At 40.2% G+C, this 288,358-nt stretch overlaps 3 protein-coding genes and 1 non-coding gene across 10 annotated transcripts; all 4 read right to left on the minus strand.

The window, feature by feature from the left end:
• Nucleotides 1-23,652: 23,652 nt before the first annotated feature.
• DUSP6 (dual specificity phosphatase 6) lies at nucleotides 23,653-28,112 on the minus strand. The gene is made up of 3 exons (XM_059936645.1): nucleotides 27,243-28,112; nucleotides 26,189-26,626; nucleotides 23,653-25,154 (listed from the first exon to the last, which is right to left on the minus strand). Exons 1-3 carry the CDS (start codon nucleotides 27,640-27,642, stop codon nucleotides 24,847-24,849), a joined length of 1,146 nt encoding a protein of 381 aa, XP_059792628.1. The 5' UTR covers nucleotides 27,643-28,112; the 3' UTR covers nucleotides 23,653-24,846.
• A 58,279-nt stretch (nucleotides 28,113-86,391) lies between these two features.
• POC1B (POC1 centriolar protein B) lies at nucleotides 86,392-233,162 on the minus strand. Of its 7 annotated transcripts, none has more exons than XR_009505427.1 (12): nucleotides 233,081-233,162; nucleotides 232,329-232,413; nucleotides 211,611-211,782; nucleotides 207,142-207,321; nucleotides 185,262-185,369; nucleotides 185,016-185,131; nucleotides 183,790-183,923; nucleotides 181,602-181,670; nucleotides 180,711-180,863; nucleotides 166,129-166,151; nucleotides 165,752-165,832; nucleotides 118,463-118,932 (listed from the first exon to the last, which is right to left on the minus strand). XR_009505427.1 is itself a non-coding variant. In XM_059936647.1 (12 exons), the coding sequence occupies exons 1-12, from the start codon at nucleotides 233,093-233,095 to the stop codon at nucleotides 127,373-127,375; spliced, it is 1,437 nt and encodes a 478-aa protein (XP_059792630.1). In that variant the 5' UTR covers nucleotides 233,096-233,162; the 3' UTR covers nucleotides 125,921-127,372. The 7 variants fall into 7 exon arrangements, 5 of the variants coding, with proteins under 5 accessions (XP_059792632.1, XP_059792634.1, XP_059792630.1 ...); XM_059936647.1 differs by lacking the exons at nucleotides 118,463-118,932; nucleotides 166,129-166,151 and adding exons at nucleotides 125,921-127,477; nucleotides 130,938-131,156; XR_009505426.1 differs by lacking the exon at nucleotides 118,463-118,932 and adding an exon at nucleotides 131,069-131,156.
• LOC132373823 (U6 spliceosomal RNA) lies at nucleotides 150,044-150,145 on the minus strand. The gene has a single exon (XR_009505487.1). It is a non-coding gene; the product is annotated as a U6 spliceosomal RNA (small nuclear RNA).
• Nucleotides 226,908-231,993, minus strand: GALNT4 (polypeptide N-acetylgalactosaminyltransferase 4). The gene has a single exon (XM_059936646.1). It carries the CDS (start codon nucleotides 231,758-231,760, stop codon nucleotides 230,012-230,014), a length of 1,749 nt encoding a protein of 582 aa, XP_059792629.1. The 5' UTR covers nucleotides 231,761-231,993; the 3' UTR covers nucleotides 226,908-230,011.
• Nucleotides 233,163-288,358: the final 55,196 nt, after the last annotated feature.

Raw genomic sequence — 288,358 nt, forward strand, 5'->3', positions numbered from 1 at the left:
CAGGTAACTTAAATTCTCTGTTTCGGCGTCTGTAAAATGAGAACCAATAATTGTATTAGAATCTGTTAATTATGAGATAATGCATATCATATGTTCAGCATATGTCTGGCACATTAAGAAGTGCTCAGGAAATGTGTCTTCATGCTGTTGACAGGAACCTAAACCATGTCTGCTAATCTTGTCCGTACTCTCATAAAAATACTGGCCACATCACATGTTCCACGAAGGAATCTTACAGTTGCCCCCCATCACGACCGCCTCAGCTCTGCTCCCATGTCCTAGGGCCAAAGCAGAAGTTGAACATTTGAAATCGACAGAACATTCTGGATCTACTGCTCTCCTTGCCCAAGCTGTTTTACTTCCCTTTTTTTAAACTCTTAATTTCAAGTCTGAGAAAGAGCAAGCGATTTGGGATCTGAGTTTAAAGGAGAGGAAAAAAGCAGACTGTACAGACTAACTCTGGCTTCTTCCCCGATTCGTGGAGGAACTCATAGCCCCGGTTCCCGGGGGAAAGAATGTCTTGCCGTCATCTGCTTGAAACTGGATACTCAGTTTAACCAGTAATTCTGGTCTCTCCATTTTTTCCCTTCATGTTCAAGGTATCAAAGGAACAAATGATGCCTAAAACATCAAAACCTTTTTAATTCTTCACCTTAAAACAACTCTATCCATTCATAAAATGAGAAGTAATTCAGAGTATATTTAGGCAGGTAGAATCTGCTATTCAGTCTTTAAGGGTCTCCATCTTACCTACTAAGGAAATAACAAAACAACAATAACAATGTTGGCGGGGGAGGGAGAAGGCGGAATTTCATCACCCTTCACCTTCATCTAAGCCACTAAACCCCCAGAAAGTATTCCTAGGGCGGCAGGGCCAGTGCTGGAGAACAAACCAATGCCCACCAAACGAATAAATAATTAAAAGTTATAAAAGAAGAGAATAAATGGGTAAACAAAATATATTCTGTCCTCCTGCTTTGACAATTCTACCTTCTTAATAACAAGGAAGGCCAGGTTTAAATTCAGGATTCTTGGAGCCCTCAGAGTTCCACACTGAAACAGAGACACAGGGAGAGATCCCTCCCCTGAGCCCTGCCCACTCCCACCCCCCCAGGGCCCGGTTGTATCCGGCACCGCAAGCAGCCTCAAGGCAGGTTGGGGATAACCCAGCCCCCAGATCCAAGCAGTTCAAACCCTGCCTGACAGCTGGCCCTTGGCAACCCCACGCGCCTATAAATGCACAATAGTCTGCAGTCAGGAGGATAAGCCCAGCCACACGGGCACTGAAATCGGGCCTGGGGAGTTCACAGAGCCTAGGCACTCAGACGTGGTCTTGAAACAGAGCGTGGACTTCAGACAGGTCTGTCCCCTTGTCCAGTATATCCAAGACAGGACCCCTTAGAGCTGGGGGCTCAGGACACGGGCACCTCTTGCCTGGGTCTAAGGGTAACACCGACTAGACCACAGCCTTCTCAGGATCTTTTCAGACCTTCACCCCAGGGAAATTCTGCCTCACACCTTCTCCCGCAGGCAGATGGCCTCTCTAGAGGTTTTCTGAGCTTCAACTTCTTTTAGGTGACACCTCGGCTCCCACAACCTTCTCCATAAATCACAAACAAATGTCAGGCAACCAGCTTCTTCCTAATGTCTCATTCCTGACATTATTCTCTAAGTCTGAAACCAAAGCCCAAGTTTCTCATTTTCTCCAAATTCAGAAAACTTGTCTTTTCTTGACATTTTATCCTGCCCCAGGGTAATTCTATTCATTCATCCTTCCCCCAAGGGAGAAGGGAGAAAAAATATGTACATATGTGTAAAAGATAGACCTACAATGAAAAGATATAAATATATATAGCTCATGTACACACAATGACTATCTTAAACTCATTGCATCTCCCTCACTTCCTATAAAAAATCAGGAGACTAAGGCCTAGTTCCTTTTTTAAATTAATAATTACTCTTATCCAACTTTGCCTCTTTATTCCTGGGCCCTGATTATTTCCTAATTTTATTTGTATTCCCCTTTCTTTGAGGTTATCCTTACCAATAGCGCTAAGAGTGGAGTCTATTCAACCAAAAATACCAAAGTTACCATGCTGGCACCCCTTTCTCTGAGCCCAGTGTCCCTCACTCTTCCACACAAAAGACTGTCAGAGAGCCTCCCTGGCAGCTGCCTTTGCCACCAGTCATTTTCTCTTCCTCATCCCCACCTGCTTTCTCTCTTTCACTCATGTTAAGTTGCCTCTCCTTTGTTCATTTTTCTCAAATGTCTTTGTGCTTTCTTGCATAACTCTCTCCATTCCAAAGAAGCATCATCTTCACAACCAGGATTGGTTAAGAGCCCTCCTCACGGGCAGTGCCAATTGTCACCAAGGCATGGGGAAGGTACTCGGGCAACCCTGTAATAGCTCCTACACCAAGACCAGGCTAGTTCTAGAAAGATTGGGGTGAAAACCAGGGCCAGATTCATGAGCATGCAGCCGAGCTTCCTGGGCCATGTTCTTGGTTTAATGTTCTGATGTCACCATCCTAAAATTCTTAATAATGTTGTCTTTAAACTTTTTAAATGAGGTCCAATAGGACAATGGGGTGAAGAAGTACACACACTAGGCCTGTCCATCATTCCCTGCCACCCCATTCACACACGGAGCGTTTGCGATGCCCCATGAGCACAGAATTCATGGGCCCCTGCCATGTTTGGGAGTTCAGAGAGACTGAAAGCAAGTACAAGGTAAGCGTGTTACATCTATGGCTGTATAAGCGAGGGTGCTACCACACCTAGGGGCCACGCTTCCACTCTGTCCAGAATTTACTCCAAATGCAGAAAGAAGGCCAAGGCGTTCTAAAAAACCCAAACAACCAAGGAACCCTGTCATATCTTTGGTTACTCCTAGTACTTCCCTGTGTTCGCCAACCATTTACCCTGAAAACGATGACATAGCAAAAGGGGGGAAAAAAGGCAACCAGTAGTTCCTTTGCCTTTTTAGTCCTTCTTTACCTATCAGTAAGCAAAAGGTAGAGTGTTGGTAGATGTTGCATATCAAGAAATAAAAACCATTGAGTTAGATTTGTGCAGCATTTCCTCTGTTCTGGCAGAAACAAAACACGTATGCACGTATCGACTACAAAACATGAAATGTATAATTTCAGTGATTCCACATACAAGTAAAATGCTCTTACGTTTGCATTTAAAACTGGCATTTATATTGGCATTGCACAATATAAAGATTAACAGTAAAATTAATGCTAATAATTTTAAATGCTAATGTCTCTTTGCTTAGAATTACATTAAATGGCAAATTTAAACCCCTATGACAATTTGAGAGAGAGGCTGCAGAAGAAAGAAAAAAGCTGTATATTTAAGAACCTTTAACTGTATCTTTTTTCCTACTATTTGAACAGAGGTCCTCATGTTTTCTTTTTGGACCAGGCCATGCAAGTTATGTAGTCATCCCTGATGAATAACAAAAAGAAAGTGACTGGGGCAGAAGCTGGGCTGGAAGAGGTCAGAGTTGGGCCATAGCCCAGCAGGATGCAGACATTTGTCAAAATGCCCTTTTTGACACCAGAATTCCATCCTCAAACACCTCCAGTGGTGTCCCATCTCATTTAGAGTTAAAACCAAAATCTTACTATGGCTCTATCCCATTGCTACTTCCCCTGCCCATCTCCCTGGCCTCATTTCCAACCACTCACCTCCCCTCTCAGCTCCCGTCAGCTACTCTATTTGCATTCTCCCACCCCAGGGCCTTTGCACATGCCATCACCCTCCCTAGAATGCTTCCTCCCCACCCAGATATCTGGAGCTCCCACTTCCTCAAATCTTCATGTATCTCATCAAATGTCACTGTACCGGAGAAACCGTGCCTTACCATCTCATATAAATGCACAATACTTCATTGACACTTCTTACCACCAGGCCTATCATATATGTATTTATTTCTTTATTTAAATGCTTGGTCTCCTCCACTGAAATGTAAGCACCACGAGGGTAGAGAATTTGTTTGTTTGTTTTTCACTGCTATGTACTCAAACTAAGACAGTGTAAATATTTGTTGAATGAATGAAGCTAATACACTTCCTAAAGTATGAAGTCATTTAGATTGAGATAAGAAAAGCTTCTTTAATGTGAGGCATAAAGCTGGATGGGTTTTCATATTACAAAATAATCTCTAACTTGGATCCACAAATGGTGCCTGATGTCCAAAGTCAGGAAGCATTCTGTTTAGGGAAAACGGCCCAACGAAGGCGCCAAGGAGCCTGGGGCTGGAAGAGGGGAAATGGACTCTGCCGTTAATGAGCTGTGCAATCATACGCTGTAACCAGAACTTACAAAGCCTCAAGTCTCATAGCTAGGAAACAAACATGATTTAAGAATTCCTGCCCTCTTTATCTCACAGGTTTTTGCATGTAATCAATGAGATAATAAACATCTTTTTGCAAAGTTGCAGTGTTAAAGAAATGCTAGGGAATCACACTTGCCCTGCTAATTAAGGAAACAGTGGGCTGAGAAGAGGGGTATGGGGGAGGGGATAACGGGCTGTTGAGCCATTTAGCTAAGCCCGGTATTTAGAGAGACTGGAATGAAAGAGGCAATGCAGAACAGCAGATGCCGGGCCGTGTTGATCTTTCACAGGACGACCTCCATACATCTCCCATCTGACAGGAATGTCACTGAGCCCAATTAGAATTAGCCTTTCACATAACACTCAAATTCCTGGACTTCCGAGAACAGCCATATAAGGGAGGAACAGACAGTACAGATAAGACGAGAGGAACGGAGAGGCAAAAGGTTACAGAAAAAAATGGAGATTTTACATTCCTGCATACAAAGGACAAGATGTTTCAACCAATCCTATCATTCTGGAAAAGATCTGACTAGGGAATATTTACCCAAGTTGTAAGCCTGTTCTCTTTCCCAGCATTTCTATGTGGGGTGGGTTTTTTTTTTTTTTTAATTAATTTGTTTTTACTTCCAGACCTTATTTTTATTTGCTTTGTTTTTATTTTTTCTTATCGCTATTTGTTTAACTTTTTATTGCCCTTTGCTGCACTCACGATGCAAGCTGATCTATTCCCAGCACGAAAGCTACTTTGTGCTCCCAGCTGAGTCTCCATCCACACAGAGCAGAACTCTTCATGTCAGGACGCTCGCCTCCGCTAGAATGTATTTTTAAAATTCATTTTCATGCTAACAATGCCCCTGCAAAGATGGTAAGGTGTAGAAAATCAAATTGTGCATGATTCTTAATTAGGAAACTGAAGTATTTTTTAAGGCGCCCTTAGATGCTGCAAATGAACCTTTTTGGTAATTTGGGGGCTCCAGATAACTTCAGCAGAACATTTTTTTAATACAAATAAAAATGCTCCAACTTGTACCAAAGAAGGGAGGTAGAAGTGACTGTCAAAAGTGGGCAACCTGACAGCATTCCCTGACGGGGGAAGCCCTGCAGTCTATTTTTAAACCAACCTGTGTAATTTCGTAGAGAAGTCACCACATCTCCTGATAAAGCTTTTGGGGGCGGCTGGAGGATAAGTCTGCAGTGCTGGAAATGGCAGGGCCGCCCACATTGAGAAGGAAGAGCCTCTAGATTCTGCCTTTTCGCAGGACCAAAAAAAAAAAAAAAAAACCCTAAAAGTGTGCATTTCCTCAGTAAAATGGAAGCAGCCTCTAAGAGAGAAAACACAGAAGCCCCAGATCTTCGAAAACTGGTATGAATATCACCTTATTAGTGTTAGTAATAGGCAAGGGATGTGAGTGAGGTAGAGTTTGACATGGGGAAAAATTGGTAGCAGATCATAAATAAACATGGTTGTTTAATGTAACTTCAATGAGAAAGATTAAATAAACAGTAAATACGATAGAGTTTGAACAGTAGTGCTTCCAATACTCCAGTAACTGGTCCTCAGAGAAATGGTGAGGATAGAGATTTGTCTTCACAAGGAGGACACAAAATGATTTAGCAGAGAGATTATAGAGTTCACCTCCCAACTTTCTTTTTTTTTTTTTAATTAATTATTATTATTATTATTATTTTGGCTGCCTTGGGTCTTCGTTGCTGCGCGCAGGCTTTCTCTAGCTGCGGCGAGCTGGGGCTACTTTTCGTGGTGGTGCGCAGGCTTCTCATTGCAGTGGCTTCTCTTGTTGTGGAGCACGGGCTCTAGGCACACGGGCCCAGTAGTTGTGGTGCACGGGCTTAGTTGCTCCAGGCATGTGGGATCTTCCCGAACCAGGGCTCAAACCTGTGTCCCCTGCATTGGCAGGCGGATTCTTAACCACTGCACCACCAGGAAAGCCCACCTCCCAACTTTCTAGTTGACTGTAGTCTTAATTATTTAACCTCTCTGAGACTTAGTTTTCCTCATCTCTAAAATGGGACTGATCACATTGTACCAAGTAGGGTTGTTGTTAAGATTAAATAACAACACAGAGTAAGTGGCACTGAACAAGACCACAGTGAATGGCATACCCTAAGCCTCTGTCAGACCTTAAATTTGTTGAAAGAGCACTTAGTATGAAGAACCAGAAGGAGTTTCCTGCGGGGCACCATACTTATTCTTCTTGGAAATTCTAAATGGCCAGCTGCCTCCTCCACCTTCTGGTAAGACCAATGCCTGGTCCTGATTTAAGATCTAAGACCAGTTAGTACCCCCATCATCCCAACATCCACTCCCCCTCTACACACACACACACACACACACACACACACACACACACACCTCAGGCCACAGCCAAGAGCACACTGTGCCAGTACCCAGCCCTGATCAACTGACCCTGACACGGCCCTGAAGGGCAGTTGTTTGTCTGAATGGAACCTCTTATTAAAAATTAATTCCTGTCAAACCCAATTACATATGAACATAGCCTCATTGTGATGGCTACTGAAATTTCTGGAAACAAACATAGGCCTTACTGTCACCAAAAGCAAAGGGCATTTTAGGACAATTCTGAGTCTTGATCTATGAACATAGAGATACAGCCAGCGGATTCCCCAAGGCTCACAAAGGCATTTGTCCCCCAGGGACAGCCATTTGTCCCACCCTCCTCCCCCCTGCTCCTCCCTGCCCAACACCCACGCCCCCATTCCTTGAGGCATGTGTGTCAGATGAGAAGGCTTCTCCTTAATGCAGATACCCTATCACCACCACCACCACCACCTAATCCAGATTCTACACTTCTGATAGTATGGGCTTGCCCTTTGAGAGCTTATGGTCCCTCCTCTGTAAATTCGGAATAATCGTGATAACACCACCTCCCAACTCACAGGGTTGTTGTGCGGGATTGAATGAGACAATAGCTGTAAAGCACCTGGAATATAGAGGGCTGGCCCTCAATAAATTACCCATCCCATCTCCACCCTACCCTGTGCATTCCTGTACTGGGATACTGTCTCCTGCAATGTTTCTTCTACATTTAGGGCACAAAACTGGGGGCTCTCGTTTTCTTAAGAGAAATGGGTTGAAGAGAACAGGTTAAAATACCCTAGACCAGATTTACACATCCCACATATCTCTAACAAAATTTGATTTTTCTCCTTTGCATTGTTTCTTCTACTTCCATCTCATGAGATCAAGGAGAAGCCAGAGTTGGAGGTAGAAAATTCATCACATCCTCCTCTTCTCCCTGCTTTTCATATCTTCAATATTTTTGCCATCAACAAGTTTAATCTGGCATTGCGTGATCCTCTAATTGTGGTGGAGAGAGCCCCAGCTTCTAAAATGGGTGCTACCCTACTGACTGAGACAGAATAAAAAGAGTAACAATGCCCAATGAGATAAGGGTGCATGTCTGAAAGAGGGCAAGCAGGCAATATGAATCAGATATAAAATGTGTGAGGTCATTGACCCAGTCATTCCACTTCCAGGAATTTATCCAAAGGAAATAATTAAGCCAGCATAAACCAATGATTTTCATTATAGTATTGCTGATCATAGTGAGAAATTATAAACAAGCTAATGCTCCTCAATAACATGTCAATCATATAAATTATTCTACATTCATACCATTGAATACAATATAATAAAAAACATCTTTTTTTAAAGATGAAATAAAGCTATACTTAGGGAAAATGAAAGAAGTTCTTTATAAACTGTTGAAGTTGGAAAAGCTGGTTGTGGAAAAATATGTGACTATAATCCTGTTTATGTAAAAATACAAAAATCCCTTATGCATACTTTTAACACCCGAAGTATGTTTTGTCAAGCTTTTGACTGGTTTATAATTTTTCACTGTGGTTATACTAAAAAACAAAGGCTAATATAGGAAGAGAAGTGAAAGGATTACTAGCCGAGATCCAAAGTGTAAGAAAAACACAGTTTGGCTTTTAACGCCACGTGAGAAGAAACAAAACAAAACAACCAAACCAGCCAAACAAAACAAGGAAAACTGGAAATCAGTCAATCACCATCAATCCCTAAGAGCCTGCCGGCTGGGGAGGGGAGGAGGGTTATTGCCCGTAAAGGCTGGAGAAACAAGAAAGGAAGTGGGAAGGATTGCCAAATGAGTAAGGTTCTGAGCAGCCATTAAAACAAAAGGAAAACTACATCCCACTGATGTGTAGATTTGAGGCATAGAGAGGACTTAAGCAAAGTAGGTGGATCTCCTAGGTCATCAGAAGGTCACAAAAAGACAGAGGAAGAAGCTCAGACAGCCTCAAGTCCCACCTTACAAGAGAAACTAGAGTTAGGCCACTTTTTTGACTTCACTTAAAGAGTGAGTACATATATATACACTACCAAATGTAAAATAGATAGCTAGTGGGAAGCAGCCGCGTAGCACAGGGAGATCAGCTTGGTGCTCTGTGACCACCTAGAGGGGTGGGATAGGGAGGGTGGGAGGGAGACGCAAGAGGGAGGAGATATAGGGATACATGTATATGTATAGCTGATTCACTGTTATAAAGCAGACACTAACACACCATTGTAAAGCAATTATACAATAAAGATGTTAAAAATAAAAAAGGAATACATGTAAGAAAACTAGGGAAGAATTTTTTTCTTCTCTTTTTCCCAGTTACATATTTCATAATAAATTTAAAATAAGGAGCAGTAAAAAAAAAAAGAAAGAAAAAAATTTGTGTGAGTAAATCAACTTGCAGGGAAGAAATGGGGAGAAGTGTGGTTTTAGGAAAGAGATTTTTTTTTTTATGTTTTGAAACCTATTCCTTAATCTGAACTGATGATCAGCATTTTTTAGGATTTTATTATTTTATTTTAGGTACACCTGTGATTTATTTTGGTAAGAAGAACAAAGTTCTTGACAGGTGCTTAAATAAATGGATTTTCTCCTTTTCTTTCCTAAGGTCACTCTTGTCTTTAGAAGCCAGTTCTTATGTTTTGCTTGGTTGGTTTGGTTGTTTGGGGTTTTTTTCATCTCACGTGGGATCAAAAAAGCCAAAATTTTTTTCTTTCACTATCTTAGAACTTTGGGTCTCAACTAGTAATCCTTTGACTTCTCTTCCTGTATTAGCCTGTCTCTTAGTATAATTATAAGCCTCACTGTATCAGACATTCAGACTTTAAATTGGCCCTATCCTGAGGCTGAACAAATCATCTTGAAAAGTCAGACTCAGTATAAGAATCATGCTACTAAATTAACATCACTAAGGCCCACCATCAGAAAAGGAAATATTAAGAAAGAAGAGATTCTTTTAAAAAATAAATTTATTTATTTATTTTTGGCTGTGTTGGGTCTTCGTTGCTGTGCGCGGGCTTTCTCTGGTTGCAGTGAGCGGGGGCTTCTCTAGGCATGTGGGCTTCAGTAGTTGCAGCATGTGGGCTCAGTAGTTGTGGCTCGCGGGCTCTAGAGAGCAGGCTCAGGAGTTGTGGCGCACGGGCTTAATTGCTCTGCGGCCTGTGGGATCTTCCCAGATCAGGGCTCGAACCCATGTCCCCTGCATTGGGAGGCAGATTCTCAACCACTGCGCCACCAGGGAAGTCCCAGAAAGAAGAGATTTTTTTTAAAAAAAGAGAGAAAGAGGAAAAAAAAAAAAAAGAATTGGAAACTGTTTGACTCAGCTGGCTCAAGCATCCAGCCTTCCTGTTTGTCCTCAGAGTGGGGAAGAAAAAGCCTTTGGTTAGAATAACCAGCAGCAGCAAAACCTTGCGATTCTGAAATACAACCACGCAAAATGCAAAGTGTATTTAGCAAAAAGGAAGTAAACGGCTCAGAAAAATTTGTGGTAGTGCAAGGAATTCTACAGCTTTAATAAATTACAAAGTATTTAACAAATTTTATCATAAGCTTTCAAAAGTCTCTCATACAAGGGTCTTCCGTGGCGGTCCAGTGTTTAAGACTCTGTGCTTCCCCTGCAAGGGGCGTGGGTTCGTTCCCTGGTCGGGGAACTAGGACCCTGCATGCATCGAGGTGCAGCCAAAAAAAAAATTTTTTTTAACTGAAAACAAAAGCTTCACACATGTCTCAGTGGTCTCTAACGTAAACACGTCTCCTACATGGTAGCATCTATTTCTATAGATTTGAGTTACTACTCTGAAATGATGTAATCGTCCATCTGGGGCAGCTTCCAAATACCTTTCCCAAATGATACAGGAACAGAATTCAACCTCTCCCTCTCCTTTCTTCCATTCCTCAAAGACCACGCCATGCGGGGCTGCACGTTAGCGCCCATAAACCAGGAAATACTTAGTAAACAGAATTTGTACTCCATTTATTCTGAGTTTACTTTAAGAAGCTACTTATCTCTTTTAGAAGGACTTCGCTTGCCAATCACCTTTTGGAAAAGGCCTTAGAGAGGCACTCCCTGAGGACGTGCAGAATCCGAGGTCAACAGCTTGTGTGATAGAAATAAACAACTGAACTATCTCCATCTTAAGATCTTCCCTTTTCCTTCCAAAGACAATCATTCTTTTGAGAGCAACTGAAAAGCTCAGCCTCTGTGTTCCGGTGCTGAATCAAATCTAGGAGACAGAGTTTTGGATGAAGTAGAAAAGAATAGCTTTATTGCTTTGCCAGGCAAAGGGGGACACAGTGGGCTCCTGCCCTCAAAAACTATGTGTCCCAACTCAGGAGGATTTGATGAGGAGTTTTATAGCAACAGTTCAAGGGTGGGGTTGCTGATAAGATTAGGGCGTGTGCAGGGCCTGCACTCCTCTAATCTGGTCTCAAGTAATCTTCTTGATGAGCGGTCTCTGGTTCCTTTAATGTAGCCTCAGGTGGTCTTTCTCTGGTATGAAGAATGCTGACATCTTAAAGAGCTTAAAGAATTTGTTATGTGTATCCCTTGAAGTGGAACCAGGACCCTGCCCCAAGCCTGCACTATTATTTCCTGGCTTCCCCTCCCTCGTTTTTGCATCCCCTCCCTTCCCGTTTTAGCAACTGTTCGAATTTGCCCTTTGGAACTCAGGGAAGGTCATGGAGGCTGGAGTCAAGAAAGGGGAGACAGAAAGGCTTCTGTGCCCAGGAACCCCACAGGGTCTTGCTTGGTTCCACAACTGACCGTGTGCTCAGGTGTACACACATGGAGGAGTGTACACGAACACACATACTTGTATACACACATCGAAGTGTCTCCTCTGCTACATTCTTAGAAACATGACCATAACTTCTTCTTCAATGATGGGTTATGCTAAAACATCTAAAATACAATAATAATTTTGAGGTAGAAAGGCCCTGCAAGGTCATATTATTCAACACCTCATTTTGCAAAAACGATGAAGTTGAGACCCAGGTAAGTTAAATTCATTCCAAAGAATTTATATTCCCTAAGAATTTTGACACAAGAAGTTTCTCCATCTCTGATCTCTCACGGTGGAAAGATCAAAGGCTCTTAGGTCACGTCAGCTTCAAATCCCAGCTCCACCCTTTACTGCCTTGGTGATCTAGGTAAATCAATCTCTCTAAGCCTCCACTTGTCCATCTGCAAAATGGAGATGATAAGAGTTGAAGGGGTCCAGAATATACCACTGTGAAGAGTTTGTTCCCTAGACTCCCTTTATCTGCCTAAAAGCAGAGCCTTCCAAAAGAATTCAACTGTCATAAGCACCCTTCCCGGGAGTTTCACAACCAGGGAAGATTGACTTCTATCACTGGGGAGAAGTCAGCAGTAGGATAAGAAGTCACTCTAACAGACATTGTCACAAAACTACCGTATCTCCCATTTATTCTCCTAAGGGACCATTTATCTTTCCTAAAAGTCATTTGTTTTCCCATAAGTGCCCTTCTCCCCCTCCCCTTCCACTATTAAGATGGTATATAAGCCCTAAATTCTAACCACTTCCTTAGTCACATTTTTCTGTGAACTCCTGCAAACATACGTGAATAAAAGTTTGTCTTTTCTCTTGCCAAGCTGTCTTTTGTCAGTTTAATCCACAAGCCTCCAATTATAGAACCTTAGAGGTTAGAGGAGAAGTTTTTCCTCCCCAACAGAACTAACATGTATTTGTTACTTAAAATGAGCAAGACACCATCCTAACACTGTGTATTAATTAATTTGTTTCCCACTATGTCCCTATAGTATTTTCATTTTCCAGGTTAGAAAACTGAGGCATAGAGAGGTTAACCAAATTGCTTAAAGTCAGACAGCTAGTAAGTGATAGAGTTAAGATTTGAACCAAGGCTTCCAGCTCTAGAGCCCTTGTACTTAACCACCATGAGAGAGTAATCTCTGCCTCATGAAGAGAGTACCAAAGATTAGAGGAGATAGTCTGCATATAGGACACAACCTGGCACAAAGGAAGGGCTCAAAAAATATAGATTCTGTTTTTACTATCAGAAAATGATCCATCAATATGCTTCAGATGAAACTAGAGCTTTTCCTGTCTCTCATCAAGGGATTAGGGTAGAACAAGGAATCTAATCTGTAAGTTATATAACTAATTTGTGTTTGAATTAGCTATAGTTTATAGCTTGACTGATGTATGGAGGGTGTTGGAGTTCCTGAAAAAAGACAAGGAAAAGAGGGCCAGAGGACAGAAATTTGTCAGGATTGCTCAGCACCATCCAATGGACTTCAACATTCCAGTGACTAAAAAGGTGTGGGTTGGGTTTGGTTTCGTTTCGTTTCGTTTCGTTTCATTTTGTTTCATTTCATTTCATTTCGTTTGTCTTACCACAGAGCAGGAATATTTGTCTTGACCCTAATATGACCTGGATGAAGTATGCCACAAACTCCCTGGACTCTGATTCACTTGCTGGTCAGCAATCTTGCAATGAGGGATTCAGCTCTCCCAGTGCCCTCATCCTCATGCTGGAAGGGAGAGACCAGCGAGATGGGCAATATCCACATCACTGTGGAGGAGGACAAAGCAGATGTTAAAAACCCAGGCTTTGGAGTCGAGCAGATCTGGGAACAAAGACCAACAAATGACTTAATTTAAACTCTCTGAATACCTGTTTTCTCATCTGGAAGATGGGAATTTCATATCCCTATAAAACCTACCTCAAAGGATAGCTGGACCAGCCTCATGGTAATAGCTCAATGTGTACTCTCCAGTAAATTTATAAATTGGCTTTGTGATTCAGCAGCCTATTGCAGGACGTCTTCCATGAGCCTTCCCTTCCCCACACAGAAAAACACATTCTCCTATTCCTCTCAGTTGCCAGAGTACTGCTTCTGGATCTCTTTTATGGAAATAGGTGACATTAGTTTCTATGTGTCAGCCAAAGTGCTGAACACTTCACGTACATTTTCTCATTTAATCCTGATAACAACACCACGAGGTAAATACTCTTATTATCTCCATTTTTCACAGATGAAAAGAGGAAAAATTTAATGAGGTGCAGGAACTGGTCTAAGGTTATACATGTAGCTAGTAATGAAGCTAAGCTTTGAGCCTGCGGGAGTTTAAATCCAGAATCCATGTTCTTAACTTGATGCTATTTGTCACTCTGTACCCCACAATGATTTATGTTCATTATTAGTTTCATTTCAAGGCTAAAATGTCAAGATTTGTATCTAATTTATCTTTTTATAGCCTCCAGAACGTTCCTTGAACACAACAGTTTGTCTTTTATTAAATGAACAAATGAATGAATGAATAATTATATACCCTAATTCTACTCCCCAGAGCTTTACAATCATAATTTATTTGTACTAAGTGTTTTACATCAATTTCTCATTCAATCTTCACAACTCCATCAGCTAAGTGTTACTATTATTCCCATTGTTCAGATGAGGAAACCCCAAGGCTCAGAGAGACTAAGTAACTTGCTCAAGATCATATGGATAATAAGTGACAGATCAGGAAGACTGAACCCATTGATGGAGTTTGTAATCTTCATTCCACAGCTGAGAACCATATCCAAACTGAGATATTCTATGGTCCACTCAGCCAGCATCTTTTTTTTTAAACTTTTAAACTCTTGACTGATTTTGTCAAGGACTTAGGAGAGCCTTAAAAATATAAAACTTTGAATAAAAATCAGTGGCAATTCCAAAATGTCCTTATGAGAAGGATTTGGGAGTAGAAATTTCATTGGAACTGAGGTTGGGTGGGGAGCAAGAATTTTTTGAAATGATCATAAAGCTATATTTTCATAGGAGTCTCACTATTTTTAATCAGATTCTATTATTATTTGTGGATTGCCGATGGATATTATAGGGGCACATTAAAGGGATAATCACTCTTCTGTTTGAGGATATATTAAAAACTGTGTTTCATGAATCTGTATGTGGACCATTTATCATTTTCCAAAAGCAATGTAGACATCAGTAAAGTGAAATCTCAAATTTATAAATGATGCCAAGATTTTCTGGCAATTGAAATACCAACCTGACAAGAATAAACCCTGGGAAGATCTCACAGAGCTGTGTGAGTGGGCAGAGAACATTGACGCTCAGTAGAGGCAGTTGAACGTAATGCCCACAGGAAAAGAGAACCCACCTTGTTCTCCGGAGACCAAGGCCTCCAAGTGCAGACGTGATCCAGGAAAAGGATGATGGCATCATTGTAGTCCATTCTCTGCGGAAGGCGGTCCAAAGTATTGTGGCAGTCACAAAAGCAAGCATCATCAGGAAGGATGTTAAAAACAAAATAGAAAGCACAGTCTCGTGAGTGCTCACACACACGCACACACATATACACACGGAGACACCAGAATTCATCCGCTCCAGAAATACTGGGTTGAATTCCAGTCATTAAACCTCAAAAATGTCAAAATGAAACTGGAATGTATCCAAAGAAGGTCACTTAAAATTAGTAATATTAGGGTTTGTAAAGAAATCAGAGAGACTTTAAAACACGTCAGCCTGAAAAGACAAAATATGAGAGTTGGTGGGTCAGAATCTACAAAATTTTTTTTTCATTTTTTTTTTAGATCAGAGGGTTCTGATAGAGTTATAGACTGAACACAGTCCCAGCACAGCAGACCTAGAAGTCCTGGTGAAATTAAAGTATTTCTAGGACAATTTATATTTTCAAATGCTATTCTATAGGACAGGTAATAAGCTAGAAAAAAAGCATAACTCTAAGAGAGTCTAAAGTAGGGAGCTCATAAAAGCTTATGGTGCAGTTAGAGCTAAATTATACGCCCCATCTTTTGATGTCCATGTTATGAAAGACATCTAGCAAGCTCCCATTCACACTGTTCTTTGAAGACCCTGAGAGTGGAGATTCTAGATTAAATTAACTACTGGCTTAATACATATGGCATATCTGGTAATTCCCAAAGTGGCCAATCAAAAGAATCACCTGTGGACCTTTTATTATAAAACAGATTCCCAGGCCTCACATCCAGTGATTCTAACTTGGTAGGTCTCGGCTTAGCAACCCTAAGAGAAAATCCTTTCCATGGGGAAATCCAGAGTGTGATAGGATTGGTTGAACTTGAATCATGTCTTATCCCTGAACCAATCACTGAGATGGGAAAATGATGTACTCTTCTTGCCCTGCCCTGGGTCATGTACCTGCCCCTAGAGTGGGGGTAGGGTTTTCGCCAGGAATGAAGTGGGTAACTAATATTCAGTCTCCCCTTTTTCCCAAGTAACAGAACCTCAATTATATGTTAGGGGAAGCACATGCCCAGCTAAATGTCTGTATTCCCCAGTCTCTCTAGCTATGGTCATGTGGCTAATTCTGGGTATTGAGTACATAGAGTACAAGTCTGGTACATGTTTTCCTGGAAGCTTCTCTGAGGGAACAGACTCTGCAAGAGGGGCACTCTTTTCCCTTTTTTCCATCCTCCTTCCTACTGACTGGAATGTGAATGTGATGACCAGCATGGAGCCGCCTTCTTGTGACTGTGGGGATCAAAGCTAGAAGAAGCCTGAGTCTCAAATGGGCCTGTGAGGTGGCCCTACCAGGTCAGGATTTTACACCTCCTGACTTTTACAGACGAGAATAAATCCTCATGAGTTTTGATAATTTTTAGTTTTTGTTCTCTGTTATAGGCCTCTGAACCTAATTCTCCCTGATACATTACAGTAAGATTCTGTAACCAGATGTGTGATATTGTGATTTACAATAAGAAATATATATATTGGTCTCTGTCCCCAATTCCTGACAGAGGGCTCTTGAGACCCTTGTGATTTCCTGGGTGATAAGACTACCTTTTGTTCTAATAAGAGGACTCTGGGTGGGCTTTTGGATGAGGGCCAGTCACAGGAAAGAACAAGCCATGAATAAATGCTTGGAATTTTCAGCCCTGCCTCCCATTATCTTGAGAAGGGAAAAGGACTGAAAATGGAGTTAATGATTGATCACGCCTACATGATGAAGCCTCCATAAAAATTCCAAGAGTATGGAGTTTCGAGAGCTTCCCGTTTGGTGAACACATACTTACTGGAAGAGTGACACGCCCCCAACTCCACAGAGACAGAAGCTTCTGCATTGGAGACCCTAGACCTTGCCCTATGTATCTCTTCACCGGGCACACATCCGTATCCTTTGTCATATCCTTTAAGAAACAGGTAAACATAACTACGTGTTGAACTGAACCTGAGAAGAAGGTCATGGGATGCTCTGATTTGTGGCCATGTTGGACTGAAGTTGTAGGTAATCTGGGACCTTGTACTTGCTGTTAGCATCCGAAGTGGGGTATGAACAGTCTTGAGGGATTCAGCCCTGAAGCTGTGGAATCTGCCACTATCTTTAAATAGAGAGTGTTAGAATTGAGTTTAACTATAGGACACCCAGCTGGTGCCACAGAGAATTGCTTGGTGTGGGGAAAATCCTCTACACATTTGGTGATCAGAGTGTGAGAAGGGAAGTGTGTGAGTAGTAAAGGAGACACAAAAAACAGACACACAAGAGGAAAGAACAGGAGTTTTTCCAATTCAAGATGTAACTGGGAAGGGAGGCTAGGCAAATCAAAAGCCACTGTTTTTTCTACTCTGCAAATTCTCTTTAAATTTCACCCCCCATATCCCTGGGTATCCTGATTTTTGCTATCTGTTTTACATCTTGAAAAATACTTTTGCCATGCCTTACAAAGAATTTGTCTTTTACTACTTCCAAATCTAGGCATAAATTTATCACCTACAACTGTAGCATCCTTTTTACATGTCTGTGAAAAAAACACCACTCTTCAAAACTTGGTGCAAGATTTAGGACACCCCAAAACACTTCTAGACCAGCCCCACTTAAGTCCAGATAATCAAAAGTAGATATTCTTTCATCTCAGTCTCTCTGACTCTGTTTCCATGTTTGTTAAATAGATTCAGTGGTTTTCAAACATTTTTAGCCACAAGTGCCTTGATTCCCTAAGACTCCACGTAAGGTTATGCAGGTCGGCACTGCCAGTTTTGTCATTGTCTTTCTGATAGACACCTTTTAGAGTTATATAATATACAACCTGCCCCCAAATGTACCCTTCCCTGAGAAGGACCAGAGGGATAAAGTTTGAAAAGCACTGCACTGATATTTTCAATGTGTATAATCAATAAAGGATTAGTATTTATGATATCAAAGTATTCCTTATATCAATACAAAAACTAGAGGTAACTCAATGAAAATCTCAGCAAGAGGCTTGAACAGGAACTTTGCAAAATAAAATATCCTTTGCCAATCAACACCGCACAAAGGCTCAACCTCATGAGGATTCAGAATACTGAAAATTAAAATCATAATAAATAACAATTTCACACCTTCCAGATAAGCAAAAACTAAAAAAGTCTGACAATATCAAGAGTTGACAAAAATGCGAAACTATAAAAACTCAAATACCATTGGTGGTGTTTAAATTGGTACAACCACTTTGAAAACAATTTGTCATTATGTAAGTTGGGGATCTACACAACCTATACCTATTCCATTCCCTTGTGTATCCCCAGGGAAACATGTGCACAGGGGTATCAGGGTACATGCACGAGTCTTCTTAGCAATACTGTTCATAATAGTTAAATCTGGAAAAAACCCAACCGTCTATGTAAGGTGGTCTACTACAATGGAATACCATGAAATACAATAGAATACTATTTTGCATGAAAATAATGAACTATCACCATACTCAATAACTTGGTTGAATCCATCACAAATATAACATTTTCTCTGCCCAAATGAAAACATTAATATTCTTTCGTAAAACTATTTCATATTTTATTTCATGGGTCAATCTTTGTGATTGTTTCAATGGTATTACTATGTTGGGAACATTAGAGACAGATGAAAGATGAGTTAGATTAAAAGAATAATTGCAGCATTGTTGACAGCTATAACGTTTTCAAGATAGGACCATGAGGCTGATTTGGGGGCTCGTTATTACTTCTCAGAGTCCCACATTCAAGCAGTTTCCATGTAAGATGTGGAAGGTTCTGTTTTCCAAAAATGGTTGCAGCCATATTGTCCATCGCACGTGCTCTCAGAATCTTGCCCCTCCTTCATCTCCTCACCTTGAACCGTGGTAGACCTTTGTGTGACTTCTGAGCCTACGTCCTGAAAGTCAACACAGTTACCTGACTCTCTCACTTGGGGTTTCACCCATGGAACATCATACAGTGAGGAAATTTAGGCCACATGAAGAAGAATCAAAGTCCCTGACACAAGCCGTTGGCTGAGCCCCCAGCTGACAGCCAGCACCAACTTGCCAGCCACGTGAGGGAGCCATCTGGAAATGGAGCTTCGAGCCTGCAGTCGAGCTACCCCAGCTAAGACAGCATTGAGCAGAGACCAGCCTTCGCTGCTGAGATCTGCCCAAATGCAGACTTAGGAACAAAATAAATGATTGTTGTTGTTTGAGCCGCTAAGTTTGGGGGTAGTTTGTTATATAGCAATAATAACCAGAACTTAAGATAAAGGGACATTCCTGCTACGATTGTCCTTGGAGTTATGTGCTCCCAAAGAACCTCTTTGGTACCTTCCCCTCTTTCTTCCTTCTCCTGCTAGCATTTGCAATAGGAATTAAACTAGACTTGATGAAAAATGCTTAATGTAATAAATACTTAGTTTGTCTCCAAACGCAGGAAAAGAAGAATTCTAGCTTAGAAGAAGCAACTTTTTTGTTTTCTTCTTTTTTTTAGCTTGGTGCTTTTGAGAAGGTCATTATCAAATAATATATATTTCTTCTTGTTTCATTTGTGTGTCTGAGAGTTCATTTTTGGAGGTATGGTGGTCCAAAACTTCTCATCATTAAAAGGCTGCACACAGTCTCTAAAGGTATTTTTCTATGACAAAATAGGGAAGTAGGTGGGCCAAATTGCAGACATGTGGACTAATAATCCTTTCCCCTATAAAAAATAAAATATAGGGTCTAAAATGTTATTTTGACCGTTGCAGCAGGTAAGGACATACAAGGACTTGCCCAATAGTTCTTTGGGGCTTTCGCTTTGACTTGAGGCACCAGCAGAAAGATTAAGAGGTAACACTTTGAAACATGACTTTGCCTTCATCAGCCTTTGAGGGCCTGTTAAGTCTTTGGCTGCCTTTTATTTTAACCTTGTTTCACTGAATCTGTGTAACACAGATCAAGGCCTGGATAAATATTTGTGAATTGTTTGAACTTTGTTCTGTGCCCTTAAATACTCTTAGGAAATCAATTTTGGACTTTAAAGAAGTTTAAAGATTCCATCACCAAAACCAGACTAATTCAGGACCCACTGTGGTAGAAACACAAGAGGAGTACGCGTATTTGAAAGAAGTCTGCAGAATCTTTTGGAAAATGACTGTTACAGTGAGAGGAACTGCATATAAATTTACACCCAAAGTAATCCTTCTGAAGCAGTTTAAAGTCTGAAGACTGATTTTTCAAGATGACTTTTCAAGAATATTTACTTACGGCCAGCTTTCACATGATTTGCCCTTGTTGTGTTCTGCTCCTTCACTATTTTCTAATATGCCCCTCTTATTCTGCAGCCTTCCATGGTTCTCTCTCCCTCCCTCTTTCTCTCCCTCCTTCTCCCTCTCTCCCTCTCTCTCTCTCTCCTCTCTCTCCCCCTCGCCAGGCCAGCTTTCCTCCAAGAGGATCACAGTGAGGAAGTGACTATCTCTGGGACCAGTTCACTTGTGTAATCCCGAAAGGGGAGTATGGGCAAGGTTCAGGGCCAGCTGGCCAGCTGCTAGCTGCTCTAGAGATCCTTAGGAACATCAGTTTTGTAATTTACGTGCTCATGGGTCCAAGATAGAGTAACTTCTCCGTGGAGAGAGAGGATGGAAGCTTCTAGGCAGACCTGACATCTCTCTGATGACCTATCAGCTGGGGTCCTCTGACTCTCTCTTGATTTGGCTGTCGAATTCGGGTTTGATTTGGCAGGTCACTTAACCTCTGCTTCCTCCACTTCCTCGGCTGTAAAACAGGGTCACCACTACCTAGCCAGCATCACAGGACTTTATAAAGACGAGCAAATACTGATGACAAGCAGTTTACAAGAAGAGCTAAAGCCTCAAAGCTCAGTTCTACCAATTCCCACGAGGTGACTTCAGGCTCTATTGGCCTCTCTCTGCCTCAGTTTCCTCGCTGAAAAATAAGGATGGTAATAGGACCCATCTCGGAGCTGCTCTGAGGATTAAATGAGATAATATTGTAAATGAAGTACAGTATCTAATACCCTCAGTAAATGTTATTTGTTTCCCCTCATCTGCACCTTGTTTTACCATCTAGTTTGTGTACCAGAACACTGGAATGATAAAAGAATCCTAGAATGAGAAGTTAAAAACTCTCTCATTTTATAGACAAGAAAAAAAAGAGACTTGGTGAGGTTGGGGGACTTGCCCAGGGCTTCTGGTTCATTAGTGAGAGTCAGAGTTCAGGTCTTCTAATTGTTGGTTCAAGCACGTCTCCATTTTCACTCCTTTAAAGGCTGTGCTGTTATTTCTATCCCCAGATAAGCCTTTCTCAGTCTGATTTTAAACCTAAGACCAGTTCCGATCATTAAGCAGTACACCTTCTAAGTCTCCTGCAGCCCCACGAAACCTGCAGATAACGTCCGGGAAAGGCCCCCCCAGCCCACTGCAGAAGGCCAGGAAAGGTACCGCTTGCTCAGAGACCTGAGCAAGCCACTAATGGAGACAGCAGGTGAGGAGGGAGGCCAGGGAGCGGCAGCTGTTGGCAAAGGTTCCCCTAGTAACCATGCAGGGCTCCATTCAGGAAGTGAGCCCAACTCCAAGATGCAAAATGATCGCCTTCAAGGGCTCCCGTGAGCACAAAGGAACCAAAGGAACTGAGGGATGGCCAGGGGGAAGGGAGGTGTGGGGTGAGATGGGGGCCCAGGCTGTCAGTTACAACCTTCCACCTTCCAGAGAAGAAAAATAAAGGAAGAGAAGAGCTGTTTGAATCTTCTGGCCTGTGTGAACCGTGAAAACACCCATTTAACAGGAGCCCCTTTGTGGCGATGGAGGGAAGCAGGCGCCCCTCTGTTCACCAGCCTTATGAAACAGTATGCCAGGAGAGGGGGGAGAAATCCCAAACCTTGCAACTTTATGGGGGCCCTAAACTCTTCTTGCTGCCTCTCTTTTATTCACACTGATGACAAAGACCATTTGCTACCAATTTATTGGAAACTTTTTTTTTTTTCACAGCTTGAGCTGCTTAAATGCAGGGAGCTCCCTCTCCCCCAAATCGCTGTCAGACACTTGCTGAATGGGCCAGGCTCAATTATGCTCCTGCCACAGGTTCAGCTCACACTGTGACCCTGCATGGCTTCCTGCTATTCATATGTGTTACTTCCCCTTTGTGGTAATGGCTTGTGGCACTTGGCCAGAAAACATTATTAATTTCAGAAGTGGACTGACAAACAACAAACCCACAGTGAAACGAGAGGAAGTGCTGGGGAGGCCAGCTGTCGGCTTGAGCAGAGCTGTAGGAACTCAGTGTATGCAGGTTCTAGAAGGAAAGGAGACGATAATCCACAAAGAGGAAATGCACTAAAATTATCCACCGCCCATATTAAAGAAAAAAGAAAGAAAGAGAAAAGAAATCAGAGAAAAGTCGGGGCGGGGGGGAGGTGTGTGGAGAAGCACGCAGCTACTCGAGCTGCAGCTGGACAGGAAATTGCTAACGCTGCTTGCAAATCCCTACTTTGAAGAGGCAGTTTAGGGAATGCCAGGAGCGGAAACCGTTCAGAACTGGATTAACACGAGCCAAGTTGAACTGCAACCCACTTCTCCTTTCCGAGCTCTGGCTGACTTGGGGCACCTAAATGGGAGAGACTGACTTGGTATTTTTTTGCACTGTTTCTGCCTATTATACATGCTTAGGTGCTAAGAGTCACACTGGACAGCTTGATAGGATTGCCATAAAATCCTGGCTACTTGCCTCCTACCAAATAATTCAACTGGCACCTCACAGGTGCCGTGTGGGTGAAAAGCCCATCTTTATCCCCACTGCAGACCAAGGGACCAAGCTCATTCAAAAAGGGCTGGAAATGTTATGTTCTAATTCTTTTGATTTCATACACCTGCCCTTTATTTTGATTTTGATTTGTGTATTTTGACACTCGGGACAAGGAGAGGTACGTCCCAAGGAAAATGACAGGATATTAAGCCTTTACCTTAAAGTAACTGTTCAAAATAACCTCAACATAAAGTTCAATAGGAGTTTCTGGCCCACATTCTAAATCAGTTAAGTACAAAGCACATTAGGAGTGGCAATGCTTCATTTCAAGTGCCAACGTGAAATCGTGGCCACATCTAGACTCAGGGAGAAAGCTTAGCTATGCCCTGCCCTGTACACGAGAAAGGAAAGGGGAGACACCATCCCAGATTCGTTATTCCAGCGCTAGGAGAATTTGCAGGTAGAATTGCCAGACAGTTACAGACCGGAAAAAGAATCATCTCTACTTTGTCCCTGGCATGTCTAAGTATTATCGAGCAGAAGACCCTGACAGGGAAGGAAAGAGAGGTGAACACTGCAACTGTCACCTTGTTATTCTGGTGCCCCCTCTTTATGACTATTCATGAATATCCAAATCTTATACTTCAGCAAGCTGTGCTCTATGACTTCATTCTTCTTCAAGAGCATTACAATTTTCCTAAGTAAGCCAGAACTTATCATTAAGTATGGTCCATTGGAATGATGTAATCACTCTCTTCCCTTCGTATTAAGTATTATCCATAGGAATGATATAGTCAATCCCTTATGTCACTTTTATTTGAAGCAAAAGATGCACCTGAAAACTTCTTGGAAATAGCTTAAAAGATGAGAACTTTGCCCCATTATTCCTACATGTACTTTACAAGCCAATATCAATCCCCAACTGAAAAGGTCCTAAAATGTGTCACTTCACATGTAAGTACAATTAAGGAGAGATTTTTTAAAAATACACATTCAATAGCCAAAATAGTTATTTATTAATAATTTAAGGTTTTACATTCTTATAATAAATTTCAGCTCAGAACTTTACACCATGAACATAATGGAGCCACTTGTCTCCCTCCTTCACAATCATATGCATGTCGCCTATTGAATGGGTACCCATGCTCACACACACGCTTCCAGTTTCGCACAAATTGTTTTTAAAAAGGAAAGAGACCAACCCAAAGTATTGCATTTGAGGTGACACTCCCTGAAAAATTTTGTACAGAGGTAATATACTGTTTAGCACAGCTGAAGTTTAAAAAAAAAAGTGAGCCCATGATTTTGGTGTCTTTCCAAGATATCCCCTTTGAGACAATACAAGCCAAAATATTTACAAAAGTAAGGCAGAGTCAAACTACATTAAGAGAAAAAACAAGGTCACAAGGAAGATATATGAAAGAGACTAAGACTGCACCATAACAAGGTCTCTGTGATCATAAGTGTCCATGAAAACGTCATTCAGAATTGGTAAAGTCGAGCATGCTGCAAATATATCCTTTGGATTAGAAAAGAGCAAAAGTTTCAATTATTTTGTTTTAAGAAGTGGCATACTGCTCTTTCTCCCTTTGGATGATTTCTTTTAAACCCATCAAAGGAAAAACAAACACATTTCAAACAAACACTGTCAAATGATTTAAGATCAAATATTTACAATAATCAAATGGAGTATCAGATTCGATTGATTATTTATTTATTTATTTTCTTTTTTTTTGCAAACTGATACTACAAATACAGAGCTGAAACCTCTCTTTGGCTCCTCTATATGCAAAATTGAGTCAGTCTTCACTGAAGACAATATAGAGTCAGTTCCAGATGCAAAAGGAAACAGTCATACAAGGCCCTAGAGAACACATGCTCCTACCCTACCATTTGGTCCTACCCTATATACCTGGAAGTTCTCGAATCCCAGTCCCTGCAGGGGTAGGCTGTACACATGGGTGTGGAGCAAACCTACTGCCTGTATCTATACAGCAGGTCCTGTTCTTCCAACGAGAATGGAGCAAATCTCTCCCTTTGGAATAACCAATTCCACACGTGGTAACCTTGTCTAATACAGACAGCTGGTGTCATGTTGACACCTGGGCCACATACAAAGAAAGCAGCCCAGCTGACGCTGCTAACAGAAACTGCTGAAGAACGGACACATCCCAGTGTGGGGACTTTCACGTGGATTGCAGGGAGTCCACCTGGTACACATTCTGGTTGGAGGGCGTGGTGAAATAGAGCTGCTGTGCTGGGACCCGGTTGTCACAGGGGCTGCTGAGTCCCAGCGTCCTCTCGAAGTCCAGCAGCTGGCCCATGAAGTTGAAGTTGGGGGAGATGTTGGATTTCTTCATCTTCACAATGTCATAAGCATCGTTCATTGACAGATTGAGCTTCTGCATGAGATAAGCCACAGTCACAGTGACTGAGCGGCTGATGCCAGCCAAGCAATGCACCAAGACACCACAGTTTTTGCCCCGGGCTTCATCTGTAAACACACAAAAAGAAAGGCAAAATGTCAGTAGACTGAAAACCACCCTTTGTGAACGACCAGTCTAAAAACTGAATAATAATGATAATAATAAAAAAGATAAAAAATAATGGTGTGCAGCAGTTGAGCCCTGCAGGCAGCACAAAATATATCACTGCGAAAAAACATGTACACTGGGCACAATTACATATTTCAGATATTTTCTGAAAAGGGAGCTTTTGTATTAAGTTCCTGCCAACAAAAAACTCCTTAATGTGTGCATTCTTTGCCCCAGCATGTGAATACCAGAAACCCTGCAATATGGTCGTGAATGCCTTTTATACAGACAAGCAGACTGCAAGGGTCTATTAAATTATTCTCCAACTGTTGTGCAGCTAACAATGGAGATATTCAGGCATTTTAAAAGAGAGAGGGAAGTCACAGGGGACAGCCCATTAGGAGGAACAGGATGTCGACATGGCCTGAAAATGAGTTCCTTTGTAATAGGAAATGCATTACAATGCCTGGAGATTCGCTTCTCCAGGCTTTCAGCCCACAGTCCTTCCTGCTGGGCTCAGGTTACCCTCACTGTCTCACTGTGAACCGGTATCACAGTAACATTCAGCTGGATTACAGCATCTAGCATTCACAGGGCTTTCCAACGCCTAACTTGGTGTTCTCAAACAACTCCCAGGTCTTTTAAAATTACAAAGTCGTGTTAGAATCCCTGTCTACCTTGAGTACTTTTATCTGGCCCCCCTCTAGTCCAAAGATTGTGGGAAAATTCTGTTGTCTACTTACGAATGGCCCCCCTTTCAAATGACTGAATTCAGAGTCAAGCAGCAGACAGCATTTCAAATACACCTGTGGTCTGCAGCCTTGTCAAAAGGCACTTTTTCTTAGCAAGAAGATAAACCAAAATTAAGAACGCCCTTAGAACATCAGAGATCGCCAGTCCCACAAATTAGCAAGCAGCAAGAAAGATGAACAACTTGAACTCTAGGAAGGGTTAGGAATTTTGCATTTAAAAGGCTGAGCGAGGACTGTCTCACCTATGAAAGAAATGGCCTCAGGGAAAAACTGGGACAGGTTTTGGCTCCAGTGATCCGAGATGGGGATCTGCTTGTATTTGAACTCTCCCGCGTTCTCAAAGAGATTCGGCAAATTGGGGGTGACGTTCAAGATGTACTTGATGCCGAACTCCTCCAACACGTCCAGGTTGGTGGAGTCCTTGGCACAACCCAAATAGAGGAAGGGCAAGATCTCCACGGGGAAAGAAGGCTGGCTGTTGGACAGCGGGCTGCCATCCGAGTCCGTTGCACTACTGGGGTCTCGGTCAAGGTCAGACTCAATGTCCGAGGAGGAGTCGGAGCTGATCCGCAGGCCCCCGAGCCCCAGCACTGGCAACGGTGGCGAGCTGCTGCTACACGAGCCGTCTAGATTGGTCTCGCAGTGCAGAGCGAACTCGGCTTGGAACTTACTGAAACCACCTGCCAGGACAAGAAAAGCAATCATGTAACCCGAGATGCCGTAGTAGTTTTCACAGCTTTGAGAGCCGCAGCCTCACGCAGAAACACACCACAGAACCCTTCCAGCCACCCTGCACACAGAGCCAAATACAAGAGAAAGACACTTAAGTGTGCACCCTTGGGAACAGAACGAACGGGCCCGCCTCCCCTGGGAACCTTTATTCTTTTGAATCCGGAAATGCACAAAATGGCAACTTTTCCGAATATCTTGAAGGGGTAGAAGGTGTCAATCTGCCCCCCAACGACCTCTGCCGTCCTGCAAAATCTGAACTCAAAATCGAACGACAGAAAGCAGGGAATGGTGGGGAATATCCCGGGTAGGAAGGAGAACTAGTTAGAAAGAACCGGCCCGTGCCTGCGGCCGGAAGCCGGTCGATTCCGCGCGGGCCCGGCTCGCGGGTGCGGGACTCTAGAGAGGTTCGCAGCCGGGAGCCGGCAGACGGCCCCTGGCGCAGCAGCGCGGCTCAGAAGCGCCAGCCGAGCGCTGCAGGGGCGCTTCCAGTCCGCGCGTCCCGCCTGCAGCTCGTAGCCCCGTGTCCCCCGCCCTGGCCCCGCGCGGAGCTCCCCCGGCTCGTACCTTCCAGGTAGAACGCCCGGCAGCCCTCGTCCTTGAGCTTCTTGAGCAGCAGCCCGAGCACCGACTCGCCGCCCGTATTCTCGTTCCAGTCGCTGCTACTCTCGTCGTAGAGCACCACGGTATCGGTGCCGCAGCGCCGGGTGAAGCGGTCCCGGTCCTCGCCGCGCGTGAAGAGCGCGCGTACCGGCAGGTTGCCTTTCTGCAGGCGCCGCAGCATGATCCCCGGGATGGCCACGTTGATGGCTGATTCGATGTGCGACGACTCGTACAGCTCCTGAGGCCGGCAGTCCATCAGCAGCAGCCGCTCGTTGCCCAGCTCCAGCTGTTCGTTGAGCCACGCCACGGTCTTGCTGATCGCCATTTCCGACGCGAAGGGCACGGGTCTGAGCGTATCTATCATGGGGGTCGAGCTGCCGGAGAGGGCGGGGGTACCTACCAGACGCCCCTCGGGGCAGGCATAGGCTGAGCGCGCCGCGCGAAGCCGCCGCTCTCAGAGCGGGGTTGAATTCCACCTGGCCCTTCCCAAACCCGGTTAGCGGTTGGGGCAGGCGAGACAGAAGTGAAGCCGGCGGTTCCCTCTGCACCCAGCTGCAACCGCTCGCTCTTAGTATCAATGAATCTCCCTGAATGAAGCTGCCCGGAGAGTTTTGTTCCTCCCCGGTGAATGAAATCCAATTAATTCGGACTCCGTGCTACTTAGAGGGAAGAAGAAAAAAACCCCAGCGGCTCCTAATCCCTCCCTCCAAGACTGCACCTCAAATCCACCCGAGCGTCTTTCTCCCAGGACTATTCAAGCCTCGATTTGCTCACTCTCCCTTAGACTCAGGGCTCGCACACCCCCTGAGCGAGGCAGCTCCTCAATGGATACAAACAGCGAACGTCTCAATGGATACATTCTCCAGGCCAGCCAATGAGCGCGCTGCGGAAGGGGCTGTTGCCGTGGGGACGGGCCGGCTGGAACAGGTTGTGTTGATGAATTGTTAATGAGTTTGTCATTCACAAAAACGGAAAGGAATTTCCGCTCCGGATAAGCCCCAGTGCAAACAAGCTGCAACAGCGGGCTCGGCGGGAGGAAGGAGAAAGAAGAGGAGGCGGTGGTGGAGGAGGAGCAGGGCACACAAACCAGGGCACTTCAGTTGTCTCATGTTTCCTTCTGTTGAGAGTTCACACTTCGCTTCGGAACTTTTGCGCACAAATGGTGCAATTAGCAGGCACAAAAGCCCTTGTTCGCGACGCCTGGGCGCGCAAGCTAGCTTTAGGGAAACTTGTGCTGACTTTTTCCCTTTTATTCCCTTTAAACTCATTTGGACTGAAGTTCACGTTAACCCCCCCCCCACCCCCCCTTAGGCAGTGTGTGGCATTTGTTTGCCAGCTTAAAAAGCCCAGCTCTGTTTACTCTGATGTTCTTTTAGCCGAGGCTGTGTTGGGGCTGGTGAACTGCCCGGGCTTTAGTGACCGATGAGGTGTTAAATGCTAATCCAACATCTTTTGAACAAACCAGGATTTTGTTGAAACATTTTTAAGCAAGCAAACAAACAAATGCTTGGTTGTCCAGAGAATAGAAAGCAAGCTTTTTCTTTAAAAAGAGCATTTTAATTAATTAATTAATTTTTTTAAACAGTGGAGACTGCAGGAACAAACTCGTTGGGCAGTCCGATGCTTTTATTCCTCTCCGGGGGCGTGGGGCGTTATGAACCATTGTTATGGGGATCCAAATCCCCCGCCCCCGCCCACTGCGCCCTGGGGGGGGGGGGGGGTGGGGGGTGGGGGGCGGGTAGCGCTCGTTAATCATTTCTGAGCAGCTAGCTCAGCTTCCGACACAGGAGCCCGCCGGGAAGGGCTGCCTGGGCGAGGTGCACCAAGGGCACGCGGAGCCAGGCCGTCTGTCCCCCCCATCCGCAAAGCCTGGGGAAGTCCTCCCGCAAGGCCTGCAGGCTGCGGGGGCTCTGGAGGGCTCGGCGATTGGTTACTGTAGACCGAGGCATGTCAAAAGGGAGCCTCTCTCCCGCCCCCCGACTTCCCGCACAGGGTCGCCCCCTTCCCTGCCCGGGCACCCCCTCCCCTGCGAGTCGCCGGACACTCGCGGAGCACCGCCCGCTCCTCGCTAACACCCGCCGCCTCCGCCTCCTCGTTCAGCGGGCGCGGGGCGTCCGGCGACACCGAGGATCGGTGCAGGGCCGATGCGGGACTTCGGGCTCCGGAGAGGCCTGGGGTGGGTGTGGGGCGAGGAGAAGTGCCTGCTGGGAGCCCCTGCTCCCGAGGAGAGCTGGGAGTCCTGGGGAAAGTGTCTGCCGCGCTGCAGAGCCAGCAGGTAATTGTGGAGGTGCGCGCCAGGCCAGCGAGCTGCGCTCGGCCGGGGTACCACGGGGCGGAGCTGGGCGGGCGGCGGGGTCCGGATAGAGGCGTGGCGGGCGGGGGCCGCGGCGGCGGCGGGTAGACGCATTCCAGGCGCGCAGAACTCTGTTGTTATATAAAAGTACCGTGGCTGCAGCTCCCGAGCGGAAAGCCACCTGTGTGCGGCCGGCGCGGCGCGCAGGGGAGGTGGAGGATGGGGGCCTGCGGCCGGAAGGCGCGGGCCCTAATCCGGCTGCCCCTCCCTAACCCACGGCGGAAAAGAGGGCGCGCATTGTCCCGCCGCCGCCGCCGCCGCCGTGGAGGCGGAAGCGGAGGCAGCGGCTCGGCGGGGAGCGGCTTTTCCGAGCGCCCTCGCGGCGCTCTCCGTCCACCGCTGATATCGCCGAGGGCACCTGAGGTCGCGGGGTCTCCCCAAGCCAGACGCCCCACACCCACGGGCCGGCCTGCTGACGCCCCCGCTCCAATTTGCATTTTTAGTCACCCGCCTCTTCTCTGGTTTGGGGAATGTAGGCTAAAAAAAGGCGGCTGCGAGGCCCAGGTTGCCAATTTTGGAGCTTTGCTACAGTCAGGCCGCCCCTGGAAGAGCGTGTTCGGTGAAGGTGGGAGCTGCAGCGCTCCTATCCCCGCGCCTTTTTTGGGCATCCCTTGGAACAGAGCTCCCATATTTCACTGGATATCATCCAGTTCCAGCTGGAGGAGGCCTGCGCTGGAGTTGACGCCTCCGATCCGCCTCCACCTGTTACAGATGTCCCTACCCTGAGACCTTTCTGTTACTGGGACCTGGAGGCGAGGAGGGGAGAAGCAGGATTCCTTGCAGCGGAACTGAGAAGTGCATAATCTTTCAGCCCAAGACCTCCAACAGAAAATGCAAGAAGGGAAATTGTTTTCCACTTAGCTATTTTAGAAGTGCTGTTACCTGAGCCTGGGCATCAGTTTGGAAAGATGGTTGCAACACTTCTCAAACCTGAAACATTTAGCTTTACCCATGCTTCTGAACCCTCCTCAGTCCTTCTCCGGACACCGTATAAAATGGCATTCAGACCGCTCGGTCCTAAAACGTGCGGTATAAAGAAAGGGCCTCTGGAGTGGGGCGGCCCGGGTTTGAAGTGTGCCCTCACCCCTTCCTAAATGTGCGACCTTGATTACATCATCTAACTCTTTTAAGCCGTAGTCTTCCACGCTGGCATACGGAAAATGACAGAATCGCTGTGATGACTGAATGGGTAAAGTGAGATGCCCTAAGACGTTGTTGGTGTGTCATTAACTGTTGATATTATTTTTACCTTTCTGAATTCTGAACCTGCAGAATGGCCCCCGTCCTTTCAATCCCAAAGGCGCCCTTTGAGGCCTAACAGCCCGCCTGAAATTCCCTAGTCTAAGGAGAAATCCTCTGAAGAACTGCCCTAAGCAGTTTAATCCATGCCAATTCAGCTGTCAAGCAAAGCAGGTGCTGTTACAGACCACGATCAAAATCCTTTAACACAGTTAAATACCGAAAATACCCAGCTACCTTTCTAACTTCTCCCTACTGGTCCCCTCTTAAACACTCTGTACACTAAGCTGATATAATAGAAGTAATATGTAGTGGGTATTTACCACCTGGTGGGCATGGTCTTGATTTCTGTGTTTACGTGCATATTTCCGTCAGTCTTCAGAAAACCCATGCAAATTATCCTTATTTACAGAGATTAAGGAATTTGCCTGAGGTCACACAGGAGCAAATGGTGGGGTCAGGATTTGAAGCCTGACTCTTCACAGAGCCTCAAGGACTACCACATACCCATATTACAGGGTGTCGTGGAGACCGCGCCCACCACGCTTTGCTGTTGCTGCTGAAATTTGAAGGATTCAAGGTCTGCGCTTTGAATTTTGACCACCAGGCATTTCCGGGCTTCACATATTATGTTGCTCATTCCCCACAGATGTCAAGGATCAAAAGTTAGGCTCATTTCCTTCCTGCTCTTTTTACATCTGGCGGTTTTCTTTGACTGTATGCACCTTTTCATTAGTCAACCATTCAATAAATGCCCATACAGTTTTCTTTGTTAGAGTTTGTCTTAGATGCTAATCCTCGCAACTACCATTACTGATGTGCCTCAGTGTAGCACATGGGCCTGAGTTCAAATCTTAGCTCTGTCTCTAACTAGTATTTTGATAGGGGAAAGTCACTTAACCTCTCTGGGCCTCCATTCATTCACTCATTCACTCATTTACTCTAGGTACCAGGAAAGCAGCAGTGAATAAAACAGACAAGAACCCTGCCCTCCTGGAGCTTACATTTTAGTAACAACAGGCAATGAACAAAATAAATAATTATACAGTATATTAGAAAGGAAACGTGCTATGGAGAAAAGTAAAGCAAGGAAAGGAATTCAGCAGTATGTAAAATGGAGAATAGTTACACCTGCCTCAAAGGACTGCGAGGATAGAGACAGCCAAGATGACACACAAAGGGGACAAAGTAGGTATTCAGTGGTTTTTTAACTCATTGCTTCATTTCTGCATAAAACTGACTCGCTATTGCTGGTGATCCTGCTTTGAATCTCGTCATCCTGGCCCTGTTGCCGGCGCTCCCAGGAAAAACTTTCTCAGGAGAGCTCTAGTGACTATAAGAGCCACAGGCTTCCTTACTTCCAGAGGCCTCAGTTGCCTGCCTAGGGTATCAGTCACATGTAGAGAACTGTGTTTAAAGGTTGGAGAGTACAGCAGGTCACCTCTGATCCATTTCCATAAGTGCACAGAAACAATTTCATAGATCCTACTGTCTCTCTGTGTGATAGTGTGTGCATGCAATGAGCACTCGTGCTTGAATTCTTCCTGGTGTTTCCCCCTGGAAAGTTCCTTAAAAGAAAATCTTTCAGTTATAAATGTTTGCTTGGTTATTGGAGAAGCATTCCAACTTTGCAGGAATTTTCCTGCGTTTGAGAATGCTTGCGATTGATGAGACCTAAAAGGGTTAGTATGACCTTTAATCTTGGAGTAATCTCTATGAATATAATGACATTTATTAACACATCATGTGAAAATAGTTAAACAGATTTTCACCTAATAGGGAGAACATGTTTTGGAAGATCTGACTTAAAAATGGAGTTTTTTTTTTTAATTTGTTTTTTTATTTTTGGCTGTGTTGGGTCTTCCTTGCTGCACGCGGGCTTTCTCTAGTTGCAGCGAGTGGGGGCTACTCTTCGTTGCGGTGCATGGGCTTCTCACTGTGGTGGTTTCTCTTGTTGCGGAGCACGGTCTCTAGGTGCACAGACTTCAGTAGTTGTGGTGCATGGGCTCAGTAGTTGTGGCTCGCCGGCTCTAGAGTGCAGGCTCAGTAGTTGTGGCGCATGTGCTTAGTTGCTCCATGGCATGTGGCATGTACCAGGGATCGAACCCGTGTCCCCTGCAATGATAGGCGGATTCTTAACCACTGCGCCACTAGGGAAGTCCCTAAAATAGACTCTGTGGCATATCCAGGATTCAGGATTTTTAGAGGTCCCGGGGAGGCCCTCAAAGTGACAGTCAGTGGAGTGAAGTCAGACAGAGAAAGACAAATATCATATGATATCACTTATATGTGGAATCTAAAAAAAAGCGTACAAATGAACTTACTTACAAAACAGAAGTAGAGTAACAGATGTAGAAAACAAACTTACGGTTACCAGGGGGTAAGTGCGGGAAGGATAAATTGGGATTGACACACACACACTTCTATATATAAAACAGCTAACTAATAAAGACCTACTGTATAGTGCAGGGAACTCTACTCAATACTCTGTAATGACCTATTTGGGAAATGAATCTTAAAAAAGAGTGGATATATGTATATGTATAACTGATTCACTTTGCTGTACACCTGAACCTAACACAACATTGTAAATCAACTATACTACAAAAAAAATTTTTTTTTTTTTAAAAATGACAGTCGGTGGCTTTCAGGACAGCTAAACCTCAGAACAGAATTTAACTGCATTTGAGAAATATGTTTGAAATAGTCCGACTTTAAATAAAGGGCATATGGGGTTCACAAAACTCATACTCTGCTTTCCTGACAGGTGCCTTGAAAAGACAGCAACCTATGTCAGACCGGTAGGAACCGTGGAACCCAAGAGGCCCAAAGGACTGACAATAGGAAACCCAGGTAATATACAATGATGGGCTGTGCATGGAAAAAACCAAAGGGAGCTTCAAATGTGAGCCCCAAATTAAAATACCATGACTGCAGATCCTGGTTTGCCATCAAACTGCTTCCAGTGTTGCAGCTTCATGCAGCTTGCCCCAGGGTCAGCTGCGGGGAGCTTATTGAAGGCGGGTAACAATGTCCCCAAACAATGCAGCTGTGGAGGGAAAGGCAGGTAAGCTTAGACGGGGACTAACAGGCAGCTAGACAGCAGCAGTTCCAGAGTCACATCCACAGTCACATGGAGGGAGTGGTCGGAGCTTTCCTGTAAAAGAGATGGCACTTTCACACCTTGCCGGAATTCTACAACCTGAAGAAAAATATGAACTACTGTGAAATTCAGACCTTGACCCCAATCGAAGCTTTTTAAAAATTAGGTCTTCATCAGCTTTCTTGGGTTTCTGTTTCCCCTCACCTGATGGAATACCTATTAGTGTACATTCAGGATCCCATAGAGACTCTATCAAGAATATTCTTTGGAAGTTAGTCTCTAGTAAGGAAATTCACTTACAGCTAGCAGCGTTGATTTCTTCTTTCAGATGCTTTTGTCCTTTTCCTTCCCATGGGAAAACATTCCTTCATTCTTCCCTCTTCTCTTTTATTTTCACAAAGTAGGAAAGTAAAAGCACATGTAAATGTATGTGTAAGAAATCATCAGGAGGTTGGCATCTCTGCATTTGCAGTATAGCCAAGTTCACTTACTGTTAGATTTTCTGGTTTGTTTTTTGTTTTTTGTTTTGGAAAAGGAACGACAGCACCTTGCTTCCCATTGTACTATTTCCAAAGCCCCAGTGAGGATCCTTGGTGGGAAATTAGGCTTACATTTCCTTCAGGGGAGGTGAGGGACTCTACGTATTCACCTTTCAGGAACCTTCCCTGGTCGTGTCATGGGGCCTCATGTGCACAGCGTCCTGGGCATTGGCCATGCTGCATCTATAAGCAGTATACTTGCCCTGTGCCTCCTTGTGCGGGCCATGTTTCCTCGGGTGACATTGCTCCCCATCTTGTGTTCCTGTATTTACGCAGGTGTGAGCAGCACAAGTAGCTGTTGTGTAAGAGAACTCATTATTTTTCTAAGTAGGTACTATTTCCTGCCAGCCTATTTTTGCCTCAGTAGTCAGTAGAAATGACTGTGTGTCCACAATGCAAAGAATGCTTTCGCTCAGTTTATCAAACTTAAGAACTCACAGATTCCCCAGGAATATATTTGTGGAACCCCAGGAGCTTCCAAACCCCAGTCTAAGCAGTACTGCTTTAGGGCACTTGGTGGGTTAATTACAAAAGCTATATTTGGATCTACCATGAAAATAACAACACAAAGCTACAATTTATTCAACACCAAGCTTTGCACGTGTTCAGTCTAATTACGGTGATAATTCTGCATAGCAGGTATACTATTACCACAATTTTATAGTGGGGAGGGCTGGACTCAGGTAATTACACTGGAATCTAAATATCTCAGTCCCTTCAAAACCTCTTTAGTACCCCCTGCTCCCTACCTGATAAGATTGACTTCATGCAACCTATTATAAAATAGCAGCATCTACATTATTTGTTCAGTTTTATCTTGCTGGTCAAGACTGGGAGTTCTAGAGTCAGACCAACCTGGATTCTAAACCTTTCTAGAGTGTGACTCTGAAGGAAATCACATAATCACCATATACCTCAGTTTCCTTATCTGTAAAGTGAGGATAGTATATCACAGGACTATTGTGATAAATGAGTTACATTTGTAAAGGGGTAGGAACCATCCTGAAACAATACTAATTCATTGGCAGTTACCTGCTTTTATTATTAACACACACCCCCGCACACACACAGACACACACACACACACACACACACACACAGATCTTAAGCAATGTTTACTGACCTTGCTGAAAAGGGATTATATAATGAAAAACACTACAGTGCCAGTTTTGTTCTTAGGAATAGAAAAAAAATCAGTGCAAGATTCTGAAAGAAAAATGCTAAAGAACAGAGCCAATTGCTTTACCACCCCTCTTAGTTGCTGATGTAAGCAGCCCATATCTCAGTGTGCTGAGAGATCTGGATAAATTGGGGACCTTGGGGACATTGGTTGTCTTGGAGGGACTTCCCAGCAGTCTAGGACTGACTTGCTGAAGCAGCAGGCACTTTCCCCCTCCATCTCTGCTGCCTCACAGCCCTTTCTTGCACTATGCAATAGCTTGCACGGTGTGCAGGAGGTGAATTGGAAGTCTACTGGCCCAAGCGATGTAACCATCCTCAGTGATCTGCGTTTGTTGTCGCTGATGGGAGCACCCATTGATATACTCAAGCTTTTAAGGCCTCCTGCAGCTAAGAAATCTCCTCTGGGAAGTTCCTTCCTTCCTCTGATGTCTTGCCTAGCAAGAGCTTTTCAGGTGGAGGAAGAAGGAGCTGAGTCAGAGCTGGGTATGAGAGCCAGTCTCCCATGATTGGCAAGAATCTTCCATTCTTGGGTGAAGAGTGCTCTGCTAAAGGCCACATGGTAGAAGCATACCTAGCCTTAAGTAAACGGGACACCTGCTCAGCACAGTTTCTATAGTAATTTTTTGCACATGCATGATTCCAAGGTTATTTTTATTAAATGTCTGACAAATGTCAGGTTTTTCTGGAGCCATCAGAAGTTTTAGATTCTTTACCAAAAGTCTAAACCCTTGCCAGGTCATGCCCCGCCCCCCTCCCCCAATCCCTCCCTCTCGCCTAACCACTTTCCCAGGGAAAAAGCCTTTATAATGGGGATTTCTCTGCCCTTTTGTTATGGTGTCTGTATGGTAATTTACTTTAAGTAATTCAGTATAGCTACTGTAGTACTCTAATGCTTTAAAGATGGAGAATTAGCTGTGACATTCTCTAATATGAACCAATACCTTAGACTCAGTGACCTGTGAGGTTTTTTTTTTTTAATTTGCATAAAAGATGTTAAAAAGTTATATCTGTTGCTGAAATTGGTGGCGCTTGCAATGTGTCTTGTTAGGGGAGGTGTGACAGGACCCGTGGATCTTGTATGACCAAGATATAAGAGGACAGCCAGACCACCTGCATAGGTAACCATACAGCCTCCAGCACTGGAGCCTGTGACCCTCCACTTCACCTAGGACCCTGCGCCCTGCCCTGTGAGACTACACCCCCTGCTGGGTTTTATTTTGGAATGCTGCTGCCTTTCCTTCAGCATGGGCCTCTCATGCAAGGTGCTGTTCCTCAAAATACTGAGGTGGAGAGAAGGACTCAGTTTGGATGACTGTACGTACTTGCTGAAACATTTGTGTGTGTGTGTGTCTAGTTAAATTTGGTATGAGATTTACTTTTATAGTGAGAGTGAGGTGGGGTGCAGTGAAGAGTGTGACCTAAATCTGGGGTCTCTAACCACTATGAAGCCTCTGATTTTTATCCAAAGAATCTGACATTTATCCAACATCCACCTTAGCTCAGAAGCAAAGCATTTGAAAAATATAGATGCTCAAATCCCAGCTCCAGTAAGTCTGATTTAAATGATATCTGGGTCTGAGGCATCGATATGTTTCAAAAGTTCCCCAGGGAATTCCAATACGCAACCGGGGCTGAGAACCTCTGCCTTAGAAGGATTCACAACACTCATTCCACTTGCCTAGGGAGAGGTTTCCAGCCAGACCAGTGGGTCTCAAAATAAATGTTTAGAAACAGCTGGAGGTACTTGCCTGTGGTCCACACTCCAGACTCCCACTCAGGGACCCTGATTGAGGTCTAGAGAGGGACCCAGGCAATTGCCTTTTAGTCCAGCAGCCAATAGTGGCTCTTACAGATGGACCACACTTTGAGAAGCTCCTAATAGCCTGGACAGCCAGGTTCCTCACCCACCAGCTCTGGTCCACAAGTATAGAAATTTTCTTAAAGGTTACCTGGAAAGATGAATCAAATAGTACACTTTATCCGCAAATATCAGAACTTCGTAACAGAAAAATGCAACCTCAGACATAACTAATCTGCTTGTCCTTGTCAACTCAACTCTTGAACTGGCACGAGCTCTGATTTCTTTCCAGGAGGGCTGAAACGGTACCCAGATCTGCCTGTGGTTTTGCCTAAAAGAGGGTTTCTCTTGACAACAGCGTCAAGTCTTGCGTTGAACACTGTTGTGTGTCTAGATCTGAAGTGATTGCTGGAGCATATGGAAATCAGTAAGAGTCAGACCCTGCTGTCACAAAAAATAAGTCTGATTGGGAAGGTTAGACACATGCCCATGTTCCTAGAATGTAAGAAACTAAATATAGTAATTGCAATAGAAAAAATGTACAGCGGGAACAAGAGGACGAAATGGGTCCATTGACCCTGGGTGTTGGTAAGTGTCCCAGAGAAGACAATATTCGAGGCAGATCCCCGTGGATAAGCAGATTCCCCCCTCTCCATGGTCCCAGAAGGATAGAAGAAGAAAAGCACTCTGGGTAAAAGAGCCAGATGGCATGAGTGAAGGTTTGGAGGCATGGACGGACGTGCGTGAGAACTAGAGAGCAGTTGAGCAGTTATAAATGGCACAGAGTGGCAAAGAAAGAGGAAAGGTAGTTTAAAGCCAGATGGACCTGGGCTTTGGATGTCCTGCTAAGGAGTTTGGAATTTTTCTTTAGACAGTGAGAAGTCATCACAGATATTTATACAGGGGTGTGGCATGATTTCAGAATATGGTTCTGGTAACAAAGCGGGTGAGTAGACTGGAGGGGAGAGAGAAACTGGGGGCAGGAAAACCAGTTAGGAAGCAATTGCAGTTGTTCAAGAAAATGATGCTCTCCACCATAATAGTCCTATTCCTAAAATAATGTACTAATCATCTTGCTTCATTTTATTCCTCTTATTTCTGGGGCTAGAAAAATCACTTAGCCTTTCTGTGACTCAGAATCCCTCCCTATTAATAGAAGATGACAAAATTCTTATCTTACCTCACACAGGGAGATGCTGAGAGATGCTTGTAAGCCAGGAAAGAGGGGGAAATGTTATTCTAAATGCCATTGGTGTCATTTCTCTCCAGGAGACAAACTGCCTTTTGCCTCTAACTTTTTATTCTGAAAATTTCAGACCTGCAGATAAGTTGAAAGTTGAGTAAAAGCGTCAGGAATAGTTAAGTTTCTGCAGAAGCTCCAAGTGCTCACTACCCAGGAAGTGGCATTTCTAATACAATCACTCGCGGCCTTTAGGATGAAAATGCCATTGTAACATGTGTGGTTAAAAACACTGTTCCGTAAAGTGAAATTTTGTAAAAAAAAAAAAGCTTGTCTCCCCATTGTTTTTCTTTTCATTAGAAACAAAAGTGTAAGGGATGTTCCTCCTGTTACTCCTGTTGCTGAAATGGGGGTGGGGGGTGTCCCCTGTCTGTAGAGGAGCTAAACATGGTCATTTAAGTGAAGAGTTGGGCATAATGCTTTCAAGTGTTCTTGTTTTTGGGGTCCTAGACTCTGGCCTGCTAGCAAGGGACACCTGGCTGTGCCTTTTCCACCTGCTGCCGGGGCCTCTCTGACAACTAGATCGCCATTTCACCACCCAGAACCATAGCAGAATTCTCTCCTCTTTTTGGAAGGGTATCACCGGTATCTGTCACAGAATGCAGTACAGACTGAAAATGCTTTCCATTTTGTCAAAATGACAGTCTTCTACCTTTTAAAAAATCCATGCTCAATATATCTGCTGAGTTGGGGCAAGATCTTCTGAGGAATAAAAAGATAAATCACATGGGGACACTCGCCTCAAGAAGCTAACAGGTGGGACCGTGACCTAAGAGAGAATGTTGCCGAAGTAGCATTCAGTGTGCAGGTAGAACAGTATCAAAGTTCAAGATCCAAAAGGATGGTGGTGTTAGGTGATGGATGGAGTCCTGCCAACCCAGGTGGGACGATTTAGACTTACAATGAGGAACTCCACGGTTCTTTGTTTTATATATGAAAACTAAATGATTATAGAGTGATATAATAAGGGTACATGTCAGGAACACATAAGGAGAAGATAATATACAGTACTTTCTAAGGAGTTACATAAGGAACAAGTGATTAGTTCTCTCAAATGGAAATATTTGCTCTGGTACAGTAAATTATTCTGATTCATTTGTTCTCTCTTAACATGCATTTCTTGGAAAACTTACTGACGAAATTCATCACAAAGTAATTGGGAGATTACAAATTACAGAAGAATAACCCTTTTTAATCCTTACACAAATTAGTTCTTATTTTAAGGGCAGTTTAAATATCACAACATCCCAGTCTGCATTTGCATTTACTTGCCCATTACACGTTAGATTCTTTTACTTCAAAGAGCTCAAGGAAAACAGCTAAAAACATGGCTGTGCTGACAACAGAGAATCCGTTACAAAGGGAATTAATAAAGATTTATCCATTTACTAATAAAGTAATGTGACCATTTGATAATTCTAATTTCTGATTCGATCTTTAAAGGTGACTTATTCACTTCTTTTCAAAAAAATGTGCAAGACACAGACTGGGAGAAAATGTTTGCAAAAGACCCATCAGATAAAAATTGTTACCCAACATATGAAAAAAAAAAACTCTTAAAACTCAACAGTAAGAAAACGAACAATCTGATTTTTAAAAGGGCCAAAGACCTTAATGGACACTTCACCAAAGATATACAGATGGCAAGTAATCAGGGAAATGTAAATTAAAACAATAATGAGATAACACTGCACACCTATCAGAATGGCCAAAATCTGACAGACAACACCAGAGGCTGGCAAGGTTGTGGAGCAACAGGAGCTCTTATTCTTTGCTTGTGGGAATGCAAAACGGTACAGCCACTTTGGAAGACAGTTTGGCAACTTCTTACAAAACTAAACATACTCTTCATAGGATCCAGCAATCATACTCCTTGTTATTTACCCAAAGAAGTTGAAAGCATGTCCACAAAAAAAAACCTGCACGCAGATGTTTATAGCAGCTTTATTCATAACTGCCAAAACTTGGAAGCAACAAGATGTCCTTCAGAAGGTGAATGGGATAAATAAACTGTGGTACATCCAGACAGTGGAGTATTATTCAGCACTAAAAAGAAATGAGTTATCAAACCATGAAAAGACATGGAAGGAGCTGAAAAGCATATTGCTAAGTGAAAGAAGCAAATCTGAAAAAGCTACACACTGTATGATTCCAACTATATGACACTCTTGGAAAGACAAAACTATAGAGACAGGAAGAAGATCAGTGACTGCTGAGGGTTGGAGGGAGAGAGTGATGAATTGGTGGAGTACAGAGGATATTTAGGGCAGTGAAACTATCTGTACAATATTATAATGGTGGATACATGTCAGTATATATTTGTTAAAATTCATAGTATGTCCCACACCAAGAGTGAGCCCTTATGTGAATTGTGGACTTTGGGTGATAATGATGTCTCAGCATAGGTTCCTCACTTACGACAAATGTTCCACTCTGGTGGGGGATGTTGGTAATGGGAGAGGTTGTGCATGGGGGGGGGGGGACAGGATGTATATGGGAAATCTCTGTACTTCCTGCTCAATTTTGCCCTAAACCAAAAATTGCTCTAAAAAATAATCTTTTTTTTTAAATTAATGAAAAAATAATGTGTATGCTGCTTCCAGTTGACTTGAAACTACAGAATACAGTTTTCTCATGAATTAGATGAAAGCCCCTTTTCAAATGTCTACATATATTGTACAATTTTTTCTTCTCTTAAAAAATAAAACATTATTGAGTTATATTTGGATAGATGATACTTGTGCATGGAAAAGGAAAGAAGTGGTAGAGAGTAAAAGTAAGTCTCTCCTAGGTACCTAGTTCCTTTCCCTAGAGGCAACTTTTGTTAACTGGTCTGGTACATCCTCCCAAAGAGAGAGTCTATGCATATACAAACATATACATTTACTATTACTGATGTTATTACCGATGTTACACAACTGTAGCAGACTAAACATACAGGAGTGCAATTTGGTTTTTCACTGAGCACATTTTGGAGATGGGCTTTGTAAATTGATACAGCTGCTATGGAGAAGAGTATGGAGGTTCCTTTAAAAACTAAAAATAGAACTACCACATGACCCAGCAATCCCACTACTGGGCATATACCCTGAGAAAACCATAATTCAAAAAGGCACATACACCCCAATGTTCATTACAGCTCTATTTACAATAGCCAGGTCATGGAAGCAACCTAAATGTCCACCGAAAGAGGAATGGATAAAGAAGATGTGGTACAGATATACAATGGAATATTACTCAGCCATAAAAAGGAACGAAATTGGGTCCTTTTGCAGAAACATGGATGGACCTAGTGTCTGTCATACAGAGTAAAGTAAGTCAGAAAGAGAAAAACAAATATCTTATATTAACACATATATGTGGAACCTAGAAAAATGGTACAGATGAACCTATTTGCAGGACAGGAATAGAGACGCAGATGTAGTGAATGGATGTGTGGACCCGGAGCTGGGGGGAAGGGGGAATGGGATGAATTGGGAGATTGGGATTGACATATATACACTACCATGTGTAAAACAGATAGCTAGTGGGAACCTGCAGTATAGCGCAGGGAGCTCAGCTGGGTGCTCTGTGGTGAAGTAGATGGGTGGGGTGCGGGGGAGGGGAGGGAGGTCCATGAGGGAGGGGATATATGTATACATATAGCTGATTCACTTCATTGTACAGCAGAAAGTAACACAACATTGTAAAGCAACTATACCCCAATTAAAAAAAAAAAGAAAGAAAACATAAGAGCTTCTACATTCTCTTTAATGGCTACATAGTATTCTGTTGCATGAGCGTAGATAGCATGGTTTATTTATGCAATCTTCCTATCGATGGGCATGATGGTTCTTCATAATCTTTTCTGCTACTGCAAGCAATGACTGCAGTGAATATGCTTTTATACATTTATCCACTTTGTATATGAGTATGTTTGTGGGATAAATTCTTAAATGTGGAATTGCTTGGTCAGAGTATGCAAGTTTATAATTTTGCTTCATATCACCCAAACGCCCCTTTCAGAGATTGTACTAGTTTGCATTACTGCCACTCATGTATTTTTTTCATACCTTAGCTGACACAGCGTGCTCTCAAACCTTTTGCCAATCTGATAGATGAATCTTGATATCTCATGGTGACTTTAACTTCCATTTCTCTTATTAAGAGTCAGGTCAAGCATCTTTGCATATGTTTAAAGCCTGTTTGAATTTCCTTTCCTATGAACTATCTACTCATATTCTGTCCCATTTTTTTGATTGGTAAGTAAATAAAATCCTATTTTATTTGTATACCTTATTTTTCAACCATAATATTAAGTTGATGGTAGCCACTGAATTTAAATACCATAACTCAATCATTAGTTTCAAATAGAAAAAAAAAAAATGTGGAGGCACTTAATCCCTGAGCACACTTTGATATAAAACTCACTGGTGCTTGACTTTTCCTTTTCAACTCATTCTAAATGTCATCTTATAATGAAAACTGTTTCCAGTCCTCAGGCTTGCTCAGGGTCCAACAGCTCTGGTTTTTGTTTGTTTGGTTTTAATCCCAGAAGAGTGTCTTAAACTCAGCCTCAGACATTATTATCTATGCTAACCTTCTGAGGAATTTTAATTCATTAAAATAACAGCCTTAATATTCTCTTCCAGCATTCACAGTCTCTGCCTTTCGATAGTACCAAATATCTAAGCGCCTTTATCCTCACCACCCCCCTGCCTCTCAATAAGAAGATCCTATCTAGTCCATTAAATAGAGAAGTGAAAAAGTCCTTTTCTCTTTCTCAGTCTGGGTATGGTTTAAAGTGTCTTGTTTACAATCTCCAAATATCACATTGCTCTTGGTGGCTGATATTCTCTAGCTATTGATTAAAAGATACATATTTTACCCTAAACTGAATATCATGAATCAAAAGGATTTTGAGTATTACTTTGAACCGGCTTTATCACACATACATATCAGAAATTTGCTGAGAGTGAAATGGAAGGTGAAGACACAAAGAAGACAGAGGATAGCATCAAAGGTAATACGATGGAGATCAGGAAGTAGGTTTGTAAATACCAGGCTGTACGTGGGAGAAGCTGCTATCGGTTGTTCTGGTTCACCACCAACCAGGCTGGGCAGAAGCAACCAATCTGAGAAAAGAATTGCTAGTATCCAATCATACTGTGGTGAGAGGAAGCCCACTTACAGGAAAGTTAGATGAGATTTAGAGTCCATATTCTCAACCCAGAAACACTTCACTGGAGCAGCACTAGTTAACCTTAACGCAAACTTTAGATCTCCGTTCATTCTTCTTATTAAGAAGAAAATAGACTGTTGGCAGGATGCTGGACTGAAGATATAACGTGTGATTTTTTTTTTTTTTTATCATTGTCTTAACCAAATTTCCTAGAGAATAAAACCTGCAGCAAAGATTACTTGCTAAGGCTATGTTGGATTCGGCAATCCCAGGGCTGCAAAAGTGAGAGAGAAAGAGAGATGAGGCAGGGGAGAAAGGAATGCAGACACCAGGCGGGCGTGTTAAGGAACTGGCCATAAAGTCACGAGGAAGTACGGGCCAGTTGCTCATCCTGCAAGTCACCTTGAAGCAATCCATCAGGTAGGGGTGGGGGTGGAGGAAGGAAGAAGGGTTTATCTTCTTGGCCTCTAGTCCCTTGATTCAAAGTTTAAGTCCCCTGCAACATCTGGGTTGTTTTTCAGCCACTTCAGGGAGCCATTAGGGAAGCCAGATTGCACATCTTAGCAAGCTTCCTGGAAGACATGGGAGGGCAGCAGTCACCCATAAGGTCCATGAGTCTTGTCTGGTCAGACCTGGGTCAGGAACCACTGAGGCTCCTGTTACGGCAGGTGAGATGTGGTCCCACCCGTACCACCCCCCACCCCAGGAGGCTCTCCATTCAGGACGAGGCAGAGGCTGGGGGTCGGGTGAATCTGGGGCATCCCGAGAGGCACAAAAATGAGCCCAATATGGTCATGTTTATAAATTATGAAGAATCATTTGAAAGCTCTTAGGATCCAAGAATTAGTGCTTTTGTGAAGGTTAGTATGAATGACTTTCAGATAAACGAGTCATCACATCATGATGAGGGTGGAAATTCTATTATTAACAAGATTTATGATGGCTGAAATATTTTTTATGATTATTCAGATTGATTTCTGGACTGAGTTTACTCCTTCTTCATCAGATGACTTTTATTATTCAAGTGGATTCTGAAGGAGTGTTCATTAATAACAAATGCTCTTAACCACAATTCTTTAGTTCCAAGTGGTATATTTGTGTTAAGAAACATATCTCAACTTCTAGACACATATTTTACCAAAACTCCTATTGCACTAAAAATCACAAGCTCTTACCTCTCTGCACATTCATTCGTGTGCTCACAACAGGGTCCTGTGCTGTGGGTCTAGGGGAGGGAGGGCAGATGGTGGTGATGGAAGTGGGGGAAAAAAAATCAGTGGAAGAGAGTCTGTTGATGGAATGAGTTTCATAATCTAAAAATAAAATAACCACAATTACTTATCCTAGTATGCCATCCAGATAACATTTGGAAATTTACATAGAAGTAACAGGAGGGCCTACATGAAGCCTTCTGAAAAAAAAGTCAGCTTTTCAAAAATGTATGTTCTCTTGGATTTTCGGGACTCTAGAAACTTATGTTTAGTCATCCAAGTGAAAAGACCATAGTTGGTGTCATCTCCTTACAAACAGCAAGAAGCTCACTTTGGGGAAGCAACACATGGGCACTTGTCCCCAACATCGTAGTGTCTTTATATCCTTTCCACGCACCCCACCATCAAAAGCCCCACCAAGAACAATTTGTGTTTTCCTGCTTCATGCAGATTTCTATGTGAATGTAGTCTCTCTCCTCCAGCTTCCCTCTAGGCATTTGCCAATCCCTTATGAGGTTAGGGAGCTTGCACTGTGGCACAGAAAGAATATTCATGTACTGACTTCATATCCTGCAGGAGAAAGAAGACAGCAGGAGAAATTCTGTTGCCACTAATTGAAAGGAGTTTATCACCTTATCTTTAGAAGGTTTAATGTCAAAACTTCAAAGAGAGGATAAACAGTCCAATCTGAGTCTAGCCTGAGTTTCCCACTTTCCCTGGAGTTTCTGTGTCTCAGAGGAATCTGAGCGGATGTGAAATTACCTGTTAGTACCTGAAAGCGGGCACAGCCCTTACCCTAAAATGAATGTACACTTACTTCCAAAGGACTCGTTTCCAGAGTGTGGTGGAAGGAACAACAGAGACAGCTACATGCCCACACGCTCGCCCATCTGCCGTTCCAACCGCACATCTCTCCCCTCTGTTTCCTGCAAGTGATTCATCTATTCTTTTTTTCCTTCTTTAAAAATAACTGTGTAGGTATTTAAGGAGGGGAAAGTCATTAAGAAAAGTGGAACCTGGAGTTCTTAGGATGAGGTAGAGCAGATTAAACAGTCTGGAATTTCACAAAGCAAACAGTGTGGGTGTGGGCTCTGGGCTCCTCTCTCCTGCTGGTGCCTCCTTTCATAACAGGCTCTCACCATCCATCATGAACAGGTCAACAAAAATGGCTGCATGTAAACTATGAGCACGTGAGTTGCTAAAGACCAGAAGAGGAGAGAACAGCGGAAGTCAGGGGAAGGATTCTGGATTTCCCAACTGAAGATGCTGTTCATCTTACCCACCGTCATACACGGCTTCTGTCTCTAACTTTACACCGATGAATGGCATCTTTGTGACTTTTTCTAATAAGCAGACCAAAAAGCTGCCACCACAGTCACACGTTAAAGGAGACCCTGACCAATCACCAGAGAAGGTGACTACGACCATGTCCCCGACGTCAAAGGGTTTTAGTGACAACATACCGCATATTGATGAACACGTCCAAAAGGAGGGGCTTTGTAGATAGTTATTAAATTGCATCACTTGGAGGCAGATGGGCCTTGGTGCAAATCCTGGCTCTGCGACCAGCTTCTGGGACATTAGGCAAGTTGCTAAATCTCTGGGACTCTCAGGTGCCTCACCTGTGTTTTGGGGGATAGGGACACCTCCCTCAAGGGGTTGGCGTGAGGACCGAGGAGGATGATATAGGTAAAGTACTTCCTGGGGTCCTCAGAAGAAGGTAGATACACAGATATCAGATGATTAGGGAAATGTCTTATCATTTCACATCATCTTCTGTCACACCTACACCTTGAAGGTAGCAAGGTCAAGAACTCAAAGGGACCAAATCTAGCCTATTCCAGTACAACCTCACCCATCAGGAGAGGAGGGGCAGGCATCATGGGGGACCCAGCAATAGAATTGCATGGGACATCCTCTTCTTGTTAACGCAAGACACGGGGAGGGGAGAAAGAGGGAGGTAGAGAGACAAGGAGAGCCTGATGACATCTTCTCCTCCCAACCCCCACGGTCACTACATCCCCTGTGGCAAGTGAAAGGCCTGAGAAGTGAGTGATCCCTTTGCTGAGTAAAATAAACATTTCCCAGATCAGACTGACTTCTTAAAGACTCTAGCATGATGCTTCCATTTTTCTCATCCATAAAATGGGTGTCATAATAGCACTTACATCTTGAGTTGTTGTGAAGATGAAATAAGATAATCTATGTGATGGACTGAGCGCAGGAGCCCAGGACAGTCAGCAGTACATAAATGTTAGCGACTGTTACCATTTTGTGTCCCTTGTCAATATATGGAGTTGTTAACAATTACTTTATTCATTAACTTGTTTATTGATTGATCAATTTTCATTTAATAAACACTTGCTCACTCCAGTTAGTGAACTGAATCGTTCAGTGACTCATTCATTTATTTATCATCAAATATGTATTCAGATCTTAGGTTATGCTGATGCTATGCTAGGCTCAGGAGATGCCAAAGCTCATTTGGCAAGAAGTTCGAAGGCTAGTTGGGGAGAGAGACGTGTAAAGAGAAACAGGATGAGACGAGGTGTAGTAAGTGTCAGGAGTCAGGAAGGGCTTCACAGAGGAGATGCTTTCTGAACTGGATCCTGAAGGATGAGCAGCCCGAGGAGTCTGGGCTTGGGAATTTCAGGTAACAAAAACAGCTTGCAGAAAGGGATGAAGTTGTGGAAAAAACAAACAAACAAAAACAAACAAACAAACAGGGCTGGGAGCCACGAGGACTTTGGTGTGGGTGGTGCTTGGCCATCTGCCTGGCGTCTTTCCCTGAATCCAGGCTCAACCCTGGGCTGAGGCCACGGAGGCCCACCTGCAGCTCAGCCCTACCCCAGGGGTTGAGCCCAAACCTGCTCTTAGAGGAAATGTAAGTAGCTCACCTAATCAGTATCTAATCAGCTGGGCTCCGGCTTCTGTTCTGAGCTCCTGCTGCATTTCCAGCTGTGGCTGCTTGGTCCACGCATGGCTGTTGCCTGCCAGATTCCTCCTCTTTGCCCTCTCAGGTAGAACACAGACTGATGACCTCTTGCTGAAAATCTCTGATGACAACCATGTGGCTGAACGGCCCCATCACTGCCTAAACAGGAATTCCCACCTATAACCTGTTTCAACCACCTGGGAGAACCGCCCCTAGAATCCTCACGTAAACAAACCTGGATTGGCTCACCACTGATTGAATCCCTAAACGCCATTCTGACGATTGCTAATGAAAAAGGCACTACCTTGATATCGAAGGTAGCGCCAAACATATGCTTTGGGGGATACAGGTTATGCAATATGCTTTCGTAAATTCCCCACAAGCATTTGGACTTAGAGAAGGTGTCCAATAAAAGCTCTCAGAATATATGAGCCTTGATGTTGTAGGCCCAGGCCTGTCTGTCCTGATTGGCCTTTGATGGAGTGTGTCATTTTCCTTAACATTGCTCAGATTAGGACACTAGTTATATGCTAGCAGCAGCAACTTTTAAAAAAACAAACTTGGGAATAAAGTCACGAGAAGAAACAAGGACCATTTGGAAACTTGAGAACCCATACGTTCTCTATGTGATTTTTTTTTCTTTCAGGAAGGATTTCAAAGTTTCAACCTGTTTTAATGCTAGCCCATCTGGCTGCTTTATTAATGAGAAAAGCAGCATCTTCTAATGCTCTCATGTGAGGCAGTACTTTCCAGAAACTTACAGAAAGAATTTTTGGATTTGATGTACCATATTTTGTCTTTTTTTCCCCCTTGGGGGGAAAGAAAACCCACAAACAACTGGAACGCATTTTAGAGAGGGTATGTGCATAGAAATATTCAGTGAGTCATGCCTTGTGTTGTAGGTCTATTCCGGTGCGTGGGGTTTCCAGAACAATTACATAAGTGTTAGCATAGCCAGGAACTTTTGACATTTGTGGCAGCTTAATGGAGTTCTTTTCTTCATTGAAAATATCCTAATTGTTGTTTCCTTAAATTTGAAATGCATAAAACGAGTGAAGCAGTATAAATTTGATTTTGAGGCATTTCTATCAAGTGTGCTTTGTTGGCAAAGAAACTGAAGAAAATTTATTTGAAATGAAACACAGGTGATCAAACTGTAACAAATATAATAATCTAATCAATTTTCTAAGCGAAAATTGTGTGGGAGCATCAATTGTGAGATATTTTTGTTTCTTTTTCTTCTATCATCCGTCAAGATTTCCTTCACAGTCTGAGAGTCTGTAGCACATTGTTTACTTGGACAGCCTTAAAGAGGGGAGTTATTCAGTAGCATGGTTTTGAAAATGCTGAGGTTCCAAAAGCCACTAGAACACACAAATATCTTGCTTTTATTTTTCAGAAGAGTACCCAGTAAATAATGTGATATTCCAAGTGCCACTAACATGCTCACCAAAAAAATTTTTTTAAAGATACTCACATTCCAAGATGCTCATCTTCCAAAAAGAGAAACTAGAGAAAGACCCAACTAGAGCCCTTGTCAATTCATCTTTTCCATCTCAAAAGTGAGCCCCCAAAATCCAGGGTTGAAGGGCTTTCCAGGGAGGGTGGAGCCCTTGGTTCCTGTAGATGTTTGTTCAGTGTCTTGCACAACTTTCCTAACTGGCTTATTTTCCTGCAGATAAGAGGTTGTAGTTATGGGTGTTCCTGTATCTATTGGTTCAAAAGATTCGTGCAAAGGACAGGCGGGCAGAGCGGGCGCTGACTCACAGAGGTTGCTGCTTGCTTGTGCCCTGTGGGCTCCTTTTGAGGGGAGAGGGCACAGTCCACGTCTGCACACCCAGCACTGCTGGATTCTTTCCACATGACCACAGCTGCTTGAACACCTTTCCTCTGTAGCAGAGCCGATAGCACAGGACACCTTGGGAATCCCTACAGAGAAGGAGGGGTGAGGTTGTGTGAACTGCATGGGCTGTGGTCACGTAGGTGAGGATGTAAATGGGATCACAAATGGAGTAAATATCCCTGTGACACCCAGTCGTCATCAGAGTGTGCTTGGTGTCACTGGAGTATGACGTGCTGTCCAGGACTATTTCCAAGAATCTACCATACGTGTACCCCGGGGGGCTTAGGAGACAAGGCGAAAGGAGGAATTTGGTGTCCCTGCCAAGTTTCCTAAATAATGGAGATGACTTTTGGGGAGAAGGTGATGTGTTCATCCCAGGGCTAGGAGGGTGGAGGGGGAAGAAGGCAGCCTTCGCAAGTAAGAAAATGCTGCCAGAACCAAGGCCATGTCAGAACATACCCTCAGACCAACAGGAAAGAGATGAGTGGAGCTGCCCTACGTGATTGCACTGGAAAACTCTTCATCTGACTCTTCATATTCCTGGCTTTCTGCATCCGGTAGTCACCAAGTCCAACTAGCTCTATCTCTTGATTCTGGAATCCATCTTTCCTTCTTTCGCTCTCCAGTCACTGAGTTCAGTCTCTCACCATCTCTCACCTGGATTGCTACAATAGTCTCCTAACTGATGCCCCTGCTTTCAGTCTTGCCCCAGACAACCCATATCTCACCAAGGAGATCTTGTCTTTTTGTTGTTTAACAATGGGACTTTATTGGGAAGATTTCTGTCAGCTCTCTAGGGGGACCAGAAGATGCCTAAATTGATAGAAATTGGCAGGGAGTGGATGGGATAGGTCTAGGAACCATTCAACAGTGTTGTCAGTGCCCTGTCCCAGAATGAATGATCTTCTGTCATTTCTGGGGATTTTTTTTCTATCTTTCTATCCTCTTTTCAAGACTTTGATTCTAAGAAGTTAACAGTGTTCCAGCTTGGGTTAGGTAGCTGTTTGTTGGTGAGTAGAGGGTTGAGGACACCTAGATTTAATAGTCTCATCAGGTTTTCCAGTGGGGGAGATGTAATCCTTCAAAAGAAATTCAAATTGGAGTGAATAACGAGCGGTCAAAAGTCAGCTTGTGCCCATGATATGTTGATCATAGAAGGGGCATCTAAGGACAGTGAAAATATATATTATTCCACTGTACTCTGAAAATATATATTATTCCACTCTGACAGCTTGTTAACTTATCTCTCTTCCTCAATACACAGTGAAGTCCTTGAAGGAAGAACCATGTTGTATTCATCTTTGTATTCCTGCCCTCTCATAGACACTCATAGGTACATACAGTACATATTCATTGTATGAAAATAATCAATGTCCATGTAAATGAAAGCATTGTTTTGTCTAGTCTGTAAGATTCCACAATGACTTTATGGTCCCCCAGCCTTCAGTGATCCTTCTCCCTGACCTAAACTGCCCAGCACTGAAGTCAGTAGTACTCAGTCCACTCACTCACCCTCCGGGTGCTCCCAGAGGGAAAGAAAGAGAACCGAGACTATATATCAGATACAAGATTCTTTCTGCTTCCATTCATCCATCTCTTCTAGCATCATTTTGGTCTTAGGAACTCATAACATGCATTTGTTCCTAGAATGTGTAGTAGTTCTTGATGAGCTGATAGCTAACTACCTTATTTGACGTAACACAGTGGACGAAATGTGCTTTGAAATCAGACAGATGTAGGTTCCAATATGAACTTACCAATGACCCTGGATACTTTTTGACCCTGGACCCTTTGTGACCCTGGATACTTTTTTTAACCTCTCTGGATCTTGGGTTACACATATGTTCACTGAAGATACTACAAGTGTAGATGATGCTTGTCATAATGCCTGTCACATGACAGGTGTCTGGTACACATCAGCTCCATTCTGGGTTGCTGACTTGCAGCGACAGAGGCATGGGGGAAGCTTGTAGTGCTAGAGGTGGTCATTTGAACCGAAAGGAAAAAGAGAGAAAAGCAGAATGAACATACTGATTTGCTCTAACATGAATCAAAGTCAATGATTAACTTTTTGCTGAACTATATAAAACATACCGAAGTTTAAAAAGATGTAACAAATAGGTTTAAGAGAGACCCAAGTCCTTATATTTTCTGAAACCACAACAGAATTAGATATTCCCCAAACGAAAACCTGCACAGGCATAACATTGGAAGAGATTTCTTCTCCAGTGTGTCTTGTTTTGCTCCACTGCAGGATGCACTGGGATGAAATCCTGGGTGCATTATAGGTTTTCTTGTTGTATCACCTAAGAGGTCACTTACATGGAAACCCTAGAGCAGAATACCTCAAGGATTGGAGAGTCAAATGAGCAAGCTGCCTTGGGGTTACCAGGGGTGAGGATGGCTGGATCTGCCCAATAGCTTCCCCACTTCTTTGGCACCCTCAATTTATTGTTATTGTCTGTCTCATCAATAAAAGAATATTTTCAATTAATTACACATGTAATAATTGATTGACGTAATAAAAATTTTTTAGAGAAGTCAGTTCTAGCAAAAGGAATTTAAAAACACCTTTGTTTTCTCTTCACACCTGTATCTTTGTATCTTTGTTTTCTCTTCACACCTAAAAAAAAAAAATCACAGATAGCAGATTCGATGGTACTGCCGTAGACATATATTGAGTTTCTCTCAAATTAAATAAAAAATGGGTTGACCTGAGGAGAACTGAAACCAACAGCTCAGAAGGAGGGCATGATACCCACTCCTCCTCTCTCCAGTCTCATTCCTTTTACCCATTTTTTCTCCTTCTCCAAAATTCTAAGCTGCTCACACATCCCAGACTGTTCCTGAGGGAAGGAGTATATGCTGTCCTGGTGTGGGGGGATGCCTGGCGTGCTAACACGTGGTTTGGAGGAGACGGAAGATATGAGCTAGAACTGGAGGATGGTGAGTTAAAAATAGTATAACCCACACCACGCCCCTCCCTTTAGAACTGCACATTCTTCCCCTGCCATAGGGCAGCCACGTGCCACAATAGCCTGAGGAGAGAGCCTTGATTTTTCTTCGGAGAACCACTTATCCCCCGTAGCAGAAATGGTTTTCCATCATGGTGCCTTCCCCTCTCCTGGCCAAAGGGAGGTCACATACATGACTGAAACTAGGTCTACCAGATGTTCTTGACCTGGAATTTCGGTGCAGAGAGAAGTGACACAAAAACTGAGACTGGTTCTAAGTCACTTACTCTGGTAGCAATGGCCAGAGGGAATTATGTTATTCTTATAACCTGAATTCCTAGAGTTTCTCTTGTTATTTTATAAAGTGGATTCTCAGCTTCTCCTTCTGCTCTGTGAGCTCCTCTGTATCCTTCCAATAAATTCGTTTGTTTGCTTAAGATACCCAGACTCTGCCTCTGTTATTTCCATCACAGAATCCAGACTAAAATAGCTTCCCAGATGCCACAGACTTCAATATGCAATGCAAAAGGTCAAAATTTGGGAGGTGGGGAGAGTTGCTTGGGGTCAAACATTTACTAAGGCACCAAACTCAAGTTTTCTCAAGCCATTCGAATCCCAAACATTGGCTTTACATCATCCCTCGCAAGCCTGGGAAGGAAAAGGAGCCCTTGAACTAATTTTCCTGGAGTTAATTTGGTTGAAATCACCAGATTCTCTAGTTCTGTCAGTGCAATTCTAATAAGCCCCACAGATTCTAGGAAAAGGTCAGTGATGCTGGCTGGTCTAGGTGGGTAAGTTTAAATCAGTTTTGTACGAAGCAGAGCCAAAGTTGCACAGTAATTATATAACAGATTATGATGGAAAAGCAGCCACTTCAGTGAGGTCAATAGGCATTTGAAAAATCACTGCGTGGGAACCTTTTCAAACCACAACCCTCCATTAGGAGCCTACATTTCCCAGAAGATCCTCATTCCTTCATTTAGGCAGCAATTTTAAAGTCAGCAGGAACCACTGTTTCTGCACGACAGCAACTGAAAAAGAGACAGGCTGTATTTTACTTTCCTATAAGCAGTATCTCCTGGTCATAGCATTTGGTATCCCTAAGATGTCACATTCTTTTGAAGTTATTTTCAGCTTTGGTTTGAAAAGTATCCTAAATCAGCAATGACCAGCCTTCTCCCCATGGAGTTTAGGGAGCAAAAGGGAGCCAGGGAAAGGGGTGCAGAGAAGATGAATTTCCTGAAACCTTGACCAGAGCCCTCTTCAACCTGCTGAAACTTCTCCTCCTCCTCCTCCTCCCCTTCCTCTCCTCCTCTTCCTCTTCCTTCCCCTCCTCTCCTTCCTCTCTTCTCCTCCCTCCTCTCCTTCCTCCTCTCCTTCTTCCTCTCCTTCCTCTTCTCCTTCTTCTTCTTCTCTTTCCTCTTCTCCTTCTTCTCTTTCTTCTCCTCCTTCTCTTTCTTCTCCTCCTTCTCCCTCTCCCCCTCCTTCTCCCTCTCCCCCTCCCTCCTCCTCCTCCCCTTGTTCATGTTTGCTACATATGCCACTCCAGCAACCTAATGAGAAAGAATCTCTGAGTATTCTTTCATTCAACAAGCATCTTTCAAGGATCTATTCCATATATATACAGAATATATTCTCTATATATCCTACCCCAGGCACTGGTAAACTAGGCAGACAAGGTGTTTGCCTTCAAGGAGCTTCTGTTCCAATGGAGGGAGACAGAAGCAAACATGATGATTTCAGATCTGCTTGGCTCATAGGTAGCCCTTGGGTCTAACCAATAGGAGAAGGGGATTCGAACGTCCTCACCTCCTAGCTAGAAATGGTTGTTTGCGTAAAGTAGCAATTAGTTCACCAAGCACTTCAGACAAGGAAAATCGAAACAGGAAATCATTGACCAGCTAGCTTAAGTGGACCAACCAGGCCTTCCCTTTCCTGGTAAGCACCACAGTCCTCATTCCTCCCCTTCCACCTATCTCATCACCTATAACTTTGTCATCTACCACAAAGTGCCCTGCTGCTGTGGGTTTGATTGGGATTAGCCATAATATTTTGATTAGGACACAGAACATTCCCCTGACGCACACACACTCCTAGAAAGTACATACCTCTATAATCTGCTACTATCATTTGTCAAAAATTATTATTTTTAAACCTTATTCTTCCTGGCTCAGAAATCATTCAGGAAAAGAACCACATTTCCAGTGAGGCATTTGCCTTCCTTGTAGACGTGGTCACTGGAAACCATCCAGAGAGGACCCCACACACCTAATTATTGTTTTGCATCAAAAACACTAGAAGCAGGAATACTGATGTAATATTAATAACAGCACCTCTGAATTTATAAAGTAAGAGTCTCGATCTTCCATGACCTATTTACCTGATCCATCCCCATAAAAGTTGATCAATTTATAGGGGTTTGGGATTAACATATACACAGTACTACATATAAAATAGATAACCATCAACAAGGACCTACTGTATAGCAACTATATTCAATATTTTGTAATAACCTATAAGGGAAAAGATTTTGAAAAAAGAATATATTTATATATTTATATATATATATCTGAATCACTTTACTGTATACCTGAAACTAGCACAATTCGTAAATCAACTCTACTTCAATTTAAAAGAAGAAAGAAAAAAAGTGGATCAATTTAGTGAAAAGGATGAAAACCACATACAAATAAACCATTTATTGTAATAATACGGGCTCTATGAATGAAAGTTAACATTTCTCCAGCACCTGTAATAGGTCAGGCCCTATGCTAAGTGTTTCATGTAATTATCTCACTTAATCTTTACCCCAGCCTTTTCAGGTAGGTGCTATTACTACAGCCATTTTACAGATGAGGAAATTGAGGCTCCAAAAGGTTAACTGTCTTGCCCAACAATATGTAACTACTTAGGGATGAAGCCAGCACTTAAAACCACGACTGTTTGACTGCGGAACCCTCTTTCCTAATCACTGTTTTAAAAAGGGGCACAGATTATTAGGGCTAGACCTTAGTCTAGGCACGAGGGAGCAGAGGCCCCGGATGACGAAGGATCTGCTTAAAGTCACACACCAACAGAATGAGACTTGCTTCTACATTGCGTCTCCCAACTGGAGAAAAGCTAGAATGAGTCTTTTGGTATTTGCCTATAAATTTACAGAGGAATATCTTTTGAGAGTTGGAGCTGAGACTATCTATGCCACATAAAGTGGAATCTTGACAAACTTATACTCACAAACCCAATTATGAGACTATCTATTCAGTTGTAAGAAACACTTCTAAACCTTTGGAAACTAGCCATATTCCAAGTAGGAGTCTCCACTTCCACCTGGATCTGTTCTGATAAGAGCAAATCTGGAGAATGATAATCTGTTTCATAATAATATACTTATCTCAAGCTTTCAGGTAAGTCATTATTGAAAAACTCATAAGCAGAAAGTTAACTGTTGTAATAAGCTGATGGTGATGGTACATGTTTTTATTACTTTTGTTGTTTTGGTTGTTTTTCTTTTCTTCTTTTCAAGAGCTCAATAAACCACACTGAATGTTAACAATCCATTAGCTCTAAAGGGAACATTTTTCCCTCCCAGAAAATTCATTTTACCTCCCGAATCTGAACCTGTAAACACAAAAGCTTTTTTGTCCTATGAAAAGGCTTAGCATTAGTTGTTTCCACAAGATTAGCCCCACTGATCTGAAGCACCTGTGCCTCTAGAAAATGTAGGACATTATCAATTTTTACCATTTGTCCAGGAAGCTATGCTTGGACTAATGTTATTTATCCAGCTGGCTATACTGACCAGGACAGCAAAGATCAAAGCAGTTGGGGATTGGTGTGACATCGAAGATCTGCCCTGGTAATCAAGCCTGGAGCATATGGACTTGATTACAAAACTCCTTCTTATATATCCTTTTATGACCCTGATAAGTGGAAGGCTGTGCTGTCTGTAATGGCCATAACCCACTTCCAGGATTCCTAGGACCAATTTTTAGGTTGTTCTGTAGTTCTGCTTAGTTTTCTGCATGGTGAGCACACAGAAAGCATGAGATCAAAACCCCAAAATGCAATTTGCAGCAATGAGACACTGGAGATTGTTAAGAGAACAAATTAAAAGGGGTGTGGGAGGAGGCCTGTGGAACTGTGTGTGCCCCACACACCCCCAGGATGGGCCTGCTTCCACCCTCACCAGGGAAGAAGGCTGGATGCAATTGCATCCACATTCCTGTCCCCTCCTCCTGCCCTCACCCTAATGGCAGGAAGGCAGTGGAAAGCACAGGAAAAGACATTCATCAGGGGAAACAGCCTTGGGTGTCCAGTGAAAGCACTAGGGCTGGGGACAGGAGGACCCAAACAGGAAGAGGAAAAATACAAGACAGTCTGGCAAGAAAGGAAAAATTGAAAGAGCCAAAAAAAATAACAGTAATAAAAATGGTGGGATTATATGAAATCATGGGTGTGAAACTTCTGAAAATTGTAAAGCACTATAGAATTTCAAGAACCTTTCATTCAATTTAAAAAAAATGTGGAAAAAAGTTTTAAATAAAAAAACTGTTTTAATGAAATAAACAAAAAACAACAAAACAAAACTAAAAAAAGCTACAGGCTGTCTTGATTGACCTGAGAAGCAAGACACTGAAGGAAGCAATTGAAACTAGAAAGATGCAAAAGTGGCAGACAGAGCTGGGAGCTCCCGCCACCTTCCCCAGGCAGGGCCAGGTCGCAGAGTGGGGGAAGCCGTTCCAGCCAGGCACCTCCCAGCCTGACAAACGACTGCTCTCTGAATGACCCCAGCCTTGCCCAGCTGCTTGGAAAGGAGCTCGCAGGAAGGTAGGAGGGAAGGGATTGCAGAGAACCTGCTAGCATGCCTCTTCCCTTTCTGAGTTTGAAAGCTGCTCAGAGAACTTTAAAGGCTGACAGCTAAATTTAATCAGAGTTAAATCATTGAAATGAAGATCATGTTCTTATGCAACACATGTGAAAGGTGGTTCTGCCAGCACTTTCCCTACAAGGTAATGGTACAGACTCCTAGGAGCAGCCCGGCAGTTTGGAAATGTTATGAATTCAGGGGAGGCAGGAAATGTGAAAATCTGGTTCACTGCTAATATTGTCTTCCAGGGACTTGGGGCCTGTGGGTTCAACAGGCAGCGTTCCACAGCTGGTGTTCTGTGATGACAGTGCTTGCTCGCTGGCAGTTCTGTGAACTTCTTCATACGTGGCATCTTAAGTACATTCTATATTTAAGACAGCCATTTTTTCCCCTCAGGAACTCCAAATGTTTTCTGCAAAAGGAACTTGCATAAATGTTACAACCCGGGACTTGGACTGAATGAAACATTAGTTTGTTTCCAGAGACTTTGACAATCTGCTTTTGTGCCAGTTCTGTCCTTTGAGAAAATGGACAGGTCTGGCTCTGGTTCAGACTAACTTGCCACATGATGTATTTTCTTTAAAAATAAATGTTAAATCAACAGTGATTTAACATTTGATAAACATAATCTTGATATGGTGTGATGAGAAGGGCACTTTACCACTGAGGTTGTCCTCCCCAAAACCCATCACCCCTGTCTAACCATAAGAAAAACATCAGATAAAGCCAAATTGAAACACATTCTATACATAACTTGATCCATACTCCTCAAACTGTCGAGGTCATCACAAACAAGGAAAGTCTGAGAAAGTGTCACAGTTTAGAGGAGCCAGAAGAGACGTGACAACTGGATGGGAACAGAAAAGGACATTAGGTAAAAACTAGGGAAATCTGAATAAAGTACCATCTTTAGTCAACAATATCATATTATTTTTCGTTCCTTAATTGTGACAAATATTCTGTGTTGATGTAAGCTGTTAACAATAGGGGAAACTGGGTGTGAGATATATGGGAACTCTCTGTACTATCTTCACAACTTTTTTATAAATCTAAAACGATTCTAAAATTAAATGTTTACTAAAAACATACATGTTAAAGTTAGTTTGGCTTGTGGTTCTGCAAAACCAAACATTTAAGTCCACACATGTTTCCTCTTCTGGTTGGTTTAAATTCCTGTCCCCAGTGTCTCATTATTACTGATAATTTACCAAGAGGAAAACTGAAACATAAAGACAGGAGTGAACCCAACGTAAGGGACGATGTAGTAAAGGGAAAATTGTTCTAGAACTCATCTACTTGCTTCATCACTCAGGTACCTGACCTATGGGCCTTGCCCAACTGTATCCTGCCAGGAGGCTGTGTAATAAAGGAGTTTTAGGTGTTACCTTTTTAAGGGTCTATGTATATTTTGATGGGATATTTTGGAGACGAAAATCAAGTCCTCAGGAATGATTTTTTAATGGTGGAATTTCCATGAAAAGATACAGCTGGTTAGGGATAGAGATTGGCTCCATGGGTACTCAAGCCCTTTCTATTCGTGGGCCCAGGCCCTGCTCAAATGACACAGGGTCAGCGAGTCAGTATTAGGGCTGTGGCCATAGATCCTGATGCCTAAGGTCTTGACTTCCCGGAGTCCATCCGGGATAACGTGACTTCTCATTTCAGGTATGTGTGACACAGTGTGGGAGGGAGTCCTGGAGTCCATGACAGCAGGGGGAATCAGCCTTGCAGAGGTGACCTGTACCTTGCTTTTTGGTCTTTAATAACCTGAACGTTGTTACAGGCTATCTAACCAAACCCGGCAGCTGCTATGACGACAACATGGCAGACTTTGGACTCATAAAACCCTGAGTTCAAGTCCTCACTTCTAGGTTTGCCACTTCCTGGCTGTGTGGTCCAGGTCAAGCTACTTAATCTCGCTGATTTTTAGGTTTTCCATCAGGAACAAGGCTGAAGGATTGGCTTGGGGATTAACTACATTGGCTGTGTGAATGCCCCTTGCCCAAAGTCTGGAATAGAGTAGGCACTGAACAAATATTCTTTCCCCTCCCCTTTTCCTTCCTTTCTCACGGAGCCGGGACCGTGGGGACAGACACAGTCTGGGTAGCTCAGCCCTTTCACAAATGGTTCTCCCTGTTCTCACGAGATTAACATTTCTAATAGGATCAGGAATTCTGCTGATTCATTGATCATTAATCCTGAGGTGTGCAATTAATCTCTTCTGATTTGTACAGAACCAAGCAAATTGAGAGCATACATTTATTTATTATTATTTTGTTGTTATTCAGTGGAAAGGTCTAATTTTATCCCACCAGAAATCGTCTGAGCAGCTCTCTTGCTGGACAATGAAGGTTAATTGAACCCAGGAGCTATACAAAGTGGCCACTAAAAAGGATTGTTTAAAGCAAGATAGGAACCGTCTGCTAACAGGACACCTTGCTGCGAAAGATGCCAGTATATCTTTGATAGAATTGTGGGAACAAATAAATAACAAAGCACCTGAGAAGGCTTAGGGTGGTAGGGAAAAGGATGCAAAAAAAATCTAACTAATTAATTAATTAAAATAAAAGGCAAGTGGCCAGGCAGGGTGAACAAGAAGAGAACCCTTAATACAGAGACAATCTGAAGTTTAGAAAGGCTGGAGAAGTTTCCGATCTGAAAGCCTAATAGGAGACTAAGAAGGAAAGCTTTCCCAACACGCAGGCCATTTATATTTCTGATAGCAGCGCTTTCACAGTTAATGTGTTTCACAGTTAATGTGTTTCTGTTATGCTAAGTGTATCAAGTGTGTCTGTTATACTAGGCCTTGCTTATGTTTAACTACTCCCATACAGTTGGGATATAGTTTGTTTCCAGATTTTGTTATTAGAAAAAATACTGTATCAAAGTAGCGTGGCCGTAATATTTCTTTAAGATTCTAAAAAAGGTATGATTTTGTTACTTCAAGTTATTTCTACTTGTAAAGCAGACATTTATTGAGCGCCCAATCTGTGCAGTGTGCTGGGATACCAAAATGAGTAAGGTACAGGCCCTGTACTCGGGAGGTTCCAGTGGAAGCAGAATTTAGTGGAGACAGATGCTTATATAATGTATTTTAGTTCACCCTGAGAAGTACCATAATAAAAGTAAGTGCCAAGTTCTAAGATCTAATGTATGAAAGTCATTTGCACTGTACCTGGCCTAGTAAGTGCTCGGTACCAAATGACAATGATGATGATGATTACAGCCCTACCATTTCTGATAGAAATGCTGCTTCCCATGATTCACATTTATAGAAAAATACATAAAATCAGTGATAACCCACATACACCTAAGCTATGCCAGCAAATAGCAAAGATTATCAAGTTCTTTCTATTTGCTAAAACAAAGTTCCTCACGGAACAAAAACTTCTTTCATGGAGATGTTCTAATGGCACGATGTCATCCTAGTTCAAATGCTGTCAGATGCAATGACTTTGGTCTCTCTCAACATGACATGGATCAGATAGAGCTATCTTCAGATAAGAGATAGGTTAATTTAGTTGTACTTATCTTTCTCTAAAAAATGTGTAATATATAAATATATATATATATATATATATCGTGTAATACTTTTATGGATTAAGGCAGATAAGGGAGCTCTAAAGTCTTCCATAGGTAGGATTTGTTTGCATGTGATTCCAGATTCCCGTCACTGCCTTCAGCATCCAGGGCTACAGGCCTGAACAATGGTTAATGTTTAAAAAGGTACAGCATGTTCCGGTTAACAGCCCTGCTCCTCTCCTCTTCCTGATGGTGCTGCTGTGATTGCAGGACTCAAGTAAGGCTTTTCATTAAATTGAAAACACATGAGAAATGATGCGCAAATCATGTTAAATGTGAGATTAAAGAACTTGCTTGAAGATAAAGAACGTGCAGCCTTAAAAAAAGAAAAAACTTGAATGAGCTTGGATATTTATGGGGATAGATTTACAGTAGTATGTAGAAATAATCCACAGCTACCACTGAAATATGCACAAGGATTTCAGATAGGAAATGAAGGAAATGCTGCATTAAACTGAAAGCCCAGCGGGATTTAAATAAGCCAAAGAGAGATTCTGTGGTGAGCATTTGATCAGGACACTGCTGGCATTGGCTCACCCTCTCGACTACAGTAGTGGAAAGAATGATATGGTCTGCCCATCAAATCCAGAGTACAAAGTGCTTTCCACAGTCCTCCAGCTATTCTCTTTCCTCTTTTATTAATCCCGTTCTCATGAATCCCCTGTACAATGTTTTCTGAGAGTCACACAGTGTAGCTACTGACATTTCCCATAAATGATATGCCCAGTCTTCTTCCTACCAATCCAATTAGTTCCACTTCCTTCAAACGTTACTCATCGCTCCTCTGAGAAGCTCTCCCTGGCTTCACGTAGTCCTTCATCATCATTGCAAACCCTAGGCAGTTATTTACGGGTTGATTTGCTCTCTATTGCTGTGTATTCACTTGCACTGGGTTCACTCACTGATGAGTGAATCCTAGTCGCTGCCCTCAAGGAGGTCACAGGCCACTTGGAAAAACAGTCTAATAAAATGTGATCAGAGTGACGGCTGAGATAGGCATGTGGAAGCACACACGCACTCATCTTCTGGGGTGTCAGAGGCTTCCTGGAGAAGCTGAGGCCAGAGTTGAATCTTCTGGGACGAGTACAAGTCGAGCAGGTAAAGGAAGGTGGGGAAGGGACAGATGGGGTGTGCGGTAGTTGGTGGAAGCCAGGAACAGATAGGACAGGCCTTGCGTGCCACGCCATGCTTGGATATATTAGTAATCTTCCATTTGCTGTTGAGAAGTTCTCTGAATTTAGGTTCTTTTCCTACAATTAAATTATAAGGTCTTCTAGGGACCATATTTTCAAATTATTTTGCCTTCTTCCCCTTGGGTCTGTTATAGCAAAGAGTACGTTCCACCATCCTGGGAAACACTGCCGACTCCCTGGCCACCTCCTGGGCACGCTCCACCAGCGCTAGCAAGACTCTGTGTGGCTATGGACAGACCATCATGCTCTCACCTGCAAGCCGAGACCCAGGAAAACATGCATGTCTTTGACTCAAAGCAAGTATGTGCTGCCTAAATGGAGGAAACATCCAAACCACTTACCAAACTCCCCAGTCCCCATCGAATACCATCGTTTACCTATTTCATATTCTTAGCCTTTGTGATGATGCTTTGCATTTTATATTTAAAAAGCTCTGCACCAATATTTCTATTAAGATTTCATTGGATAATTAAAAAATATCACTGAGCAAGTGTGGAATAGAAGTTCTAATGGTCCTACAAAAACAGAAAGTAGTCATTTTTTAAATTAAATTATTAAAAGGCCCCTTTTTATTGGTAGGATTGCTACCTCAAAAATTGCAAATGCTGGGTGAGTCACTTTCATCCCTTGATACATCTGATCTTACTTAAAGGCAGAAATACTTTGTGGGCACAAAGGCCAGTATGTTATGAATCTTTGAGAGCTTAGTTGAGTCCCTCTGCTTCCCAACAAGAAGGCTGAATCTTTCAGACTGAGGTTGAGGCCTGGGATGTGTGCATTTCTGGCCTCACATTTGGCTCCTAGGTAAACAGACCACCACATTCCAAGGCTGGCAAATTGCCATCTGTCATGGATGGTTAAATCTCAACCCCTTCTCTCATTGCCTGGGGTCAGGGGTAGAGAAGGAAGGAGAAGTAGAACAACAGGGTAAATTGGAGAGAAAGAAAGAAAGAAAGAGAGAGAGAGAGGGAGGGAGGGAGGGAGGGAGGAAGGAAGGAAGGAAGGAAGAAAGAAAGAAAAGAAGAAAAAGAAAAAAGGAAGGGAGGAAGGAAGGAAGAAAGAAGGAAAGAAGGAAAGAAAGAGAAAGAGAGAGGAAGGGAGAGAGGGAGGGAGGGAGGAAGAAGGGAAGGAAGGAAAGAGGGAAGGAAGAAAGGAAGGGAAAGAAAGAAAGAAAAGAAAGAAAGAAAAGAAAGCAACAAACAAGTTTTACAGGCTTTGTTGTCTCAAAGCTGTTGTTTCAAGGTCTGGGCTTTACAATGACAGAGGGGAGGCAACTCTCCCCCCCCCCGCCCCCCCCCCCCCAGCCCTCCTTCATGGAAGCGGCCAGCATCTAGCTTGCCCCTGGAAAGAAGAAAGAAAAATCCTGGAGTATGGAGCCAGGTGGGGAATTTTGGCCACTGAACCCAGAGCTTTTGGAACTACCAAATAACATATGGGAACCTCTGTGTCTGATGGCTCAGTAACAAGGCCTAAATCATATTTAGTGTGAAAATGAAACTAAGGGCCTGTTTTAAATTCCCCAACGAGAGTTTCCAAACCTTGGTGATATCCTAATAAGCAAACACTCCATGGATGAGATGGTTAAATAAAAGCCACTTCTAAACCCAAGGCCTGCATCACTGAGGGGAAGAGGTAAGCAATATTCCTCATCTGGTTAAACCTCACAGATCCAGGTCAAGTAATGCATTTCAAACAATTAGAAGAACTTGTACGTGAACACTTTCGGAAAGCAAATTATGCTTCCTGATTGGCTTTTGCTCTAAGCCTAGTGTCCTTATTAGTGTATTAGAGATAGTAAGACTGAACTCAAAAAGAGAGTTATGCTGATAAGAACCTACTGTATAGCACAGGGAACTCTACTCAATACTCTGTAATGACCTATATGGGAAAAGAATCTAAAAAAGAGTGGATATATGTATATGTATAATGGATTCACTTTGCTGTACAGCAGAAACTAACACAACATTGTAAATCAATTATACACCAAGAAAAATTAATTTTAAAAAAAGGAAAAAAAAGACAGTTATAAAATTGCACAAGATAAAATTTCTAAGTCCTCACACACTAGACACCTAAAGGTGATTTGCTTCCTCCTTTTCTCCTACTCTTCTGACTCCTATGTTCTTACCTTCTTGGTAGTTGATCATCTAACTAACTCGGGGTGCGTCTGTGTTCATGTTTTCTCTCCTGGAAGAGTCTGAAAACTCGCTGAGGACAAGAACCTTGTCTGAGGTGCTTCCCACAGAAGACTGTACGTAGTAGATGGACAGTTAGTGCTCCGTGGATACGTATTTCTATACCTGCAATGAACTGCTTCATTCTTATCTTTCTTTTCTTCTCTCTCAATCACATACAAAGGATGATGGGAAAGCATAAAATGCTTTTAAATACTTCTATGGCTTTCCCCAGATTTAAAGACAACAGACAGACAGGAATGGAACTGAAGGAGGAAAGTACTTCTTAAAGTATGTTGGTCTAATTAAAGGACAATGCCTATATTTCCCAACAAGGACGGCATTACTGGAGAAATTACCCTCTACATGGTTTAAAACTACAGTCCCAGCAACATGTAAGTTTAAAGCAATTATCTGGCCAAGAGGACATTTTACAGATAACTCCATAGCTTTACTGAATACAGTGCTGTACTCTATCGCAAAATTACCACCACGCTTGCAGCTGCCTTATTCAGACTGTCAACTAAGAGGGAGGGAATGTTTGGGGAGACCTGGGCTTCTACAGATGGATGATTTCTATAGACAGATACAGAAAGACAGTTGAGATGACCAGGTCTTTCATTTTACAGATGAGTAAGCTGAAGCCAGAGAAGTTATCATTTGCCCACAATCACAGGGCTCGTTAGAGGTTGAGCCAGATGGAAAAACCCATAGCCAGTAGTTATAGTTCAATTCATTTATTCAAAAAATGTTTATTAAATGCCTTCTATGAGCTTAATGTATTGGAGATACTGACTAGTATGACATGGTCCTTATATACTCAGGGAGGGTATAGTCTAAGAAGGGATGAGAGACAAGAGAAATAGCTAGTTATAGGACAACGTGGAGTAATGGATGTCAAGGGTACCAGGAGAGGCAGGTGAGGGGAGTGAGGCACTCACTTTGGGCTCAAAATTTAAAGGGACACCAGAAACTCAGTAATCAAGATAAAGAGTATTATCAAGATTAAGTTCAGTATGACTCATTTTTCCTTTTGTTTCAGGCTTCAATGTGGCTCAGCATGGCACCATTGCTGATCATGTCTCTAACTTTATCTAACATGTTAATATTTTGTTCATTGTGGATTCTTTGCATTAATTTTGATTGTTTAAAATATTATATTAAAATGCTCTTTGTCTTGATTACTGAGTTTTTTCGGTGCTCCCCTCTAAAATTTTGCACCTTAAGCAAGGGCCTCACTCTGATGTCCAGGGGAATCTAATGGGGGCTGCATAGGGGTGGGAGGAAAGAGGATCCTTTGTGCGTGAGTTCCAGCAGAGGTGCCAGGTTTTCAGATTCTGCTTCCAAGAGGCCTAGAGGTTCAAAAGAGCCCCATCAGGGGAGAAGTAGAACCTTTTCAGCCAGAGCAGCTCTGCCTTGATCTATTTTGTTTGCTAACATTTTGGTTAAGTGTTTGTTGGATTGCTGGTTTGGTAGAAAGGGATTCTTAGGTCTAAAAAGTGTTTGAAAAGTTCCTACAGCAATGAGAAAAGAATAGATTCACACACATAAGACCCATCACATGCAACGTGGGGCTTGAGTTAGGGGTTGAGGGACAGAGTAAATAGATGAAGCAGACAAGGCATCAGGGTCCAAAGAGGCCAGAGGCTGATTGACCCACCAGAGATGTAATGGGTTTCAAAGCTCAGCTGTTTGCTTTCCTCCCAAGCTCCCCCCCTGGAGAGACCTGTTAGCAAACTCATTTGGCAGACATGTCTGGTTATTTTACTGGACCAAATGGCTTGCATCCCTTTCCTTGTCCACCAGAGAAAGGGTCAAAAAGGATAATTAAAAATTTTTGACTATCACAATAGAAAGTGTGCTTTTCTTAGACAAATGCTCAATAGATCGTGAGGGGGAAGGGCAGAGCCAGAGAAAGAAAGCCTCTCAGAAACGATTCCTTAAAACTGAATTGAGTGTAATCTAGTGAGACCTTTTAGGGGGCTGCCACATTGCAGAACTCCCAGGGGGTGACTTTTCATTGTAGTCGGTGTCAATGGCACCCCCTGGAGTCACACAGTGCAGCGGTTGACTGTACAGGGCAGCAATCATTTATGAGAGTCGTCAAAATATCACAAGTCTACATTTGGCCCTCCTAATTCAAACTATCAGGCTTTCTGAGTTTTAACAAGCTAGATTCTGAAATTCTGGAAATTTTCTCCATCGAGAGTGTGCACTTTTCATTCTCTTGAATCCCTGCAATTATTAGGGAAGAAGGAGGTGTGTGTGCACAGTGAGAAGTGATGAAGGTGACAGGAATCTGGGAAGCCGCTGAAAGTAAAGTCGGCTAAGAAAGATTTCAAGATCAGAGGCACACTTATTAATGTTGGTTGGCTTATATACAAAACAAATCCTATAAGAGCAAGTTTCAGGGGAGAAGATGTAAAAATGGACCATCATAAACTCCCAGCAATGTATAACTTGGTATTTCTGAAAAGCTATGTAGGGGTATGTGTTCAAAGTCTAAATTATGCGCATGTCAAAAATTTTAAAGCAGGTTTTAAAACTATGTACAGAGTGACCCCACCAAAAATACATATGAATCCATGAAAAAGACTGTGAGTTTAATTGCGTGTAGACAATGGTTCTCTGGAGAGCGTGGTTATGGGTGATTTTTTTTTCAGCTTTACTAAGATATAATTGACTGACATATAACATTGTGTAAGTTTAAGGTGTACAGTGTGTTGATTTGATAATTATATATTACAGAATGATTACCATCATAACGTTAGCTGACACCTCCATCTCATTATATAATTACCATTTCTTTTTTGGGGTGAGAACATTTAAGATCTACTGTCTTCGCAACTTTCAAGTATATACTACAGTGTTATCAGCTATAATCACCATGCTGTACATGAGATCCTAAGAACTTATAACTGGAAATTTGCACTTTAACCAACCTCTCCCCATATCTACCACCCCCAGCCCCTGGTAACTACCATTCTACTCTTTTTTTCTATCACCTTTTTTAGTTTATACTTTTAAGTGAGATCATACAGTATTTGTTTTTCTTTGTCTGGCTTATTTCGCTTAGATTAATGTCCTCAAGTTTCATCCACATTATCATAAATGGCAGGACTGCTTTCTTTCTCATGGCTGAATAAAATTTCCTTTTTAAATATAGGGGTGATTTTTTTTTTTTTTTTTTTTTTTTAGTGGAGTAATATTCCATTGTGTACATGGGCCACTTCTTCTTTGTGCATTCCTCTGTAGAAGGACATTTTCGTTGCTTCCAAGTGTTGGCTATGGTAAATATTACTAGAGTACAGGTTTGCCAGCCTGTGACTTTTTTTTTTTTTTTAATTGATTGATTGATTGATTGATTGCTATGTTGGGTCTTCGTTTCTGTGCTAGGGCTTTGTCTATTTGCGGCAAGTGGGGGCCACTCTTCTTCACGGTGCATGGGCCTATCACTATCGTGGCCTCTCTTGTTGCGGAGCACAGGCTCCAGACGCGCAGGCTCAGTACTTGTGGCTCATGGGCCTAGTTGCTCCACGGCATGTGGGATCCTCCCAGACCAGGGCTCGAACCCGTGTCCCCTGCATTAGCAGGCAGATTCACAACCACTGCGCCACCAGGGAAGCCCCCACTTTTCTAATTTTTTTGGAAGATTTATTCACTCAACAGACATGTGTTGAGCACCTGTCACTTGTTGGGGGGTTTCCAGGTGCAGGAGATACAACAGCAAATCTCATGGTGCTTAGATTCTAATGGGGGGGATCTAGGCAACAAAGGAAATAAATAAAGTATGTAGTGATATGGAGAAAAATAAAGTGGAGAAGCGTATCAGGAGTAATGGGGTGGGAGGACTGTGATTTTTAAATAAGTGTCAAGAAAGGCTCAGAGAAAGGTGATATTTAGGCAAAAACTGAGAGGAGGTGAGGCAGTAAACCTTTCAGGTGTCTACACAGAAAAGCTTTCCATGCAGAATAACATTTGCAAAGGCCCTGAAGCGGAGGATGGAGCAAGCAAGAGGAGGGAAGGTAAGAGAATCTGAGTTCAGAAAGGCAATGAGACCAATTATATGAGACTCTAAGGTCTTTACAAGAGCTTTGCTTATACCCTGAGTGAGATGGAAAGCCATTGTCTGATTCTGAGCAGAACTGTTATATGACCTGGCACGTTCTTCAATGGTATCCCTCTGGCTGTGTTGAGAATAGTTTCTGGGGGAGCAAGGTGGAAGCAAGAAGATCAGTCATGAGGCTATTTCAACAGTCCAGGCAAGATGTTCCGGTGGTTCAGACCAGAATGGTGGTGACAAATGGTATGGTACTAGATATATTCTGAAAGTGTGACCAACAGGATTTGCTGAAGGTTTGGATGGATAGCGTGAGGGACCAAGAGAGATCAAGGAAGACTCCAAGGTTTATGGCCCTAGTTAGAGCTTCTATTGACTGAGATAGGGACATCTGTAGAAGGAGCAGTTGGGAAGGGGGAAGGCCAGGGTTTCAGTCTTGGAGGTATTGTATTTGCAATGTCAAGGAGCGGTTGGATCTGGAATTGGGGGTGGAGCGCAGGTGAGAGAAGGAGCCTAGGCTGGAGAGTTACATCTGGGCGTTTGTTAACTCCCAGAGACTGAATGAGATCACCAAAAGATTGCCTGTAAACAGCAAAGAAGTGTCCAAGCTCTGGAACATTCTAGAGTTAAGTTCATGGAGATGAGGAGGAGCCAGCAAGGGATGCTGAGAAGGATCAAGTGAAGGAGAAGGACAACCAGGAGCTCATGGTGTTCTGCGGGCTCATGAAAAAATACTCTTTCAAGGAGGAGGGATTCATGGTCAGTGTCAGCTGCTGTGGATTGGTTAGGTAAGATGAGACGAAAAGCTGTCCATTGGCTACAGCAACTTGGAGGTCATGGGTGACCTTGACAAGAATAGTTTTGGTGGAGTGTGCACATGAAGGCCTTATTGAAGTGGGTTAAAGAAAGAATGGGAGGAATTGGAACCAGTGAATGAAGACAACTCTTTCAGGAGTTTGCTGCAAAGGGGAGAAGAGAAATAGAGCTATAGTTAGAAGTGGAAACGGGGCCAAGAGAAGGGTTCTGTTTATTTTAAAGATGGGAAAAATAAGAGTTGTTTTATGCTGATGAGAATGATCCACAGGAAAGAGAGGAAAAGTTGATGGTGCTGGAAAGAGAAAAGAGACTTGCTGGAACAGTGTCCATGGAAAGGCAGGGGGGCTGGCATCCAGTGCCCAAAGGGAAGAGGAGGGAAGGCAGAGCTCACGGCAACAGATGTTGGAAGATGGTAGAAGTGGTGCTGGGGATAGTGGAAATGATCTGGTGACATCTATTTTCTCACTGAAATAGGAAGCAAGTGTTAAGAAGATGAACACATATTACTTAAGGACAAGGAAATAAGGAAAGAAAGAAAACTTAAATATGCATGAACTTTCACTTGGCAACATCACTTCCAAGAATTTTTCTTAAGGAAGTAATTAAAGAACTTTGCCAGGATGTTCTCTGGCAGGATTATTTGTAAGAGCAAGAAGTTAGAAACAATCTAAGAGCCTTGCAGTAGCAGATTTGTTATAGTTAACCAATTTATTAAGCAGTGCTGACTTTCAAACATAAGCATTGATATTGAAAGCTATTGACTATACATTTAGAAGAAAAACAAAGTTCCCATGTTTGTAAAAATTATATGTTTATTTGTAGATATCTATCTATATGTATCTACATGTGTGAAATTGGTAATCCATGCCCAATTGGATCATGGATTGCCGATACTTTTTGTCGACTATATTTTCTTATTTTTCCATAATAAGCAGAATGAGAAACTTGTAATGAGAAAGCAACAACACAAGAACTTGCTCAATGTATCTGTGCTGTGTGACACTTTTCGATTTTTTGGTGACTCTCAAGAGGTCTTGGGCCTCTTTGCCTTGGGTCCCTCCACATCATTCAGGACCCTCTTGCTTGATCTAACTCAAATGTCGCCTGTATAATCCTGCTGTATGTCAGCAAGTCTCCTTCAGACCACATCTGTAAGATGCTGGTTGATATCCACAGCAACAGAGAGGGAGGTGTCCAAAGCTATGAGTCGCACCTGCCTGCTTGCTAATATGTGTACATATGTCTGGCCTTTTTGCCTGAGACTTGCTTGAATTGTGACACACTACCTGGTTTGGATCAAGTAATGCCCACTAGCCTGTTACAAGAAACTGCTGAAATTTCTCAGGAAGAACCTCATGATCATCCATTGGCCAGATTGGTTTAAGCCATTTGTTACAACTAAAAATAATCATATTGCTTGATATGTATAAGGGACATTGTCTCAGTAGTATATGAGGCGGGTATAAAAGCATATTTAGAGAATAATACTTTCATTGATCTGTTGTATGTAATCTAAGTTTTAAAAAGTGTGCTGCCTATACCTTGAAGACAACCCTTAGCCATCCCTCTTTTAACCAGATTGCTGCTCCAAGCCCCTGCTATCTAGGGATTCTGGTGCAGCCCCGACCCCCAGGGGACTCTGGATGTCCTTTAGAAGTCCATCTGCCTTGTTTCCGCAATGTGCCACTTACATTTGGAACAGCTGCTCCACAATTGAAATTTCCAGCCCCAAATTGGCATTTCTCTGAACCATTTGCAACTTATGCACTATTAATGTTTGGATTACACTGGATAACTTTGGAGGTTAAAATTGATTCATGCAAATAGATGACTGAGTAAGCAATAGAAACATGACCTAGAATAATCTCATGGTTTGCTATTGCATAAACATGTTTTATAATCTGTTTAACAGCAAACTTGATACTTCCTGAATGTGCCAACCATAACACACCCTTTTCTGTTAGACAAGAGAAAAAGAAAAACCAGGTTTTTCTTCTCATTCATAATCAAGGAAATTATTAAACTAAGAAAATCTGGTTGTCCTTAGTAAATATACTTTCTTGTGCTTTTCTTTTCATTCTGTATTCTTTTCTTATCTTCTTGTGCAGGGCTGGAGCAAAGGCAACCCTCATAGTTGCAATGGTAGCATTTGACCTCAGGTTTATTATTTTAAATACACCTGCCTGAAAATGACCAGAGATCAAAATAAGCATCGCCAATAATGGGATGGATTGACACTATATGTCCCTTGATATGACACACTAAGAGAAACACAGCCTCACTTCCATGATATTCCTGGCAAAATGCAAATAGTACTAATCTTAAGGAAACATAATACAAACCCAAATTGAGGGAGATTCTACAAAACAACTGGTGTGAAATCTTCAAAAATATAGAGGTCATGAAAGATAAGGACAGATTGAAGAATTATTTCAGATTGAAGAAGATGAAAGAGACATCCAAAGTGAAGGTGACACATTATCCTGGAGTGGAACCAGAAATAGAAGAAAAAAAAGTCAAGGGGGTGGGATGCAGTATGTATTAGAATAATAAGTGAAATTTGAATGGTGTGAATGGATTACATGGTAGTACTGTATAAACGTCAACTTCCTGCCCTTGATGGCTGAATTGTGGTTACTATGTGGGAGAATGTCCTTGTCTTTTAGTAAGTTCACATTGACACTTCCAGTGAAACTGGGGCATCACGTCTGCAACTTTCAATTATTTCAGGAAAATAGCTAGCTAGCTAGCTAGCTAGACAGATAGATAAAGATAGATACATAGATAGAAAATAATAAAGCGAAAGTATCAAAATGTTAGGAATTAGGGACTTTGGGTAAAAGGTATATGGCATTCTTTTCATTATTCTTTCAACTTTTCTGTGTCTAAAATTATTTCAAAATAAAAAGTAAAAAAAAAAAAAAGAGAAAGAGAGAGAAACATTAAAGAGTACCTTAAAGCAAGAGACATTAGGTTACTTACCATTTCTCTTAAAGTGAGAAGGTTCAATATTGCCATAAAACAAATATCTGTACCCATATCTGTTCTTATATAAGATATAGACATCTATCTATCTATTTATATCTATCTTACATATGTACATATATATAATTTGTCTGGGACCCTGCAGGCTTGCTGAATTAGAATATGGGTAGGAGGTGGGGGGTTGGTCCTAGAAAGCCCAGAGGTGACGATGGTACACAGCCAGCATGGCACGTCACCCTCTAAGCAAGTCCTCTTGGTTCCGGAAGCTCTTGCGTGGGTCTGGGAAGGAAGCAGCAGTCCTGCTTCTTGTCCTGGCTTCTCTCTCTTACATTCCAAGTCCAGTACCTACTGTCTTCTCTCTTTTGCTACTTCCTAGAGTGTAAATACCTGACAATGACTCAGCAAAGCTTCCCAAACTGTGTTTCTCGAAACGCTAATGTGTTCTCAGAAAACAAATGAAAACAGAAACAAATAATCCATTTGGTTCTGAGTTGAATATGCTTAATATAATAGTTCCTTCCTGGACATTTATAAAAATGCATTTGTTTATAAATGGCGTACAAGTGGCTGCATTTTGTGTAATTCAATATTTTGCAAACGTTTTTGGCCACCGAACACTTTCCCCCCCACTTAACACCTATCACATAGCAGCCAGTGACACTTGTGTTTCTCCAGGTGCTTAGTCTCTAAGGCTGTGTGAACCGTTTAGGATGCTGATGGGAAAGGCGTGAAGGTTGTCAGCCTCAGGCACGGCTCCCTCAGGGCCTGGCTCAGGCCATTTGCTGTTATCCTCATGAATCTGCCTCCTTGTGTGTGTCAGCTTATGTGCAGAGTGACTTCCCTCAAGAGATTTCAAGATGCTGTAAGCAGCAACTGGGTCTAATACTTCTGCCTTCACAGCCAGGCAAAGAACATATTGTGCCCATCCTGCTCAGATGACCCTTCAGCCAATCACCAGATCCAGGGAAATGGGATTGGCCTGTTCGCATGGACCAGCCAGGGCTCATCCATCCATACATGCTGGCTACGCAATGGTGAGGGGGGTGGGATGGATGTTGGGACCCGGGGTACCAGAACGTCCTCCACAATGTGGAATTTAAGTAAGCAGAGAACTGGGGTCTTGCAATTGGCTCGGGTAAGCCTCTCCCCACCCAAGTGTCCCCAGACAAACACCAGCTCCCTGGGTAGTTCTATACCCGGTTAGCCTGTCCTGGGGTGAGGAAGGGGCCCCCTGAGAGTAGAGGGCAGGGGCAAGGCTGACCCAGTGGCTGCTCACTGAGGAAAGGATAAGCATGCCAGTGGATTGAGTTGCCTTTTCCAGGCTTTTCTTTTCTTCTTCTGTTTGCATGCTTTCCCATGATTGGATTTTTCTTTTTCTTTAGCCCCACCTGGCAAGCCCTGGTCTCTAGGAGCCCGGCTACATTCAGGACACTTTTGAAAAGAATACTGAACACAGTTTGCTTGCCAGTTCCCCCACTGGAGGCTGAATTCCAAAGTTTATTTTCTTTAAACCTTAATCTCAACCTTTTGCCTCGTAATTTTGAAGTAAAATCCATCTCGAGACCGGTCCTCACAAAGTGCTAAGAACTGAACAACGTGTCATTATTACACTTGCAGTAATTCCCAAACAGCATCAGTGACTTCAAATATTTGTACCTTTGCGTGGGTCAGCCAAGGAGACTCCCATGCTAGGTTAACGTTGAAGCTTTAGTTTGATCTAACGCAAACAATGAACAGAAATCAACACAGGTCGGATTTTCCCTCCTTTCCTGTGAAACAGTTAATGTTAATGCCACAAGTGCAGTGATTTCAGAGGACTACAGCTGGCTTTGAAGATGGGCCATCACTCATTCATCACCCAGGTAGATGAGAAATGGATTCTAGGCCTCAGCTACTTACTGTAGGAAGCCTCAGAAAGTGCCCGGGCCTGTCCCAGAGCAGGTGTCCGATTAGATGTTCTCTCTCCTTCCTTCCATTCTTTCTCTGCTTCTTTTCCTTCCCCCAAACACTGCCCCAGAGGAAAAGACCCAAGAAATTACCGAACATTAATGTAACAAGTTACTCCTACAGCTACTCTCCAGTTGCCATTCCTGAAATTATCTGTCCCTTGTTTTTAGGTTACTGCCTAATTCATTTGATAAATTACTATGTGATGAGGTGTGTTATCACACACACACACTTTTTTATTGAAGTAGAGTTAATTTACAATGCTGTGTTAGTTCCTGGTTTAGAGCAAAGTGATTCAGTTATGCATTTATATGCATATACCTTTTCATATTCTTTTCCGTTATGGTTTATTACAAGATATTGAATATAGTTCCCCTGTAGTTTATTTTATATATAGTAGTCTGTATCTGATAATCCCAAACTCTTAATTTATCCCTCTCCCCCGCTTTCCCCTTTGGTAACCATAAGTCTGTTCTCTATGTCTGTGAGTCTGTTTCTGTTTTTTAAATAAGTTGATTTGTATCTTATTTTAGATTCCACATATAAGTGACATCATATGATATTTGTCTTTCTCTGTCTGACTTACTTCACTTAGTATGATAATCTCTGGGTCCATCCATGTTGCTACAAATGGCATTATTTCTTTCTTTTTTATGGCTGAGTAATATTCCATTCAGACACATTTTTAATGTGAGAACTTCAATGCCTCAATTCAAAACAGTGACAAGAGCTGAGAAACTTAAGCCTTCTCCTCACCATCAAGCACTTGCTACTCTTTTAAATCAACCCTAGTGATGAATTGGGTTTAAATTTTTTTAGGGTCCCTTTGGGATACAAATAAACCCTTAAAGCCTACTGCTTGTCAAATATCTGCCTCAGAGAAGATTCAGAGCCTAACTATTGTAAGAGTTTCTTGAGGCTCAAAACTCCTCAAGGCCATCTTAGACGTGTGAATCTCCTCCGGTCCCAGAATGACTTCTACATTGACCAGTTTAGCAGATGTAACCACAGGATCATAGAGTCTCAGGGTTGGAGCTGGTCTTGAATATTCCATCGTCTATTCTAAGCTACAATTTCCTTGCCAAGTGGTAAGCTAACCTCCCATAAGCTAGCCTCTGCCTGGCAGGGTCATCGAGATTCTCGCCTTCTTTATTTTCACGTATATCCTTCTAAAAATTCTTGCATTACCTGAAACAAATCAAATGGATGTCTAATCCTTGAACCCATAAGAATTTAACTAGGCGTTCTCGCATTTTCCAAGTCTTCTCCAGGCTAACCATCTGCAAACGTTTAAACCCTCCTTCTGAAATGGCTTCCAGTTGCTGCAGCTTCTCTGCCCTCCCCTCCCTCCCCCATCCTCTCACTAAAGTTCTTGGTCCCACCTCCTCACCCTCAATAACCAGCACCACAAACGAAGCACATCAAATGGCAGCCCATCCTAAGCATGTGCTCTGTATCTCTGGCATAAGCAGAAGGCTTTTATGAAATCAAATCAATATACATTTTTTCCATTTTTTTGAATGATCATAGTAAAGATTTCCCTACCTAATCAGTCCCATGGCTCTCAAGGATTGTTAGAACCAAACTTGTGAAAAATGAACTAAAATGGATGATCATCTGTATGCTCTTGAGGGGAACATGATGAGGAGTCTTCTGTTGATCTCCAGACCACTCCTCTCCATTGGGTAAGGTAATCAAAAGTATTGGCTCTTAGTTCAGTTTACTTAGCTAGTATTTGGAAAATATGTATCTGAAAGAAAATGTAAATGTTCTTATGTATATTCATTTTTTGGCTGCAAGTAATAGAAAACCTAATAATTTCATAAACCTTAGGATACCATTGAATGCAGGTACCTAAAACTGGGTGCATGAAAAGGTCTATGCTTTTGCTTTTGTTTTCCACTCAAGGTTAGAATCTGTAATTCTGCCTCCAGAATTCTGCTTGGCATTTTCACATAACTGTGTTCAAGACTGAAAGTTCTGAAAATGTGGAGCCACCAGCAGACTTCGCCTCCTGTCTCATTAGTCAGGGTGGAGGCACCAGGCCAATCTGAGCTACAGGGAAGCAAGGAAGTGCGTTTCTGGCAAAGGGAGGTGGGATGGTCATGACAAGGCAAAGCGTCTGCTTCAGTGTGTTTAGAATGTGTAAAAATAGAGTTTTATTTTATTATAAAAGTTAATGCATAATTATTAAGAAAGTGAGAAAAAAAATTCCCCAATGCCACTACCCAAAGTCTTTTCTCAATGTACTATTTTAACACCATTCTAATCATATTGTACAGTGTGAGTTTTTTTTTTTTCACTTAACATTATTTTAAAGCTCTATGGTTTTTGAAATATAGTTATTTTGAAATAAAATAGAAACCAAAGGAGGCAGCATAGAACAGTGGAAAGAGGGCTGGCTCTGGTGTGAAGAGACCATGCGTGTGGCCCGGGTCCTGGCACTAATCCATCAGTGTATTTCCATTTCCTCAAAATAGAGAAATGTTCTACCATTAAGGACATCTACCATGTCCTTAGTTCTACCATTTCTGAGTCTTCAAGATCATGAGAACTGTATCTCTGAGACACATAAGCCATGCTGTTCAGATACTGATTCAACACAGCAGGTCAGGACCGCAAGGACAAACAGACAAGTGAACTGGAGATTACCACCATGTGAAAGTGATGCATGATATGTAATAATATAAAATATAATACGTAATATGCACTATATGACATTACCAGTTCTTCCTATTTTTCAGTGGAAGCCAGAAATCTGGATTTTCATGTGAAATTGTTTCCTTTTTAAACATGGGCACCTAGTTTGAAAAACAAAGTACTCTAGAGGCCAAACAAAACATGTCTGTTGATTGCCTGTCGGCAACTCTGGCTAAACCAGCAGCCAACTTGATCAACGCTAGTTGATACTAACTAGTTAGTGTTGATACTAACACTAACTAGTTTAACACTAGTTAAAAAGATGTACAGATGGGGGGTAAGAAGAGCTGCTAATAAGACGTTTTGGCAACACAGCAACTGGATTATTACAATCCGTCTAAAACTTCAAATGCTTATATTAATGGTGAATAAATATAATCTAGGATTTCATCATCTCTAGTTTTTTACATTGACAATATAACTACTTCCCATTGCTCATTCTGAAACACCCTTGGGTATGAACTGAGCTTTGATGTGCTCTCTTGTGTGCTATATTGGAAACAACTAAGTCAGGACCCTGCTAGGATGTCTCCTTTCATATGTGTTTTTCATGATCATGATTTTTATGGTTCAAAATCAAGTCCTGTGTCTTTTGCCTCAATCATTCAGTTTAAGGACAAAATGAAAAAGGAAATGATGAAAGTCTTAGACAGGTGTTCCCTTGAGTTAAGAACTGCCACCTCAAGCAGTTTGCTCTCTTCTCACCTTGAATGTTGCATCTTTAATCTCTCCTTTTCAGAGAGAGAATGATCAACGTCACCAGTCACTGCAGGCCTTTGCACCCAGCAATTCTATCACTCTCTGAGAGCAGTGCAGAAAGAGGATCTAATAACTTTGAACTTTTTATGTGATTTTTTACCTTTGACACAGTTGTTAATTAGAGTTCTAAAAAAGTAACAGCTCCCTACAAGAACATCAGGTTTTTAAATGATTCATCTTCTCACAGACCTTGATATTCAATCCAGGTGCAGGAATAAACAGTATAGCCCTTGGGTTCTATCCTCCGGGCTTGGAAATGCTTCAGTGAAATTCTATAGCGAAAGGCCCCTGTGCTTCCCCTGACTTTCTCTTTCTTCTACTAACTTTTTATCTCTGAAAAGCAAAGGGATTTCCTTTGGGGATTAAGCAGAGGAAACAACCTAAGGCAGCGATAGTGTTTCATTAGAATTATGAGATGCAAAATTATCCTGAAGTCAACTCAACAAGAAGTTCTTTGCCCCAGTCTTGGAAGGGTCCCCCTGTATATCCAGCAGAGAGCATCACAAGCCCTTGCCCCACTGAGGCTTCTCATCCTCTGTTCTCCTGGCGCCACGAATATCTTGGACAAACAGTGGTGGGTTTTGAGTGAGATGGAGAGGTGTCTCATCTGAATGTGATACATGACATTTTTTTTTCCTTTTTCTTTTTAAAACTTTTTACATGTATTATTTTGCTAACATGAAATCATTCTGAAATAAAGATTTAAAAACGGATAGGTGCCATTCTCATCCTGCCACGTCCTGGTTTTGAGTCACTGAAAGCAACAGAGGTCGAAGAACAAGACAGATGATTAATTTTCTTAATGATAGATCTTAGAAGCTTCTGTTCAAAGAATGAGATGCAAGTGAAGAGTTTCCTGTTCACAGAAGACCAATGTGCTACTCTACAAACTGCTCCTAGCCACACTTCTTATTCCAAACCTGGAGTCTGCAGAAGGATTAGCGAACGACGGTAAAAGAAAAGGATTTGTGTCAAAGCAGCTACACTAATGTCAGCCTGACGTATCCATCTTCTGTCAACACAAAGCTGGATAAAAAGTACATAACTTAGCTGCTATTCGAGAGTCACTAAAAATTCTTGAAATAAACAACAACATAAATCACTTTTCTATTAGATTTCTCAAATATTCACATTCTGATTTATGGCTGACATTTACTTTAAAAATGTTCAATGGTAACCTGAATGGCCAAATTTTAAGTTAACTGTGTTTTTATTAATTACTTTTGAAGTAAAACAAGCTTTTTTTTATCCTTTTGGTTAATGATTAACTTTAAAATTTTTGAAGCGCCAGCTATTTTTCACATTTCCTTATATAACTTTGTTGTATTTTCCTTTCACTTATTATGATTGCTCTTTACGTTTTTAGGGACATCCTTGGTTCATACTTTTATTGTTTTGGCTGTATCCCATCTAATTTGACATATTGCATTTCTATTTGTATTTAAAAATACTCTTCATTACATTTTGGGGTTTCTTCTCTGGTCCAAATATTATTTAGTGGAGTTTAAGTTTCCCTTTTCATATTTTCTGTGTGATTATTTTATTTTGTTATGTCTAATTTTAAGATTTACTCTCGATATATGGAATGTAGAGTTGTGACTTTATTATGTAGTGCAGAACATGGTCAACTTTTGTCTAAAATACACGTGAGCAAAAAAGCAAACTTGCTTATATTTTCACATAGTTTTTTGCACAGATGTTAAATCTGCCTTATTAATTTTGTATCACTTTGTGTCATGTGGATGAACTAAATTCTACTTCTGAACTGTTGATATTTCTAATTACATTTTGTATTTTATTTCTGTCAATTATTTCTATTCATGTACTTTATAAATTTAGAAGTTTAAGATGATTGAGTTACTTCTCCTACTGCTTTTGTTGTGAAATCTACCTTATTATGAGAAGAATCTCAAATCAGAGTCTTTATTTTTACTAGAAACATGCTTGAGATTTGACCCAAAAGAAAATGCAACTGACGGACTTTGCAAACAAAAAAGTAGTTATACACACCCTCTCCACCCCCATTAACCTCTGCCTCTTGGCAAGCCATTGACCTATTTTCCTAGTAAGCCCAGGCTACCATTGTGTTATCAGGCTGAGTCACAGTTAGGGCTTATGGAGAACAACCTGGAAATTACACCGTGTTCCTAGATTCAATGTACATTCATAAATCCTCTGGTTCATGAAGTCTAAGATCTTGTGACTTGCTAAGGCAGAATGTTGTATCAGCCATCAGGGAAAATGAAGCATATAGTGTATTGATATAATTCCACTTAAATATCTACTATAGACCCATCTGTTTTTATCATTAAAATTGCTCATGAGTTGAGCATAATTATTGGTCAGTAACCTCCAAATATTTGGATTTTTTTTTCCTCAACAGCCAAATATTTCTACCCACGAACAGACGGTTTATCTTCCAATCCTCTTGTATGGTCAAGCCAGTCAAGATGGCTGTTTCCTTGCTCTTTGTACATCCCCTCTTCCGTCAGTCCCTGCCTCACCTACATCCCACGCACGTGAATGTGCTTTCCCCTGCCCCAGCTAGTGCTTGTCCTAATCCTTAGGCCAGCACAGCTCCACTTGCTAGTTTATTAAAGGGAAACATCTACCCTCATGATGGTCATTAACCAGAGGGTCTGTGAGGGATGTGGCTCAGCTGCTGGTTTCCCCGGTAACTGATAAGCCAATCCGATGATAGTTCCCCCTATAAATGGTAGCCTCTTCCCCTCGGTAGCGAAGATTGTTGTCATGTCCTGCTTGTGGCCACACAGGGTGGGAATGTTGCTCTGGGACCTTTTGCTTTCGCGAGTAAGATCCCCTGTCCAATAACCCATGGATGTCTCTGTGGCTGTCTCTGGGCTCTTTCTTTAGTCTCCAGGCTGGGCAAGTACAGGGTTTGCAGGCCTGTGGGGTTCAGCCCAACAATTGACAAGCCACAGGAGGCCGGGGAAACTCCCGTGAGCACCATGATGTCAGGAAATAAGGACGGGGAATGGAAAGTTGTGACGGTACTCCCGGGGTGGCCGTCCACTGGTATCTGAGGCCTGAAAGTTGAGGGGGTAACCTCGGGCTGTCTGTCCACTAGCATGTGAGGCCCTGTGGCAGCTGACTACCCTGCGAGCTGTCTTTCTTTTCCATTATATTGACATACACCGCTAACCTCAGTCTCTTTCCAGTTTACAGTAGCACAGCTGAGCTCCCGGTTCATTGACTGCGTGAGGATGGCTGGTGAATACGGACAAAACGCAAGGACCTGGATTATCTACAAAATACAGGCATACCCACACCCACCATGCCTAAACAATTACAGATGCGGGCTTTAGGGATATTAACTCAGGGACAGGCTTGTGAATTGGATGTTGCCAGTTACCCAGAAGGGTTTGGTTGGGGCCTGAGGCAACAGCAAAATAATGAGTACCCTTGGGCTTCTGGTCCCAGCTATGGAAGGGGGGAGAGCAACGATATAGCGTGATGGAACAGATAGAACAGCAGCTGTGTGCCATCTACAATGCCTTACACCAGGTGGAAGACGTCCCAAAAGCCCTACCAGAGTCCCCAAGCAACACAGAACAACCACTTTACCGGCCGTGAAGTTCAGGGATGGGCCAACAAAAATAACACACTGGCTTTTCCTCCTGCCCTACAAACCCTACTGCTGCTGGGCTAACTGAAAGGATGAGTGGGTGACTTAAACAACAATTGAAATGGAAACCTGCTTTCTCCACATGTGGACCCAGGAGGCTACCTCAAGCCCTACAAACTATAACTGAACATCCCAGGAGCGGTCGTCCCAGTGCCTATGCTGTGTTAACCCAGAGGCCACTAGTCAACACAACCCAATTTCAACTGTTGACCACTGAACGATTGTCACCAACTACCACACAGGACAATAACTCGCTTTTGCCCTCGTCACAGGGTCTACCCCCAGGGGAACACCTTATAAAATGGGACTGGCAGGTAAATCCCCAATGCTTTGGGCTTGCTGCCCTGTGAGGGATAGGATTAGAAAGGGGCCTACAGATTTCACCTGTCTTCTACCCAGCCCCACCTAAGACCACTAAGGTAATTAATCCAGGCCCCCTGCTGGCGGAAGGCACCATCATATTAACCTTGGATTCTGTTGTTACACTGCCTCTCCAGTACTGGGCACCGGCTATGGGGACTGAGGGTAGACAGGCGGGATGGTACTGCAGGCCAGGAGGAAAACCACAGGCAGGGGTGGTATTATCTCAGAAGGCTGTTACTGCTTGTATTTTGCCTAGTGGTCATGATCTTCCCTGTACTGTGCCTGTTAAACATTTTACATTTGTTCCCTAGCCTGAGCAGAGGGAATCAGCTTGTGGACCAGGCGACAACAGTGGTTTCATTGAGAAATGAGTTTGATTGCTGGGTCTACGGCGAGGTGTCATTGTCATCCTCTGGACTTCCGTGAAAGGAAGCGTCTGGCTCCAAAGTCTGCCCACCTCTTAGACTCTTGATAGTCTAGCTGCTGCTGTCTGTATTGCATTTGTGGTATTTGGTTGAAGGGCACCTGTACATACCTGATCCCAGGGATATCAAGGATGAGGGGCAGACCAAGATTATAAGGAGTGTGTGGTCAGGCGCCTCAAGATGGCTGTTCTCTTGCTCTCTGTACATCCCCTGCTCGACCGATCCCTGCCTCACCTCCAACGCCTCTCGTGAAGGTGCACAGCCCCCGTTCATCACTTGCAGGCCCCTCTGATCATGTGTGCACCCCCTCTTGATCAAGTGTGCACCCCCTTTTAATCACATGAATGCCCCCTGGTTGGGGGTCCTTTGCAGGAAAAAGGCCGATTTCTCAGCCTTCTGTTAAATGTTTTGGGGTTTTGAACTCAAACACCGAGAGCTGCTCCCTCATGGGAAGGAAGCTCTCGCCAGGGCTGTGGTTCCCACCAAGACCACTGCCCAGGTGCTTGAGAATGGCCGGCTGGGTTCTGCCACATCTGGATCCCCCACTTTGGACTCATAGCAAAACCTTTTGAATGAAGCTTCTAAAGGGGAGATCGTGAGTCTCTAGACTGAAATCTTGGAGGCTAAACATCCAGAAGACCAGCTCCATCCCTGCTGGACAGGACCTTCTAAGAAATGTGACTGGAAATGGAAACCATGCTGCAGAAGAAAAACTCTGACCAAGATCATACAAACCTGGGCTGGTTCCGGACCCTGACTCGGACTTCTCGCAGAGGGCAGGTGAACACTGCTGGATATTAAGTTGCTTTTCAGAAGCTGTGAGAAAGGAATCAAGGTGAGTGGGTTTGCTGCAATGGTGGCTTTGGTCAAGTCACACTCTTCAGAAAGCCATTTCCATCACTTGCTGGGGTAGAAGAAGTATCTGTTCTTCAGTCAGTCCTGTGTTTCTAACCTCCTGGGCCCGGGAAAGAAAACTCAGTGACTAGGATTTCTTCTACTTGGGCAAAAGTAGGGAATCTCTCTAGCATTGGATCTGTCCTCCAAAACCTCTTTCTGGACCAGATCATGCTGACCCCTTGGTTGTGCTGGTCAAATTTTCAACCATCCCCCACTTTGCTGACTTCAGGTGGCACCTATCAATTAGGCTGATCACCTGTCCCCTGTCTTACCCTCGCCTAAGCCGAAACTTTGCTCTCTGCCTGTCATGGGATCCTCGGATTTAATAACAAACCAACAAACCCTGGCATCTACAACTGTCAAGGTTTGACTTGGTCCAGATATTGGAGGAACCATACTATTCCCAGCCTACGTCCCTTCCATATTTCATATTGAAGTGTTTCAGCCAAAAGGATAATGATGGAGGCACTAGAACATGTAAACAGGTGAGACACAATCTCCGCTGGACACTGTCCTAGATAAAGCCCCTAAAAATCCTAAGTTTTGATCATGGCTGGCATTCTGTGAGCCCCCTGAGGGTACATCTTATAGATTCAGTTACCGATCTTGGGCCTGCGGCTGCTCTGACACCTGGCACATAGGTGGGATTTGTTTCTTGGCATCCAAAGGTGAACTTGGAACCAGAAACCAGAAAATACTCTCAAAGGAGTGCTAACCAGTTTCATTCCTCAAGCCCTTGTCGGGTCTGTACCCCTTATCGGCAGGAAGTACGCAGAGCTGACCTCGCCCCTTTCCCTCCAGATGGAGGAATGATCCAAAGATGGGGGGACTGAAGCCTGAACCCGAGGGTTAAACCCATTCCACCTGCCCTCAGCTAATCAAAGTCGTGAAGACTTCATGTTCTCCAATGAGTACGGAGCCTAATCAGTGAGCTGTTTGCCTGAGTTACTTTCCAGGAACTTGGAGTCTCAGCTGTGTCTAGTTGGGGCTGAGCATGAGACTGGATAGGACCACAGACCCCTCCACTGGGCCTGCGCGCGTGTCCGCGGGACCCTTGTGAACGTGCGCGGGCCTAGAGCCTAGTTACGCCTGCGCAGAAGGACCCTACCCGCACGTTTTCCCAATCGCCTGTGCGCGCCCTGCGCGCGCTGCCCACGCCTCAGCCCGCCCCGCAGCTTCACCCTGATCCGTCAGTCTCCCGCCTGGGCTTTCTCGGAGGCGGGCGTCAGGCCTGTCCTCCCGGCTCCTCGCCTGACTGCCTCGTGAAGAAACCCTCTCCTCGCTTCCACCGTCTGCATCTGGGCTTGCTGTGCGTCCGGCAAAACGAACTTGGTTTGGTGACCAATTCGGAAGCCAGCGGGAGGGAGTCCAGAGGGACCTTTGCCGGAGGGTCGTGGCCCCCGGGGGCACTGAGAGCCTGCGTGTGAACACCAGTGGCGTCGGGTCCCTTGGTTCCAGCACCAGCCCCGGATTCTTCCAGGCGCCGCCAACCACCTGAGCTTGGTTTGGTTTTGCAGCGGAGAAGCGGTTTGAGTAGGAAGCCGCCTTTGGGTGAGTAACCTGGTTATGGAAACGCACCTGGCTCTAAACTGTTCCTCTGTCCTGAGCAGGTCGTGGTTGGAGGCCCCGCTGGCGGCGTTTTGGAAACAATAGGAAAGGTCTCAGCTGCTGAGGTCCTCCGTGCCTGGAGGAGAGGCTGGTCTCTGCTTTTTGGTCTTGTTTGTTCTGGTCTCACGTGTCCAGGACCCTCTATATCTGATTGGCTTGTTAAGGATTGGATATTGGAGACTGAGCTTCTTGGTGACCACAGCAAGGACCCTTAGATTTCTTTACTGCGACCATCTGGAAGCAAAGCCCCTTCAGAATGGGAGATGTTAATTCAACAACTTGCCATTCCCTCTAGGCTGCATTCTCCAAAATTGGGTACTTTGAGTTATGAATCCAGGTTGGAGACACTGTTTGAATTCTTGTTATAAAATGACAGGTTTTGGAATGAGCTAGATGCCTTCATGAATGGTAACGTGTTCTATTGGGCTCAAATTTTCCACTCCAGAATTCAGTTAGGTGACACCACCCACGTGTGTCACAGAGACGCATGCAATGGGAGAATAATTTATCTGAGTATGAGATGGAGACATCCTGGATTCTTATAGGCACGTTTAGAACAAATGCACATCATTTCTAAGAAGTCTTCTCTTCGACCATGGCTGCCTTCCCCTATAGATCCCCTTCTAGGGTCCTGACCCAGAATGCAGAGAGGCCGGGTCCCCCTGTGTGTTCCCTTCACCATAAACCATGAACATGCACATTCGTTTTGTCTTGGTGTCCCCGACAACACAACCCTTTACTCTCCAGGGGCTGGCCTGGTAAACGTACCAAAGGCATCCAGCACGTGGGTGGTCTTGCTTTTAGCATTCTGGCTGACTGTGTATTTTACCAGGAAATCATGTGTTGAGTGAATAATGATGAGGTCAAGTTTGCCTGCCTCTGTGAGAGTGAAAAGATAGAACATGTATCACTTGAGTGGGTTTATTCCACTTTGGCTTTTCCCCTGTTTAACATGTTTTCAGCATCTGTGCATTTCAGTCTCATCTCTCTCTCCCCCTTTTTCCTCCCTCCTCATCTCACTCCCAAAAGTCTCAGAATCAGTTATGACAGCTACACAGTAGGGACGGTTTCTGTTCAGGCGCTTCTTTAAGCATCAAGAGCCTTATGTTTATATGTTTCCATTATAGTATATGATGGTATTTTCAGTATTTTCTGCATTTAAAAAAATTTGTAACAGAATTGCAAACAACTGAGGGACCACTTAGGATACTGCTTAAGTAAATGTGAGTACACGGCGTGCAGCTCTTCACAAAGCATTCTTCTGGACACTGTAGGTTATCATTGCTTTTCGTTCTTTTTTAAAATTTTTATTTTATTTCTTTTTTGAAGTATAGTATATGCAATACTCTAAATCCTTTGTTGTAATTTCAGTAGTCTTCACAGCCTCTTCAACAGGACTGGATTCCATCTCAAGAAATCACATTTTTTAAAATTTATTTTTTAATTGACGTGTAGTTGATTTACAGTGTTGTGTTCATTTCTACTGTACAGCAAAGTGCTTCAGTTTTACATATATATTCTTTTTCATGTTCTTTTCCATTATACTTTATTAGAAAATATTGCATTTTGTTCTCATCACAATCCAGACAATACAATTAACGTACATAAGATTCCACAGTATTGACAGATCCTTCTCCTGAGAGTCATCGTAGTCTTTGTGTCCTTCTCTTGCTCTCCTCTCTGACCTTTTCGGAGGACACAGATAAAGAACAGAACATCACAATTACGTTTTCACCTGCTTGTGAAACCCATCCCTTGCCTTCTTACTACCCCAAACTTCAAGATGTTCATTCCGCTTGCTTCCTTCTAGGTTTCTTTTCCTTTGCTTTGGTGGCGGGGGCGGGGGGAACCTTAGACTGTTTTCTTCAACATACCCTTTTACCTTTCTATCTGTGCAGTTGCCCACTGTAGGGAAGAGGAGATGAATGTCTGTCAGATGATGATCCAAAATTCCTCGCTCACTCTCACCGACCTGAGCTGACTGATAATCACCAGGAGATACTTTTCATCATCCTCACCTAGGTACTCAGTCTGTCCTGCTTAGTGCATTTTCCAGATATCTTGTCTTACGATCCTAACTCCACACAAGTGGAGTTTGCCCCAAGGCATCTCCATCTACAGTAAATTTATCATCTCAGCTGATAATGATTCAGATAATGTCTGCAGGTCCATGAACACAGACTACTCTGCATTTATGTATAACTTCTTAAATCAGAGATTTCTAGTTTTCCAGATGTAGATCTTATAAATATTTTATTAGATTTATGCCTAAATATTTAAATTGATTTGGTGATAATGTAATTTTTTTCTATTTCAAATTCAAATTGTTCATTGCTGGCATCTAGGTAAGCTATTTACTTTTGGCATATTGATTTTACATCCTGCAACCTGGCTATTGTCATTTATTATAGAAATATTTTATCAACTTTTTAGGATTTTCTACATAAACAGTTATGTCACCTGCACATAAAGACAGTTTTATTTTTCTTTTCAAATTCTAAACATTTCATCTCCTTTATTTTATTGTCCTAGGTAGGTTTCTAGCACGTTGTTGAATAGGACGTCCTTGTCTTGTTCCTGATCTTAGGCTGAAATCATGCACTTTCTCAGTATTAAATATGCTGTTAGATTTAGCCTTTTTATAGATATTTACTATCAAGCTGAAAATTCTCCCTCTATTAATAGTTCACTGTGATATTTTTCATGAATTTTTACTTTTTTCCAGGTGCTATTTTCTGCATCAGTGATAGGATTATATAGTTTTCTTCTGCAGCCTGCTGATGTGATGGGTTACTTTGATTGAATTTTGGATGTTTACCACTCTTACATACCTGTAATACATCCCCTTTGGTCATGATGTATAAATCTATCTATCTATACAGATGTATACATACACACATATATAATTTTTGTAAGTATTATGCTGAGGGTATTTGCATATACAGTTATAAGAAATATTGATCTGTAGGGTTTTTTCTTATAATTTCTTTATCTAATTTTTGTATTAGAGTAAACCCAGACATATAGAATGAGTTAGGAAGTGATTCCTCTGCTTCTCTTTTATGGAAAAGCTTACAGATCTTTGGCATTTTTATTCATTAAATGTTTAGTAGAATTTGCCAGTGAACCTATTGAGGCATGCTGCTTTCTTTTATTCTGAAAATTTATTAATTATTAATTTGATTTCTTTAATAGTGATAGGCCCATTCAGATTTTATATTTCATCTTGTAAAAGTTTTGGTAGTTTGTGTCTTTCATGAAATTGGTCCAGTTCATCTAAGTTACCAAATCTGTGAGCATAGAAGTGTTTGTAGTATTTCTTAACACAGATTGTATTATTATTAATATTGTTCTTATCATTACTCTTGGTTTTGCCTTTCAGCATGCTTTGTAATTTTGTTTTTGTTGTTGAAAGCCCCATGTTTTGTATCAGGTAATAGGAAGTAAAACCAACAAGACTTTTGTGTGAGGGTTTATGACAATCTGGCTGGTAGTTGTGCTATAATTAATATTTGTGGGTTTCAAATTCCACTCAGGTCTCTTGACTTTGATCTTCCTTAATTACTCCTCCTCAAAGAGAAACTGCATCTTGAAATTCTTTCTGTGGGATCCACTGTTTTTATATCCGACTCTACTGGTGTGATGCTGAGGTATGGGGAAGGGAATGCATTTTATAATATTATGACCAAATCAGTATTCATGTGGCTTTGTGTCTTTGGACTGAGACTTTCACAAGTGTTTCTCCAGTCAAATATGAAGCGTGGAATATGTAGATGGCCTTCCTTCAGCTGGGTTAAGACTCTGGCAAAATACTTTTTTCCTGGAGTGTAAGCTTTTATCATGGAAAACGCAGTGGCCATATTTCATGATAGTTTCTCTTCCTCACTCTTGAGAGAGCCACAGTGGGAAGTTTCTTGGTTTTCACTGTGAAAACCCGGTAGGGTTCCTGGAGACACAACCTATGGAGATGTGTGGACACCTGACTTTAGTTACCAGGATGTTTTCCTTCTCAAAGTCCACACTCCACCTCCAAGAATTTGACAAAATTACCATTGAATCTGAGCTACCCTGTGATGGCTCCAGAAGCTTTTGCTTCAGGTTGGCAAGTCTCATCTGTGACTCTGTAGACATCTGTCCCTCCAGAATTTGATGAATCTGTTTGCCCTTAGACCTCAGTTCTCGAATGCGTCCAAGAAAAGCTGATCTTTTTCATTTTGTTCATTTCCTTCTTCTAGGGACCTGAGTGATGACTTATAAACTTTACATGTGTAGCTGATATGAAAAGTCCTAGAAGTTTGTTTGATATGTCTTCCAAAATAAATGTACTTCCCTCAGATTTAACAATGTTAAAATATAGTTTCCCTCTAACATACTTAGGAATTACACCTCTAAAAGAGTGTGCATTTATCACGGTATCCATCCAGAAGATACAGATTTAAATTTAATAAAATTTTAACAACAAGGACCTATTTTGATCTTCACTATACCAGTAGCATTTATTGAATGGCACCACCTAACACCATACTCATATGATATTCCTGATTTTTCTGCCCTCAAAAATTGACTGTTCTTTCAAATCATTATCTTGAACTATCCTTTCAGTAACTTTCTCAGATTACGTAATACTTGGGAGGGAGTTCTGTACATAATGTAGCCAGTTTGCTCTAGAATTTACACATGCGTTTAAAGGTGGTCCAAATTAATAGTTAAAATAGATGGGGCTACTTGAGGTGAAATATAAGAACAAATGTCTGAGGAGAAAAGACAGTACATTTGGCAAGTGTTATAATAGTATGAGGCAGGTACTCCCTTAATCAATGACATAAATAATGTGTTGAACTATTTGACAGGCCGTAGTGCCATTTATAGATGTAGAGATGATGAAGACAGTCTTGAGAGACAAGGAAAAGATATTCAAAACAAAACAATGTTACAAGCCGACACTCTAAGTGCAAGGTTGCTAGGCAATGGGGTACACACGTGTGCTAAGTCAACTGCTCTAACTTCCACAAATTGCTAGAGCAGGAAATTTAAATCATTTAATAGTATTTCTGGAAAGTTGAAAATTCCCACTTGTGGAGTTTTAAAGAGACTGGCAAGGAGTTAAGCCTTTTATTATTTGTATAGTTCAGAGAAAACTGGTTTTACACAAGAGGGCAGCATGAACAGATGAGCTCTAACAATGCTGTCTCATCTCCAAGTGCAGGATGGAAGGTGGAAATAGGAAGTGCTATCATCAAAATCCAGGGGAAATCTCTGGGAGCAATGCAGACCAGAGACGTTCTCAAAGGTCTTGAAGTCAGAGGTTGTAGACGTGAAGAAGAAAGCACACAGCCCCATCATCAGAACAAACGTGAAGAGTAATTCCGGCAATTTGGACACTAAAAAACCTCAGGCCATACCGGATCTCCTAGTGAATGGCATTAAGACTCATAAGGGCGCTATGCACTGAATCAATTCTTGCACAAAAAGAATGTGGAAAGAGCAGAGAAACCCACCAATACCTTGGGAGTTCAAAGAAAAGTTCCCTCTACTCTGTCTACAGGTCCAGTTTTGCAGAGGGTAGTTCCAAAAGCCAGATAATATCTTTTCCTGGCATATTTGTATACCTTTGTGTTTATTAAATAGTTTCTTGCCCAGTAATTTACCTCCAGGAAATCATTTTATTTACCCTTGCCCAAGAATTGAGCCTAAAGAAAATTCACCCTCAGGAAGAGACAGTGATGGTTGTTTGATGAAAAATTTCCCAGTCAGATGAATATAATTCCCCAAAGTACCCACACAATGGCCTCTGCTTTGATGATGCATCATAGTTGGGAAACTTTTTTTGAAGAGGGAGTAATTTAATTAATTAATTTTATATTGAGATATAGTTGACTTAGAATGTTGTTTCTGGTGTACAGCAAAGTGATTGTTATACATATATATCTCTATATACATATTCTTTTTCAGATTCTTTTCCCTTATAGGTTATTACAAGATACTGAGTATAGTTCCCTGTGCTATACAGTAGGACCTTGTTGTATGTCTATTTTGTATGTAGTAGTGTGTATCTGTTAATCCCAAACTCCAAATTTATCCCTCTCCCACCCCTTTTCCCTCTGGTAACTGTAATTTTGTTTTTTATGTCTGTGAGTCTCTCTCTGTTTTAAAAATAAATTCATTTGTATTGTTTTTTAGATTCCACATATAAGTAATATGTCTTTGTCTGACTTACTTCACTTAGTATGATAATCTCTAGGTCCATCCATGTTGCTGCAAATGGCATTATTTCATTCTTTTTCATGGCTGAGTAGTATTCCATTACACACACACACACACACACACACACACACACACACACACACACACACACACACACACACACACACACACACATACACACACACACACACATCTTCTTTGTCCATTCAGATGTCAATGAACATTTAGGTTGCTTCCATGTCTTGGCTTGAATTCTGACCTTTCTGAAAGTTTTAGCTGAATAGGTTTAGCCTTATTTTCACTCTATAACTGGAGTCTCCCTTTTACTCCATAAAAAACCAACAATGATTATTTAATCTGTTTGCCTTCTTTTTATCTACTTCTCTTTGCTTTCTAGCTTAGGTGACTTTAACGTACTGTGCTATATTTTACCCCTGTGATCTTGTGTTGTTAAATACATGAAATAAAAAATGAAGTCCAGAGCATCTCATCCCCCCTCACCTCCATCATTTGTGCAAAACCAGTGTGGAGATACACTCTCACTGTTCCCAAATACAGACTCCATCTACCGTTCTCTTTTTGGGTCCTGTTGAGCAGGTTTCTTCCTGGTACCATGCCTTACAGGCACCCTCACCTAGAATAAACACGTTACCTTGAGACTTATTTAATAAGGCTTGATTATATCCTAGAGCTCTTACTGGGCTTCTTTTTTCAAACTTGAATGGATTCATGAAAACCCCTACTGTAAATCTCTCAGTTGTCAATTTTTCCCCCAAGTTGTTTTTTTTCTCCTTCTGATATATTACATTCAGGTTCTTCTTTGATGTAGTAATCACCTGACTATGTCTCTTTTATATCAGGAAGCTTTATTGAGAAATAAATTACATGTCATAGAATGCAGATTTTCACTGTAAAAATCAATCAGTATTACCATGTGTGTACAATGTAGCACACAACCCTTCAGATATATAATACACCATCACCCAGAAAGTTCCCTCATTCCCCTCCTCAGAAGAAATCATTGATCAGATTCCTATAGTTTTGCCTACTCTACATCTTCATAAAACTGGAATGCACAGTATCTACTCCTTTGTCTCATTCTTCATAATTTTAGAATTTTTTATATTGCTGTTTATCAGTAGTTCTTTTCCTTTTTATTATTGAGTCTCACTGTGTGGTTTTTTGTTGTTGTTTTTTACTCACCTGTACATAGTTGCCTGGCATATTTCTAGTTTGCAGCTATTATGAATAAATCTGCTATCAATATTCTTGTGTAACGCTTCTTGAAGACATGCATTTTTCTCTTTCCGGGTTACATACATATCCAGGGGAATTGCTGGTTTATTGAAGTTGTATATATTTAACTTTTAAGACACAGGCTGACAGTTTTCCAGAGTGTTTGTACCATTTTAAACACATGCTCACCAACATTTGGTGTGGCAGTTTCCTTCCAATTCTAGCTATTTTACTGTGCACTAATGACATCTAATTTTGGTTTTATATTGTATTTCCCTAATCCTAATGATGTTGAGGGCATTTTAACGTGCTTATCATTCACTTGTTTAGCTCTTTCTGAGAAGAATACTTAATTTTGCAGCAGCATAATTTAATCATTTTCCTTTTATGGTTAGTGCTTACATTTTAAATCAGTTTGAATTGATTTGTATGCATCATTGGAGGTGGGGGGTTGAAGTTCATTTTTACCCATACGGGAATCGAAGTATTTCACCAACACTCACTGTAAATATTTTCCTTTCCCACTGAATTTCTTCATCACTTTTGTTTACAAAAAGTCTACATATATGCAAGTCAACTTCTAGACTGTTTTCTCCCTTTAATCTGTCTTCTTTGGCTACTATCACATTTTCCCTTATTTTTCCTTTTTTCCCCCAGTTTTTTTTTATTGTGGTAAAATACATATAACATAGAAGGTACTGTATATTCATAATGTTGTACAACCATCACCAAGCACCCATCTCCTGAACGCTTTTCCTGCTGTAAAACTGCCCATCTCCTCTTCCTCCAATCCCTGACAACCAACATTTTACTTTCTGAGTTTATGATTTTGACACTTTAAATACCTCATATTAGTGGAATCACACTTTGATATCAGTAGATATAGGACAAATCTTGATATAGTGCAAATCCTCTACTTTTTCTTCTTTTATTACAGGCATTATAATACAGAAGTTATATCATTATATATAATATACATAACTAATAGTAGTAGATAAATAATATGTATTCATGATATAATTAATACTAATTTAATATTTATAATTGGTATCAATATGATTAATTATGTATGATATGTATACACTATATAATTTCTGGAACATAATGCCTGGAATAGACAAAAGAGAAGAAAAAAATATATTTGTATTTTTTTTTTAAACATCTTTATTGAAGTATAATTGCCTTACAATGGTGTGTTAGCTTGTGCTTTATAACAAAGTGAATCAGTTATACATATATAATATGTTCCCATATCTCTTCCCTCTTGCATCTCCCTCCCTCCCACCCTCCCCATCCCACCCCTCTAGGTGGTCACAAAGCACTGAGCTGATCTCCCTGTGATATGCGGCTGCTTCCAACTAGCTATCTATCTTACATTTGGTAGTGTATATATGTCCATGACACTCTCTCACCCTGTCACATCTCACCCCACCCCCTCCCCATATCCTCAAGTCCATTCTCTAGTAGGTCTGTGTCTTTATTCCCGTCTTGCCACTAGGTTCTTCACGGCCTTTTTTTTTTTTTTTTTCCTTAGATTCCGTATATATGTGTTAGCATACTGTATTTGTTTTTCTCTTTCTGACTTACTTCACTCTGTATGACAGACTCTAACTCCATCCACCTCATTACAAATACCTCCATTTCATTTCTTTTTATGGCTGAGTAATATTCCATTGTATATATGTGCCACATCTTCTTTATCCATTCATCTGTCGATGGACGTTTAGGTTGCTTCCATGTCCTGGCTATTGTAAATAGAGCTGCAATGAACATTTTGGTACATGACTCTTTTTGAACTATGGTTTTCTCAGGGTATATGCCCAGTAGTGGGATTGCTGGATCGTATGGTAGTTCTATTTGTAGTTTTTTAAGGAACCTCCATACTGTTCTCCATAGTGGCTGTATCAATTTACATTCCCACCAACAGTGCAAGAGTGTTCCCTTTCCTCCACACCCTCTCCAGCATTTATTGTTTCTAGATTTTTTGATGATGGCCATTCTGACCAGTGTGAGATGATATCTCATTGTAGTTTTGATTTGCATTTCTCTAATGATTAATGATGTTGAGCATTCTTTCATGTGTCTGTTGGCAATCTGTATATCTTCTCTGGAGAAATGTCTATTTAGGTCTTCTGCCCATTTTTGGATTGGGTTGTTCGTTTTTTTGTTATTGAGCTGCATGAGCTGCTTGTAAATCTTGGAGATTAATCCTTTGTCAGTTGCTTCATTTGCAAATATTTTCTCCCATTCTGATGGTTGTCTTTTGGTCTTGTTTATGGTTTCCTTTGCTGTGCAAAAGCTTTTAAGTTTCATTAGGTCCCATTTGTTTATTTGTGTTCTTATTTCCATTTCTCTGGGAGCTGGGTCAAAAAGAATCTTGCTGTGATGTATGTCATAGAGTGTTCTGCCTATGTTTTCCTCTAACAGTTTGATAGTGTCTGGCCTTACACTTAGGTCTTTAATCCATTTTGAGTTTATTTTTGTGTATGGTGTCAGGGAGTGTTCTAATTTCATACTTTTACATGTATCTGTCCAATTTTCCCAGCACCACTTATTGAAGAGGCTGTCTTTTCTCCACTGTATATGCTTGCCTCCTTTATCAAAGATAAGGTGACCATATGTGCGTGGGTTTATCTCTGGGCTTTCTATCCTGTTCCATTGATCTATGTTTCTGTTTTTGTGCCAGTACCAAACTGTCTTGATTACTGTAGCTTTGTAGTATAGTCTGAAGTCAGGGAGCCTGATTCCCCCAGCTCCATTTTTCGTTCTCAAGATTGCTTTGGCTATTCGGGGTCTTTTGTGTTTCCATACAAATTGTGAAATTTTTTGTTCTAGTTCTGTGAAAAATGCCAGTGGTAGTTTGATAGGGATTGCATTGAATCTGTAGATTGCTTTGGGTAGTATAGTCATTTTCACAATGTTGATTCTTCCAGTCCAGGAACATGGTATATCTCTCCATCTGTTTGTATCATCTTTAATTTCTTTCATCAGTGTCCTATAATTTTCTGCATACAGGTCTTTTGTCTCCTTAGGTAGGTTTATTCCTAGATATTTTATTCTTTTTGTTGCAATGGTAAACGGGAGTGTTTTCTTAATTTCACTTTCAGATTTTTCATCATTAGTGTATAGAAATGCAAGCGATTTCTGTGCATTAATTTTGTATCCTGCTACTTTACCAAATTCATTGATTAGCTCTAGGAGTTTTCTGGTAGCATCTTTAGGATTCTCTATGTATAGTATCATGTCATCTGCAAACAGTGACAGCTTTACTTCTTCTTTTCCGATTTGGATTCCTTTTATTTCTTTGTCTTCTCTGATTGCTGTGGCTAACACTTCCAAAGCTATGCTGAATAATAGTGGTGAGAGTGGGCAACCTTGTCTTGTTCCTGATCTTAGTGGAAATGGTTTCAGTTTTTCACCATTGAGGACAATGTTGGCTGTGGGTTTGTCATATATGGCCTTTATTGTGTTGAGGAAAGTTCCCTCTATGCCTACTTTCTGCAGGGCTTTTATCATAAATGAGTGTTGAATTTTGTCGAAAGCTTTCTCTGCATCTATTGAGATGATCATATGGTTTTTCTCCTTCAATTTGTTAATATGATGTATCATGTTGATTGATTTGCGTATATTGGAGAATCCTTGCATTCCTGGAATAAACCCCACTTGATCATGGTGTATGATCCTTTTAATGTGCTGTTGGATTCTGTTTGCTAGTATTTTGTTGACGATTTTTGCATCTATGTTCATCAGTGATATTGGCCTGTAGTTTTCTTTCTTTGTGACATCTTTGTCTGGTTTTGGTATCAGGGTGATGGTGGCCTTGTAAAATGAGTTTGGGAGTGTTCCTCCCTCTGCTATATTTTGGAAGAGTTTGAGAAGGATAGGTGTTAGCTCTTCTCTAAATGTTTGATAGAATTCACCTGTGAAGCCATCTGGTCCTAGGCTTTTGTTTGTTGGAAGGTTTTTAATCACAGTTTCAATTTAAGTGCTTGGAATTGGTCTGTTCATATTTTCTATTTCTTCCTGGTTCAGTCTCAGCAGGTTGTGCATTTCTAAGAATCTGTCCATTTCTTCCAGGTTGTCCATTTTATTGGCATAGAGTTGCTTGTAGTAATCTCTCATGATCGTTTGTATTTCTTCAGTGTCAGTGGTTACTTCTCCTTTTTCATTTCTAATTCTATTGATTTGAGTCTTCTCCCTTTTTCTCTTGATGAGTCTGGCTAATGGTTTATCAATTTTGTTTATCTTCTCAAAGAACCAGCTTTTAGTTTCATTGATTTTTGCTATTGTTTCCTTCATTTCTTTTTCATTTATTTCTGACCTGATCTTTATGATTTCTTTCCTTCTGCTAGCTTTGGGGTTTTTTTTGTTCTTCTTTCTCTAATTGCTTCAGGTGCAAGGTTAGGTTGTTTATTCGAGATGTTTCCTGTTTCTTGAGGTAGGCTTGTATTGCTATAAACTTCCCTCTTAGCACTGCTTTTGCTGCGTCCCATAGGTTTTGGGTCGTCGTATCTCCATTGTCATTTGTTTCTAGGTATTTTTTGATTTCCCCTTTGATTTCTTCAGTGATCACTTCGTTATTAAGTAGTGTATTGTGTAGCCTCCATGTGTTTGTATTTTTTACAGATCTTTTCCTGTAATTGATATCTAGTCTCATAGCGTTGTGGTCGGAAAAGATACTTGATACGATTTCAATTTTCTTAAATTTACCAGGGCTTGATTTGTGACCCAAGATATGATCTATCCTGGAGAATGTTCCATGAGCAGTTGAGAAAAATGTGTATTCTGTTGTTTTTGGGTGGAATGTCCTATAAATATCAATTAAGTCCATCTTGTTTAATGTATCATTTAAAGCTTGTGTTTCCTTATTTTTTTTCATTTTGGATGATCTGTCCATTGGTGAAAGTGGGGTGTTAAAGTCCCCTACTATGATTGTGTTGCTGTCGATTTCCCCTTTTATGGCTGTTAGTATTTGCCTTATGTATTGAGGTGCTCCTATGTTGGGTGCATAAATATTTACAATTGTTATACCTTCCTCTTGGATCGATCCCTTGATCATTATATAGTGTCCTTCTTTGTCTCTTGTAATAGTCTTTATTTTAAAGTCTATTTTGTCTGATATGAGCCTTGCTACTCCAGCTTTCTTTTGATTTCCATTTGCATGGAATATCTTTTTCCATCCCCTCACTTTCAGTCTGTAATTTAGCTCTGACCATAGTCCCCACATTGGATATCTAAGTTCACAGCATTTGAAATATTTAATAGATTATAAATGCATTTTGACTGCCTTGTCTTAATTCTTAATATTAGGTTAAATAAAAATCTGACGCAAATACACTTTTATGTAAGCAGCACAGAATGAAGTGACAGAAAGTGTTTGTATCTCCCAATATTTCCCTGTTTCTCATTGCAGTCACCACTCCCACCCACCCAGCAGCAGGCAAACAAACCCTGATCTAATTTTATCACTCTCAGTCAGATTTATGTTTCTCTCATTTCATATGAATGGATCATATATCGTGTTCTCTTTTGTTTCTGGCTTACTTCGTGCAGCATAATGTTTTAGAGATTTTTGAATGTAATCCTGTGGTTCAGGAGTTGTCCTATTATGTTTTGACACATAAATGACTATTTTTAGAGGAGTTCTAGGTTTACAGAAGAGTTGAGCAGAAAGTAGAGTCCCTGTACACCCCTCTCCTCTTGACAGTTTATCAGCATCTTGCATTAGTGGTGTCTGTTTGATACAATTGATGAACCCACATTGATAACACCCTTGAAAATCCTCCGTTTACATTAGGATTCACTCTTTGTGTTGTACAGTGTTTGGGATGTTGAAAAATGCTTAACATCATTTAGCCAACATTAAAGCACCAAACAGAATAGCTTTACTGTCTCTAAAAATTCCCTGTGCTCCACTTATTCCTTCCTCCCTCCACCTAAGCCCCTGGAAACCCCTGGGGTTTTGTTTTTTTTATTTTTTTTTATTTTTTACTCTCTGTGCTTTTTCCAGAACGTCAGGGTTAGAATCATACGGTGTGTAGCCTTTTCAGATGGGCATCTTTCACTTAGTGATATGCATTTACGTTTCCTCCATATCTTTTTATGACTTGATAGCTCATTTCTTTTTTTTTTTTATTTTTTATTTTTAAGGAATTTAATAGTGTTTTGGAGGGGTTTTTCCCCCCAGCTGGAAGAAATAATTGAAAGCTTGAGAAAACAATAATCAATAACATTAAAGGCAAGTAAAGAATCTCATAGTTTTCTGGACACATTGCCCTCTCTAGTGTCAAGCAGAGAAAAAAAGAGAGGATTTGTTTTCAAAAAAGGATAGCTCATTTCTTTTTAACACTGAATAATATTCCATTGTCTGGGTGGACCACAGTTTATTAATCAATTCATCTACTGAAGGACATCTTGTTGGCTTCCAAGTTTTGGCAGTTATGAATAAAGACGTGCTATAATCATTCATGTGTGGGTTATTGTGTGGACATACATTTTCAGTTTATTTAGGTAAATACCAAGGATAATTGATTGTTGGACTGCATGGTAATTATATGTTTATTTTTGTAAGAAACTGTCAAACTGTCTTGCAAAGTGGCTGCACCATTCTGCGTTCCTATCGATGAGTTCCTGTTGCTTCACATCCTTACCAGCATTGGTGTTGTCAGTGTCTGTATTTTAGCCATTCTAATAGGTGTGCAGTGGTCTCTCCTTGTTTTAATTTGCAGTTTCCTAATGACCTATGATGTTGAAGATCCTTTTGTATGCTTATTGAGCCTAAGTATATCTTCTTTGGATATTTTCAGTTGGGTTTTTGTTTTTATATTGCTGGGCTTCAATTGTTTTATGTATATTTTAGATTGGATTCCTTTATTAGATAAGCACTTTGAAAATATTTTCTCTAGTTTGTGTCTTATTTTTCCATTGTCTTAACTGTGCCTCTTGCAGAGCAGAAGTTAATTTTTAATGAAGTTCAGTGTATCTTTTTTCTTTCATAAATTGGGATTTTGGTGTAATATCTACAAATTTACCAGAAACCTAAGATCATCTAGATTTTCTCCTGAATCTTGATAATTCTTCATTTTTTCATTAACTTTAGGAATAATTTCTATTTTTGGCATACACATATTACATATTTTACTAACCGTATCCTAAATATTTCATGCTCCCCACTGCTTTTAAGCATTTCATTTTGTTTTAAAATTCAATTCCAAATGTTTTATAACATATGTAAAAATTAGTTTTGTTTCTTTAACTTGTTCCCTGGAACCTTACTAAACTTACTTGTCTTGTTCCTGTTGTTTATTTTGTAGGTAATTTGGTATATTCTTTATAAATTATCATGTTGTGTGTGACCAAGGAAAGTTTTATGTCTTTCTTTTGAACCTGCGTTTCTTTTTTTTTTTTCCCTTTTTTCTCCATTTTGATACTGCTAGCAGGTCCAGTAAAATGTTAACTAGAAGTTAAAGATACAGATATCTTTTATTTTGTTCTTGATCAATGGACTTAATCTTTCACCATTAAGTTTAAATGTTATATGTATGTTTTTATTTTATGCCTTCATAAAGTTCATAACACTTTTCAAATTCCTAGTTTCCTGATAATTTTTATAGTTAATATATTAAATTCTGTCAAGTGTTTTTTCTTTATCTATTGAGATGATTATAGAAAATGGTATGAGATTGCTAGGGCTGCCATAACAAAGTACCACAGACTGGGCAACTTAAACAACAGACATGTATTTTCTCACATTCCTGGAGGCTGTAGGTCCAAGATCCAGGTGTTGGCAGGGCTGGTTTCTTCCAAGCCTCTCTCCTTGACTTGACCTTCTCTCTGTGTCCTCACATAGCCTTTCCTCTGTCCTCATGAATCCCTGGTGTCTCTTTGTGTATCCAAATTTTCTCTTCTTATAAGGACACCACTCAGATTGGAGTAGGACCCCTCCAATGACCTCATTGTACCTAATTACCTCTTTAAAGGCCCCATCTCCAAATATGGTCACATTCTGATGTACATTCTGGGCCTTAGGGCTTCAACATAGGAAATTGTGGGGGGGACATATTTCAACCTATAACACTAATTTCCTCCTGGATATAGATCTGTATAATATATACTTATATTTTATGTTTACCTATGTAGAAACCTTTACGAATAGTCTGTGTGTCTTTAATTCTTAATGAGCATTCAAGTTACCATCTGCTATTACTTCTCAGCTGCAAACTTCTTTTAGTCTATCTTCTGAAGCAAGTATGCTAGTAATCAATTCTCTAAGTCTACCTGTGAAGACATTTATTTGGCCTCCTTGTTGGAAGAATAGTTTTGTTGGATATAGGGTTTTTGTTGGGTCTTTTTCCTCTCTTCCAGCACTTTGAATATGTCATCCCACTGTTTTCTAAACCCCATCACATCTGATCAAAAGTAAGCTGTTAATCATTTTGAGGTTCCTGTACTTGGTGGATCATTTTTCTCTTGCCAGTTTTAAAGATTGTCCCTTTATCTTTGGCTTTTGACAATCTTCCTATGATGTATCTAGATGTGAATGTCTTTATATTTGTTCTACTTGGACTTTCTTGAGCTTTTTGGAAGTATAAGTTAGTTTTTTTGTTGTTTGTTTTCCCATCGAACTTGGGACATGTTCAGCCAATACAATTTCAAATTAAATTTGTGCTTTTTTTCTCTCTCTTTGCCTTCTACAACTCCCATTATATGTCTTAGTAATAGTGGAATTCTATAGGTCTCTGAGACTCTGTTAATTTTCCTTATTCTTTATTCTTACTGTTCCTCAGCAAGAATAATAACTACTGACCTAGCTTCAGATTCACTGATTTATTCTTCCTTCAGGTCAAATCTATAGCCTAGGCATGCTAGTAAATTTTTCTTTTATTTTATAACTTTTAATTCCAGAGCTTCAATTTCTTTCTTTTTTTAAAGGAAGTTTTCTCTCTTTATCAAAAGCCTTTTTTTGTGGTGTTTTATTGTCATTATACTCTAATTTTAAAAAATTTTTTCTTATTTGAACATATGTATAATAGCTGATTTTAAGTATTTTTTCACTAAGGCCAATATCTGGCCCTTTCCATTATTTTCTTTATATTTATAGGCTATCCTTTCCTCTTTGTTTTTCTGTCTAATAAATTATTTTGTTGAAAAATTGGATGTTGTAGATCATTATAGTGTAAGAAATTTGAATTTTGATTTTTCCCTGCAGCTGTTGTTTCTATTTTTTGTTTTATTATTATTATTTTTTTGAATGAGGGGCTCAGAAAACTTTATTTTTCATTTAGTGACTTACTGTAATAAACTTATAGAGTCTCTATTCCCTGCAGGTGCAGCCACTAAAGCCTCTACTCAGTTTTTGGTTTTTATTTTTTAATTCTTGTTTTCATTTTTTAGGCTGGTTTCCTAGGGGTCAGCCCTGAGTCAGCATAGCTTAGTAGTCAACCACAAATTGTTCAGTTTTCTTTAAACAACTCCAGTCAACAAGGCACAAACATCTTGCCCTAGGAGACCTGCGTGTGGGTTGCAACATGCATTCAAAGTGCATGCAGTTTACAATCAGCCCTGAGCAAGTGGGTAACCAATGCCCTCTTCTGTCTTTCCTGGCCCTACTGCAGCCCTGCATATGCACAGCCTTCCAAATCCCCAGGAATACACCAAAGGTTTCCAGAGTTGTCTAGGACTATTTCATCTTTCCCATTCCCCTTAAATTTTTGCCTAATCTCTTGCCTGGTCCAGCAGTATAATCATTTTGGGTTGCCATGATGCTCTTTTTTCCCCCCATCATTTGCCATCAATCAACTACTATAGATTTTGACAACATCCCTGATATGGGACTTTTATGCACAGCTGCAAATAAGTCAGCCCACTCCATCAGCAGCAAGGCTGCTGGTCTTCAGGGATGGGGCAGGGCAGTAAGCATCCCCAAGTCAGACAGCACAGACGCTGTGCTTTTTTTTTTTTTTTTTTACCAACATTCAGTACTTTTTCTTGAGTAAATATTTTTCATATTTGTTGTACTCCTTTAATTAATTTCCAGAACTTAAAATAGTTGTCTTTGATAATTTCATAGTTTCATGAGTTTCATAGTTTTTTTGTTGGAGGAGAGAATTTTCTGAGTTCTTCATTCCATCCTTCCAGAAGTCCTATACGAACCTTTGGGTTTTTGTCAACTGAAGCTGCTCACTTAGCCCATCCCATTGGTGGATTTTGGTTAAGAAAATGATGATCTCCTACATGCTAAGCATTTTGTTCATTTCTAGTGAATAATTGGGAATTCTATCTACCTAAAAATAGACCCTGACTTTATGTGGGTATCCTGGTGCTATGGTCCTCTAATCATAATGGGTTCTGTGTAGCATTAGGGCTTCATGAATTACAGGTGCAAGTATTTGTCTTGCATCTTAATCAGATTCTCTTCCTATGGCTTAGCATCTTATCAGATTTCTGAGACACAAGGATAAAAAGTAAAAGAATGACTGATATGCAGACAATATGAAAATTCTAAAATAAATTATGAAGAATGAGAAAAAGGAATAGATACTGTGGACTCCAGTTTTATGAAGATGGAGATTAGGCAGAACTATAGAAATCTGATCAATGATTTCCTGGGGAGGGGAATGAGGGACCTTTCTGGGTGATGGTGTATTCTATATCTTGATGGGTTGTGGGCTACACTGTACACACATGGTAATACTGATTGATTTTTACAGTGAAAATCTGCAGTCTATGACATGTAAATTATTTCTCAATAAAGCACTCTGAAATAATTAATATATTCAGGTGATTACTACATCAAAGAAGAACCTGAATGTAATACATCAGAAGTAGAAAAAAAAATTGGGGGAAAAATTGATGACTGAGAGACTTAGAATAGGTGTTTTGATGAATCCATTCACGTTTGAAAGGAGAAGACCAGGTAGATCTCTAGAATATAATAAAGCCTTACTAAATGAGTTTCAAGGTAACACATTTATTTTAGGTGAGGGTGTCTGTCAGGCATAGGACCAGGAAGAAACATAATCACAGGACCCAAAAAGAACAATGGTAGATAGAGTCTGCAGGTTGGAACAATGAGAGTATATCTCCACCATGGCCGTGCACAAATGATGGAGGTGAGGGGTATGAGATGCTCTGGATTTTGTTTATTTTTTATTTCATGTGTTTGACAACAGGAGATCACAGGGATAAAATATAGCACAGTACGTTAAAGTCATCTAAGCTGGAAAGCAAAGAGAAATAGGTAAAAAGAAGGCAATCAGATTAACTAATCATTGTTGGTCCTTCATGGAGTAAAGAAAGTAAGACTCCAGTTTTAGCTAGTGAAAATACAGCTAAACCCATTCAGCTAAAACTTTCAGAAAGGTCAGAATTCAAACCAAGACAGGGAAGCAACCTAAATGTCCACTGACAGATGAATAGATAAAGCAGATGTGGTATATATATACAATGGAATATTACTCAGCCATAAAAAGAATGAAATATTGCCATTTGCAGCAACATGAATAGACCTAGAGATTATCATCCTAAGTGAAGTCAGAAAGAGAAAGACAAATATATCACTTGTATGTGGAATCTAAAGAATAATACAAATGAACTTATTTATAAAAGAGAAAGAGACACACAGACATAGCAAACAAATTTATAGTTATCAGAAGGGAAAGGGGGTGGGGGAGGGATAAATTAGGAGTGTGGGATTAACAGATACAAACTACTATATATAAAATAGACAAACAACAAGGACCTACTGTATAGCACAGGGAACTCTACCCATTATCTTGTAATAACCTATAAGGGAAAAGAATCTGAAAAAGAACATATATGTATGTGTGTGTGTGTGTGTGTGTGTGTGTGTATATATATATATATATATATATATATATATATATATAACTGAATCACTTTGACCAGAAACAACATTGTAAATCAACTGTACTTCAATACAAAATAAGCAAATGGATGAATGAATGAATGAATAAATAAATAAAATTACTCCAAAAAAAAAAAAAGATTGCAAACTATGATGTATCCTCAAGGCAGAGACCATTGTGTGGGTACTTTGGGGAATTATATTCATCTGACTGGGAAATTTTTCATCATTGTCTCTTCCTGAGGGTAAATTTTCTTTAGGATTGATTATTGGCCAAGGGTAAATAAAACGATTTCCTGGAGGTAAATTACTGGACAAGAAATAAACACAGAGGTATTCAAATATGCCAGGATAAGATATTATCTGGTTGTTGGATCTACTTTTTGCAAAACTGGACCTGTAGACAGAGTAAACTTCTTTGAACTTCCAAAACAGACAGGTGGATTCCTCTGCTCTTTCCACATTCTTTTTGTGCGAGAATTGATTGAATGCATAGCGCCCTTATGAGTCTTAATGCCATTCACTAGGAGATCCAGTATGGCCTCAGGTTTTTTAGTGTCCAAATTGCCAGAATTACTTTTCAGGTTTGTTCTGATGATGGGGCTGTGTGCTTTCTTCTTCACGTCTACAACCTCTGACTTCAAGACCTTTGAGAACGTCTCTGGTCTGCATTGCTCCCATAGACTTCCCCTGGGAAGATGAGACAGCATTGTTAGAGCTCATCTGTTCATGCTGCCCTCTTGTGTAAAACCAGTTTTCTCTGAACTGTACAAATAATAAAAGGCTTCACTCTTTGCCAGTCTTTTTAAAACTCCACAAGTGGGAATTTTCAACTTTCCAGAAATACCATTAAATGATTTAAATTTCCTGCTCTAGCAATTTGTGGAAGTTAAAGCAGCTGACTTAGCACACGTGTGTACCCCATTGCCTAGCAACCTTGCACTTAGAATGTTGGCTTGTAACATTGTTTTGTTTTGAACATCTTTTCCTTTGTCTCTCAAGACCATCTTCATCATCTCTACATCTATAAATGCTACTACGACCTGTCAAATAGTTCAACACATCGTTTATGTCATTAATTAAGGAGTACCTGCCCCATACTATTACAACACATGCCAAATGTACTGTCTTTTCTTCTCATCAGAGATTTGTTATATTTCACCTCATGTAGTCTCATCTATTTAAACTATTAATTTGGACCACCTTTTTTTTTTTTTTTAATTTATTTTTATGGCTGTGTTGGGTCTTCGTTTCTGTGCGAGGGCTTTCTCTAGTTGTGGCAAGCGGGGTCCACTCTTCATCACGGTGTGCGGGCCTCTCACTATCGCGGCCTCTCTTGTTGCGCAGCACAGGCTGCAGACGGGCAGGCTCAGTAATTGTGGCTCACGGGCCTAGTCGCTCCGCGGCATGTGGGATCTTCCCAGACCAGGGCTCGAACCTGTGTCCCCTGCATTGGCAGGCAGATTCTCAACCACTGCGCCACCAGGGAAGCCCTGGACCACCTTTTAACTCATGTAAGTTCTAGAACAGATTGGCTACATTATGTACAGACCTCCCTCCCATGTATTATGTAATATGAGGAAGTTACTAAAAAGATAGTTCAAGATAATGATTTGAAAGGACAGTCATAATATTTGAGGGCAGAAAAATCAGGAACATCGTATGAGTATGGTGTTAGGTGGTGCCATTCAGCAAATGCTACTGGCATAGTGAAGATCAACATAGGTCCTTTTTATTAAAATTTTAGTAAATTTAAATCTAGGTCTTCTGGATGGATACCATGATAAATGCACACTGTTTTAGAGGTGTAATTCCCAAGGAAACTATATTTTAACATTGTTAAATCTGAGGGAAGTACATTTATTTTTGGAAGATACATACCAAATTTCTAGGACTTTTCATATTAGTTACACATATACAGTTTATAAGTCATCACTCAGGTCCCTAGAAGAAGGAAATGAACAAAATGAAAAAGATCAGCTTTTCTTGGACACATTAGAGAACTGAGGTCTAAGGGCAAACAGATTCATCAAATTCTGGAGGGACAGATGTCTACAGAGTCACAGATGAGACTTGCCAACCTGAAGCACAAGCTTCTGGAGCCATCACAGGGTAGCTCAGATTAAATGGTAATTTTGTTAAATTCTTGGAAGTGGAGTGTAGACTTTAAGAAGGAAAACATCCTGGTAAAGTCAGGTGTCCACACATCTCATAGGTTGTGTCTCCAGGAACCTGGAGTATTGAACCTGGAGTATTTTATTGAAGTAGAGTTGATTTACAAAGTTGTGTTAATTTCTGTTGTACAGCAGTGTGATTCAGATATATATTCTTTTTTAATATTCTTTTCCATTATGGTTTATCACAGGATATTGAATATAGTTCCCCATGCTATATAGTAGAACCTTGTTGTTTATCTGCCCTATATACAATAGTTTGCATCTGCTAACCCCAACCTCCCACTCCATCCCTCCCTGCTGCCCTCCCACTTGGCAACCACAAGTCTATTCTCAATGTCTGTGAGTCTGTTTCTGTTTCATAGATAGGTTCATTTGTGTCATATTTTAGATTCCACATATAAGTGATATCATATGGTATTTGTCTTTCTCTGTCTGACTTACTTCAGTTAGTATGATAATCTCCAGATCCATCTGTGTTGCTGCAAATGGCATTATTTCATTCTTTTTTTATGGCTGACTAGTATTCCATTGTATACATGTACTACATCTTCTTTATCCATTCATCTCTCAGTGTACATTTATGTTGTTTCCATGTCTTGGCTATTGTGGATAGTGCTGCTGTGAACAATAGGATCCATGTAACTTTCTGAATTATAGGTTTGTCTGGATATATGCCCAGAAGTGGGATTGCTGGGTCATATGGCAACTCTATTTTTAGTTTTATGAGGAAACTCTGTACTGTTTTCCATAGTTGCTGCACAAACTTACATTCCCACCAACAGTGTTGGAGGGTTCCCTTTTTTCCACACCTTCTCCAGCATTTGTTATTTGTAGGATTTTTAATGATGGCCTTTCTAACCAGTGTGCAGTGGTACCTCATTGTAGTTTTGAAATGCATTTCTCTAATGTTTAGGAATGTTGAGCATCTTTTCATGTGCCTAGTGGCCATCTGTATATCTTCTTTGGAGAAATGTCTATTTAGGTCATTTCTCGATTGGGTTGTTCATTTGTTCTTCTTGTTGTTATTGTTGAGTTGTATGAGCCATTTGTATATTTTGGAAATTAAGCCCTTGTAGGTCGCATTGTTTGCAAATATTTTCTCCCATTCTGTAGATTGTCTTTTCATTTTGTTTTTGGTTTTCTTTTCTGTATGAAAGCTTATAAGTTTGATTAGGTCCCATTTGTTTATTTTTATTTTCATTTCTATTGCCTTGGGAGACTGATCTAAGAAAACATTGGTACAGTTTATATCAGAGAATGTTTTGCCTGTGATCTCTTCTTGGAGTTTTATGGTGTCATGTCTTATATTTAAGTCTTTAAGCCATTTTGAGTTTATTTTTGTGTAAGGAGTGTTCTAACTTCATTGATTTACATGCAGCTGTCTGACTTTCCCAGCACCACTTGCTGAAGAGACTGTCTTTTTCCCATTGTATATTCTTGCCTCCTTTGTCAAAGATTAATTGACTGTAGGTGTATGGGTTTATTTGTGGACTCTCTATTCTGTTCCATTGGTCCATGTGTCTGTTTTTGTGCCAATACCACACTATTTTGATTAGTGTAGCTTTGTAGTATTGCCTGAAGTCTGGGGGGGTTATGCTTTCTGCTTTGTTCTTTTTCTTCAGGATTTCTTTGGCAATTCTGGGTCTTTTATGGTTCCATATAAATTTAGGATTACTTGTTCTAGTTCTGTGAAAAATGTCATGGATAATTGAGAGGGATCACATTAAACTGTAGATTGCTTTAGGTAGTATGGCCATTTTAACAATATTAATTCTTCCAATCCAAGAGCATGGGATATTTTTCCATTTCTTTGAATCACCTTCAATTTCCTTTAATAATGTTTTATAGTTCTCAGCATATAAGTCTTTCACCTCCTTGGTCAGGTTTATTTTTAAGCATTTTATTTTTGTGGGTGTGACTTTAAAGATATTGGTTTCTTTACATTCTCTTTCTAATATTTCATTATTAGTATAAAGAAATGCAACTAATTTCCGTATGTTAATCTTGTATCCTGCTACCTTGCTGAATTTGTTGATCAGTTCTAGTAGTTTTTGTGTAGAGTCTCTAGGATTTTCTATATATAGTATCATGTCATCAGCATATAATGACAATTTTACCTCTTCCCCTCCAATTTGGATAACTTTTATTTCTTTTTCTTGTCTGATTGCTGTGGCCAGGACTTCCAATACTCTTTTGAATAGATGTGGTGAGGGTGGGCATCCTTGTCTTGTTCCAGATTTTAGCAGGAAGGCTTTCAGCTTCTCACCACTGAGTATTATATTGGCTGTCAGTTTGTCATAAATAGCTTTTATTATGAGATATGTTCCCTCTATGCCAACTTCGGTAAGAGTTTTTATCATGAATGGATGTTGAATTTTATCAAATGCTTTTTGTGCATCTATTGAGATGATCATGTGGTTTTTGTCTTTTATTTGTGTGGTGTGTCACATTGATTGATTTGCATATGTTGAACCATCCTTGTGAACTTGGGATGAATCCCACTTAGTTGTGATGTATGATTTTTTTATGTGTTGTTGGGTTCTGTTTGCTAATATTTTGTTGAGAATTTTTGCATCTGTATTCATCAAAGATATTGGCCTGTACTTTTCTTTTTTGGTGGTGTCTTTGGTTTTGGTATCAGGGTGATGGTGGTTTCATAGAATGTCTTTGGGAGTGTTCCTTTCTCTTCAATTTTTTGGAAAAGTCTGAGAAGGATTGGTATAAGTTCTTCTTCGTATGTTTGGTGGAATAAGTCCATCTGGTCCTGGACTTTTGTTTGTAGGGAGTTTTTAAATTACAGATTCTATTTCACTTCTAGTGATTGGTCTGTTCAAATTATCTATTTCTTCTTGATTCAAGTTTGATGTCCTGTATGTTTCTAGAAACTTTTCCATTTCTTCTAGGTTGTCGAATTTGTTGGCATATAATTATTCATAGTATTCTCTTATGCTTTTTTGTATTTCTGCTGTATCAGTTTTTATGTTTCCTTTTTTATTTCTTATTTTATTTATTTGGGTTCTCTCTTTTTTTCTTCTTGGTGAGCCTGGCCAGAGGTTTGTCAATCTTGTTTATTCTTTCAAAGAACCAGCTCTTGGTTTTATTGATTTTTTTCTATTGATTTTTTAATCTCTTATTTATTTTCTCGCTGATCTTTATTATTTCCTTCCTTCTGCTGACTTTAGGTTTTGTTTGTTCTTCTTTTTCAGATTCTTTTAAGTGGTAGGTTAGGTTGTTTATTTGATATTTTTCTTGTTTTTTGAGGAAGGCTTATATTGCTATGAACTTCCCTCTGACTTTAGGTTTTGTTTGTTCTTTTTCGAATTCTTTTAAGTGGTAGGTTAGGTTGTTTATTTGAGATTTTCTTGTTTTTTGAGGCAGGCCTTTATTGCTATGAACTTCCCTCTAAGAACTGCTTTTGCTGCATCCCATAGATTTTGTATGGTTGTGTTTTCACTGTCATATGTCTCAAGGCATATTTTAATTTCCTCTTTGATTTCATTGTAGACCCATTGGTTTTTTATTAGCATGTTAGTTAGTAGCATGGGTTAGTCTCCATATAACCATTTTTTTCTTATTTCTTTTTTCTGTGGTTAATATCTAGTTTCATGATGTTGTGGTCAGAAAAGATGCTTGAGATAATTTCTGTACTCTTAAATTTGTTGAGGCTTGTTTTGTGCCCTAATATGTGGTCAGTCCTAGGGAATGTTCCATTTGCACTTGAAAAGAATGTGTATTCTGTTTTTTCAGATGTAATATCCTGAAAATATCAATTAAGTCTAACTGTTCTATTGTATCATTTAGGATCTCTGTTGCCTTATTGATTTTCTGTCTAGAAGATCTGTCCATTGTTGTGAGTAGGGTGTTAAAGTCTCCTACTTTATTGTATTCCTGTCAGTTTCTCCCTTTATATCTGTTAGTATTTGTTTTATGTATTTGGGTGCTCCTATATTAGGTGCATATATGTTGACAAGTGTAAAATCCTCTTCTTGTATTGATCTTTTTGTCATAATATAACGTCCTTCTTTATCTTTCTTTATGGCCTTTGTTTTAAAGTCTATTTTGTCTCATATGAGAATTGTGACCCCCCGCTCTCTTGTCATTTACGTTTGCATGAAATATCTTTTTCCATCCCCTCACTTTCAATCTATGTGTGTCCTTTGCCCTAAAGTGGGTCTCTTGTAGGCAGCATATTGTAGGCTCTTGCTTTTTCATCCAGTCCGCCACTCTGTGTCTTTTGATTGGAGCATTTCATCTATTGACATTTAATGTAATTATTGATAGATATGTATTTATTGCCATTTTAAACCATGTTTTCCTGTTGATTTTACATTTCTTCTTTGTCCCTTTCTTTATCTTTTTGTTTTTCCTTTTGTGGTTTGATGATTTTCTTTTGTATTAAACTTACGTTCTCTTATTTTTGGTTTTTATGAATCTGTGTTTTTGATTTGTGTTTACCCTGTTTTTCAAGTATGTAACCCCTTTCTTTTATCTACTTGCCTTAGACGGGTAATCATATAGACTCAAACAAATTCTAGAAAAACAATCTACATTTTCTTACTCTGCTCCCCCACATTTTATGATTTGATGTCCTCTTTTACATCTTCATGTTCATCCTTTTGGTGGTCATTGTGGTTATCATCACTTTCACAGAAATTTAAAATTTTTTAAAAAAATCTGTGTAATGGCTTATTTAAGTAATTTACTTTCCAATTGTGATTTTCTCTTTCTTATAGATTCTTACTTCTCTTTTATTTAGGAAAGACCTTTCAATATTTCCTTTAGGGTAGGTTTAGTATTGCTGTATTTTAGCTTTTGCTTGTCTGAGAAATTCTTTATTTCTCCTTCTATTCTAAATGATAATCTTGCTGGGTAGAGTATCCTAGGCTGCAGATTTTTTTCTTTCAGGACTTGAATATATATTGCCACTCCCTTCTGGCCTGCAATGTTTCTGTAGAGAAATCAGCTGATGGCCTTATAGGGGTTCCCTTGTAATTAACTCTTTGTTTTTCTCTTGCTACCTTTATAATCCTCTCTTTAACTTTCGCCATTTTTATTATAATATGTATTGGTGTAGGTCTCTTGGGTTTATCTTGTTTGGGACCCTCTGTGCTTCCTGTACTGGTATATATTTCCTTCTTTAGGTTTGGAAAGTTTTCAGCTATAATGTCTTCAAATACATTTTCGACCCACTTTTCTATTTCTTCCCCTTTTGGAATTCCTAATATGCACAGATTGACATGCTTTACATTATCCCATAGGTCCCTTATATTGCTTTCATTTTTTTTTCATTTGGCTCTCTGTCTTCTGCCCTGATTTGGTGATTTCCATTATTCTATCTTCCAGGTCACTTATTCGTTTTTCTGCATTATTCATTCTGCTATTCATTGCCTTTAGCTCAGCTTCCATCTCTGCAAATGAGTTTTCTAATTTTTCTTGGTCCCTTTTTATAGTTTCTAGTTCCTTTTTTACAGTACTCTGCATTTCTGTCAATAGCCTTTATAATTCCTTCAGTGTTTTCATTATCTCCTTTTTGAACTTGGTGTCTATTAGACTGAAGAGGTCTGTTTCATTGTTTTTTCCTTTAGCAGAATTCTGCTTCTTCATTATAGTTACATTTCTCTTATTCTGTGAGTTTAGGAGAAACCGTTATCTCCTGCGGTCTTGGAGGGCTATTTATATGTGGGGGCGTCCCTGTGTAGCTTGTGTGGGTTTAATATATTTGGTGTGAGGGTTTTTTTAGTATGCATGCCTGTTGCCTCTTTCCCCAGAGTGTGCTGTTTGTTATTCCCTTGATAGTGGGTGTGCAGATGCATCAGCTGATGACCGGTCCTGGGATTCTCAGCGGCTGTGGCAGCTCAGATGCACCCCCAGAGCATGCAGTTGGAGCGGAGGCAGCTCACAACCACTCCTGGAGTCTGGGAGGGAGGCAGCAGTGGCTTGCAACCACCCCTGAGGCCCTTGCAGGCAGTGTCCTGCCCTCTGTGAGCACACACACAGGGAAAAAGGCTGCAGTGGTGGGCCCTGACCCTCCCCTCATGCAAATCCCTAACAATGGCATCTGGCCTCTAAGGTGGCCCAGGCTTCCTCTGTGTAAACCCTCAGTTGCTGTCACGCCAGATTCTAGCACACCCCACCCCCGAGTCTGTTTCTGCACAGCCAACCCCAATCTTCTCCCTGGGTCTGATCTCCAAAGCCTGAATTCCAGCACCCAGCCCTAGCCCACACTGGTGATCATGTTTCTCAGGCTGGGGAATGCAGGGTGGTGGCCCTGACTGTCTGTGCAGTCCTTCCTTCACTCTGGCTGCCAAAAACCAGCTGCTGCATTCTCCTCTGAGGCTCTGAAGCTCCCCTTCTGTCTTGGCTGATCTCCTTGCCAGTGAGGGGCTTTCCAGGGTGCAGGAACCTTTCCTCTTTCACAGCTCCCTCCCAGTGGTGCAGTTCCCATCCCGATTCCTTTCTTACTTTTTTTTTTCCTTTTTCTTTTGTCTTACCCAGTTACGTGGAGATTTTCTTGCCCTTTCAGCAGTCTGAGGTCTTCTGCCAGTGTTCCGTAGATATTCTGTGAGAAACATTCCACATGTAGATGTATTTCTGATGTATTTGTGGGAGAAGGGGAGCTTCACTTCCTACAACTCCTTTATCTTGATCACATTCCCTAGCTCATCGTAGTTTTTATTTGCATTTCTCTAATAATTAGCAATGTTTAGCATCTTTTCGTGTGCTTTTTTGTCATCTGTATGTCTTCTTCGGAGAAATATCTATTTAGAACTTCTGCCCATTTTTCAATTGGGTTGTTTGTTTTTTTGATATTGAGATTCATGGGCTGTTTGTGTATTTTGGAGATTAATCCCTTGTTGGTCGCAGCCTTTGCAAATATTTTCTCCCATTCTGTGGGTTGTCTTTTCATTTCATTTATGGTTTCCTTTGCTGTGCTAAAGCTTTCAAGTTTAATTAGGTCCTATTTGTTTGTTTTTATTTTCATTACTCTAGGAGGTGGATCTAAAAAGATATTGCTGCGATTTGTGTCAAAGAGTGTTCTGCCAATGTTTTCCTCTAAGTTTTATAGTATCTGGTCTTACATTTAGGTCTCTCATCCATTTTGAGTTTATTTTTGTGTATGGTGTTAGAGAATGTTCTAATTTCATTCTTTTACATGTAGCTGTTCAGTTTTCCCAGCACCAATTGTGGAAGAGACTGTCTTTTCTCCATTGTATATTCTTGCCTCCTTTGTCATAGATTAATTGACCATAGGTGCATGGGTTTATTTCTGGGCTTTCTATTCTATTCCGTTGATCTATATTTCTGTTTTTGTGCCAGTACCATACTGTTTTGATGACTGTAGCTTTGTAGTATACTCTGAAGTTCAGGGACCCTGATTCCTACAGCTCTGTTTTTCTTTCTTGAGATTGCTTTGGCTATTCGGGATCTTTTGTGTTTCCATACAAATTAAAAATTTTTTTGTTCTAGTTCTATGAGAAATGCCATTGGTAGTTTCATAGGGATTGCATTGAATCTGTAGATTGCCTTAGGTAGTATAATCATTTTGACAATATTGCTTCTTCCAACCTAAGAACATGGTATATCTTTACATCTGTTTGTGTCATCTTCGATTTCTTTCATCAGCGTCTATTTATAGTTTTCAGAGTACAGGTCTTTTCCTTCCTTAGGTGGGTTTACTCCTTGGAATTTTATTCTTTTCAATGTGGTGGTAAATGGGATTGTTTCCTTAATTTCTCTTTCTGATCGTTTGTTGTTAGTGTATAGGGATGCAAGAGATTTCTGTGTATTAATTTTGTATCCTGCAACTTTACCAAATTCATTGATGAACTCTAGAAAATTTCAGGTAGCATCTTTAGGATTTTCTATGTGTAGTATCATGTCATCTGCAAACAGTAACAATTTTACTTGTTCTTTTCCAATTTGGATTCCTTTTATTTCTTTTTCTTCTCTGATTGCCATGGCTAGGTCTTCCGAGACTATGTTGAATAAAAGTGGCAAGAGTGGACATCCTTGTCTTGTTTCTAATCTTAGAGTAAATGCTTTCATCTTTTCATCATGGAGTATGAGGTTAGCTGTGGGTTTGTCATATATGGGCTTTATTATGTTGAGGTAGGTTCCCTCTATGCCCACTTTCTGGAGAGTTTTTATCATAAACCGTTGTTGAATTTTGTCAAAAGCTTTTTCTGCATCTATTGAGAGGATCATATGGTTATTATTCTTAAACTTGTTAATGTGGTGTATGATACTGACTGATTTGTGGATAATGAAAAATACTTCCATCCATAGGATAAATCCCACTTGATCATGGTGTATGATCCTTTTAATGTATTGTTGAATTTGGTTTGCTAGTATTTTATTGAGGACTTTTGTGTTTATGTTCATCAGTGATAATTGCCCTGTAACATTCTTTTTTTGTGATATCTTTGTCTGGTTGTGGTATCAGGGTGATGGTGGCCTCATAGAATGAGTTTGGGAGTGTTCCTACCTCTGCAATTTTTTGGAATAATTTCAGAAGGATAGGTGTTAACTCTTGTCTAAATGTTTGATGGAATTCATCTGTGAAGCCATCTGGTCCTGGACTTTTGTTTGTTGGAAGTTTTTTAATCATAGTTTCAACTTCAGTACTTGTGATCGGTCTGTTCATATTTTCTATTTATTCTTGGTTCAGTCTTGGAATATTGTAACTTTATAAGAATTTGTCCATTTCCCTTAGGTTGTCCATGTTATTGGTATATAATTGTTTATAGTAGTTTCTTATGATCCTTTGTATTTCTGTGGTGTTAGTTCTAGCTTCTTTTTCATTTCTAGTTTTATTGATTTGAGCCCTCTACTTTTCTTTCTTTATGAGCCTGCCTAAAGGTTTGTCAATTTTATCTTTTCAAAGAACCAGCTTTTAGTTTCATTGATCTTTTCCATTGTTTTCTTCATCTCTCTTGCATTTATTTCTGCTCTGATCTTTATGATTTCTTTTCTTGTACTAACTTTGGGTTTTGTTTGTTGTTCTTTCTGTAGTTGCTTTAGGTGTAAGGTTAGGTTGTTAATTTCAGATTTTTCTTGTTCTCTGAGGTAAGATTGTATCTTGTAAACTTCCATCTTAGAACGGCTTTTGTTGCATCCAATAGGTTTTGGATCATCAAGTTTTCGTTTTCATTTGTTTCTAAGTAATTTTTTATTTCCTCTTTGATTTTTTCATTGATCTATTGGTTGTTAGGTAACATATTGTTTAGGCTCCAAGTGTTTGCGTTACTTACAGTTTTTTTCCTTGTAGTTGATTTCTAATCTTATAGTGTTGTGGTTGAAAAAGATGCTTGATAAGATTTCAATTTTCTTACATTTACTGATGTTTGCTTTGTGGCCCAGCATGTGATCTATCCTGGAGAATGTTCCATATGCACTTGAGAAGAATGTCTATTCTGCTGCTTTTGCATGGAATATACTATAGATATCAACTAAGTTCATCTGGTCTAATGTGTCATTTAAGGCCTGTGTTTCCTTATTGATTTTCTGTCTGCATGATCTGTCCATTGATGTAAGTGGGGTGTAAAAGACCCACCCCCTTATTGTGTTACTGTCAGTGTCTCCTTTTATGGCTGTTAGTGTTTGCCATATATATCGAGATGCTCCTATGTTGGGTGCATATATATTTCAATTGTTATACCTTCTCAGATTGATCCCTTGATCAGCACGTAGTGTCCTTTGTCTCATGTAACAGTCTTTATTTCAAAGTCTATTTCTTCTGATATGAGTATTGCTACTCCAGCTTTCTTTTGATTTCCATTTGCATGGAATACCTTTTTCCATTTCCTCACTCTCAGTCTGTATGTGTCCCTAGATCTGAAGTGGGTCTCTTGTAGACAGCATATATATGGGTCTTGTTTTTGTATCTATTCAGCCAGTCTATGTCTTTTGGTTTGAGAATTAAATTCGTTTATGTTTAAGGTAATTATCTATATGTATATTCCTATTGCCATTTTGTTAATTGTTTTGGATTTGTTTTTCTAGGTCTTTTTTCTTCCCTTTCTCTTTTGTTTTCTTCTCTTGTAATTTGATGACTAACTTTAGTGTTGTGTTGGGATTGCTTTTTCTTTTGTGTGTGTATCTATTGTAGATTCTCAGTTTGCAGTTACCATGAGGTTTTGATATAGCCAGATATGTATATCACACACAAGATTGTTTCAAGTTGCTCATCTCTTAATTTCAAATGCATTACCAATATATCCTGCATTTGTGCTCTCCTCATGATTGCTGGTTTTGATATCATATTTATATGTGGATGACTTCTTACCTTTACGTTTGCCTTTATCAGTGAGCTTTGCCATTCGTAATTTTCTCATTTCTAGTTGCGGCCTTTTCTTTTCTGCCTAGAGAAGTTCCTTTAGCATCTGTCATAAAGCTGGTTTGGTGGTGCTGAATTCTCTTAGCTTTTGCTTGTCTGTAAAGCTTTTGATTTTTCCCTCGAATCTGAATGAGAGCCTTGCTGGGTAGAGTATTCTTGGTTGTAGGTTTTTCCCTTTCATCACTTTAAATATATCATGCCACTCCCTTCTGTCCTGCTGAGTTTCTGCTGAAAAATCAGCTGATAACCTTATGGGGATTCCCTTGTATGTTACATGTTGCTTTTCCCTTGTTGCTTTTAGTATTTTCTCCTTGCGTTTAATTTTTGTCAATTGGATTAACGTGTGACTTGTTGTGTTCCTCCTTGGGTTTATCCTGTACGGGACTCTCTGTGCTTCCTGGACTTGGGTGACTGTTTCCTTTCCCACGTTAGGTAAGTTTTTGGCTATTATCTCTTCAAATATTTTCTCAGGCCCTTTCTCTCTCTCTTCTCCTTCTGGGACCCCTATAATGTGAATGTTGGTGTGTTTAATGTTGTTCCAGAGGTCTCTGAGAGTGTCCTTATTTCTATTCATTCTTTTTTTTTTAATATGTTCCATGACAATGATCTCCACCAGTCTGTCTTCCAGCTCACTTATTTGTTCTTCTGTCTCATTTTTTCTGCTAATTGATTCCTTCTAGAGTGTTTTTCATTTCAGTTATTGTATTGTTCACCTCTGTTTATTTGATTTTTAAATCTTCTAGCTCTTTTTTAAACATTTCTTGTATCTTATTGGTCTGTGCCTCCATTCTTTTTCTGAGATCTTAGATTGTCTTTACTATCATTACTCTTAATTCTTTTTCAGGCAGATTGTCTATCTCCACTTCACTTAGTCGTTCTTCTGGGGTTTTACCTTGTTCCTTTGTCTGGAACATATTTCCCTGCCGTTTCGTTTTGTCTAACTTCCTGTGTTTGCAGTCTCCGTTTCTGAGGCTGCAGGTTTGTAGTTCCTCTAGCTTCTGGTGTCTGCACCCTGGTGGGTGAGGTCGGTCCAGGGGTTTGTGCAGGCTTCCTGGTGGGAGGGACTGGTGCCTGCCCACTGATGGGTGGAGCTGGGTCTTTTCCCTCTTGTGGGCAAGGCCATGTCAAGGGGTGTGTTTAGAGATGGCTGTGGGCTCAGGATGACTTTAGGCAGCCTGTCTGCTGATGGGCAATGGTTGTTCCCACCCTGTTGGTTGTTTGGCTTGAGGCGTCCCAGCAGTGGAGCCTGCAGGTTGTTGGGTGGGGCCAGGTCTCAGTGCCAAAATGGCGACCTCCAGGAGAGCTCACAGTCATGAATATTCCCTGGGGCCTCCACCACCGTCATCCTTGTCCTCACAGTGAGCCACAGTCAACCCCCGCCTCCCCAGGAGACCCTCCAAGACCCGCAGGTAGGCCTGTTCCAGGCTCCTGTGGAGTCACTGCTTTGCCCTGCATCCCAGTGCACATGAAACCTAGTGTGGACCCTCCAGGAGTGGAGTCTCTGTTTCCCCCAATCCTGTGGAGCTCCTGCACTCAAGCCCCACTGGCCTTCAAAGCCAAATGCTCTGGGGACTCCTCCTCCTGATACCATACCCTCAGACTGGGGAGCCTGACATGGGGCTCAGGATTCTCACTCCTGTGGGAAAACCTCTGTGATATAATTATTTTCCAGTTTGTGGGTTACCCACTCGCTGGTTATTGGATTTGATTATATTGTGAAAGTGCCCCTCCTACCATCTTGTTGTGATTTCTTGTCTTTGAATATAGAATATCTTTTTTGGTTGGTTCCATTCTTTTTTATTGTTGGTTGTTCAGAAGTTAGTTGTGATATTGGTGTTTTCATGAGAGGAGGTGAGCTCAAGTCCTTCTACTCCACCATTTTGTCTCGAACATGTTTTGTTTTGCTGTTAAAATAAGGAAACCAACTCCTGTTGAGCCCCGAGCTCACTGTTTTTTTGCTGCCTCTGGAGTGGCAGGTAAATCCCTCTTGAATTCTGGATCCTTGTGCCATGGCTTCTTCTCCCCCCTGAGCTTTCAGAATTATTCGAAGCTTTTCCTGGGAGTAAACTTTCTGAATCTTGTATAGGCAGCATCCTTCCCAGTCTCTTCTGGGAATGCCTCTTGCGTTGTATTGATTTGAGTAGATATCAAGAGATCTCGTTAATGGCTGGATGATGAATCCTTTACATTAGAGAAACTTCTAAATTGGTAAATTTTTAGAGAGTTCTCATTGTTAACAGCTGTTTCATTGGTAACTATAAAAAAACAAATTAGAAGGTAGAAAAAACATTTAGTGGTTAACCTAAGAACCCCCTTAATTTAAAACAAACAAACAAACAGAAAAACGGTTTGGGAAGCCTTATTTGTGGTCTCCACTTCCCCTCAATGAGTCTCACAGATGCTAATAAAAACAGTAGGATCATTAATAGGTTGATTAACAGAGAAAAAGAAAAAACTGAAGGAAAGTCTAGAGACTTCCTCCCAATGAGGTGGAAATTTTAAAAGTACTTGTCCCAAATGGATAAAGAAGTCTTTAGGTGGTTATTAAGGATTGGGATAAATTAAATGGACATCAGTGGTATTAAAACAAAGATTTGGTACAACAGTACCTAAGGCTGGATGACCCAGAGAGACCCCCTTTTTGATTCCCAACATTAAAGCACTCCAAACGAGTTTGCTCTATTTCTCCCAGCTTATACATATACTTTAAAATGTTGGGGGGCTTCCCTGGTTGCGCAGTGGTTGAGAATCTGCCTGCCAATGCAGGGGACATGGGTTCAAGCCCTGGTCTGGGAAGGTCCCACATGCCACGGAGCAACTGGGCCCGTGAGCCACAATTACTGAGCCTGCGCGTCTGGAGCCTGTGCTCCGCAACAAGAGAGGCCGCGATGGTGAGAGGCCCGCGCACCATGATGAAGAGTGGTCCCCACTTGCCGCAACTAGAGAAAGCCCTCGCACAGAAACGAAGACTCAACACAGTCATAAATAAATAAATAAATAAACGTGAATTTCTTTAAAAAAAAAAATGTTGGAAGAAAATTACTCTGAGATACTTGACAATTACTTGCGGCAACAGTTAGGCCTAGTTAAAATCAAGTTAAAAGATTGATCAAAGGGCCTGAGTCCCTTGGCTCAACCCCTCACTGGGGACCCCAGAGCCTTTTATACGAAAATTGATAAATGGTCAGGAATAAAAAGAAAGGAAAGCTTCTAGGACTCCTTGTAACAGCAAGGCTTTTTTATTGTGTCCTAATTGAAACTAAAAGCTAAACGTGTAAGAGTTGATAGAATTGAGATGAAAGTTTATAAAAATTGGTATATTTAAATATGCTTTATTGAAGATGGTTACATCTCTTTTGCCTAATTGTATTGTGGGATAAACAGTATGTCTCACTAGGGAATGCTTCCCCTGCTTGGTATTATAAGACAGGGCATATGAATCTGTCTCTCAGGAAACATTAATTAAACATACTAAGGAAACCAATGGGGTTACCTGAGACTGTACACTATAAAGTAAAAACTGCAAGGTAATATTCAGGGGCTAATAAAAGAAAAAAAAAAACAACAGAAACTTTACACTGGGTCTAGCCTGTGCACTCAGAAAGAGAGACTTAGTTGAATGCTTTGTGCAAGCTTTTGAAGGCTTGATAAACGAAACTAAAATTCTAAAACATAGAACTCTTAAATTTCAGTTTAGTTGGAAATCTTCTCACTTGTATGAAAAAAGCAAATGAAAGAAGCTATAGTTGGGCAAATCAATCTTTTAATATCATCTAGGAGGCAGACCAGTTCTTTGGAGAATTAAAAGCAGCTATCTTTGTCTTGCAAATCTCTACAAATCAGAAATTTAGATATAACCCACAATGACCTGAGACTGAGCCTAATCAGTTCAATCAGAAAGAACCTGAAACCAAGGAGAGAAAAAGGGAAAAAGTGGCCTTTTAAAACTCGAACAACTGGAAAGGCTCCCTCACCTAGAATCTAAATTATAGCCTCCTTAAGTGTTTATCAAGGACAAATAAAAATCTTACGTCTTTTCCACAAAGAGTAAAGCCCTAGTCATCTGAGCAAATAAATTTAACTTATTTCAACTACTATTTATAAACTAAGTTTATATTATGTTTATATTGTTTATAAACTTTATATTGTAAGTTTATATCTATGTAAGTTTATATTATAACACCTGATTCATAACTGTTAAAGTGAAGCTATGAGATTTCTAATTATGTCTTTTTATTTCTGTGTATATTATACATATAACATAACTCTACCTCCAGAAAATATGATCAAAATTAAATTTATAAAAGAGCTTTGTTTGACTTGAAAGTAAGCACTTACAAATAAAATATTTCTAAATATAATAGAAACTGGTCAGAATGAATTTGAGGTTCACATGATCTAAGAAATATCCAATATTAAGTTAATATCTGGTATTAAAGCTAGCTTAGGCTTGTTGGTTTATCAATATAGACATGTCTTACTTTTATTGTACCTAGGTTAACTGAAGGTCAGTAAGGTCATGTTATTTCTGTTGGAGAATTTGTCAGCAAGAAGAAAAAATTAACTTGGTATATTTTCATAACTTGTAAAACAAAAGTAAATGAGGAGTTTTCAGGTGAACTCTTTAGGAATTATATTTTGGGTATGTCTGTCTAAAATAGTTTATCCAGATTTCTGGTAACCTGAGTTTTGCTAAGTTAAATGATGGGAAATCATTGAATTTCAAAGTCATTTCAAATAAGATAAAATACTGGAACATTAAATGCTAAGCAGGTCTAAAATTACCTACCTTTGTATCCTTATGAGAAGGAAAGAGGAAGGAAATTATGCTATGAGAAGATGTATGTTTCTGGAGGTTATGGATTATTCCAGTCAGGAAATGCTGGTATGACAGAGAGTTCACAATTACTTGCTGCTTGTCAGTTTTTGCTAGAGATTAGGGTTTTTAAGGGTTAAAATTGTAGTATGTAGTTAAAGCTGCTAAAAATGAGGGAAACATTTCAGTATGCAAGGAAAATAGGATGTGTGTCTTCAGCAAAAGAAGGTATGAGGAATGGAAATACATTTTGTTAAGTGAAAAGAGTGATTTTTGTTCTAGAGCTGGTTCTTGATGGAAAAATACAGGACAAACTCATATGGATTCAGAAAGTCGTGAAAGGTTTATGGAAAGGGAGCCCTGAAAAGTAGTTTTGTGCATGGTTAGGCTGAGATTAAATTTAATTAGGTAAATGGATTTTGTTAAAAGTGGGCTGGTGCAGGACTGGATTTGGTTCCTTTCTTAAGAGAACAAATTTTTCTTGGAATACTGCTTTTGATTGTGTTCCTTTACCTTTAAGTGATCTGTATTTGCTTTTGAAATATTTTGTCACTTACGTTAAATAAGTATTGTTTCACAGTGACCTATGATCCTATTTGACCAAGTGTCTTGAAACCTTTTTGATATTTTTGACAGACTTCTCAAATATCAAATTCTAATTGAAGTTCTTTTGACCTCCAGCTAACTCTGGAATGCCTCAGAGGAACCCTGAGGCACCTTAGAGAAATGTTAAACTAATTAAGCTTATTCGGTATGTTAAATTACTTGAAGCATTGTTAAATGATTGGAGACAAACTTTAGGTTATATTGTATGGGTAAATGTCATTAATATAGATATTCCAAAATTTATATGAAATTCCTAAAAATCTGATATGTCCTGGTATGTTATCAGTCATAATTCTATTTATCTCAAAATGTTGTATGTCACAAAAATATCCCAAATTTCTTGTCAGTTGCATTGTAATCAGATCTTTAACAATGCCATTTTAAGTCTTTATCATTTAAAAACAATCATTGTTTTACTCTGATTTTATAAAATGAGAATCTTCAAGAAGATTCATAAAAAGCATTTTTTAACAAATTAAGTTTCTGATAACTTTTATATCATACAACTGAACTGGGTAGGAAATTTTAAAACTCTAATGAAAAAACCTGATGACTTCATCCAGATCAACAGGAATTAGTTACATGGGACTGAATGAACTGATACATAAGACAATTTTATGACTCTTTTCTGAAATATACTGCCTTTTAATCTTTTCCAGAAAATCTTTCCTCTTATGCTGTGACCTGCAACAAGTTGATAAAGTATACTTTTGTAAATGATTATGAAACATTTAGCTTTTTCTCTCTACCTGATTCTTCCAGAATTTGGCTTCTCCAGGTGGCTCTCCTGTGGACTTGATGGCTTATTGCAACCAGATTATAACTAGTTATACTAATCATTGTTTTAATTTGCTCTCTCTTGTTGTTTTCAAATTATTTATACCTTGTGTCTCTCTCTGCTGTACTATGATCTTATTAATGCTACTAGCTATATTACTTATTCTGTCTGTTTTATAGGATTGTTATCTCTTGCACTACCCAATGTGTAACCAGGCCTCCGACAAAATTAATGATGGCTAAAAGTCTTGAGGTAGTTGATCATATATAACTTTACATAGAATAATTGTAATAGTGCAACTCTAGATATGGGAAGAAGCAACAAAGGGAAACATTACCTGGATCATAATAGTCTAGTAAGACAGCTGATCCAGAGAATTTTAGATCAATAGCCCTAATCCAAAAAATGAGCGGATTGAATAGCCTATCACACAATCTTCGCCTGATCTAGGAATGAGCCTTCCTAGCACTGTGGGACAAAATTGGTCATTAAATGCCTCCCAAACGTTGGTTGAATTTATGACCGAGAGGAAAGTTGTGGACATAGAATGTTACCAGCATTTCAGTAAACAAAGGATGCTGCAGCCACCCCCAGCTGTGCACCCTGAGGGGAATTCAGGATGGAGAAAAACAGGATACTGGCCCTAGATAGTTAAGGTGCATATCAAAGGAATAATTTCAATAGGCCCAGACTCTTGCATCTTCTCATACATGGAAAAGTGCTAAAATTCATTAACTTGAGATGTCTGGTTTTTCTCTAACAGTAATCTTTTGATGTTCTGACTACCTGTTTTTGTTCGTTTGTTTTGTTTCGTGTGTTTGTATTGTTTTGTTTGCAAAACTCCTTTATATCCTGGCTCCTGTTTTAACCTCTTTGGAAATAATCCCTCAGAGCTATCTGAGAAGCTGTATCTTGGGCTTAAGTCCTCAGTAAGCCCACTGAGTAAAACATAATTCTCAACTTTTAGGTTGAGCATGTTTTTTGGACACCTATCTGTTGAGCTCCTCCTCTGCACGAGGTACTGTGGTAGATGGGAGTATAAAGATGACAGTGCTTGGTTTTTGAGAAGGTCAGGTCGCAGTGGAAGAGGCAGTACTGTGACTGTGTTGCAGCCTGTGTTGTACCAGAGCTACATGCCAGAGGGGGTGAGCGGAGGGTTTCTCTTCCATACAGGCTGCTTAGGAAGAGCACCTCTGAAAAGGCGGCATGCGAGCAGGGCTGGAATGTTACGAGGGATACCTGGGGACAGAGCTCCAGGCAGAGGAAACGGCAAGTACAAATGCCCTCAAGTACAGATGCCCTTAGGTGGGAACCATTTTGCTTCTACAAAGGGAAGCAGAGAGGCCACTGTTGCCAGAGGGCAGTGAGTAAGGGTGACCCCCAAGGGGGAGGGGAGGTCTAAGGTGAAGGGGTTAGGAGCACATCACTACTGTCAAGTCTTGGGCTTTTACTCTAAGATGGGAAGTCCTGGAGGGTTTGGAGCTGAAGAGCCACATGTTTGAACTCCGGCTTCTCTTTTTTTGTTTTTTTAACACCTTTATTAGAGTATAATTGCTTTACAATGGTGTGTTAGTTTCTGCTTTATAACAAAGCGAATCAGCTGTATGTATACATATGTCCCCATATCTCCTCCCTCTTGCGTCTCCCTCCCACCCTCCCTATCCCACCCCTCGAGGTGGTCACAAAGCGCCGAGCTGATCTCCCTGTGCTATGCGGCTGCTTCCCACTAGCTATCTGTTTTACATTTGGTAGTGTATATATGTCCGTGCCACTCTCTTACTTCGTCCCAGCTTACCCTTCCCCCTCCCCGTGTCCTCAAGTCCATTCTCTACATCTGTGTCTTTATTCCTGTCCTGCCCCTGGGTTCTTCAGAACCATTTTTTTTTTTTTTTAGATTCCATATATATGTGTTAGCATATGGTATTTGTTTTTCTCTTTCTGACTTCACTCTGTATGACAGACTCTAACTCCATCCACCTCACTACAAATAACTCCATTTCGTTTCTTTTCATGGCTGAGTAATATTCCATTGTATATATGTGCCACATCTTCTTCATCCATTCATCTGTCGATGGACACTTAGGTTGCTTCCATGTCCTGGCTATTGTAAAATAGAGCTGCAGTGAACATTGTGGTACGTGACTCTTTTTGAATTACGGTTTTCTTAGTGTATATGCCCAGTAGTGGGATTGCTGGGTCGTATGGTATGAACTCAGGCTTTTCAAGAACCACTGTGGCCTGCTGTGCAAGGGTGACAGTGGGAGATAGTTAAGAGGCACTGCAGTCATCCAGGTAAGAGATGATGGTGGCCTGGGTTTTGGTGGCTGATGGAGGTGTGAGAAATTATCAGGTGTTTCATATGTTCTCTCATGAGATTTGCTGAAGGAATGGGAGTGGAGTGTGAGACCAAGGATTCAAGGATAACTAACTGTGAGGTCTTCAGCCTGAGCGCCTTGAAGGAGAGTTGCCATTTATGGAGATGGGAAGACGAGGGGAGGAGCTGGCTGTGGGTGGGGGTGAGGCGCAGCAGAGTTTGGCTTTGGACATCTTCAGAGACTGCCTGCCATGTCGTCCAAGTGGAGATGTTGATCATGCAGTGAACATGCAGCTAGGACAGATGAGAGGCTGGCATCTGAAGAAAAGAAGCCTCAAAAGCATAAAAGAGGTGTGGGGGGATTATAAAATAACCCTCCTGAAAAAGTGTCAAGGCTTTTAAACTTACGTCATCACTGTTTTTATATCACTTATAAAGTTCTATGACTGTAAAAGTGTGTGGCAATACCATGTTGCAGGAAGTGGCTATAGCTGGTCAGTGGTTTCTGAAGTGTGGGCCTGAGGCCAACAGCATTAAATCTCCTGTGAGCTTGTTAGAGATGCAGATTATTGGGCGTCACCAGACCAGACCTAGTGAATCATAAACCCAGGGCAAAGGGCCGGAACTGTTTTGACAACTTCTCCGGGAGATTGTTATGAAGGTTAAAGTTGAGTGAGCTAGATAAGAAGTTTGGTATTTCTAGATTTTAATCATTTAAAAAGAAACAACTTTTTTTAAATGTAAAATGTCTTTATTGTTTGAAGCATTAAAAAAGTAGACAAAAATTGGTATGACATTTCATTTCTTAGTCTTCTCAATGAGGTTATAAAAATACAGTGCCACTTAGTCTTATAAACTCTTGAAACTGTCTAGACGTTCACACTATTATCTGAAGTCACTTAAAACACACGAGATGATAAAACAAAATCACCTCATAAATACAATCAAAATTGCTTTGAGAAATTTCTAAATATAGACTCCTAGATAAATAGGACTTTTTTCTTTTCCAAAACATAGACAGTATTTCCCCCATGTTATGCCTACAGGCATCATAAATGTGGACTGCCTTCTCCTACCTTCTGTTCTAGATATAGATTAACAGAAATGCAAACTAAATTCAGTTTTTTTCAATTTAATCTCTTATTTTGTTTAAGATAAAATTCTTAATTTAAAACCAAGATCTTTTAGAATGCCTGGCTCATTTTCATTTTGTTTCAAATCACAATTCATTAAAAAAAAAAAATAGGAAGACGATGCAAATGTTCTTTTAAAGTACTTATATTCAGCTACAAAATCACCTTAAACGTTTCTGAAGAATGTGAACATACATGTGTGTATATTTTTAAATATTGCTGTTGCATCGTTCTGGGTTTTGAGGATTCTGCACTAACTTAATCTTCGTAAACTGAGATCACAGGTTTGGGTACAACCCAAATCATTCAGTGCATTCATCTACGGAAGCAGATTCGTGCACTTTACATATCTCTAACTCTTCATTTTCCTTCAGGTTGGTCAAAGAATAAACAATGTATACCATAAATTAAATCGAAACCCACTGCCATATGTCCTGTATGTGCTGTTGCTAATTAAAATAAGTGTATTCTTGCTGTGGAAATTCTGCAGTTTGGGAGTTGTATGAGATCATCTTTTCAAGGCATAGGTAAAGAATAAATCTTTTTTTTTAACGGAAAGAAATACAAATCAGATCATTAATTCATTCTCTGCATACAAAATGCTATTTTAGAGGTAAGTGAATTATTTCACCCCAAGGGTACTGTTTACACTAAAAAAGTACACCAATTGTTTAAGGAATTGCCTGAACATGGTCAATTTGAAATAACAATGAAATATTGAGATTTGATTACTTTACTGGCAGGAGTTGGACTATTAATGAAAACTGACATTTAAAATAATATGGGGGAAAATACAGAGCCACTTGAATGCTTATCACTTTATTACTGCAATCATAAATGGTAATGATTTGAATTAGTCTTCGACATTGATTTGTGTGTTTACATTAGTCCTTAATTATGCCTTCTCTGCCTTTTGTTTTGTTGCTCACCCTTTTAAGAAATGCCATGATAATTAGCACATGGTTGTGTTGCATAAAGCATCTTGTACTACCTTCCTGAGTACGTGTACATGTGTTCATTTCTCGTGCCTCTGCTCATATTTTTCTATTTAACTTTTCTGTTGGATAGCATTGAAAAGCCTTTGCTGATTTTCAAGGCAGTCTTTCAGCTTATCCTCTGTCAAAGTCAGTCGCTGCTCCAAGATTGAAACAGTCTGCAAAAAAGGAGGGCAAAATAATCAATGCCCGGTGACCTGGTGGTGAGGATGATGATGATAATCTCAGCATTGATCTTTTTCAGAACTGGAATGCCACCCTTTTGCCAGGAGGTTGGCTCAGAAATGAGCCCCAGAACTTGCCCCGCTTCTGTGCCCTAACACAAGGCAAAGCACTGTCAAGCAGTTTGAGGAAAAGAAAAAAAAGGAACCATTTGAGGAAAACGGAGTAAATGATCAAGCCTCTGTAGGTAATTCTGAAGTCTGATCTTCTAAAGCATCGATGCCAGAGAAGAGGCCACATGAGGCATGTTACGTAGTGTCACAGGTGACATGGAATGTGGGAGGTGGGGATGGAATGCCACATAACCCCACCGCTACTTAAATGGCATCACTGGTCATTCTGTCACAATCAATCCATGACGGACCATACCTATATTACCCTAGACAGCTGGATACCTAGCTTACTTTGAAAATATAATGACTGCTACCCCTTTCTGCACCCAGAAGATGACAGCAACTCATAGGGTTGTTAGGAAGACTGACTAAATGAAATACGGCATGTAAAATGCTTAAGCTAGTGCCTGGCACACAGGACTTCATGAATCTTAGCTATTCTAACTCCTTCAGCTCATAAGTGAGTATATAACTACACACACACGCGTGACTACTTTTAAATCTAATTGTGATAGACGACTTCATCTTCAGTCTTTTATCTTTTAAAAAAACTATACGATAAAATAGATTCAGGAAGTTGCACAAAAAACATGTGGCACTTAATGAACTCTCATGAGAAAAGCACCGTTATGACCAACACCCAGGTCAAGAACTAGAACTCTGCCAGCCACCCAGAGTGCCTTGCGTGCGCCTTCCCCCATAACAGCCCCTACCCTGACCATTATAATAATCACTTTTCTGCATGTCTTTATGGTTTTATCTTTCAAGTGTACATCCCTAGACACTATATCTTACCCATTTTCAAGATTTGATGTCATTTAAAGTCTTTTAATCTACAGATCCCCACTCTCTCCATTTATTTTCTTTATAATTTGTCTTTTGACAGGTTCAGGTCATTTGACCTGCAGAGCCTCTACCAGTCTGGATTTCAGGGACTGTGTACTCTGGGTACAGTTTAATCTGTTCTTCTACCCTCTGTATTTTATGTAAATTGGAAGCTGGATTCAAAGGCTTGGTAAGACTCAGGTTAGATCCCTCGGTAAGACTATTCTTTCTTTTGAGGGCACAATAATAACATTTGCTTCTTTTTCTGTGTTGTTAGTAGCTACTTAATGCCTAGATCTATCGATTCTTAGAGATTCCCAGTGATATTCTAATTCCATCACTTAAAAAAATTTATTAGTTGGGATAATTTATACAAGACACTTCTCTCATATATTATTTGGTTACCTGGTAGTACAGTTCATATAGGAAAAGCAACATAAATGCTTGGTTACTTTAGTTGACAAGTTTCAAAATAATGAATTGATTCCCTACCAGCCTCTGAAGGTAATCAATCAGTTTAAAACAAAAACATTATCTAATAGTTTTTGCTCTCATATTCCATACTATAGATCATGATTCATTGAAATTAATGGCAATGCTGATAATACTTTCTACTATTTCTTGAGTGCCTACTATGTGCCAAGCATTTTGCCTGATACTTTACATACATTATCACAATGTAAGATGCAAAAGCTTTTGATATGTGTATTATCAACACCTTTAACACTGGTTAACTCCACTTACCTACCAACCATCTTAAAAGTTATAATGAGAAAGTGATACTACAATCTGTACTGAATTATAAGCACTGCCACTGGGTTAGGAGATGTTCAGTCATCTGTAATTAAAGTGAATCTGAATGTGTTTATTTTACTTGTTATTTGCCCACAGATTCACACTGTTCCCATTTTGCAAGTGTGCTGTGCCTGCTTTTAACTTTTCATATTTGAAGGAAAGTCCTTCAAAATTAAAAGTAAAAAATTACAGACTTTCAGTAAAGTTTAAAGTGATCCATTTAACCTTGAATCAGGAAAAAAGAAGGCAAAATGAGTCACGAAGCTGACAGAGTAGAAGATGGAAAGACCCTAAAGAGTACCTGCCACCCAATGTGACAGTGCAGGTGAGGAAGCCAGGACCCTGGGAAACAGGCCAACCAAAACTAAAGCTGGCATGAAGCTGAGAGAACAACTGCCTTTTAAAGGAAAGGAAAGTCTGATAAACACGAAGTCACCTCTAGCACAATACTGCAAAGCAAAAATTGATGATTTTCCTATGATTTTCATTGTACAGATCTTATGACTCCAAGGTCTCACAAGGCTCATTCCCACAATGTCATGACCCACATCCACATCCCTTAACTCCAAGGCCCTGAGATGTTATCTAAAGGGTAAAAATTTTAATTACTGGCTCTTAACCCAAAATGGAACCTTAAAAGTCCGATGCCAGGGCCTTGAATTCTCTGGAGACGAGAACTGGACATCTGGATGATTCTTAACTGCCCTGACGATTATAATGTACAGCCAGGGTTGAGAATAAGAATTAGATGATTTCTATGCATGAGCAATTTCAACTTGAAATATTTATTCTGCAAAAGTAATTGACGTCTTCTCTAGTTCACATTATAGCCTCTTTCTGTATAATTTAGGACGGTGTCTGCTCTAACAAATATTAATATCCTCATTCTGTTTATCAAAGAGGAACAATAAGAATTCTTCAAAGGAAACACTGAGCAGAGCTGGAAGGGCAACCTCTGATGTATCCATCTTAATACACCACTTCCATTAAATGACATCTCTATTTCCTGACCAAGAGTTGGAAGACCTTTGATATATTAAGATCCATGGTATCCCTTCTTGCAGAAGTATATTGACATCAAAGGACTGGGTAATATTCTAAAAGGGGAATGTGGAAACCTCACCTCCAGAAGAACAGAGCATCAACAAAAGGAGCTTTGGAATGAGGGAAGTTATACAGTGGACAGAGAGAACTTCCTCAGAGTGAAAAACTAAAGCACTGCCAATATTTCATTCTAACTAACTGAAATGATTAATCCCAATACATCTTTCTTATTGCCCTGAATATTTCTTTGATAATGTCCAAATCTGAATACATGGCATCAAAAATTCTTAGGGCAAAACAAACATTACTGTCCAAAATCAAATAATACATTTGTAGCATGAAGTACATGGTCTCCCCCATTCGCTTGTGGTCCTCAGATGCCAGATAGAGTACAGTGTGTGTGTGCACACATGCATACGTGTATATGTGTGCATGGGCTCTGACTTCGCCTCTATAAGGTTTAGAGCAGCTCAGCACAGCAGGCGCTGCTATATTAACTACCACCTTTGAGCTTGCCTTGCTAAGAAAGAACATTTTCTCCCTGCTCTGCTAGTTCTGCAACCTTCTGTAACTAGGATTTTGTACGTCTTACCCCCAAGTGAAAAGCGCGCCAACCCACCTGTGTCAAAACATTGAGCTGTTCCATAATATGCTCTAACGCATCGGTCACAGCGAGCGGTATGTTTCGTTGACTCTCAGAAGGGAGGTAGCTCATTTCTTCTGTTTTCTTTTTCAAGGTTGTAGGTGAACATTCTGATGATATTAAAGAAGGGTTCAAGAAATATCCGCAGATCTCTTCACCCTTGTCTGGTAGAGTTCGAACAGTGGTTTCTGTTGTCTTTGACACCATAGAAAAGATAGGAAGAGTTATATTTTCCAAACTTTAAACTGATATAAAAGTTTTCAACATTCCTCTTTTAAAAGCCCAGCTTTCATTTAATTGTTCATCTTCAACTACAGCAGATTATGGAAATTACAATTATAAGGAAAAAAAGGCTACAAAAGGATGGATGAAATTCATAATTTTCCTTGATTTTTTTTTTTTCAATAAAATATACTTTGTATGTATCTGTCTGAAAGATCAGGTGTTCTACCATTAAAAAGGTGGTTACATGCTAATTCTTGATTTTTAAAAAGTCACATCCATTAAGATGACTATTATTTGATTTCTTTGGGGAGGAGACAAGATGGCAGAGTAGAAGGACTTGAGCTTACCTCCCCTCATGAAAACACCAAAATCACACAGCTAACTAACTGCTGAACAACAATCGAAAAAAAAAAGAGAACCTACCAAAAAGATACTCTACATCCAAAGACAAAGAAGAAGCCACACAAGACAGTAGGAGGGGCGCATTCACAGTATAATCAAATCCCATAACCACCAGGTGGGTGACCCACAAACTGGAAAATAATTATATCACAGAGGTTTTCCCACAGGACGGAGAGTTCTGAGCCCCATGTCAGGCCCCCCCCCCCCAGCCAGGGGGGACTGGCATCAGGAGGAAGAGGAGCCCCCAGAGCATTTGGCTTTGATGGCCAGTGGGGCTTGAGTGCAGGAGCTCCACAGGACTGGGGGAAACGGAGACTCCACTCCTGGAGGGCCCACACAAGGTTTCATGTGCACTGAGATTCAGGGCAAAGCAGTGACTCCACAGGAGCCTGGGCCAGACCTACCTGTGGGTCTTGGAGGGTCTCCTGGGGAGGTGGGGGTTGACTGTGGCTCACTGTGGGGACAAGGACGATGGTGGTGGAGGCCCCGGGGAATATTCATCAGCGTGAGCGCTCCTGGAGGTCGCCATTTTGGTACTGAGACCTGGCCCCACCCAACAACCTGCAGGCTCCAGTGCTGGGATGCTGCAGGCCAAACAACCAACAGGGTGGGAACACAACACCGCCCATCAGCAGACAGGCTGCCTAAAGTCATCCTGAGCCCACAGCCATCTCTAAACACACCCCTTGACATGGCCTTGCCCACAAGAGGGAAAAGACCCAGCTCCACCCATCAGTGGGCAGGCACCAGTCCCTCCCACCAGGAAGCCTGCACAAACCCCTGGACCAAACTCACCCACCAGGGTGCAGACACCAGAAGCTAGAGGAACTACAAACCTGCAGCCTCAGAAACGGAGACTGCAAACACAGGAAGTTAGACAAAACGAAATGGCAGGGAAATATGTTCCAGACAAAGGAACAAGGTAAAACCCCAGAGGAACGACTAAGTGAAGTGGAGATAGACAATCTGCCTGAAAAAGAATTAAGAGTAATGATAGTAAAGACGATCCAAGATCTCAGAAAAAGAAAGGAGGCACAGACCGAGAAGATACAAGAAATGTTTGTTTGAAAAAGAACTAGAAGATTTAAAAATCAAATGAACAGAGGTGAACAATACAATAACTGAAATGAAAAATACTCTAGAAGGAATCAATTAGCAGAATAAATGAGGCAGAAGAACAAGTGAGCTGGAAGACAGATTGGTGGAGATCACTGTCATGGAACATATTAAAGAAAAAATGAATAGAAATAAGGACACTCTCAGAGACCTCTGGAACAACATTAAACACACCAACATTCACATTATAGGGGTCCCAGAAGGAGAAGAGAGAGAGAAAGGGCCTGAGAAAATATTTGAAGAGATAATAGCCAAAAACTTACCTAACATGGGAAAGGAAACAGTCACCCAAGTCCAGGAAGCACAGAGAGTCCCGTACAGGATAAACCCAAGGAGGAACACAACAAGACACACGTTAATCCAATTGACAAAAATTAAATGCAAGGAGAAAATACTAAAAGCAACAAGGGAAAAGCAACATGTAACATACAAGGGAATCCCCATAAGGTTATCAGCTGATTTTTCAGCAGAAACTCTGCAGGCCAGAAGGGAGTGGCATGATATATTTAAAGTGATGAAAGGGAAAAACCTACAACCAGGAATACTCTACCCAGCAAGGCTCTCATTCAGATTCGAGGGAGAAATCAAAAGCTTTACAGACAAGCAAAAGCTAAGAGAATTCAGCACCACCAAACCAGCTTTATGACAGATGCTAAAGGAACTTCTCTAGGCAGAAAAGAAAAGGCCGCAACTAGAAATGAGAAAATTACGATTGGGAAAGCTCACTGATAAAGGCAAACGTAAAGGTAAGAAGTCATCCACATATAAATATGATATCAAAACCAGCAATCATGAGGAGAGTACAAATGCAGGATATATTGGTAATGCATTTGAAATTAAGAGACCAGCAACTTGAAACAATCTCGTGTGTGTGTGTGTGTGTGTGTGTGTATGGCTATATCAAAACCTCACGGTAACTGCAAACTGAAAATCTACAATAGATAAACACACACACAAAAGAAAAAGCAATCCCAACACAACACTAAAGTTAGTCATCAAATCACAAGAGAAGAGAACAAAAGAGGAAGGGAAGAAAAAAGACCTAGAAAAACAAATCCAAAACAATTAACAAAATGGCAATAAGAACATACATATAGATAATTACCTTAAACAAACGAATTTAATGCTCAAACCAAAAGACATAGACTGGCTGAATAGATACAAAAACAAGACCCATATATATTGCTGTCTACAAGAGACCCATTTCAGATCTAGGGACACATACAGACTGAAAGTGAGGGAATGGAAAAAGGTATTCCATGCAAATGGAAATCAAAAGAAAGCTGGAATAGCAATACTCATATCAGAAGAAATAGACTTTAAAATAAAGACTGTTACAAGAGACAAGGGCACTACATGATGATCAAGGGATCAATCTGAGAAGAAGGTATAACAATTGAAATATATATGCACCCAACATAGGAGCATCTCAATATATAAGGCAAACACTAACAGCCATAAAAAGAGAAACTGACAGTAACACAGTAATGGGGGGGGGGGTCTTTAACACCCCACTTACATCAATGGACAGATCATCCAGACAGAAAATCAGTAAGGAAACACAGGCCTTAAATGACACATTAGACCAGATAGACTTGATATTTATAGTGCATTCCATTCAAAAGCAGTAGAATAGACATTCTTCTCAAGTGCACATGGAACATTCTCCAGGATAGAGTACATGCTGGGCCACAAAGCAAACCTTGGTATATTTAAGAAAATGGAAGTCATATCAAGGATCTTTTTTGACCACAACGCTATGAGATTAGAAATCAACTACAAGGAAAAAAACTGTAAAAAACACAAACGCATGGAGGCTAAACAATATGCTACTAAACAACCAATGGATCACTGAGGAAATCAATAAATGAAAACGAAAGCACGATGTTCCGAAACCTATGGGATGCAGCAAAAGCAGTTCTAAGAGAGAAATTTACAGTGATACAATCTTACCTCAGGAAACAAGAAAAATCTCAAATAAACCTAACCTTACACCTAAAACAACTAGAGAAAGAACAACAGACAAAACCCAAAGTTAGTACAAGGAAAGAAATCATAAAGTTCAGAGGAGACATAAAAAATAGAGACAAAGAAAACAATAGAAAAGATCAATGAAACTAAAATCTGGTTCTTTGAAAAGATAAATAAAATTGATAAACCTTTAGCCAGACTCAAAGAAAAAAAAGAGGGCTCAAATCAATAAAATTCGAAATGAAAAAGAAGTTAAAACAGACACCACAGAAATACAACGGATCATAAGAGACTACTACAAGCAACTCTATGCCAATAAAATGGGCAACCTAGAAGAAATGGAAAAATTCTTATGTATAATATTCTAAGACTGAACCAGAAAGAAATAGAAAATATAAACAGACCAATCACAAGTACTGAAATTGAAACTGTGATTAAAAATCTTCCAACAAACAAAAGTCCAGAACCAGATGGCTTCACAGGTGAATTCTATCAAACATTTAGAGAAGAGTTAACACCTGTCTTTCTGAAACTATTCTAAAACATTGAACAGTATAGAGGTTCCTTAAAGAACTAAAAACAGAACTGCCATATGATCCAGCAATCCCACTCCTGGGCATATATCTGGAGAAAACCATAATTCGAAAAGATACATGCACCCCATTGTTCATTGCAGCACTATTTACAATAGCCAGGACACGGAAGCAACCTAAATGTTCACTGATAGATGAATGGATAAAGAAGATGTGGTACATATATACAATGAGATATTACTCAGATGTAAAAGAATGAAATAATGCTATTTGCAGCAACATGGATGTACCTAAAGATTATCATACTAAGTGAAGTAAGTCAGACAGAGAAAGATAAATATATGATATCACTTATACGTGGAATCTAAAAGGATGATACAAATGAGCTTATTTACAAAAGAGAAACAGACTCACAGACCTTGAAGACAAACTTATGGTTACCAAAGGGGAAAGGTCGGGGGGAGGGATAAATTAGGAGTTTTGGATTAACATCTACACACTACTATATATAAAATAGGTAATCAACAAGGACCAACTTATAGCATAGGGAATTCTACTCAATATTCTGTAAAAACGTATATGGGAAAAGAATCTGAAAAAGAATGGATATATATATATGTACAGCTGAATCACTTTGCTGTACACCTGAAACTAAACATTGTAAATCAATTATACCCCAATATAAAATAAAAAATATTACTTTTAAAAATGAAAATAATAAGCATTGGTGGAGAAATTGGAACCCTCCTGCATTGCTGTGGGAGTATAAAATGGTCAGCTGATGTGGAAAACAGTTTGGCTATTCCTCAAAGGTTTCAACACAGAATTAGCATACAATCTAGCAATTCCACTCCTGAGTATATATCCACAAGAACTGAAAGCAAGGACTTGAACAGATACTTGTACACCATTATTCATAGTGGCATTATTCACAATAGTCAAAAGATAAAAACAACGCAGCACCAATCAACAGGTAAATGTATAAACAAAATGTGGTACACACATACAATTGAATATTATTTAACCATAAAAATAAATAGAATTCTACTACATGCTACAACATGGATGAACCTTGAAAACATCCTAAGTGAAAACAAGACACAAAATACCATATGATTCCACTAATATGAGGTACCTGGAATAGGCAAATTCAGAGAGAGTATAGTTTACCATGAGCTGGAGGGGAGAAGAAACATGCAGTTTATGTACCCATTGCTTAATGAGGACAGAGTTTCTGTTTGAAATGATGACAAAGATCTCAAAATAGTGGTGATGGGTACACAACATTGTGAATACTTAATGCCAGGGAAGTGTACACTTAAAAATGGTTAAAATGGTCAATTTTATGATATGTATATTTTACCACAATAAAACAAATAAGCCCTCCAAACATATAGCAATAAAAATCTAAAAATAAAATTAAGAAAACAACTCAGTCTACATGAGCATCAAAAAGAATAAAATGTTTAGGAATAAATTTAACAAAAACAGTGCAAGGCTTATATACCAAACACTACAAATAAACCATCAATGAAAGAAAGTAAAGACCTAAATAAATGAAAAGACATTCCATACCCCATGTTCATGGAACAGAAGACTTAATATTGTTAAGATGGCAATATTCCCCAAATTGATATATACAGGTTCAATACAATCCCCATCAAAATCCCAGCTGCCTGTTTAAAAGAAATTGACATGCTGGTCTTAAAAGGCATATAGAAATGCAAGGAACCCAGAATAGCCAAAATAATATTGAAGGACACAGTTCAAGACTCACATTTCCCAGTTTCAAAATTCACTACAAAACTACAGTAATCAAGACAGCATGGGACTGGCATAAGGACAGACATATAGATCAATGGAATAGATAGACCTTTCCATATATGGTCAATTGATTTTTGACAAGGTTCCCAAGATAATTTAATGGAAAATAATAGTCTTTTTCAAGAAACTGTGCTGGGAAAACTGTATTTAAATGCAAAAGAATGGATTTGGGCCCCTACCTCACACCATATACAGGATTAACTCAAAATGGATCATAAAGTTAACTATAGGAGCTAAAACAATACAAATCTTAGAAGACAACATAGGAGTAAATTTTCCTCGCCTTGGATTAGACTGAAGCTTCTTAGATACAATACCAAACTACAAATGACAAAATAAATAACAAATTGGACTTTATCAAAACATAAAACTTTTGTGCTTCAAAAGACAACAAGAGGGACTTCCCAGTGGTCCAGTGGCTAAGACTCCATGCTCCCAATGCAGGGGGCCCGGGTTCGATCCCTGGTCAGGCGGCTATATACCATGTGCCGTAACTAAGAGTTTGCATGCCACAACGAAGATCCTACACGCAGCAAAGAAGATCTCGCATGTCTCAACTAAGACCCGGCGCAGCCAAATAGATAAGTAAACATTTTTTAAAAGTAGGTAACAAGAAAGTGGGAACAAATCACGCAGAATTGGGGAAAATATTTGCAAATCATGTATTTGATAAGAGACTTGTATGAGAACATATAAAGAACTCTTAACAACTCAACAATAAAAAGACAACCCAATTAAAAATGGTCAAAGGATTTGAACAGACATTTCTCTAAAGAAGATACACAAACGGCCAATAAGCACATAAAAAGACGCTCAATATCATTAGTTATCAGGGAAATGCAAATCAAAACCACAATGAGATACCAATTCATACCCATTAGGATGACTAAAATAAAAAAGAATATAACAAGTGTTGGTTAAGATGTAGAGAAACTCGAATCCTCATACATTGCTGGTGGGATTGTAAAATGATGCAGTCACTTTGGAAAACAGTTTGGAAAAATTCCTCAAAACATTAAACATTGAATTACTATGACCCAGTGATTCCACTCCTTGGTATATACCCAGGAGAAATGACCTCCTTTACATATATCCACATAAAACTTGTACATGAATACACAGCAGCATTATTTAGAATAGCCAATAAAATGGAAACAACCTATATGCATCAGAATGTTGTGATAATTAATGGAAAAACAAAATGTGGTATTATTCTTACAATGGATATTAGTTACCCACAAAAAAAGAATGAAGTACTGATACATGCTACAACACGATGAACCTTGGAAACAGTAGGCTGAGTTAAAGAAGCCATATACAAAGGCCACATATTATGTGATTCCATATGTATGAAATCGTCAGAATAGACAAATACAGGAAGACAGACTGAGATTAGTGGTTGCCAGGGGCTGGGAGGAGGGAAGAATGGGCAGAGGTTGATAATGGGTATGTAGGTGATGAAAATACTCTAAAATTATTTTTGGAGTGATTAAATATTCTAAAATTAGACAGCAGTGATGGTTGCACAACTTTGTGAATATTCTAAAAATCATTAAATTGTACACTTTAAAATGGCGAGTTTTCTAGTATGTGAATTATCTCATTAAAGCTATTTTAAAAACAAAGAATCCAAATAGATGCATCACAGAAATCACAGAATTTTTAAAAATTTTAATCAATTTTTCATTCCTGGTTATCACTGGCATATGAGAGTTCCAGACAGAAGGTACCTCAAACATGGCAAGTGTACTTCTAATGATGACGATGGTGGTGACAACCAGCATGGACAGAGCTTACTGTGTACTTGGCATTGTTTCAGGTGCTTTACGCATGTTAACTGGTTTAATCTTCACAATAACCCTATCAGGTATGTTCTGTTCTACTACTATTCTCATTTTTCAAACTAGGAAACAGAGATACAGAGAGACTAAATAACTTGCCCAAGCTCACACAGGTAGGAAAGGTGTATGAAACATAACCAATCATAAATCTAAGAGATGCCAAAGCACTCTGGGTATTGTGACCTTGGGATCAAAGCCACTGTTCTCCATGATCTTCCCAACCATTTTTAGGAAGATGAAAACTTTCAAATTTCCCTCTGTCATAATCTTACTAATTCATCATTTGTTGAAAATAATAAAAACAAACTCAAAATCCACCACCCCCAGTTCAAGCTTATTTTAAAATATGCATAAAACACATCTTAGTACTCCTACCCAGCTGAGTGGATCTGCTCAGGTTCTTTTCGTTTGTTCACTTAACAAACACTTCTGGAGCCTCGCTCTGTGTGAGGCGCAGTTCTCAATGGTGAGAACCCAGCAGTGGGTGGCAGGACCCAAGACTCTGCTCTCCTGAAGCTTATGTTCTGGTACCTTCAGTCATTTGGTACTTTATCTTTTCTACTTTGGTTGCATACCAGCCTATGTTTATCTCCAAAACCATCCTGGTCTCTGAGCAGTTATGCTCTGTACCCCCAGTTTTCCACCTTTGTGATATACCTGACAATATTAGGGTCTGAACCTAAAATACCTGAATGAAAATGACTTTTTTGGGCAGAAAGCACTCATTAAAATCCACACCCCCCAAAGAATCCTATTACTAAAGCTTTGAATTACTTAACTCTGTGTGATGAAGAAAATCTGAAACTGTCCTTGAAATGTTCAGAAGCAAAACTCCGAGCAATCATAGATCATAGAACAAGTTCACATAAAGGATTTTTAATGCCACTCATTAGCTGGGCCCAGGAGCACCTATGACCTACTTATTCATGTCCTGAGCTTAAGGGAACTTAGAAAACAACCTACAGCACTTATCTACCTGGGTCCCCAGCTATTGGCCGGTGGCAAACACTGAATGAAATGAAAGCAGTGTAAACATGAGTGTGGAATATGTGAAGAGGTCACCGAGAAGTCCTGTCTCACAGTCACAGTCTGCGTTCCTGATCCTAGGCAGCCGCCTCATTGACTGGGGACATCGTATGGACGGCCGTGCACAGCCATCCTCACCCTAAAATAAATAATTCCCGCTCAAAAGACAGACTTTTTTTTTTTTTTTTTTTTGTAGCATTGCTTCTGCTGTGCCTTCTCTGCCCTCCTAGCATGACTGAATCTTTTTTGATCTCCAAATTTCAGCTTAATTGTCACATCTTCAGAAAAGTAGTCCCTGACCACCCTAATGAAGGTGGTCTGTCTACTGGCTGCCATGGCATCCTGATGTCTTCTTCCATAACTGATGAGAGTTGTCTTTTCCTTCTCTGTTGTCTGTCTCCCTCACTAGACTGTGCTATGCCTACTCTTCTGACCACTGTACCCACTGGATTTAGCAGAAACGTAAATATTTTTGAATATGTTAACCACTCACATGCAGAGTTTATCACCCTTCTCACAGATGGAAACCAAACTCTCTATGACCAGGACAGTCTTTTTTACACGGATCACAACATACCTAAGTATGTACACACATGGTCGCAAATATAACTAATCTTATTGTAGTAGCAGCTCCAGCCCTTCATGGGAAAAGGCCTCTAATCTAATTAACACATTGGTCATCGAACCCTGGGGGATTGCAGTCAGGGTGGTTAGTGAAGAAAGGGCAATAGGAAATGGGCAAGGAAAGATTTAAGGCCATAGACAGTCTAGGCAGGAAAAGATCCCCATAACCTTAACAATAGTTTTCTTGTTTGGGATCAAAAAAAAAAAAAAATACTATCATATGACACATAAAGATGAATAGAACAGGGAAAAGGGTATGGGCAGAGAGAGAAAAAAAGTACGAGATCTCCATCCCGCATTAGCCAACTGACAGATCTGTTCTCTGGTCTCTCAAAGCTATTTGGACCTAGATATTAGCAGATTCTTTCCCACCGACCAAGCCTGCCTTTGCTTCCTGTTTGTACAGGAAAAGAGCAAGATGCACAGCTTGGGGAAGTTTCAACGCTCTCATTCATAAAATTAAAAAAAAAAAAAAATGAAAAGGGAAAAAAATATGTTTAAGATTCTGGGTTATTAAAAGTCTAGCAAATGAGGCTGCAGTACCTGCTTGCTCCCAATATATTGAGGTCCTCTCCTACTTCAGAGTTGCTAATATTCATTTTTTGTGTGAATGCTTACTGAACACTGACATACTAAGCATTTACCAATGTTAAATGTGAGTACAATGTGACACGGGCAATCAAGGAGGAGTCTCTATTATGGGGAGAGAATTAAGACAGAGCAAGGCCGGGATCCCCTGCGGTGCCTGGCACATACCAGCAGTGAATAAACGAGAAACACAAGCAAATGACTGTAAGAAGAGAACAAATGCTTTGGAAGTCCATAAAAGGAAGAAATCACACATGTTCCCTTACCTCTTACTTTTCTGCAGACACTTGAAGTACAGCAGGGTAACAATAACATTCATTGATTGATTCAGCAAACGAAGGCCTCCTATACGTAGGCATTAAAGCTACAGCAAAGAACAAATCAGATACGGTACCTTCCTTCACGGGGCTTACAGTTCTCCAGGGAGCCAATTCCTTCAAACGGATGGCAGGGCCATTACCACGCTTAAGTTCTCCTTGGATAAACTCATGGTTGCCATCTCAAAGATGGGAAAGACAGCCTCACCAAGTGCACAGAATGAAGGTGTGTGGCTAAGAAATCCTTATCTCTACAGGTTAAAAGGCTCCACTTTCCCTCTGAACATATACAATAGAGTAAAAAATACAGAGTCGACTGATGCAAACTACTTTGATAGTCCCGAGAGCTATATATAAAACCTGTCACATTCTGGGGACAAACGACTCTTAACAGGTTGTTTAAATGCCATGATTAATTTTAATGCATAAAGTTTCATTTGTCACATTAGAGAATGAATTCTTTTAAAGCATCAACAGAAAGTGAAAATTGTGGCATTTGCAAGTAAATTTTTATTGGGAAATTAACCATTCAACAATGTAATCAAGGTCTACACATTTAAACTACTACTATTTATATCATTAACAATGAAACATTCAAGATACTGTGGTGCCCAACTACATATGGAAGTTCATGCATTATATTTATTCTCTTTCTTCCTCTCCTCTTCTCTCCCCCTTCTACTACCCTTCCTACTTACCCCCACTCACTGTCTGGGCTGGCAAGTCAAAACTAATCACTGGCACCACTTCACTCTCAAGGAGGCAAAAGACCTGTACTCTGAAAACTATAAGATGCTGATGAAAGAAATCAAAGATGACACAAACAGATGGAAAGATATACCGTGTTCTTGGACTGGAAGAATCAATATTGTGAAAATGTACTACCCGAGGTAATCTATAGAGTCAGTGCCATCCCTATCAAATTACCAATGGCATTATTCACAGAACTAGAACAAATAATTTTTAAATTTGTGTGGAACACAAAAGACCCAGAATAGACAAAACAATCTTGAGAAAGAAAAACAGAGCTGGAGGAATCATGCTCCCTGACTTCAGTCTATACACAAAGCTACAGTCATCAAAACACTGTGGTACTGGCACAAAAACAGAAATATAAATCAATGGAACAGCATAGAAAGCCCAGAAATAAACCCACGCACTTATGGTCAATTAACCTACAACAAAGGAGGCAAGAATATACAATGAAGAAAAGACAGTCTCTTCAATAAGTGGTGCTGAGAAAACTGGACAGCTACATGTAAAGGAGTGAAATTAGAACATTCTCTAACACCATACACTCTCATAAGTCTTTGTTCATGCCTAGTAGAGCATTCATCACTTCTCATTATATTTGTGCTTTCATGTCTATATTCCCTACCAGGTCACGGGGGTTACTCTCTTGAGGGTAGGAGCCATAACTTGGTCATCTTTCTTCCTCGGGTGCCTAGCACAGTGCATGAGACACATACAGGGCTCAACATTTGTTGAACTGAATTCAACTGACCATCCTGCATCTGCTGAGCCATCCTCAAAATGTAAGTATTAATAATTTGACAGTATTTGGAGAGAAGTATTGATATAAACCCAAAGTCAAGCCAGTACGATTCTCTACTAAAAATTACTATCTTAAATGCCTCCTCAAAGGCACAATGAGGGAGCAATGGAAGCCTTTATCACTTAACTGCAAATCACTTCTTGATTTTTATCCCCCAAAAGTATATTTGATGGTTTCTGGTGAAATAGCATAAGGATCTTCTGACAAGTGTGAACATGCAAAAGGAGGTACTTCACTTGTAAAGATAAGCAGTGACCTGAACTGCAGATATATATTTAATAAATTGGTTAAAATAAGTCAGTTTGGGCTTATACTTAACATTTCTAGTTTTGATTTAATTCTGTAAGTAGAGAACAAAACAGACCAAAGTCAGAAAAGTCTATCCAAAAGTGGTCTTGATCCCTCTAGCTAAAGTGAGTTTCCCATCACTGAAGGTTCTAAAATAGACTAGGGATGATCACTTGTCAGGGATATTGTGAGAAGTATACAAACATCAGATCAGGAAATTCAGACTGAATGCCCTTTAAAAGTCTGTTCCATTCCTGACATTCTGAGATTTTTTAAATCACTACACACACACACACACACACACACACACACACACACACACACATACTTATAAAATGCCTGCCTGAAATAGACTAGGATAACAAAAAATACCTTTTGCCTGGACAAAAATAAAAGCAAATATTGCTTTTCAAAGAAAGAATGGATCATTTATCTTCAACAATAACATTTAGAATAGGGATTAGAAACTCCAATAATCTTTATATGGGATATAAAACAATGAAGATATACCATTTATTCAAACAAAATTGTTTTTATTTAGCACCTACGTGCCAGGAAAATTCTAGGTGCCAGAGATATAGGAGTATATTAGTTTCCTACCACTGCTGTAACAAATTACCACAAGTTTAGTGGCTTAAACCAACACAAATTTACTTACTATCTTGAAGTTCTGAAGGTCCAAATAGATCTTATGGGGCTAAAATCAAGGTGTCAGCAGAGCTGTGTTCCTTCTGGAGGCTCTAGGGGAGAATCTGTCCTTGCCTTTTCCAGCTCCTTGAGGCTGCCTACATTCGTGGCTCTAGGCTGCATCACTCCAATCTCCACTTCTCTGACTCCTATGCCTCCCTTCTTCCCCTGTAAGGACCATTGTGAGTGTATTGGACCATAATCTAGGATAATCTCCCCATCTCAAGATCCTTAACTTAATCACATTTGCAAAGCCCCTCTGCCATGTAAAGAAACATATTCACAGATTCTGGGGATGAGGACTTGGACATCTTTATGGACCATTACTCTGCCTAATACAAGAAATGGTTAAACAAAAGAGACCCTGTTGACATAGGGTTATATTCCAGTGAATAAATATAAAGATATGTGATGTAATGTCAGGTAGTAACAATGGTTATGAAGAAAAATAAAGCTGGGCAACATGTTACATTATGATTTAGCTCCACTGATGATGCATTTTTAAATTGGGGTAGAGAATAAATTGGGGGCATGTTAAGTTTGAGATGCCTATGAGCCTTCCAAGGAGAAAAATCATGAATACAATTGGAAATATATGATTCTAGATTTCTGCGAAGAGGTTGGGACTAAAGATATAAATTTGGGAGTTATCAGAATATATATACATATATTTACCGGTTTTTATAAAGGAGACAAATGAACAGCCAGGTGAAGAGGTACATAAGGCAAGGTCTGGAAGGGTACCAATTGCAGAAGCTCCTGTTCCCTTGGAGTTGGGGTATTCGGCATATAACTACTTACAGCCATGGCTCTACGATCAAACAAGAGGGAGGGGCCAAACAAGAGAACAGTGGCAAAGACTTTAGAAGGCAGGAAGAGAAGGAGCAGGAAAGGTGACTAGCGACCCATGAGGTAGGAGGAGTACTGGACCAGAAGGTAGGAAAGGAAAATGTTTCAAGGGGAAGGGAGTGATCCCTAAGACCAAGTCCTATAGAAAGGCTGATTTGGATGAATCACTGGAACCTTCACATGAGTGGAATGGTGGGGACAAAAGCTTAACTGAAGTGGATTCAGAAGAGTAGAAAGTGAAGAAATGAAGACTGAATATATGCCTTTCTTTTGAGGAGTTTTGCTATAAAGGAGAGCAGAGCAATGAGACAGGACTTGGAAAGGGATGAGGGGTCAAATGAAGTTTTCCTTTTAAAAGATGGGAAATACATTACAAACATGGGCTGATGGAAAAGATCAAACAGAAAGAGAGCACTGATGTCACAGGATGGTGAGGAGATAACTACTTGGTAAATGGATTGCTAGGCAGTACTGAGTGCCCCTGGAGCTTTGTATAAATAAATTTAAAGGGAGATCACTCAGCATGGCTGTCTAGTCGAATTCAGTTGCTTGGGTGTAGGTATAGAGTCGGCAGAAAAAAATAGATTTAACCAGGCTGAAGTTTTTTGGGGTGAGTACAATGGAGAGAGAAAGGGGCAAGGGTATGGCTATGATGATGGACTATAGAATCTAAGCCCATAAAGGTGAGACACATAGACACAGAAGGTGGGCAATGAAAAGGCAGAGGCTCAGTGGATTGGAGGTCCTTCTGGGGTTGATGAATTATCAAAACTGAAGGACTAGAGGAAGTGGTGGCCAGTGCGTGGGAGGCTTTACACTGAGTTTACCATTAACACAAAGGATTTAGACAGTCACTGAGTTCCTCTGAGAATCCTGACCAAGAGAGGATGGCTGTCTTTCAGAAGTGACTCAGAGTGTTGCTCTGTCTTTGGTTCTTTCCTTGCGATCAAAAGCCAGTGTTAACCAAGAAGCGGATGGATTAATCAGAAAAACAGAACAAAGAGCTATGGAGTCACCCATGTGGGGCTGTCACAGGACCACAACACAGGCAGGATTCGTTCCCAATTTCTAAAACTCTTAAGAAGAAAAGGCTGTTGATCCTGAAGAAGAAAACCTCTTCTATGTTATATCTGCGCAGTGTATTGTATATCCCTGTAGGAACATACCCACCTGATTCAGTCTGATTGATTTAAAAATACTTCTAGGATAAAATCAGAGAATGTCATGTGAAATTTGTGTCTCCCAGACTAAAGTCGCTGAGCTGAGAAAGCCTTCTGTTTATCCCTTGGGAAAAATCATACATCTTTTTCTCAAAGAGAGAAAAAGAGGCTTTGGGAATAAGGTTTTACTGAGGGCTTTGATTTTTCTTCTTCAAACCAAATTGGAAATTTCATGTTTGTCAGAAGACTTGAAAAACACCCCCGCCCCAATGCAACTATCAACTAGAATATCTGAGTGATTAATTCAGTGCCCTTGAAAATGACAGCCGAGGCCATAAATCTGTCTATCTTTGTCTTTGATCTTTACTGTCATCTCCAGAGAAGCTTATTAATTTTGAAGCCATGAATAGGTAGGATACAGCTAGGACAAATAAAATCTGTACAAAAATTTCCTTTCATGTTTCACTATTTACATGATTAGGCAAACATAACCTATGAATCCCTTAAAGGAATATTTGTCTTCTAATGCCCTATGCTGAATCTAGAACTGTGCACTGCGCCAGATAAATTTTAATTAATGATAAAGTACTTACCAGAATTATCTGGGGGAGGTGGAGGGAGACAGCAGGTAGTCAGTGAACTAGAATTAGTACTCTCTCTTCTGAGTTAATATAAAACTAAAAATTCTAATCCCAGTATTCTAGACAAATAGAATACCAATAAAACTTTCTGTAAATTACAAAGAGAAAACAAGTAGTCATTACACCTTTTGTGAATCCTGCTGTTATACCCCAAAGGCCTACAGAATAAGGGATTCATTCTTATTATCTCTTTCATATAGAATCAACAAAAATATTTTATGCAAGTTGCTGAAATGACAAGGGCAGAAATCAACCATTATTTATAGCGATACCTTACTGTGTTCAAAAAAGGTGTGTGCATGTGTGAATCTAAACTCTGAGGCAGGTAATAACTTATATTGTACAGTGATGTACTTTTTTAAAAGATATTTTACATTCAAGTAAGGATTACGTCTTGGAAAAAACTGAAGTTTGACTTGGAAAACCACATTTGGTTTAGTTTCACCCACATCATGTCTCAAAAAAGCCATCTGTTCACCTTTCAGAAAGCTGCCCCTTCTTTGCATGCAGAACAGCAATCAAGTGAAATTAATACAGGCATGAATAAGCAATGCAACCTCACTGCAACACTAACATTTCTGAATGAATCTGTAATCCCTCTTTTTATCTCATAATAACTGATTTTTTTAAGTTCCAATTTTGCTTTCAAAAATTCGTTGAAAATAAAACTACTAAGTGAAGTAAGTCAGAAAGAGAAAAATATCACATATCATTTATATGTGGAATCTAAAATATTACACAAATGAACCTATCTATGAAACAGAAACAGACTCACAGACATAGAGAACAGACTTTTGGTTACCAAGAGGGTGGGGGAGGAATGGACTGGGAATTTGGGATTAGCAGATATAAACTATTATATGTAGAATGGATAAACCACAAGGTCCTATAGTATAGCACAGGGAACTATATTCAATACCCTGTGATAAACCATAATGGAAAAGAATATGAAAAAGAATGTATATATATGTATAACTGAATCACTTTGCTGTATGGCAGAAATTAACACATTGTAAATCAACTACAATAAAATAAAAATTTTTTTAATTCAGTGAAGAGATATAAGAATAATAAAGCAACCCTCTCCCCTACCTTAAGAAACAAAGTATACCCTTTTATGATCTATCTCCCTACCTTTCCCTCTTAAAGGATACCACCATCTTGAATATTGTGTCTATCATCCCAATCTATGTCCCTTTACTTTTATCACATAGGTAGACATCCCTAAACAGCAGTATTGCTTTTGTGTGTATTTGAGCTTCACATAAAATAGTATTAGATCTCTTTAGTATTTTCTGTTAACCAACATTGTTGGATTTGTCTGTGGTGTTGCAGGTAAGTCTACTTCACTTATTTTCCCTGCCAAATAGTATTCCATTGATTGGGTATTCCACAATTTATGTGTCCTTTGTACTGTTAATTAGCATTGAATCCCACAGTAAGCATTCTTATAAATGTCTCCTGTACACAGGTAGGTGAGTTCCCCTAACGTGTCATAGTTGAGTTATAGTTTTACCAGATACTGTCCCAAATGGTAGAATCAACTTACTCTTCCATGAGCAGAAGAAAATCCCCCCTTTTTCTACAAGGTCAAAAATATTTGATTGTCAGGCATTTTAAATTTTAACAAAATTATGGGCAGGAAATGGTATCCCGTGGTTTTAATTTCATTGTTTGTTTCCTTGATTACTGGTAACTTGAGCATATTTTATGTGTATATTGATCATTCTTCTGCAAATTACCTATTTAAGTCCTCTGTCCACTTTTTAGTTGGTCTACTTCTTTTTTCTAATTTATATTTAAGAGTTCCTTCTATAGAGAGAAATGCAAATCAAAACAACAATGAGGTACCACCTCACGCCAATTAGAATGGCCATCATTTAAAAGTCTACAAATAACAAATGCTGGAGAGGATGTGGAGGAAAGGAAACCCTGTTACACTGTTGCTGGGAAAGTAAGTTGGTGTAACCACTGTAGAAAACAGTATGAAGTTTCCTCAGAAAACTAAGAATAGAACTACATATGATCCAGCAATCCCACTCCTGGGCATATATCCAGACAAAACTATAATTCAAAAAGACACATACATCCCTATGTTCTCAAAACAGCACTATTCACAACAGCCAAGACACGGAAGCAACCTATATGTCCTTCGACAGATGAATGGATAAATAAGATGTGGTACATATATACAATGGAATACTACTAATCCATAAAAAAGAATGCCGTGTGCGGCAACATGGATGCAACCAGAGATTATCATACTAAGTAAAGTAAGTCAGAAAGAGAAATACCATATGATATCACATATATGTGGAATCTAAAATATGACACAAATGAACCTATCTATGAAACAGAAACAGAATCAGGGATATAGAGAATAGACTGGTGGTTGCCAAGGGGGGAGGGGGGTGGGGGAGGGATGGAGTGGGAGTTTGGGATTAGCAGATGCAAACTTATATAGAAAATGGATAAGCAACAAGGTCCTACTGTAGAGCACAGAGAACTATATTCAATGTCCTGTGATAAACCATAATGGAAAAGAATATGAAAAAGAATGTATGTGTGTGTGTATATATATATATATATATATATATATATATATATATATATATATATGCATACATATATATATATATATATAACTGAATCACTTTGCTATATGGCAGAAATTAACACAACATTGTAATTCAACTATACTTCAATAAAAATTTTAAAAAGTTCCTTATATATTATGGATACCAATACTTTGTTTATATGTGTAATACATCCCCTACTCTGTGGATTGTGTTCACTTTTATTTTATGGGATTTTTTACAGAAGTTTTTTGTTTTAAATGTAGTCAAATTTATTAAACTTTTTCTTTTATGATTTGTACATTTTATATTTTGCTTAAGCAATCCTTGCCTACCCAGAATACATAAATATATTCTTCTGTTTTCTTTTAGAAGTTTTGAAGTATGGGGTTTCACACTTAAGCCTTTAACCCATCTGGTATTGATTTCATTTGTGGTTAAAAGTAAGAACATAATATTTTTTTTTTCATATAGCTAGCTGTCCCAGCAACATTTATTGAACAGTTGACTTAGTGACAAACCCATCTTCATGGGTCTACAAAATCAGGCCTTTCATAGACCAACCATCTGCACTTGTGTGGGTCTGCTTATGTGCTCCCCATTGTGGACTCTTTGTCTCTCTGTGTAACAATATCACACTTAGACCTTAACGAGTCCCCAACCTTCAAATTTCTTCAAAATTGTCCTGTCTGTTTTGGGCCCTTTGCTCTTCCATGTATGCCATAAAATCAACTTTTTAGGTTTCATGAAAAATCTTAATAGGATGTTTATTGGAATTGCCTTGAATTTGTAGATTTATTCAGGTAGAACTAATGTCTTTATGACACTGAGCTTCCCTAACTACAAACATAATATTCCAAAACACATGGAACATTTAATAAATTTCAACTTATCCTCTCGTGGAGGCCACTCTAATATTTTCTGTATCTTTTCAATTTTAGTATACGTGCTGCAAAAGCAAATACACCACCACCATTTTAGTATCATTATAATGTACATGGAGAGCCAACCAAACCAACAAGCCAAATGTTGTCCTCAAATAACTATCCTCATTATTTTTATGAAACACAAAATTATCACAGAGTCAGGATTATTTAGAATAAATTTCTGAAAAATTATTTCCTGGGCTTGCTGACTCTCTAAGATAAATAATGCCATTCTTTGACCTTTTTTACAGGCCTATTTTCTGTTCCTCAAAACTCTTCAAGTGCCAAGTTCAGGAGAAGTGAGCTGTGTGTTAAAAGTCATGAGATAATTTTTTTTTTTAATTGCACATACACAGTAACTCATGCTTTGCTCACTTGAATAAGACTAGCTTCTTTACTGTGTTTTAATACTATGAAGAGGCAATTTTAAGGCAGGAATTTATCCAATCATTTAACAAAGCTACATTCAGAAAACTGGCAAGCTTTTCCGAACATCTTTTAGAGGGCAAATATTATATTTATTTATGTTCTATTCACCATCTAGCATAATGTGAACATTCTAGTACGATTAATGATAACTGTGATTATAACAGTAATGTATATTCACAGCTGGGTATTGAGAACCACTCTTCTATTTATTGTTCATTATATCATTCAAAAGACAGAGAGTGAAAGCTTTCTATGTGATCTCAGTATACACAGTGCACTTTATGTAAGTTGACTTTAATTTGCATTTGCAAAATAATGAAGCCTTTCCTCATCTTCCCCAAATAGATGCAATTTGCCTGTTCTAAATCTCTAGAAAAATTCAATTTTGTTTCTTAAAGGTAATTATCAATTTTCCCTGCATTTCTGCTGTTTGTGATACTGTATAATTATCCATGCTATCATATAATATGGCGCTATATTAATGGGGCATCAAGTCACACAGACTTGGGTTTAATCTTGTCTCTTCTGTGTACTGACTGTATGACCTTGGACAAATTACTTGGCTTCTCTAAGTTAGTTTCCTCACCTGTAAAATGAAGAAAATAACCCTGGGCTACATTATAAGGCTGCTGTGAGAATATAGGTAAAGAGTTTAATCTATAGTTTGTGATCAGTTATCTATCATTATCAATATTATCATATTGTGTCCTCCCCCCAACTCCACTAAAATCTAAATTGCACCTTTCTAGAAGGCAGAAGCCATAGCTCACCTTCTTTCAGATAGTTGACAATACGGTGAGTGCCTCCTATGTGTAAGGCACACATAAAGTAATTAATAAAATTTGTTGAATTAAAGATATTTTTCTATCCATTATATTCAAACTAAAAAAAATTCTTCTATGTCTGGTTTCTCAAATTAGTTAATAGGCTACTTAAGGGCAGGTGGAAGTTCAAAAAATAAATGAACAAGCCATACTAAATAAAGTAGTAAATGGATAAGCATATGCTGAATATACATTTAAAATGAAAATCACTGTTCAGCAAGTCCAAAACAAAATATTAAGACATTTTCAGATATAGTTAAAAAGGAAAAAAAGTTTCCATTTTCAGGCAGCTGCCTGAGAAATGTACATAATACTTTTTTAAAACACTTAGTAGACAAAGGTCCAACATCTTTTTAAAAATTCTGGTCCCATCATTTAATGGGTGAAAAATGATTTCCTAATAATAATACAGGAAGCCAATCTAACATCAAGCATTTAAATCTATGAATCTCATCTGAAATATTTAACCCCTTGATAAAGATTATATAACTGGACATAGTTGAAAAATTATGGCATAAAATCTTCACGACAAAGAGCTTATGAGTAGAAAATCAGTAACAAATACTTCATTATAAATAAAAGGCCATGATAACAATATTACTGTTTGATAGACATACTATATTTTTCTTTCCTACATTTTTGTGTATAGAAAGGTATGGGTGTTTTGCTCCTTTCTAATTTTGCTGGTGGAAGAAACTCAGAAACCAAAGGATAACAACAATCACTGGTAACTAACAAGGACCTACTGTATAGCACAGAGAACTCTACTCAATATATTTTTAATAACCTGTAAGGGAAAAGAATCTGAAAAAAAAAAAAAGTATATATATATACACATATATATATATATATATATATATATATATATATAAAACTGAAACTAACACAACATTATAAATCAACTATACTTCAATTAAAAAATTAATTTTAAAATGACTGTCTTTATAAAGAAAGATTTTCCTTTCTTTTTTTTTTTTTTAACTAATTATTATGGGGAAAATGGTCCAGGAGAATTAATATTCAAATGCTACCATAAAGTTCAAAAATATTTTTCACAGATGTCATGAGTCAAAGAGAATATGAACTACATTCTATAACTTTATTACAAGTGTGGTTAAGAATCATGAAAATTTATCTACACTAAACACATACCCAGAGGAATAAGCAGGAAGTTCTTAAAAAAGGAAGCCGTTGACACCATTAATGCACGTCTGCTACTTACAGCCATTAAATGCAACCAGTTTTATCTGCTTTATATTTCAGTCGCCGTATTTACCAAATAACCAGCATTATTCAAGCAAACAGTCTTCTAATTACCACTCCTGATGAATGAGATGAGGTTCCTGGTGATCATCTATCTGTCATGATCATTACCGTATTTAGTATGAAGCTGCAGTTCGGGGATCATCCTGTGGGCCCTCACGGCTTGATCAATCAGTTAAAGGTTCCCAGATCTGTATTTCTGCCTGGATGCTCCATGCCCAAGACCTGTCTCTGTCCTGTCTTGGTAAACAGTGCCATTATCTACTCAGGGGCTTCAAATGTGGGAGCTGTTCTAGAGTCTTCCCTCTCCTATGTCTAATCAGTAAACAGAACCTTTAACTCTTTCTCTTCAAGATCTCACGGCTCAGGCTCCTCTTCTTCATTTCCCCCTATGTTACTGCTCAAGATCAAGCACCCCCCCCACTCCATATCTAGATTACGACTGCACTTGCCTCCTAATTTTCATGCCTCCCAGCCTCACCTCCCTCTAACCCCTCCTTTATCACGTCTCTAGAGTAACTGTCCTAAAACTCAAATTTGCTCTTGTCATGGTTCCCTGAATTCACCATCCCCTCTTAAGCCTTGTCACCTATACAAATGCTGAACTCTGTCCTTGTTCTCCATAATGGTAGGCAAATTCTTAAAGAAACAGCTCAAGTTTCAACCATTTCCAGGAAGTTATCTCTGATTACGTTTTCTGTCCCCCACCCAAATTTTCTAGCACTCACACACATGCGCATATGTGTGTACACACACACACACACACACACACACACAGTCCTTATTTAACCACTCCACTGATGTACTCCCATAGCAACTTAGGCATTTATCACTATTATTGGACTCTTTCATCTGTGCATTCTCATTGCTTGGTATATAATAGATGCACAGCAAATGTATTCAGTAAAAGAAAGAATAATCTATTCTAGCTGTCTCTTTGCTCACCCTGCCCCCTCCACTCACTGTTCAACTCACTTCATACTGGCTCGCACCTGTATTAGTCCATTGAAAAAGCTCTCCAAAAGGTAACCAAAAATTTCTGCTAAATTGATTATTATAAAAATCCTTCTCTTGGCTTTCAGCAATGTTGACATTCCCATCTTCTTTAAACACTCCTCTCTTGGCTGTCCTGACACCACATTCTCCTGCCCATGCCTGGGCTCCAGCCCTCTTTTCAGTCCCTAGAGCATACCAAGGTCCCTGCAAGCCAGTCTTTGCATACACAGTTCCCTCAGCCTAGGACACTCCAGTACTCCTAATCTTCTCACACCAACTCTTACTGAAGCTTTAGATCAGCACTTCTCAAACTTTAATGAACACGTAAATCACCTGGGGATCTTATTAAAATGCAGCGTCTGATGCAGTAGCTCTGGGGTGGGACCCAAGACTCTGCATTTCTAAGAAGCTCCCAGGTGATGCTCAAACAAACCATGGACCACATTTTGAATAGCAAGGTTTTATATCTCAGCTTAAAACAACTTTTTCAGGGAAACTTTCTCTGATTTTGCCTCACCTATACTCCTGACTTAGTCAAATGCCCACAATTCATACTGTCACTGTACTATGTAACTTTCCATGATAGCTTTTGCTTATCATTATAACCCACATTCATCCTCCTCCCTCTCAACCCCCTACTCCTATCTAGTGCCTGGCATGTTCATCTTTGAGAAATGAATGAACAATGTCTACTGAGTCAGCCCCTAACTTAGGCTGAGTCACTTCCCTTCATGATGCTGCACACCAAAGCTTCACTGCCCTGAGCTCAGCTCCTGCAGAAATACAGCTCATCTGTGGTTAGTACTCTGAAAGATTTTCTATTCCTGCCAAGATTCACTCATTTGGGGTCTGCAGAGCTATGGCAGGAGAGTAATTAATTCCATATGTACTCGTTTTGCTACTCTTAACAAGCTGGTTGGCCACAGTCTCCACATACAGTCTACTAGTACTCCAGATTTTCTTGTGCCAGGTATATAAGCAGCAGAGGACAAAAAGCAAATCCTAGTTAATGTGGTCAGATCCAAATCTCCCACCCTGCTGTGAGGACTGGCACCAGGAAGGGTAGAGGCAGGAGGAAAAGACAAAAACTTTCAGTACATTCTGATTTTTTTCCATTCAAAATTCATTGTTTAGCTTCTCATAAAATTCATTTTTCTCTTACATTTAGGAAAATAATTTTGACTAAAAATACTGTAGGAAAAATTATATAAGTTAATGGCTGGATACAACAGCTAGAACATTTGCATGAAATAAGTTGTGATGGGGAATATACTGGAAGAGCTTAATTGCATAAAACACGACAAGCAGAAGCAATGCCACTGCTGCCAAGAGAACTGCCTGGAAAAAGTGCCAAAGTAAAACTAAAAATAAACAAATAAAACATAATTTGAGATAAACCCCAGGAATGTCATTTCGCTTGACTAATAAATACATGAAAATAATCATAGCACATAGTAACAGAAATAACAAGATCCTAATGCTTGATTAAAATATTAACCATATAATACCTTAGGGAAAACTATTGCTCTCTAAATAAAAAGTTTCAAATACATTTCAGGGAAGAGATAATTTATTTTTAAATAGAAAAATTTTTTTCTCAATTCTGTTTCATAAACCTATCAGTAAACTCAATTTTAAAAATGGTGATATTTTAAAAAATATATTATTTGTTTAAAATTTTTCATGTCATTTAATTGTATATCAGAAAGAGGTTGTTTTCCCTGAGTTGGGAGGAAGAGGGTGAGACTCTGATAGATTAGTGCCCAAAATGTAAAACAGCCATAGTTTTATGGCATTTATAATTCATAGAACACATATAAACGATTTCTTGAAAAAGAACAAAGTTTTTAAATAGTGTTAACAGCTTGAATTTTTTTTCAGTAATTTTACTGTGTACTGAATTTTACAGAAAGTACACAGAATTTTCTAAAAGTACAAATCTGGGAGAGTGCATTTCTTAGTCAAATTCTTCAAAATTTCAACTGATTTTCCAAAGCACACAACTGTCTTCACTTTATCTTAAAATAATGCATTTCCAGTTCTGTTTAAAACAAGTAATTATTTATCAACAAGTAATTAAAATTTCATTAGATGATTAATTATTATCCCTAAAATGCGTTGTTTCTGAATTTAGAATAACATTTACTCTGGTACTTTGCCTGATGCTAGATGTTATTTAAAATGAATTTAGTTTACACAATATCAACCTTAGAGAATGGACAAAATGGGACACAGATTCATTCAACTGAACATGTAGCTTCAAACAGAAGAATTTTCCAAGTGAATTACAAACTGTCTTTTAAAGTTTCACCTATGGGAACAAGGTGTACTATTACTGTAACACTGTAATTATGGATTTGGGCATGCTTTCAAGCCTAGCCCGTAAGATTTCCAGCCCAATAAACAGAATATTTACCAAGAAAACATAGCTCTGCTTAAAAATAAAAGTCAATGGAAAATAGGATTCACTTCATAAAATTCACACTGTAACCAAATCTGATGGAAACTGACTATCACCTATTCCACAAAGGAAATAATATCTGCACATACCAGAACGAATAGCAATAACACCACCAAAGAAACCTTATGCACACAAAATTCTTGCCACAAAGAATACTCTTTCTTAAAAAAAAAAAAAAAAAAAAAAGAACAAACAAAAAAATGAAAATAAGTGACAGGGTGAGATTGGGGACCTGGGAAGAGCAGTAAAAGAAAAGTAACTACAAAGCCCTACCAAGGAGGTAAAGCCCTACCAAGGAGGTAAAGCCCATGCTCACTTTTTGTCAACTGTCATAGTGATGTTCTATATAGCAATTCTTCTACTGACCCAGAATCAAATTCAGAATCATACACATGTACTTAGTTGTTGTTAAACATGGCATGGCTATATAATATTCCATCACTTGATATACTATAGTTTTATTTAACTAATACTCTCTTAAAGGATTTGACTTGTGTCCATTTGTTGTTATAAGTAATGCTGAAATAAACATCCTTGGATACAAGTCTTTTTCTGTACTTCTATTTCTTTAGGATGGTTTAGGATCTTTAAGATGATCACTCAGGATCCAGCAGGAAAACAGAAACCACAACAGTTATTTTAGCAGAGAGAATTTAATATAGGGAACTGGTTAAAAAGGTTTGGAAGTCTGCAAAGGCTAAAAGGGATCACAGAGGTGAGAAGAAATAGTAAATGCATGAAGCAACTAACTCTCTAGGGCTGAAGGAACAAAGGAAAGAAGTTGGTTTGTTAGAAACTTAGACACTTAGAGGCCCCTCACTGAGTTGAGATGGTTTGTTCATAGGAAGGAAGAGGAATGTTCATTAAAAAGACATTCTGAAAGGAAGAGGAAATGCCTGGCATTCCTTCCCCATCTCCCCTTCAACTTAAAACAAACAACATGTAACTCTTATGTGCTTCAGTAAACTAATCCAAACAAATACATGAAAAGTAAAGGAATTTTGCCACCATAAATGCTGAAACCCACCAAAATTCTGCAGTGATCTGGAAAGCAATTTAAAAAGAACATATGATATAAAAACTGGGCTTTACAGTGGCCATCACTATCTCAAGTAAAGGAAAAAGAAAACACGTAGGAATTAGGGGAAGAAAATTATACCAGAACATTCTTCAGTTGTAAAAGTCATTCCAAGTCAGTCTCAATTTTTAAATGACAGGGGTGGGTGGATTGGCTGGTTTGAAGCAGCAGAGTGTTCTGTATGCTCGAGGATGTATGATCGTGCACACAGTATGTTATCTTCTACTGATGCCTGACTGTTTCCGAAAGTAAAAGCAAGGAGACTGAAAGACACAGATGGAACTAGGCAAGAACCAGCACTGGGCATCAGCAGCCAGTTCACTCAGATTATGAGGATTTTAATCTCTCTGAAGTCCTAATAGAGTTTACATAACCTGACTTCATAAAGCACAAAGAACTGACTGAAAAATTCATCTCAGCAGACTTGCTGACCACTTCCACCAAACAGTTAGCTGTCAGGTGGCTAAATAAAGGAGCAAAGCCAACTAGCTTCACTGTATAAGCAGCACCCAATTACTCAAAACCAGATGGGTGTAATGTACAGAACAGCTGAAAGCGAAGCTCGCTATCTTCCAGGCAACCCTGACAGACCTGCCAATGGCATTTAGCTCCATAGTAAACCATCCTCCAGGTCAGCAGGAAGCTCATTATGGGCTGACAGTCCAGGAGACAAGCACTTTGCAGAATGCTCCCCTAGTAATTTCCTGTGTGAAAAGCTCACTGCTGTTCCTACATTCCTCAGGGTGCATTTCTTCTCATCTCTGAGGATGTTGCTCTTCCACAGGAAGAGGAAGGAACCAGTTGTTACTGGATGTGTGGGCTGAGGCTGTCGGGCATTTTCGGCACGCCTCAGTCTCAACTGTGGGAACTGGGGATGCGGCTTAGATTCCCAGGCCTGCGACAGTCTGGATGACTGCAGCAGTTTAGAAATGCAGTAGCTCAGGAAGTTGGAAGGCAGAAATAATACCTGGAACGTCAACACCTCCAGTTCCCAGAAAGGTGCTAATTTTCTAAAGGAAATTAAAAAACGTATTTACTCTGTTGGGCTCCCAAATAGCACGTTTTATAAAATCCTTTTGTAGAGTTCTCTCTCTCTTTACATTTCATAAAGAAAAGTTTAAGTCCTAAATCACTTTTGTCAACAGGTTATAAAGACCAGTTTCACTACATAAATTTTTAACTAGGACTATGCTTAAAAATTTACTTAGTATAAAATTTTTGGTAAAAGGAAACACTCATTAATGTAAGCTTTCTTTCTCGGTGACCTTGAAACTTAAAGGGAATGAAGCTCAAATTAGTAAGTCGTTAAGGATAGTTAAATCAAACATTTGGGACTTATGATTATTATGATTTTTATCAAAAAGTATATTTTATTTGGAGGAAAAAAGAAACCCTCTGACCCACACTATTACTCTCTTTTTACAGTGGTACTATCTTAGTAAATCAGCTTTAAAAAAAAAGCCACGTTCCTTTAACAGACTAAAAGTTTTAGTTGCTTGTTTTTTTTTTCTATGATCCCCCAAACACATTTTTTTTAAAGGTCAGCTATCACATTCACAACTGTTGGTCTTATAACATATAGGTCATGATGTACTTCTAAAGCAAGGATGCAACTAATTTGGAAATCGTCTCTTCCTCTCTAATGTTTTCTCTATCTCTAAAATAACTTGTATCTGAAAAAACCATAAATGTGTTTTCTATTCTAAAGGGTGAGAGATTTGTGGAAGTGTATTTTTGCTTATTTACTTCTGTTAGTTTTATCATGTATGTCTTACTTTTAAAATGCTTTGACAATTTAATTACTTTATTTCTTTCAATTTCAAAGGGTGATGTTTTAAAATTATTTCTCAGCCCTGATAAGAATTCATCTTTTACTCCTACTAAGCATCTTAACTTTCTGAGACACTGGATTAAAAAAAAAAAAATTACCGTATCTCACTTGACATATTCACTATCATTTGAAATTAAGACTAAATGTCTTTTAATAAAATGAGGATAAATTGTGGAAAGCACCTCTGTGTACAGTCCATAGGCGGATTTTACAAATGCCTATGTTCATTTTCTTTCAAACACTTAGAGTGGGAGCAGGAGAAAAATACCGAGGGCCACTGAACTGATGCCTAAAGATACCATAAACATGTCTGTTTCCTAAAGCTTAGCAAGCAACAACAAAGTTACAAACATATCTAGTTTCAGAAATCATATGCCCCGAATTTACAAATCAAATGCTACCTTATAAACTGTTGCAAAGTTTAAACACTTAAAAAAGAATTTCACCTACCTCCAAATTTAGAAGCTGTTTATATGTAAATGCAGGAATGTTAGCATACAGAAAAGCAGTGTAAGCAGGAGGTTTGCGCAACATGATGTTTATTGATTTTCCTGTAAAGGTAAATGAGGTATCTGGGGACAATACATCACATATTGCCATTTTACACTTTCAAGTTACAAATTTTAGTTTTGAACATTTAGGTTTGCATACACTGTGTTCTTTCAAGTAAGTCTTTCCAAATCTTTGCTTACATAAGCAGTTAGGAACTGGAATAGCTCTGAACTGGTTACGCAATGTTGTCTAGTAACCAGGACGAACTGTTGCCACAACAACCATGGAGATATCCTCTCTGTAGCTGTAAGTTTACTCTTTGTATGTCCTTTTATTTTATCAATATATCAATATCTTTCAGAGAGTATATATCATATGACAATCTCCATGAAAGTGGATAACTTTTTTCTTCCTAAAAATAGGCTGATGCGACAGCCTTTCCAAAAGGGAAACCAATAAACCTTGCTGAAAAATGCAAACCTAAAGGACACCTAGGAAGGACTATGTTTTACCACTGTGCTTCTCAAAGTCACAGAAACAGCACAGCATCTCTTGCTTTGATTCAGCTGATCACTTTCCTAATCCCAGAAAAGAAGATAGGAAAATCACAAATCTTTTTTTCTCTCAGCAACCCCTCTGGCAAAATGATGCTGAGCCAGGAGATAAGCTTGGCCAGCCTGAGATTACTCAGGGCTGCGCCTTACTACCCCTGGGGAAAGGAGACAGGGAATCCCACAGCGGACATCCAGTCCATCAGGAAATCCTCTTGGCTCCACCTTCAAAATACATCCAGAATCAGATCACTTAACACCACCTCCTCTGCTACCACCCTGGATCAAGCCACTTCTGCCTCCTGTCTCATGATTTCATTAGCTTCCGAACTGGTCTCTTTGCTCTCCTCCACCATCACCCCCAGCTGATTCTCAACACAGTAGCCAGAGTGAACCTGTTAAAACACTCATCAGATTATGCCCCTTTCTCTGCAGGAAACCCTCCAGTGGCTCCTCCTCACTCCCAATCTGGCCTTCCAGCACTGCTCCCATGGCCTGGAGTACCTCCCCAGATATTCATCTAACTTGTTCACGTCATTCCTTCAGTTCCTTCCACAAATGTCACCTTTCACATGACTCTTGTCCTGGCCATACTATCTAAATGCACCCTTCTTCCTACCTAACTTCGGTGCTATTTACACCTTTGCATTGTTTCTGTCTACTATACTATACGGTCTACTTTTTTTAAATCTGTGAATTGCTTGTCTCCTCCTCTAGAATATACAATGTAGGCTTCTCTGGGGCAGGTATTTTTTGTTACTCAAGAAGAATTGATTGAGAGCTAAAAATGTGTGTGAGTATGTATGCGCCCAGCATCCTACCACATCTGCTATCCATTGAGTTAGGCAACGCAGAGACTCCAGATTAGACGGCTGCACTTTCATTACCATGGTACGTATTGTATTTTCAATTACTTCTAAGGCATCTACTTATACCTTGCTTTCCCCACCTGGAATGTCTCTATCAAAATCCTACCCATCTTCGGTCAGGTCAAGAACTGGGCAAATGTTTTCTTCTAGAGAAGTCTTCTAGTTTCCTCTAGCCCATTCATGACCTTTTCTGAATCCTTCTGTTAACAACCTTTCATTTGACAATCATATACCCTTGGCATCTAGTATATTGAAACTGCCACTTACTTCTTACACTGTTATTTCTCTCTGGCTCGGCTGTAAGTTTCTTGAGGTGAGGCGGCCAGCTTGACATCCTGCCTTCAGTATATCATAGGATGCCTCCATGCAGTGTGGTATAAATATTTGACTGATGGAGCAAGAAAAGTCTGTAGACCTTGATTTTCTTCTGTGATATAACTGCAGATTCTCAGTTTATTGTGAATAATTAATTTAACCTGAAAACTGTCCCTAATTCTAAAGAAAGGCATCAATATTACATTCATACTCTACACAGCTGCCAGAGTGAAGGAAGGCAAGGACACTCTTTGAGTTCTCTGAGTCCAGTGTTTTGAGTCAATCAGAGTAATACTAGCAAGATCATCAATTTCATTGTGTTCATTTGTTGGACAAATAGTAATAAAATACATCAAAACCTAGGAATATAGTTTACCTAAAAATAACAATTTTAATAATCCTAGAGTATTTAAATAAATTCTGTTTAGTTAGTATTAAAAAACAAAACAAAACAAAAAACACCACTTTATATTAGGACACAGAAGAGAAATTACTGTCCTATTTGCCTTTGCGGGGAGAGGAGCTGAGGACGTAGCCGCACCCCATGTGCTGATGCTAAATGCCTTGTACAATTCTGATGACAAAACCTTGGTCTATTTCTAATAGAATAAATGAAAACAGTAAAAGACTCAATGGGACTCTTGAACTAAATAATCTTTAGAAGATCAGCAAATAACAAGAGACAACATAATTGGAACAAGATTCAGAAATTTGAGATCAACATTTTTAAACTATGTCTATGTGACAGCCAGTATATCCCTTTACAGAAACTTTTTTTTTTTTTTTTTTTTTTTACAACAAAGCTTTAAAAATGCAGATTGGGAACAGCTTATTTTGATCCTGAAATATTGTATCAAATTTCCTGCCTGGCATTAGAGACACAAGTGCAAGCCACAAAGATACCAACTGTTACACTGTATGCCATAATTCCTTCTCTGTTGTAAGAAGGCATCAGAGCATAGATATCAATACACTTAGATCTAGAAATCATCCTGAATGTAATATTAAATCAAGTCAAAACAGGAACAGAAGCCAACTATTTCTTACACCATAAAAAACCTGCTTTTATCCTACTAAGAAATTTCACAAATTAAGGTTTAAAGAGTAATCTTTTTACATCTCATCTTGATGACAATGAATTTCTAAAGAAACTTTCTTCCAGTCTGCAAAAACCAAACAAACAAATCCCCAAAATAAACAGTAACCACAATAACAAAAACCAAAACCACCTGTAAATACTGCTTTTTTTTTTTTTTGCTTCCAATACTTCTCTGTTTTTTCATTATAATTACATGCAAAGTTCACACCACAATAGTGCTTCATGCCAGAATAGAAACAAATCTCCTTTACATTTATGTTTGATTTGTTGTGCAGAAGCAAAAGAAAAGCAGCCAATACAGAGGAGATGACAGATTAAGAATTACCACTAGATTAATGGAAAGGCAAACAATTACCGTGATTGCGCTTTAGTTTTCTAACCACTTATCTACCAATGAGCTAAAAGAAAGACACATACATTGAAAATTTAAAGGAAAGCTCTTTAAAGATACTCTTTATAAAAATCTAAATGCTTCATGAATATCTGTCTTCAGAAAATGTGTTAGTAAAATAAATAAAATCAGGAGTCCTTATGTCTTGCCAGGAGGCAAGCAGCTATCTTCCAGATTGTAAAAAAATCTATCTAAGTGGGACATCATTAGCCTAATTCCAAACAAATTTATAGCAAACAAGTTTTTGTTTTCTTGTTTGTTTTATTTTTATGTAGCATCAAGCACACAACTCAAAGTAACAGTGGAGTCTTCCTTCTAATGCTTATGTGTGGGGCTGAACCATGGGAAATCACTGATACGTATTAGATCGTTTTTGCCTACAAAATGGCAATATCATATAATTCAGTCTAATAGTATCCCTTATGTGGGTAATAACTGTACTCTTCAGTCTTATTATTCTGCTTTGTAACACAACTGCAAATGTGTCACATGTTTATTATAAAAATTGTCTTCCCTGTAGAGAACAGACTTGTGGTTGCCAAGGGGGAGGGGGGGAATGGACTGAGAGTTTGGGGTTAGCAGATGCAAACTATTACATATAGAATGAATACACAACAAGGTCCTACTATATAGCACAGGGAACTATATTCAATATCCTGAGATAAACCATAGTGGAAAAGAATATGAAAAAGAATTATATATATGTATAACTGAATTACTTTGCTGTACAGCAGACATTAACACAACATTGTAAATCAACTATACTTCAATTAAAAAAAAAAAAAAAGAATTGTCTTTTTGTCCCACGTACCCTGTATTCCCGAGTTAGGGTCCTATAAAGTAGACACTTGACTTTGGCACGTCTACATTACCATCCAGGGACAGACACCCTGCTATTGCTTGCTAGGTGGTACTTATGCCCACCTCCATAGCACACTACTGAGAACACCTGGATTCCTCAGGTCATGAGGTTTTGCAAATTTCGAAGGGTACTGGCAGGGACAGTGAGTCTCAAAGCTCCGATCAAAGATTTTTGATGATCTCTGATATCTTCTAGGCCAGAAACACCCAATTTTAGTCTACCAACTACCTCACAAGAAGGCAGCACATCTCAAAAACCACCTATCTTTTGCTCCTCTCACTAGTGGGGCAAAAACCCAACTCACCAGAATTTGTAAATTTCAACAGTGAGACTTTTGAGTAATTCATTGAACGTAAGTATTGAGCACCTACTATAAGCTAAGCACTGTGGCAAGAATTTGATGTCTAGTTAATTTTTAATGTCATAAGTAAGTTATTAATGCAGCAATGTTTGTAGTGTTATTTTATAAACATGAACATTGTAAGAGACCAGACCACAGATCCACTTAAGGTCCTAGCTGTCACCAACAATTCTTGGACCTCTCTTTGACAATCAGCCCCTGGGTTGACCCTCCAGCTGATTTCCTGTCTCTGGAACTTCTCATGAGTGATCTAGGAGTCTTCTCTGCATGGATTAACACTGAAAAGACCCTGTAACAAGCAGACTACTTTCTGACACAGCATAGACTCAAGATAGACTAGTTCTCTGCAGAATTCCTCTACAATAAATACAATTCTTGAGATCTACTGGAGAGTTTGTAATGTCAAGTGTTTTTCTTGTTTGTTTTCTTTTTTGGCCACGTATTAATAATTTACCCAAAATATTTAACTATACTGACATCATCACAGTAGTGTCACCAAAGATCATGCCATTCCTCCCATTTGTTCTTTTTTTTTTTTTTAATTAATAAATTAATTAATTTGGCTGTGTTGGGTCTTCGTTGCTGCATGAGGGCTTTCTCTAGTTGTGGTGAGCAGGGGCTGCTCTTCATTGCGGTGCATGGGCTTCTCGTTGTGGTGGCTTCTCTTGTTGCGGAGCACGGGCTCTAGGCACGTGGGCTTCAGTAGTTGTGACATGCAGGCTCAGTAGTTGTGGCTCGCGGGCTCTAGAGTGCAGGCTCAGTAGTTGTGGCGCATGGGCTTAGTTGCTCCACAGCACGTGGGATCTTCCCGGACTAGGGCTCAAACCCGTGTCCCCTGCTTTGGCAGGCGGATTCTTTTTTTTTTTAGATTTTTTAAAGAAAATTTTATTTATGGCTGTGTTGGGTCTTCGTTTCTGTGCGAGGGCTTTTTGTTTCTGTGCGAGGGCTTTTTCTAGTTGTGGCAAGCGGGGGCCACTCTTCATAGCGGTGCGCGGGCCTCTCACTATCGTGGCCTCTCTTGTTGTGGAGCACAGGCTCCAGACACGCAGGCTCAGTAATTGTGGCTCACGGGCCCAGTTGCTCCGTGGCATGTGGGATCTTCCCAGACCAGGGCTCGAACCCGTGTCCCCTGCATTGGCAGGCAGATTCTCAACCACTGCGCCACCAGGGAAGCCCGGCAGGCGGATTCTTAACCACTGCACCACCAGGGAAGTCCCCCCATTCGTTCTTATTACTAGTTTTGCCCTGACTAGCAGAATTGATGGCAGAAGTAATCTGCTTTGCAAAGATTAAGCAGACTCAAATTGAAATGCTAAAACTCTCAATTTTTGAAGTCTTTGGATACATTTAGTAAGTAAATTATATGTATGCAATTTTTTAAAACAAAATTGCAAGTGTTAGAAATACTTCTTAATTTCTGGATTATCCATCAAGAGAGACGAACAAAGGGAAATGATTGCTTTTCTTACACCTTCTAAGGAGACTAGACGTAAGTTTAGCCTCTGAAAGGCAATTACCAAAGAAGGAAATCTGTTCTGTGACAGCAAGTGAAATGTCACATGGGTGGCACCTTAGGAGATGAGACGGTATGGATTCTACTGAGCTCAAGGTCCTCAAATTGAAGCTTTTCTGGAAATTGGTACTGCACCCCCTTGTGGCTATTTAGACACATTGTAAATATGACTTCCGTACAAGGTTCTTTCTATGCTAAGATGTTAGGCTATTTAGCCCATTTTTTTTCTTCTCTCCCACACACTTTTTAAGGAAAATGAATTGTGCCAAACAATTAAATACCATTTAAATGCCAAAGAAAACTTACTGTGGTAGAATCAAAAGAAAGGATGTCCACAACAGGGGGAGTAGAGGTCTGCAAATCGATTACATCAAGCTTTGGATTAATCTGTATATATACATTAAAAAAAGCTAATATTAGATTTTTATACCATAGGAAAGTGGATGCCATTTCTAATAATCTAGAGGGTATTTCCTAATATATTCTAAAATTAAAATATTCATATATTAGCATGGATACAAAAATTTTAAATAAAATATTAGCCTATTAAATCTAACAATATATAAGAAAAGATCATTGTGAGCAAGTTGAATTTATCCCAGGAATAAAAAGTTGCTTTTACATTAGAAAATCAATGGGATTCACCTATAAAGGGATTTTAAAAATAAAATAAAATGACCCACCTCAGAAGATGCAGAAAAAAATCCTAGCCAGTTCAGTAAGACAAGAAAAGGAAATAAAAGCATTAAGATGTAAGAATTAGAACAGAAGAAATAAAAATTGTCATTCATATATAATTATCTATAAAGAAATCCCAAAAGAATCTACTGCTGAATCATTAAAACTAAGAGAGTTTACTAGATCCAAAATTGATATACAAAATCAATTACCTGTCTGTACTTCAGCACACAGAAAATGTAAATTTTAAAAAATCATAATTTACAATACCATAGAAATTTTTAAATACATCAGGAAAAAAGCCCAAAAATGCATATGACCTTTACAGAAAAAAAATAATAAAACTCACTAAATAGATCCCTGCCTAATACTACACACAAAGATGGACAGCAGATAAATTATAAACCTAAATGGTATGTTAAAACTATAAAGTTAGTAGAAGTAAATATGTAAGAATATCTTTCTGGGGGGCTTCCCTGGTGGCGGAGTGGTTGGGAATCTGCCTGCCAATGCAGGGTACACAGGTTCGAGCCCTGGTCTGGGAAGATCCCACATGCCACGGAGCAACTAGGTCCATGAGCCACAACTACTGAGCCTGCGCATCTGGAGCCTGTGCCCCGCAACAAGAGATGCCACGATAGTGAGAGGCCCACGCACCGTGATGAGGAGTGGCCCCCGCTTGCCGCAACTAGAGAAAGTCCTTGCACAGAAACGAAGACCCAACACAGCCAAAAATAAATAAATTAAAAAAAAAAAAAAAAAAGAATATCTTTCTGACCCAGGGTAGAGAAGAACATCTTAAAAGCTGCAAAAGTAAAACCATCAGGCAAAAAATAAATATATTAAAAAAAAATTGATCCATCTGTTTACCCCAAAATTAAGGATTTCTGTTTAACAATGGTTACCACAAAGTTAACAATCAGATAATGGAATAGGAGGAGATATTATATCTGAAACTGAAAAAGGACAAATATCTAAAATATATAAGAAAAACCTACAAATCAATGTGAAAAGAAGAGCAATCCTAAGGAAAAAATTATAGAAAACCTAACAGTTATCTAGAATATGAAGAGATTTTCAGAAACATTAGTAGTAATTAGAAAAGGGACGATTAAAGCAAAATACCGCTTAACACCTACAAGATTGCAAAAGCTAGAAAGTTCAATGATGCTGACATTGTTTACAGCAACACTGTAATGGCAAAAACAAAAACAAACCGCAGTCTTGCAGAAACTAACACAACATTGTAAATCAACTATATGTCAATAAACAGTAAATTAATTAGAAAAACAAACCACAATCAGAAATCTCCACCTGTTTATCAACAGTAGAATAAATGTATAATGGGAATTACTACTGTAGTAAATTCACTGGAATCCTATACAGCTGTGAAAATGAATGAAATACAACTATGTGCAACAACATATGAATGTATGAATTCAGAATTCATGCACATGAATCTCAGGATTTTAATGCTGATTTATATATTTATATATATATATAATATATAAATATATATTATATATATATATTTAATGCTGATTTATAGTAAAATATATGCAGTATGATTCCATTTATATAAAGTTTAAAACTATCCAAAATGAAAAAATATCTAAGTATTGATTCAATCATAAATAGTAAAATTTAAAAGAACAGCAAGGGGATAATTAGAGTGGTGACTACTTCTGAGGGAGATTATTTCAGAATTCAGAAAAACAAAAAAGGAAAGAAACCACATGATCACCATTTATTTACTAAACATTATGAATACAAAGAAGTAAACAAAGGGCAACAGAGATAGCAGAACTTGGTATCAAATAAATGCTACCAGCAAAAAGCATACTGGCGAACCTCAAAAGAGAAACTGTTGACTGAGCACTTAGTGAGAAAGGCTTCCCGTGGAGGAAACAGAGCTTATGATGGCTCCTTTAGAAAAGGTTTATAGAACAAAAGCAAAAAGAGAGAGACAGAGATGAGGTTACAAGCCTCCCTGAGCATAGAGGCAAACACAACTGCTGACACGATACTGCTGCACAGGGCAGTGGCGAGAGAGGGTGGCAAGGGTCAAATTGTGAGGGGTGAAGGAATTTGGGAAGGCAAAGAAAAACTGGAGGCTAAAATGTGCTTTAGAAAGATCAATCTGACAGGGACCTGTAGAGTGTCAAGAATAAAGTAGGGGTAACAGTGAGGACAACACTGCAACAGTCAGGGACTGTGGTAAGAGGAGTGGAATGATTTTAACGGCACTTATCAAGTTTGATGGGTACAGCTGTAGTTTTGGAAATATTAATAAGCATTTACATCTATCCAGCCACTTGTCTCAGAAGTAGAGGTGTATACTCCCAATAATCCCCACACTGCAGTAAAGAAGGAATTAGAACCATGCAGGACTATCTGCTTGGCCTGCCAACACCTATGTTTCTTTCTGGCCATTCCACAGAGCAGAACGCACAACCTTCTTCCTATCAGCTGAGTCCAGAGTTGAGGCAAAGATAAGAAACCTGAGGCTGACTCGCTTTCCTTTTAATCTTGGGCGAGCTGTCCAGAAAGAGTGCTTGCAGACACATTATTCTCATTTATCTACTGCCACCTAGTGTAGATATGAAATTGTTTACCAATGAAAAATACAATCTGGTTTTGCCATCTGAAACTGGAATTGCTCAAAAAAACACTAAATCACATGGAAACGGTCAGCATTTCTCATAGAGAAATCCTTGAGCTTCTATGGGCTGGGAAACTTTTGATGTAACAATATTTTACTGTATTGTACCACAGTTGCTGCCATATACATTAAATGGAGCAGGAAATTCTTACTAAGTAAAAGTTTACAGTCTTCTCTGCAAAGAAAATATGCTGAGACAGTGACACTTACAGTTCAGGTCTTTGCAAGCTAACCTCCATGAATATTAACAGTACTGTCTATCTCTCCATTTTTATTAAAGGAAAGAATGCTTCAGTAACTACAGTTGCCTTGAAATGGGGTTGGCTGCCTTATGAGAGGCTGAGTTCTCCATCACTGAACAAGGGATTCATGCATGAGGGAGGGTTAGTATACATGACCTTATCAATACCATCCCACTCTGAGGTTCTGGTGTATCCATCATACTGAGGAATCCATGAGCACAAACCCTGCTTCTAACAAATTCTGAAGGGCAAGAAGGGCAAGAAATATGCCCATCTTGTTCACTGTTGCACACTTTAAAGCTAGTACGATGTCCAATATCTGTTAACAGGATGAAATTAAATTTTTATTCTATTGAAGCACTGTTAAAGGTACAGAATGGAACCAGAGTGACTGGGTTGAAATTCTCATGTTGTTACTTACTAGCTTTAAGATTTAATTCACAGACTAGGAACCAAGATGGCGGAGTAGAAGGACATGCTCTCACTCCCTCTTGCGAGAACGCCAGAATCACAACTAGCTGCTGGACAATCATCGATAGGAAGACACTGGAACTCACCAAAAAAGATACCCCACATCCAAAGACAAAGGAGAAGCCACAATGAGATGGTGAGAGGGGCGCAATCACAGTAAAATCAAATCCCATAACTGCTGGGTGGGTGACTTACAGACTGGCGAACACTTATACCACAGAAGTCCACCCACTGGAGTGAAAGTTCTGAGCCCCACGTCAGGCTTCCCAACCTGGGGGTCTGGCAACGGGAGGAGGAATTCCTAGAGAATCAGACTTTGAAGGCTAGTGGGATTTGATTGCAGGACTTCGACAGGACTGGGGGAAACAGACACTCCACTCTTGGAGGGCACACACAAAGTAGTGTGCGCATCAGGACCTAGGGGAAGGAGCAGTGACCCCAGGGGAGACTGAACCAGACCTACCTGCTAGTGTTGGAGGGTCTCCTGCAGAGGCGGGGGGTGGCTGTGGCTCACCGTGGGGACAAGGACACTGGCAGCAGTAGTTCTGGGAAGTACTGCTTGGCGTGAGCCCTCCCAGGGTCTGTCATTAGCCCCACCAAAGAGCCCAGGTAGGATCCAGTGTTGGGTTGCCTCAGGCCAAACAACCAACAGGGAGGGAACCCAGCCCCACCCATAAGCAGTCAAGCAGATTAAAGTTTTACTGAGCTCTGCCCACCATAGCAACAGTCAACTCTACCCACCACCAGTCCCTCCCATCAGGAAACTTACACAAGCCACTTAGATAGCCTCATCCACGAGAGGGCAGAGAGCAGAAGCAAGAAGAACTATAATCCTGCAGCCTGTGGAACAAAAACCACATTCACAGAAAGATAGACAAGATGAAAAGGCAGAGGGCTATGTACCAGATGAAGGAACAAGATAAAATCCCAGAAAAACAACTAAATGAAGTGGAGATAGGCAACCTTCCAGAAAAAGAATTCAGAATAATGATAGTGAAGATGATCCAGGACCTCGGAAAAAGAATGGAGGCAAAGATCGAGAAGATGCAAGAAATGTTTAACAAAGACCTAGAAGAATTAAAGGACAAACAAACAGAGATGAACAATACAATAACTAAAATGAAAACTACACTAGAAGGAATCAATAGCAGAATAACTGAGGCAGAAGAACAGATAAGTGACCTGGAAGACAGAATGGTGGAATTCACTGAGCGGAAGAAAATAAAGAAAAAATAATGAAAAGAAATGAAGACAGCATAAGAGACCTCTGGGACAACATTAAACACAACAACATTCGCATTATAGGGGACCCAGAAGGAGAAGGGAGAGAGAAAGGACCCGAGAAAATATTTGAAGAGATTATAGTCGAAAACATCCCTAGCATGGAAAAGGAAATAGCCACCCAAGTCCAGGAAGCGCAGCAAGTCCCATACAGGATAAACCCAAGGAGAAACACGCCGAGACACACAGTAATCAAACTGGCAACAATTAAAGACAAAGAAAAATTATTGAAAGCAGCAAGGGACAAACGACAAATAACATACAAGGGAACTCCCGTAAGGTTAACAGCTGATTTCTCCACAGAAACTCTACAAGCCACAGGGGAGTGGCATGATATACTTAAAGTGATGAAAGGGAAGAACCTACAACCAAGATTACTCTGCCTGGCAAGGACCTCATTCAGATTCTATGGAGAAATCAAAAGCTATACAGAGAAGCAAAAGCTAAGAGAATTCAGCACCACCAAACCGGCTCTACAACAAATGCTAAAGGAAATTCTCTAAGTGGCAAACACAAGAGAACAAAAGGACCTACAAAAACAAACCCAAAACAATTAAGAAAATGGTCATAGGAACATACATATCGATAATTACCTTAAACGTGAATGGATTAAATGCTCCAACCAAAAGACACAGGCTTGCTGAATGGATACAAAAACAAGACCCATATATATGCTGCCTCTAAGAGACCCACTTCAGACCTAGGGACACATTCAGACTGAAAGTGAGGGGATGGAAAAAGATATTCCATGCAAATGGAAATCAAAAGAAAGCTGGAGTAGCAATACTCATATCAGATAAAATAGACTTTAAAATAAAGAATGTTACAAGAGACAAGGAAGGACACTACATAATGATCAAGGGATCAATCCAAGAAGAAGATATAACAATTATAAATATATATGCACCCAACATAGGAGCACTTCAATACATAAGGCAACTGCTAACAGCTATAAAAGAGGAAATCGACGGTAACACAATAATTGTGGGGGACTTTAACACCTCACTTACACCAATGGACAGATCATCCAAAATGAAAATAAATAAGGAAACAGAAGCTTTAAATGACACAATAGACCAGATAGATTTAATTGATATTTATAGGACATTCCATCCAAAAACAGCAGATTACATTTTCTTCTTAAGTGTGCACAGAACATTCTCCAGGATAGATCACATCTCGGGTCACAAATCAAGCCTCAGTAAATTTAAGAAAACTGAAATCATATCAAGCATCTTTTCTGACCACAATGCTATGAGATCAGAAATCAATTACAGGGGAAAAAACGTAAAAATCACAAACACATGGAGGCTAAACAATACGTTACTAAATAACCAAGAGATCACTGAAGAAATCAAAGAGGAAATCAAAAAATACCTAGAGACAAATGACAATGAAAACACGATGATCCAAAACCTATGGGATGCAGCAAAAGCAGTTCTAAGAGGGAAGTAGCTTTATAGCTATACAAGCCTACCTCAAGAAACAAGAAAAATCTCAAATAAATGATCTAACGTTACACCTAAAGGAACTAGAGAAAGAAGAACAAACAAAACCCAAAGTTAGCAGAAGGAAAGAAATCATAAAGATCAGAGCAGAAATAAATGAAATAGAAACAAAGAAAACAATAGCAAAGATCAATAAAACTAAAAGCTGGTTCTTTGAGGAGATAAACAAAATTGATAAATCATTAGCCAGACTCATCAAGAAAAAGGAGAGGACTCAAATCAATACAATTAGAACTGAAAAAGGAGAAGTTACAACAGACACCACAGAAACACAAAGCATCCTAAGAGACTAAGAGACTACTACAAGCAAATCTATGCCAATAAAAGGGACAACCTGGAAGAAATGGAAAAATTCTTAGAAACGTATAACCTTCCAAGACTGAACCAGGAAGAAATAGAAAATATGAACAGACCAATGACAAGTAATGAAATTGAAACTGTGATTAAAAATCTTCCAACAAACAAAAGTCCAGGACCAGATGGCTTCACAGGTGAATTCTATCCAACATTTAGAGAAGAGCCAACACCCATCCTTCTCAAACTCTTCCAAAATATTGCAGAGGAAGGAACACTCCCAAACTCATTCTATGAGGCCACCATCACCCTGATACCAAAACCAGACAAAGATACTTCAAAAAAAAGAAAATTACAGACCAATATCACTGATGAATACAGATGCAAAAATCCTCAACAAAATACTAGCAAACAGAATCCAACAGCACATTAAAAGGATCATACACCATGATCAAGTGGGACTTATCCCAGGGATGCAAGGATTCTTCAATATATGCAAATCAATCAATGTGATACACCATATTAACAAATTGAAGAATAAAAACCATATGATCATCTCAATAGATGCAGAAAAAGCTTTTGACAAAATTCAACACCCATTTATGATAAAAACTCCTCAGAAAGTGGGCATAGAGGGAAACTACCTCAACATAGTAAAGGCCATATACGACAAACCCACAGCAAACATCATTCTCAATGGTGAAAAACTGAAAGCATTTCCTCTAAGATCAGGAACATGACAAAGATGTCCATTCTCACCACTATTATTCAACATAGTTTTGGAAGTCCTAGCCACGGCAATCAGAGAAGAAAAAGAAATAAAAGGAATACAAATTGGAAAAGAAGAAGTAAAACTGTCACTGTTTGCAGATGACATGATACTATACATAGAGAATCCTAAAGATGCCACCAGAAAACTACTAGAGCTAATCAATGAATTTGGTAAAGTTGCAGGATATAAAATTAATGCACAGAAATCTCTTGCATTCCTATACACTAATGATGAAAAATATGAAAGAGAAATTAAGGAAACACTCCCATTTACCATTGCAACAAAAAGAATAAAATACCTAGGAATAAACCTACCTAGGGAGACAAAAGACCTGTATGCACAAAACTCTAAGACACTGATGAAAGAAATTAAAGATGATACCAACAGATGGAGAGATATACCATGTTCTTGGATTGGAAGAATCAATATTGTGAAAATGACTATACTACCCAAAGCAATCTACAGATTCAATACAATCCCTATCAAATTACCAATGGCATTTTTTAGGGAACTAGAACAAAAAATCTTAAAATTTGTATGGAGACACAAAAGACCCCGAATAGCCAAAGCAGTCTTGAGGGAAAAAAACGGAGCTGGAGGAATCAGACTCCCTGACTTCAGACTATACTACAAAGCTACAGTAATCAAGACAATATGGTACTGGCACAAAAACAGAAACACAGATCAATGGAACAAGATAGAAAGCCCAGAGATAAACCCATGCACCTATGGCCAACGAATCTACGACAAAGGAGGCAAGGATATACAATGGAGAAAAGAGAGTCTCTTCAATAAATGGTGCTGGGAAAACTGGACAGCTACATGTAAAAGAATGAAATTGGAACACTCCCTAACACCATACACAAAAATGAACTCAAAATCGATTAGAGACCTAAATGTAAGACCGGACACTATTAAACTCTTAGAGGAAAATATAGGAAGAACACTCTTTGACATAAATCACAGCAAGATCTTTTGTGATCCACCTCCTAGAGTAATGGAAATAAAAACAGAAATAAACAAATGGGACCTAATGAAACTTCAAAGCTTTTGCACAGCAAAGGAAACCATAAACAAGACGAAAAGACAACCCTCAGAATGGGAGAAAATATTTGCAAATGAATCAACGGACAAAGGATTAATCTCTAAAATATATAAACAGCTCATGCAGCTCAATATTAAAGAAACAAACAACCCAATCCAAAAATGGGCAGAAGACCTGAATAGTCATTTCTCCAAAGAAGACATACAGATGGCCAAGAAGCACATGAAAAGCTGCTCAACATCACTAATTATTAGAGAAATGCAAATCAAAACTACAATGAGGTATCACCTCACACCAGTTAGAATGGGCATCATCAGAAAATCTACAAACAACAAAGTTGGAGAGGGTGTGGACAAAAGGGAACCCTCTTGCACTGTTGGTGGGAATGTAAATTGATACAGCCACTATGGAGAACAGTATGGAGGTTCGCTAAAAAACTAAAAATAGAACTACCATATGACCCAGCAATCCCACTACTGAGCAGATACCCTGAGAAAACCATAATTCAAAGAGTCATGTACCACAATGTTCACTGAAGCTCTATTTACAATAGCCAGGACATGGAAGCAACCTAAGTGTCCATCGACAGACGAATGGATAAAGAAGACGTGGCACACATATACAATGGAATATTATTCAGCCATAAAGAGAAATGAAATTGAGTTATTTGTAGTGAGGTGGATGGACCTAGAGTCTCTCATACAGAGTGAAGTAAGTCAGAAAGAGGAAAACAAATATTGTATATTAACGCATGTATGTGGAACCTAGAAAAATGGTACAGATGAACCGGTTTGTAGGGCAGAAGTTGAGACACAGATGTAGAGAACAAATGTATGGAAACCAAGGGGGGAAAGCCGCGGGGGGGTGGGGATGGTGGTGTGATGAATTGGGAGATTGGGATTGACATGTATACACTGATGTGTATAAAATTGATGACTAATAAGAACCTGCTGTATAAAAAAAATAAATAAAATAAAATTTAAAAATTAAAAAAAAAAGATTTCTGAGATATACATTTTAAAGTAATAACTAGGATTATTACTTATAACATTATACCAGAACATATAAGATTTTTAGAAATTTCATGCAATGTCTGAAACATTTATATTAACATATTTCCATACATATTTCCATACAAATACAAATATAAGATTTTTAGAAATTTCATGTAATGTCTGAAACATTTATATTAACATATTTCCATACAAATACAAATATAAGATTTTTAGAAATTTCATGTAATGTCTGTCTTTCATCAAATCTTTAACCGTGGTCATTTTTAAGTCTTTTGTCATTTACAGACAGTTCTGGGTGTACTCTGATGATTTTGCAAATATGTTCCTATAAAAGGGTTTCATCTTCAAGAAATTCATGGAAAAGACTCTGACAAGTACAGGTTTCTGGTAACTGACTGTACTGCTGAACTGAATGAATAAGCATTTTCAGAACTCTAATGAAAAACTGATGAACTCATAAAAGTGCTAACAAAATATCAAGATGAAAAAAAAAATGAATTACATGGGACTGAGTGAACTGATGAGGATGAGTATAATTTGTGTGACTTTCTGTCTGAATTTAAAAAAAAAAAAAATCCCACAAGGACTCAGAGGCAAAGAATATACAAATCAATTTTCACTGCAAAGTAAAGGAGCTGTTACAGTGAAGGATTACTGGACTGAATGTCAACATTATGACATAGTATGAGTGTGTTTCATGTTTGGTAATTGCAATCATTGTTGCTTTTGTTGTGGTCATCCATGTACAATACTTGGTGTCAGTCTATTTATCTCTTGTAAAAATAAAATACAGTGTGTGTGTGTGAAAAAAAAAAAAAAGATTTAATTCACATGTGCCTCAGTTTCTCATGGGATAAATATGGTGCTTACTTTATAGAGTTTTAAGGAAGATTTAATGACAATTTGTGTAAGGCTATTAGAAAAATGTTGCATGTGTTAGATATTATTATTATTACTGCTTTTATTATTATGTAATCTCTGAAGAACAGTTTTTGAGGCCCAAAACAGTGTAGACATATAGCACAGCTAGAACTAAAATACAAAACTGATAAAGGAGTGGTCATTTTTTTAATCATAAATTATAATGTGTCAACCTTAATAGGAGGTTGAGATAAAACCCAATCTCAGACTCCAAGACTTAAATTGATCACTTGTAGTTTTCAACTATGAACCGTGGCCGGACTACCATAAAATATCATTATATAAATATTTGGTTAAGTTAAAGGAAGTTTTCCTTCCTGATCAATGTCATACAGAATTTCCTATGCAATGTGTAGATTAAGGTAATCTCAAGTGGCCATTACAAAATTAGAAGCCATCAAAACAATTATTTTATTAACAAATTCTTTTTAACAAACTAACCATTACCCCTTCCTACAATATTCGGCAACTCTCCTAGAATAGCTATTTTGATGCCTTTCTGTCACCAAGATCTACCACCATCTCTTAGAATGGCTCTATGTCTTCCCATCAAAATATGCAAAAGGGTAGGGAACTGCTTGGAGAAAAGTGTCAGGCACACACATTAAGTTAGTTCCTCCTTCAAGAAGGAAAGTTTGGTTTTGTCTGGGCGGCTGGACTATGCAGTCCAGCTCGTGACAGTCTGAAGAAGACAAAGTCAGCACGAATTAGTGATGTGCCATTGCGCAATGCAGGCAGGGTTAAGATACCTTGTTTTAAAAGTGGGCTTCTTTCCCACCAAAAAAAGAAAGAAGTTGTTCTTATGTTTTAATTAAGACAGAGTGCCCAGGCCAGGAGCGTTACAAAGGCTCCGCAGTTACATGAGCAGAAAGGACAGAGGAGGGGTCTGACACAGCAAGGGAAAGGATTTCATGCTTCCTGCTTTCTTTCATGTGGCCTTCTTCTCTCATTTATTCTAAAAGCAATCTGGCTATCACCCTCTCTATCTGTGCAGGAATTAGTAATTTATATCTGTAGTCAGCTGGTACCCAAGGTCTAAGACTCCATAGGATTCCCCACCTTCAAACAAGTGATGACTTTAAGGCTGGCAAATGGATGGCTTTTGCAAAAGGCCAAATAATTTCACCCAGAAGACTGAGATTATATGTGATTCAAATGAGCCTCACAGAAAATACAATAAAATACAAATCATAGGAATGCTATGTTACTTCAAATTCAGAAATGAAACACTCGTGGTTACTGTAAAAAGAGAAAGCTGGGTAAATTAGATCATTTAGATGCCATTTATTTCACATCTTCTAATAATACATTTTTATTCCTTTAATCAGGAATTCTGACCTCAAAAAAAAAAAAGGTTTACTAGTTTCCAAATATTTCCAAAGTAACATATGTAAGCTGACCTTGCCTAAAGCTTTGAAAAAAAAAATCCAATCCATCAAATTTAGTATTTCAAAGTAAAATTTGCTAATCTTAAATGAGCACAGTACAACTTCTGATTCATACTATTCTATTCTAAATGATATTTAAAAATTTATAGTCTTTTGGCTCTATGAGGGATTCACAGACATTAAAGTCTTTAAAAAATAATTTGATATTTAATAATTATTTATTCATAATATTAAGGACGTTCTCTGTCCAGAAAACTTCACACCCTTGCTTTATTACAAGAGATTTTAAGGGGAGAAAAAAAATAAACAGTTGGTTGTTCATATGCAGAATCCTATATCATAAAATCTCTGGCATTTCATATCACACAATCTGAATTTTGACATATATTAAGTCATACTGTATACTTAAGCAGATAATAAATGTAAAGTGCCCAGGTAGTAACTGATATTTAATAAATGTTCAATACTCTCTATTATGTACTGGCATCTAGTAAGAACCAAGCCTTTTGGTAAATATGAAAAATAAAAATAGTAAGTAGAGTTGTAGAGAATATCTATGTGCACAATCTGTATACTCTCTCAGGACATTTCTCTCATCACTGTCCTGTATACAAGCCATATTTAGACTGGTAAATCATAATTACTTGTTTGCGCTTAGGGAGACAGAGCACTGGTTCCCCCAATCATCTTCTGTAACTAAGAAAAGGGAAAGAAATGGATAACGACTCTTTATGAATTGGTCTCTGATCCCCTAGGATTAGAAACTGACATTCACTTTCTCAGAAGTGCCATTTTCTAAAATTTTTGTGGTAGATAAATGATAGATACTACAGTTGCTACTATAAGTTTATTTCAGTCTCCATTCAGTGAGCGTGTATGAGTGTGTACAGATAATTTAAACTGTACACAGAGGCTGACTTTCTTAAGGCAACAAACGTAATTCAGTCACAGTGTTCAAGATTCTGTATAGTGTAACTGAGGTGTAACTCCAAGATGAAAAGCCAGTTTTTAATAGATTTTTTAAGGGTATATGTGAAAAATATGGGTTGAGAGTGGCTCTGCATGGCCTGGGTCATCTTGACCTAGCCACAGAAAGCAACCCAGCTGGTTTTACTGCTTTCTGGCTGCACTGTCAGAGAAGAGCTACTCAGAGAACTTGTTGACAATTTAAAGAAAGTCTAGCACTCTTAAGTGAGCTGGGGCTGAGAGTAAATCACAGAGAAAATGGCTTGAGTCCCCAGTGCTGAGGCAGTGTGATGTCACGGAAGTATAACTGAATTAGGAGTAAGGAGACCTGGGCTCAGCCTGCAGCTCTGTCACCTACCACACTGGAAAGGTAGGTGGCCAAGCGGATGAGAGGGCAGCAGCAATGTGGCTGATCAGGCCCAGCTAAGCTACAGAAATACTAGAATAAAAAACACCAAGAGTCAATAAAACCAGCTTAGGTAAAACAAGAAAAGAAAACTCAAGTTAAAATATATTTCACATATATTTGATGTGAATGCATGGGATCACAGGGGATCAACAAATGCATCCATAATTGTAGAAACTGAAACAAAAATGTGGTGAACCACAAATTACATTACATTCTTTCTTTCAAAGAAACAAAAGAGGGGGAAATGATAATACAGTAAGTGGCATGAAGAAGTAGTAAAGCACAACGGTAAACACTTTATTTAGAAGGTCTGGAAAGATGGTCGGAAGTTGGAGAGGACAAAAATTATAGCAAAGAACTGAAAATAAACACTACCATTGAAAAACAAGGAAAGAAATCCCCAAAATGTGGCTAGATTAAACAAAATCTAAAAAACAGTGTAAAAGAGTTAAAAGTTTTAAAAACTTAAATTTATCCGTGCGTGCACATGCACACACACATACACAAAACCTGAGACTAAAAGAAATACCTGAGGTAAGAGAAAAGGCTAAGACCAAGGAAACCAAAATTAAAGAACTGACATGGGGGAAGGGACCCAGAGACCACAGAAGGGGGTCTGGAACCACAGCATGGGTAACAAGCAGGAGGTGGCTGTGAACTGCCACTCAGGAGTAATAGCTTAAGAATTTTAAAACATCTACGTGAAAAGCAAAGAAAGACTCTGCCAGTGATTGGAAAAAAAATTCAGATGAACAGATGATAGTGATTCCTGATATCTGCTCTTTCTGAGAGAAAAAAGAACTTAGGAAGAATAATGCAATGGGAATTCCCTGGCAGTCCAGTGGTTAGCATTCGGAGCTTTCACTGCTGTGGACCCGGGTTCAATCCCTGGTTGGGGAACGAAGATCCCATAAGCCAGCAAAAAAAAAAAAAAAAATCACGCAAAATGGAAAGAAATAGACTAATACCAGCAAAGTACCCAGCAAAGACAGAACTCTTTTCTTTGAAGAGAGTAGAACATTTAAATCTATAGGACCTAAGGGAACTTGCCAACAAAAATTTACAGCTAAATAGATAATTATATACTTGAAAATATATGTTGGCAAACAGTAAAATGGTCTCAACTATTAGGTTTAATGCTTAAATCTCTTCTTTTTACTGATCATAAGACCTTTTATTTTATTTTTTTGCTGTAAAAGGGCTTCAAGATACCTATTTCAATAACTGCTCTAAAAATTCTTGCCCTTCAGCCCTGTTCTCATGACAGCCATCACATGAGCTCCCTAAACATGTCTAGAATATGAAGCCAGCTCAGACTTTACTGTCATCAGAGGTCTTAGATTTGATTCCTCATTTCCATTATTATTAACACAATTTTTAAGTTTTATTTCTAAATCTTCAAGAAGCAAATATGAGCGACTTTAGTACTATTACACACTACCTTATTTATAGTTTTATTTTATTAGTGAAAATAATTGTTTCTTGAAGTGCTGCTGTTTTAAAGCAGAACTAGGTTTCATCTAATTAAGTATAATTTCAAGCATCTAGTTGACCAATAGCCCCAAAGTGTATGCTTAACAAATGGTAGGACAAATATGCACAAAGTACTCACTTCAACAGTTTCAATTTTTTCCTCCTGGGGATGTGGTGTCCTTGGGTAGATATCGAGAAGATGTGGTGGTGAATCAAAGTGTAATCTTTTGAGGTTTCTTTTAATAACATCTTTACAATTCAGTTCATCAAAGTTAGTCCTCCATAATAAGACCTATAAAAATTAATCAGGTTTGCAGTTATTGATTTGCATGTACAAGCAGTAGAAGTAAATTTTTAAAAAGATGACTATATAGAATTGTCTCTCAAAATAGTCAGGAAGGCTAGATATATATTCTGACAACATTACATCTCAACACTTTTTTTTTTTAAAGGGTGATAGGGGGAGATTTAGCATTTCAAATTGCCTTTATGTGCAGTTTAAAATTCATATTAAGAAAATAACTTATGACCTTAAAATCCTCTTTTATTTTTCCCAAAACCCAAAATCATGTTTTTGGCTTTACTGTCCACCTTATTCAATAAATCTGGCTCTGAATGACTTTTGGTCATTTCAAATAAATGCAGATTTGCTATACAAACAATTTAATTTTACCATCCTCAAGGAGCTTAATCAACATTTGAAAAACAAGGCATACAGACAATAGATTAGGCAATAATTCAAGTGAAAGGGCCACACCAATATTAGGTATTCAGTAAGTGTCAATTTTATGTATTATAATTAAGTGTAAAGATGAGCAAAAGAAAATAACTGCTATTTGAGTTCCAAAAACTATCAGAACTGGCACTATTTCAGCTATGAGATAGCAGACTTCCTGGCACTAAATTAAAATATAAACTCATTGATAATCATCTTAACATATACAAACTAGCTGGTTGTAAAAATCTTAGCTGAGGTCTCAGATTCCATTCCCCTAACCAAATCAAAGAGGGAGCTGAGAGATTTACAAACCTGTGCATCTGCACCTCCTGATGTAAACAGTTCTCCACCTTTTGAAAATGTAACAGTGAAGACAGGCCCCTAAGAAATAAAGGGAGATAAAAGAAAAAATTACTTGGTAATGTGTTCTCATGGCCAAGAGGGCAGTGAGTATTAATTTTTCATCCTAACTTACGCAGACTATTTATGCAATGTCTTGAGAACATATCCAGCTGTTAGCAACTTATGCAGGCAAAGAGAATCAAAGAATCAACCCAATTACATGAAAACATCTATAAATGATACTAAATGAAAAAAGAGATACTAATAAAAATGAGAAAATACACTTTTCTCCCCTTTAAAGAAAAGCTTGTGCATAGGTAAGTTAGTAAGAATTTCTGTTAAGATTTTCTGGCTTTGGATTCTTTATTCAACAAATCACTAGCAGAAACTGAATGATAATTCTGTAGGTGATGGGAATGAGGCTGTACGAACAAAGCTCATTTCCTGACCACAACAGGCTTCGCCGCGTTCTCCCTTCATGTGGGCAACATTGAGCCACTCAAAGTTTTAAGAACAGGACATGGATAGAAGAGCTGTGATTGATGAAAATTGATATCACGATTGTGAGAATGATGAGTTGGAGTCAGAACAAATGGTTGCAGGCCAGTTAGGAAGTTACTGCAACTATCTGGGTGAGAGGTAACAGGAACATGAAATTGAGCAATGGCTGTGGAGCTGGACAAGACTATACCCGGCACAGTCACAACATGACCTCTAGGTCAATTTTCAGTCAAGATAAGAGTAAACATTCCTCATTTCAAAAATATTAGTATACTGTTTGTTTTTAATATGTCCTTAATCTATGCAAGAAAATCTTGGGGGGAAAACATCTTATATTTTTCAAGTAGACCATCCCACAGACTCAGGTTATTATAGCCTCATAAACACCTTCACCTCCAGACTGTGAAAAATTCCATCTTCATGTGTAGTGCTTTTCTCTTAAATTATTTTATTTATCTTTTTTCTATTACTCTGTCCTTCTTGCATGGATATTTTAATCCTTGGCCACTTTTATTTGTTGTTCATCCAGCCTAAATCCATGGGTACACATATATCTGAGCTGGTTAGTGTCTATTTCTGCTTCACTCTAACACAGCTGCAGAACAAATCATAAAGCAAGCAGGAAGTCCGGCAGGATACATGAAGGCAGAAAAAAAAACTTCTCGCTTAGACCACAAAACCCATTCTATTTCTGGATATAAATAACTTATACTTGGTTAAAAGGAAGTACCTAGTACATCTTATTAAAAAAAAAAAAGAGGATGCATTCTAAAAAATTTAGAGAAGTTTGAATATTTACCCAGAAAGGAAGGATAGTTTCTACATTTAAAAAGTTTTCCTTTAGTACATTATATACTAGTGAATATATGTATGTGTGTGTGTGTGTGTGTGTGTGTGTGTGTGTGTGTGTGTGTGTGTGTGATTGAACAGGCTCAATAAACAGCACCCCACTTCCCCACTGGGTTCCTAAAACAATTGAAAAATAAGACAAAAGAAATATTATCTTTCTTACTGATGAAGGCTTATAAAGAGAAAATGTGGCTTTATCTGTGGGCAACTGGGCTTTCTAGAACTGAATCCCAGAATGAGTCAGATTTGAGTACCCAGTCACAGGCAAGGCTGGACAAGGGCAGGCCTCCCCACAACAAATATCAGAGGAAAACCATACGGACAGGCACAGGCTCCCAAGAGTAGAGGGCATTGGGCTCGACTTGTCAAATTTCTCCTTCTAAACTCGCCAATCAGATTAGTGAAAGGAGAGAGTGAGGGGGTGTGGAGGCTAAGAGGGTCAAAGCTAGTGGGACAGCCTCCGCATGAGGGGAAAGATCAGAAGTAAGAAAAACATGTATCCATCACCATTTAACCAGTCAAACCTATACTACTTACTGAGGAAGACAGCAGTAGAGGGTTAAGTTAATGTCCACTGAAAGATACACATTGATTTTGACATGAATTACAATAAATAATATTTATTTAAAGCTAAAAAATAATATTTATTTAAAAATAAAAAACATAGCCTTGGAAGCAAAAAAAAAAAAAAACATTGTGATAGCAGCAATGGGTGCTACACTTGGAAAAATAATAAAGCCATATAATAAAATGGATCAAAACTTTTAAAGATATATTATTTAAGAAGCAAAAATCTTAGTGTTCATACCGTATGTCCTTGAAGTGTATATATGAGCCTTCCTTCTAAGAGGTCCAGAATCTTAAGCATACCATCTGAAGAAGCAGTGATGAGATAGTTACCCGAAGGATGGAATGATACACAATTAACTCCACCGCTGTGAACTGATTTGTAGAAAATTAAAGCAAAAAGTTCAGAGAATAATTCTTAATTCTAGAGATGCCCCTTTACCCTATTAGCAATTCTAGGCTGAAAGCAAGAATCAATTAGGGGCAATGTCTCCACAGCAACCAAAATTCCACATAGCTCATGAGACAGAATAGCTTTATAAATGAGAGTGTGTCATGGAAGGATGATCTTAATAAACACATAACTATAAAATCTTCAGATATATTACCAATATAAGCAACCATTGATTACCACCAGCTCACATAAGGTATACACCTTAGCCTTAAACTAAATTTAATAACCAGTTAACAAGGACAAGGGGTGAAGAGTATGGAGATATATTTGGAGAAGGGCAGTCTTGCCAGCTTAAGAATTCATTTCTGGACAACCTCCTTCCAATAGGAGGCAGTATAACACAGCGATCAAAAGTTTGTTCATCACTGTATTTTATAAAAATGTACTTTATAAACAGAAAGTCCCATGTCAGTTCTATCAATATTTTAGCAAGTAACTTAGCCCCTTTAAGCCTCAGTTTCCTTATCTTTAAAGTGGAGGTAATAGTAATACCTCTTAGGGCTGTTGTGAGGATTTAGCAGTGTCTGCTACATTATAGTTATTAAGAAAGGGAAACGTGGATTTAATATACATCTAATATACACTAAGAAATCAATTCATTTCTCTTTTAACTTCAATATATGGGCACAGTGGGATGTTGTTTTCTACCAGTTATAACACCTATCTGTGCTCAGGTATCTCCTTCTGAGTCAATTTCTATCCTGGATTCTTATACAAAGCAGATAACCAAAGTTTGAAAAATCTTACAGTAACCTTTTTTCTTTTCTTTTCTTTTTTTTTTTACAGCCCTGGCATCATTTTTAAGGTCGCTCTACCCCCTTCTGCAGGCTGGCCTCTATTCCAGCTCCTTGGACCATGCTGCTGATAGGGGCTAACTCTTCTCTAGTCAGTTCAAAGTCAGCTCATCTTTCTCATTAAGAGGGCCAAGCCACACTGAGAAGGATAGTCTGTCAGCGTAAGAACTTCCTAGAGGAGGCCATTTTACAACTGAATTTTGTTATGGAAATTGTTACCTTGATAATGCTGGAGTAACTTGTTCACTCTTATATCCCAGATTTTCACGGTATGATCAGAACCTGCTGAAGCTATGCATGTACCACTAGGGTTAAAATCCACAAAATTTGCAAACCTAGGAGGAAAGAATAAGATGGTCTAATATTTCAATTTCTCTTTCCTCTCATTTCTTTATTTGAATTGTAATAATTAAATGTCTCCTTAGCAAACTAACCCATATAAATGCAAAAAGAGAATGGACTTACCCTACAAAATCTGAGAAGTTATTAACACATTGCTTATTTGTGGTATCCCAGATTTTAATAGTTTTATCCTCACTACATGATACAATTAGTCTTCCATCAGGTGAAAACCTGGAAAGCATAAGAAAGATAATTTTTGTGGAAGGCTCCTGACAATCACCCCCACCCCCACCATGACATACACATGACATACATGTACATATTAAATACCATAGGCCAGTGTTAGCACACCACGCAGCAAACTCCTATTCTGCTACCAACATCTTTTCCAACTAAAAATAAGCACAACGAATGACACTGATAGACCATTAAAAAGACGAAAATATACTATATAGACTAACCAAGAGTCTTTTAACCTTTTATTCTTTTATATTTAAATAATTTAGTTTCATGGTAGTTTCTGTCTGAGGTCTGCACTGCTTCCAAGCCAAGTACCTTGTTTTTTAAAAGTATTCTCTATTTCTTTCTACTGTCATTTTCCGGTGTTATCCATATGACCCAAGAGAGCATTTATTACTCATCCTACCAACCCTGCAGTGAGACTTTTTGTAAGAAAAGAACTGGTGTGTTGAGAATTAAAATTGAATGCTATCATCAACAAAAGAACCAACTCCCCAAGCCTGTAACTTCCTGGATTTGGGGAGGCCAGAGAGCTCCAACAGACTGAAAATAGGACAACTCATTTATACAAAACTGAAGTTCCTTCATGGACACACCTACTATCCGTACGCCCCATTAAAAAACAAATGAGAAAATTCTCAGACATCTTGTCTACTGCCTTTATACTCTCTTTCCCTTTAAAACCCATTCCAAGGTTCTTTTTCTCTCTTAAGTGCCTTTTTAGAATGGAGATAGAAAAGCAGAAGGCTGAAAAGAAAATGAAAAATTTTAGACTATTAAGAAACTATGGAGCAGAAGCAAGAAGAACTACAATCCTGCAGCCTGTGGAACAAAAACCACATTCACAGAAAGATAGACAAGATGAAAAGGCAGAGGGCTATGTACCAGATGAAGGAACAAGATAAAACCCCACAGAAAAACAACTAAATGAAGTGGAGATAGGCAATCTTCCAGAAAAAGAATTCAGGATAATGATAGTGAAGATGATCCAGGACCTCGGAAAAAGAAAGGAGGCAAAGATCGAGAAGATGCAAGAAATGTTTAACAAAGACCTAGAAGAATTAAAGAACAAACAAACAGAGATGAACAATACAATAACTGAAATGAAAACTACACCGCAAGGAATCAATAGCAGATTAACTGAGGCAGAAGAACGGATGCATGACCTGGAAGACAGAATGGTGGAATTCACTGCTGCAGAACAGAATAAAGAAAAAAGAATGAAAACAGCATAAGAGACCTCTGGGACAACATTAAACGCAACAACATTCCCATTATAGGGGTCCCAGAAGGAGAAGAGAGAGAGAAAGGACCCGAGAAAATATTTGAAGAGATTATAGTCGAAAACTTCCTTAACATGGGTAAGGAAATAGCCACCCAAGTCCAGGAAGCACAGTGAGTCCCATACAGGATAAACCCAAGGAGAAACACGCCGAGACACACAGTAATCAAACTGGCAACAATTAAAGACAAAGAAAAATTATTGAAAGCAGCAAGGGACAAACGACAAATAACATACAAGGGAACCCCCGTAAGGTTAACAGCTGATTTCTCAGCAGAAACTCTACAAGCCACAGGGGAGTGGCATGATATACTTAAAGTGATGAAAGGGAAGAACCTACAACCAAGATTACTCTGCCTGGCAAGGATCTCATTAAGATTCGATGGAGAAATCAAAAGCTTTACAGAGAAGCAAAAGCTAAGAGAATTCAGCACCACCAAACCAGCCCTACAACAAATGCTAAAGGAACTTCTCTAAGTGGGAAACACAAGAGAACAAAAGGACCTACAAAAACAAACCCAAAACAATTAAGAAAATGGTCATAGGAACATACATATCAATAATTACCTTAAACGTGAACAGATTAAATGGTCCAACCAAAAGACACAGGCTTGCTGAATGGATACCAAAACAAGACCCATATATATGCTGCCTCTAAGAGACCCACTTCAGACCTAGGGACACATTCAGACTGAAAGTGAGGGGATGGAAAAAGATATTCCATGCAAATGGAAATCAAAAGAAAGCTGGAGTAGCAATACTCATATCAGATAAAATAGACTTTAAAACAAAGAATGTTACAAGAGACAAGGAAGGACACTACATGATGATCAAGGGATCAATCCAAGAAGAAGATATAACAATTATAAATATATATGCACCCAACATAGGAGCACCTCAATACATAAGGCAACTGCTAACAGCTATAAAAGAGGAAATCGACGGTAACACAATAATTGTGGGGGACTTTAACACCTCACTTACACCAATGGACAGATCATCCAAAATGAAAATAAATAAGGAAACAGAAGCTTTAAATGACACAATAGACCAGATAGATTTAATTGATATTTATAGGACATTCCATCCAAAAACAGCAGATTACACTTTCTTCTCAAGTGTGCACGGAACATTCTCCAGGATAGAGCACATCTCGGGTCACAAATCAAGCCTCAGTAAACTTAAGAAAATTGAAATCATATCAAGCATCTTTTCTGACCACAACGCTATGAGATTAGAAATCAATTACAGGGGAAAAAAATGTAAAAAACACAAACACATGGAGGCTAAACAATATGTTACTAAATAACCAAGAGATCACTGAAGAAATCAAAGAGGAAATCAAAAAATACCTAGAGACAAATGACAATGAAAACACGAAGATCCAAAACCTATGGGATGCAGCAAAAGCAGTTCTAAGAGGGAAGTTTATAGCTATACAAGCCTACATCAAGAAACAAGAAAAATCTCAAATAAACGATCTAACGTTACACCTAAAGGAACTAGAGAAAGAAGAACGAACAAAACCCAAACTTAGCAGAAGGAAAGAAATCATAAAGATCAGAGCAGAAATAAATGAAAAAGAAATGAAGAAAACAATTGCAAAGATCAATAAAACTAAAAGCTGGTTCTTTGAGAAGATAAACAAAATTGATAAACCATTGGCCAGACTCATCAAGAAAAAGAGGGAGAGGACTCAAATCAATAATATTAGAAATGAAAAAGGGGAAGTTACAATAGACACTGCAGAAATACAAAGCACCCTAATAGATTACTACAAGAAACTCTATGCCAATAAAATGGACAACCTGGAAGAAATGTACAAATTCTTAGAAAGGTATAACCTTCCAAGACTGAACCAGGAAGAAATAGAAAATATGAACAGACCAATGACAAGTAATGAAATTGAAACTGTGATTAAAAATCTTCCAACAAACAAAAGTCCAGGACCAGACAGCTTCACAGGTGAATTCTATCAAACATTTAGAGAAGAGCTAATACCCATCCTTCTCAAACTCTTCCAAAAAATTGCGGAGGAACACTCCCAAACTCATTCTATGAGGCCACCACCACCCTGATACCAAAACCAGACAAAGATACTACAAAAAAAGAAAATTACAGACCAATATCACTGATGAATATAGATGCAAAAATCCTCAACAAAATACTAGCAAACAGAATCCAACAACACATTAAAAGGATCATACACCATGATCAAGTGGGACTTATCCCAGGGATGCAAGGATTCTTCAATATACGTAAATCAATCAATGTGATACACCATATTAACAAATTGAAGAATAAAAACCATATGATCATCTCAATAGATGCAGAAAAAGCTTTTGACAAAATTCAACACCCATTTATGATAAAAAGTCTCCAGAAAGTGGGTATAGAGGGAACCTACCTCAACATAGTAAAGGCCATATACGACAAACCCACAGCAAACATCATTCTCAATGGTGAAAAACTGAAAGCATTTCCTCTAAGATCAGGAACATGACAAGGATGTCCATTCTCACCACTATTATTCAACATAGTTTTGGAAGTCCTAGCCACGGCAATCAGAGAAGAAAAAGAAATAAAAGGAATACAAATTGGAGGAGAAGAAGTAAAACTGTCACTGTTTGCAGATGACATGATACTATACATAGAGAGTCCTAAAGATGCCACCAGAAAACTACTAGAGCTAATCAATGAATTTGGTAAAGTTGCAGGATACGAAATTAATTCACAGAAATCTCTTGCATTCCTATACACTAATGATGAAAAATCTGAAAGAGAAATTAAGAAAACACTCCCATTTACCATTGCAACAGAAAGAATAAAATACCTAGGAATAAACCTACCTAGGGAGACAAAAGACCTGTATGCATAAAACTCTAAGACACTGATGAAAGGAATTAAAGATGATACCAACAGATGGAGAGATATACCATGTTCTTGGATTGGAAGAATCAATATTGTGAAAATGACTATACTACCCAAAGCAATCTACAGATTCAATGCCATCCCTATCAAATTACCAATGGCATTTTTTAGGGAACTAGAACAAAAAAATCTTAAAATTTGTATGGAGACACACAAGACCCCGAATAGCCAAAGCAGTCCTGAGGGAAAAAAACAGAGCTGGAGGAATCAGACTCCCTGACTTCAGACTATACTACAAAGCTACAGTAATCAAGACAATATGGTACTGGCACAAAAACAGGAACATAGATCAATGGAACAGGATAGAAAGCCCAGAGATAAACCCACGCACCTATGGTCAATTAATCTATGACAAAGGAGGGAAAGATATACAATGGAGAAAAGACAGTCTCTTCAATAAGTGGTGCTGGGAAAACTGGACAGCAACATGTAAAAGAATGAAATTAGAACACTCCCTAACACCATACACAAAAATGAACTCAAAATGGATTCGAGACCAAAATGTAAGACCAGACACTATAAAACTCTTAGAGGAAAACATAAGAAGAATACTCTTTGACATAAATCACAGCAAGATCTTTTGTGATCCACCTCCTAGAGTAATGGAAATAAAAATAAAAATAAACAAATGGGACCTAATGAAACTTCAAAGCTTTTGCACAGCAAAGGAAACCATAAACAAGACGAATAGACAGCCCTCAGAATGGGAGAAAATATTTGCAAATGAATCAATGGACAAAGGATTAATCTCCAAAATATATAAACAGCTCATGCAGCTGAATATTAAAAAAACAAAGAACCCAATCCAAAAATGGGCAGAAGACCTAAATAGTCATTTCTCCAAAGACATACAGATGGCCAAGAAGCACATGAAAAGCTGCTCAACATCACTAATTATTAGAGAAATGCAAATCAAAATTACAATGAGGTATCACCTCACACCAGTTAGAATGGGCATCATCAGAAAATACACAAACAATAAATGCTGGAGAGGGTGTGGACAAAAGGGAACCCTCTTGCCCTGTTGGTGGGAATGTAAATTGATACAGCCACTATGGAGAACAGTATGGAGGTTCCTTAAAAAACTAAAAATAGAATTACCATATGATCCAGCAATCCCTCTACTGGGCATATACTCAGAGAAAACCATAATTCAAAAAGACACATGCACCCCAATATTCATTGCAGCACTATTTACAGTAGCCAGGTCATGGAAGCAACCTAAATGCCCATCGACAGACGAATGGATAAAGAAGATGTGATACATATATACAATGGAATATTATTCAGCCATAAAAAGGAATGAAATTGGGTCATTTGTAGAGACGTGGATGGATCTAGAAACTGTCATACAGAGTGAAGTAAGTCAGAAAGAGAAAAACAAATATCGTATATTAACGCATGTATGTGGAACCTAGAAAAATGGTACAGATGAACCGCTTTGCAGGGCAGAAATTGAGACACAGATGTAGAGAACAAATGTATGGACACCAAGGGGGGAAAGTGGCGGTCGGGGGGTGGTGGTGTGCTGAATTGGGTGATTGGGATTGACATGTATACACTGATGTGTATAAAATTGATGACTAATAAGAATCTGCTGTATAAAAAAATAAATTAATAAAATTCAAAAATTAAAAAAAAAAGAAACTATGAACAGTAATTTTGCTATTAATATTTTAGCAATAACAAAAACCAAAAAAGACAGATTTAGGTCATAGACCAATTATGTTTCGATTTTATTTGTAGTTTCCCTCTCTGCCCAGATTACTATAAAAGTCATTAACTAAGGGTGTGGATTATAAGTGAAGGTTTTTCTTTTTGTTTTCTCACTGTCCCCTCCCCTGCCCCTCCCATTCTTAAGGTTGGCCTAAAAATAATTCTTCCTAACAGAAACTTTCAATCTGGAATTTATGAATTCACCATATTTTAAAAGCAACATAGATGCAAAATTAAGTTCTATGTGAGATAGTTTTTAAAAATTCAAGAAAATAACCTTGCAAGGAAATATCTTCCACACTGGGCAGTTCAGCTTGATTTTATAATAATATTTTATTAATCTTTTCCTTTAGGAAAATATGTGAGGAAGATTCAAATATGAAAGACAGTTTTACAGAAATGCTCCAAATAGATGTAACTTATTTTGTATAGACACAGGGGAAGAAAAACCTATACAGTATCCCCATGAAAATAAACTTTGCATAGTACTTGTAAAGAACTAATGTAAGAAATCAAATTGTGTTTATTAATAAGCTATCTTTTAAAAAAATTATTTAATGTGAGCATTCTAAATGATAAGAATATTTCTAGGAGATGAGTTGATTCTGACATTTTAAGAAAGCAATGATGAAAAAAATGTAATAGAATGGAAGGATTAGGTTAAAAACAAAGTACAAATATACTCATTCTATGACATTATTGGCCAAATACCACCACCACCACCATCATCATCATTATCCTGTCAACATTTACTGAGCATCTGTGTCCTAGAATGGTTCTTAACACTTTACCTGTAGCAACTCATTTAATCCTCAGAATAACCCTACAAAACAATTGCTATTGCCGGCCTCAATTTACAGATGAATAAACCAAGGCACATAAAGGATCAGTAACTGCCAGTCACACAGCCAGGAAGATGTGAACTAGGCAGTCTGGTTCCAGAGCCAAATCTCTCAGCCACTCTGTTTAAGTCTCTGACAGAAAGGAAAGTTTCTTTTACTGGCCAAAGTACAGCACAGGAAGTTCTGTGTGGCTTGTGTAACCACAGAAAGTTCTAAAGTGGAGAAAAACCACAGGCAATGCTCTTAGGAGGCTATATGGCTGGGCTCTGCCTGATAGGCTAACCACTAGACAATCCTTTAACAAAAATCTGTGTGTCTGCTGCCATACCTGATCAATGTCCTTGAGGAGTTTATGGGGAAGATAGTCATTCATTGGCTCATTCGAATATTTACTGAGCACCTGCCAGAACCAGGCACTGGGCACTGGCCTGGGTACTAGGAATACCACAGTGAAGGAGACTGCTAAGACCCCTACTCTCATGAGGCTTTCATACTAGGAAGGAGGGAGGGCACACAAATAATATAACTTTAGATAACGGTAAGAACAGAGTTGGTAACAAAAAGGTGCCAATTAGTTACCAGAAGCTCCACAGAAGAAACAGGATTTTAAAGAAACTTGTGAATCAGGAAAAGAAGGTATCTTGACCAGCCAGAAATTCATCCTGAGCAGGAGGGGCCATAGCCTGGGAGAAATTTCCCCAGCACTAGAGAAATGAAGGGAATGTGAACCTCAGATAAGTAAGGAGTGGAGGAGTCGACTGGGATGAAAGAAGGCGGTGCCTGAGGGGGGCGTTTCTACCTCCCCCCTCTGCACGACCAAAGCGGGGCTCGGGGTTAGGGCCTCTCACTTGCTCTGGACACTGTGTATAATCCCCGCATAAACTCTCTGTCAGCTCTTTTCGCCTTTGGAGGGGTTGAAAGTGAGTATGGCGGTTTGTATCTTCTCCTCCCTTTTATTTTTAATTAGATACATCAGAAATAGGTTCGCGCCAACAAAACAGGCTTCTCTTTGCCCTGACTTTGATCAGGAAAGGATAGTCCTTTTTTTGTCAGGGCTCAAACAACATCTAATGGGGTTATTAATTTGAAGAATTAAGAGAATACAAAATTTCTATCAAGACATTAAAAAAATTTCTAACACAACACTCTAATTCAGTACCACCTAACCACCTTTTAAAACTTCCAGCAAGTGTGTCAAGAAGACGGATGTCACATTAGTCAACAGTGACTAATGGGTCAGCAGACGTGAGCTGTCTGTAAGGCATCTGAGAAGTTAACTGCTTCCTATTCAAGCCTGTAAAATGCACTGGTACTCTTTGGAGAAAATGAGGGAATTCTTGAACTTTTTTCTAGAAAAACTGGTTCACATGTCCTTGAGAGTAGCCCAAGTTATGTAACAGGAGTTCTTTAACTTTGAATCTATGGAGTTCCTGAAACTATATATAAAATTATATGTCCATAAGCACAGTCACTGAGTTATTCGTTCATTAGCGAGCCAAACAGGTCCATGAACCCTGAGAAGTTTTAAAGTGCTTTCATAAGAAATCAAAACTTTCATTTGGCTATTTCTTATCATTAGAGTAAACCGTCTATAAAAACACAATATATACATGCATGTATCGAATCACCACATTGTACACCTTACGCTTATACAAGGCTATATGTCAATTATATCTTAATAAAGCTGGTGGGGGAGGAACAAGGGCACACAGCCCCTGCCAGACACTCAGCTGCATGGAGGAAGGGCTAAGCCTTCTGAGATGAGAGCTTGTGACTCAACCGTCAGCCCTCCAAACAGGAGGAGGACACAGAAGACTAATTTGGGGGTTAGATACGCCACATTTAGGAACTGGATATCATCCCTGAGGACCAACCTGGACTCCAGCGGCTGAAGGATATCTATTTAGCATCCAATGTCAGCCACACTCACCAGCTCCAACTCTGGGGGCGGGGGTAGGGTGAAAAAAAGAAAAGAAATTAAAAATACGGGAGGATAGAAAGGGAATAGTGGGAGAGAAGGAAAGAATGAAGGAAATACAGAAAGAAAAATATTCTCCAAAAAAAAAAACAAAAACAACCAACCCTACATTTCTGGCCCTCAGGGCTCTGAGACCAGAGTAGGCACTGTTTCATGTCCCTTAAGAAACAAATCATTAGTAAGTGGTACTCTGAAGCCAGCAGCTATTCAACAGGAGGGGAAAGCAGTAAAAAGCAGTGAAAATAAGACTGCCCAGTCAGTACAGAGTCCTGAATTCTAAAGCCAATTTTGCAACTGCCCAGCTATGTAACCTTGTGAAACTCATAACCACTCTGGCCACCATTTTCTATTTGGATAATGAGAAATTCTAGATTGCATTCAGGCCTAAAACTTCCATAGACTCATTAAAAAAAAAAAAAAAAAAAATTGGCAGTCTCAGAGTTTGCTTTGATGGGATTTTGGGTTTACATAGTGAAGCTGGAGTTCAAGGCAATAAGCAGAACGGTTATGCTTTTTAAGGGTTGGTCAGCATTAGAGGAGAAACCGTCTGTTGATCGCAGTAACAGGATTCATTCCTGTAACTGCTGAGAGACAAAAAGCAGACGAAAGAGACATAAGAAGATTTAAGTATGCCATGAAACATGCTAATTATTGCTGGGTCATTTACCATTTACACGCCCAGACTCCTCTCCCGGGATTTCCACCCATAAGTACAACTGCCTACTAAGCGTTTCCTCTTGGATATCCTGCAGGCACCTCTGACTCTGAACTTGTCCCAATCTGAACTCATTATCTTCTTCCCCGAACTGCTCCTCCAGCGTTCCTTTTCTCAGTAAGTGGTTTCTCAAGACAGAAACCTAGGAGTCAAGCTTGATTCCTTTCTCCTCCACTTGCTGCCACATTCCAATCCATTATCAGGCCCTGCTGACAGTCCATTCTCCACAATCAATAAAATTGATCTTTAAATCTTAAATAAATTTTTTCTGATTAAAACCTTTCGGTGGTTTCACATTTCCCTTGGGAAAAAGTGACACACCACTGCTTCCCGGGTCCTCCAGGATCTGCCCTCCTGTCTCTTCATCTCCATCACCTTACTCTTCCTGGCACCACACCCCTCTTCTCTCGGGTCTTTCTCTTGCCTCAGGTGTTCCCTCACATGCTGTTCCCTTTGCTTCAAACACCGCTCCCTACTCTTTATCTAGTTTTAAATACCTAAGGGGATTTTACTCATCCTTCAAGTCTCTGCTCAGGGTCACTTCCTCAGGAAAAGCTTTCCTGAACTCCTCCCCCCAGTAGGTCTGCTCTCCAGTATGCATCTTAAGAGTAGCTCACAGTCACACTTACAACCAATTATTCTTTTTGCTTCCCTAAGAGAATGTAAACTCCAAGAAGAGAGAAACAACATCTGTCTTATTCACTCACTGCTGTATTCCCCAGGCACAGTATATGGTACTGAGTACGTCCTCAGTAAATATGTAGGGCATTAAAAAACTTTTCAAGGGGATTTTCATCAGCCAATGAAAGCTGATGTTTAAAATCTTTGCAATTATTTGCACAACATAAACGTACTTAATGCCATTGAACTGTATATCTGAAAGTGGTTAAATGGTAAATTTTATATTATATGTAGTTTACTGCAATAAAGAAAAATCCTTGCAATTCAGATGATCAAAGATCACTTGTAACACTACCAAACACTGAAAACTAAGGTCAGATATTCCCCCTAAAATTAATGCTAGAAAAACAAAGTTAGAAAAGTCGTTCATTAGCCGCTACTTTTTTTTGCCTGAGGACACCTAAAGAAACATAAGTTATCCCACAACACACATTATTTTTTAAAATACAGGATTATAACAATTTGAACTTTTAGCAAAATTCATCTGCCACTAAAAATAAATATTTCTCAACCCGCATATGTAGATATTTCAAACGATACATGTTTTCTTCATTACTCGTTAAAGACAAATTGCTTGTTTAAAAAAACTGGGAAATATAGTAAGTAAGAAAAGCCCACAGTGCCATCACCCAAACAAAATCATGTAATATTTTATGTACGTAGGTACTTTATCTTTTGTTCATGTACAGACCTTTTCTATTATAATCATGAGTTCTGAATTTTGCCCTTCTTACCCCACACATAAACATGTTTTTATGCCACTACTTACATATATTCTCCTTTTAATGGGTAAATAATAATCTAAATTTTTTTAACCAGTTTTCTTTATTTGGAAAACTTGGTTATTTCCAGTTTCTCATCATTATAAATTACACTGAAAGCAATATCTTTAAATACAAAGCTTTTTCCTTTAAATACAAGAGTATTTATTTAGGATAGATTTACAGTTGTGGACTCACTGCAACAAAGACTCCTGATATATTTTGCAAATTGATTTCTAAAAAGACTAGAGTAATTTATATTTTTAAAGCATGAATATATCTCCCAATAGATGACATATCTTAAAAATATGAAATATTTCTGTGAATCAAGATGTATGATCATAAACGATAGTTAGTCCAGAAAACATAGCTACTCATCTCTTCTTACACTAATGGGCACCATCTCTGTGCCACATGGAGTAGGTCTGGACTCCAGGGACAAACTCATAATAAGTACTAGGCCCAGAGAGAGACACAGAATTTTAATTACTTAAGTCCATGGCACATTTAAAATTCAAATTCTTAAGGGAGAAATAATTGCTCTGTTGACCCTCTACATTCATTTAAATATGCTGTCCATGCATTGGAAGGAAAAGCAGTATCACTTAGACTATTTTTAATGTTTAGTTGTTTAATTCATCTACAATTTTTGTAAATGTGTGGTGTGCAATATAGATCTGACTTTAAATTTTTCCAAATAGAAACATAATTATCTTAACTACATCTAAACAACTATTTTAATATATTAAATAACTATTTAATATTATCTTTTTTTAACATCTTTATTGAAGTATAATTGCTTTTACATTGTTGTGTTAGTTTCTGCCGTATAACAAAGTGAATCAGCTATACATATACCTATATCCCCATATCCCCTCCCTCCTGCATCTCCCTCCCACCCTCCCTATCCCACCTTTCTAGGTGGACACAAAGCACCGAGAGGATCTCCCTGGGCTATGCGGCTGCTTCCCATTAGCTACCTGTTTTACGTTTCGTAGTGTATATATGTCCGTGCCATTCTCTCACTTCATCCCAGCTTACCCTTCCCCCTCCCCATGTCCTCAAGTCCATTCTCTACGTCTGCATCTTTATTCCTGTCCTGCCCCTAGGTTCTTGAGAACCATTTTTCTTTAGATTCCATATATATGTGTTAGCATACAGTATTTGTTTTTCTCTTTCTGACTCACTTCACTCTGTATGACAGACTCTTGGTCCATCCACCTCACTACAAATAATTCAATTTCGTTTCTTTTTATGGCTGAGTGATATTCCATTGTATATATGTGTCACATCTTCTTTATCCATTCATCTGTCGATGGACACTTAGGTTGCTTCCATGTCCTGGCTATTGTAAATAGAGCTTAATAACTCTTTAATATTAACATTTTAAATAACTATTCATCCATTTCCCCACTGATTAGAAATGCCATATTTATCAGAAAACATATATGGATCTGCATCTGAGCTTTCTATAACCTATTTTGCTAACGTGGTACTATGATCACCACACTTTAATTTCTATAGCTCTATACTGTGTTCTGAGAGCTGGTTAAACAAGTTTCTTCCAATTTTTTCTGGTCATTATTTTCTTGGCTATTCTCACACATTTAACTCATCCGTACAAATTTTGAAACTGGCTTGGCAGTTTCCACTAAATTCCTTCGGCAAAAACTTCACATTCTGGATAGGAGCAGTAATGATTATCAGACTTACTTCCCTACCATAAACAATCATACAACTCAGCAAAATACATGAAACAATTGTTTGTAGGCACTGGACAAGAGACAGCACAGGGCTGTGAAACTTGAGAGATAGAAAACAAATGAGATAAACACAACATCCATCCCAGATTTCTACCCAGGAGCATTTTCAGGCATGGCATAAGGACGCAGAGTCCAAGGAAACAGCTGCAATCTCACTGGGCAGAGGAAATAGCAATTAGAATTCAGAACTGCTAAAGGGCTGGAATTCTGAGGGCAGGGTAGGTGAGAGGACCTGTGAAGAGCAGAAATCCCCCAAAATCTGCCTAGGCATCTCACTGAGTCTCTGGTCAAATACAAACCTGATAATGCACAGGACAAGAAGACTCGGCAGAGAACAACGGAGACTGTGAGCCAAACAAAGATTCCTGAGGTTACACAGTACTGAGAGATGTTCAAGTTCTGAACCGATTTGGCTGAACACTCCAGGCATTCAGCTGAGGCCCTAGAAAGTCCACTAGTACTATAGCCCAAGAGTAAAGGCCACTCTGGATCCACCCTAAAAAGTCTAAATCCAACACAATCCAGCCAGGCCAGCAGAAAGTTAATTGTTTACCAAAACAAAACTCAACACTTTTTAGAAGATGATAGAGTAACTCATACTCTCAAACACTGAGCAATGATTGTGCATACAACAAAAAACTTAAAAAATACAAAGAAGCAAAAAATTTTGATCAAGATATGACATACATGTTAGAATGAACAGACAAGGACTTTAAAACTGTTATTATAAATATGTTCAAGGATTTAAAAGAAAAGATGGGCATAATGAGCAAACAAATGGAAAATCTCATCAGAGAAATGGATAAGCTTACAATAGATTGGACAGTGCAGGGAAAAAAATACCATGGAACTTGAAAACAGGCCAATAGAAACTATGCAAACTGAAGCACAAAGAGAACAGAAGTTTGAGAAAATGAACAAAGCCTCAATAAATGATGGGACAATATCAAGTGGTCAAACGTGAATTTGGAGTTCCAGAAAAAGATGAGAAAAAAATTAGGGCAGAGAAATAATATATGAAGAAAAGACAAAAATGTTCTAAATATGATGAAAAAAGATCAATCCACAGATCCACACAGTTCAATGAACCACAAGAAAAATATATAAAACCATACCCAGGTTCATCATGGTCAAATCACTAAAAACAAAAGATTAAGCAAAAAAAAAATCTTAGAGCAGCAGAGAAAAAAAAGACACATTACATACAGGGGAATAATGATAAAAATGACTGTTGCTTTCACTTTAAAAAAAAAATGCAAACCAGAAGACAATGGAATGATATCTTTAAAGTGCTGAAAGAAAAGTTATCCACTGAAATAAAATTCTACATCTCAGCAAAAATATCCTTTAAAAAGGATAAACAAAAAGCTGAGAGAATTCATCACTAGGAGTCCTGGGATACAAGAAACAGTAAATGAAGTTTTTTAGGGTGAAGGGAAATGATATTAGATGGAAACTTGGATCTACACAAAGGAAAAGAGTGCAGGAAAAGGTAAATATAAAAGCCTTTTTTGTTTCTTTAGAAGAAAATGGTTGCTTAATGTATTATGGGTATATATGATATGTAGAAGTAAAACTGTCAAGAGGTGGGTGAATGGAGATGTATTTTTTTAAGTTCTAACATTAGAACGTTTATAAGTTCTAACATTATATATAGAATGGCATAAAATTAATTCTAGACTATGATATGCTAAGGTTACCACTAAACAAAAATATAAGACCAAAAGTAAAGCTAAAAAGACAATAGAGGGACTTCCCTGGTGGCACGGTGGATAAGACTCCATGCTCCCAATGCAGGGGGCCCAAGTTCGGTCCCTGGTGAGGGAACTAGAGCCCACATGCATGCCACAACTAAGGAGCCCACGAACCGCAACTACGGAGCCCGCCTGCCACAACTAAGACCCCAGGCAGCCAAATAAATAAAGATTTTAAATAGATAAATAAATAAATAAATAAAAAGACAATAGAGGAGATAAAACGGGATACTAAGAAATACTTGATTGATCCAAAAGAAAGGAGTAAAAAGAAATAAACAAATGAGACAAATAGAAAACAAAGAGCAAGATGGTAGTGTTAAAATAAATTTAATCATAGGACTAGTTACATAAATTTAAGTGGACTAAGCACTCCAATTAAAAGGCAGAGATTTTCAGACACAAGCACTTAAAAATAAAGTTACCCTCTATAGTTAAGTACATAAAATGCATTCAAAGGTTAATAGTAGTTACCCATAGTAGCAACCCCAAACACTATGTGCAAATGTGTGAAATGACTTTGGAACACAACCTAAAGGTGACTCCAGTAGAATCCCAAGGAGAAAAGGCCGGAATGTGAGGGTAGTTAATAGCTGACATTATTTACATTCATTAACTTGTTCAGTTTTCAGGATGACTCTCTGAGGAAGGTACCCCTTTGTAACCATTTTATAAGGGAGCAGACTAAGGCCCAGAGGAGTTATGTCATGTTTGCAGGATCCCATGCTAGTGAAACCAATCAGCTCTACTGCACCACCTAAAAGATACTACGTCAACAGAGAGGAGGTGCCCAGGAACCACCCGAGGCAAGAGCAAGAGCAATCATCCATCAGGGTGTCTCCAGCCTGGCCCAGGGAAGAGAGTACCTGACCAGCAGAACCGATCGTGCAGCTTCTTTGGCAGGTACGTACATGTGGAGGAGATAAGCCCATCTCACTACCCTAACCTGAAAAAACTATCCATCAAGATTTTTTTCAACAAACTTTCTTGCCTTAGTTCCAGGGCCCACTGAGCCCTTATTCTGACTTTGTTGACAGAGGAAGAAGGCCCTGACTGAGGCATGCAAATGCCCTAGCCCCTCTGAAAGTTAGCGTTGTCACTGTAAATAAATTGTAAATTTGGCTTCTGTTTCAGACTCTCCTCCATTTATTAAGCCTGACTTAGTTCCCCCTGAGCCTTCTCACCTCGGGCCAAAACAGAACTTCTGATCCTTCAGACATTTAGAAGAAAGTCCTAGACTAGAACGACCCCATCAAGGCAAAGCTCTCACAGGAAGCTGCACAAACACTGAGAGGCCGGGCCTGAGTGGTCAGTTAGGCCCTCCCAACTCTCTTGGTCTCCATCTGCATTAAGAGGAGCCAAGAAAAAGAATGATAATAAATGTGTGAGAAAGAACTCATGTTGTCGAGCACATATATGGAAAGCTGGCCAAAAGATGAAATCTTTATTCATTAAATTTAGCCAAATTTGTTATCAAAGAACATTCCTCCAGAGAGGCCTCTGCAGAATTCCACAGGAATCACTCACTCCAAATAGTAAGAAAACAACTGATTGATAAATAAATAAATAAATAAATAAATAAATAAATAAATCCCTCAGATCCACAAGGTACCAGCAAAATAAAGGCATTCCATTAAGACCAGGTGTGCAGAGTATAAAAATTATCAATTTGATCAAAAATAAAACAAAACGAAAAAGTAGTGAAGCCACATAAATATTCCTCATGCATAACATGCATGTATAGTACTCCTGAACTTGGTATAAAAAAATCCACAAAAATGACTCTTCCCTGAAGAAGCCCATGAAAACTCCCACCAAAGCCACCTGCACATTAGCGGTCAACCTTTCATTGATTCATTCAATCCACATTTTTACACAACTCCTCTGAGCCTTCCTCACCCTATAACTAACACTCTGCAGTGTCTCTCACACTGTACCTGGCTCTAAATTGAACACTCTCCCCTGATACCCACCTTATTAGTAGCCCCACTTCAGTCCATGTCACCTTAATAGAGCTGCCTTCCCTGGCCACCATATGTAGAAGAGCACCTCCCATCCCCGTCACTCTCTGTCCTGTTACCCTACAGCACTTTTCTGCAGAGCACATATCACTAGTATATTTGGTTATTGTCTGTCCCCTTTTGATAGAAGGAGTTCCGTGACAGTAGGAATTTTGTCTGTTTTACTTTCTGCGGTATTTACAGAATTTAGAATGGTCCCTGGCATGAGAATACACAATGAATAAAATACTTGTAATTCAAAGTCTCATAGGGAAGTGAGGCCTAAACTGGCAAACAGACCTCATTAACAGGGTAATGTGGTGGCATAAAGGAATCATAACAGGCTCCGCCTGGGAGGGTCGGAAACACTTCTTAGAGGAAGAGATGCAAAGCAGGCTGGTGAAGGGGGGGTGGAATTGGGGGCATATCCAGGTATGGCAGGCAACATGTGAAGGGGCACAGAACATAACAGAGCATCGCACACTTGGGGAACCTTGTGTAGCTGCAGTAAGGTGAATGGTGAAAAGGAGAGAAAGGCGAGCTTGTAACAGGAAGGCAGAGCAGATATGTCAGGACAAGTGTGCCCGGACAGCAGTGACCGAGCGGCTTTAACCTGAGGAAGAGCACAGTCAGATTTGCATTTCACAGAAGTCTCTTTGGAGGCAGTAGGGGAAGGAGGGAATAAGTGCCAATCTGGAGTCATGGAAAACATTTAGGAGTTTATTGCAAAAGTCTCCACAAGGGATAATGATGCTGAAAACTAAGGCCGTGTTGGGGATGGAGATAAAACAGGAATCACGAGTGCACATGACTGGATGCAAGGATCAATCCCACTTTTCCAAAACTCTCCTTCACTATCACTTCCTATGGAAAGTGCCTTTTAAAAAAAAGAGTGAAAAGAAATATTTTAAGGCTCAGGTCTCTGTCTCCCTCTCCGGCCCCTCCCCACCCACACTAATAATTCCAGGCATGGCTGTACCCAGAAACCACACCATGTAATCAGACAACAATTTCTGTCTTCCTCTCACAGCTCCACTCTCCTCTGAAAGAACCAGCATCATTCTTAGGTCAGTATTTTGGGCACGGCGTCCCTCAGCAGTTCAGGTTTAAATAAGCCTCAAGATAGCAATCCCACAACAAAGGCCTACAGTTCTAACAAGGCTCACTCTCTCCTGTAGGAAGGCGGATGCTCTGTCCCGGATGGCAAACCTGAGCTGAGCCTCCTGCTGGACCGGAGACAGGGCCACCACAGCACATAGAGGGACCGTCGGGGAGGGCTGGTTCCTCAGGGAAAATGTGGGCACTACTACCAGAAAACGGGGAATGATGCTAGGCAAAGTGCAAAGTTCCACCATGGCTTCCTTCTCTTGACTTAAGGGAAAACAACATTTTCAAAGGCTCCCCCCACTCCCCGAGTTTCACCCTAGCCGATGGCGCTCAGCTGGAGGAATGGCAGCCCTGCCGCGTCACTCAATCCCAGACGCTGTCAACTTGTATTTCTCATCCTCGCAACAGTCCACTTGAAGGAGCCTCAACACCCTCACTTTCCACAGAGGCAGAGAGCCGTGAACTGAAACATGCCCGAGGGTAACAAGGTGCTACATGTGGGCACAGGAATCTTGGACTATCTCATGCCAACCCTCTAAACGCAAAGTCATGGCAGTAGGATAGACCAATTAATAAAGAAGAGCTCAGATCATGCTTCTTCCAGATTCCAAGCTCTCTGGTGTCTCCGTATCACCTGTAGGATGAAGTCCAAAGTCTTTTCACATCATCCAGGACCCTGAGCCTTTCCGTCTCCTCCTCCACCTCACCCCACCTCATTTCCTGAGCATGGCCACAGCTGACTAGTTGACAGAGCAGCACACTCTCTCAGCCACGGCGCTCGCTCCCGCTGATTCCCTCTGGGAGGTCTGCCACCCGCTTCCCGGCTGATGATTCGCCACTCCCTCATCTTCTCCTCCCCCCTGCCCCCCCAACCCAGTTAGGGGCCCACAATGTCTCTTTTGACTTTTCCTCACACAAGCCTAGTTCAGTGCTCCACTCGCACACTCCCTCCTCATGTATATCATTTTCCCAAAGGACACACCCTTTTATAATTATTTATATCTTTTTTCTTTCCCTTGAATTATAAAAGCTCCTTGAGGCTAAGATGGTGTCTTTCATCTCTCCATACTTTACACCCAGCACAGATGTGTGGCTCGTATCGGGGGCTATGCTTATTAAAGGAATGTTTTGATGACGAAAATTTCACATTACTGGCGATCTTTCAACCTTTCGTAAGTTCTATCTTACATTAGCGCTACCTTTTTTTCTTTTTAACATTTATATTATACGTAGATAATTCAATACAAGGGCAAGGAATAAAGTATTTCCTAGAATCTACTCCAGGAAAAATTTTCTCTTATCTGAACAACTTGATAGGATTCCTTCCTGTTATTAGAAAATGAAAATATGTCAGCCTCCATCATTCCATTAATACCTGGGCTTCAGGAAACTCAGCCTACACCTCATGCCAAAACTGCACTAACCCAGGTTACGTGGTTCTAGATAGAACTGTCTCTCCGTTCCCTCCAGTGACTGATGTATACATAGGTATGTCAGTTATTATAAACCACTTTAAATTCTTTTTGAAAGGAAACAGAGATACATAGGTCACAGTGGATAAAAAATAGCTTTTATTATTAGTCAGAATACAGAGGACACATTCTGTCTTGATTAGTTAAATCAATATTCAGTGCTTTTGCTTATGTTGAGCTCCCTGATGAAAGTAACAGAAATCAGTCTCTTTACCGAACATATCCAGAGTTGGCACATAGTGGGAGCTAAATGACCCTTCCTAGCACCCGGCCCTGCCACCTATACCTCTGCTCTCCAGGCCCCAACCACTAGATAATAGATCTCTGCCTCCTCTTATTTACAACATCATTTCATAAATAAATACAAATGATTTGACCAGCCTCTTGGGACCATAACACGTGCCACCTCCTTAGGTGGGGAAAAATTATCAATTCAAGTTACATAATACATGTAAAAATTAAATAAGAATGAGATGTCCAATGATGGTGATGGGGATGATGGCTAAGATTTATCTACTGATTAGTATGTGGGCTTTTAAATTTACTCATTTAAATACCATGACAACCTAGGCGGCAGGTTACTATTATCATCCTAATTTTACAGATAAGAAAACTGAGGCATGAGAAATCAGATAATTTCCCCAAAGGTCATACCGCTAGTAAGTGGTGGGGCTGGGATTTGAATCCATATATTTGTAACCACACAGATATATGGCATATATAGAAAATAATACTAAGATGGCCAGAGCCAAAAGTAGCTAAGCCCTTTAGAAGGAAAAAAAAAAACAAAAACTATTGACTAAAAGTATGATCTTCTATCCTTTTTTAGTCTGCTTAGACTCATTACCATAAATTATAATCAACGCCTCCTGGGCAATAATGCCCCCCAGAGAGCATAACAAGGGTTAAGAGTTTGGACTGTAAGGCAAGACAGAGAGAGCTGGGCTCATATGTTCATTCCACCACATCCTAGTTGAGGACACCTGGCATGTATGTCATATGGTGGGCACAAATCCAGGTGACCACAGGGTTCACAGTTTCCCCCACTGATTACCTCTGTACCAGCCCCCTTCTTGTGAGAACTCTCCTCTCTCTGCATCACCAGAGAACATGGTTGGTATGACCCCTCCTCCCCAGCCAGGGTAGCTTGTCTCAGTTGGGTGCCTGGATAAATTTGAACAATCACAGTGTCTCACTGCCTGGTGAAGGGATGGGTACGGGGTCCTAGCTGGGCCAGAGTCACCCCTGGGTACTTTTCTAACTGGAGCTGGGAGAAGCTTTTCCTCTCAAAGCTTAGAGTTTCCTCTCAAAGCTTAGGGTTTCTCAGAGAGTAAAGCTGGCATGTAGAGAGGCCTAGAGAGAGCTAACAGCATTGGAGTCTCTCGTTCTGGTCTCTCCTTCCAACTCCAAGGTTATCAAACAGCCAACAAAACCACCTTGAGAAGTGAAAAAGAATGGGTTTCTGTCACTTTCAGCTAGATGAGCTCTAACTCTAAGTCTGAAACTTAGTTTCCTCATCTGTAAAATGGGGAATTTAGAACAACAGCCCTTTCCTCCCTCCCTGGCCAGTTCCGATGGGGAAAGGAGATACGGATTTTAAGTACTGTAGCATTGTGTCTTAGGAATAGAGGGCTCCGCGGCTGTTAGCAGACCTTAATAACACAACAGCACTTGTCCCAACAGACTGTTGCCAAAGATATTGGAGTCATTCTTGGTTTCTCTCTTTCTCGTCACATCCAACATGACAGCAAGTACTTTTGGTTGTAACTTCAAACTACAGCTGACCCTTGAGCAACACGGGGGTTGGGGCACCAACGCTCCAGAGTCAAAAATCCATGTGTAACTTAGTTTGCCCTTGGAATCCAAGGTTCCTCCGTATTCACGGTTCCACAACTGTGGATTCAACCAACCTCGGTTTGTGAAGTACACTAGTATTTATCGACACTATTGAAAAAAATGCATGTATAAGTGGACCCCTGCAGCTCAAACCTGTGTTGTTCAAGGGTCAACTGGATAGATTATCTAAAATCCAACCACTTCTCGAAATCTCCACGGCCACTACCCTGGACCAAACCAGGATGAGAACCACTGCAACAGCCTGCACCTCCGGGCCCTGCCCTGACTTCTGACAGTCTACTCTCCACACAGTGGTCAGAGGGGTCCCAGTAAGCTGTAAGTCAGAGAGACGAACACGCTCCAATGGCGCATCTACTCAGCGTGCCCGTCAGGGCTGTTCCCCGGCTTCCCCACACTCTTGGCCACCCCCGCCTTCTTGTCCTCACACAGCCACCCAGCTCCCGCCTGAGGGCCTTCACTCCTGCTTCCTCCACGCGGACTTTCCTTTCCCAAACATCTTCAACCCTCACTCCCTGCCCTCCCTCTGCTCAAAGGCCACCCTCTCTGGGAGCAGTCGCTGAACACCCTGTTTAAACTGGCAGCCCCCCTTCCCATCTAGCTCTGTTTTTCTCCGTAGCACTTACCACCATCTGACCTACCATATCTAGTTTCCTGTTTGTTTATTGTCTGTCTCCCCTCCCCAGAATATAAGCTTCATGAGAGCAGCGGTTTTTGACCATTTTGTTTACTGTTGTTCCTGGCACATAGCAAGCACACAATAAATATTTGCTGAATGAATGAACAAATGAATGAATGAATGAATGAATTTGCCCTCAATCTCCTTTTCTGGGAGTTGGGGGGGTAAAACATGGACTACAGCGGGAAAAAAAAATGTGGAAACCTTACTGTGAAACTTTGCACTTACTTGGCACAGCGAACCCAGTGTGTGTGTCGGTACAAAGAATATAAGAAGCGCTGGCGATACATGTTCCATACTTTGATAGATTTGTCTTCAGAAGCTGTAGCAAGAAACTGGCCATCGGCTGAAAAGTCCACACTTCTAACTGGAGCTGTGTGAGCTTTAAATTCAGAGGATTTCCCTCTCCTGGAGACAAACAGTTTAATATTTATAACATTTGATTTAATTATCAGTATACAGACTTTGAAACATATAAAACAGTTTGTTGTAAAAACTGACAGAAGTGTGAAAAGGCTGTGTTGTACTGTACTCTTCATTGACACTGTTCCAAGCTGGTTCTGTTAGTTAAAGTCACAGCTGACACTAAACAAGTGAGAACCTAGCGGTCCCCACCCTGAAATGCATTTGCTGACTTTGCTTTAATTGGAAGCTACAGAATAATATTTTGAACAAATCTCTACCATGCATTTTAAGTTCTTGTTGTTCCTCTAGAGAGAGCAACATACAGTTTAAATAAACTGCAACCTAGAAAACCGAAGATTCATTAAGTGAAGAGCTCTAAGGTAGGGTTTTCAAACTGGGCTCACGTGGAAATTGTGCGGAATGGCAGTCCGGCTTGGGAAGGAGGAGATGTCCCCTGTGTCACTTGCCGCTATACAGAATGTCCCTGGGTGATCTGACTTTCCTGCTTTCACCCACCAGCAATGCGAATGAGATCCTGAGGTATACCTAAGGCCTTGCTCGCCCCTGAGCCCAATCTTACATTCACAAGCAAAACAAAAGATAAATGGTAATAACATATTGACCCTTCAGTTCTCAACACCTTGAAATTTCAGATACTTTTTTTTTTTCTTGGCTAGGGTGGAAAAAAGAGAATAGGAAAAAAAGATGGAGAAAATAATGTGTGGCATTTAAGGAGAAGCAGCAGGAAAAATGTTGACATAATTAGGGGTAGGCTAGTAGACAGCGCTGGAGTTAAATGGTGACATTTGGGAAATGCTACTTTGTGTCAGCGTTTCCAAGTTCCCAAGATACTTTCACTTTATACTACATTTAGACTTAGCAATTTTTCCATTCAGAAAGTCATATTTATACAGGTGATGCCTTATGGGAAAAATCACCACAAGTGTTTGAAGAAGATCAGGCAGCAGAATTTGCAGAAGCCTGGAAGTTACACTCAGGTCCTCCCCCTCCTCCCCAACATCCGACAGGTCAGCAAACCTATTTAGTGATAGTGAGATTGCTACCACCTCCTAAATATCTTTTGAATCCCTCCTCTTCTTTCCATCCCAGCTATGCTTGCATTAAGGTAGATATACATATCCTCAATATCCTTCACCTAGATTACTGCAAAAGCCTCTTAACTGGTCTCCCTGTTCTAATCTTCTATCTCCCTCCAGTCACCTACATACTGTGCTTACAGCCTTGCTAAATGTATAATTCTAAGCGTGTAAATCCCAGTGTAAATGTGTCACGGGCTGCTCTCCAAGAAAAAGTACAATGCCCAAGCTCTTTGGCGAGACATCCTGCCACTGCACTGACCTTTGTACTCTTACGACAGTCTCACTACTTCAAACACACCTCTGGCTTTGTACTTACAGCTTTCTTAGCCTGACTACTTTCCCCTACCAGCAAAGCCCCCTTGACCAACCCAGACAGGCTTAATTGTTCCCTTTCTATTATATCTATTTTGCTTATTACATTATACAGTAATTTTTGTTTTAAAATAGTCCTGTTTCTCTCCTATTAGGCAGTAATTTTTTGAGGACAGGAAAGATGACTTATTCATCTCTGAAAGACCAGCATCTAGCACAATGTCAGGCACGGAAAAAGAACTCAGTACATTTTGTTGAATTCTGCTGGGAAGAGTCAATACTTAATGGTTCTTAGATCCATCCTGGCTTTCCCTTCCCGTGGCCTGTAGAAGGCAGAGGTGACTTTGTCATAAATCTCCATCACCTGATGTATGACAAACCAAGAATAATTAAAATCAATATTTAAAAAAAAACAGGAGGGAGCATTCAGGGACTAGTTCAGTGAGGTTTCAAGGGAAAGTTCTCTGAGTAGGAGTCAGGAGTACAGTATGGCCTGATTTTAAGTATAAGCCCTAGAGAAAACAAAGAAAAGACTTGGCATCTGCTATGACCAGGAAGCCAAGAGACAGTTGGTATCATCGAAGTCTGCCCTGATCTTTATTCTGCACTCCGTACTGCAGGAGGCTTTCCTGCTTGCATTCTTTCTAAAAGCCGCTCCTCTCGGCTATAGGCTGGCCCAACTGCCAGATGCAGATCCGGTCTCAACAGGAAGCATATAGGAAACCGAGATAAGAGTGCCTAGTGTTTGTTGCGCTGGTGCTTAACTGGTTTCTAGTTCCTCACGTGGCCTTAACACAGACTTTCCACCTCCCACACATTTACCTGCCCTTTCTGCCCAAATTCTCTTGACTGCCGACTGTGATGAACGCCAGGCCAGACCTGCCTCCGAACTCGCTCCTACTATTCTTTCTTAGCCTTCCGGTCACCAGCTCTGGTGTCTGCTCATCTGGCTGCCCACAATTCCCCTCACCCCTGTGCACACACGCCACTCCTCCCCATGGGAGGTGGAATCCATCAATTTCTCCTCCCTTTGAATCTCGGCTGGTGCTGTGACTTACTTTGACCAATAGAATGTGGCAGAAGGGATACATACTGTGTACGTTTCAGGACCAGCCTTTAAAAAGTCTAGCAGCTTCGGCTTTTACCATCCTAGAACCCAGCTGCCATGCTGTAAGGAAGTCCATATAGAGCTGGAGAAAGGGCATATGGAGGACCAAGGTGCCCCAGCCAATAGCCGGCACCAAGGCCACAGGTGTATGAGGGAGGCATTGGACCTGCCAGCCCAGCTGCCAGCTTAATGAAGCTGCGTGAGTAGGAGCCAACATCCATGGGGCAGAGGAGTCATCGGGACAACCCGTAAAATTGTGAGAAATGATAGTTATTGATTTAAGCTACTAAGTTTTGAGGACTGTTATGCAGCAATAGGTAACTGGTTAATCAGTTTCCTTCTCATTGCCATGACCCACTATTGCCCTGGCCCCACTATGATCTGATTTAGGAAGAGGAACTAGACGTGTCTACACAAGCCTAATTGTTGTACTTAGATTAGCCAGTACAAGTTAATGATTCAGTGTGCTTTTAGCTCATCTACCCTTGTGCAGTTTACTGAGATTTCCCTGAATTAGCGATGGGAGACTGAGGCTGCGCTGAAAATAACAAACCACTAGTCCTAAATTCCTAAAGTGAAGGATTTTAAAAAATGCTTTCACTTTTGGACCCCAAATCAGCCTCTTGTCCTTACAATTCCCTCTACATTGCCATCTGCAGTGTCACAATATGTCACTTCTCCTCAGTAGTGTTTGCTACCTCGAGATAATGTGCAGATTTCTCAGTATGGAGATCCTTTGGGTAGTGGCAGGAAAAAAGTGCCCACTGGCAGGGAAATGCCCCTGGAACTTTCATTCATTTGCGAGTGCCTGAGCCTGTTCAGGCACGTACCACAAATCAAATCCTGCCACAACAGAGTGAAGGAAAACACTCGTTTCTTATTATCCGAAGTATTTATGGAGGAAATGATATGATGTGTGGGATTTGTTCTAAAAATACGTATTCCAGAAAAGAAAAAAAAAAGGTGTGTGGCAACAGGGGAAGAGAAAAAACAAGATTGACAGAACACTGATAACTGTTGGATATGGGGGATGGTTATGTGGGGAGGGAGTTGTCACGTTACCCATTCTGTTTTCATGTATGCCTGAAATTCTTTATAATTGAGTTTAAAAACTTTTAAAATAATCAAGGCTCAATAATTGCTTAAAACAGATGGGCTATCAGCTAGGATTTAAAAAACCTCTTATAGAGAGGTTTGCTATGACAGGATAGGACTGTGCACAAATGCAATGGGGTTTATACATTTGTCAGGAATTCTCTTCAACAAGAAAATTCTGGAGCCCAAATGAATGATATGCATCAAAGAATAGCTAGCGCCGGGGTTTTTAATAGAGGTTCAAAGTCCCCTCAAGGATCCACGATGGGTGGTTGTAGGTTAATAAACTGTAAAATCTTGGTTAGACAGGCTGAGGTAAATCTCTCTGGGGAGACGATCTAAAGCTTACATCAAATTTATAAAGGGATTGATAACCATCACCCTTCCTAACCACCACCCCCCCACCCCAAGAAAACCTTAAGACATATTAAGCATATTTCCATGGTTAGAAATAGTTTTCAAACAGAAGACACAATTATGAGTTAAAGATGAGGAAAAAATGGTATGAAATAGTTTGACTTTACGACAAGGGCAGTACACCTTGTCTGTGACTCAGACTAAAGATGTGCAGGTAACTGGGGGTGTAGGCATTCCAAGAAGGGCACAAGGAACAGCCTGCTTCCAGTTTTCTTTCACATTTCTAAATCCAGAGCATAACAAGTGTTTGTTTCTCTTACTTATCAGGAATCCAGAGTCTAACGGTCCTGTCTCGTGAAGCAGATGCCAGTAAGTTTCCAAGTGGAGAAAACTGCACGCTGGTTACAACGTCCTTGTGACCCACATATCTGAAAGCTCTAGCTTGCGGCTTGAAACTCCATAGCATGAGAAACGTATCCCAAGAACCAGTAGCTATTAAGAAATAGAAGAACAAAACCACTGTGTGTTAAAACACAAATGTAGGCATGTCTCGTTACAATGGGCAGCATATCTAACAACAAGACGTCCAGGTAACAGAGGGGCCTGGAGGTTGTAAGACAGACCAAGTAATGGCAAAAACATCTGTAAAAGAAACCCAAAGCCACATCACTAATATGCAAGCTTGGCTGTGTCCTATGTAGCCACAGAGCAGGATTATTGGCCCCTGTATTTGGTTAGAACTCAATGACTATTTACTAGAAGAAGGCAGCACAATACAACAGAGACACAGGACTAGGAGGCAGTTCTGTCTCTCTCAGGTTGACTGAGAAAGTAACTTAATCTTTGTGTCATAGGACTGAATGTTTTTCCTGAGATGGCTGGATAAGAATGATTTTTTTAAACTGTTTATGCAGAGATAACTTCACAGTTACAGAACAGTCATAATAATAGTATAAAGAACATTAATATACCCTTAAACAGATCCACCTGTTGTTACTATTTTGCCCCATTTGGTTTATAATTTGCTCCTGTGCTCACTCTTTTTCTGTACACAAGCATGTATGTGCGTGTGCACATACAAACACACAATTTTTTTTTCCTAAGCGATTTTGGGGTAAGTAAATTCATCATCATGGCACCTTTATTCCTAAATACTTAAGTGTTTTTTTCTAAGAATAAAGATATTCTTTTACATACCAATAGCACTGTAATCAACTTCAGAAAATTTACCAGTGACAGTACTTTAATCTACCGTTTTCCAGTTTTGTTAATTGACCAGTAATGTCTTTTTATAGCTAGATAAGGTAATCTTAAAACACACTTTTTGCTCTGTTATGACATTCTACAGTTAATAAAAGAATCATGTGTTTCAGACATTAACTTAAGGCTTTAAGGAAAACAAACGAAATCAATAGTGGAAATAAATGCCTTAAACAAGGAATGAAGAAATAAACAAATGAAAGATAGATCTAACTCTTGCCCTAAAACCAAATTTTATATATTCATGTAGCCCCAAAATAGCCCCAGTGAAAGGAACCAGGTCAATGAGAATCACTAAGTCTAGATTGTAGAATGTTTAGAAAAAATACAACTTTATAAACTTGAAATACAATTAGTATTACTGTTAGAAGAGACATATAAAGTCACTGAAAACCTTCTAAGTTCCTTAGCCATAGATAAAATTCATCTGGACTTGGCCTATGCAATGTTTCCATGTAAAATAGTTAAAGTGAGTTTATAAGCTGTATACTACCCCCTTTTTTTAAAAGTACAAAAAGTTGATATTCCATTACAGCTCATCAAATTATTAAATAAATCAGGGTTTGAAATATCTGGGGCTAATGTGGACAAAATAGGGAAAACAATGAATTATCATGTGCATTATATTGGGGACTCTATTTGAGTTCTAAGGTATTATGCTACAAACAAGAGCTACAAAAGGGAGTAAGACACAATCTCTCGCCCTCAAGGAATCACAATAGAGCAGGAGATGGTTCATTAGATTATAATATCGTACATGTTCAGAGGACTTTTATATATTATTTACTCTTCTTTTTCTTCCAGGTTTGAGATATACATCATGAAATGATTACACTATAGGTTTAGTGAACATTCATCATTTCATATTTCTCATTAAAGAAAAAGAAAAAAAAATTCTTTTCCCTGTGATGAGAACTCTTCTAAGATTTACTCTCTTAACTTTCACATATAACATACAGCAGTGTTAATTATATTAATCATGTTGTACATTACATCCCTAGTACTTATAAGTGGAAGCTTATACCTTTTGACCATATTCTTAATGTTATATGGGGTAGTTAGTGGTCCTTTCCAAGGAAGAGACATTCGAGCAGAGACATGGGTGAAATGAGGAGTGATCCAGGCTAAGACGTGAAGAAAGAGCACTCTGGGCAGGAGGACTCCACGTGCGAGGGCCTGAGACAGCAATGCACTTGCCAACCTGAGGAGCAGCAAGGAGACCAGCATGTCCACAGGGGAGGGGAGAAAAAGAGAACAAGGGATGGGAGCCCAGAGAGAAGCTGATGCCAGCAAGGAGCCACGGTGAGAGGTGTGTATTTAGTTCTCAGCCGCTGAAGGATTATAAGCGGGAGGATCTTGTGATCTGACTTAAGAAAACTGCCACTCTGACAGTGAGAAAAGGATCATCTTTGCAAAAATGATGTTGGGTCAACTGGGTATTCACAAGGAAAAAAAACGTACCTTGACTTCTACACTTTATACTGTACACAAAAGTAATTCCGCATGGATTGCAGATCTAAATGTGATCGGTAAAACAATAAGCTTTTAGAAGAGAACTTAGGGGAATATCTTCATGGCCACTGTGGTAGGCAATGATTGCTTAGATAATACCTGAAAATGACTAAATTACTAAAATTACTAAAAGAAAAGAATGATAATTTGTACTACACTAAAATTAAGAAATTTTGTTCATTGAAAGATACCGCCAAGCAAGTGAAAACACAAGCCACAGAGAGGAAAAAGATATTTACAATACATTTATCCAACATATAATAAAGAATATATAAAGAGTACTACAAATCAATAAGGAAAGTCAGGAAAATACGATAGGCAAATACATAGGCAAAGGGCTTAAACAGGCACTTCATAAAGGAGGCTATGCAAATGGTCGATGAACATATTTAAAGGTGCTCAAATCCATTAGTCACTAGGAAAGTGCAAATTAAAACCACAATAAGATATCACCACACTCTCATTAGAATGGCTACAATAAGAGAGATAAATAGTACCAAATCTTGGTGAGTATGTGTAACAAGTGGAGCTCTCAAATAATGCTGGTCGTTTTAAGCACCCTTGGAAAATTGTTTTGAAATCTGTTGAAGCTGAATGTACACTTACCATCTGACTCAGAATTTGACTCCTAGGTATATACCTACAGAAATTCTTATGCATGTTTAGCAGAAGACATGTACAATAATGTTTGCGGAAGTACTATTCAAAGAAGACCAAAACTAGAAACCCAACTGCCCATCAAAGTCAAACAGATACATAAATTGTGGTATATTCATACTGTGTACCTAACGTGTAATTAAATTTCATTTATATGAAGTTCAAGAAGAAGCAAAACTAATCTATGGAGTTAGGAGTCAGCATAGAGATCATGTGTGTGGCAGGGAGGGAGGATAGTGGCTAGAAGGGAGCACATGAGGGCTTCTTACTCTGGATGTTGGCAAAATGGGCATGTCACAGTTGTGGAAATTCAGCAAGCTGTCCAATTTTGGTACACATCTTACACTTTAATAAAATGTTTAGACGAAACGAACAAAAAATCTCACTCTGGCTGTTGTGTGGAGTACACACAGCGGGAAGAAGGAAATCAATCAGGAGGCTATTGCAATAATCCGGCCAGAAGGTGGTGGTCTGGACTAGGCTGAAGGCTGTGGAAATGGTAGAAGCAGTCAAAACCTAGATACATCATAAAGACGGAGTCCACAAGGCTTGCAAACGCATTAGATGTGAGGGGGAAAGAAAGAAAAGAAACAAAGGTGCCCAGCTTTTGGCGTGCGCACCCAGGTGAATCTTAGAGAGATTTAATGAGATTAAGGCGTTTAAAGTATTAAGTGAAATAACACTCAGAAGACATGCCTGGCACACAGAAAATGCTCAAATGTAGCTATTATTACTGTCGTTTTAATTTTTGTTACTGTCAGCAGCAACAGTGTAGATAATACATTAAAGACTGGAAACTGGATAGGATCACTCAGGCAGTGAGTCTAGATGAAGAAGAGGGTGCAGATACTTAACCTGGAGAGAAGGAAGAGACAGGAAGGAGCCATAAATGGAGTGGGAGGGGCCAAGGAGACTGTGGTGTCCAGGAATTCAGGATGTGTTCCAAGAGGCTGACGGGCTGTGTCAAGTGCTTTGAAGAGACCTGGTTAAGATCAGGCCTGAACACGACCAGCTACATAATTTGGGGGGTCCAGTGTAAATGTGGGGACCCTTGTAGGAAATCATTAAGAATTTCAAGACCATGACAGCAGGGCATTAAACCAAGTATGGGACCTGAGCAACGATACAGGTCATTTGCCCAAGAAGCCAGCCCTAGGCCCGAGGATCAAACGTTGGCTTGGCAACAAGAATTGTTTCAGTGAAGTGGTGGGATCAAAGCTGGAATGGTGTGGGTTGAGGAGAAAATGGGAGGGAGGCAGTGGTGAGAGTTAATATACACAATTGATCCATGAACTCATTGAAGGTTTACAGGGTCACTAACGTTCAATATGACAAGGACCAGAAAAAATGTTATTATAGGATCATGGCGAAGCAACAATTGATTGGGGGTGGCATGGGCGGGGGAGGGGGAGAAGGGCAGAGGGCAGAGCCAGAGGAATAAGAACGTGACACTTAACTGAGAAGGTGCCACAGGACTTGAGCCTTTACATATTTTGTCAGAAAAGGAAAAGGACATCTTAAGCAGAGTGGATGCTCAAAAATCATAAATTTAGAGTTGATGGCTACATACCCACATTAAAGCAACACTTGGCTATTATCAGCCCGAGGCCCGCTAAAGAGAAGTGATGAGAGGGCAGGATGAACGCATGGTTTAAAGGACAGCCAATCCTTACAGCAAGGTGGCATTTCCAAGCCCTAATAATTATGAAACACTAGAAGCAGGGATGTCCCAATTACAACTGTGTGGCTCAGGGTACACTCTACATTTTCTTCCAAATTTCAAGAAAACAGAAAAAAAGACTAACAATCTACAAAAAGCCCATGAATGCATTCTTATTGGAAACTATAAAAACCAACCCTGAATTTCCCTCCTTACTTCCTTAACCCTGCCCCACCAAACCCTAATACCACGATAATAAAAGGTGTTTGATTATTGGTGTCAATGCTATACAGTGTCAACCTGGAATTTGCTTTCATACATTTCTAGTGAACCACACCCTCTATAAACATTACCACATCATTTAAAATGTCAAAGTTATACCTAATCGTCATCTGACTCATCTATTTTAAGATAAACTATCAAAGGGAGGAAGTTAAAAATTTAACTAGTAAATCTACCCATTAAAAAAAAAAAGTATTTATATTTTATAACAATAATCTATTGTTTCAAGCAATCCTCATTAGGACAAAAGAAAGAACAAAGTCCACAATCACCTAGGCCAGTGTCAGGTCTCTGGAGGTGGCAACAAAGAGCATACTAATGGCTTGCTCTCCATAATGTCCAAAAGGCCAACAGCTATTGTGTCACCTTAAGCAGCAACAACTTTCTTTCCTCAACCCGAGCTCTCTCATTGATTCAACCAAAATCCACTACAGTTAACTGGAGGTTTGCTTTGCGAGGAATACTTTTTTCTGGAAAGAGATGGTACTGCCTCCCAATTATTGCATTTGTTGTTAAATTATCTTATCTTTTCTAACGGTAATAAATGTATATGATGCAGAATTCTAGTATTACAAGAGTATTTACCAAATTTCCTTCCAGCCCTTGGCCACCTGGTTTCCCTTCCTAGAGGCATAGTTACCATATTTGTTTAAGCACATAGGAGAGAGGATACTCATTTTCTCGAGTATCCTCCCATGTGCTTAAGCAAATATGTGTGTCAAATCACTTTTTTTCTGGATTATTTTACATTTTTCTTCCATTTTTATTGAGATATAATTGACATACCACACTGTATGAGTTTAAGGTGTACAGCATAATGATTTGACTTACACACATCAAGTGATGACAACAATAAGTTTAGTGAACGTCCACCATCTCATATAGATCCAGTAAAGAAATAGGGAAAAAAATTTTTTTCCTCATGATGAGAACTCTTAGAGTTTACTCTCTTAACAGCTTTTATATACAACGTACAGCAGTGTCAGTTATATTTATACACCCCTAGTGCTTATTTCCCTTACATCTGGAGGCTTGAACCTTCTGACCACCTCCATCCAAATTCCCCTTCCCTCACTACTGCCTCTGGTAATCACAAATCTGGTCTCTTTTCTAATGAGTTTGTTTTTTCCTGTTGTTTCCTTGTCATTAGATTCACGATATACACTTTTGGCAAGAACACCACAAAAATTATGTTGTGCCCTTATCAGTGCATGATATCAGGGTATGCTTGATATCTGTCCCAGTATTGGTGAGATTAACTTTGATCACTTGGTTTAGGTAGTTTTTGCCTTGTAAAGTTAGTATTTTTCCCCTTTGTAATTAGTTAGTATTTTGTCGGGAGATACTGTAAACTATACAAATATCCTCTTTCTTAATAAACTGTCACCCACTAATTTTATTTTTTTTTAATTAATTTATTTATTTTGGCTGCGTAGGGTCTTTGTTGCTGTGAGAGGGCTTTCTCTAGTCGCGGAGACTGGGGGCTACTCTTCGTTGCAGTACGCGGGCTTCTCATTGCGGTGGCTTCTCTTGTTGCGGAGCATGGGCTCTAGGCACGTGGGCTTCAGTAGTTGCGGCACACTGGCTTAGTTGCTCCGCGGCATGTGGGATCCTCCTGGACCAGGGCTTGAACCCGTGTCTCCTGCATTGGCGGGCGGATTCTTAACCACTGTGCCACCAGGGAAGTCCATCACCCACTAATTTTAGCATCCTTCAATGATTTTCCAACCCATTATTCTTTCTATGATTTACTAATTGATGTTTAATTAATTAATTGTTTGTTAATTTGTTATTTTAAGGAAGAATCTTCTCTTTTTCTCCACTTATCTACTTATTCAAATACTTGTTTATATCAGTGTGAACTCAAGATTATTTTACTCAGTGGGTTATAATCCAAAGCTATCATTATTTATTTTGACTCATATTGTTCCAGATTTGGCTAGTAAGAGCCCCTTAAAGCTGGCCTCTGTGTCCTTCTGATATGTGTCCATCATTCTGAGTACTTCCTTACTTCTAGAATTACAAGATGTTCCAAGAGGCACTTTCCCTGCTCCAGCCCTGGAATAGGTCTTTTCTCCCCAAGAAGCTCTGATTCCTCTTAATAGAGAGTGGTGTTTAGAAACCAAGATCTGGAAACTATGTTTGCTCATTGCTACTGTTGTGACAGCTAACAGAACTAAGAAATAAGATATAAACAGAAATCTCAGCAGGCAGAACTAAGAAATTAGATATAAATAGAAAGCTGTATCTATCAATATGTAGAAATGAAGATAAAGATATTAAAAACCATGAGTTCATACTGATAACTCTAATTGAATCTAACCGCCCCGAATACATTCCAGCCCTCCCTCTTCTTACATTTATAACTCTCTTCCCCCACAGTAAAAAACGTGGCTCACATTACACTCAATATATTTTTGTTCAAGTCTAGAGCAGGCAAACGGTTTCAGAATTACTAACCCACACCCCTGCAAAAAGCGGTGCTACTAACTAGAGTTTAGGGTGCAGTTTTACTCCTTTGGATCTTGCCAGGCTTGGTTTTATTCTTTGTTAGAGCGAATCTACTTCAGTTTTAAATTTAGTTTTCGGGCATGCCCTTTATTTCAGATGTGGTCCTGATGCCTAAGGCCTGGCCTCCCTGGCGTCTCGCCTGAGGTGCTGGGCAAGATCTCCCCTTTGTCTGAGCTAGAGCTGGAGCTCTCTAGCCCAGCATGGTCACTGGGATCACCATTCCTCTTCCAGCCTGGCAGGAAGGGATCTCCGCTAGACCTCACACTCTCTCAACTTGCACCTCAGCCAAAACTGCAGCAGGCCCCACAGACATCTGAGGCCACATACCCCACTCAGCAGCAGCTTCTCAGGAACCCTGCCACACGCATTCAGCCCGGACACAGCCAGAAGAACTAAGACCTCTGCTGCCTCAGCTCAGCCAGGCTGTCTGCTCCGCTTTGCTCTACCTCTGCTGTGCAGCAGGAAGAGTGCCCCCGGGGAGAAAGCCAAGGCCATGGCGGTAGGGAGGAGCTCACCTTCCTTGCAAGAAGGTGTTTCCTTCTTGCAAGGATCACCGGTTTACATTCCCTGTTGCTCAATGCCCGAAAACAGTTGCCTCATATATTCTGTCTCATTTTACAGTTGTTTTCAGCTGGAGGGCAAGTTTGGTTACCAGTTACTATCGTGTCTGGAGGCAGAAGTTGGCCTTAGTCTTTTTAATAGCTGCATAGTATTCTATGGTGTAGCTATACCTTAATTTATTTAACCAGTCTACCCTGTTTAGGTTGTTTACAAATGATGCTGCAATGTACACGTGTTGTTTCTGACATATGCAAAATAACACTGTGATAAATGCCCAAAAGAATTATTGATGGGTCAAAGAGTACATATTTTAGAATTTACTAAAAAGGTCCATGTTCATAATATAGTATCTTTCACAACTTTATAAATTTGGATTATATTCCTCTTAGGCCTTTTCATTCCATAATCAAGAGAGTCCTAATAACTCAATCACCTCCATATAGAAATTCTTGAATTTTTCAATTATTTCAGAAGTCCCTCAATATATTTCCTACCCTCATTATGTTCTGCTTTAAAACCCACTACCAGAATGAAACTCAGCTCTCTAGTTTGAGGGCACCATGATTTTGTACTTTCTGTTGCATTTCCAGGTTCATGCTGGTCTTTGGGTCACAACAGAAACACTGGACCACCTTCTTCAGGAAAATATAAACAAGGAAATCTTCTAAGGAAATCTAAGAGAAGGAGTTCACTATAAATATTTTTAAGAAAAGAAAAATAAAATGTAATCCCCAGGCATACACATCCATAAACCCAGACAGAAGCAAGACGGTTGCACAATAAAAAGACAATATTCTGGGGCTTCCCTGGTGACGCAGTGGTTGAGAATCTGCCTGCTAATGCAGGGGACACGGGTTTGAGCCCTGCTCTGGGAAGAGCCCACATGCCGCGGAGCAACTAGGCCCGTGAGCCACAACTACTGCGCCTGCGCTCCGCAACAAGAGAGGCCGCGATAGTGAGAGGACCGCGCACCGCGATGAAGAGTGGCCCCCGCTTGCCGCAACTGGAGAAAGCCCTCGCACAAAAACAAAGTCCCAACACAGCCATAAATAAATAATAAATAAATAAATAAAATTAAAAAGTGTTAAAAAAAATCAAAAAAAAGACAATATTCTAATCGTAACTAGATAAACTTTAATACCCTATCTAATACTTTCAGAATAGTTTGTACAATCCAAGCGCTATGTAATAGTATAATTAAGTGATGGCACTGACTTAAAATTCCTGTCTGAATGAGGGAATAATTTTCCTGCTAGCTGACACTAAGTAGTTAGCTTGCTGGTGTAGGCAATGTCTCAAAGGAGCTGTGACTGCTTTAAGAATAATCTTTAGTAATGACAATGTAGAGAAATTTAACTTATTCAAATTCTGTATCTCAATGAGGGGTGACAATCTTAACGACACAAACCCTTCTCGAGTTGTCACTGTGGGCCAAGTACTTTTAAGAACTTGGTAAACATCCTTTTACATAATCCTCACAACGAGGTAGGTGACTATCATTATCCCTTTTTTACAGATGAGGAAATGAGGCTTGGTGAGGTGAAGTAACTTGCCCAGAGTCACGCAGATGGAAAGGAGTAGAGCTCCATGTTTAACCGGGTCTATCAGACTCCACAGACTGGGCATTTAACCAAGAACCCAGTGATTGGAGAAGCTCTGGGGATTTACTGATTATCCCCATTGGAATTACTTGGGGACCTTGTTAAAAACGTGTATTTCTAGTAAGTTACATTCTCTGGAGTGAGACCCAGGAATCTGAACTTTTGATCACTTTCTCAGTCAATTCTGATATACGTGGAAATCTGAGAAATACTGCACTCTGCTACTGCCTCTCAGTGCGTACCCGAGCGCACTTTAGCGCTTGGGAGCAATTTTAAAACTATAACAGTAGGAGGAACTTCAGTAAAGCTGCTACACAGGTTGCCATCAAGAACCAGAATAGAAAAGGAATTTCTGGCAAACTTTAATTATAGTTTCACTGTGAGGAAAATAACTTAAAAAACTTAAAAATTCACAATTTCATTCTGCCTCTATTCAGAAAGAAAAAGGAGATATAAACTTGTCCTATACTGTCATTTATTCTACAAACATCCCACAGATTAAATAGGGAATGAATCAATGACAGGGTAGCCTTGAACACAAAAAGAGGAAAAGGTGACAACATCAGTGTTAAAATATAGCATTTTAAATGGAAACTTCTAAAGTGCAGCTCAGATTGTGCACGTCACATGAGAATGCTCTTAAACTCTTCTACCATGTGTATAAACTTAAGTGCGGTCCTCTGGGAAACTGCCCTAATGGAAAAGAGTGTGGCTCTAGAGGCCGACTGGAAGTCAGGCTCAGCCAGGCTCTGCTGCTTACCAGCTATACCGCCTCAGCAAAGTTACTCAGCTTCCAGTTTCTGTCTGCATAAAGAGGGATGATATTTCACAGGTGGTCATTTTTTCCCATCCTCTCCTCTCTGATCACCTTCCAACTCATCCTGTGAAACCCAAGAGCCCACCACCTTCCAAGAGGCTATTGAGTATAAATCCACCATGCTTCATGCTCTGTTTCCTCCCGTCATGACCAGGAATTTAAGCCTTCAGCCCCTCTGGTCATCAATTACCCTGCACTCTCTCCCATAATGCTCCAGATAGCCCCTTAGCTGACCCTGGTACCCATGCCTGCTCTCCTTCCCCAAAGCTACCACAGGCCAGAGAAACACCCACTACATGATCCCTCTTGTATACACATCCTCCTCTCTGAAAGTCCCTCCTCCTACTAACCTACTTACACTTTGACTCCGCTTGGGGACATCAAGTTCCCTGCAACCCTTTCAAGCGACAATCATTTTCTCTTTCACACTTCACCTACCTCAGGTCACAGTCTTTCTCTCCGTTCTAACTCCTGGTATTATCAGTTCATTCAACAGATATCTCACCCCTACCACATGTAAGGCATGGTGGGCAGGGCGGGGAGAGTCCTAAGTAACGACATAGGCAAAATCTCTGAATAGGGAGCTTAATTTTTTTTTTTTTTAATTTAAGTTTGTGTGAAGCTTTTATTTCATTTAAGTAACTTCTTTGGGTTTCAGTAGACGCATTGTTTTAACGAACATTTCAATAAACGCAAAATCAAACATGCTGGCAGGTCACAAACTTGTCTGAAAATTGCAGGAGAGCTCTTGACTCGGGCAGCATTTTCAAGTGCTAAAATCTATATTGCATCTCAGACACAGGATCTTAATGGAAGAAAATATCATCTTTCTCCAAAGCCATATGAACAGTACACCTATCACCATTCTCTCAGCAAAGTCTGCTTTAGCCATGACAACACCCAAAGCAAAGACCAATGATTATCTTGCCAGCACTTTTCCATGTGCCTCTTTGTGCCGGAGCTACTTTATTTGTAAAACAGGGAGCCCTGGTATAGGCTTAAATTTAAGCAGAGAAGAGGGAAACAAGTCAATTAGCAGACAAACATATCACTTTAAATTGTGCTAAGAGACATGAAAGATAAAGCAGGATGTCACATGAGAATTTTTCATGGGCATAGAATACTTTATTCAGATGGAGTAATCAGTGGCATTTTAAGTGGAGGCGTGAAGGACAAGAAGGAGCCAGCCAACCAGAGTGAGGTGGTGAAGAATATTCCAGACCAAAGGGACAACCAGGCCTCTCCAAAGACCTTTTCTTCCATGCTTCCTCAGCAGCCCATTCCATGGTCAAACCCTGGATCTTGTCCCCAGCAGAACCAACACTTCCCTGATTGCTGAATGAAACCCACTACCCTTTGACAACATGCTTTTCTTATAGCTTCTTTTCTGGATGAGCTTCTAACTCATCCAGAACTCCAATCCATTGACCTTTGTTCTCCACTGAGGCTCTCTTTCACTATCTTCATTTCACTATCTGATTTATAATCCTCACTTCTCTCCTTATCCAGATTATAAACCCCTTCTTACACATATATTCAATCCTTTGACTTTTCCTCCTTCCTTTAAATTCCCCTGGCAAAATCCCAGTCACTCTGCCTTTTCTGAGACTATATCTGTGCCAGTGAGAATTGCTAGACACACTCCCAGGAAGACTGGAAATACTATAAATTCATGATCGCTAATTGCACACGGATCTTCCACACTGCCCGGTGGTGCTCAATTCTATAATAGTTCCCTTCCCCACTCTTTCTAATGACTATTTAATATCTTCTTCTCTCTCTTCTACATTTTTACTCCACCCTATCTACACCTTGGCTTTCATAATACCTTACTATAATGGGTTTCCCTCCTATTTTTCCGACTATTCCTTCTTTGATTCTTTTGTCATTTCCTCTTCTGATCCAAAGGTTGGAGAGCCTTAGGACTCAGAAATGGACCATTTGCCCTCATTGTTCTATGTTTTTCCCAGGTGACCTCATCTATTCCCATGACTTTAAATACCATTTGTATGCTAGTAACTCCCAAATTTCTCTCTTTCCCAGGCTATCACCTAGTTTGAAGACCACCATCCTAGTCTGAACCACCATCATCTCCTGCTGATATTACTATAATAGCTCTTAATTGTTTTCTCTACTCACAGTGGTTCAAATCTCCACGTAGTAACCAGAGTGATCTTTTTGAGGTATAAATCAGATTGTATCATTCCCTCATTTAAAATCCTTCAACAAATTTCCATGACTCTCAGAACAAAAGCCTAAAACATTCCCTCTTAGTTTCCTGTGGCTGTCATAACAAATTACCGAAAACTTGGAGGCTTAAAGCAACAGAAATTTATTCTCTCACAGTTCTGGAGGCCAGAAGTCCAAAATCAAGGTGTTGGCAGGATCACACTTCCTCTAAAGGCTCTAGAGATTTCATTCCTTGCCTTTTCCAGCTTCTGGTGCCTCCAGGAGCTCCTTGGCCAGTGGCTCTATCATTCCAATCTCTGCCTCTGACTTCATGTGGCCTTCTCCTCTTATCTCCTCTGTATGTCTCATTTTAGGGCCCACCCAGATAGTTCAGGAGGATCCCTGCTCAAGATCCTTGATTACATCTGCAAAGACCTTTTTTTTTTCAAATAAAGTCACATTTACAAGTTCCAGAGATTAGGACATGGACATATCTTTTGGAGGGTCGCCCGTTTAACCCACTATAGCCTCCAAAGACAACGCAAGCTGCCTCCGCCTCCCCCTGCAATTTCACCTCCCAAAGCTCTCTTTCTTCCTTTGTTTACAGGCTCTACCCATTCTGGCCTTCTTTTATTTCCTTGATCAAGGACAAGCTCTTTCCCACCCTTGATTTTTGCTTATTCTATTCTGTCTCTAGTCTTTGCCTAGCTAGCTCCTCCTTCAGGTCTTGAGTTAAATCTAACTTCCACAGAGAAGTGTTCTTTGACCCCATAAACTTAAGTATGTCGCCCCAGTTTTCATCCCTCAAAGAACCCTGTTCCTTTTCTTCACAGCATTTGATTGTTTTCCAGTTTCATGTTGTATCTGCACATGATTTGTATGTTTACTTGTTAATATCTGTCTCTATCACTGGACTGTGAATTCTTCGTACCATCATAAGAAGCACACCTGTTTTGTACATCTCTGTATGTCCTGTGTACCCAAGCATAGGACAGCACCTGACACAGAGCAGAATTAACTTTAAAAAAAAAAAAGTACTAAGTAAATAGAGTACCTCCTGTTCCTTTTATGAAGAGGATTAGATAAGTGTAAATAAATGGGTTAGAATCATGATCAGACAGCTGAGGACACTGCTGGCCTGCAGTAGACATCCCTCCCCAGCCAGCCTGGGAAATGGTCAAGTTGGGCACAAAAGGAAAAGTAGTATCCGACTACTAGCAAGTTAGAAGGAGTTCTCTAGTCTTCAGTTCTGCCACAGACAATTATATACTCTAGGAACTCGTTTCACCTTTTATAATAATCTCTACCTCCTGTTGAAAAGGACTGAGGTTTTTTTGAAATTTTAAGAAAAAACTCCAATACAAACTGGTTTCCACCTGCACCCTCATATGAAGCTGGGAGATTCACATATTTATCTAACTTCCTTAATTCTGCTGAATTACAGCATGACTCAAGTATCAATAAATACTGCTGGCCTGTTTTAAAGTCTAGTATGCACAGAGGGACAGAGAAAAGAGCAATCTTTTCTGAGACACATTCTCAGAATGTGAAATTCTCCAGCCTCTTTTTCTACCCTAAAGTTTTTCTTTTTTTTTTAATTGAGATACAATTCACATACCACAAATTCACCCTTTTAAAGTGTACAATTCAGTGTTTTGCCCAAAGTTGCACAACCATTGTCACTATCTAATTCCAGAACATTCTCACCGCCACCACCACACCCTACAAAAAAACCCGTCCTCATTAGCAATCATTCTCTATTCCTGCCTCCCCCAGGCCCTGGCAGCCACTAATACTGTCTCTACGGATTTTCCAGTTTTTTCTAACGTTCATGAAACTGAAACACAGAGAGATGAAATGATTTGCATAGGGTTGCAGTCACTTAGAAACTTACTAGCAAGATTATATTACTCATTATTAGGAAGATCATAACATGTATATTTATAGTAACGTTTTAAACTGTACATAAAAAAAACAAAAGATCAGTGAAAATATGTTTAGCTTGACTACACATATCCTAAATGTGGCTATAAGACATCTGATCTATAAAGCGGAGTCCTTAGGCTGGTGATGCGCAGGCAGTGTTTCAGGCCAGGGGGAGGCAGGGGTGGAGGGTGTTTGGCAGGAATCACTAAAAGAGGAACAAAGATGCTGCTGGTGGACAAGAATTGCACTTAGGGACAGGGTGATGCAGAGAGAAGGTTGAGGGAAATGGGAAGCTATGCAGTTTACAGGACAGACATATTTCTTTTCGGCCCAGGGTTCTGAAATTTGTGCTAAGGTGCCCACGTATCCACTTGCTTCCTTTTATCGTGTCCCCAATTTGCCCCAGAGATCTCGGATCCTTTCCAGTTTGTTTATGAGTAGTTAATTCATGAGTAGTGTTAACACCACTTCAGAATACTTGCTGGTTAATGACACTTCACAAAATAATACATGAAAGTCAACTTTTTAAAATATTCTACTGTCTGCATTGTCAAATAAGTAAAATAATTACAAGCTTAACTTACTTCTATTACCATCAATAAATGTGTACACAGGAAGAGTGACCCCAGAGACTAAAAACATCAGAATCCATTTGCAAAAATAAGTAGGCACATATTTTATTTTATATGTCTTAATCAATACTGCAAATACCATTAACAAAAGGAAAAAAGGATGGAAACCGCTCACCACACACACAAAAATTCATCGTTCAAAAGAGATTAATCTGAACCTCAACATTCTTTGTGCTCATTTTAAAACATTATTAAAACATCAATAGAAAAGGACAAACAAGTCAAAACTAAGTATTTTATTAATTAAAATCGAGACCCTAAACCAACTAAAATTACACAACTGAAAATTAACCTCCTATCATCACCTAGAAAAGTTAGATTTGCCAACATATAATGAATACTCAGGAGCCTACTACTGGGTGCATAGACAAATTTTCTTTTACAAACAAGTTATTTTGAGTTATAGAGATCCTGTAGATGACTAGATTATCATTTTTTTAAATGGCTGCTAAAAATGACTATTTAGTCAACCTATTCATAGAACTGAACACTAAATAACATAGTGACCATTTAAAGTTGAAACTTCTTGTCTACCAAATTTTTTATAAAACTGTTTTTAAGCATGTGAATTAACTTAAAAGATCAACTCTTATTTATCTATCGCAAAAGAGAGCTTTGGTACCAATAAGTTAGAAGTAGGCAATCAAAATATACTTTGTAGTTTTACAGTGTATTTTAGGAATTAAATTGGAAATGCCTATATATGAAAATTGGGTCTCATTCTTCTGTTACCTACATTACTGTGAGGAATGAACAGCCCACTGATTCCAAATTACTGATATAAATAAAACACTAGCCTAAAATTTTTTCCAAAAAGGTTAATAGGTCATACCCTGCAATTTAGGCAAAAGGTAAATAAAGAATTAAGCACTTTACTTTTCAATGCTCCCTTTTTCTTTCGATGGGAGCAGCAAGATTCTAGAATAAAAATAATTCCAGTAAGTACATTTAGAATATGTCAGTCTTAGTTTCCCATTTGATAGGGGGCTAAGAAGAACAACAAAAATAAATAAAAAGAGAAAGGGTGATTTTAAAGACGAAAAGGCAGACTGAGCAAGGGGTGAGGGTGGGTTTAGGAGCATATCTGCTGCCAATTAACCAAATCAGAGCAGATTACAAACCCTCCTAAATTGTACCCAGGGCCATGCACACTGCACATGGAATCTGGACAACTCTTTGCTACATAACATACAGAAAGTTATTAACACATTTTTATTTTAAGAAACAAAAGAGAAACAAAATGTTCAAAATACATAGCAATTTTACTTTTTGAAATGGTTATCCTACAAACTTTTCTTAAATTTAGATTTTGCAAAGTTCCTACTCTCCAAGTCAAGCAGACACCGAAAACAACTTCCGAATACTGTGGACTGATGCTTTATGGAGCATGCATTTTTCACAAATCTAGACCACAATGAATTAATTAAGATTTAATTCTGAATTCAGCCTGTGATTGAATCCTGGATACACCATTGGAATAAAACCAGTAAAAATAATTTTTTAAAGTATGTTTACTTCCTGCATAATTTAGTTTGGAAAATATTCATATTCTTAACCCAAAAGATTACTTTTAGAGTTTGAAAGATTAAAGATAAAAAACAAAAATTGGTTCAGCAATTGTCAAAATAAAATGAATACAAACAGTGACCACAACTTTCCATTCAATCCAAAATAAACCATTTCAGTTGAGCTCAGCTCACTTAATTTTTAAAACCATTTCTTTTTTCCAGCTTCATAACTGGACCGAACGTTGCTCAACAACATTACCTGCGTTAGCAGGGAGGAAATAAAAGTGTTGTAAAGATTGCACAGTGACTGAATGTACAAGCATAACATTTCAGAGCTGGAGGGATCTTCAAGACCTGCTCCAGCACCCACATTTTACAGATGAGAAACTGAGGCCCGAACTAAGTCAATCAAATGACTTGACCAAAGTCACAATCATCAGCTGAGCCATTCATTCATTCATTCAGTCAGTCATTCACCCACAACTACTGACAGCTGCCTAAGCACCAGGCTCAGGGTTAGGTGCAGAAAACAACCTGGAAGGCAGCATCCACCATTGCCAAGGCTGTCTTTTCCCCTTGTTTTCTTAAAATTGATCCTTAAAAGTCCTAATCAACAAGAACTCTGTAGAACAGTTCCGAAGCCTTTGTAGAAGTGGGCCCACTTTCAGTTTCACACATTTCAGTAAATGCAGCTGTCCTCTATTGTGTTAATTTTAAGTGATTAAGCATTTACTTTAAGTGATTAAGCATTAACAAAGAGAAGCACAGTATTTTGAATGAGTCCCTCTCCAATACATTCATAACTTAAGGAAGTGCAATCAAAAAATGCCCTACACACACAAACAAGTTCAAAGAGAGGACAGCTTACAAAATCAGAGTGATGTGAGGTATCAGTATAGATCAGTTAAGTCCAATAGCTCAAGTTTGCAGTGTGGAATGTAAATATCTCTCATTTCATTCAGATATGGGTATATTTTTCTGAGATGTCTGTATGTTAAAAAGACCTCTAAACTCACATTCAAATTCACATCTAATGACACATATGTCTAAACCAGGTCTTTCTCCTTAAGATTAACTTTCCTTGATTTCTATTTGAGTAAAGGAAAATTAGAATTAAAAAAATAAACAAAACCTAAAATTTAATGTGCTGGCTAAAGGAAATTCAAATTCTATGTACAATAAAAATAGCAATAGCTCAAACTGCACATTTCTGAGTTGTTTTTGTTTGTTTGTTTTTGTTTTTTTTTGATGGGATGTGCAGTGAACTTACCCATCAACATAAATCACCCCTCGTTTTGCATGGACTTTTATGTTCTTTAACATTAAGTCTGGCACTTAAATGTTTTGTGTATCTCAAGACAAGTTCTTTCAGAAGAGACCATATTGACAAAGCTCTTAAATAAAACAACCCATAAGTAAGGCACTTTGAAATATTAAACAGCAGCTCTCTGTGTACCCAGTTTCAGTGTTTTTACCAAAATGATCCACAGCTTTTACAGAGCTCTCGCAGATGACCGACCATTGGGTGAATGCTGATAAACTCAATCTTCACTGAGGCTCTCTGAAGGCTCTTTGACGTTCCTCAAGCTATTGTCAGCTCAGGACGAAAGTGCTGTTATGCTCTTCTATTTCTCAAACTTCCAGATTTGATTTTTATCTAGAGCATCACAAGTTCGCATTTGAACATCAGGTCGGCCCTCAGGTGTCCGGTAAGCACTAAGACACAGTCTTGAGTGGGGATGAAAAATGGTTCCATCTTCTTTAAAATACCAAATAATGTTTGCTGGAACAGGAAACCCATCTTTGGGACAATTTTGCATTCCCACGTGACTTTTTTGCTCAGCAACCTCTGCACATAACTCTGTCACTGAATTAAACCTTATTTCTTTGTTTGAAGTATATTCAAAGAATTGATTGCCTCCTTGACCGTGGCATCCAAACAGTGAAAGGTTAGCACCTGTGGGGTTGCTGTCAGGAGAATTATAATCTAAACATTCAGAAGAGATCCCAATACTGCGAATAGCTCCGTGCCAGCCTGGCCTATCCTCTGGAACATGTAAATTAGAAAACACATTTTTCAAATACCAGTCAAAGCTCTTGCACCTCAGCCGTTCTCGTAGTAATTTTCTTTCAGAAATATCGCCATAAGCTTCTTTCCTTGCTGGAGGGTTTCGATTGTAGAAATGCTCTTTGTACCCGTCCATCCACACTTCCGCTGCCCGAGCAGTATTCTGCAGGAAATTGGGACGAGCGTATGGCGCCCGCTTGGGGAATACGTGGCCCACGTGAGAACAGGGGTGGATCTCCAGTTTACCTCCACACTGCCACACCCTAAAAGACAGCTCCAGATTTTCACCTCCCCACACTTCCATCCCAGTGTCATAAGTTCCAAGGTACTGAAAATATTTTTTGCTGACAGCAAACAGTCCTCCAGCCATGGTGGGTGATCTGATTGGGTCAATTCTCGATTTCCTCCTCTCCCTTTCGTGTTTGGGGACAGAATGCCACTGGAACGTTAGACGCCAGTCAAACCCACCAATCATCGGCTCCCCAGTCTGCATATAGAATTCAAAAGTATTCCAGTCAATGGTGTCTATAACCGGACAAACAATTGCTGTTTCATCTTTAGCAATCCTTTCCAAAAGTGGCTCCAGCCAACCAGTATTACACTCACAGTGACAATCCAGGAAAGTGAGGACATCCCCAGTGGCAAAAGTGGCCCCAATCAGACGGGCCCTAACCAGCCCCTCCCGCTTATTTGTTCTAATCAAGCGGACTCTATCGAGATTGCTGATGTAAGTTTCAAGTTGTGTCTTCAAATAAACTCTGTCGCTCAAGTCATCGACTAAGATGATCTCCTTCAACAGGACTGCAGGAGAAGTTTCTAAAACACTGTGGATGGTGCGGAGCAAAGTCGACCAGGCTTCGTTATAGAAAGCAACGATAACAGAAGTGGTGGGAAGTCTCCTATAGTTAAATTTCTTGGATTTACACTCATACATTCTTTTATCCTCTATGTGGCGGTGCAGGGAAATCCTGTCACTGAGGTAAATATTAATTGCATATCTCTCAATGAGTTCTTCTTGCTGCTTCAGTTCACCCTCCTTGAGCTGGAGTTTGCTGGCTTTCCCCCACTCCCCAAGTGCATGGGAATCTGCAGGGGGCTTCTCATAAAGCGGTCGAGACAAATCCACTGCTTTCTTCCCGGAGTCTGAGAGCTGTCTTGGCCCCCGCTCCCTGGTAAGGCCGGCTCCTGGGGAGGCATGGAAAGTGGAGACGGAGAGTTCCACCACGAGATAGGCCACTGTTAAAAGCGCCAGCAGCAGGCAGCTTTTGCCTGCCCACGTCCACCTCACGGCCATCCGGATCCTCATGGCTGGGGCGCGGACGCGGCCACCAGAGTCACCACGCAGGGGAAGGGCTGCGGGACCCGACGCTGGAATTCCGGGCTCAGGTAGAAGCGACCTTCCCAGCAGGTCCCTCCTTTCATGCAGGCGCTCGGCTCCTTTCCAGCCGCGGGGGCTCCCCGGGGGTCACCTAAGACCACCCCGTGCTCGGCCTCCGGAACAGCCCCAACGCCTCTCTCCCCACTTCCTCCTGCTGGTCTCACAACTTTTCACAAACTCTCCAGCCAACACCCCACCCTCCCCAGGCCGAGGACAAACTCCGCCCCTTCCCACTTACTCCTCCTGGTGGTTAGTTCGCGAAAGTGGTCGGCCAGGCCCAGGCCTACAGGCGACTCTGCGGGGCCGGGCTGGGGGCCGGGATAACCAAGGTATCCCCGGCTCGGGCCCACTCTGGCTCCGAATGCATCTCGGCCGCTTTCAACACCACCTCCACCCACAGGTCCTCAGTGGTTCTCGCGGGGGCCCAGCGTGGACAAGAGGCAAGGGTTCCGACCGGTTGAGCGTCTCATCACAAAAAGAAAAAAAGAAAACTTACCAAGTTGTTTGCCGTCGGGACTAAAGTCCACGGAGGTGATCGCCGCTTTGTGGCCCTTAAAATAACGCTGCAGAACGGGGTCCTCCTGGGAAGGAAAGTTGTCAAGTTTTGAAAGCAGATGCTGACCTTCAATTTGGGGGGTCGGGGATCAACGCTGTCCCCTCCCCCGGGGGCCGGCCCGGGAACGGCCGCATCGAAGGTGGGTGTGTGGAGCAGGAGCGCCCCGCGCGAGCACACGCGGCCACCGCTACAGGGGGACGCCGAGCGCCAACTTCCCCAGCAGAGCCGGCCGAATTCTCCACTCGCGCTTCCCAGAACCAAGCGCACGCGAGGGACCACCTGGGCAGCTCCATTGAAATGCACGTTCCGGGGCCCCGCCCGCTGGCACGCAGTCACAGGTGCGAGGCGGGGCCCCGGCTTCGGTACTTCTCAAAAACCTCCCAGGTGATTCTGACGCAGGCGCTCCACGGAAACCCTCAAAGAATTCTGGGGTCCATGGAGCTGCCGGGGCTGTCGGAGCTCCGGGACTCCGGGAGGAGTGCCCGGGAGCTCGGCCAGGGCTCTGCGCTCCCGGTGTCCCAGAAGCAGAGGACGAGTCACCGGCACCCCGGGGCAAGAGGCGAGGAGCTAGCGGCTCGGGACCCAGCTGAGGACGTCTGCCTCCATCTCCCGCCAGGTGCGGGCGCGGCCCCGACCTGGCCCCCCAGCCGGCGGGACCGGCTCCGGGGAGGCGTACCCCAGCCCGTCCTTACCGGGGCGGAGGCCATGGGGGGAGCGGGTGACTCCTGGCTCCTGCCCGTGTGGGGAATTGGGGGAAGGGAGGGGGCGAGGTAGGAAGGGGGACCGTGCGGCGCCCGGAACCCTCTGCCCGGAGCGGCAGCGCCTCCCGGTCACTACAACAACGGCCCAGTCAAACCCCGCGCTCCAGGCATGGCCAGCCGAGCCCCGAGGCTCCGCCCGCGCCGTAAAGAGCCTGGCCTCCGCCCCCTGGCAAGCGGGAAGCCCCGGGGTCAGGTGCCGGCACACATCAAAGCCAACGTTTACTAACACCTGCGCTCCCCCCGACTTGACACAAGTAGGAGGGTAGTAACCGGGATACAAAAGAGACCGATGGGTGGGAGAGGGTAATGAGCCTGTGATCGATGCAATCAGAGTTCTATTACACGTTAAAGAGACAGCCTGCGCGAATTTCAAGCTGGTCCCAAACAGCTTATGACGCACAAGAGAGTTTGATGCGAAATGGGGCCGCTTGCTATTTATTAATATACCCAAAGAAACTAAACATCTGGAGGACAGGCTTGAATTTATTTAATCACTAGTTTTCACAAAATGCCTGGCTTGTTATAAATGTAGATGCTGGATAAACGTGATGAATGAATTAATGTTGTGCATCCACTTAATGTTTTTCTGCTGTGCGTTTTCTATTCCAATCTCATTTGCATATGCGTTAGAGCAGCAAATTGATACAGCAGCATATTTAAACTTTTTAGGAAGACTTAGAAAGAAACATATTGTTTTGTTTTGTTTAAATTATTGGGCAACATAGTAACAATAGGCTTTGCTACAGTAGGCTTTGTTACACACAGTATCATTGAGCTTCAGCAACACTATGAAGTTAATAGAGTTACAAAATGTTACCAACCTTTACAAATTATAAACTTGATTCTTAGATATTTTAATTTAATTATCAAAGATCACACAAACACAGCTCTTCCAGTTCCAAGTCCATACCCTTTTTTACCCTGCTTCAAAGCTTGAAGGACTCAGCTGAAAATTACATACAGAATAAAGATTCTTGGCAGCATAAGATGGCATAATAGACCACAGCTGGTAATATACACATTCTATGCAAATGAAAGATAAACTATACACCAAAATTACAGATTAACTAGTTGTCTAGTGATAGAATTTAGTTTTAATGAATACTATACATAGCAATCAAGCAAAAAGGAAATAGCTTTAGACTTCAATATTAGTTCAAGTATATGTTTGTTGAATATCTCCTGTATATTTGGCTCTGAGGAGTACAAAGGTGAATGAGGTATTTTCCTTGCCTTTAAGAACTCAACAATCTAGGTTTCTGAGTCTCATATTTTAACATGCATAATGATGATTTAGGGCAGGGGTCCCCAACTTCCGGGCCGCGGACCGCTGCAGGGCCGCGGCCTGTTAGGAACCCGGCCATACAGCGGGAGGTGAGCAGCGGGCGAGCCAGCGAAGTTTCATCTGCCGCTCCCCATCGCTCCCTCACTCGCAGTACCGCCTGGACCTTCCCCCCACCTCCCCCGCCACACATACACACACCCGCCCCCCGTGGAAATACTGTCTTCCACAAAACCGGTCCCTGGTGCCAAAAAGGTTGGGGACAGCTGATTTAGGAGACCTCATTCCCCAAAATGCTGAATCAGCATATAGGGGGTGGGATCGAGGACCCTATAGATGTAATAAGCCCCTTAGGTGATTGCCATGGGAGTCTCAGCTGTGTACATTGAGAAACATTGCTCTAGTTTAGGAGGTGATGTGTCCAGATTGTTGATACCAGCAATTTATCAGCAAACTGTGGCAGGACTCTAAGCTTTGCTACTTATTCCCAGTCTAGGTTTGACTTTTTTAAAAAAAAGAGCAATATATTTAAAAATAATGCTGGATGCTGGTGGGAATGTAAAAGGATATAGCACTGTGGAAACAGTTTGGCAGTTCCTCAAAAAGTTAACTCCTAGGGCTTCCCTGGTGGCGCAGTGGTTGAGAATCTGCCTGCCAATTCAGGGGACACGGGTTCGAGCCCTGGTCCGGGAAGATCCCACATGCCGCGGAGCAACTAAGCCCGTGAGCTACAACTACGGAGCCTGCGCTCTAGAGCCTGCGAGCCACAACTACTGAGCCCACCCGCTGCAACTACTGAAGCCTGTGCGCCTAGAGCCTGTGCTCCGCAACAAGAGAAGCCACCGCAACGAGAAGCCCACACACCACAACGAAGAGTAGCCCCCACTCGCCGCAACTAGAGAAAGCCCATGAGCAGCAACGAAGACCCAACACAGCCATAAATAAATTAATTAATTAAAAAAAAAAAAAAGAAAAGCCAGTGTTTACAAAAAAAAAAAAAGGGTACACAGCTAGGAAGTGGCAGAGCTTTAGATTTTAGTGGGTACTTGCAGACTCTGCCTCTTAATCACTAAGTCATGATGCCTTTTTTGTGGTTGCAAGGGTATGATAAATGTAAAATTCTGTATCCCACCTAATGCTTTACCAGTTTACAAGTTTTACAAAAGAAAAAAATGTAACACCTCCTTTATTTCCATTCCACTGTCCTCATTTATTACTCCCAGCTGCCCCTCCCATGATTCTTTTCCATATTTGATTTTATTTCTTTTTGCTCTTCCTAACCTTTGCAAACAGCAAAAGCTCAGAGGTGGATATTTGGAAATGTGGCCCAAGTTGGGGATTTTTTTTCTAACCCTAAGCCTGCTTCAGTTCACGTAATTCTACTTGCTACAGTAATTATTTGGGACCACCTCAAACTGCAAATTTATTAATCTGGATGGGAGTCACAATATTTAAAAATCTAAGGTATCATTGGAGGCCAGGTACAAAGGTCGGGTAAAACTGACTCTTTAATTAGCCCTCCTTTTCCAGATCCCCTTCAAATCAGAAGTTGAATTTATCCACTTGAACACTACAAAGAGTTGTTTTTGTTTTAGCACGAGTCATTCCGAGGTTGCTTCCCTTCAAAGTTGAGAATTCAGGCATAGCACAAAAGTGCCATCTACTGTTCATTTCCCTATGTGGCACTTGGACTGAAAATACAGTTGACCCTTGAACAACATGGGTTTGAACTGTGCAGGTCCACTTATACGTGGATTTTTTTTTAAATAAAGATATTGGAAATTTTTTTAAAAATTTGCAACAATTTGAAAAGTACTTTCTAGGCTACTTTTCTGTAGCCTAGAAATATCAAAAAATTAAGAGAAATTTAGGTATGTCATGAATGCATAAAACTATGTAGATTAGTCTATCCTTCATAGGCATAAGGTGAGTGATATTGAATATTAAATTAATCATGTATTAGTCTTCTTACTGTTTTATAACTTTGCTTTCAAAGAATTACATTACCATACGGTATGCCTCTCTCTCCCTTGTAATTAGAGAAACTGCATATCATCCTATCATCACAGGTGTTTTTTTTAATGTAACAATGGTTCCAATACTGCACTATGAATATGACTGCAATACTGTATGCCATAAAATTTTTATATTGATTCATTCATTTAGTGTATAGGCTAGGTTACCATGAAGCATTTGCATTGATTGCACTAGACTACACAATAAAGCAATGATATTGCTGCTGCTTCATTATCAATTCATGAATCGTTATACCTGTAAATAAACATGGATTTCCTCTTCACATTATCTTTTCATTTTTGATGTCTAGTGTTAGTAATATGTATAACATATACAGTGGTTTGTATTATATAAGATAATATTGATGTAGATACAGGCAGACGATTCATCTTGTAAACAGATGACCTAAACTTATGGTATTGATAAATATAGTACAGTACTGTAAATGTATTTTCTCTCCCTTATTATTTTCTTAATAACATTTTCTTTTCTCTAGTTTACTTTATTGTAAGAATTTAGCATATAACACATATACAAAATAGGTGTTCATCAACTGTATATGTTATCAATAAGGCTTCCAATCAATGGTAGGCTATTAGTAAACTTTTTTGAGGAGTCAAAAGCTATACATGGGTTTTCAACTGCCCCTGGGGGGTCAGCATTTTTCAGGGGTCAATTATTTTGTAGCCTGTTGCCCGGCAGTGTAACTCTCTTCTGGATGCAGTTACTTCAAAGTATAGGAGAATACATAGAAAGGAAAGTACCAGATCCTTCTGAATCATTAAAGCATTAACCTTTAAAAAAAAAAAAAAAGACTGTGAATGATTTGTCAATCAACATTAAGTCACGAAATCCTATCCACTATATCCTCACAACAGATTTTATCTTCCTATCCTTCTGTTCTTTGGCTCCAGCCCCTCTGCCTCTGCCTTCTGAAGTATTTCCATAATCCCTAAATTACTTTCTGACTTCAAGACTTACCTGTGTCTGTCTATCCTGCATGTTGCCAACAAATACATAAGAATCACCTGGGTAGCTTAAGTACCAATTCTTGGGCCCCACCCCAGATATTTTGATTTAGAAATGCTGATGTGAAGGCAAGAAATCTATATGTTCTTAAACAAGCTTTCCAGGTGATTATAATGTACATCAATATTTGGGAGCCATGGGGCAAATCATGCCACGGGACTTTTTAAAATGCATTTTGTGGCTGCATGGTCTGAACCTCAAACCAACTCTTATTTTATATCCAACATCCCAGCTTCCCTAGGCCAATAGTTAAGCCATTGCAGAAAACTCCTGCAGGAAATGGGCATTAGGATCACCTGAAGGACTTGTTAAAATGCAAATAGCTGGGTCCCACGTGAGAGTTTCTGGTTCAGTAGGTCAGGGGTCCAAGAATTTGCATTTATATTTCCTAGATGTGACACTTATGCTATCAATGAACCATTCTGTGGCAATCAGCAGACTAAATAAAAAGTGTTGTTGGAGAGGTTCCTGGTGGTGCAGTGGTTAAGAATCCGCCTGCCAATGCAGGGGACATGGGTTTGATCCCTGGTCCAGGAAGATCCCATATGCCGCAGAGCAGCTAAGCCCATGCACCACAACTACTAAGCCTGTGCTCTAGAGCCCATGAGCCACAACTACTGAGCCCACGTGCCACAACTACTGAAGCCCACGCGCCTAGAGCCCGTGCTCCGCAGCAAGAGAAGCCACCGCAATGAGAAGCCCGCGCACCACAACGAAGAGTAGCCCCTGCTCGCTGCAACTAGAGAAAGCCCGTGTGCAGCAACAAAGACCCAACGGAGCCAAAAATAAAATTAATTAATTAATTAATTAATTATTTTAAAAAGTGGTGGTGGTGGTGGTGGTGGGACGCAGGGAGGAGACAGGAAGTAGAATGGTGGTTGCCGGGGGCGGAGGGGAGGAGGAGATGGGGAGTTACTATTTAATGGGTACAGAGTTTCAGTTTGAGGACATAATGAAGCTCTAGATGGATGATGGTAAGAGTTGCACAACAGTGCGAATGTACTTAATGTCACTGAGCTATATACTTACAAATGGCTAAATAGTAAATTTATGTTGTGTATATTTTACCACATTTGAAAAAAAAAAAAAGTAAGAGAGACGTATTGAAGGGGAAGAAAGTACATAAATAAAGGCATCCCGTTCGTGGGATGAACTTCAGTAGAATGGAGGGCACTACAGGAATGGGGGATTCTGGCATTGTTGGAGTACTGGCAGTAGGGATGTAAAGAAATTGATAGGTGTGTTCAAGTGTGACATAAATAAAATGAAGGGGAGGGGGCAGAAAAACTGTGAATGCTGTCCTTGGTCCTGAACCAATAGTACCTGTTGGCAAATGGTTATCTGACCTACTTTGAGGCACTGGTAACTCCTCTTTTCGGGCTTACAGTTCAATATTTAATTTTTTAAAAAAAGAACGAAGATTTTACTGTCTCAGAACAAATAAAATCCCGAATTATCATCAATTTACCTAGCTTATTACGTGTATTTTGACCATTGTATCAGGTTACCACTTGTAAGAATTTTCTCCTTTTTCCCATTAGAAAGAAAAGGCAGTACATGCCCCCTTTCCCTCTCCATCCTAATCATAAGCTTATGCATTGGAAGGTCAGTTGAGGTGAAGCATCACTAGGAATTGTCAAGTGACTGTGTAAGAGGGATGAAGGGGAAGATGGAATTGAAGATGGCTGGCAGGTTTTTGCTTAAACGACACCCCTCAAAGAGGCTTCAGAGACTACCCTATTTAGTGTGGCCCTTCTTTCCAGTCATTCCCTATCCAATTACCATGTTTTATTTTCTGCATAGCCCTTGCTGATCCCTCTGCCTTTACTTCTCTAAAATCTTTGCATGACCCCCTTCTTTTACTTCACTTAGGTCTCACAAGCTTTTTTAAAATTCATGCCCCCTCTCATTCCTTATCACATTTAACTTCTATTTTTCTTCAAACATGTATGCCTCACAACTAAAAAATAGGCAAATGATTTGAAAAGACATTTCACCAAAGAAGATATATAAATGGCCAGAAAGCACATTAAAATATTCCCAACATCATTAGTAATTAGAGAAATGAAAATCAAAACCACAATGAGATACTACTTCACAGCCACTAGGATAGCTATAATCAAAAAGATGAATAATCCTAGGTTGAAGGATGTTTCAACATATGCAAATCAATAAATTTAATATACTACATTAAAAGAATGAAAGACAAAAATCATATGATCATCTTAATAGATACAGAAAAAGTACTTGACAAAATTCTACATACTTTTATGATAGACACTCTTAATAAATTGAGTATAGAAGAAATATACTTCAACATTATAAAGGCCATATATGACAAACTCACAGGTATTCATACTCAGTGGTGAAAGGTTGAAAGCTTTTCCTCCAAGATCAAGAACAAGACAAAGGTGCCCACTCTCACCACTCCAATTCAACATAGTACTGGAAACCCTAGACAGAGCAGTTAGGCAAGAAAAAGAAACAAAAGGCATCCAAGTTGGAAAGGAAGCAGTTAAATTGTCTGTTTGATGATGACATGATCTTGTATATAGAACATCCTAAAGACTCTACCAAAAAAAGCTGTTAGACCTAATAAACAAATTCAGTAAAGTTACAGGATACAAAACCAATGCACAAAAATCAGCTGCATTTCTACACACTAACAATGAACTATCTGAAAAATAAAGAGAACATCCTGTTTACTACAGCATCGAAAACAAAATACTGAGGAATAAATTTCACCAAGGAAGTGGATGATCTATACATGAAACACTATAAGACACCTGATGAAAGAAATTGAAGAAAAATAAGTGGAAAAATGTCCTGTGTTCATTAATCAGAAGAATTAATATTATTAATATTAATTTGTCCATACTACCCAAAGCCATTTATAGATTCAATGCAATCCCTATCAAAATTCCAATGGCATTTTTCACAGAAATAGAAAAAACAATCCTAAAATTTGCATGGAACCACAAAAGACCTCAACTAGTCAAAGCAATCCTGAGAAGAACAAAGCTTGAGGCATAACCATTCTTTATTTCACACTATAATACAAAGTTATAGTAATCAAAACAGTATGGTAATGGTATAAAAACAGACACACAGTCCAATGAAACAGAATCGAAAGCCCATAAAAACTCTCACATGTATGGTCAACTAATATTTGACAAGGGAGCCCAAGAATACTCAATGGGAAAAGGACAGTCCCTTCAATAAACTGTTTTGAGAAAACTAGATGACCACATGCAGAAGGATAAAACTGGACCCCTATCTTACATCACTCACAAAAATTAGCTTGAAATGGATTAAAGACTTAAACATAAGACCTGAAGCCATACAATTGCTAGAAGAAAACATAAAGGGAAAACTCCTAGACACTGGTTGTAGCAATGATTTTTTGATATGACATCAAAAGCATAAGCAATAAAGACTAAAATTAATAAGTGAGACTACATCAAACTAAAAGGCTTCTGCACAGCAAAAGAAACAATCAACAAACTAAAAAGGCAACCTATGGAATGGGAGAAAATATTTGCAAATCATATCTTTGATAAGGGGTTAATACCCAAAGTATATAAAGAACTCATACAACTCAATAGCAAAAAACAATCTGAATAAAAAATAGAGGAACTAATAGATATTTTTCCAAAAAAGACATACAAATGGCCAACAGGTACATGAAAAGGTGTTCAAAATCACTAATCATCAGGGAAATGCAAATCAAAACCATAATGAGAGAATCACCTGTTAGAATGGCTATCATCAAGAGAATGAGAGATACCAGGTGTTGGTAAGGATATAGAGAAAAGGGAACCTTTGTGCACTGTTGGTGGGAATGTAAATTGGTGCAACCACTATGAAAACAGTATGGAAGTCCCTCAAAAAGTTAAAAATAGAACTACCATTTGATCCAGCAATCCCACTTCTGGGTATATATCCAAAGCAAATGAAAACAGGATCTCAAAGAGAAATTTGCACTCATATTTATTGCAGCATTACTCACAATAGCCAAGAAATGGGGGAAATATATATATATATATATATATATATATATATATATATATATATATATATATATATATGCCATTAAAAAACAGAAGGGAATCCTGCCATTTGTGACAGCATGGATGGACTTTGAGGGCATTATGCTAAGTAAAATAATTCACACAAAGACAAATACTGTATGATCTCATATGTGGAATCTGAAAACATCAAACTCATAGAAATAAAGTAGAATGGTGGCTGCCGGGGCTGAGGAGTAGGGTAAAAAGGGAGATGTTGGTCAAAGGGTACAAACTTTCAATTATAAGATGAATAAGTTTGGGGGATCAAATGTACAGCATGGTGACTATAGTTAACAACACTGTACTGTAAATTTAAAAGTTGATATGAGAGTAAAGCTTTGATGTTCTCACCCTAATAACAACAACAACAACAAAATGGTAATTATTTGAGGTAAAGGATGTATGAACTAACCTTATCATGGTAAACATTTTGCAATATAGCTGTTTATCAAATCATCACATTGTACATCTTAAACTTACACAAAGTTATATGTCAATTATATCTCAATAAAGCAGGGGAGAAAAATGGAAAATAAAAAGTGTTGGTGAGGATGTGGAGAAATTGAAACACTCCTAAGTGGGTGGTGGCAATGTAAAATGATGTGGCCACTTTATACCTAGTAGTAGAATCGTTGGGTGATATGGTAACTGGATGTTTAACTTTGTGAAGAATTTCCAAACTGTTCCTCAAAAAAGTTAAACATAGAGTTACCATATTACCAACCAATTCCACTCCTAGGTATGTACCAATGATAACTGAACATATATATCCACACAAAAACTTGGACACAAATGTTCATAGCATTATTACTCATAATAGCCAAAAGTAGAAACAACCTAAATGTCCATCAACTGATTAATGGGCAAACAAAATGTGGTACATCCATACAATGGAATATTATCTGGCAATAAAAAGGAATGATTTATGCTACAACATGGATAAAACATGAAAACATTACGCTAAGTGAAAGAAGCCAGTAAACAATATTTGATCTCATTCAAAAGAGATGCTCAGAACAGACAAACCCATAGAGACAGAAAGTGGATTCATGGTTGCCAGGGACTGCAGGGAGGAAAGAATGAGGAGTGACTACTAATAAGAAAGGGGCTCCTTTCTGGGGGAGATGAAACTATTCTGTAATTAGATAATGGTGACAGTTTCACAACTTAAGTATAAAAACCTTGCTTTTTATACTTAAAAATATTAAATAAAATTTTTTCTTTAAATGAATAAACACAGGTAACCACTTATCTTTTTTTTAAAAAACATCTTTATTGGAGTATAATTGCTTAACATTGTTGTGTTAGTTGCTGATGTATAACAAAGTGAATCAGCTATATGTATACGTATATCCCCATATGCCCTCCCTCTTGCGTCTCCCTCCCACCCTCCCTATCCCACCCCTCTAGGTGGTCACAAAGCACCGAGCTGATCTCCCTGTGCTATGCGGCTGCTTCCCACTAGCTATCTATTTTACATTCGGTAGTGTATATATGTCCATGCCACTCTCTCACTTTGTCCCAGCTTACACTTCCCCCTCCCCATGTCCTCAGCTCCATTCTCTACCTCTGCATCTTTATTCCAGTCCTGCCCCTAGGTTCTTCAGAACCTTTTTTTTTTTTTTAGATTCCATATATATGTGTCAGCATACGGTTTTTGTTTTTCTCTCTGTTTTTCTTTTTTTAACGTCTTTATTGGAGTATAATTGCTTTACAATGGTGCGTTAGTTTCTGCTTTATGACAAAGTGAATAAGCTATACATATACATATATCCCCATATCTCCTCCCTCTTGCATCTCCCTCCGACCCTCCCTATCCCACCCCTCTAGGTGGTCACAAAGCACCAAGCTGATCTCCCTGTGCTATGTGGTTGCTTCCCACTAGCTATCTGTTTTACATTTGGTAGTGTATGTATGTCCATGCCACTCTCTCACTTCATCCCAGCTTACCCTTCCCCCTCCCCGTGTCCTCAAGTCCATTCTCTACGTCTGCGTCTTTATTCCTGTCCTGCCCCTAGGTTCATCAGAACCATTTTTTTCCATATATATGTGTTAGCATACGGAATTTGTTTTTCTCCTTCTGGCTTACTTCACTCTGTATGACAGACTCTAGGTCCATCCACCTCACTACAAATAACTCAATTTTGTTTCTTTTTATGGCTGAGTAATATTCCATTGTATATATGTGCCAGATCTTCATTATCCATTCATCTGTTGATGGACACTTAGGTTGCTCCCATGTCCTGGCTATTGTAAATAGAGCTGCAATGAACATTGTGGTACATGATTCTTTTTGAATTATGGTTTTCTCAGAGTATATGCCCAGTAGTCGGATGGCTGGGTCATATGGTAGTTCCATTTTTAGTTTTTAAGGAACCTCCATACTGTTCTCCATAGTGGCTGTATCAATTTACATTCCCACCAACAGTGCAAAACGGTTCCCTTTTCTCCACACCCTCTCCAGCATTTATTGTTTGTAGATTTTTTGTTGATGGCCATTCTGACCGGTGTGAGGTGATACCTCATTGTAGCTTTGATTTGCATTTCTCTAATGAGTAGTGATGTTGAGCATTCTTTCATGTGTTTGCTGGTGATCTGTATATCATCTTTGGAGAAATGTCTATTTAGGTCTTCTTCCCATTTTTGGATTGGGTTTTTTGTTTTATTGATATTGAGCTGCATGAGCTGCTTGTATATTTTGGAGATTAATCCTTTGTCAGTTGCTTTATTTGCAAATATTTTCTCCCATTCTGAGCGTTGTCTTTTGGTCTTGTTTATGGTTTCCTTTGCTGTGCAACAGCTTTTAAGTTTCATTAGGTCCTATTTGTTTATTTTTGTATTTATTTCCATTTCTCTAGGAGGTGGGTCAAAAAGGGTCTTGCTGTGATTTATGTCATAGAGTGTTCTGCCTATGTTTTCCTCTAAGAGGTTTATAGTGTCTGGCCTTACGTTTAGGTCTCTAATCCATTTTGAGTTTATTTTTGTGTATGGTGTTAGAGAGTGTTCTAATTTCATTCTTTTACATGTAGCTGTCCAGTTTTCCCAGCACCACTTATTGAAGAGGCTGTCTTTTCTCCATTGTGTATTCTTGCCTCCTTTATCAAAAATAAGGTGACCATATATGCATGGGTTTATCTCTGGGCTTTCTATCCTGTTCCATTGATCTATATTTCTGTTTTTGTGCCAGTACAATACTGTCTTGATTACTGTAGCTTTGTAGTATAGTCTGAAGTCAGGGAGCCTGATTCCTCCAGCTCCGTTTTTCTTTCTCAAGGTTGCTTTGGCTATTCAGGGTCTTTTGTGTTTCCATACAAATTGTGAAATTTTTTGTTCTAGTTCTGTGAAAAATGCCATTGGTAGTTTGATAAGGATTGCATTGAATCTGTAGATTGCTTTGGGTAGTAGAGTCATTTTCACAATGTTGATTCTTCCAATCCAAGAACAAGGTATATTGCTCCAACTGTTTGTATCATCTTTAATTTCTTTCATCAGTGTCTTATAGTTTTCTGCATACAGGTCTTTTGTCTCCTTAGGTAGGTTTATTCCTAGGTATTTTATTCTTTTTGTTGCAATGGTAAATGGGAGTGTTCCTTAATTTCTCTTTCAGATTTTTATTATTAGTGTATAAGAATGCAAGAGATTTCTGTGCATTAATTTTGTATCCTGCTGCTTTACCAAATTCATTGATTAGCTCTAGTAGTTTTCTGGTAGCATCTTTAGGATTCTCTATGTATAATATCATGTCATCTGCAAACAGTGACAGCTTTACTATTTCTTTTCTGATTTGGATTCCTTTTATTTCTTTTTCTTCTCTGATTGCTGTGGCTAAAACTTCCAAAATTATGTTGAAAAATAGTGGTGAGAGTGGACGACCTTGTCTTGTTCCTGATCTTAGTGGAAATGGTTTCAGTTTTTCACCATTGAGAACGATGTTGGCTGTGGGTTTGTCATATATGGCCTTTATTATGTTGAGGTAAGTTCCCTCTATGCCTACTTTCTGGAGAGTTTTTATCACAAATGGGTGTTGAATTTTGTCGAAAGCTTTTTCTGCATCTATTGAGATGATCATATGCTTTTTCTCCTTCAGTTTGTTAATATGGTTTATCACATTGATTGATTTGCGTATATTGAAGAATTCTTGCATTCCTGGGATAAACCACTCTTGATCATGGTGTATGATCCTTTTAATGTGCTGTTGGATTCTGTTTGCTAGTATTTTGTTGAGGATTTTTACATCTGTGTTCATCAGTGATATTGGCCTATAGTTTTTTTTCTTTGTGATATCTTTGTCTGGTTTTGGTATCAGGGTGATGGTGGCCTTGTAGAATGAGTTTGGGAGCATTCCTCCCTCTGCTATATTTTGGAAGAGTTTGAGAAGGATAGGTGTTAGCTCTTCTCTAAATGTTTGATAGAATTCGCCTGTGAAGACATCTGGTCCTGGACTTTTGTTTATTGGAAGATTTGTAATCACAGTCTCAATTTCAGTGCTTTTGATTGATCTGTTTATATTTTCTGTTTCTTCCTGGTTCAGTCTTGGAAGGTTGTGCTTTTCTAAGAATTTGTCCATTTCTTCCAGGTTGTCCATTTTATTGGCATATAGTTGCTTGTAGTATTCTTTCATGATCCTTTGTATTTCTGCAGTGTCAGTTGTTACTTCTCCTTTTTCATTTCTAATTCTATTGAGTTGAGTCTTCTCCCTTTTTTCCTTCATGAGTCTAGCTAATGGTTTATCAATTTTGTTTATCTTCTCCAAGAACCAGCTTTTAGTTTTATTGATCTTTGCTATCGTTTCCTTCATTTCTTTTTCATTTATTTCTGATCTGTCTTTATGATTTCTTTCCTTCTGCTAACTTTGGAGTTTTTTTGTTCTTCTTTCTCTAATTGCTTTAGGTGTAAGGTTAGGTTGTTTACTTGAGATGTTTCTTGTTTCTTGAGGTAGGATTGTATTGTTATAAACTTCCCTCTTAGAACTGCTTTTGCTGCATCCCATAGGTTTTGAGTCGTCGTGTTTTCATTGTCATTTTTTTCTAGGTATTTTTTGATTTCCTCTTTTATTTCTTCAGTGATTTCTTTGTTACTAAGTAGTGTAATGTTTAGTCTCCATGTGTTTGTATCTTTTACAGATTTTGTCCTGTTATTGATATCTAGTCTCATAGCGTTGTGGTCAGAAAAGATACTTGATATGGTTTCAATTTCTTAAATTTACCGAGGCTTGATTTGTGACCCAAGATATGATCTATCCTGGAGAATGTTCCACAAGTACTTGAGAATAAAGAGTATTCTGTTGTTTTTGGATGGAATGTCCTATAAATATCAATTAAGTCCATCTTGTTTAATGTATCATTCAAAGCTTGTGTTTCTTTCTTTATTTTCATTTTGGATGACCTGTCCATTGGTGAAAGTGGGGTGTTAAAGTCCCCTAGTATGATTGTGTTACTGTCGATTTCCCATTTTATGGCTGTTAACATTTGCCTTATGTATTGAGGTGTTCCTATGTTGGGTGCATAAATATTTACAATTCTTATATCTTCTTCTTGGATTGATCCCTTGATCATTATGTAGTGTCCTTCTTTGTTTCTTGTAACAGTCTTTATTTTAAAGTCTATTTTGTCTGATATGAGACTTGCTACTCCAGCTTTCTTTTGATTTCCATTTGCATGGAATATCTTTTTCCATCCCCTCACTTTCACTCTGTATGTGTCCCTAGGTCTGAAGTGGGTCTCTTGTAGACAGCATATATCGGGGTCTTATTTTTGTATCCATTCAGCCAGTCTATGTCTTTTGGTTGGAGCATTTAATCCATTTACATTTAAGGTAATTATCAATATGTATGTTCCTATTACCATTTTCTTAATTGTTTTGGGTTTGTTTTTGTAGGTCTTTTCCTTCTTTTGTGTTTCCTGCCTAGAGAAGTTCCTTTAGCATTTGTTGTAAAGCTGGTTTGGTGGTGCTGAATTCTCTTAGCTTTTGCTTGTCTGTAAACGTTTTAATTTCTCCATCTGATCTGAATGAGATCCTTGCTGGGCAGAGTAGTCTTGGTTGTAGGTTTTTCCCTTTCATCACTTTAAATATGTTCTGCCACTCCCTTCTGGCTTGCAGAGTTTCTGCTGAAAGATCAGCTGTTAACCTCATGGGGATTCCCTTGTATGCCATTTGTTGCTTTTCCCTTGCTGTATTTAACATTTTTTCTTTGTATTTAATTTTTGATAATTTGATTAATATGTGTCTTGGCGTTTTTCTCCTTGGATTTATCCTGTATGGGACTCTGTGAGTTTCCTGGACTTAATTATTTCCTTTCTCATATTAGGGAAATTTTCAACTATAATCTCTTCAAATATTTTCTCATTCCCTTTCTTTTTCTCTTCTTCTTCTGGGACCCCTATTATTCAAATGTTGGTGTGTTTAATATTGTCCCAGAGGTCTCTGAGACTGTCCTCAATTCTCTTCATTCTTTTTTCTTTATTCTGCTCTGTAGCAGTTATTTCCACTATTTTATCTTCCAGGTAGAACTTATCCATTCTTCTGCCTCAGTTATTCTGCTATTGATTCCTTCTTTAGAATTTTTAATTTCATTTATTGTGTTGTTCATCATTGTTTGTTTGCTCTTTAGTTCTTCTGGGTCCTTATTAAACGTTTCTTGTATTTTCTCCATTCTATTTCCAAGATTTTGGATCATCCATACTATCATTACTCTGAATTCTTTTTCGGATAGACTGCCTATTTCCTCTTCATTTGTTTGGTCTGGAGGGTTTTTACCTTGCTCCTTCATGTGTTGCATATTTCTCTGTCTTCTCATTTTGTTTAGCTTACTGTGTTTAGGGTCTCCTTTTCACAGGCTCGTAGTTCCCGTTGTTTTTGGTGTCTTCCCCCAGTGGCTAAGGTTGGTTTAGTGGGTTGTGTAGGCTTCCTGGTGGAGGGGACTGGTGCCTGTGTTCTGATGGATGAGGATGGATCTTTTCTTTCTGGTGGGCAGGACCGTGTCTGGCGGTGTGTTTTGGGGTGTCTGTGAACTTAGTATGGTTTTAGGCAGCCTCTCTGCTAATGGGTGGGGTTGTGTTCCTGTCTTGCTAAGTTGTTTGGCATGGGGTGTCCAGCCCTGGAGCTTGCTGGTCATTGAGTGGAGCTGGGTCTTAATGTTGAGATGGAGATTTCCGGGAGAGCCCTCGCTGATTGATATTACTTGGGGCCAGGATGTCTCTGGTGGTCCAATGTCCTAAACTCGGCTCTCCCATTTCAGAGGCTCAGGTCTGACCCCTGGCTGGAGCACCAAGGCCCAGTCAGCCACACGGCTTTCCAGGTTGTTGACACAAGATCGAAGTACTGACATCCTAAATCAATTCTTGTTCCTGTCTTGAGAACTGCTGTCAGCTTTCTGCTTCAGCACTAGCCTTTGTCCCCATGGTTTCAGCTGCTTGCCTTGCAAGCGACCCAGTTAACCCAGCTAGCTCATATGGGATAACCACTTAGCTTTTACCAGAATGTAAACTTTATATCAGTCATCCTCACGGAACAGCATGAAAACATTACAAACAAGATAAAATTTATTAGTAAAGGACTCAACTATGTTTATGCTAGTGAAAAGTTAAATACCAGTGTGTTTTCAAGTCAAATGAGTAAGTAACTGGGGGAAAAAAAGCTCAGAGAGTAGCCTGGAAATTTCCATTTATTTCCATAAAATAAATGAGAGTCATCCATTTTAGAATTTAACACCACAGAGCTAACATGGGTATTATTACCGCCTGCTGCGTGACAGATAGTAAGTGTTTAATAGCAGTTGGAGACTTATCCTTCTGTTTTCTGACCTCCCCTAAGTTTTGAGTAAATACTCTTTTATCACAGAAGGGAGATGGGAGGCAGGTCAGAGGACAGCATTGTTGTGTCTTAGCTTCCCCAGGTCCAGGAACTCAGTCTGAGTCTCATGGAGAGAGGGGGGCAGAGGGAGAAGCAGGAGAAGCTGCTTTGTGGTTGAGTCTGGTGAGACACTTAACACAGGCTGCACTGCTTGGGCACCCTGGAAGCTGAGTGGAAAACGAGGCACCAGAGGAGAAGGCCCCCTCCCAGGCCTGCATGGCCCACAGCACGGCCTCAGCATGACGAAGACTGCAAGGACCTTACCCTGCTCCGTTTCTGTGAACTATTCAGTTCAATTGGATCATTTAAATCAATGGTTCGTAACTAGGGACAATCTCCCCCCCACCTTCCTTGGGGGGACATTTGGCAATGTCTAGAGAGAGACACTTATGGTTGTCACAACTGGGGGTGTGGGTGCTACTGGCATCTGCTGGGTAGACAGCAAGGATGTTGCTAAACGTCCTGCAATGCATAGGACAGCCCCTTGCAATAACTATCCAGTCCCAAATGTCAATAGTGCCAAAGTTGAGAACTCGGGTTAAATGAAAGCACTTAGCACAGTGCCTGGCACTTGTTAAAAGCTCAATAAATGTTGATTCACTGTTATGGGCTGGTCTTCTCCTGGTGTTCAGAATGTTTCAAATAATTGGCAATCCCGTAAACTCACCATATATATACTACAGTTTCTTCACTGTAAGACATACTTTAAAAAAAAATCACTGTTTTAGTTTTTTGACTTGGCATGAGATGTGATCATTTATATATTTTCTCCCTAAGTAGCTGTTATCAAATCTTGGTGGATGTCAGTTAATCGCCTCTTGAACTTCTGAAAAAGCAGTCCACTGTGTACTCTTCTAGGTTTCTATTTCCTGTGTTAGATCAGGAGTTCCTGAAATAGAGCCTGGAGACATGAAAAAGTAACCTATTCATATGTGAGTTGATTTATTATCACCAATACAGAGTCACTAATTGACTTTTCTCCTGCTGCTGCTGAGAAATACTGCTGTCAAATTCTGCACATGCTAATCTTTTTCTGATGAATACTCAGAACAACAAAAAGCTGCAAAACATTAGCTTTGGTAGGGGCCCTGGGAAGTCTTTCGATTCCTTTCTATTAGAGATGAGAAACTAGAGATCTCTGAAGGCTCGTTGACTTTCCCAACTCCATTCAGCTAGACCATCACGGAGCCAACCCTACAAGTCAGCGCTCCAGAATTCCATTTCAGGGCTAGCCCTTGAACACAAATATATCTTCTTTATTCAAGATGAGCTCAGCAAGAGGTTATGACTTTTTATCCATCTTGTGTGACTTAGTGACCTTCTCTATGGAATATAATTTTTGTCCTCAGACTATATTGATATATTCATGTTATAAACATTATTAAGCACACAGTACTATGAACCATGTAATATTTTAGATAAAAATATAAATATAAGTAAAAACGAGTACAAGGGTAGAAAACCCACCTACCTTCTGGGCCCAAGCAGATAACAAAAATCAGTGAAACAGGTTAGACTGTAGGGTTACCAGATACAATACAGGGTACCCTAACTGAATTGCACGAATTACATGGGACATACACTGAAAACAATAAAATATAATAAAATCGCTGTTTATCTGAACTTTAAGTGGGACATCGTACATTTTTATTTTCTAGCCCAACAGGAATTGCAGAGAACTGGAAAGTGCCTGCCCCTCTCACCTAAAGGGGACAGCTGCCACTCAGTCTCAAATTGTTGCCATGAGGAAGGCAGCCCTGGTGTCATCGAATCATTGAAATTATCATGACAAGCTGGAAATCCAGATGTTTAGTTAAACTCTTCCACATTTTTTTTTAATTAATTTATTTTATTTATTTATTTATTTTTGCCTGTGTTGGGTCTTCGTTTCTGTGCAAGGGCTTTCTCTAGTTGCAGCGAGCGGGGGCCACTCTTCATCGCGGTGCGCGGGCCTCTCACTGTCGCGGCCTCTCTTGTTGCGGAGCACAAGCTCCAGACGCGCAGGCTCAGTAAAAACTCTTCCACATTTTAAAAGTTGTAAACTGATTTGGAAATATTCACAGACTATTTGGAAAATAAAATCATGTGTATGGATTGTGATGGTGTTTAAGGGAGCCCCCAAAGAAGACCTCTCTTTCCCACCCAAATGGAGAAGCAGTTGAGCCCTACAGGTTTCAGACAGATGGAGGTCGAAATGCCAGTCTTGATACCACTGATGCTGTAACAGTAAAGGATTTGGCTTAGGTACTAAGTATATAACCAAACAGGCTTGCTAGCAGGCTTCTAAATCGAACTAACCCTGTTCTCACCTAATCCAGCCCTTCACTCCAGCAAAGCAGAGTTTACCCTACAACTAAGAGAGCAAACTAGAATACTCCCTCTTTGCAGATGGACAGATATGAAGAGAGAGGAGCCGGGGCAGAGGAGGAGATGAGTGTGCCCTGCCCTTTCTTCCCGACTCTCCTGCAACTCTGTGATACCCCCGCCTCCACCCCGCCACAAGGAAAGCAAAAGGGGAGAGAGATGGATGTTTTAATTACTAAAATAACACTATTTTGAATTAGAGGTGACTGGAAGACATTTTATTGTCATTGAAAGAACAGATAAGGCATGGGGCTTCCCACTCCTCCTTGCATCCCACCCAGATTTCATACAGAGACAGAGGAAGAAGTAGTCCTTTGGGTGAGTTTGAATGGGCAGAAGAAGAGAAGAATTAAGTTGTCATCACCTCTAAACAGGAAAGGGGATTGGGGTTGGGTAAAGGCCAGGGATGAGAGTGGGTTGTAAAGGGTTTGGACGTGGAGTGTATAAGGGCACTGCAGATAGATGAAGTAATCTGACAATCCTGGAGCGCTAAGCAGCATATTATAGCATGGAAACTGTAAGTAGTTGGTTTGTTGGAGCGCAGGGTACCAGGGAGGTGAGGGAGAGGTGAGAGTTTCAACCTGAGGAATTTGGACACAGTATGAGTAGAATCTGTCAGGAGCCAGATGCCACTCTCAAATAGCGGAATTGAGGCGAGCTTAATAAAGGGACTGTTTACAATGGTGTGGCAGGATTAGGCGAAACAACTGAGATATGCTGTGCTATGGGGGTAATAACAGCACAAAGCCATTTCCATCCCTAGGTCTGAAGGGGGAACATGGAGAGCCAACACCGAGGGACCAGATATCTCAGAGTCTGCATGACAGGAGCTGTGGGCTTTGCTATAAGGGTACTGTCTTCTCTTGGCAACCTGGCTGGGAGGGGCCAGGGGAAATAATACCCCAGACCTCAATGCTGGTGACTTCCATTGGTTAAAATAAACTGGAAGTTAGTGGGCAAGGGAAGCAATGGAGGCAGTCTTTACAGGTCAGCATCCAGGGGCCCAGAGCAGAGCGGAAAGTGGTGGAGAGTAGACCCAAAGGGACAAACAGAAAACATTCAGTACAGAAGAAGTGACAAACAGCTGGAGGAATCAGCAAAATCTCAGAAAGCATCCCGTGGGTCTCAGGACATCACTGAAGATTTCAAAGTTGGAGCACCACTGGCCTCTAGAGGGCGCTCAAGGATTTCTCTCCTTACACTCAATCGTGCCAGAGAAGAAACGTCAATAGAGGCTAAGGACAAAATAGATTCCACAAAAAGAGCCCTTCGGTAGGGGATGGAACTCAGAATTGGAAAGGGATTGTTCCCAGAAATGGAAATTTCCCCTTTGCACTTAGATTTACTACATTTGGATTGATTTGTAATAATACCAATTAAATAAATCAAAGCTAACTCTAAGTATTCTTCACTGTGTGCCAAGTTTTAGCACAACATTTAGTACAACTCTTCGAGGTAAACACCATTTAAAATCCCATTTTACAGATTAGGAGACTGAGAGCACCTGGATTTAGACCCACATTACACTGGACTATTCTACTCTGTTTTTCTCCTGGGTTGCTGGTTTAGTCCACTAGGTCAAAGCTTGCCCTTCCTTAGAAGCTTAATAAAACCAGGGCAGTGTGAAAAGGAGGGTCCAGTGAAAGGAGGCTTGAAAAGAGAGGAAACTTTCTATGTAAGGATTTATTTTCATTTAACAATTTTAAGCACATATTTAATGATTGAACACTGACTACCTGCTAGGCTTCGGGCTGGGTGCCAGGGATACCCAGGTGAACAAGATGAGAGGCACCACAGTGTAACACCTAAGAGATTTCAGAGCCTGAAGAACAGATGTAATCCTGAGTCTACCACATGCTACCCATGTGACCAGGGTCAGTAACGTAAATCACTTACCACTCTGTTTCCTCATTCTCTAAAATATAATAGATAAATACACTTAGGGCAACGCCAGGCATGTTGTTAATACTACAAAGGTATGAACTGCTATCCTTACAACATACTGTCAGGCTCTGAAGCTTTTACAATAGATGGAGAGACACAGAGAGAGACAAGGTCAGGTTCTGGGCCAGGTGCAAAAGAGCCAAAAAGGCCATGTTGTCTGCCGCTTTGGCAAGGCCCGGGGTTATAAGGGCAAAAGGGGTTCTGGAGGCTCTACTTGGTCCAGTTCAGCTATTGGGTTTGGGGTCAAAGCTCTAGTTCCGAGGTGGCAGACAGGTTCCTGTCTGGCATTCTGACTCTGACCAGTTGATACTGGCTGCCTGGACCACTAGTAAGAGGGATTCTCAGACTGCACGTAGAATTAATGAGAAAGAATGCCATGAGCCATAAAGGCTTTCTGTCATGGACAGAGTATTGAGAGGAGATGCCTCTTGGTTCTAGAACAGTTCTTTGCCTGGAATGTCCCTTTAGCAGGGGGATCTGGGGAGGCCTCAGAGGTCCTGACTAAAGTCACAGATTAAGGTAACCAGTCACCCCAGTTTGTCTAAGACTGTCCCACTTTCAGCTCTGAAGGAATCATCCTGCATCCGAGGAAGCCCCTCGATCTTAGACACAACCCAATTAACGTCACAGGCTTTTTCTACCTGACAACACTTTAAAAAAAAACAACTATAAACTCTGACCAGTAGGGATTTCTTTTTCAGCCTGTGAAAAGGCATGTCTTCTGGCCTGCTGTAATATGTTGGCCTGTATAGCCCCAAATTTCCCTTCACCTCACAACAGCCAACGGTATAGCTCTCTCATTTCTCAGCTATTTTCCCTGCTCTATCCATTGAAGTCTTAGCAGGAAACAGATGGCACCCTCAAAGGGGTTTAACTGAAAAGCATTTCACGCAGGGATTATTTACAGAGACGTGGGCAGGGTTAACGGAACCAGCAAGATCTGGGGAGACACGCGGGGATTAGCCCTCAGCCCCAGAGAGGGGTGCTGCTCCTGGCCTGCGGAGAGCTGAGCTGGGCAGAGAGAGGCCCTGGAGCCTCAGCGGGAGGAGCGAGGGGGCAGGAGGAGGAATCCCTGACCTGGCCCTCCGCCTGCCCTCCAGCCTCTTGCCAGGGCCTCCCGATCAGAGGGCAAGGGAAGCACACCAGGCGGCAGCAGGTGTAGTGGCGGTCAGCCTCCCAAGCCCCAGAGTCTGGCCAGAAAAGAGCTAAGAATAACCAGGCCAGGCCATCCTGTTGTCACTCAGCTTCCATTCTAGTCCTTTCCTGGGCCGAAGAAACTCAGGCCCCCAACAACGAGAACACTCAAAATCTCATCGCCGAGGGGTGACAGAGTTCAGTCCTGCTCCTTCCTGGAAACTAAAGCCAGCAGGGTGCAAGGCAACCAGGAAAGCGAGACAAAGAAACAATGACCCCAAAATGTAGTGGTTCCAGCCCTGCGTCTGAGGGGAACGAATGTGACAATCCTGACTTCCTTCTTCCACCGTTCAGTCCGTGACGCCCCTACTCTCGACAGCACCTTGGCAGTGAAGGTGTCCTTACCTGAAGGGATGACCAAAACTTCAGGCCCACAGGATCCAGGTACTTAATGGCTCTGTCTTTATCGAGTTGCTGCAGTCTCCCACTGACCATGACTATTGAACAGGGAGTGCGATAAATCCCATGGGCTCCAGACATAGCGTTGTCCCCATTTTGTAGCAACAATCCAATTTCTCCCTGATAAGCAGAATCAATCACACTGGCCCATTACAGGCACCCAATTCTCTGCCCTTAATTAGTGGCAGGCACAGCCTGAGATGGCCAGGGGGCAGTTTCATTGTTGTCCAGTGGAAATATTCCTCCCTGTTTGGCACAAGGACCTCAAACTCACTAGATACAATGTTTCAGGGACAGGAAGATAATCTTCTTGAAGTGGGTTATTAAGGGTAACACTGAGAGAAGCCACTGCCACCTCCACCCCTGGGTTCCCAGGGCCATATACTCAATACCTTGTATTGACTACTGATCTGACCGCTTGACAAACAACACCCCAGCCTCACAAGATGTTGTGTCCCCCGGCTCCATGAACTGAGCCTTCAATAAGTCAGACAAAGACAAATATCATATGACATCACTTATAAGGGGAATCTAAAAAAATGATATAAATGAACTTATTTACAAAATAAAAACAGACTCACAGACTTAGAAAACAAACTTTATGGCTACCAAAAGGGAAAGGTAGGGGGAGGGATAAATCAGAAGTTTGGGATTAACATATACACACTACTATATGTACAATAGATAATCAACAAGGACCTACTGTATAGCACAGAGAACTCTACTCAATATTCTTTAATAACCTACGTGGGAAAAGAATCTGAAAATGAATAGATATATGTATGTGGATAACTGAACTGTACACCTGAAACTAACACAACATTGTAAATCAACTATACTCTAGTATAAAATAAAAATTGAATTGAAAAGAACCCTGCGTCTTCAATATGACATTCCATCATTCCATCAAGCCAGGTGCTTCTAGGTGATGTAAGAACAATGGATTTCTTGATGTCAGCTCCCAATACCACAGTTATTTCTCTGTAAATGAGTTCCTCGGTCAGAGGCAATGATGTGTGTGATACCAAGGGGGTGAATAGGCAGCCTATCAACCACATATGGTGGTGCTGGCAGAAGCATCACCGGTAGGAAAGGGGAGTCACTCTCCAGAATATGCAATTATTTCCATAAAGACACATTACTGCCCCTTCCAAAATGGAGTGGTCCAAAATAATTGACCTGAGTGGCAGGTGCTCCCAGGAAACGATGGCAAGTAAGGGCTCAGTGTTAGATTCTGGTTTAGAAAGTTGGACACTCAGCAGTGGCAGAGGCCAGCTCAGCTGTGGTGAGAGGACGTGCCTGTCTTCATTCCCATACATCGTGTCTATTTCTTCCCACAGCCACTTGGTACTTGGGCCATTTATGCAAGCACAGAGATGGCCGGGGAGGGGGCTCGCTGACAAACAAGGCATAGGCCGTCTTGACCTCCTCCTTACTTAGCCTTCCATGAAATGGATGTCCTCTGGGGGGCATTTACATGGGGCTCAAATGGCTTTGAACACTGTAGCCATTCTTAGGGATCCATGATGTAATTTCCCTACAGATGATCTTGGCCCCAATCTTCCAATATGTTTAAAAATTGCTAAGTCCCTGAGAAGTTGATCAACCTGGCTAGCCATTGCCCATGAATCAGTGTATTTCAGGAAAACTCAGGTTATCTCTTTTTTCACGTCAAGTGACCAACCTGATGTAGTGCCCAAAGTTCTATCTACTGGGAGATTTCCCTCTGACTTGCAGAGCCACCCTAGACAGATACCTCCTTGAATCAGGCCAGCATCCCTCTGTCTTCTGATTGTTTGGTCAGAGGGAATTCCCTGGGGCCAGAGGTAGGGTTTGAGGGAGAGGCAGGAAACAGTAGGAAGTCTGAGTCGTCTGGCTCTGCAGGGAAGAGAAGGGCTGAGAATAGAATTGGGGATGTGAAGGGATAGAGGATAACAGCTCACCCACATATGTGCAAGTTCTTTACCCTTAAATTTAAATGGAGCTTCAGTAAGCTTCTTCTTACTTTATATGAGAAAATTCTTACAGACAAAACAGCATCAATATTCAAGCCAAGAAGGCAATAAAGGAATAATAACTTAGCACTTGACATATATTTCTGACAAATAATGTATTTCATGGTCCATCCTAAATGTACCTGAGGTAAAAGTAGATGTATCCAACATCTAAGCTTAATTGATTTTTGCCAGAAAGTCTATTTTGAAATGTGAGCTTCTGATACACTCCTTATGTTTGTGCTTTTTAAAACAAGTTTCATTTTTATATTTTCTTTGTCAGCAGGGGAAAAATCAGATCAATTCTATAAGATCAGTTCTATACAAGCATTATTGAAACTGTTGGAGTTCCAATATGGAGTCTTTAAAATAAATGTGCTTAAACTAACCTATGATGTCAGAAGTCAGGAAAGGTAGCACAAGGGGGCATCTAGCGGCTGATAATGTTGTGTTTCCTCCTCGGGGCATTGGTTACATGGGAAACTTCATTTCGTGAAATTACAACAAGCAGTGCACTTATGATAGATGTACTATTGTATATGTCTATTACACTTCAATATGAAGGGAAAAATGGAATATGTTTTATATAATCATGACATTCTTGAAAACGTTTTCATGAACTAGAAACTAGATTAGACAATTTCACAAAATGCTGCACAATTAGTGCATTCTTCCAGCTAACCAGCCCATCAAAATCATTTATTGAAGGTGTAGAATGCAAGGCATTGCATTAAATATTGTCTATAGACTTGCGTGGAAGGCAACATGTCTACGTTAAAAACAATTATCACAAGACAAATATTTACTGAGTATCTGCTAAGTAGCGGGCACTAGTCTAGACCCCTGAGCTTACATGAGTAAGCAAAACAGGCAGAATTCTTATCCTTGTGGAACTGATGCCTAGTGAGAGAAGACAGCCAATTAACAACAAACAATAAGTAAACTGCATGATTTGTCAGATGGTGATAAGGGATGTTCAAGAAAATCGAGCAGGGTAAGAGAGATTGGGAGTGTTGTAGGGGAAGTTTGCAATTTTAAATAAGATGTTCAGGTGGGCATCACTAAGGAGGTGATACTTAAGCAAAGATGTAAAAAAGATGTTACCCATGTGTAGAGCTGGAGAAGGAGAATCCAGGCAGAGGACACAATGAGTCAGAGAAGGACCTGATGAGTTCAAGCCAAAGAAACCAGTGTGATTAGGATAAGATGAGCTAAGGGGAAAGGAGTAGATGTGAGGTCAGGGAATTAATGAGAGGAAAGATAATTGTAAACTATTGTATGATTCTGGTTTTTACTTTCAATGAAATGGGACACCATTGCAAGAACTTGAGTAAGGGAGTGGCATGAGCTGACTTACATTTTGAAAGTATCTAGCTGCTATTTTGTGAATAGACTACAAAGGAGGAAGAGTAGTAGAAAGAGGAAACCTCCTACACTGTTGGTGGGAATGTAAATTGGTGCAGCCGCTATGGAGAACAGTATGGAGGTTCCTTTAAAAACCAAAAATAGAGCTACCATATGATCCAGAAATCCCACTCCTGGGCATATATCCAGAAAAGACAAAAACTCTAATTCAAAAAGATACATGCACCCTAATGTTCATAGCAGCACTATTTACAATAGCCAAGACATGGAAGCAATGTAAATGTCCATCAACAGATAAACAGATAAAGAAGATGTGATAGATACACACACACACACACACACACACACAATGGAATATTAGTCAGCCATAAAAAGAATGAAATAATGCCATTTGCAGCAACATCAATGGACCTAGAGATTGTCATACTAAGTGGAGTAAGTCAGATAGAGAAAGGCAAATAACATATAATATCACTTATATGTAGAATCTAAAAAAAATGATACAGATGAACTCATTTACAAAACAGAAATCGACTCACAGACATAGAAAGCAAACTTATGGCTACCAAAGGGGAAAAGGGTGGGGGGATAAATTAGGAATTTGGGATTAACAGATACACAATACTAATATAAAACAGATAAACAACAAGGACCTACTGTATAGCACAGGGAACTATATTCAATATCTTTTAATAACCTAATGGAAAAGAATCTGAAAAAGATTTTATGTATAATATCTTAAAATATATATTATATATAACTAAATCACTTTGCTGTACACCTGAAACATTGTAAATCAACTATACTTCAATTTTAAAATATTGACCAAAAAGAAAAGACTAGTAACAGGGAGACGAGTCAGGAGGCTGTTGCAATAATCCAGGTGAAAAAGGACGGTGACCTGGACCAGGCTGGTAGCAGCAGACGTGTAAATAATTGTCAGAGTTTGGATATATTTTGAAGATTGAACCAACAGGATTTGTTGAAGGATTGGATATGAGATTTGAGAAAAGAGAGGAGTCAAGCATGGTTTTGAGATTTCAGGACTGAACAAAGGTGAAGTTGTCATCACCTCAGATGAGGAAGGCTGTGGGTAGAGCAGGACTGAGGAGGAACGTGACAAGTTCCGTGTTGGGCACAGTAAGTTTGGGATGTCTCTCAGACATCCTAACAGAAAAGTCAAGTACGTACTAAAGTATATATGAGTTTAGAGTCCAAAATAAATGTGTGAATGTGAATGTAAATTTCAGGTTAATAGGCATAGAGATTATATTTATAAGATTAGATGAGTTAACCAGGAAGAGAACATAAAATAGAGGAGAGAACCAAAGACTAAGCCCTGGAGCATTCCGAGAGAAGCACCGAGCAATAGAGAAAGAACAGCCAGTTCTGTCCTAGGGTATTCCAAGCCTGCGACAGGACTGGTTGACTTACCACTTAACACTGTAATAATTACGTCCCAGGAAAAGAAGTCCAAGGACATTTTACCAGTTTCTATGCCAAGCCATGATCATGAGCAATCACACAGTACCTGGCATAGAGTAGCAAGAGCTTCCAAATTATTGCAAATTGTTGAATGAATTATTTCAAGGCTCTGGAGACAGGCCAAAATCTCTTGAGGCTTTAGCTCTTATTATTAGAGAGACCTGGTATTCTAAATACATTTAGACTCCCTCCCCTTCGTACCCTCTGGGCACCCTGGGGACCAGATGGGTCAATGTGGTTCCTACTTGGGACTGAGCTGAAAGCCTATAGGCTGCTTCACTCAAAACATCTGTTCTTTCCCCTGATCAACACTATCTGATCAATTCTTTTTGGTCCTGAAATATCTACCTGCTGTAACCAAGCATTCTTCTGTCCCAGAGCCTCTGTCTCACTGGTCCCTCCGTCTGGCCCATCTCCCCTTTGAACAGCTTACTGCCTCTCTTCACTGAAGCCTCTGCTTAATGTCATCTCTTCAGAGAAGCCTATTAGCATCATTTGATCTCAAACTGCGCTAGTCTTTTCCACTTTCTTTTTATACCACTCACTACTACCTGCCATTACATTTATTTGTTTGGTGATTGGTGATATGGTCTGAGTTGTATCCCCTGAAAATTTGTATGTTGAAGCTCTTCCCTTCGGCATGCTAAATGTAGATTGAGAAGTAATTGAGTTTAAATGAGGTCTTAAGAGTGGAGCCCTGATCCAATAGGATTAGTGTCCTTATAAGAAGGGACACCAGAGATTCAGCTCTCTCTCTGCCGTGTAAGGACACAGTGAGAAAGTGGCCATGTGCAAGCCAGAAAGTGCCCTCACTAGGAACCGAATTAGCCAACTCTGTGATCTTGGACTTCTAGCCTCCAGAACCACGAGAAATAAATTTCTGTTGTTTAAGCCACCCAATCTATGGTATTTTGTTATGGCAGCCCGAGCTGACTGAGACCATTGGTTACCTTCTTTCTGCCTCTTCCACTAAGAGTCTCTTTAAAGCAGGATTTTTTGGGGTTTTTTCCTATTCCAGTGTATGGAACTAGAACAAAGTTTCACCCATAGCAAGCTACTCATTAAATGTTGATGAATGAATCAATTCTCAGATCTGGTCAAGATGTCACTTAGTTAAATAGTTTCATGGATGACCCCCATGTGGAAGGTTCTGGCTGAGCAAGAGAAAAAGTAAAGAACACATGGTCCCCGGCCCACGAAAAGCCTGCAAGCTGGTCGTTCTGGGTTAGGTTGCTCTGTTAGGCTGATAGCAATTCACTTCCCCAAACTCCAAATTCTGTTTCCTGACAGGCTCCAGAGAGGAGGGACAGTGCTTTGGGTAATAACAACCCTCATTTTAGCAGAGGCTCCAGGGTGTTTTCCATGAGAGTCATCTCAGGCAAACAGAGCAGGTTTTCAAAGTAAATTTAGCGTCTCATTTGGGATGAATAGTCTGTGTTTTTGTCTTATAAATCATACCCAGCAATCCTTTTCTCAGCCTTGGCACTTGAAGAGTAGAGGATATGGCATTTCTGACCCAAACCAGTTACAGGATGGGAGTACATTATAGAGATACTTGTAGGAAAGGGTTTGGAGAAAACCCGTGTCTCTCTTGTCAGGAGACCCCCAATTCAGGATCTTATATCCTTGATTGAACTCTGACTTTGAAAATTTCCCAAAGTATACACACGCGCGCGCGCATGCGCACAAACACACACACACCCCGTAATTAATATATTCAGGCTGAAACCAGCTAACACAGTGGCGCATTGTGTAGAGGTTGATATTTATAGTGACCTGACTCCACGGACTCTGTGGACATGAGAGCCAAAACTAGCTAATTGTGTGGGAAAAAGTAATAATATTATGGATCCACAAGGCTGCGAAAGATAAAAAAGAAGATAAGCAATAAGAAAAGCTTTCAGAGTCTCACAGCTCAGTCCTCTATTTGGAGGTAGAAGGGTTTTATTTCTGTCTCAAGTGTAGGCTTAGGCAAACCCAAGCCTTGCTCTTTGTGGTGGGCTTATAAGCAGGGTAAATGGAAAAAGGGAAATTCCTGGCAAGCCCTGGCTTGGAGATGGTACAAAAAATCCTCAGTAAGTATAGTGTATTTCCTTCTTTTCTGAATCCATACTAACTTGCCCAGTAAAACTTTCTTTAGTCCTTTACTGATTCCAAACCTTATTTTAATTCTTGCCTTTCGCTTCTTATTTCCTTTCCCACAGATGGTGGGTAAAATATAAGCCTGTAAAAGTAAAGCTTAAAAGACTTACGTTTCTTTTTTTAGCTTTCAAATGTTTCACACGACTACGTGATAGTCCCACCTTATCCACTCACACTTAACATTTTTCCTCTTCCTAGCATTAATAGGCTTAAATGTTTGGTTAGGCAGGAAATTTAGAATAGGGAACTTCATCCACCATTCTCTTGCCTCTTGAAGGAGTTTTTAAAAATACTGAAGAGATTCGATTCTAGGTACAATAGAGTGAGCACATCCATTCATTCCACCCTGCTCCTCCCACTGAATGCAGCTATGAAACCTGCACACAACACATGGAGCATCTGAGGGCCCTGAAGGTAAATAGTAGCAGGCAGATTGGAGATGACCAAGATGGTGATTTTATCACTTTTTCCCCTCTGGTATCTCTTGAAATTCAAGTCTGTCCAACAATATGTAAAAACAATAATATACAATGCCAAGTGGAATTTACCCTACAAACGCAAGACTGGTTCCACATTGAATATCAGTCAATCCAATTCACCATATCAACAGTTTAAAGAGTAAAAAACAAAAACAAACAAACAAAAAACAAAACAAAAAACACCAAAAGCATGAAACATAAAAGAAGAAATTGATAAATTGGACTTCATCAAATTTTTGCTCTACAAAAGACATTAAGAGCATGAAAAGACAAGCTACAAACTGGGAGAAAATATTTGCAAATAATATTTCTAAAAAAGAACTTTTATCCAGAATACATAAAGAACCCTCAAATATCAACAATAAGAAAAAAATTCAACTCTGACATAAATCGTATCAATGTTTACTTAGGTCAGTCTCCCAAGGCAATAGAAAGAAAAGCAAAAGTAAACAAGTGAGGCTTAATCAAACTTATAAGCTTTTGTACAGCAAAGGAAACCGTAAATGAAATGAAAAGACAACCTATGTATTAGGAGAAAATATTTGCAAACAATGTGACTGACAAGGGCTTAATTTCCAAGATATACAAACAGCACTATTTACAATAGTCAAGACATGGACGCAACCTAAATGTCCATTGACAGATGAATGGATAAAGAAGATGTAGCACACATATACAATGGAATACTACTCAGCCATAAAATGAATGAAATAATGCCATTTGCAGCAACATGGATGGACCTAGAGATTATCATACTAAGTGAAGTAAGTCAAGGAGAAAGACAAATACCATATGATATCATCTATATGTGAAATCTAAAATATGACACAAATGAACTTATTTATGAAACAGAAAGAGACTCACAGACGTAGAAAACAAACTGATTGTTACTCAAAACATCTTTTCTTTCCCCTGATCAACACTATCAGGGGAAAGGGGAAAGGGGGTGGGGGAGGGATAAATTAGGAGTTTGGGATTAGCAAATACAAACTACTATATATAAAATAGATAAACAACAAGGTCCTACTGTATAGCACAGGGAACTATGTTCAATATCCTGTAATAAACCATAATGGAAAAGAATATGAAAAAGAATATACGTATATGTGTATAACTGAATCACTTTGCTGTATACCAAAAACTAACACAATGTTGTAAATCAACTATACTTCAATAAAAAAAATTAAAAAAAAAACAATCCAATATTAAAATGGATAAAAGCCCTGAATAGATACTTTACCAAGGAGAATGTAAAGATGACAAATAAGCCCATGAAAAGATGTTCAATATCATTAGCCGTTAAGGAAATACAAACTATAGCTACAATGACACATCTGTTACCATGGCTAAAATAAAAATTCCCAAAATACCAAGTGGTAGCAAGGATGCAGAGCAACTATAATTCTCATACTTTGTTGGTGGGGACACAAAATTGTACAAGCCCTCTGGAAAAAGTTTGGAAGTGTGTTTGTTTAAAGTTTTATTAGCATATAGTTGATTTACAATGTTGTGTCAGTTCCTGCTGTACCGCAAAGTGTATCAGATATACATATACATATATCCACTCTTTTTTAGATTCTTTTCCCATATAAGTCATTACAGAGTCTAGAGAAGAGTTTCCTGTGCTATACAGTAGGTCCTTATTAGTTATCTATTTTATATATAGAAGTGGGAACTTGTCAATCCCAGTCTCCGAATTTATCCCCCTCACCTTTTCCTCCTGGTAACCATAAGTTTGTTTTCTACATCTGTGACTGTATTTCTGTTTTGTAAATAAGTTCATTTGTACCATTTTTTTAGATTCCACATATAAGCGATTATCATATGATATTTGTCTTTCTCTGTCTGACTTATTTCATTCACACTCACCATATCCAGCAATCCTATTCCTGGGTATTTATCATAGAGAAATACATACATTTACAAAAACAAACAAACAAGCTTTGTACATAATTGTTTATATAGTGGCTCTAGTCATAATCACCAAAAATTGGAAACAACCCAAATGTCCTTCAATTAGTGAATAGATAAACAAACAGTGGTAAATCTGAATAATGGAATACTACTCAGCAATATAATGAAACCAACTTCGAATGATTCTACAACTTGGATGAATCTCAAAGGCATTAAGCTGAGTGAAAGTAACCAGTCTCAGAAGGTTACCTACTCAATGATTCCATTTATATGAAAGTCTCTAAAGGACAAAGTCGTAGTGATGGAGAACAGATTAGGGGTTGGGGAGAGAGTATGATGGCAAAGGGATAACATGAGGGCATTTCAGGCAGGATAGAACTGTTCTGTATCTTGATCCTGGTGATGGTTACATGAATTTATATACTTGTTAAAATTTATAGGACAGTACATACAAAAAGGTCAATTTTACTGTATGTTAATTTAAAAAATGAGACTGGAAAAAACACAGAAGATTGCACAGATATATAAAACAGGCGGAAAATAGTCATTTTTCTCAGTTTTCCTTTTCCATTTATCTAGGATAGAAAACTATTTAGGTAAACTACTTTCAGATTTAATATTCTACATGTGTGTTCATTCCCAATTTCCATCAAAGCATCCACGCAACTTGAGTCACCGAGTGCAGATCTGGAACAGATAGCTGGGGGGAAAGGACAGGCTATCAGAAAGTTAATGACTTGGCCTGATGCCACATTTAAAGGAACAAGGAGGACATTCAAGCCTTAATGGGAGTATTCAGTCCATGAGACAAGGAGACAAGCTTTAGCTTTAATCAGCTTTTCCTGCAATATGTTCCATGAGTTTGCTGGGTCACCAAATGACCAGCTTCAAGTTCTTAAGCTCACAAGAAGGCGAAACCATTGCTTTTCTATGATCCTCAAAACAAAGCTCTATACACAACAGAACTGTGCCACCAGGCCCAAAATAAGACTACAAATTTGTTGATTTTTTTTTTTTTTTTTAGACTGAAGCTCCCTGAGAACTTACCTGCCTTATGCACAGTTGCTCCCAATACCCAGCATGTAACAGATATTCACTTAGTGTTTACTGGATTGAGCTGAATATTAGAAAGTGGCTTTAACTTACTAGGATTATTTTAGGATCTCTAGTTTGGACTAGGTTAGCAGTTGTAGTAGAAATAAGAGGAAAATGCCTGATAGGAAGGAGGGTGAAATATTTTTCATGGTTTGAACATCAATCAGAACAGGGAGGCATCATCTAGAACCCCACTGATGGAAGTCAGGAGATTTGACCTTGACTCCAGGCTGGGTTCTGTCTCTCCGGCACTCACAGAGCAGACAGCCACAAGGATAGCATAGCCAGGGGAGGTGGCGACCTCCCTGTGCCATGTGGAGCAGAAGGCAGTATCTTTTGAAAATATCAAGAGCGACCTGGACTTCCCTGGTGGCGCAGTGGTTAAGAATCCGCCTGCCAATGCAGGGGACATGGGTTCGATCCCTGGTCCGGGAAGATCCCACATGCCTGCTGCGGAACAACTAAGCCCGTGTGCCACAACTACTGAGCCTGCTTGCTGCAACTACTGAAGCCCGTGCACCTTGAGCCCCTGCTCTGCAACAGGAGAAGCCACCACAATGAGAAGCCCATGCACTGCAACAAAGAGTAGCCTCCGCTCGCCGCAACTAGAGAAAGCCCGCGCACAGCAACGAAGACCCAACGCAGCCAAAAAAAAAGAGTGAACTTGCTTCAACTTGGCTTGGTTAGTTTTCAGGTTACCTCAGGAAAAGTGGGGGCTACTTGCAGGAATCCACATGCATTACTTCTGTAAACAGCTCAGGAACTCAGGCAGCATCAGCCTGGACCCGCACTGTCTCAGCCTATCTGCTACGTTCAGCTATTTGCTCCATTTTCCTCTCTCTACCCACTGAGTCCTCTGCTTATGCATTGACTCCTGTTCCCACTACTAACAGGGAGAGTTCTTAGAATTGTCTAGTTCTAATGGGTTACAGAATTTTACTGGGCCACAGTAATGTCACAGCCTAGCCAATGGATGGGCTGCCCTTTGGTCATAAATGCCTGTATAAATGAGGCCACAGAAAGTTGGGGTCAGGGTTGGGGCAGTTCCCTTCACAAGGGTTGTGAAAGGACAGAGCTGAAATTTAAGGACAGAGTTTCCTCTGGAGTTGGGGGCTGGGGCTGGTGGCATTTGGCTGACACTCTTCTGACTCACTGACATTACGCAACAGGTGGAGGGGTGAGTGAGGGTGGCGGCTCTTTGTAGACTGGAAGGACAAACTCACAAAGAGGGACTGTGGCACACAGCTCCTGCTGCTGGCGGGCCACTCTCAGGTCCCACACAGAGCTGGAACGCTGCTCTTGGGGCACCGGAGGTGCCCTGTGCTGCATGTGTCTTTTGGGGAGACCGTGCGTGTGTTGTCTAAGAACATGAGTGTAGAGTGTCTTGGGTTCCAATCCCAGCATGGTCACTTGCTTTGTGATTTTGAATAAATAAACTTGCCCTCTGAACTTCAGTTTTCTTAGTTATAAAGTGGGGCTAATTCTCCCTTAAATTGTTTAAAACAAAATCCAGGTCATGTTAATGTAAATGTAAATCCAGGTCATGTTCATGTAAATCCATAAATTTATCTCTACTACCTAAAATCCTACATGGCTCCCCCTTGCTCAGTATCACATCCCAAATCCTTACAACGGCTGACGATGCCCAGCATCGTACCCTCCTCATTCCCAGGCCTTCTCCCCTGTCTTGCTCTGCTGCAGGCACACCAGCCTCCTGGCTATTCCTTGTACACTCCAGACCTGTTCCTACCTTCGGCCCCTTGCACTAGCTGTACCTTCTGCCTAGAAAAATCTTCACCCAGGCGGCTTCAAGATTCTCTGTGATCAACTTCCAGTCTGTCCCACCCTCTGGCCTGTATTCTACATTCCCCTTGTCCTGCTCTACTTTTCCATAGTACAGATCCCTTTCTAACACAGTACATAATTAATTATTGATCATGCTTATTTTGACTCTCCCGCAGTAGAACATAAACCCCAGAGAACGGGAATTTTGTCTGTTTTCCTCACTAATTGGTCTTCAGCACCAAGAACAGAGTAGGCACAGAACAGGCACAAGAAATAGTTTTGAGTGAATGAGCAAGTGGGTATCAGTTGTCTTCTAGCTTCATTTCCTTCCATTGCAACCTCAGCTTCTGATGATTACCTGAGTCACCCCCTCACCCTCCATTCATTCATTTATTCATTTGTTTGCTCAACAATTATTTATGTGTCTGTTCTGTACCAGACATTGGAGATAGAGCAGTGAACAAAACCAAGTCACTGCCTCCTTACTCGCCAGGAAGACAGGCAATAAATACATAAACAAATTAAAATGTACTCTAATGTTAGGTGCTGTAGGATACCAGAATATGTCACCCCAAAATATGCCTCTTTTCCATAAGGATTATTTTAAGCTGATTATTTTGAAAAATAGCAGACACAGGTGAAGCTCTGAAATCAGAGTAGAAGTTACTCTTTTGTAAGGAAAATTTGCATTTATAAGAGAAATCTCCATTTGTAAGGATGTCTCCCACTCTGTACCGGCGAGAAGACAACCCTAAATCACAGAAACCTCTTAGAGAAGACAACCCTAAATCACAGAAACCTCTTAGCCGTAGAGAAGGCACAGACCTAACTCTGCATAACAAAACTTACTCTTGTTTATTATACTTTTCCTGGTCACTTTCCCAGAACTTGCCTCCCCACACCTTTCTTCTTTTGTTGTAGCTGAAGATGGTGTTTAAGCCCAAATTCTAAATCACCTTTGAGTTACTGTTCCCTGAGTTTCTCCCATGTATATGAGATATACATGTTAATAAACTTCCTTTCGCTTTTTTCTTTTTAATCTGTCTTTTGTTACAGGGGCCCCAGCTGAGAACCTTGAAGGGTAGAAGTAGGATTTGTTCTCCCCTACAGTGCCGCTGCGTGCTAATGAAGACATCAAGCAGGGCGAGGTAGAGTGTTACTCTCAGGAGGGTGGCCAGGGAGGCGGCCCAGTAGAAGTGACACTGGAGGAAAAGTCAGAGTGAAGTGAGGGCAGGAGCCACGTGGCCACAGGGATAAGGTGTAGCCGGCAAGAGAACAGTAAAGGCAAAGGCCCAGCAGCAGTGGCTACAGGGTTGGCATGTTGCTGCCCTCACCCAGCCATCGCCACCCTATTCCTGATCGGTTGGACGTACTCACGGCACTGGGCAGACAGTGGTGCTGTAGACTTATTGCTTCAACTCTCAGGTGGGTTCTCAGCACTGCTCCTCTTGCTCTTAGTTCTCTCTCCTGAGACAGGAGGGAAGTGGGCAGGGGACAACCATTAAAAATGACATAGCCGTTGAGGATACGACATAAACTGGTTAGAACCCACTAGGCCCAAGATGGCGGAAGAGTCGACTTCCAGTGGACCTTGAGCCTCATTATACACTCATTGTAATATGTTAGCATATGCTAACTGACACACCCACAGGAGCCATGGCAGTTCCAAGGCTGACCATAAAAGGCCAAAAAGTGGGCGGTGGCCCAATTCCTGGAAATCCCCGCCCCTTCCCCAAAATAGTTGGAATACTCCTCCCACTCCTCTTTAGCCTATGAAATTACCCAGACCAGAAAAACTAACCATCCCCACACCTGAGGGCTGCTCTCAGAGCCTTTTGAGATGGACCTGCATTCTGCCTATGGAATGTGTATCTCTGATTTCACTTTACTTTGGCTCAGTCTTGAATTCTTTCCTGCGAGAAGCCAAGGACCCTCACTTGGCGGCCTGTCCCAGAAACTCCCCCAAGACCTGGGACATGACCATCTTCTTGAGCCCCATTTTCCTGCAACCTCTTTACAAAGGATATAAATAAATCTACTTCTTACCTATCACTTTGCCTCTTGCTGAATTCCTTCTGGGCCGAGACATAAAGAACCTGAGCTTCATTAAGTCCGAGATGAGTTGTTTGGTTTCAGTTGTAAGATTGTGAAATCGAGTCCCATCTGAGAAGTATGGTTTCATGCCCACTCGCCACGGCAGCTCTTCCAAACATGCACACTTCTCTGAACCAAAAATAAAGTTAAGAACAACAGCAACTAACCTTTACTCACAGTTTCTATGGCTCAGGCATATGGCTCAGGGTTTTTTTCCCATAAATTTATCTCATTTAGTCTTCAAACATATAGGTTAGGTACTGTTATTTTATAGATGAGAAAACTGAAGCTTAAGGATGTTAAACTTGACCAAGGACTTCACTAGTAACTGGTGGAGCTAAGAGTAAATTCAGAGCCGGGGCTGGACTGACCTCATCCAAATTCCAACCCCATCCCTATTGGCAAATGACCTCACCTCATCTCTTACTTCACCTGCTCAGAAAACGAAGAGCATGGAGGTGGTCAAACAATTACTGATACAATTACCTGCCCAATTTCATCAAATCTAAGAGACTATTGATTATAAGAAGCACCATTATGTCATATAACACTAAATAATGCTGCAGTAAATTATGAAACAATGTTAAGACAATTCCTATACAAGAGATGTTTTAAGAAAAAAATTTGTCTTTAAAAAATGGATGATTTTTAAGTATGGTACATCCACACCCATCAAAACCTCTTTCTTTCCTGTGTTGAAAGATGAGATATCCCTCCTCAAAACTAAAACCCTCTTCCTATGTTCTTTACTCTTTCTCCTCCTTGACCTTTTTCCATTGATTTTTTTTTTTTTCCTTCCTCTCCAGTGTGTTCAACTTCACCTTCCTCAGACTAAAAACATCTTCAGGTTTCTTTCATGCTGAAAGTCATCAGCTTGATACACACAGTGACATCCTCTAGCTATTATTATTCCATATTTCTCTTTTCCTTCTTATTTCTTCTTCCTTCCTCTCTTCTATTTATATTGAGACTCACAAAGACTATCTCAGAGACATCAGATATTTGGGTCCTAATTATAAAGCCTAATATTTGTTTGCAACATCTTCATTGTGGGCATGTTATTACGGTTGTTCTTTCCCCAGAAAACCTTCCATTGGGGAACCAATCTTCCCTCACACCAACCCTTAGAAACATTGTTCAGGAGAACTGACTCCCCCAGTTCCTTCCTCCAGGAATGCTCACATGATCTAGGTCCAGACAGAATACTACATCCAGGTTGGCACCGGCCTTAGGTTGAAACAAGGATGGGTACAATCATCTAAGCCAGGCCAATCAGAATTCTGCATTGAATTTTTCTCTTGGAGCGCTCCTGAAAGATGTACTCTTTCTGTCAAGATTGCTCTTACGCTGCTGGTGGCCATTTGGTCCATGATGTGGAAACAGCCTGTCTAAGAGGTGCAGAAAGATATGGATCCCTTATGTCGTTCCTTGATTTCATAGATACAAAGATGCCTAACACCAGGATACTCCTAGACTTTTCAGGTACATGAGTTAATAAATTTCCTTTTTGTTCATGATGTGTGATTTGTGTTTTTGTTACTTGCAATCAAAAGTGTTCTGCTGTGTTCTTTTATGTGATGGTCAGTCAAGTGCAGCCACAAGAAGAGATGCAGGAGAGGCACAAGGAAACAAATTTTATTATGCTCACAGGCCTAGAGGGGAGTGACGGCTTGCCATACAGGGTTACAGGGAAAGCACCAGAATTTGGGTTTTATCTTCAAGCAGAAGACAAGAAAAAGGGGAAAGCTGAAGCTAGAACCTTTTTGCAGTTTCTGTGGGAAAGACAAGGCAGTTCAGGGTAAACAGTCTAGGATTGGCTGGTTTGAATAATTTCTGTGGGCTCTAAACTATAAGGGTGTCTCTAGTCACCTGACACCTGGCCTAGGATGATTAAGGCAGAGAGATATTGTCTGCTGGGGTGTAGGGCCTGATAGAGGAGGTATAGCTTTGGATTTGTTAGCTTGCATATCAAAGCCATGCTCCCGGATGAGTCCTTGGCTATCCCTTAAGTTTGCTAGCCTCAGGAACTATCTCTCTCCAGCCAGAAAGGCTTTTTTAAAAAAGGTGTCAAAACATCAAATAAACGGAAAATAAAAATATATACAAAACCTAAAGTTATACAGTTTTCAAAGAGCTTTGACATACATTGTTTTACTTGATCCTACGGTTTCTGGGGGGCAGGATATATTTGTCCTGCTCATAAGTAAATTTCTGGGACTCAGCACGTGCCGGGCATATAACAGGTGCTCCAAAGTATTTGTTGAATTAAGTGAGAAGTATATGTGTTATTACTTACCCCATTTTATAAAACGGGGTACTGAGATCAGAGAGTTAGTTAGGTCCTGGAGTTGGGTTAGAATGGTCTTGGTTAGACTAAGGTAAGAGGCTATGGTGAAAACCCAAACTGGGAGTGGGCAGTGTAGGATGGACTTGGATTACAATACAGGTGACAGATCAATCTTAGTCTTTTTTTCTGGAGTTCCACAGCAGCTCTTCACTATCTCCCATCAGTTTTTGCTCCTCTGCAATCACTACATCCACTCAACAGCCAGAGTGATCTCATTAAGGTATCAAATCAGATCCTACTACTCTTCTGCTTTAAGCCCTTCAATAGTTTACCTTTACTTTCAGGGATAAGAACTCCAATCTTCAACAAATCATACAAGGTCCTTAGGATCTTGCTGGCCCTGCCCATCCCTTAGCTTCATTTCCTCCTATCTTTCTCTGTATTCTTGCTGCTCCAAACACAACAGCCTTCTTTCCATTCTAGAAAAATACAGTTCTCTCCCAACTCAAGGCCTTTGCCTGGAACACTTTCTCTCCTTCACTCTTTATCTAGTTAATTCCTCCTCGACGTTAAGTTTTCAGTTCTAACATCATTTCCTCCGGAGGCTTCCAAGTTCTCTTCTCCACTCTCATTCCAGATCACGTCTTTTGCTGTCCATTCTTGTCCCTGGGTTTTGATTTCATAGCCCCTATCAGTTTAATGATTATTGAGTATAGACTCTCCAAAAGACCACCGGCATAACCTGTCAATCAAGTAAAACTTAGAAATGTCTCAGAGGGGGAAGTCGGGAGCTGGTATTTATAGGTTTTTGAGGTCTAGACTCAAGTGGTATTAAGGGGATCTGATTGAGATCAGACAAAGTTCTTTACTGAATCATTTCAGATTGGTGAATTTAGAGTGAGCTGGGGGTCTTGCAGCAAATCTTGATAAGTAAACAGTTGTTTGACGAGCAAGGAGTTTGCCAGTTAAGTGTTCTGTTATCCTGAGAAACTGACTGTTTGAGCAGCTAAAGTTCAGATAAATTGATTTTTAGAAAGTCCTTAAAGCAAACAATAAAGACATTTACTGGGATATAGCCTCAGCTCCCTGGGCAAGAATTACTGGAACAAATCATGCAGTCATGTTGGTGTAGGTGACCTTTGTTCTGAGGCCCCAGTTACAGTATATGGAGGCAAGCGGTCTCAGTTATCATGACATGCCTGTGTTTATGTCACCCCTTCCCAATAGCACTTGTGGCAATTGTAACTTTACATCTAACATCCATCTCTACCATAGACTGTATGCTCGGTGAGGGGAGGTTCCATATCTGTTTTGCTCACGATTTTATCCCCCGTACTGGTCATAGCACCTGGAACGTACAAGGTGTTCACCTAATATTTGCTGAACGACTGAGACCTTTGACAAGAGCCTGCATGGGAGGATGGGGTAAGAAAGCAGAGCTCACTTTGTCTTCAGTCCTGGGTTTGAGTGGTTCTAGTAGTGCCAAGATGGGTGCTGGGAGAACACATTAGAAGGGAAAGATGAGAGTTCCACTTTGGGAAAGTGAGTTTCATTTCTGACAGGAAATACACATCTAGAATTCAGGAAAGATAAAAGTCAGGACAATATATGCAAATTTTATGAATTTTGTTTATTCAGAATGGCTGAAGTAACAAAGTAATGTGAAGCTGTCAGATGACTATCGTTGCTATAAATCTGACTTTATCAGAAAAACTCCTCCTTAAAAGTCCATTTAGATTGAAAGTCCTCCTCAGTCTGGCAAGGGCAAGACTAATTAAAATGTACTAGCTTGTAAAGATGATAATAAATACATACATAGCGCCTTCTCTGTGCCTTTTCTAAGTGCTTAACCTCCATTAACTCATTAAACCTCATAATAACTCTATGAGGTAAGTGCTAGAATCATCTCCACTTACAGATAAGAGACATAAAGAACTGAGGGGCTTCCCTGGTGGCGCAGTGGTTGAGAATCTGCCTGACAATGCAGGAGACACGGGTTCGAGCCCTGGTCCGGGAAGATCCCACATGCCGCGGAGCAACTAGGCCCGTGAGCCACAACTACTGAGCCTGCGCGTCTGGAGCCTGTGCTCCACGACAAGAGAGGCCGCGATAGTGAGAGGCCCGCGCACCGCGATGAAGAGTGGCCCCCACTCGCCGCAACTAGAGAAAGTCCTCGCACAGAAACGAAGACCCAACACAACCAAAAATAAATAAATAAATAAGCCTACACCTTTAAAAAAAAAAGAAAAAAAAAAAAGAACTGAGAAAAACTGTGTGCAACTGTATGAAATAGGACTGGCTACATGAACAAAACTTTCTATTCTGGGAAGTTCTTGCCCAAGAAGATAAAGCTTGCAAAATATTTGTCTCAAGGACATCCTGAAAATTCATTTACCTGAAGACTAGACAGCTCACCTGGGAAAAGCAGATTGCTTATCAAAGGGTTACTTACTCATCAAGAGTCACTTCAAAACCTACACCTTGCTGAGTTCACTGATCTTAAACCATTGTGTCACACACTTGGCCTAGCCACAAGCAGGTCCCCACGCTGAAAATCTCACCTAAACCTAATAAATACCCATCCTTGTTGTCTCCCTCTGAGACACACTAAGATGATGTCAAGACAGTGCTCTCCTTCATTGCAATAAGCTATGAACTTGGCTTTGCTTGAACAATAGGTTAATTTGGTGGTCTTTTCAGGAAGTCAGCAGTTAATAGAACCACAAGATTAATGCCTTGTGTCCAGTGCTTTGCTAATGTGTTCACTAATTTTGTGTGGAGAAGGAAGTAAGGCCAGAATTTATTATCCAAATGGATGTCCACCTCACTTGGGTAAAGAAAGTTAAGTTTTGAGAAAATTAAGGGCAAAATTCTTTGTATCTGTTACAGAGCTCAGCATAGCTTTAAACTGAATTAAATATAATCATAGACTAACAGACAGAAGCAAGATACTTAAATGAATATAGCCGAAAACATCATCAAAACCAGAGAAGGACGGTTAGAGTGGGGAAGGTCCCAGGTACAGTCAGGCACAGAGATTAAAAGCACCGGCTTTGCAGTTTGCAGGGCAGAAGTTGAGACACAGATGTAGAGAATGGACATATGGACACCAAGGGGGGAAAACTGCGGTGGGGTGGGGATGGTGGTGTGCTGAATTGGGCGATTGGGATTGACATGTATACACTGATGTGTATAAAACTGATGCCTAATAAGAACCTGCAGTATAAAAAAAAAAAAAAAAAAAGAGAGATAACTAGAAACTTGAATGCTAAAAAAAATAAAAATAAAAAAATAAAATAAAATAAAATAAAAGCACCGGCTTTGGATTCGGAAATGAGTTTAAGTTCTGGCTTCACCATTTACCAGCAATTTGACTTTGGACAATTAACTTCCCTGAAACCTCGGTAGCTCACCTGTAAATTAGAAATAATGTTCGTACCTACATCATAGAGTTAATATGAGAACTGAATGGACAGCATATGCCAAGAGTTGGCCACGGTGTAATTGGTGGTATTTATTGTTATTATTACAATTCACTGCAGGATTTTAGGGCTTGGGAAGAGGAAAGATAAAATCAGTGGTACACTTGAAGGAAACTAGAGAACTCAAAGAGAAGAAACAAACAAACTGTCTTACAAGTCTGGGAATTCAGGATTGGATTTTTCTGTAGTAGTCTGGTATTTTTCCAGGAAGACTGGTTACCAAGGCCAGAGAGGTAGTTCCCCAGCTAAACTTTCCATTTGATGTGAAAGCGCCGTTTACCTCCCAAAAGGCAAAGTTTAGGACTGTAGCAGAAGCTTGATCTTAAAAGTTAAAGAATTTAGAACCCTGAGAGAGTGATGAAATCTGTCAAAGAGAAATACCTAAGCACTTTTGTGGGGCTATGCAGGAGGTGAGCACTGTTGTTTTCTAGATGTTACCACTGTTAATGCAAAGGAACAGGAGCTCACTGAGCCCAAAGTTGTTCTTTTCCAAACTTGCTTATTTACCAACCAAGCAAGTCTTGCCCAGAAGTACAGATAGGAGGTGCTGGGTGGCCCCAGTGCTTATTGCAGCCACACCAGCTTTTTGTCTGGCCTCCAAAGATGAATAATCTTGGAAAGGGAAGCCATTTTCTCATTATTTGGAGAACTGTAGAGCCAATGTTTATTTTGTATTTATCATGAGCCTCTAGAGGCTGCTGTTTTGCATGCATTACCTTATTTAATCTTTCTCACAAAACTTTCTGGGTATTATCACTGGCATCATTGAACTCCTAATTGATTTACTTGTGTTTTCTTATTCAGTGCTCATGGCTTTGTGAAAGAGCCCCTGGGGTCAGGAAAATTAAATGGTCTGTAAGCAGACAGGAGAGATGTGGTGTGGTGTTCCACTGAATGCAGGAACAGGAAAGAGCCTAGAGGATCAACAATAACGAGTTCAAAGTAGAAGTAACAGGATGGAAAGATGGCAGGTTGAAAAAGAAGATAGGCTGATGACCCCTATTTTAACAGCATGTCCTTGAATAGTAACTATACATGCTGGGAAGTGTCTCTAAATATAAAGACAGAAGTCTTGAGTGTGATCTTGAGATTATCAGACTGGAAAGGGTGAACTACTTTCTGATTCTAATGTCCCACTTGGAAAATTGGGTGGTTTTCCAGATGCCAAATGAATTCTTGGAATAAGGTTAAAAGGTGTGAAACAGAATATTGTATGTAATTTTTGGACTCACCTTCAATTGTATCTTGTATGAATTGATTTTAAGTTAATACCATGTCAAGATACAGTCCACATGGGTTTTAATAATTTTAACTCCATCTCTTATTGCTTTGTAAGAGATAGGAGAGTGATTCACTCCTGTGTTCTGTTTCTCAGAAACAGTCAAAACAAATCAAAGTTCTTCAAAAGTAACCCAAGGGCAATGGAGCCGTGCCAGTGCTGTGAGGGAGACATAAGTCCTTTCGCAAATGTTCTACCTTGTTGAACTGTGTATTTCCAAATTTCAAGCTTAAAGAATCCATTAAGCAATCTTAAAAGAAGGAACGCCATCCCAGAAAAAATGAGATTTGCCAAACTCTTCAAACTTCCTTCAGTAACAACTTAGCGAACATTCCAGAGCATCTTCTGTGGGCGTTTCTATAGGGACGCAGAGATGAGTGAGCATGAAGCTGGACAAAGTTACAGCACAGAGCAGGAAATGGGACAGCGCCAAGTCTCACAGAGTTTAAAGAAATCGGGGACGGGGGAGATTGTTCAATGGAAGACCTTAGGAAGTAGGTGGGGTTTGAATTTTTTCTTGGGTGGGTAAGTGGGGTGAGGTGGGGCGGCAAGGAGTGGGAGTTTGGAGTAAGTAGAATGGTTAATAGCCTATTTTGATTGAAGTGGGAATTATGGAAATTAGGGTCTGGATGATAGGTCTGATGCTATAAACTTGCTGGTTTGTTTTTAAAGAGAGCTATTAAATACTAGGTAGAAGAGTGATTTCCTTAAGTAGTGTGAAAAGTGTCAGTGCCAGATATATCCCTCTGCCCCCGAGACACACCCTCTACCTTTTTCCTTCCATTCTCCTCCCCAGCAGGCAGGCCTATAGAGGCTATAGCACAAGGGTCTCCCTTACGTCCTGGTTCAGCCACGGAGTGACTTGCAAGTGATCCAAGGGAAGGAAGGAAGTGATGCGAGGGAATCTATTTTCCAGGCTCCCTCCTTCCAGGGTCATCTTGGGCTGCTGCAGCCCACAGAGGAATTGCACAGTTCTTCTGGGCCCTTGGGTTCTGATAACCACTCCTTATCCTTCTCTGGGTGGGTCCAGGGGTGGGAACAGCCCGGCTTGAGTAGTACCTTCCTCCGATTCCCTATATCCTGCTCACCTTTGTAAGTAGTCCTTTCCTTACAATTTCCTCAAGTTATCCTAAGATGGGTATACTCTCTTTCCCCCCCTGAGACCTGCATCAGACCTGAGGTAGAGACGCACGGAGCATCTGCTCATCCTGATCCCAGGAGGGCCACCAGGGGTCTGTGTGCACGCTACGGGGTCCCCCACTCCAGGCCAAAGTTCATTCGAAGAACGTTTGGACACATCACCCAAATTAGGCCAATCAGATATTCTTCTGGGGAGTCTGCATTAAGGAATTCTCCATATGGGCTGAAGGGGAGGAGAGCTCAGGGGTTGTGCCGTTACATTTTCACCCACCGAGTGGACTGCCAAGTAAAGGAAGTTGGTCCGTAGAGAAACCCACTCATTGAAGTTGCCTGAGTTCTGACCGGTTTTGAGGTTCTAGGTTCCAGTCTCTCCTGAGGGTCAGGTAGATTCTAGTCCTCAGGTCCCATGAGATAACTCTATTTTCTTATAATAAACATCACACTCACCACATCCTACCTTCCACACACACACAGACACACGCACACACACAAGCACACAATTCTTCGTCAGTTTAAGTATATTGGAGTTATTTTCTGTTACCTGCAGACAGAGACTTAATAGAAGACCCAATACATGCAACCCATTTACCACTTATGGAGCACTTAGTGTGTGCCAGACTTTACATGACTTAGCTTGTTTAATCCTCTCAACTCCCTGAGAAGTAGTTTGCTTGTGACTCAGCTCTTTCTTGGGTTAAAAGTTTCCTCCAATATTCCACAATTTTTTTCTGGGTGTCCCTCAAGGGGTGCCTCATTAAAGGGGCTCTGGTCACCAGTTTCCAATGGGGAAGGGGCTTTCTCATACCACCAACAAGCAGCTCTTGAACAGCCGCTGAATGTCCTGCCATTCAGCTCAATTTGGACACTATCCACCCTGAGACGGCATCAGATTCCGCAGGTAAAGGGCTCAGTCCCACAAGACCATCCTGCACTTCGGATGTCAATCTCAAACCCAGGTTACCTGTTACCTGTACTTCTGACTGACTGGGTATAAATCAGAGGCTCCCAGGACCCCTTCCCTCAGTTTGATTAATTTGGTAGAGTGGCTCACAGGACTCAGAAAACCCATTTACTCACCAGATAACCAATTTATTACAAAGGATACAACTCAGGAACAGCCAGATGGAAGAGATGCCTAAAGGCAAGGCATGAGAAAAGGGCACCAAGCTTCCGTGCCCTCTGCAAGGGCACCACTCTGCCCACATCTCCACGTGTTCACCAACGCAGACGCTCTCTGAACCCCATCATTTTGGGTGTTATGGAGGCTTCGTTACATAGGCATGATTGACTACATCATTAGCTGTTGGTGATTGAATGCAATCAGCAGCCCCTGCGCTCTCTGGAGGCTGGAGGGTAGAATTGAAAGTTCCAAAGCCCTAATCATGCTCGGTTCCCTTGGCAGCCAGCCTCCATGCTTGGTGCTTACCAAAGTCACACATTAACATAAACTCAGCTGTAGTGGAAAGGGTCTTGTTATGAATAAAAAGGCATCCGTTTCACCTTTACGATTCTGAAGTGATTTCAGGAACTGAGGACAAAGATCAAATATTATGACAAGAGATGCTCCCATTGCTTATTGCCCAGGAAGTCCCAAGCGTTTTGAAAGCTGTGAGCCAGGAACCTGGGACAAAGACCAAATATATATGAAAAATATATTTAGTCATCTGAATGACCAAATATGTATTTCTTATAAATCACAATATCTCCCTTATGGTTTCTTATAAACCGGTCTGTCAGCCTCAAGTCACCACACAGTCTGTTCTGTTCTTTTTCTTCACGCACAGATGTCACTGTGAAATGACAGTATCTACACCCAAGATCTCAGCTGCAGATGCTACCAAATGTTCTGGTACTTGGGGTGCTCAAACATCTCTAAGTTGAATGAAGAGATAGGGAGAATGTCTCACCTCCCTCTGTGTCACCTCATGCCTTTAGCAGTTTTTCACGTGGCCAGAAGCTCGTCAAATCTCCTGATGAGATCTATGAGCTAATGGCAGAGCTTCCCAACAGTACACTGGCACAGCAGTGAACCACAGAGGTTACAGGGGATATTGGTCCCCTTGGCCCCTGGGGCAGCCTGGTGGGGACTGAGTGACCAGAGCCCTAACACAGTCATCTAACCTTGAGCAGTCTTTTTCATCAACCCCAGTGTGGCCTACACATACTATCATTTCTGTAAATATTAATACTATGACATGAATCTAGCCATCCACATAAACCCGACCACACAAACCTGTGCCAACCACAAAAGGGATACGAATCCAATCTGGACCAGCTCAACAACAGACACTGTGCCATTGCTAGCCTGCTTGCCTTTCCTCTTTTCTAGTTTCTCTTCTTTATTAGGAAACAAAACTTGCATGCAAAGGAAGAGGCAGATTGCGGTGTATGTATGAGTGTGTGGGTGTGTGTATGTACGTATTATTAGATATAATATTGTCTATACAGATCTTTCTCGACTTACGTTGGGGTTATATCCCAATACACCCATTGCAAGTTCAAAATACCGTAAGCAAAAACGTGTTTATAATACACCTAACACACCAAACATCAGAGCTTAACCTAACCTACCTTAAAAGTTCTCAGAGCACTTACATCAGACTACAATTGGGCAAAATCATCTAACACAAAGCCTAATTTATAATAAAGTGTTGCATATCTCATGTAATTTATTGAATACTGTACTGGAAGGAAAAGAATGGTTGTGAGTGTATTGATCACTTCCGCTTGTGATCTCGGGGCTGACTGGGAGCTGAGCTCACAGACTCTGCCCAGCATCATGAGACAGTACCATACCACGTATGGACAGCCCAGGGAAAGATGAAAATTCAAAATTCGAAGTACAGTTTCTACTAGATGTGTATCGCTTTCATACCATCATAAAAGTTGAAAAATCATGAGTCAAACCGTGATCAGTCAGGGACCGTTTGAACTCTTATTAGCCAGCCCCAAATGTCCTTTTATAACCATCCCACTCTGACCACTGAAGAGAGTCTTGGAGAGTCAGGCCACCTACCTGAGGTCACATACTAAGTGACAGCTGAGATTCTAATCCAGCTCTGTCTGGCTCCAGGGACATGTGCCTGATTCCTCACGACTGCCACACCCCTTCTTCCTGATGTTCCACTGATAAGGATGAGACCTTTAAATCTCCATTTAGAGCCCGAGTTCAGGGGCAGCCCTGGAGGCACACCTCTCAGAACTCTCTTCAAGAGGGAACTTCATAAGCAGCAGAGTCAGGCGACAGCTTCTAGCTGCAACAACTTTGGGGTTTGGCGCAATGTTTGAGGCAAGGACACACTCTCTCAGGGTAGCTGTAGCCAGTGACTAAGTGTGGCAGGGGTACCAGGGCCTGGCCACCTCTGCTTAACTTGGGACTCCTCTACAGGAAGTCGATGAGCTGGAGCTCTCCATTGGGCTGTCCAGGATGGTCTTAGAGATGCATCATGGTCTAAAGGCTCACCTTGTTGTGTCCTGCTCCCTCATCCCTTTACTTTTCATAGGCATTACCCCCAGTAGACCTCCTGCCCTCTTAACTCTGTCTTGGTGTTTGTTCCTTGACACAAGCTCCTGGAGAGACGGGCCCTCCCACGTAACTCTATTTATCCTCCGCCAGCACTTAGTACAATACTTTGCACATAATGAGTTTCTTGCTTCTTCTTCTTCTTCTTTTTTTTTTTTTGGATTAACAAGCAGTTTTACATGATGGTAATGAGCAGTTTCAAAGTCTTCTTATACCAGTTCTGGGAAAGCTCTGGACCCAAAGTTGTACAGGTCAAAGATGGCTTTTTTTTTTTGGCCATGCTGCACGGCTTACGGGATCTTAGTTCCCTGACCAGGGATCAAACCCGGGCTCCCGGCAGTGAAAGCACCAAGTCCTAACCACTGGACTGCCAGGTAATTCCCAAGGATGGCTTTGGAGCATCAGATTCAACCACAGATTTTGTTTATATGAGGATTCCTGGGTCTCATGATCAAAGATTCTGACTCAGAGCCATAGGGTAGGGCTAGGACACCCCATTTTCAGTGAGTACCCCCAAATGGATTCTGAGCCAGAGCCTTAGACCATACTTGAGAAGCATGAATTTTGAGAATGACCGCACAGCTCCAAAGTTCTCCTCTTCCCCCATCATAACCACATTTAGTGGTGAATTTGGGAGAATCTTGGCATATTCTAGGATGAGGATTTTCTAACTCCTATATATGTTCCAGTCTGCATTTAGAAATGAATAGGGCTCCAAGAGTAGAGTGTAAAGATTTCCTTGAACCTGGAAGAGACAAATTGGTGGTATTCCCAGCTGACATCTGGATGCGACTAGAATTATGAAAGGGAAGCAGTTAGCCGCATCTTTCAGCGTGGATCAGTGGTATGTGAGTCATTATGGATGTAGTAGTTCAGTTTAATCTAACCCTCTCCCTTTGTTATCCAAGCAGAATGTTTTCGGTTCATCTCTTATCCCTCCTTCAAGGTGAATCTCAAACATCACTTTCTTTTTTTTAAAAATGTTTTATTTATTTTTGGCTGCATTGGGTCTTCGTTGCTGTGCACTAGCTTTCTCTAGTTGCAGCGAGTGGGGGATACTCTTTGTTGTGGTGAGTGGGCTTCTCATTGTGGTGGCTTCTCTTGTTGCAGAACACAGGCTCTAGGTGCGTGGGCTTCAGTAGTTGTGGCACGTGGGCTCAGTAGTTGTGGTGCATGGGCTTAGTTTCTCCGCAGCATGTGGGATCTTCCCGGACCAGGGTTTGAACCTGTGTCCCCTGTATTGGCAGTTGGATTCTTAACCACTGCACCACCAGGGAAGCCCTCAAATATCACTTTCTTACTCCTCCAAGTGCACAACTTCTTCCAAGATCTTATTGTCCCTAGTACTTCTTTTCATGAAATACATTATATTTAAGTTGCTTACTTTATGTATCCTTTTCACTCACTCACCTGAAAATGCTTTGGGAGTGAAGTCCATTTCTTTTTATCTCCTCATTCCAATGCCTACTCCAGGATAGAATACGGTAGGAGATCAATTAATGGGATGGATGGAAAGAAGGAAGGATCGGAGGATGGTAGCAGGGATGAACTCAAGGTGACCAGACACCATCTTGGGACTGCTTCATTTCACTTTACTTCCCACATTCATATCCAATACCACATTAACTTAAAAATAAATGGTTATGTCAGAGAAATATATATATATATATTTATCTTCTTTGTGCTTTCAATGTATTTAAATCTACTATAAATGAATTAAAAATATTTATAAGAACATTTAAAAAAGTAAAATAAAAGAAATTTTTCTAATCAAGGTGAAAATTTATATTGTAGGAGGCAATGTGATATAGCAGGCTTTGGAATCAATTACTCTGAGGTTAAATCCCACTTTGTCACTTACTGGTTATGTAGCTTCAGTATCCTCATATGTAAAATGGGATCCATAATATTTATGTCATAACAGTTATATAAACCCAAGCCAAGTCCATGACACATAGTAAGGATTCAACAAACATTAATTACCTTCTTCCTCTTTGGCCAAAACTTAATAGAATCCTTGTACTTGGAGATCAGACCCATGTTGTCACTTTTTAAAAATTGCTAAATGCATTTACATAGATTAGATGTTCAGTAAGTACATGTTAGATGGATGAGAAAATTGTTTCATTGCTCCTAGCTTATTCCAAATTCTAATTTTAGTTCACTTCAGTGTTAAGAAATGAATTTAAAAACATATTGACATGACTCAAAAGATTAAGATTTTCTCTCCAGAAATCTAGATTTAAATCTTCAGCAGTTGACTTCTGAGCAGAGTGCAAATGTTGGCATTATCTTCTTTATTAGCAATTTGTAAAGAGCTGAGATCTCACACAGCTGTGTGCAGCTCAAAGATGTACCAAGCAAAGAATAAATTTCCTGCCCACGCAAACTCAAGGCAAAAAACCACAAGCTGTCTTATATTATTCTGACAGCCCCCGCAAGGTTTCTTCTTTTTCTCATAAAGAAACTTGACACAATTACAAGAATCTTCCACTATGTAGATTTTTTACCTTCTGGGATTGTTAAAGCTGATGATATATTTGTTTTAGGAGAGACCAAAGACTCAGAGTTACAGAAATTTACAGATCTCACTCTAGCAATTCAGTGAACAAAAATTCCTCTTTGAAGCCTCAAAGTGACTAGTGCTATGATCTGAACCGGGTCCACTCACACTCCTTGCCAAGTTACACTCCAAAAGATACTAGTACTTTGTCTTCACCACAGTAGTGTACCCAAACTTGTAGCCCAGGTCAAAGTGGGTCAGGCCTCCTTGAAACTGCTGGAGCCCAATTCTCATTTAAAATGGACAGCAAAGGGAAAAGGGGACTCAACAGAGGTTCTGCTCACATGTCCATTTATTGGACTCCATCAGTAGAAAGCACAGACAGGGCTGTAGACACCTAATAGTCTCAATAAAGCTCAGGACTAGGCAAAGACCAAGGAAACTCATCTACTGGGCATTCATTCTGTAAGAGGCACTTAACATTATTAAGTATTTGTATATTTATTTTATTTATACCCTCCTTCCAGAAGGAAAATAAAGCTGCATGTAAGACAACACATAGGGTGAGTGGAACACTGTACAATAGGAATGAAGATGAAGCCAGAAGCCAGGGGTGTATATTGTGCACTAGACCTAGTCCACCTGCCAGCAGTGACCTGCTAACTCAGCTTGGAAATTTCTGCCAGCCAATGAAAGATCACTCGATGTGGTTTCAGTGACCAAAAGGCAAAAGCAAAAGATCTGTTGCCCTGAAACACAGAACAACTCTTGGTACTAAGACTCCAGGGAGGGCAGTGGGGGGGGGGGGGGTCTTCAAGATGGCAGAGGAGTAAGACGTGCAGATCACCTTCATCCACACAAATACGTCAAAAATGCATCTACACGTGGAACAACTCCTACAGAACACCTACTGAACGCTGGCAGAAGACCTCAGACCTCCCAAAAGGCAAGAAAATCCCCAAGTACCTGGGTAGGACAAAAGAAAAAAGACAAAACAGAGACAAAAATAACAGGGACGGGGCCTGCACGTCTGGGAGGGAGCTGTGAAGGAGGAAAAGTTTCCACACACTAGGAAGCCCCTTCAAGGGCAGAAACAGGGGATGGGTGGTGGGGAAGCTTCGGAGCCACGGAGGAGAGCGCAGCAACAGAGGTGCGGAGGGCAAAGTGGAGAGATTCCCACACGGAGGATCGGTGCCGACCAGCACTCACAAGCCTGAGAGGCTTGTCTGCTCACCCGCCGGGATGGGTGGGGGCTGGGAGCTGAGGCTCGGGCTTCGGGTCGGATCCCAGGGAGAGGACTGGGGTTGGCTGCGTGAACACAGCCTTAAGGGGGCTAGTGCGCCACAGCTAGCATGGAGGGAGTCCGGGAAAAGGTCTGGAACTGCCTGAGAGGCAAGAGACCATTGTTTCTGGGTGCATGAGGAGAGAGGATTCCTTCCCAGTGTGCCCACAGAAGGCAGAGCACTGCCTAAGCGAGCTCCAGAGATGGGCGTGAGCTGCAGCTATCAGCTCGGACCCCAGGGACGAGCATGAAACACTAAGGCTGCTGCTGCTGCTGCCACCAAGAAGCCTGTGTGCGAGCACAGATCACTATCCACACCGCCCCTCCCGGGAGCCTGTGCAGCATGCCATTGCCAGGGTCCCGTGATCCAGGGACAACTTCCCTGGGAGAACTCATGGTGTGCTTCAGGCTGTTCTGGTCTCTGCCACCACAGGCTCGCCCCGCATTCCAATTATGACTACATTACCCTCCCTCTCCCCGGCCTGAGAGAGCAAGAGAGCCCTAATCAGCTGCTGCTTTAACCCTCTCCTGTCTGGGCAGGGAACAGACACCTGAGGGCAACCTACATGCAGAGGTGGGGCCAAAACCAAAGCTGAACCCCAGGAGCTGTGCGAGCAAAGAAGAGAAAGGGAAATTTCTTCGTGTAGCCTCAGGAGCAGGGGATTAAATCCCTGCAGTCAACTTGATGAACTCTGCATCTATGGAATACCTGAATAGACAACAAATGTTCCCAAAATTGAGGTAGTGGATTTTGGGAGCAACTGTAGACTTGGGGTTTGGTGTCTGTGCCTGATTTGTTTCTGATTTTATGTTTATCTTAGTCTAGTTTTTAGTGCTTGTTATCACTGGTGGATTTGTTTATTGGTTTGGTTGCTCTCTTCTTTTTTTTTTTTTAATTTAATTTTATTATTATTATTTTATTTTGTTTTTTCTTCCTTTTTTTTCTTCCTTTACTTCTGAGCCATGTGGCTGACAGGGTCTTGGTGCTCTGGCGGGGTGTCAGGCCTGAGCCTCCGAGACAGGAGAGCCAAGTCCAGGATGTTGGACCACCAGAAACCTCCCAACCCCATGTAATATCAATCGGCGAGAGCTCTCCCAGAGATCTCTGTCTCAACACTAAGACCCAGCTCCACCAAATGGCCAGCAAGCTCCAGTGCTGGATGCCCCATGACAAAAAAATTGCAAGACAGGAACACAACCTAACCCATTAGCAGAGAGGATGCCTAAAATCATAATAAGTTCACAGACACCCCAAAACACACCACTGGATGTGGCCCTGCTCACCAGAAAGACAAGATCCAGTCACACCCATCAGAACACAGGCACCAATACCCTCCACCAGGAAGCCTGCACAAGCCAGTGAACCAACCTCACTGACTGGGGGCAGCCACCAAAAACAACGGGAACTACGTACCTGCAGCCTGCAAAAATGAGACCCCAAACACAGTAAGTTAAACAAAATGAGAAGACACAGAAATATGCAGCAGATGAAGGAGCAAGGTAAAAACCCGCCAGACCAAACAAATTAAGAGGAAATAGGCAGTCTACCTGAAAAAAGAATTCAGAATAATGATAGTGAAGATGATCCAAAATCTTGGAAATAAATAGAGAAAAAACAAGAAACATTTAACAAGTACCTAGAAGAACTAAAGAGGAAACAAACAATGATGAACAACACAATAAATGAAATTAAAAATTCTCTAGAAGGAATCAATAGCAGAATAACTGAGGCAGAAGAACAGATAAGTGAGCTGGAAGGTAAAATAGTGGAAATAACTACCACAGAGCAGAATAAAGAAAAAAGAATGAAAAGAATTGAGGACAGTCTTAGACCTCTGGGACAGCATTAAACACACCAACATTCGAATTATAGGGGTACCAGAAGAAGAAGAGAAAAAGAAAGGGAATGAGAAAATATTTGGAGAGATTACAGTTGAAAACTTCCCTAATATGGGAAAGGAAATAGTCAACCAAGTCCAGGAAGTGCAGAGAGTCCCATACAGGATAAATCCAAGGAGAAGCACGCCAAGACATATATTAATCAAACTATCAAAAATTAAATACAAAGAAAAAATATTAAAAGCAGCAAGGGAAAAACAAAAAATAACATACAAGGGAATCCCATAAGGTTAACAGCTGATCTTTCAGCAGAAACTGCAAGCCAGAAGGGAGTGGCAGAACATATTTAAAGGGATGAAAGGGAAAAACCTACAACCAAGATTACTCTACCCAGCAAGGATCTCATTCAGATTCAATGAAGAAATTAAAACCTTTACAGACAAGCAAAGCTAAGAGAATTCAGCACCACCAAAGCAGCTTTACAACAAATGCTAAAGGAACTTCTCTAGGCAGGAAGCACAAGAGAAGGAAAAGACCTACAATAATAAACCCAAAACAATTAAGAAAATGGTAATAGAAATATACATATCGATAATTACCTTAAATGTAAATGGATTAAATGCTCCAACCAAAAGACATAGACTGGCTGAATGGATACAAAAACAAGACCCGTATATATGCTGTCTGCAAGAGACCCACTTCAGACCTAGGGACACATACAGACTGAAAGTGAGGGAATGGAAAAAGGTATTCCATGCAAATGGAAATCAAAAGAAAGCTGGAGTAGCAATTCTCTTATCAGACAAAATAGACTTGTAAAATAAAGACTATTACAAGAAACAAAGAAGGACACTACATAATGATCAAGGGATCAATCCAAGAGAAGATATAACAATTGTACATATTTATGCACCCAACATAGGAGCAGCTCAATACATAAGGCAAATGCTAACAGCCATAAAAGGGGAAATTGACAATAACACAATCGTAGTAGGGGACTTTAACACCCCACTTCCGCCAATGGACAGATCATCCAAAATGAAAATAAAGAAAGAAACACAAGCTTTAAATGATACATTAAACAAGATGGACTTAATTGATATTTATAGGACATTCCATCCAAAAACAACAGAATACACTTTCTTCTCAAGTACTCATGGAACATTCTCCAGGATAGATCATATCTTGGGTCACAAATCAAGCCTTGGTAAATTTAAGAAAATTCAAATTGTATCAAGTATCTTTTCTGACCACAACACTATGAGACTAGATATCAATTACAGGAAAAAATCTGTAAAAAATACAAACACATGGAGGCTAAACAATACACTGCTAAATAACCAAGAGATCACTGAAGAAGTCAAAGAGGAAA

Source organism: Balaenoptera ricei, chromosome 10, assembly GCF_028023285.1.
Source record: "Balaenoptera ricei isolate mBalRic1 chromosome 10, mBalRic1.hap2, whole genome shotgun sequence".
Taxonomy (NCBI): domain Eukaryota; kingdom Metazoa; phylum Chordata; class Mammalia; order Artiodactyla; family Balaenopteridae; genus Balaenoptera; species Balaenoptera ricei.

What these genes read in the sequence shown, in the direction of transcription:
- DUSP6 (XM_059936645.1), bottom strand. Translation starts at nt 27,642, where the DNA reads ATGATAGATACGCTCAGACCCGTGCCCTTCGCGTCGGAAATGGCGATC. An exon ending in CCGGGCGTTCTACCTGGAAG is followed by an intron (nt 26,627 to 27,242) that starts GTACGAGCCGGG and finishes TTGTCCTGGCAG; the next exon opens with GTGGTTTCAGTAAGTTCCAA. An exon ending in TGAGGCCATTTCTTTCATAG is followed by an intron (nt 25,155 to 26,188) that starts GTGAGACAGTCC and finishes GTGTGTTTACAG; the next exon opens with ATGAAGCCCGGGGCAAAAAC.
- GALNT4 (XM_059936646.1), bottom strand. Translation starts at nt 231,760, where the DNA reads ATGAGGATCCGGATGGCCGTGAGGTGGACGTGGGCAGGCAAAAGCTGC.
- POC1B (XM_059936647.1), bottom strand. An exon ending in TCCCGACGGCAAACAACTTG is followed by an intron (nt 211,783 to 232,328) that starts GTAAGTTTTCTT and finishes ATTTCTTAATAG; the next exon opens with CTACTGGTTCTTGGGATACG. An exon ending in GTTACTCCAGCATTATCAAG is followed by an intron (nt 183,924 to 185,015) that starts GTAACAATTTCC and finishes TCTACAAATCAG; the next exon opens with TTCACAGCGGTGGAGTTAAT.